The 286,061-nt window shown below is 50.3% G+C and overlaps 4 protein-coding genes across 13 annotated transcripts; 2 read left to right on the forward strand and 2 right to left on the reverse strand.

Annotated features, from left to right (window-relative positions):
• Positions 1 to 4,245: 4,245 nt before the first annotated feature.
• On the reverse strand, positions 4,246 to 205,013 carry GRK5 (G protein-coupled receptor kinase 5). Of its 3 annotated transcripts, none has more exons than XM_036264784.1 (16): positions 203,286 to 203,305; positions 111,426 to 111,521; positions 63,595 to 63,707; positions 52,059 to 52,136; positions 30,550 to 30,650; positions 28,559 to 28,651; positions 21,808 to 21,871; positions 20,838 to 20,978; positions 17,625 to 17,815; positions 15,346 to 15,383; positions 13,359 to 13,448; positions 11,715 to 11,923; positions 8,172 to 8,309; positions 6,997 to 7,134; positions 5,411 to 5,542; positions 4,246 to 4,900 (listed from the first exon to the last, which is right to left on the reverse strand). In XM_036264784.1, exons 4-16 carry the CDS (start codon positions 52,080 to 52,082, stop codon positions 4,802 to 4,804), a joined length of 1,458 nt encoding a protein of 485 aa, XP_036120677.1. In that variant the 5' UTR covers positions 52,083 to 52,136; positions 63,595 to 63,707; positions 111,426 to 111,521; positions 203,286 to 203,305; the 3' UTR covers positions 4,246 to 4,801. The 3 variants fall into 3 exon arrangements, with proteins under 3 accessions (XP_036120677.1, XP_036120676.1, XP_036120674.1); XM_036264783.1 differs by lacking the exon at positions 203,286 to 203,305 and adding an exon at positions 121,142 to 121,175; XM_036264781.1 differs by lacking the exon at positions 203,286 to 203,305 and adding an exon at positions 204,616 to 205,013 and having other exon boundaries at positions 4,458 to 4,900.
• Positions 205,014 to 218,655: 13,642 nt separating this feature from the next.
• Positions 218,656 to 229,366, forward strand: PRDX3 (peroxiredoxin 3). Of its 2 annotated transcripts, none has more exons than XM_036265001.1 (7): positions 218,656 to 218,711; positions 220,766 to 220,901; positions 223,066 to 223,207; positions 224,168 to 224,303; positions 225,552 to 225,655; positions 228,137 to 228,302; positions 228,629 to 229,366. In XM_036265001.1, the coding sequence occupies exons 1-7, from the start codon at positions 218,676 to 218,678 to the stop codon at positions 228,680 to 228,682; spliced, it is 774 nt and encodes a 257-aa protein (XP_036120894.1). In that variant the 5' UTR covers positions 218,656 to 218,675; the 3' UTR covers positions 228,683 to 229,366. The 2 variants fall into 2 exon arrangements, with proteins under 2 accessions (XP_036120894.1, XP_036120895.1); XM_036265002.1 differs by lacking the exon at positions 218,656 to 218,711 and adding an exon at positions 220,337 to 220,438.
• A 2,386-nt stretch (positions 229,367 to 231,752) lies between these two features.
• SFXN4 (sideroflexin 4) lies at positions 231,753 to 256,062 on the forward strand. Of its 4 annotated transcripts, XM_036265091.1 has the most exons (15): positions 231,765 to 231,818; positions 233,632 to 233,697; positions 236,146 to 236,220; positions 237,037 to 237,063; positions 237,150 to 237,204; positions 238,638 to 238,663; positions 239,397 to 239,450; positions 239,529 to 239,585; positions 239,712 to 239,777; positions 241,632 to 241,710; positions 242,559 to 242,674; positions 247,655 to 247,740; positions 249,321 to 249,438; positions 252,345 to 252,424; positions 255,983 to 256,062. In XM_036265091.1, exons 1-14 carry the CDS (start codon positions 231,780 to 231,782, stop codon positions 252,420 to 252,422), a joined length of 942 nt encoding a protein of 313 aa, XP_036120984.1. In that variant the 5' UTR covers positions 231,765 to 231,779; the 3' UTR covers positions 252,423 to 252,424; positions 255,983 to 256,062. The 4 variants fall into 4 exon arrangements, 3 of the variants coding, with proteins under 3 accessions (XP_036120983.1, XP_036120984.1, XP_036120985.1); XM_036265090.1 differs by lacking the exon at positions 238,638 to 238,663 and having other exon boundaries at positions 231,753 to 231,818; positions 239,529 to 239,623; XM_036265092.1 differs by lacking the exon at positions 239,529 to 239,585.
• On the reverse strand, positions 254,734 to 279,778 carry DENND10 (DENN domain containing 10). Of its 4 annotated transcripts, none has more exons than XM_036265086.1 (9): positions 279,693 to 279,753; positions 276,731 to 276,947; positions 273,844 to 273,923; positions 270,004 to 270,152; positions 268,868 to 268,979; positions 266,340 to 266,440; positions 264,779 to 264,886; positions 262,390 to 262,484; positions 254,734 to 256,235 (listed from the first exon to the last, which is right to left on the reverse strand). In XM_036265086.1, exons 4-9 carry the CDS (start codon positions 270,149 to 270,151, stop codon positions 256,059 to 256,061), a joined length of 741 nt encoding a protein of 246 aa, XP_036120979.1. In that variant the 5' UTR covers position 270,152; positions 273,844 to 273,923; positions 276,731 to 276,947; positions 279,693 to 279,753; the 3' UTR covers positions 254,734 to 256,058. The 4 variants fall into 4 exon arrangements, with proteins under 4 accessions (XP_036120979.1, XP_036120978.1, XP_036120980.1 ...); XM_036265085.1 differs by having other exon boundaries at positions 255,529 to 256,235; positions 276,731 to 276,927; positions 279,693 to 279,778; XM_036265087.1 differs by lacking the exons at positions 276,731 to 276,947; positions 279,693 to 279,753 and adding an exon at positions 272,729 to 272,912 and having other exon boundaries at positions 256,027 to 256,235.
• Between the last annotated feature and the right edge of the window lie 6,283 nt (positions 279,779 to 286,061).

Here is a 286,061-nt window from a genome sequence, read left to right on the forward strand (position 1 = left end):
GCATGGGGGTGGTCCGGGGCCCTGTCACACCGCAGGGGGGGGCCAGGGTAGGGGTGGTCCGGGCCCTGTCACACCGCAGGGGAGGGCCAGGGTATGGGGGTGGTCTGGGGCCCTGTCACACCGCAGGGGAGGGCCAGGGAATGGGGGTGGTCCGGGGCCACGCTGGAGCCTGGTGCAGACTCCCAGAGGTGCCATCTTGTTCCAAATTTGGGGTTCCACAAGACTCCCATCTCTCTTGCATGGCTGGTAGTCTCTGCGACCCTCTGCTAACCAGCCCCCTTTCTCTCTCTCCACGTCCAGAGTCTCCCGGGAAGCAGAACCCTCCTCGTCCCCCCTCTAATTAGGAAAGGGCCCGGAGCCAGGGGAGGAGATTCCTGCGATTCCTGGTGAGCCGAGCCTCAGGCCCTGTGCCAGGCGTCGGGCAGAGACAAGCCTCCGTGCTTGACCCCCGGCCCAGGGTGCCCTCACCGAGTGCCTGCGGGGGTGCCTCTGGTCTAGGGCTGGGCTGGGGGTGAGAAGTGTGGGTCTGGGACCCCCGCTCTCTCCTGAGGTCAAGGATCAAAAGGGGCCCAGAGACAACCAGCGTGACTGTCCTACAGGGACACCCTCTGTGCTGGGTGGCACACGTGTCCCCCTGAATCCACCAGCACCCTGCTGCAGGTGTTACCCCATTTTACAGACACGGAGGCTCAGAGCTAAGGGCCCACGAGGCCATAGTCAGGAAAGGGCTGTCTGAGCCCAGAGCCTTGCTCCTTCTACCAGAGCCAAGCAGGTGGAGGGGGACTGAGGGTCTCGGGTCCTAGACTGGGACTCTGGGCTTTGAGGCACCCGGGTGTCCTGACCTGCTGGTGACCCAGTTCCTGCGTGCAGCTGGCTCAGTGAAGGCTGACGGGCAGAACGGTCCTCTCCGCAGAGCCCACCCCGAGCCATGAGCTGTCACATAAAACATGCCAGGTCGGGTGCGGCCCTGATGTCGGGGTGCCAGCACTGACCCCTCACCCGGCTCTTCGTGGTGCCACGGGGCTGGAGCGTATCCGGGGCCACCTGTGTTCAGGCCACCTTTGCGTGGGGCTGGGCCGTCCACCTGCAGGAAGGGTCAGCCCAAAGGCAGGTGCTGGCCTCTTGGGGGTGACTGTCATTCGCACAAGGAACAGAACAACAGCTCAGCAGAAGGGAAAGATGCAGTTATTCTCATTAAGGAATTTATTTCTTTACGAACAGCAGCCGTGGTTCGATGTCGACACGGCGGCTCTGTGAGTATTCGGCAGAACACAGACGCAGAGCAGCAGGGCGGAGCCGTGTCCTCGGGAATGACCTCCAACATGAACTACTCATTCTCCAATGTTCGAATTTCCCTCAAAAAAACAGACACCTTTGGATACTAGGATTGTTACCTTATCACTACCAACAGCCACTAAGCTCTTCTAAACCGAGAACATTTGTTTTTGATCTATTACAAAAACGACTTATTGATGGGCTGGGAGAGACTTCTAGATTCTTCTCGGGGAAGCGTCTTTCCCTCCAAGGGAGAGTCGGGGCTTCACGTTTTAACCACTGTCTGCAGCGCGAGCCCGGAGCGTCAGACCAGATGAGATGCCCCAGCCCGAGGGTCTGCCCCCCGCGGCCGAACTCGCAAAGCTGGGCCGCTGGTTCAGAAAGTGAGCTCCCACGGGTCACGACTCGCAGCTCCGACACTTCAGAACCACCAGGATCTCTCTCTTCCTGCAGCCAAGCTGGACAGCGAGGAGATGCTGAGTCTGGGGGTGGGTATGAGAACGGGACAGTGGGAGAGGTCGCCCCAGGACAGTACAAGCGCTCACATGGATTCGAGAGCACACAGCAGCCTGAGTGGACGGCCGAAGCCACCCCGCGGGCGTTTCCTCTTCACCTCGCTGGACTGTTGTCCGCGTGGCCGTGTTCCCTCTGGCGAGGCTGCGAGGCTCCGGGCTGAGGTCTGGGCCTGCAGCCCACGTGAGAAAGTCGGTGGGAAGCAATGACAACCGGAGCCTTTTGGGACAGGACTTGTGTGGCTGCAGACAGGCACGGAGACCCCAGCTCCTTGGAGGGCAGGCCCTCAGCATCGTCAGGGCTGAGGCTCACAGGCAGGCGGCCACATCCTACTGTGCCATCAATGCCACACGTGCCCAGAACTCACCACCACGTGTCCCCGTGGGCTGCGTGTCAGGTGTGCAGAGCCAGGCCACACTGCTTTCTTCTGTGCAGCAGGGCCTCCCTTCCACCCACCTCCGAGCCTGGGTGTCCCCTTGGCCAGAGCAGTGCACTAAGGGGACAAGCAAACCTGTTCGAGACACGGCCACTTAGCCGTGGTGCAAGTGGGCGGCCCTGACGCTCCGGTTTAGGAAGGATGCTCAGGCCTCCCGCCAAGGAGAGGAGCTGATGGGGGACGTGGTGCCCTCTTCCTCGAAGGCGGGGTCAGGTGGTCACGATGCTACGGGTGATGCTAGGAGACCCCCCGGAGGGGGCTTGGCAAGCACTTGGTGATGGTGAATATGGCAGACCCCACCCCTTCCCACTGGAGGCAGCAGCTTGTCGCCTGAAAATTGGAAGCAGAGACGCTTCTGCAAGACCCTGTCTCACCTCGAAGGCACTAAGTCAGCGGACGCCGGGTGACAAGATGTCACGCTGGGAGGAAGGGCTCTTCTGAGTTCACACCCTGTAGGAAGATTTCAATCCGCTCACTGTCCCAACATTCCTCATCCTGGACAGGTGGGTGGGTGGGAAGGTGTGTTTTAAAAATTTTTATTAAAAAATACCTTTTAAAAAATGCAGCCATGGGAGACAAGCTGGAGTAGAAGCAAGGGGGTGGGCACAGGGACAGGTCCCGTGGGGAGTCGGGGATTCGGGGGAGGACACTGTCCCAAATGAAGACTCCCCTTCGCTCGTGAGGAGCAACGGGCCACATGGAGGAGGACTGGGAAGGCCCAGGCACGTGCAGGGGACAGGCGCGCGCGGAGGAGGCTGCAGCCATTTCAGCCGGGCAGACGTGCCGTCGGCAGCCGGGCTCGGGGCACAGCGCCTGGCACACCTGTGCCCTCTCCCTCGCCCCCGAGGGTTGTCCACCACACATGGACAGTGCGCGGGGCTCTGTTTTGTAAGGGTTGAGGTGCCGTGAATTAGGTAAAATAGATGAAGCTCTGGGACAGGAAGGTCGTGGCTTGGGCTGGTGACTGTCCCAGGAAGATGACTGTCCTTGTCATTGGGACGGTCAGCAAGAGCTTGGGGCGCTCACAGTACTGGCCGGAGAGTCCCCACTTCTCGGCGAGAACTGAACGTAGCTGTTTGCGTGCCCCTTGCTTTCGGCCCAGGGAGGGTCGCGGACGCAGCCTCGAGGTAAGAGCTGGTCCTGAAGACACAACACTGAGCATTGAGGATCCGAGGAAGCTCTCTGTTCTCCCTCCTATCAGTTTGGAGAATGACCTCAAAATGACCAGTCCCAAAGGTCAGGCCCCTTCCAAGCAGCAGGTGGCCGGCCGTGGGCAACGTTTCGGAAAGAGCCTGGCCACCTTCTCCCTGGGCGCGGGCCCAGCACTGCCCGGGTCACCCAGACGGTTTGCAGGTCACACCCCTGCGGTCCATCAGGACCCGGAGAGCCCGGAATCTGTTTTACAGGAGAAAACCCTGGCAGCTGCCCTGTGGCTGAGACCAGGTGTGACTGAGGCCGACTGTGTCCCCAGGGACTCAGCCAGGCAGGGGACAGGGGGTCAACTGCTCACCCTGCCCCAGAAGGTGGCGAGGGCGGTGTGCTCCCGTCACCTCCTGTGGACAGCAGGGAGGCAGCGGCTCCCTGGGACTGGGTGGCCATGCTCTAGGGGCTGGGCCTGCCTCCTGGTCTGGCAAAGCCACCAAGTCCTCCTGGGGCCACATGGGTCCGAAACTTACTCATTCAGGTGACCCACTGACCCCACCCGATGCTCCTGTGACTACTCCTTATCATCATCATGCTCCTAAAATAGAATGAAACAAAATCCCCAAACGCATGCCTCTTGAAAACACACTGGCTTTAGCAGCAGAACCTGCTTGGGAAGAAAGGCCCAGCTCGGCACACGGGCCGACTTCCGGGGACAGGAGGCCACGCCGGTGCGACAGGGAGTGGTGTCCCCCCGGCCCCCAGCACAGCACGCTCTGGCTGGGGTGAAGCCCCCGGCGTGTCTCCGAGCACTTAATTCCGATTCTTACAAGTCAGCAGACGGTTACAGAGATGGATACAACCAATCCTTTGCAGGTGAAATGTGAATCATTTTCTACATTTAATAAAAACGTTTTCTCATTTGAGGCTGTGGAAGTCTTGAGTCACATTTTTTTTTGGTAAATACCCCCGCCCCCTCTAAAATGTCCGAAAACACATGGCTTAACAGTGGCTGCACAGAAAATATACACCCTCGAAGTCCAACTTTCATTTAAATACAAATATACAAAATGTAAACTGAGACGATAGAGAAATTTACAAAACTTTTCTTTAAAAATAATAAAGACAAAATTCAGTTCTAGTTAGGACGCTATTAAAATACGTGCAAGTTGTATCCAATTGGATTTCTATTGCAATAGTCGACAGAGGCAAATCCAGTCCACCCGGCTGAGGGTCACTCCGCAGACAGACCTGAGTGGAACTCTCTCCAAGAAACCTGGAGGCTCGGCGTTGGGGGCGACGGCCTCCTTCCTCCCGGCTCCTGGGGGGCTGACCGTCGGTCCAGCCAGAGCGGAAGCTCCATGGGTCCCAAGTTCTGCTTCTGAGGTCAAGGGTCGAGGCCGGACCACTGTGGGCCTCGAGGCCAAGCTGCGATTAGCTGCTTCCAGTGCAGTTTGAACTGACATGGTTGGAATTCATGTGGTGGTTAAAACTGGTCTTGGAATTGGACGAACTCTTGGAATTGTTCTGATGCTGGGGGTGAGCAGGGAGGGGGAGAGAAAGCACGTCAGTCCTCGCAGAGGTGAGCCCTGCCCCAGGGCCTCGGAACCTGGCCACGGGCTCCTTGCGATGGGCTCCCTTTTGCTCCCTCCCTGCGGCCCAGGGCCAGACCCAGCAGTGGTTCCCACAGGGTCATCTGGCCCCCGGGGACACTGGAGACACCCTACAATGGGAGCAGGGTAGGAAGTGGGGGGTGGAGGCCCAAGAGGCTGCTAAGTGCCACCCAGAGCACAGGACAGCCCCCACGACAGAGACCCTGCTGAAGGCAAACCTGGGGCTGGCCCTGCCCCTTCCCCCTGGGGGCCCCCTCGGTCACAGGGGCTTCGCACAGGCTGCCTGTCGCCTCCAGGCTGCTGCGCCCCCCCCCCCCCCCCCGAGCCTCACGCAGGCTGTTGTTCTGGTCTCAGTGGTGTGGACGGCCCTGGGCCCCGGTCCCTGGAGCCGAGGCCAGGACAGCGGCGTGGTGGGGGTGGGGTCTCTCACCTGACGCTTGAAGATTCTTTGCAGCAGCCCTTTCTTTGGTGGTTCCGGAGGGTGACTTCTGTCCAGGTCCGGCGAGAGGGTACCGTTAGGTCCAAACACATTCAGCTCCTTAAAGCATTCCGTTTCTATCATCTGCGGAACAGAGCGCAGACACGGGTGTATGAGGGGCCGCGGCGTCGTCTGGGTGGAAAGGAGTCCCAGCGCCGGGCCTTGGGCCGCGCGTCCCTTTGCTGGGCCCTGCCAGGTGGTCCACTGCTCTCGGTCTCCCTGGGCCGGGCCTTGGGCCGCGCGTCCCTTTGCTGGGCCCTGCCAGGTGGTCCTCTGCTCTCGGTCTCCCTGGGCCGGGCCTTGGGCCGCGCGTCCCTTTGCTGGGCCCTGCCAGGTGGTCCACTGCTCTCGGTCTCCCTGGGCCGGGCCTTGGGCCGCGCGTCCCTTTGCTGGGCCCTGCCAGGTGGTCCTCTGCTCTCGGTCTCCCTGGGCCGGGCCTTGGGCCGCGCGTCCCTTTGCTGGGCCCTGCCAGGTGGTCCTCAGGTCTCGGTCTCCCTGGGCCGGGCCTTGGGCCGCGCGTCCCTTTGCTGGGCCCTGCCAGGTGGTCCTCTGCTCTCGGTCTCCCTGGGCCGGGCCTTGGGCCGCGCGTCCCTTTGCTGGGCCCTGCCAGGTGGTCCTCAGGTCTCGGTCTCCCTGGGCCGGGCCTTGGGCCGCGCGTCCCTTTGCTGGGCCCTGCCAGGTGGTCCTCTGCTCTCGGTCTCCCTGGGCCGGGCCTTGGGCCGCGCGTCCCTTTGCTGGGCCCTGCCAGGTGGTCCTCTGCTCTCGGTCTCCCTGGGCCGGGCCTTGGGCCGCGCGTCCCTTTGCTGGGCCCTGCCAGGTGGTCCACTGCTCTCGGTCTCCCTGGGCCGGGCCTTGGGCCGCGCGTCCCTTTGCTGGGCCCTGCCAGGTGGTCCTCTGCTCTCGGTCTCCCTGGGCCGGGCCTTGGGCCGCGCGTCCCTTTGCTGGGCCCTGCCAGGTGGTCCTCTGCTCTCGGTCTCCCTGGGCCGAGCCTTGGGCCGCACTGTCCCTTTGCTGGGCCTGCCAGGTGGTCCACTGCTCTCGGTCTCCCTGGGCCGAGCCTTGGGCCGCACTGTCCCTTTGCTGGGCCTGCCAGGTGGTCCACTGCTCTCGGTCTCCCTGGGCCGAGCCTTGGGCCGCACTGTCCCTTTGCTGGGCCTGCCAGGTGGTCCTCTGCTCTCGGTCTCCCTGGGCTGAGGCCCAGCCGGCGCCCACCCACCCGCCTCTCCCACGGCCTTGCTGTGCTTTGCCTGAGAAAGCGGAGGCCGTGCATCAGCAAAGCCGCAGCCATCTCCGCCTCACCCCACCCAAGCCCAGGTCACCCGCATGCTCCGGACCCTCCCCCTTTCCAGGGCTCCAGCCCCTCCCCCGCCCATTCATTGGATGCAGCTCTGACTCCTGAACCCGTGTGTGCCTCCAGCCCTGGCTCCTTTCCCTCCTTCCCAGCAACTCCAAGGAGTCACCTGGGCCGGTCTCCCCGCCCTCTCCGAGCCCACCCGCGATGCCCAGCAGACCACAGGGACCCTGGCCCCGCCGCTCACCTCGTTCTGCCACGGAATGGGCACGGAGCCGGTGGAGAACTTGGAGTAGAAATCGTCATCTGTGTGGTCCAGGTTGACGCCCTTCACGGTGGAGAACTGCTCGATGTCCAGCACGTCCTTACAGTACACGGCCCGGGGCTGGGGACAGGGCAGTGGTCACACAGAGCCCTGCCCTCGGCTCCACGGTCCCCCAGCCAGGCCTGGGGCTTCGATGGAGAAAGCAGAGGGACACCTGCCTGAGGCCCCCACCCCCGCCCCGGGAACCGGTGCTGTCCTCTCTCAGATCTGTCAACAGGACCCCAGCTGGGGTGAAATGTAAGCTCAGGGCATCCAGGGCCCCTTCTGCCATCACACATGCCACAGGTCACCCCATCTCTGAGCTCACACTCCCCGGCACCTCAGGGGATCCCGACTCCCCTGTCAGACATTCCTTGCTCCCCTAAGGCCCACAGAATTGGGATGAGGGGAACGTTCCCAAAGTCATCTCTGTTGGAACGAGGGCTGGCAGTGTGGGGCCTCTGGTCACCCCTCCAGAGAGAGGTGAATGATGGTTCCCAGGGCCAGGCTGGGGATGCCAGAGACACTGCGCCCGCAGAACACGCAGCCACAGAGGACGTCCCCGGAGGACCTCGACCCCCCTCACACTTCAGGGCTCAGCACCCAGGCTGTGCAGCCAGAGGCCTGGGCTGGGGTCCCAGCCATGCTGCTCAGGAACTTCGGGAACGTCACATATCCCCACAGGCCTGTTTCCTCCCCTGCAAAATGGGGTACAGAAGCACCTGTGCCACAGGGCTGCTGTAAGTGCTGCCATGAGCCAGGGCCATGCCATGAGCTGGCAGTAACACCCTTTTCTCTGTCGCCCACCAGACATGCACCGGGGCCGCTCTCTGCCAGGGCTCAGAGATGAACCCGGCTGGACCCTGCCCTCCAGGAGTTCGAAGTCGGTGGAGGAAGCCTCCCAGGGGCTCTGGGAGCCTTGGGTCTGAAGATGGGAACTTCATGGAAGAGACGAGCCAGGATGGGTCAGGGGACCCCCAGACCTGGTGCCATGCCTGCTACTGGAGGGTCGAGGCCGCCTCCGGCCCACGGTCTCCTCGGCTCCTGACTCCACTTGGCTACGTTAGAGGCTGGGAATCAGGGCACAGGCCCCATCCGAACAGGGGGAGGCTACTCACATCTGGAATGAAGGGAGGGTCCAACATCCCGGCTTCTAAGCGCTTGAAATTCATGTTCCTGAAGAAGGGGTGTCTCTTGACCTCTGCGGCCCCCTCCTCCTGACAGCCCAGCCTCTGCTTCGCGTCCTTGGCGAGCAGCTGTGGTAAGACAGAGCGCTGTGCGGCCACGCGTGGTGGGCCCTTCCTCCGCCAGGAGGGCAGACCTGCGGCCACCTCCCCCTCACAGGTGCGTCCCCGAGACTCCCAGATGTTCCCCTCCAGCCCTCTCCAGCCTGTGCCACCCCAGGGACCCAGCAGACACTGCCCGCGCCGGCTCAGGCCCTGTTTCAGGGCCGCCTCCCGAGCGGCGGCGAGCGTGGTCCCACATTCACAGCTGCTTAGACGCCTGGAGCCTCAGGGGAGCAAGACTCCTGTCTGTGTCTCCCCATGACCCTACGCCCAGCACCTGGTGTATACTGGGCACCACTGACGCTTGACGTCGGTGTTACCTTCTGCTACAAGTAACTTACAAAGGGTAGGACTCTCTAGGTCCCTTGTTCATTTATTCAACTCACAAGTGCATTGCACACTTCAGCCTAGGTGCAAACCAGTGGGGGTGGGAGGGTTGAGGGCGAGAGGAGGGAGAGAGGACACCCAGGGTCCAGCCTCTGCAAAATCATATTTAGAGGACCCATCACGGCAACACAGATGCAACCTGATGGGGTCGGAGGAATGCAAACTGGCTGCTAGCTTGGGGGTCAGGCAGGCTGAAGGGCCAGAGGAAGGGAGCTGGACAGGGTGGGAAGGACCAGGGCTGGGACGCAGCAGGGGCCTAGGGAAGGTGTGGGCTGAGGCTTTGGCTGGAGACTGACCCCGGGGGGAGGGCAATGAGATGCACACATTCCTGGACTCCAGGAGCGGTGGAGAAGGTCCTTGGTTGCCAAGATGGCAAGAGGGACAGAAGCGGGGGCCGGGACCAGCCTCCTTGCTGCCTGTGGAGAGGCCTTCTCAGGCAGGTGGGGCCTCCGCGGCCTCCTTACAGGCAGGCTCTACCGTGTCCTGAGCAGGTGCCCGTTGGAGAGGACAGGGCAAGCCTGGCTGCCAGACCAGACAGACTGTGGGTGAGGACACAGAAGAAGCCGAGGGTCATTTGTAAGAAGATGGAGCAAGGCCTCTGCCCATTCTTCCAGCAAAGGAAGATGAGGGGATGTGGGTTTGAAGCTTTTGCACCTACGTGCAGGTCCACCTGGATCCCAGGCTTGGCCGCCGCCTTTCTCTCAGTGGACACCAGGGGGCAGCAGAGAAACAGCAGCACCCCAGGTCCTGGTGCCCCAAAGCCAGGTGCCAGAGCAGATGACTGCGGGCAAGGAGGGGGCCCTCTGTGCCTCTCGGTCCTCTTAGCACATCTCATGTCCCTGTTGGGGTCTCTCAGGATCTGCTTCTCTGGACCCCTGGCCCTGACTGGGACGTCGGGTGGTGCTGACCTCTCTCGTGTCCCTCACCCGGTCTGGTTCCAGATACTTCGCCCTGACATGGCCGGGTTTGTTAGCACAGGCAACCCGTTGTGCAACATCCCTAGGAGCCCACAGCTCCATTTACCTGCTCGCTCCCCTGTCCCCTCACCCAACTCCATGGCCACGAGGACCAGTTTCCGTGGAGGCCCCGGGCCCGGGCAAGTGCCAGCCACAGGGGCCCGGGTGCGTGCACACGCCACCCGCCCTCAGTGTCTCTCACGTGGGAAGGACAGACGACGACCTCTCCGACTGGAAGGGGGGAAGGCAGAGCCAGCCCTAATCTCCTCCCCAGGGATCTCCCGCGTCAGACTGAGTGGAGCTGGGGGGGAAGTGGTCCGGCGTATACAGCCGGGCCGGCCGGGCCTCCTGGGGACGGGAGCTCCGCCTCGGGTTCGGAGCAGCAGAGGCCTCTGCTTTCCCTGGGCTCCGGGCCGCTCTTCCGTCCACCGCAGCCAGCGGTCCGGGCACCCGGTGGGGGAGGTCCAGCCAGGCGCCTGCTGCTCCAGGACAGCTCGCTCGGGGACAGGGAGTCTGGGCTGGCAGGTGCGCGGAGCTCGGCCCTCCTGTCCCCGCGTGGCCGGCTCAGAGGCGGCTGCCTCTGGTGTGGGTGCCAGCACGGCTGCGCGGGCACCAAGGAGGAGGGCCCCAAAGGGCTTGGGAGCTGAGAGCAGGAAGAGGAAGTGGCCATTCCCCCACACGGCCCCTGGCCGGGGGCCGGCCCCTGGGCTGAGGGGAACGGCGGCGGTCCAGGGGTGCACTCTCTCCCAACTCCACTTTCCTTCTCCTTTAAATCTTTACTGTTGAGCCCTGGCCGGTCTGGCTCAATGGTTAGAGCGTCAGCCTGTGGTCCAGAGAGACCCGGGTTCGGTTCCTGTTAAGGGTATGTACCTCGGTTGCAGTTGTCCCCCGCCCAGGTTGGGTCATGCGGGTGGCAGCCACTCAATGTGTCCCTTTCACGTCAATGTTTCTCTCTCTCCCCCTCTCTTTCCCACCCACTCTATCTGAACAAAAAATGGAAAAATGTCCTTGGTTGAGAATGAAAAAAAACCAAAAAAACAAAAAACTTTACTGTTGAAAGTATTACAGATACCCCCTTTTTTCCCCCTTGACCCCCTCCTCCCAGCTCCCACCCCCCTCCTGCTTTCCCCAAACTACGGCCCGTCCATGGGTTATGCATCTGTGCATATAAGTTCTTTGGTTTATCTCTTCCCAACCACCCCACCTCTTCCCTCTGGGGTTTATCAGTCTGTTCCCTACTTCCATATCTCTGGGTCTATTTTATTTTGTTCATATTCCATAAATAAGTGAGATCATGTGATACTCGTCTTTCTCTGACTGGCTTATTTTGCTCAGCATAATACTCTCCAGGTCCCTCCATGTTGTCTCAAAGGTTAAGAGATCTCTCTTTCTTACAGCTGCATGGCTGTTTCTTAGCGACTGTAAACAGCTCCCAGCTCCAAGTTCTATGGCTCTGTCCCTCCTTCCTCATCCTGACTTCCCAGCCCCCAGCCCGGCCCCACCCCCCAGCCTGTGTAGGCGTCATTCCCCACATGAGCCCTGCCTGGACAGGTCTAATCTCACTATCTGTGGATGCTGCCATGCAGGTGCGAGCAGCATGCCACTTAGTGGGTGGAAACTCGGCTATAAGATGTTCAAAGACTGAAACGATCACGGCCTCAAGCCAGCGTGCAGGGATGCAGGGTTGGCGGGAGCAGGAGGTCCAAGGTCAAGGTAGGGGCTTGGCCAAGTTCCCCTTGAATCTTGGGGATCAGCTGGGACTAACTTCCTTCTCCACAAAGCTAGATGTAAGGGTGTCTTATGCTGCTCCCCTCAGCCCTGTTATCATGGGGCCGCCTTGTCCCCACCCCAGGCTGACTCCTGGAGCCCTCGCCAACCCCCGTGCAGGCAGGAGCAGCGGCCCCGCTGGCTGGGGGCTTCACCGCCCGCACCCCAGTGCGCCCTGCCCCTGCCCTCCTCAGCCTGTTTGCTGTTCCCAGGAGCCACCGCTGGACGGGACCCGAGGACAGCGTCTGGTTCCCCAGGAGCTCACCATTTTGCAGATGGACTTGGCCTCCTCGGAGAACTTGTGGGAGTACACCTCCTCCGTCTCCAGGACCCGGCGGTCCACCTCCTCCCGCTTCACCTTCTCCTTGCGGCCCCGGAACGGTGACTGGCCCTCAATCATCTCGTAGATGAGGCAGCCCAGACCCCAGTAGTCGGGGCTCAGGCCGTACCTCTGGTTGTTCAGGACCTCAGGAGCTGGGGGCAGAGGAGGGGAGCGAGGAGAGGTTAGAGCCAGCTGGTGGCAGATAGAGCCCGGGCACCCGGGCCCAGGGCTGTGACCCATGCCAGCCAGGCTTCAGGCATCCTGCTACCAGGAATGATGCCGTTGCTCACAGGCCTGCAGTGTCATGGCTGCGAGAGCTTCCCTGCGGACTCCTACTCACCACCTGCTCTAAATACCACTCCTCCTGGGAGCCTGCCCTGATGTCCCCCCCGTGCTCCCGAAGGACTCTGGCTGTGGCCTCAGTAGCCTGACCACAGTGAAGAAATGGCATATCCCCTTGATGTCTCCCCCACTAGAACGCGAGCTGCCTTATTCCCTGCACGTCCTAGTAATGGGTACGCCGCCTGGCACACAGTGGGTGCTGCACACATATTCAAACCAATGACGGTATGTTCATCCAAATCGAAGATAATTTTAAATTGATCTGAAACTCAAACAGACTCTCACTATGGATTCCCTACTACTTTGATAAAATGACTTATAGATTCACCATAAAGCTCAAAAAAGATAGTTCCATGTCATCAGGTCGACCACACATACACCCACACATGTGCTGGTATGCACACAACAGAGGCTGTGCGGACAGACGCTTGCCGCAGTGCACAAGATGAGACAGACAGACAGACAGATACAGAAAGGTGTATACACAGGTGTGCAGACAGATCTATCAATCATCTGTCCGTCCATCCACCCATCTATCCATCGGCATTTGCATGGGTATATACAAAGTAAATACACACAGACACCCCCACCAAGTTCCAAATGTCATGCATTCTGAAAAGGACCCTTAAGCAGAGGACAACAGTCCTGTCACTGCTGTTGGCATGAGCCTGGCAGAGGAAACAGCATTCCCAGCGCCCCCTACTTCCTGGGGTGTGCAGGAGGAAGCCCAGGGGCCATCCCTAGTTGGAAGGGGGATTCCAGAGGTCCGGATGCAGCCCAGGTCTCTTCCCTGCAGCCCTGGGACAATGGTCTGGAGTGGCTCAGGGGAGGCAGGGCAGGGAGCCTAGGCCCTCTCTGCTTAGAGTCCTGCTTGGTGACACAGCAGGTGCTGTTCTCTCCGTTCTGAGCCCATCCTGATGGTCTCCCTTCCGTCAGGGGTCTCCCTGAACGGCTGTCCACCAGCCCACTGGACCCTTACTTCAATGGGGTCTCCCCTGAGTGAGCATCACGGTGTGGGAGCCAGGCCACCGACCCTGAGAGTGGATCGGCTTTAGATGCAGGTGGGGCTGGGGTTGGGGTGCAGAGAGCTCGGTTTAGTCAAGTCACCCTGGGACCCAAACACTCCACCCCCCCTAGGGAAGACCCTCCCCACACCTCCCAGAAACCCTACTTCTGATCAGAGCTGCACAAAGAGGCCAGGGACTCCAAGGGGATGGGCTGCAGGAGGGGCCGCACCCCACTCACCCATGTAGCCAACGGTGCCCACCCGGCCTCGGATCAGGTCTCCCTCGGGGATCTTCACGGCCAGGCCCAGGTCAGAGATCCTGATGTGGCCTGAGGGGAAGAGCAGGGTCAGCTGGTCCCCAGGGCGGTCATGTGACACTGGCCCACCCTGGGCACGGACACAGACTTGCCACGTGCCCCTGGGCAAGGCATTCGGACTCTGTGTTTTCATCTGCCCCATGAAGACGGGACCCCAATCTACCACCTCAGGGTGCCGGCAGGCCCTCGGGAGTCCAGGTGTCAGCGGAGGTGGGCAAACCCTCCCCCTTTGGGAGAAAACGTGCAGATGCAAAGGCCGCCCACATCTGGCTGGACGCTGGCCAACCTGCTCATAAAATGCTCTAATGCGCTTCTTGGAAGGCTGAGGTCACCGAGTTTAAAATGCCTGATTCTGGGATTGCTTCACGGAAAAAATGTGAGATTCTCTCGACATTTTGCAACAATCTGCTGAAGGGGAAAAATGACAAAGCAGTTTGGGAAGCAGCTTCCCATTCTGCCTAGAATCTAGAAGGTCTTCACAGGCTGTTTTCTCCCTTTGGAGAAACCAGATGGGAAGATGCCCAGGCCCTTGAGGCTGGGAGACAGACTGGAGCTCCTGGTCCCAGGCTGAACCCCAAAAGCAGAGACGACTGTGCTGAGAGGTCAGCCTCGGTGTTGTCTCACCTGGTGGCCCACGCAGGGGCAAGGGGGGTATTCACAGCCACATCTGACCCTGCAGGAAGGCCCACTGCCCCTCCCCCATCTATGGATGCCAGGGCTCCCACGCCTGGACCTCGGCAAGGCCCAGTGACAGGGACCTTGGCCAGGTAAGAGCTGTGTGGGTCCCCCGGCTCGGCGGCCCCTGACAGGCCGGAGCGGCGAAGGGAGCATGTAGATTCTAGCCATGGGGATGCAGGTCAGTGGTGGGCACGGCTCTGAGACCAGCAGGGATAGGAACTCCAGTGGGCACTGGGCTTATCCGAGGGGGACAGCAGGACCCTGGGTCCTCTGCCTGCTGTTCCACATGGCAGTGTCACCAGGTCACCAACATACTGAGGGGACCTGGTCTCTGATCTAGGCTCCCTACTGATCTTGCTGGGTGACCTTGGCAGCTTGACTTCTCTGAGCCTTAACCTTGTCATCTGTACAATGGGCACAGGGATGCCAGCCCTGCCCCCTCTGTAGTGAGGGGAAGCTCTAGTCAGATTAAAGATGTGAAAACCATTTCCCACCAGCTCGTGTGGGAGGCTGATCAGCTGTGAGGGCTCCTCCTCATCCAGGCGAGACACGGACAGTGAGCTGTGGTCGGCAGAACAATCTTCCCTCAAGCCATCTTGTCAGAACCTCACCGCCACCCTCCATCCTCTGAAGATGGCAGGGCACGGCCCATGTTTCCATTTAAAAACAGGGAAGAGCCCGGCCGGTGTGGCTCAGTGGTTGAGCATCGGTTGACCCATGCACCAGGAGGTCGCCAGTTTAATTCCCGGTCAGGGCACATGCCCAGGTTGTGGGCCCGATCCCCAGTGGGGGGCATGCAGGAGGCGGCCAATCGATGTTCTCTCATCGATATTTCTATCTCTCCCCCTCTCCCTTCCTCTCTCTCTAAAAATCAATAAAGAAAAAAAATAAAAAAATAAAAACAGGGAAGATGGGGTACAGAGATGTGAACTCAGTCGTTGCCCCACATCTCTGAAATTCTGGACTCCTTATCTCATTTCTCTCTCCTCTCTCTCTCTCTCTGCCCAGCCACATTGCTTCTTCTCCAAGTAGAAGCTCCGTCCATGCCCACTGTCTTCTCCGGGTTCCCAGGACCGAGGAGAGGGAGTGGGTCCTTCTCCCACTTGCCCACTGCCCTCCGGTGGGCCCAGGGTCGGTGCCGGAGTCTCTGAGAGGCCCTCTGTTTTGGGTTGCGATGCTCGCCTCAGCTACAGAGTAGGAAAAGGATCTTCCCAGCCACTCCCCAACTCACCGTAATCATCTAACAGGATATTTTCAGGCTTCAAATCTCTGAAAGGGAAAGATGGCAGCATGTGAGTGTGGGCCTTCTGGGCAGCACAGGAATACTGGCATCTGGGTTGACCCCCATGGGCCAACCAGGCCTGAGTGTTTCCTTTCCACCTCTTGGCTCAGACTGTCTGTTCTCTGGGTCAAGATAATCTTGGGCTAATTTCTCTCCTCCCACTGCTTGCCATAGGCATCTTCTCGACCCTGGAGAGTGACAAGGAAGCTTGGCAAAGGCTGGTCCGAGCTCCTGTCCACACACTACCAGCCCCCAGGGCTGAGAATGGGGTGGTGACAGACCCCTCCAGGGCTGGGAAGACTCTGAGGTCTCACGATTACCTGAAGGCAGAGCAGGGCCTGGGAATAAAGGAAGAAACCTTACTGAGAACAAAGCACCAGCTTTAGAATTGGACAGAGAACGGTAGGGTGGCCACTTCCTGGAGAAAGATCCCCTTGGTATGGGGCCCCCCGGAGCCTCGCACATCTCCCAACTCCAGCTGAGTACAGTCTGTAAGAAAGTACAGTCAGAAAGCACGGCTGTAGGTGTGGCCACCTCCTCCTGTCCCTGTTTGTCTTCTCTTTGATGATACAATCATGCTCTCAAGAAAGGGAACCTCTCCATTCCCAGTAGGGGAAGAGGCAGCAGAAGTGTCTGGTTTTACCAGTAAAGGTCTCCCCAAGGGTAAAGGAACAGCCAATAGGACGGTGTGTGCAACTCAGGTAAGCCATTGGGCAAACAATACATGGCATCTGGACTGAGGCCTGGTTCTCAACCAAGTGGCTTTGTTTAAACTGATGGCAGCTGTCCTCCTGGGAGGGGTCCCCGCACTCCAACCCAGTGGGCAGTCTCCCGAAGTAGTAATTGGTGTTTGTATGCAGTTATTCATTACGAAATACTTTTTTTTTTTGCTGTTATTTAATTTGCATTCTTTTGATGTATTAACAATTCCAAATAAGGGCAAGAGACATGGTTTCAATACACCAGCTGGCCAGTGGGCACAGGCTAGAACCCGAGCCCACGAGAGGCTGTGGCAAGTGGTCGGGCTTGTGCTTGGAAGGCTGCCCTTTCTTTTCATGAGAAGGGTAATCAAGTGGAGGACTCTTTTTTTCAACCCTTAGGAAAATTATTCTGACTCTCTTCTCACTTGAATGAAAACCAAACAAAAGTATAACTGGGATTTAGGGGCACGGGCATGCCATCAAGACCTCCCTTCTTGTTTCCAAAACCTTCCTGGTCTCCCAAGATCATCTCCACCGAGAGCTCCATGGGGTGTGTGTTGGGGTCTGGGGGACAGTCCAGGAGACTCCAGGTGGGAGCCGGCTCACCTGAGCGTTCTAGAACCTTAACGCCACGATGCCCTGGCTTCCTTTGGGCGCCCCACCCACCTGCCCTTTCCCAGCTGCTCTTCTCCCCACCACGGAAGAAAAGCAGGCTCTGCGCCCTCTCAAGACGAATTACTACGGCGTCCTGTCGCAGGTGTAGAAACCCAGGGTCTCCGGTAGAAGTGGGATCTACTAGTAATAATTAAGATGGCAACTAAACAGAAGACATTGTTTTAACACTTAAGAGTCTTATGATCAAAGAAAAAAATAATTTAAAATCTTATATGTATCCACATATTTCAATGAAAGATTTTTCGGCAAAACATGTATTACATCATGATAACATTTGCGAGGGAGGTGGGGAGGAGAGAATGATGGGAAATCCCTCCCTGTTAGAACTCTGTGCATATTCAGTAGACGGTGGTGGGAAACAATGTGCTATAGCGATTAGGTTCCACTGGACACTTTGAAAAATGCGAAGTCACTGTTCAAGTTCAAAATAGCAATATTAGCCACTACTTCAACAGATGAAGGGCTATTCAGACGTTTTCTTAAAATGTAGGAAGGCACAGAGGTTTTCTCTATTCTTTGCGCAGGGTGGCGAGATGACAGGAGGCCCCGGCTCACAGAATCGGGACCCGGGTCCTATCAGGTCGGGTGGCGTGGGAGGGACGGAGGCCTGCCTGTGATGGTCCAGGTCATGGCTACCAGGCTCCACTGAGCTTCCCCCAGCACTAGACTGGAGGGGACGGGGGGCCAGGATGCGTGGCAGCCCACCTCACTCTGTCAGGGTGGGAGTCTGTTCCCCTCAAGCAGGGACAAAGACCAGGCCTCGGTTCCCAGGGTGGGGATGACCTCGGATCCAGGGCAGGAATGGGTCCCCCGACTCAGATTCAGCCAGAGGAACAGGCGGAGCCCGCTCACCTGTAGACAGTGTTCTCGAGGTGCAGGTCTTCCAAGCCGCACAGGATCTCTGCTGCGTAGAACAAGGCTCGCTCCTCCTCGAAGCCAGGGTTCCCCATGTTGTAGATGTGGAACTTCAGGTCGCCCCCATTCATGATGGTCAGGACCAAGCACAGTGCGTCCTTGGTCTCGTAGGCATAGGCCAGGTTGACCTGGGAGTATAAGACAGCACCAAGGTGAGGTTCGCAACTGCCCCCCACTTCTGCCCTTCTTCCTCAGGGTCTTTGAAGCTGGGGGAAAGCTGGGCTAGGGGGTGCTGCAGCGGCTTCATGCCACCCCAAATCCAGACAGCCTCAGAGTGCCCGCCTGCAGCCTGTCCCAGCTGGTGAGGGACTCACACCTTCCAATCCAGGTAGGGAGGCGAAGGGGGAGGGGCAGGCTGCCCTTTCAGGGTCCTGCCAGGATGGTGTCCGTGTGTTTATGCCACAAAAGCAAGTGTGTGCATCAGTTAGTCACACTGTGTTCCTTGTTGGCTGGTCAAGAAAAGCAGGGCCCAGCCCAGCCGGTGTGGCCCAGTGGACTGGGTGTCAACCCGGGACAGAGAGGTCCAGGTTTGATTCCCAGTCAGAGCACATGCCTGGGTTGTGGGCTCGATCCCCAGTACGGGGTGTGCAGGGGGCAGCCAGTTGATGTTTGTCTCTCACATAGATGTTTCTCTCTCTCTCTCTCTCTCTCTCTCTCTCTCTCTCAAAAATCAATACAAACATATTTAAAAAAGACCAGCAAGGCCCAGATGCCCTTAGACCGCAGTGCAGGCACCCTGGAAGTGGGCTGGGGAGGTGGCCAGAGGGGCTTCTCACAGTAGAACACACTTGGCAAAGACCATCAGAGGGACCATCGACAGAGAGGATCTAGCTCCTTGCTGATGGAGACCAGCCACCGAGGTTCCGTGGATGAGACCATGGGTGCGGGAGAGGGGGCAGGGCTGCGTCTCGGGCAAAGAACGCTTCTCCACCGAAGGGGCTGGTCGGTGAAATCGGCTGCGATGGACCAGGCTGGGGCCAGGCTGGGGCCACGCTGGGCCATAGAACTTGGGCGCAAACATCAGGAGCAGCAGGGTTATTTCGGAGGGAAGGAGAGCCTGGTGAGAGCCCTGGGCACTGTGCTCTGGTCCTGGCCACGGCGCCCCGACCCCGCCTGCCCAGGTGACCTCGGACCCCAGGAGGCGTGCTGTGGGAACGCCCCGCCACGGCAGTCCAGGAAGGTCCGGGCCCCTGAAGATGTGACTAACCCACCATCACCGACCCCAGAAGAGCCAGAACTACCCCTGAGGGCAGCATGGAGGCGGTGACCAGGGGTCTCTACTGAAGGGCGCTGGCAGCACAGAGGAAGTCTCCGGCCTCAAAAAGGCGTATGGCCAACATGCTGGCTGGTGTTGGCCTCGGCCACTGCCTCCCACACAGCACCATCACCCTGGGTGGGGACGTGGGGCTGGCAGAGGGGACAGTCTGGCACGAGACCACGAGACCCCGAGATGCGCACTCTGTCCCTCTGAGTGTCACCTTTTTTTTTTATCCTCACCCGAGGACATTTTCCCCCCATTTTTGTTCAGATAGAGCGGGAGGGAGAGAGAGAGAAACATGGAAACGTGGGTGTAAAAGGGTCACATCGAGTGGCCGCCTCCTGCACGACCCCAACCGGGGCTGGGCACAAACTGCAGCTGAGGTACATGTCCTTAGTGGGAACCGAACCCAGGTCTCTTTGGACTGTGGGCCAACGCTCTAACCGCTGAGCCTAATGGGCCAGGGCCTGGGTGTCACCTTATAAACCACCCCCTCTGGGGAATGACGAAAGCACATGGCTGATAGCATCTCTCGCCCTCACACACAGCTGGTAGGAGTTTAATGGGGGTGACCTTCACGGAGAGCCATTTGGGAACAACTACCAAGTGGAAAATGCACACACCCTCTACACAGCAGTTCCTCCACCACGGAGTCCGGCCTCCGGCCGTCAGAGAAACACACTGGAGGGACGACCCAGACGGGGTGCGCCTCGTTCGCAGGGACTCCGACCCAGGCCGCCCTCTGCCGGGGGCACTGCCGGGGCAATGCTCCCCTCCTGTGTCAAGGGCAGGGGGCAGCTTTAGGCTTCTTAAGGGGAAGAGCCCTGGCTGGTTTGCTCAGCGGTTAGAGCGTCACCTGCGGTCTGGAGAGACCTGGGTTCGGTTCCCGCTAAGGGCACACACCTCGGTTGCAGTTTGTCCCCGGCCTTGGTTCGGTTGTGCGGGAGGCAGCCACTCAATGTGTCCCTTTCACAGCGATGTTTCTCTCTCTCTTTCTCCCTCCCACTCTACCTGAACAAAATTTCGAAAAATGTCCTCGGGTGAGGATAAAAAAATAAGAGAAGGGGAAGAAAACACCGCAGCATACATGTCTAGTAAGAGCCATCGGCTACAAGCAATGAATCCAGCGTGTTGGAAATGGGTTACTCCGAGAGGGAGGCTTCTGTTGCTATTTTGTATCATCTGTGCTGTTGGAATTTTTACCTTGTACACATCTCTTTTTTCATAGGGACACATGGCAGACATTCAGGGCTGATCATATAGCCACGTGCTCCTCCACCTCTCCCTGCAGCTGGCTTGTCCCTTGCAGTGACTAGTTCTGGCCTACAAGCTGCGGGTGTCACCACAGCCGAGCCTGTGACAGTCCCTGTGTCCACCCCTCAGCACACACAATGGGGTAGCTGTAAAGTGGAGGAGGCTGGCACGACCTGACTGGACCCTATGCGAGTGACAACAGTCTTGGCTGTCTTCAGCTACCGTGAGTCAGGGCACATTTGTCCCCGCAGCGGAGAGCAGCCTAGACTGAGAAACACAGCAGATGGGACCAAGATGCTGCCTCTCGGGCACTGACACCGAGGTGTCCTCCGAGAACCCGTCACAGGGCTCTGCGGAAACAAAGCTCCTCGGCTGGACGCAGGGGGGCTTCCTTGTCCACTGAGCAGTGTACAGGGTGGCCCTGCACAACAAAGCCTGGATCCCACACCCAGGGGAGCCAGACTAGCTCTGGTGACTGGATGAAGCCGGCACAATGGACCCAGCGGGGCCTTGGGATGGAGGTGATGCCTTTCTGCACTTCCTCTCCTGCTTCTGTTTCCCGGGGGACCACCCCCTTCCCAAGGGACAGAAGCCCTGGTCACCAGAGGGGAGCCGGTCACTAGGCCCTGGACACTCACCACAAACTGACTGTTGACCTTCTCCAGGATCTGCTTCTCGTTGAGGGCCATGGACTCGCCTTTCCTCTTCTTGATCCTCTTCTTCTCCAAGCGCTTGCAGGCGTACATTTTCCCCGTGGCTCGAACCTGGCAGGCACAGACCTGAGGGGCCGGAAGCCACGGCTGTGGGACGGGAGGCCTGCCTGGAGCCCTCCGCGCCTGGCCTTGGACCCACGGCTGCCCCGGAGCCACCTTGCCCTCCTCCTCTTCCCCTTAGATGGATCCCAGCTCTCGAAGGTGCGGAATGAGCCATTTACACCAGTGTTTAGATGACCAGCTGTGGCCTAAAGTCCCACCCCTCTCTCAGAGGCAACTTGACTTTCTGTCCTAAGCTTCCGACCAGATGCAACCATTGCTAACTGGGGACTTTCAAGTACCAGCTGCAGGTAGAAGATGCTTGTTGGGGAATCAGTGATGGGAGACCCGCCCCCGCCCCCCAACAACCCTGAGTGTATGATTCAGGGGAACGGGAAACAGAGCATTTGGGTTCTAGTCTTAGCTCTGCCCCTTACTGGTTGCACGTCCTTGGTTGGGTCACCTAACCATTCCAGACCTCAGCTTCCTCCTCTCTGAGATGAGAATCACAGGCTCAGGCCTACCTCACTCTTGGGACGATCAGACAGAGTACAACAGCACACAGACTGTCATCTGACCCCCATGTCCTCACTTCTCCCTCCAAACCACCAAGGCACTTGTTCCTCCTCTTCAGACTTGAATCCTGCCCGGGGCTGCCCCCAAGAGCACCTCTGTCCCACGCCCCAGCCACAGGGGGCGAGGGCTGCCCCGCACCCGCCTTCCCCACTTCAGATACATCTCACCCTCCTCTCAAAGGCCTCAGGGGCTCAAGACCGAGCAAACAGCAGATCCAGGAGGCACAGAAAAGATGACTAGAGTCGGGAGCTTTCAACCGAAAACGTGGATGTCCACTCACCTCCCCAAATCCCCCTTTTCCCAGTACTCGGTACTGCCTGAAAGTGTTTTTGGTTACCGGTTGCCTGGAAAAAAGCAAGAACCATGGTGTTAAGACTCAGAGCCCATAGGCAATAGACAATAGCAGCATTGAAGCAGGTGGTGCTCTGGGGACCCCCAGGAAGGATCACTGCAGAGGCCCCTCGAGGGCTCACTCTGGGGCTGAGTGTTCAAATCCCAGGCCACCTGCCCTTGGCCCCCCGCAGCCGGGAGAAAAGCAGAAGGCTTGAAATACACGAGCCAAAGCAGCTTCTTGGGACTTTCCCTGTTGCTCCCCACTTTCTCTAAATACAAATCAGGTTGCTAAACTCAGAAGGAAGCTGTGAGCCCTGTGCAGGGGGGGGGGGGGGGAGGGGCCAGGAGCCGCGGAGGGTCCTGTCCCAGGGAGGACAGGACGGAGACCCCGGCCCTGCCCAGCAGGACTGCCACACCACCAGCCTTTCCACCTCCCCGATTATGTTTCCCCCGGAGCTCCGACACTAGAAGATGCTGTCTGCCAAAAGTGGAATTTATGAATTCGTATCGCTTGGTGTCTCCCAACTCCCCATTTTAATCAGCCAAAGCGATATATCATGTCCACTCAGACAGAACCTCTGACCAAGGGCAGATGGGAGGCCTTGGAGTAAAGACACAGATGGCCTCTGGTTGCTTTGAAGAACCCATGTGCTTTTTCATTGCTGGCCTGTCTGGCTAGGAATAATCAGCTTCTTTTTGGGGGGCCCCTTTTCAGCTTTATTGAGGTATAACTGACAGTGTACAACTAGATGTTTTGATATATGTATATATTGTGAAATGATAACCACAATCAAGCTAAACGTTCTATGACCTTAGTTATCTCTTACTTCTTTCTTCCCTCCCCCTCTCTTTCTGGTGAGAACACTTAAAATCTACCCTCTTAGGAAATTTCAAGCACACAATACAGTATGTGTTAACTATGGTCACCACGCTGTACATTAGGCCCCCAGCACTTATTCGTGCTGCATACCTGAAACTTTGCATCCCCACCCCTAGCAGCCAACATTCTGCTCTCTGCTCGTATGCATCTGACTGTTCTAGATTCCACGTGTCAGTGAAGTCATGCGGTACTTGTCTTTCTGTGTCTGGTTTATTTCACTGAGCAAGTGTCATCCAAGTTCATCCATGTTGTCATAAAATGGCAGGATTTCCTTCTTTTGTAAGGCTGAGTAATATTCCACTGTGTGTGTGCGCGCGCACATCACATTTTACTCTCATGTTCATTGCAGTGTTATTCATGATAGCCACGGTATGGAAACAAACAGCTTCACAACGCTAACACCGGAACACTTTACAACGTTAACACCGGAACGCCTTACAACGCTAACACCGGAACGCTTTACAATGCTAACACCTGAACGCCTTACAATGCTAACACCGGAACACTTTACAATGCTAACACCGGAACGCCTTACAATGCTAACACCGAACGCCTTACAATGCTAACACTAGAACACTTTACAATGCTAACACCGGAACACTTTACAATGCTAACACCGGAACGCCTTACAATGCTAACACTAGAACACTTTACACTGCTAACACCGGAAAGCACCTTACAATGCTAACACCGGAACGCCTTACAACGCTAACACTGGAACGCCTTACAATGCTAACACCGGAACGCCTTACAATGCTAACACCGGAACGCCTTACAATGCTAACACCGGAACGCCTTACAATGCTAACACTAGAACACTTTACAATGCTAACACTAGAACACTTTACAATGCTAACACCGGAACGCCTTACAATGCTAACACTAGAACACTTTACACTGCTAACACCGGAAAGCACCTTACAATGCTAACACCGGAACGCCTTACAACGCTAACACTGGAACGCCTTACAATGCTAACACCGGAACGCCTTACAATGCTAACACCGGAACGCCTTACAATGCTAACACCGGAACGCCTTACAATGCTAACACTAGAACACTTTACAATGCTAACACCGGAACGCCTTACAATGCTAACACCGGAACGCCTTACACTGCTAACACCGGAACGCCTTACAATGCTAACACTAGAACACTTTACAATGCTAACACCGGAACGCCTTACAATGCTAACACCGGAACGCCTTACACTGCTAACACCGGAACGCCTTACAATGCTAACACCAGAACGCCTTACAATGCTAACACCGGAACGCCTTACAATGCTAACACTAGAACACTTTACAATGCTAACACCGGAACGCCTTACAATGCTAACACCGGAACGCCTTACACTGCTAACACCGGAACGCCTTACAATGCTAACACTAGAACACTTTACAATGCTAACACCGGAACGCCTTACAATGCTAACACCGGAACGCCTTACAATGCTAACACCGGAACGCCTTACAATGCTAACACCGGAACGCCTTACAATGCTAACACTAGAACACTTTACAATGCTAACACTAGAACACTTTACAATGCTAACACCGGAACGCCTTACAATGCTAACACTAGAACACTTTACACTGCTAACACCGGAAAGCACCTTACAATGCTAACACCGGAACGCCTTACAACGCTAACACTGGAACGCCTTACAATGCTAACACCGGAACGCCTTACAATGCTAACACCGGAACGCCTTACACTGCTAACACCGGAACGCCTTACAATGCTAACACTAGAACACTTTACAATGCTAACACCGGAACGCCTTACAATGCTAACACCGGAACGCCTTACACTGCTAACACCGGAACGCCTTACAATGCTAACACTAGAACACTTTACAATGCTAACACCGGAACGCCTTACAATGCTAACACCGGAACGCCTTACAATGCTAACACTAGAACACTTTACACTGCTAACACCGGAAAGCACCTTACAATGCTAACACCGGAACGCCTTACAATGCTAACACCGGAACGCCTTACAATGCTAACACCGGAACGCCTTACAATGCTAACACCGGAACGCCTTACAATGCTAACACCGGAACGCCTTACAATGCTAACACCAGAACACTTTACAATGCTAACACCGGAACGCCTTACAATGCTAACACTAGAACACTTTACACTGCTAACACCGGAAAGCACCTTACAATGCTAACACCGGAACGCCTTACAATGCTAACACTGGAACGCCTTACAATGCTAACACTAGAACACTTTACAATGCTAACACCGGAACGCTTTACAATGCTAACACCAGAACGCCTTACACTGCTAACACCGGAAAGCACCTTACAATGCTAACACCGGAACGCCTTACAATGCTAACACTGGAACGCCTTACAATGCTAACACCAGAACGCCTTACAATGCTAACACTAGAACACTTTACAATGCTAACACCGGAACGCTTTACAATGCTAACACCAGAACGCCTTACAATGCTAACACTGGAACGCCTTACAATGCTAACACCAGAACGCCTTACAATGCTAACACCGGAACGCCTTACAATGCTAACACTGGAACGCCTTACAATGCTAACACCGGAACGCCTTACAATGCTAACACTGGAACGCCTTACAATGCTAACACCGGAACGCCTTACAATGCTAACACCGGAACGCCTTACAATGCTAACACCAGAACGCCTTACAATGCTAACACTAGAACACTTTACAATGCTAACACCGGAACGCTTTACAATGCTAACACCAGAACGCCTTACAATGCTAACACCGGAACGCCTTACAATGCTAACACCGGAACGCTTTACAATGTTAAAACCGGAACGCCTTACAATGCTAACACCGGAACGCTTTACAATGCTAACACTTGGAACACTGGAACTATTTTTGAGCATCTCCCAATCCCACCTGAAGAGTCCTGACGAGGGTGGAGGTTGGAGCAAGACTGAATTGGGCCAAAGAAGTGGGTCCGCTCAGGAAAGACAGGGAGCCTCTGGTCACCCAGCAGCCCTTGAACACATCTTCCATGGAAACGCTTCAGGCTGCTGGGTCATGAAGAGGATTTGGTTTACCAGAAATCCCATCACTGTTGTCACAGGGTGGCCCTGAAACCCCAGGGCAGCCCCCGGCACGCTGCCTGGAATCCACGTGCTGTGACTCACTCTCTTCCCGGGTGTTTCTTTAGGGAGCGAGGCCCAGTCCCGTCGGCAGCGCCGGCTGCCCCTCTGCAGGGCTCTCCGTCGCTCTGCATCTTTCTTCTGCACACGAGCGGCCAGGGCCCTGGAGAAACCTGCCAGGCGCCTGCGTCCGCCTTCGCCCTGGGAGCGTTTCCTACAGCCGCCCTCGAAACCACATGAAGGCCCCGGGCCTGACAGTTTACGACACGTGGAGAACAAACAGTCGGTCGGCATTACCGCAGAACTCCTCTGCTGGGGGAATGGGTGTAATACAATTTCCGAGGAATTTCTTGGTTAACCTTGAAAGGGGGAAAAATCCCTTTACTATTTCAACAGTATAGCACTAAGGGCCCGTGATCTTGGTAGCGAGAGGGGAAAGCAGGGTGCTGTCAGTCATTCAGGGCGTTTCTAGGCCAGTGTCTGCCCTACTGTCTTCAGCTTAATGCGAAAGGACTTAACTTCTCAGATTTAAAAAGTTCATTTACCCTCTTCATGCCTGGATGCAGACAAGCCAAGTGAACGTCAGGGTTCTGACGTCAGCTGACTTGGAATGGGAGTGCTGGGTAGAAGGGCTTGAGCAAGGAACCTGGAGTTCAGGTTCCAGCCTTGCCGGGCTCTTGCTGTGTGACCCAGGGCCAATCCATCAACCTCTCTGGGCCTTGCAGCTTCAATAAAATGCAGATATTGAAAAGGCATTTGCATCCAAAGGCTTTCTGAAGGCTGCTGTGTGTCAGCTGTCATTATTAGAAGTCCAGAAATAAAGGACATGGCCCCCTCAGGGGGCCTCTATGGTAACAGTTTCTGCTACTCAAAGCACCTTGTACATGGACTCATGGATCCTCACACCAGCCTTGAGAGGAGAGACTATTACTGTCTCCATTCTGCAGGCGAGAACTCAGGCTGTAGAGGTAAAATACGTTGTCCAAGGTCATGGCTGGTAAGTGGTGGGGTTGGAATTGAAGTCCAGACAGGACCCCACCTTCAGCGTCCTGACCCCACACTGCAACCCCAGGGAAAGTGGGTGCAGGTCGGGGTCATGTGTTGCACAGCCCAGGGCTCCGGGGTGCAGGGTGGGGCTCGATGAATACATCCCACCCCTGCCCCATGATCATCAGAACCAGGGCTGAACCTCCACTAGGGCCGGCTGATCTTCTAATACCAGATGTACGAGGATGATGGCCACGCTGACGCTGATGATCTTGTGGTGACAACCGCCACTGTATCCAGCAGTTTATCTCCTGGGGCCAAACGGCTGACCTTTGCTGAGCACCTGCCTTGTCCCAGGCGTGTGCTGCTCATCTCTTCTCACCCTCGCCCAAGCCTACAGGCAGGTGCTATCATCATCCCCATTTAAAGATGAGGAAACCGAGGTGTGGGAGGGGAGCGACACTTCCTGAGGCCCCTCTGGGCTCCAACCCAGGCTGCGGGCTCCATGCCCTCAGCAGGACGTGCGGGCCGGCCCTTTGCTCCTCGGAATCTCCGGCAGCCATGACGTGCAGGTGCACAGTGACCAGTGGCAGTCACTGGGCTAACAGAAGGCTGTCATCCCCATGGGTCGGGGTGGAGAGAAATGCCCTCCAGTGGCTGACGGGCAGGGTGTTCTCCTCTGGGCTTCCTGAAGTGGGCAGGGAAGGGCCGTGAATGGAGCCTCTAGTGGGTTTCTGTCCTGTAGCTTCCCGAGCATCTGCAGAGCACTTGGCCAGCAGAGGTGCTGCTACGGTCAGGATCAGGATGGCCCCTCGCTCGACAACCATGGTGTGCCCAGACGGCCGCTAGGGCCAGGCCTCCGGGGCAGAGGGGACTCCGGGCCGCGGAAGGGGACACTCCCCTCATGTCCACCAGCTCAGCCCAGGACATCCTGAAACATGGTATTGGGCAGAGCACCATGCGAGGGCTCCCGGCCAGTCTCCTGGGCTGCACGGCGGGCCAGCCACGTCCCCACCAGGACCCTCCTCCCTCAGCAGTCACTCTACCTGGCCCTGGCCAAGTCACCGAGGTGCACGTGAGAGCACTTGGCAGAGAATAAGGCAGCGAAAAGAACGTGGAAACGCGCTCAGTCTCATCCATTGTTAGAGATGAGAAGATAAGCAAGAAGCAAGCTCGCGGCTCGACGGGAAAACATGAGGAGAGAGTTGATGACGCAAGCCCGGTGCAGGCAGGACGGGGAGGTGGGGGCAGCCGTGTGGGAGGGCAATTGGCAGTCCCTCAGTTTCACACGGGTGCTCTTTGACCCCGAAATCCCTCTGCTAGGAATTTCTACAGTTGTACTTGCAAAAGTACGTAAAGATACATGTACCAAGGTCTTCATTGCTTAGGGAAGGTTACCCAGCAGGATGAGATAGGGGTGGGTAAACAAGGACGGGCAGGTCATCTGAGAACACGGCAGCATTTGCTGGTGGAGGGACAATTCCCAAGGACAAAAAGAAAGAACAAGACGCCACGCTGCTGTGAGCATGTGCGCCTGAGTGAGCAGTGTGAGCACAGAGCACTTCTGGAGGGTACACAAGAACTGCACTCACAGGAGAAAGTGATTTTACCTGAACCGTCGGTCCATGAAGGGAACTGATTTTTATGTAACTTCTCAGGTGGAAACCTGTCCCTCCACCCCCAACACACACCCGGGGTGGGGAGCGCCGGGGGGGCTCACCTTTCCAACCACTTCCACTGGAGAAAGCGATCGAAATACATGCTGTCCAGATACTCGTGGAAGGGCTCTCCACGCAGGTACTCATGGACAGACCTGGCTCGGAGGGAACACAGAGAAACACTTTAGAATCCTGCCCTCGAAGCTGTACGCGTGCAGTACGTCAGCGCCTGGCCTCGTCCGTTTCCAGACTTCGGAAGCGCAAACACATGGGGCCAGAGGCCCGTCTTTCTAGAGGGTTGTTGAAGACTGCCTGGCTGATCCCGCAAACAGGTACTGAGCACCTGCCATGGGCACACTCTAGGCCTGGGAATCGCAGTGGGCATTCGGGTGGCATTGCAATTGGGTAAATAACAAACATTAAATGAATGACCCCAGGGACATGTTAGGAAGTAGAGTGAAGTGAGGTCCCTGAGGGGCCGGGAGGGGTAGAGACTCTGAGACAGTGGGTGGGGGGCCGAGTGGGGATGTGGCCCTGGAGGGCCCAGGCCCTGGATCTGGAGCAAGACCAGCAAAGCCACGGAGATTTCCATCCTGCAGCAGAATGCACTGGCCACTTGCTGGGGCCCGCCCAGGCCGGACCTGGTTCTGAAGTTGGCTGCAGGCTTCTTCCTTTGGAAAATTGGCAATGCTGCCCAGCCAGTGTGGCTCAGTGGTTGAGCGTCGACCCACGCACCAAGAGGTCGCCAGTTCGATTCCCGGGCAGGGCACAGGTTGTGGGCCAAATTCCCAGTGGGAGGCATGCAGGAGGCAACAAATGGATGTTCTTTCTCAATGATGTTTCTATTTATGTCTCCCTCTCCCTTCCTTTCTCTCTAAAATCAATCAAGGAGGGGAAAAAAAAGAAAAAGAAAAGTGGCAACGCTGATCGATCTGGCCCAGGCACTTGGGACCTGGGGAACAGAGTGGACATGCAGAGTGGGGGCATGTTGGAGGCTGTGCTCTGCCAAACCTGAAACCCAGGGCTGGCATGGGGGTTCGGGATGGCCACTCCCTCAGGGGGACAGCCCAGGGACATCACCTACTTTTAAACCTGACCCTCAGCCCGCTCCAAAAAGGCAGCAACCAGATTCATTTTTGCTTGTGGGGGTCTCTGCTCAGCACCTAACACAGGGCTGGGCCGCAAGCTGGCCCACCCTAAGTGTCCGCGCCCATCATCACGCCCCCGTGCGTGGGGGTGCTGGCGCTCTCGTCCCCCCGCCTGCCAGCAAGCTGTGGAAGCCGGGACTGGGTTTCCGCTCACCATGGTATCCCCAGCACCAAGCATGGTCCCGGCCCACAGCAGCGCCCAGGCAATGTCTGTGATACAGAGGCTGAGCAAGGACACACAAGCCCCAGACCACCCAGCTGCGTGGGGACCTGGCTCCGGATGCTTCTTGGCATGTAGGTATGTTTGTGAGCACACTTGTGTCAGCTTGTGGGGAGTGGCACGTGTGGGCACATGAACATGAGTGTGCTACGCCTTCGTGGTGTGCGTGTGTGGGGACGGGTGGGGCTTAACTGGTACACAGCTGCACCACAGCCACTGACTTGTCTCCTTTCCATTAGGGTCACTGCAGGGCCTGCAGAGGTGATGGGGTGTGGCAGAGATGGAGGCCTGCAGCCCCCTCCACAGGGCTGCAGGGTTGGTGGCAGCAGTGGGGTGGGGGGCCTTGGGAAGGATTTCCAAACCACCTAGCCTGGGTCAAACTTCTGCACATTCCTCGGTCTCAACAGCCTGGAGAACCACTGCTTTCAACACTCTTTGAAGCAGATGTTTTCTTTGGACTCAGCCCCCTGGTATCTTTTTCCCTTCTTAAGGAGTATACAAACATCTGGGTGGGTTGGCTGGGGCCCTTGGCCACTGAAGACCTGCCCCCAGACCTAGCACCCAGGTGGGAGCTGGTGGCAGCCCCGTCCCCCATCCGGGCGGCTGTGTGGCAGCCAGAGGAGCCATGCCTGCCGGCCCCGCTGGGAGGGAGGCTGCCTGCCGGCCCGGGCACCGGAGCACTCACTGTGCGCACGAAGAAAAGAGCTCTTTGCAGGGCCTGTGGAGCAGCTGCTTCTCCGTCTGGGAGATCAGGTCCTGGCCAACTTTGGCGATGAAAACTGGGGACTGGAGAAAAGAAGAGAAGAGGAAGTGGTCAGCAAAGGGGAGGCGCAGGGCGACTGGGGCCCCCCCAGGTGCTGGGCAGGGGTGTGTCTTCCCCTCCCCCCCCAACTGGCCCTGGGCTGCTGCAGTGTCCGGTGGTGCAGGGAGGCGGCTGGGCTGGAAGGTGGTAAACGAGCGTAGATTTTTGCTCTGCCACTTCCCGTTGGTTTGACCTCACGGAGGTCACATGCCTCCTTAGGGCATCACTGCCCTGTCTGCAGAACATCGGCAATGGTGCCCCGTGTCCTGGCCCGTGTCAGACTGGATGGGGTGTGAGTGCTCATGGTGTAGGGAACATGCTTGCTGACATCGCCCAGCCACTCCTCAGAGGACAGACGGGAGATGAACCCCTGCCCAGCCTCAAGGTCATGTGCAAACGTGCCTGGAAGGGGTCAAAGGGCAAGTGAACAGGACGACACAGGAGCTAGGGGAGGGGAGCTCAGCAGCTATGTGACATACAGTGCAGCTTTGGCCCTGACACACCAGTGTTCGAATCCCACCTCTGCTCCTTGTAGCCGTGGGACCCTGCCTTCCCTGCTCGGCCTTAGTTATCACGCGGTAGGAAAGAGCACAGTAAATGTCACCGCTGTCTTTCGCTCTCCTTCTCGGTCAGTTGCCTGGCTGAGCCTTCAAGCTTGAAGGACAGCTCCAAGTTTCTGTGTCCTACCCAGGAGCAGCAGCCCCTCCCCCACCCATCCCTCTGCACACCCAACACCCTCCACCAGCTGTTCACTCACCAGCAGGCCCAGGTGGGTTTCTAATAAATTACAGGAATGAGGGGGACACTTGCGAGGAGCGGCTCAGAAAGACAGGGTGGAGACGCATCTTTCCCAGCTATTGAATTCTGAAAGACTTGCTTTCTCTTCCCAGCTACTGAAATGTGGCTATGGGGCTGCTTACTCTGCTTCGCCCATTGGATGCTCTCTGTGGGGGTTGGTGCTGAGGGTGGAGGGGGAGCAGCCTGGGATGGCCCTGGAGAATGAAACCTGGGCTCCATTTCCTCTAATCCGCTGTTCCGAAGGCCCCCGTTCCCTCCTCCTTTCTTCCTCTCCCAGGCCCTGCCCTTTCTGCAGGTGCTCCCCTGTCCTGGGACTTCCCAGCCCCTGGGTAGAGGAGGCCTCGGGGTGGGGGAGCTGCTGTGATGGTAAATGCCACCCATACAAGCAGTGAGGACAAAACCGGTTACACCGCACATCTCCGAGCATCTCCTGGAGGGCTGCTGCCACCAATCCTGGGTGGTGGTGGCTGCCTCCCACCTGTCCCCGTGCTGACAAGATAATGAGGCTGCAGAAGAGCAGCTCACCAAGAGGCTGGGCCGAGCTCTGGTCCCACCTCTGCCCCTGGGCGCGTTGGGCTTCACCTCCTCCCCTGGAACACACAGGCGCCGCTCCAGGGCTGCCCTGTGGGGCCTTCGAGACTGGGAAATCGATGGCGGGGTTTTTTGTGGGGGTTTTTTGCTTCTAAACCTTGGAGAACTTTCTTGGGAATTCTGACAGCTAAGTTTATTGGGGATCAATAACTCCAGGCTACTCCAGAGCAATAGAAAATCAGAACAAACTCTGAGGCCATGGGCGAATGAATCCGTTTCAGGAAGAGATCTGAGCGGCTGGGGCAACCTTGCTTTGCAGGGCCTGAGGCTGGCCCGGAGTTTTGCTGCTGTGTGTCTGCCAATGAAAGAAGATTCAATGTATTGTGCCAGGATATGACTGGAACCTGGAGTGAGTCAGGAGAGGGCGAACAGGGATGCTGGGTGCCTTGTCACCACACTTCACCCAGGGAAGGCACACCCTCACTCACAGTAGGCACAGCCTGGCGCTGGGCCCAGTGGGTAAGGGGCCAGGAGATCGGTTCAAAGGTGAAGCAGTGTGGCTCTTGACGTCAGAGCACTTTTTCCCCAGTAAGATGTACGAGCTAAGGTAAGACACCAACAGAAAAGTCCTTCCCCTTTCCTTGGCTCCATGTGGTAATGTACAAAGTGGGTTGGTTAGAACCCCATGGCTCCAAACTCTTTTTCCTTTATTAATTTTAGAGAGAGAAAGGGAGAGGGAGAGAGAGAGAGAAACATCGACAAGAGAGAACATCGACTGGCCGCCTCCTGCACGCCCCCCACTGGGGATCTGGCCCACAACCTGGGCGTGTGCCCTGACTGGGAATCAAACGGGCGACCTCTTGGTGCCTGGGCTGACGCTCAACCACTGAGACACACCGGCTGGGCTCAAACTTTTTTTTTAACCAGTAATCTTCTTCTCGTCCAAATAAAATTTATTTAGAAACCCAATATTTAAAGCCAATAGAAATAATATGATGGATAATAATGGTTCACCTATACTGAGGCCAACCTTGGACAGGCACTGTGTGAAATGACACTGCTATGATGTTCATTTCACAGATGAGGAATCTGGGCTTCAGAAAGGTGAGGTCATTTGCCCAAGGTCACCCAGACAATAAGTGGAAGAGAGGGAATTTGAATCCACGTTGGGTGGGTCAAGGGGCCAGCTGGTTCCCCTCACCCACTCCCCACCTCCAGGAGGCCTCTGAGGTGAGGTCTCAGCCCTGGCGCTGACCAGGGCACCTGGGCCCTCTGGCAGAAGCAGGCCAGCCTGGATGGAGGTGACAGCTCCAGGCAATGAGCCACCAGGCTCCCATATGCAGACTTAATCGGGTGGGGTCCCCTGGGAAGGGCTTCAGGGAGGAAGGGGTCAGAGGCAAAGCGGAATTTAGCCTCAGATTTCCCAGCCCTCCTGGGCCCTGCCACCTGCAGGTGAGGACAGCCACCTGGGCTGCCTTCTCAGCCACACCACCCCCCTTCTTTACACTGGCAGGCAGGGGGGCTCTGGGGACACTGCCCACCAGTCAAAGCCCTGGGGAGTTAATGAGCAGGTAATAATGTGTTTAGTTTAACAACCACAGGCTTAAATTCAGTCTCTGGCTCGACATAAAGAGATTAAAGGATTCCAACCAGACCCCCTTTCAAGTGATTCCAGGGAATGACACCTTTGCCAGGAAGGAGGTAAGAAGCTGCTGGCCAGCCTCAGTTGGAAACTGACACCCAGACCGAGGGGGTGGGGTGAGAGGAGCAGCCTCTGGTGGGACAGTGGCTGTTTGCCTCTGATCAGAGGGTGCCTGGTGCTTCCCTCCAGGTGAGGCAGTAAATTTCGGAGGAAGACCATTAACAAGGCTCTCCCCGGCCCGTGCACAGTGTGGGCCACGTCACGTGGTCTCCCCGGCCCTTGGCAGTGTGTGCCACGTCACGTGCTCCCCCGACACGCCCGCAGCGTGTGCCACGTCACGTGCTCTCCCCGGCCGGCCCACAGTGTGTGCCACGTCACGTGCTCTCCTCGGCCCGCCCACAGCATGTACCACGTCACGTGCTCTCCCCGGCCGGTGCGCAGCGTGTGCCACGTCACATAAGAAAGGCTCTGGAGTCCCAGGACCACAACCTTCCCCGCGGCTCGGACAGACTTTCCCTGCAGTATCAGATCCCCTTCCAGCAGGTCAGTCCCTGCTGGTCCCAGCACCTGCGAGTTGGGCTGCGGAAGGGGGGTGCACCCTCCAGGCCCGATGGATAGCAATGTGGCTCTCAGGGCACTGAGGGCTCAGGAGTGCCCGGAGAGCTACGGGGGGCAGACTGTCCCTCCGGGATGAAGCTGAGGGTCAGGGTGGGCAGGAAGGATGGGCGCCATCCCCTCCATGTCAGACAGAAAGGGCCTCAAGGTAGTCACAGAGAGAAAGCAGCCAGAAAGTCCCTGATAAAATTCCTCCTGGGTCCTGGCACCCCCTCAGCCAGCAGTGCTTTGAAGTGACACTTATTTCTCTGGTTGCCAGGTGGTCTCCTCAAGTAGCTCCAGCCTGCGGGCCTTGACTTTAACAGGACAGTGTCAGTAGGCTCCGAGGTCCTGAGAACTGTGTGGAACTAGTCTTGGTGGCATGGCTTCTGGCTGGAGGGAGGATGGGGTCGGGGTTTCTCAGCCGGAGGCCCCACCGTGCCTGCCTCCTGGTGGTCCTGGGCAGCGGAGCTAGCCAGCTGGCCAACCTCCACGTGACCAGTCTGTCCAGCTCTGCCAGAAAGTCCACTCTGATGCCACTCGTGATGACGCCCAGCTGCCCTTAGGAGGGCTCTGTGGTCAATTCCTGGACAGCTTAAGACAGCAAGACATGCCTGGGGGACACAGCCAGGCATGTCTGTCCCCTCCCTCGGAGAAGAAAGGACTTGTCTTCCTAAGGAACTAGGCTGCAGGGACCCCTGAAATAACGCCTGGAGCAAGAGAATTGATACTTGTCACCTCTGGTACCTCTCCCTACTCCCCATTTCTTCCCCCCGAGACTGGGGGTGGAGGGGCAGAGGTAGCATCGAAGCTTGGGTGTGCTTTGTCTGCTAAGTCTTTGCTTCTGGGTAATAGCCCCCTGCACCCCTCTGCAGAATGGGAAGTTCACCTGGAACCCATCTCCTGCACCGGAGGAACTTGGGGCCACACGTGGATGAGGCCAGGCTGTCAGGGCTGCAAGCCCTCCCCGAATCCCTCAGAATATTGGCTCCTTCTCCCCTCCTCCCCTGCGGCCCAGACCCTCTGCTCTTTCCCACGCTTACGCCTCGGATTTGGGGCCCCAGGTAGCTTCTGCTTCCAGTCAACCAGAAGCACCGTTTAGGCAGCAAGAGATGGAGGCCGCCTGGGTGTTCTGGGCCCCACCGCGCACTGAGAAGAGCCCTTCGGGCCACTTTGCATGGACGTAGGGCAGCCCCTGAAGTGGATGAAGGGGACCTGGTGGGCTTTGTACCTTCACTCCCTAAGCCCCTCTCCCCCCTTTTGTCCCCACCCCGTTAAGTTCTCAGTGCCCTTCTATGCTGCCCGCACGGCCTGTGACCCTGCACCTTGGCACGTGGCCTAGGCCAGGCTGCTCTCTCCTTTGCTCCATCCAAATGGACACCTCCACAATATTCAGGCTCAGGACTGACGCCCAGTACCGAGATAATGCCCTGGGGCCTCGGGAGGCTGAGCAGGTGTGTGGTGGGGAGCAGGGTGGAAGAACAGAGGAGCCAAGGACTCGTGTTGGAGCTGCGCCCGCACAGCAGTGGACTTGGAGTGAGCATGTCGGGACTTGCAGGCTAACAGATGACCTCCAGGGAGGCCACGACCGCCAGCGCCCCTCGGTGTGTAATTCAAGGCCTCACTCCTCTCCAGTCATAACTGCAGCTTCACAGGAGCCCTCTGTGCTTAACCCAAAGCTGGACAATCGGGGGTTTCAGGGACTGAGCCTGCTGGGGGGGGGGGATGGTGGTGGGGAAGGCAGGCGCCCAGCCTGGGCATGAAGACACCCATGGGTGCTTTACTCAGCACTCAATCCAGGAAGCATGTGCTGGTCACTCACCACACCCAAGGCTCTGCCTCCCTCGGATGCTCCGAGACCCACCTTCCATGACTTCACAGAGGGAGCGACGGAAGCCCCGGGCAGGCTGAAAGCCCAAGCCTAGGGACCGGCAGGTCATGCAGCCTCCGCCTGTGCGGCAGTCAGCCCACAAGGTGGCACTGCAGAGCCCCTCGCTCCGGTGCTTCACTGCACAGACACCCACAGGCCGACCAGCCCCCAGACCTCTAAGACCAGGTGGCACATGGGAAATAATGACCTAGTGACTCATCTCAGACCTGAGGAGTGTGGCCTTTGCGACAGCAGTTGAGGGAAAGGATGAGCGGTCAGCTGGGAGGGACTGAGAGGGAAGACGAGAGCTGCACGTTGAGGGTCAGGTTGGATGTACCCGGGTGGAAGGCACTGCCCGGGCCGAGGCCTGAGGCTGGACGAGGCAGGGAGCAGCAGGCTGCCGCTCAGAGGGGGAGGACTCATCTAGACAATGAGAACTGAGCACGACCGGCTGACACATGCTGGCGTCTCCTGTGAGACTGAATCATCAGCCCCAACGGTGGCGCCGCGAGGGCCCTGCCATCGCCTGCCCCGGTGCTGGGCCCGCTCTCCCTGGGCACTGCTGTCCCCTCAACACCATGACTGGCAGGAGGACGGGACACCGTTTCCTGCATCAGTGAGAAACTCCACATGTCTCAGGACCTGGTTCCCAAAGCATCTCCTGGCTGCAAAGCCTCGTTTCAAGATGGCAGAGTGGGAATGGAATTGATTGTGTGGCTGGTGTCCTGGGAGGCACCGGGTCTGGAGGCACAACGGTGGGCTCACCAGGACCACTCCCTACTCTTCCTCAGTAGCTGTCAGTAATCCTGAAGCCAGCGCCCCCGGGAGCCTTCCAAGAACACACACCTCTATTTGCTCAGAGGCTCAGAACCCAAGGTGGAGCTGCAGGAGCAGACACAGGGCTTTCTCGGGAAGACCCCCAGGGCCCAGCAGGTTCAACCCACTCGTGGCACAGACGGGGAACTGACAGGAAAGACCAAGAAGGAGGGGACCCCTCCACGGTCACACTGCTGGCCCATAGAGGAGCCAAGATCTACGCCCAGAGGGGCTGCGTGGCAGGCCGCAGAGGGGTAGTGGTTCTGAGCTACGCAGGCTCTAACCAGCTTCCTGAGCCAGCTCTAGGGGAAGGACGTAGCTGGCCTCACTGCCCTGCCCAAACCAGCTGGTCCCCACCTCACAGACGGGGACACGCACACACAGCCACCTCGGCCCTCCTCCACCCCCGCTCCGCTGCCGGTTGTCGAGAAGTCTCCTCTCACTGGGCGTCCAGCAGGCCCCTGGAGGGTCTCTGTATCACTTGCTCTTGCAGGGGCACGATGGCCCCCAAGGGAGTTTTCGGCACCACACACCACAGACGGCCTCCACTGCCGAAGGTCCGAGTCCGCTGCCCTCTTGGGCCTGGCCCCTAACAGCCTCTCGCCCTCTGCCCTCTGCCCTCTGCGGCTCTCACGCACACGCACTGCTTCCGGACACGCTCCCGCTTCCCAGCTGGGCCTTGCTCGTCCTCTCGGAAGGAGCCCTTCCCGCCCATCACGTGCATCCGAATCCCACCCAGTCTTCTCCCACTTCCAATTCCGCCTCATCCGACATGACTCTGAGCAGGCAGGACCTTGCACCCAACCCCACCTCCCGGGGACGAGTGTCCACACCACTGCCACTTCCCGAGCACCTGCTGCACGTTCGATCCCAGGAGCTTGACATGGGTTATCCTTGGTAAACCTCCCAAGGTCGGTTATGTGATTATTATCTCCATTTGACAGATGCAGAAACAGGCTCAGAAAAGTTAAGTCGCTCAAGGTTCGCAGAGGGAAGACAGGATTCAAACCCCGGGCAATGTGGTCAGAGAGCCTTATCCCCAAACATCATCATGTGCTCCAAGGATACCAGAGTCCTTCTCAGATAGTGTGAGGAGGACGTGACTTTGGCCTCGAGGAGCAAGCCCTTCTTGGAGGTCCTTGGGGGCTGGAGAGGGAGGTTCACTGGATTCTGCCAGTCTTGGCAAATGCTATTTGTACGGTGCTGTCAACACCCCCCTGTCCCCACACTCGGGCTAATGGCCAACACATGCTTCGTTCCAATATAGGAAAACATCCCCGGAGGAGCGCGGCGCTCATTAGCCGAGGCTCCACCCGTGAACAAAAGGTCAGCCCAGGAGACTGTCCGCTCTATCTCCAGACGCAAGCACTTAGGGCTTAATGATGTGTATATTTTCATATGTGGGCAGCTGACATTCCCCATGTAAACTGTTTGCGATTTCCCAATGTGGACAGACTCGGCTTTCAGGAAGCGCCGAGAGGGCACAGGCAAGACGCTCTGGAAGAAAGAGGTTCCAGGCTCTCCCCTTCCTTCCAAACAAGGGGCTGCCTAGGAGTGTGCCCATCCTGGCCATGCCAGGGTGGAGGCAGCCGTTTCTTGGGGGAAGCACCCCCATTTCTCCTCCAGGACAGGAGCAGGGGAAGGGCGCTCCCACAGCACCCCTGCCCCCACTGACCCGCCACGAAGGGACCTGCGTCAGCGGCGGGAAGCTGCGCACGGAGCTGCCAAGGCCTGGCCGTGGGCGAGAGCAGGGGTGGGAAGCAGGCTCTGGTTGTGGCCCCTGGGACAAGGGGCCGGCCTACGGTCACTGGCCCCTCTACGTGAGTTCTCCCACACGTTCTACTTCTGTTGCCCCGCAGACCAAGGCCCTCAGGTGGGGCCTGTCCCAGGTCACAGACGTGGAGACAGCCGCAGCGAGCTCTCCGGGGCCCGAGCGCTGTTCACTCCTGTCTCATCAGTGTCTGGCAGGTGCTCCCCATACTGCCCAGACAGGACAGCCAAACCCAGGCCGCCGGCCCCCCAACCTGTGCTCTCCGCTCGCTTTGCTAAAAGGAACGGATGCTCCGGGCATACAGCAGGTGTTCAAGACGTGTGCAGAGTAAATGTGTGTGCGCACGCACACTCAGCAGGAGAGGGTGGGGGAGCAAGGGGATCTGCCCAGGAGAAGCACCTGCATAGGTCATCGGGCCTCCCCCTGCCTTCATGACAACTGGCCAATCGAGGTTCCCTGGATGTCTTAGCTACAGCTGGTCGGAGTGCCTGTCTCAGGCAGAAACCGTGGGCTGGAGGCTTGGGGGTGGCCGTCCAGGGGAGAAGCATCCTGGTGCCAGGGGTTCCTCAGCCCAGATACAGCCGTGTCTCTCCCAGTTTCATTTCATCGGGTCCCCCACCCTTCCAGTAAATTCCTCCTTTGTTTGAGCAACTGGATTAAGTATCTGCCACTTGCCACCCAGAATCCAGACTAATTCACCATCTGTAATCAGGAGCTGGGCCAGGTGAGTAGGAGGACCCTCCGAAAGCTGCCCAAGCCACCCGGGGAAGGGGGGCCTCTCCCCGCCTCGATTTCCTCTCCCCTCTCCCAAGTTGCTGGTTCTGAGTTCCTCGACCTAAACTCAGCCCAGCTCACCCGACTCCAGGTACAAGAACTGGGGGAAGAAAGCAGGGCTGGCAAGAGGGGGAAGCGGGGGACCCGTTCCAACCCTAAATCCTGGCTGGAAACGAAACCTGCTGGTACAGTCCCGACTGGAAGACAAGGGGGAGCTCGCAGCAGCAGCAGCCGGGGGCTGATGTAAGGTCTGCCCGACAGGAAGACAAAGCTCCCTTCTTCCTCCTTTTCAATCAAAACCGTCAGTGCCCCGTGGGGAAGTCGCCGCCGTGCACCGTGTCCGTCTGGGGCAGTCACTCTGTCTGTACGCGCCAGGCAGCAGGCATGAGCCCCAAACAAGAACAGGACCAAAGGGAAAGGCAGGGCTTTGTCTTCTTGGTCACTGGGGAAAGTAAATCAGCCCAATGCTCACGAGCGACGTGCCATGTGGCCCCCACCCCTCCACTCAGGGCCTGACGCCTGTACCCTGCAGCTCTGCCGAAACAGCCCCAGCTCCTCCCGAGTGACGCGTGGGCAGCCTGGGGGTGTAGACTGCACGGCCAAGCACCACGCCAAACACATCTCCATTGGGCAGGGACACACGGCTGGACGGGCAGCTGGTGGCCGGAGGTCCTTGGGGCAGAAGCCAGAAAAGTGACAAGTCTCCCCTGCAGGAACTCACTGGCCTCTTTAAGTGCTAAGGGAAGGTGATGTCCACTGCTTCCCATCGGGGTGCGTACGGTCTCCAACAGAAGCGATTTACCCCGAAGAAGAAGAAGAAGCAGAAAGCTTTCGGGCCCTTTACCTACAGCCCTGGGAGCTATAGAGTGTTCTAGGTGGGAGGAGAAGCCACATTTCACTGGGAGGTATTTCCACACAAGCACTTCTAGTACATCGAGATCTCACATGAAAAGGACCTGAATCTCCAAGGCTCCAGCCCTTTGTTGTGATTTCTTTGCCTGTTCTCAGAAATACTCACTTGAGCACCTAATATTCTGTTCTTTTCTGTAAAGAGAACACTCCACAAGTTACTTAAGCTTCAGCCCCCACAAAACCTGGATCTGCCCTTGTCTCCAACAGCACTCAGTCTCAAAGGGGCCTCTCTCCAGAGGGACACCCAAGAGACCTCTCCTGCCTGACTGCCATCGAGCCTTTAGGAAGACGACCTGCACCTGTATCTGTCTGCAACGAACAGCCAAGACCACAGTCTGACGGGCTCGCCGGGATCTCTGGGGGTTCCTGGAGGAGCAGGTGAGGGAGGCCAACCCCTGACGCCGTGTGGGGGGCAGCCCCGGGGTCTCGGTAATGCCCACAATTCCATGTCAACACAGATACACACAACCACCTGGAGAACTCCTCAACTTTCTGGGCGGTGATCTCTTGCACCAGTTTGGGGGTGACGATGACCCTGCAAGGGGTGGGAGCTGTCTGCAGGCGGAGCGAACTGCTGTGGCCAATCAGAAAGCAGGGGGCCCACTGCCTCTCCAGCTGGGGTTGAGCCGATTCAGCCCGCCAGCCACACGGTTCCCCGAGTGTCCAGTCTGTGCTCAGGCCCTGAGGTCCACTCCCAGGACCTCACAGACCAACTCACTTGGCCAGTGGCGGGAGAGCGAGGCTTTGGGACTGAGGGTGGCTGAGTGTGGTGGCCTCCAGGAGGGAGAGCCAGAGAGGCCACACTGGACACAGTTGATTCCTGGCTGAGGTGAGGTTTGACCGAGGCCCCAGCACTGATGGGGACTTGTACACTGAGGTGTGTTCTGAGCAGACTCACGGCAAAGCAACACTTCCCCGGACAGATCTGAGATGGCAGGATTTGAGATGACTCTGAGGACCCCAAACACACCGCCGGCTCACACAGGTCATAGAGTGGGGGGCCCTGGGGCCAGGAAGTGCTGAGTGAGAGGGTGCCCGCCCGTTCCCACAGAGCTCCTGCTGACTGGCACCCTCGGTCACTGGTGTCACATTTCCTGGGCCGGCAAAGTGGAGAACACAGCCCTTGAGAAATAACCACAACCCTTCAAGAAGGGAAAAAAGCCGCTTGGGGCTTAAAGGATCTTGACCACATCTCTTTCACCGTTCGAGCGCCTTCACAGAAATGAGGAGGAAGGACTTAGAGAAATCAAGGCGTGAGAGGATGTTTTCAAACACTGGCAGAACTTAGCCAGAGGCCCCGAGGGCTGGGCAACTTTAATGAGAAAGAAAGGAAAATACACAAGCAACCCTGACCCAGACCTTGACTCTTTACGTCAAAAGCAAAAAACGATAATTAACAAAATGAAATGTGCCTGGAGTGGAGAGGGGGGCCAGCCGGGCTCTGTCAATTCGATAATCCCCGGTCACGACCCGTGGGCCCAACGTGCGTGATGAGCATGACGCGCTGTTTACACAGGCGGGAGCAGCTCTCGGGCCGGAGAAGGGTTTTTCCTGGCGAGTGGCTCGCATCCAGCCAGCTCTGCCCTGGGTCAGCGCCACTACATCCAGGTAGCTCTCTAGAGCGTGGGTCCCAAGGGCTGGGGTGCAGGATGCTCACGACGGGGAGTGTCCCTCATTCCTTGTGCGTGAGAGGGAGGGTGCGGCGAGCCAACTTTCCATCTTCCAGAACACCCTCCCATTCCACGGCTTCCAAACCGGCTCCACTGTGAAACTGTGTTGGAAACATCTTGGCCTTGGAAGATTTTTCTCTGGTGAGGATTTCATTCCGTGGGCTTGGGAGTGAAGGGGGCAGGGATCTCCTAAGATCTAGGGAATTTGACTGAAGCCCCCTGATGTCATTTCTCTGCCACATGGTGGGCCAGCCCAGCACTGGCCCCGAGACCAGCGTCACTGCCCACCCGGGGCAGAGTCTGGGGGTAGGGGTGTCCTCAGGAAGCTATGGCTGATTCTGTCGCTGGCCACTCTCAGGAGGGGAACTCTGGGCAGGAAATACTATACACACATGGGAATGGGGGTCAGAGCCAGAGCTGGCTCCACCAGCATCAAAGGAACATCCAACTTTCTGACCTGGAAGGTCCCGAGAAAGGAAGAGGGACCCAGCCAGGCAGGCTCGGTCCTGCTGTGAGGAGCCCCGGCCGCATGTCAATCTCAAGAACGCCAGGAGGAGCCAGAAAAAATCAGGCTTTGGGCAAAGAGAACGTTTTCCAGGAAAGGTTGGGGGAGGAAAAAATGTATGTCTGTGTGAAGGACAATCACACAGTCACTTGGAACGCCGTGTAGGGAGATTGTGACATGAGAAAATGCTAAGGACACAGTGAAAAGTGGAAGTCGATGCCCAGGTCCAGGGCTGGACGGGGCAGGAGAGACCGGCCAGCATGACCTTCCTCAGTTCAGCCCAGCTGTCCTCTCAGAGCTACTAGTCCATGAAGCACCTGGAGGCTGATTTGGGGGGTTTTTGCCTTTGATCACCTTTGGAGAAGACCACAGAGTGTTTGCACAGAGTAAGAGCTGCTCCTGGGACTGCAGGTTTTTCCATTGTTATAGGTGGTTCGCGTGGGAGGGACCTCTCGGACAGCGTCTGGCCAACCCACCTTTCCCTCCTCCCGTGGGAAAGCGAGGCCCAGGGAAAGGAGGCATGTGGCCGGGGGGACTGGGAAGAGGACAATCCTGGGTTCACTCCGGCTCTGACCCTAGCTGGGTGTTCTGGGGCAATTAATCTCTCTAAGGCCCCATTCCCATCATTGCAGCTGGCTGTCATGAGAACCGAGCTAAACATGGAACATGCAGTTCTAGGCACAGAGTAGTTGCTCAGTAAATGCTAGCTCTCTTCTGTCCTGCCCCAGGACGGCTCGTGAGCCCAAAGGGGCTTTATTTGTTTTGATTTCCTCTGCTGCTCCCAAAAATGGAAGAGGAAGAGGACCAGCCCTCCCCTCCCCTACTGCGGCTTGAGAAAACTCCATAAGACAGTCCCTTTCTCAAGTTTTCTTTCCAATCCTCTTCTACCCTGGAGGCTCCTCGCAGTGCTGTGGCAGGAAGTGGGGAGACCAGGGTGCATGGCTGGGCTGGCCCGGTGGCCCTTCCAGTCCTTCTCAGGGGGGGCTCAAGCAGAGGGGCTCACTGACAACAGGGTGCAGAGGCTGTTCTGGCTGCTGGGAGACAGACGAGAACCAAGCCATCTTAGCAGAGCTGAAATGTGGGTCCAGTGGCTGGGAGCCCAACCCTCACAGAGGACGGGGCAGGCCCTTGGAACAGAGACATTTGCCTACACCATGCATGTTCTGTGCCCTAGGTTACCCTGGAGACCAAGGTGTGGCCAGATGGTTCGTGGGACTCCACGTCAGCTCCCCCAAGGCCATGGGCCCCAGGAAGAAAAATCGGGGGACAAGCCTGTCTCCTAGTCCAGTGCTCTTGGCTCTAGGTCACACTGTCTTCCAACAAGCCAGCATTTCTAAAGTCATCGTAGCTGGGAAGTAGATAGTTAGCCCAGCCTTTTCCAAAGATGACGAGGTGCTCTGGGAGTACAGTTAAATAATATTGAATCGCTCAGTGAAAAAGGTAGTCTCTTTTAAATTCTTCAAGCCTCCCAGCCTCAAGAAGAAAGTCTCAGTGTGGTGCCACCATCTCGCTAAGGCTCTCTGATACTCGTAACCTCCCTCCCAACAGAGAAAGGAGGCTTCAGGCTCAGCCTTAGGCGGGTAACAGAGCATCCGGCTAGAACTCAGTGTCGGTCTCTCCAGTCAGCTTCAGGTTTGACAAAGCAGTGCTGGTTTTCCAGATGTGTTCCTGATACCAAGTTTCCTCTCACACTCATTTTATTTTCAGTTAAAAGGTGGGTTGATTTAAAGAAAAATGTTGTACAAATCACTGTAAGGGTGATTATGAAATTATAGCAAAAACTACGAAGGTGCTTTGAGAATGACAGATGTCCGTGAGCCCAGGTGAACATCGCTGTTATCATCCCCGTATTCAGATGGGCAAACTGAGGTCCCAGGGATGCCCAGCAGGAGAGTGTCAGGACCGGGGTTCCGAGGACAAGGACTGAAGCTGCCGACTGCCCCTGAGGCCAGGGCACCGTCCCCCGCCGAGGAGCCGGCCAGCTCGGGCTAGCTCAGACTCCCACGCTGCTGCTGGGTGAGGAAGGGGAGTAATTATTGTTTCCTTTCATTCAATCTCTACTCTTTAAAAAGTGGATGTTTTCCGGAGAGCCAAACAAGCACTAGGAATAGATTTCTTTTGTGCAGGAACTTGGGCTGGTGGGTAGTTCCCCCCTTAACAAGAACAAACTTCCCTGCCTTACCCGATCATTGTCACAGAAACAAAGAGGCCTGTGGCCAGAGAACAATACTCTGCCAGCGGCCCTCCAGCAAGAAATGCTCACCAAGGGCTGCCTGCCGGGGCATTCCCAGCATCCCACACGGAACATGGGCTTTGTGTCAGAAGCCTGCCCCAACACACGTGTCCACCTCATTGTCAGAAGAAGCCCTCGCAGGCCCTTCGGCAGCACCCTCCGCCAGGCCTGAGCTCCCCCGGACCCCACTGGTACCACCTGCCAGGCCACAGTGATTGCAAAGGCGCAGCTCAAAGCTGGAGACCTGGCGCAGCTGCTCACGGGCCTAAGTAAACCAAACCCCAGCAGGGTATCAGCTAACATCACTGCCAAAGCAGGGTACTCAGGGGCTCCACGTAATTGCCCCCACCATTCTAAACCAGCCTCTTGCCTTCCCTGACCTCGGCTGCCTGGTCTGTGAAGTGGGTACACTAACACCCATCCTGAGGAGTTGCTGGGAAGACCCAAGAGCAGGTGTGTAGGGTGGCACTGCAGTACTGGACATTGATGGCCTAAGAATACTGTCATGTTGAGTAGGAGAGGTGCTGGAACATTCCTGAAGGAGCAGCTCTGGCCCAACTGTTTCCAACAGACAACTGGGCTATGGTTCTCCAGGGAAAGACATATTCACGGGCCTGATGTGCACTGTGGTTTGTTTACTTTGTCCCCATATACACCCTGTCCCCCCAAACCGAGGCCTTCTTATGGGGACAGGTAAGACAAAGTAAAAACAAGTCATCTAAAAGCAAATCACAAAAATTGATCTGAATTTCATAAAAATTTAAAATCTTAATGCTTCAAAGGATACCACCAAGAGAGTAAAAAGACAACCCACAGATGGAAGAAAATATTTTAAAATAATTTATCTGATAAGGAACTCATATCCAGAACATACAAAGAACTCTTAAAATTCAACATTAAAAAGATAAACAATCCGATTTATTTAAAATTTTTTTTTCTTTTATTGATTTTAGAGAGAGAGGAAGGGACAGGGAGAGAGAGAGAGAGAGAGAAACAGCGATGAGAGAGAACAATTGGCCGCCTCCTGCATGCCCCCCACTTGGGATTTGGCCCACAACCCAGGCATGTGCCCTGACCGGGAATCAAACGGGTGACCTCTTGGTGTACAGGTCGATGCTCAACCACTGAGCCACAAACAATCCAATTTAAAAATGGGCAAACGATTTCAACAGACATTTCTCCAAAGAAGATACCAAATGGCTGATAAGCACATGAAAAGGTGCTCAACATCATTGGTCATTAGGGACGTGCAAAGCAAACCCACAATGGGTTACCACTTCACACACCACCGGGATGAATAAAACAAAGAAGACAGAAAATGCCAAGTAGTGAAGAGGATGTCGAGAAATAGGACCCTTCATACACAGTTGGTGGAAGCGTCAAATGGAGCAGCCACTTTAAAAAGAGTCTAGCAGGTCCCCAAATGATTAAACATCAAGTTACCGCATGACCCTGAATTCCACTCCTAAGTATATCCCCAAAAGAAATGAAAACATATGTACATGCAAAAACCTGTACATGAATGTTCATAGCAGCATTACTCATAATAGCCAAAAAGTGGAAAGAACGCAAGCATCCGTCAGCTGATGAGAAGGTAAATAAAATGAGGTCTGTCTGTACAAGGGAATATTCCTCAGCCACATAAAGGAAGGCAGTACCGAAACAGCGACAGCATGCGCGGACCCCGAAGACACGCTAAGTGAAAGAAGTCAGTCACCAAAGCCCGCACATTGTTCGGTTCTATTTATATGAAATATCCAGAATAGGCAAATCCACAGAAACAGAAAGCAGGTTAGCGGTTGCCAGGGGCTGGGGGGAAAAGGAAGTAGAGGGTGGCTGCTCATGGGTAGAGTTTCTATTGGGGGTGAGAAAATGTCCTGGAATCAGATCATGGTGAGAGATGTACAACTCTGAGTATTTTAAAAACCACTGAACTGTACCCTTTAAAAGGGTGAATTTTGTGGTATGTGAATTATATTTCCATGAAGCTAGCATTTTAAAAAGAAAGTCTGCGGTGATGAGTGATAATACTGTTTTCAGGATCACTTATTATTTTTATCAGTGTTTCCCAGCTCAGAGCAACCCTGCCCCTGAACACCTGTCACCTGCATCACTCCTGCTTTGCAGGTACCTGGAGGGTGAGCTGTCCAGGTCTCTACAGCGCCCAGCACACGTCTGCTTCCATTAGGGGGCCACCGGGCAGCTTCTCCACGCAGACAAGCCTGAGCATCTCTATAAGACGTGCCATGCTCATAGATGTCTCGCCTGCCCACAGACACTGGCAGCTGGGGCTGGGGAGGGGAACAGAGGGAGGAAGCAATGCTCCATAATCCCTCCTGAGTCTCCCAGCCGCCATAGCCAGTGGACTGGGAGAGGACACGCCGTGTCACGCTGGGCCAAGCCTGGTGAGGCTGGTGTGCCTCCATCACCCTTCTCTTCCCCTCTGGGGAACAAGCAGCAACATCTTCGAGATGGTGGAGCCACAGAAACGGCCAGGACCCCCGGTCTTCGCCCAGGAGAGTCGAAGACACATTCAGATGGTGCATGAGAAAGAACTAGCCACTGTGTAAAGCCCCTGAGATTTGGGCTCATTTGTTGCGGCTGCTGTATTAATCACCCTGATTAAGGAATTGCCTGTTAATGAGTCCGTTCTCTCTGGCCAGCCCTCCGTAGCTGGGGGCCCTCTGGACCCCTCCTTGGCCTCACAACCCCACAGCTCGAGTTCATGTCTGAAGGATTTCCTCAGTCAACAGCCTAGTTTGAAAGCACAAAGGAGGGGAACAACAGGTGACAGGCACCACTGAGCGAGCATCTAATATGCACCAGCTCCTGGGCCCTGTTCTTGCTGGTATTTATGACCGCCACCACTGTCCTGCCCACTCCACAGGTGAGCAATCTGCGTCACCGAGAGGCTAAGTAACTTTCCCAAGGGCACACAGCTAAGGAGCCAAGTCTGGCTTCCAGCCCAGGTCTAGCTGGTGCTAAAACTCACCTTCTCCTGGCCCCCTGCCTTCGTGTTAGCTCCCCAACGGCTTTCAGCCCATCCCCAAGCCCCCCGGGCTGCGTCCCCTGACGGCCCCAGAGCAAAGCTGGCCGTGTAGGGCAACTGATGCAGGACCCGGGGCAGGCCCAAGGAGCAGACTTGGTGGGTCTGAAGAGCACCATCAAGCAGGGTGGAGCTTCAGCTCTGGGCTCAGGCTTTGACTTGGAGCAGGAACTTTCCAGCCAGACTCCCAGCAAACAAGTCAGACACTGGGGGACACAAGCTGGCCAGGTGGCAGCTCCCCCGAAAGAGACATGAGGCAAGAGAGGTGAGGGGCCCATGGGGGGCCTTCCAGGGCCCCCCAATGCCTTCATCCACCCAGCAGGGGATGAATGAGAGCACGCATCTAGCACTGCTGGGGCAGGGACACTCAGGGTGCAGATGCCATCATCTCTGCCCAAAGAGCTCAAACCCCGCCGCCTACAGCAAGGACCCTCTCCTACACCTCCGTCCTTCCTGGGCACCTGCACTCACGCAGCACTATCCCCATGGCTTGGGCCACTCCCACAGCTCCTGCCAATGGTCCCTGGGTGGTTTCCTCCCTCCAGTCTCCCCTCCCCTTTCTCCTCCGTGTGGTCAGAGGGATCCTCCTAACTGTAAATGGCTTGCAGAGCTCCAGTGGCTCCCACTGCTCCTGGGATGGTGTCAGAGTCCCCAACATGGTTTCCAGGCCCTGCTGCCCAGAGGGCCCAGTCCTTCTACCTTCCACTCCTACAACACTGACCAGCCTGCACCCTACCCACCGCTACAGCAGGGTTTCTTGGCCTCGGCACTACTGACCTTTGGAGCCAGATCATTCTCTGCTGGGGCCACCCTGGGCATGTAGGGTGTTCAGCAGCATCCCTGGCCCGCATCCATTAAATGTGAATAGCACGTCCTCCTCAGTGTGTCAGTCAAAAGTATCCCCAGACACTGCCAAACAGCAAGGGCCGGGTGGGGTGTCCTCGGGGGAGAGCTCCAACTGTCCTACGAATGGCCCTTCTCCTTTCCTTCCATTTGTACCTGGCTTCCTCCTCGTCTTAAGATTTGATCCAGCCCATCACCTCCCAGATGCCTCCCGCTCGCCCCACAGGCTGGTCTAGGGACGGCTTCTCACAAGCCCCCTCCCCACCGCCCCGTGCACAGTTCTGCTGCTGCTCCGGTCACACAGATCTGTGGGTATGCTGTCGCCCCCTCTGCAAGAAGGGCTCCTCTGAACCCCCACTAAGCATGCAAGCGCTGACCGCACGGACCTGAGGAAACACAACAGAGCATTGCTCTCAGAAGCCAGCCAGGTGGGAGCCATGGCTGCTGACCGGAGGCAGGAGGCTGTCAGCCAGAGGCGGTGGGCTGGGCAAGAGCAGAGAGATGGAATAGGGGCCACACCTGCCGGAGGAAAGGCCCCGTAGGAACAGCCTGAACAAAGGCCACAAGGTGTCGATGTCAAGATGAGACTGGGAAATGGCATGGCTGGAGCCCAGGGTGGGGCTACGGGAGAGGTCCCAGGAGAAAGGATGTTGGAGCAGAAGGTGGCGAGGTGGTGAAGATCCTTGGATTTGTTCGCAGCCAAAAGTATTCAGTAGGATGTGAAGTTTGAAGAAGAGGAAAGGTGTTATGGTCGGATAAGTTTGGGAAATACTTTGTTAGCAGTTAAACAGGTTTCTTCATTGCACGACTTCTCAGAGCCTTTAATATGCTCACATGCAGGGTGAATCTTTATAAGGGGCAGAGGTACATATGGTGTTGCCCACATGTAACTGAGCACAGAGATGTTTTTTCCTCAGAGCCTCTCAAATGACCAGTTCATGCCCTATGGTCTATGCCTGGAGCTGAGACACCTGAGCGGCATCTTGAGAGGGCCCAAGGGAAGGACAATCTGGGCTCGGGGATAATGTCTCTGGGGGCTGTCCCAAGGCCTCAGACAATGCTGGGCCTTGGTCAGGAGCTTGGCCCGCGCTCCCAGCACCTGGGGCGTCTGCAGACTGAGAAGGAAAACAGGCTCCCGAGAGCAGCCACAGGAAGGGCTGGGAAGGCAGTGCAAAATTTATTGTAGGAAAACAGTCGACCCACGGGACCACTTTGACCACCTCCCCAGGCCCCTGGGCCACAGCATACGGTGTGGTTTGAATTTAAAAACTGAGGAGCACTTAAGGAAAAATGTTGGCGGGCTCCGAGGCACTTGTAAACCTGTCTGGGCGACGGGGAAGCTGCCCCCCCCCCCCCCGGGAGACGGAGGCAGCAGAGCAGGGTCAGGAGGTCCGGCGGGCCCAGATGGGAGTCCGCGAGCAGACTGCGGACCAGGTGACGCGGGTGGAGGGCAGCGGCCCGCCGTCCTCGGGTCGGCAGAAGGAGCCGGCGAGGCCGGGAAGGACCACTCGTCTTCACCGGGATCAGGCCGGCAGGCACATGGGGCGGGCACGTGGCAGCGAGGGGCCAGGACAGGAAAGCTCCTGGGTCACCCCAACCTGGGCTCAATCCTGGCTGTGACCTGGGACAGCGACAGCCCCTCCGGAGCCTCCCTGACCCACCTGTAAGGTGGAGCCAACAGAACCACGTCACGCGGTGGCAGCAAGGACTAAGTGAGGCGGTGCCGCACACAAGGGGTCCTCGGTACAGGAGCGGGCCGCCCCGACGGCACAGCGGAGCCACTGTGCAAACTGCCTTCGCGAGGGCAGCCACAGGTGCCACTAGCTGCGCCCTGCGGTAGGTTCCTCCCTCCCAGACCGACAGCGCTGTGTCTCCCACCTCCTGCAGGCTGGGACCATCACAGGGAACATCTGGCTGCTCAGCCAGGGAGCTGTCGTTCTCCTGGCCCCTGGGGTGAAGGAGCTACTGTGGGTTGACCCCCCCGTGTCGCCTGGATGCCTTCACAAGGGGCCGCAAGCTTTCAGCAGCCCAGCTGTTGCTGGAGGAGCTGCACGTGACCTGGATGCTTCTGTCCACAGTCCCACCTGTCTCCTAGGCGCAAGTCCACCTGGGTCACTGCAGCACCCGGGTCAGTGCCTCCGCCTCAGTGCCATCGCCAGTGGACACAGGCCACAGGGGTCAGCGCCCCCAAGCGGCAGGCAGTCAGGGCCTTTTGAATCAAGCTAGGTAAGGATCAGCTGATTAATCCTCTCAGGTGGGTCAGGGGCTGCCTTTCTTCAGGGGTAAATGTCACATCCTGGGAGTCACTGTGTCTCACTGGCAACACGCATCTATCCCTGCTCAACAGCGTCTTCCACCTTCTGCTTCTCACTGTCTGGCTCTCGTCCCGTGAATCCCGTCATTCCCTCAGCGTGGGCTTGAGGGGACAGAGCCTATGACTGTCGTTTGCAGAGACCCTCTGAGAGTCTGGTCAAGCCTCACCCACTTTACAGCAAAGAACACTGAGGCCTGGGCAGAGGAAGACCAGGGTCTCACGGTAAATCAGGAGTGGGCACGTTCCCTGACCTATGTGCCTGTGTGTTGCCGCCCCTGCCACGTGTGTGGATGGACGGACAGCCAGGACCCCTTCACAAGGCTACAGTGACTAATCCGTGAGCAGCTGGGACATGAGGAGCACGCTCCCAGGGGGCTGGTGCCCACAGAGCACAGGTCCTGGGGAGGACGAAGCCACCGCTGGCCCACAGCTGTTTGCATGCAGGTATCACCCCAGGCTCTCAAGGCCTCCAAGAGGGAGGTCTGGTGGCGAGGCCACTTCTAGAAAGGGAAACCGAGGCCCAGCGAGGCAACATGACTGCGTGGGTAGAAGAGCTGGGTGGGAAAGAGGCCCCAGGCCAGGTTCTCTCACAGGGACGGAGAACACATCTACCTGTCAAGTTGGGAGTAAGAAGACACAAGTTCCAGGGAACCAGGGCTGCCAGGACCCTGGGGGATGTGGGGCGAGGGACCCTGCCTCTCTCCCGTTAGCCGCGAGGGGGCGCTCCCGTGGGGTCAGGGTGGCCCCGCACCCTCAGACTGCAGAACCTGCTTCAGAAGAGCCTGCATTCTGTTCCACGTTCAGCTGACACCGCCTCCGCCAACTCGGGTTCAGCACCCCCTTTCCCTCTCGTCACCCCCAAACGCTGCCCACCACACCAACCCCACAAGGTCCCCTGCTGGCCTGGCCTGCACCACTGTGTTGGCGCTGCCAGGTGTGGGCCCTCTTAGGGGAAGGATGAGGATTCTGGACTTCTGGACACTGCCCCCCACACGGCCTGGCCCCGACCGGGGTGCCCATATTCCCGGATTGGTCCTCCCATTCCGCCTTGTGGCGTTTGAATGGTCTCTTACCTTTGGGGTGAGGTACTTGGTCATAATTTCCTTCCCTTTTTCTCCCAGTTTTTCATCTGGAGTAACTTCATATTCTGCCTAAAACAGGAGAAAAAAAAGAACACTAAGAGATTTGCTCATGAGCTTCTATAATTACAGAACCATCGAGGCCCCTGGAGAAGACGCCCTGGAGGTCGCCTGACCAACCCGACCGGGCAGGGAGCTGAGGCCCAGAGAAGGGCGGAGACCTGACAGCCGCCAGCCTCACCGTGGCCTCGTGCTTAGGACAGCAGCATTCCTTCCGGTGCGCGCAGAACCCCTGGGAGCAGACTGGTGCTCGGGCCCCACCCCACCCCACCCAAGTCAGACCTTCTGGCGACGAGGGCTGGGCATCCAGGCAGCTGAGGTTGAGATGCCAGGAAGCTGGGGCTGAGAACCACCAACAGAGATAAATCGAAGGAAGTCACTGGAAAATAACAAGCCACCAAACTGGAAGGCCCATCCCGAGAGGCTGCCTTAGGTCACTCAGACCTTACAAGCAGTGTGACCTTAGAGAATGTCTTTGACTTCTGTAAAATGCACATGGAAAAAGCACTGGCTTTATAGGGTGATGTGCAGCTAGCACGCGATAGAGCTCTTAGCCCAGGTCTGGGCACATGATAAATACTCAATTAACAGTTGCCGTCATGATTACCATTGTTATTATTACACCTTGAGAGAGAAAATAATAATATAGATGCCTTACTTTTTGCCATTTTTCAGCTTATAAAGTGAACGCACAAGAGATTTTTCAGATGCTCTTATCTGAACCTCAAAAGGTCCCAGGTAGTGATGTGGGGGGGCAGAGGCTCCATCACACACCCTTCATTCACATGTGAGGAGCAGAGGGAGGGTGTTCAGTGGAGTTGCCCTGGGTCCTTCAGGGAAGGTGGCGGGGCTGGGACTCGGACCTTCAAGTCCAGAGCTTTCTCAAAACACCAAGGAATTTATTTAATTTAATTTATTAAAAATCCTCACCTGAGGATATTTTTTCATTTATTTTCAGACAGAGTGGGAGTGAGGGAGGAGGAGAGGGAGGGAGGGAGAGAGAGAGAGAAACATCGATGTGAGAGAGACACATTGACTGGCTGCCTCCCACAGGACCCGACCAGGGCCAGGAACTGAACCACAACCAAGGCACGGGCCCTTGACCAGAATCAAACCCAAGACTCTTTGGTCTGCAGGCCGATGCTCCAGCCGCTAGGCCAAACCGGCCAGGGCAACACCAAGAAATTTAGATCTCCAGATCACAGACCAAGCCAGTGGGTCTGGGCTCTAAAGAAGGAAGGGGGTGGGGGGGCTCTGAAAGGTGGGCCTTTTTATTTTTCTTGATCCAAGAGGGGGCTCCCTCACTGACACCTGATGCACTTGCACGTGGATAAAGGACCTGGAGTTAACGAGAAGCCTGGGTAAGCGTGCCTTTCTCATTTAGACAAGGGAACTAACTACATTGTTTATAACCATTTCAACACCTACCACTCGAGGGTTTGTCAGTCTCGGCCCAACAGTCTAGTTATTCAGAGGAGACAGAGCATGAGATCAGCTCAGGCTGACGGCCCTGTCTCCCCGGCTGTGGAGCCCTAGGCCTTCTAGCGCAGTTCAAGCCAACTTCTCAACCCCGCGTCTAGGGGCCAGTCTCTGCCCGGCCCTCCTGGAAGAGGGCAGTGCAGCTGGAACGCCCCCGGGGCAGCCGGGCACATTCCCAGCTGGTCGTGGCCGCGCCAGCGCACATCCTCCCGACCTCCCTGGGCCAGCGGCCCCTGCGCCTCTCTCCAGAGGCCGATGCCTCCTCGCCATTCGGATGAGCCTGTGGAACTGATCAGTTCTTGATGATTTGATTTGATTCATGTATCTTGAGACCATTTAGGGAGAGAAGGTAGCTCTTTCTTCTGGACTTTTCCCTGTTATTTTCTCCTTCTATGCTCCCCAACAATCCCCCCAAATTGATACATGTGAGCACACACCTCCAATATGGAGTAGGTTATAGACCCACCGAGCCAGGTGGGCATTATAGTTCCCAATTCACAGATGAAGAAACTGAGGCTCCCAGAGACCACACACAACCAGTCCGAATACGACGGAGCCAGCAAGCGACAGGGCTGGGAGCTGAGTGAGGAGCACAGCTGACCACCCCTGTCCAGAGTGAGGAGAGAAGCACCCAGTGTCCGCCGCCCTGACACCCCACCTAGTGGTCTGGCACCATGGGAACTTACCCAGACTGCTTTGCAAGGCCCAGACCACCTTTTGGGGTAACTCAATTTAATGCAGAACCCTGGGTTTGCACTGTCTCAAAATACATCTGTGAAGGCGGCTGTATTTAACCAAACGGAGGCCTACGACTCACTAATCAGCCTCAATAACCAGCTGAAAATATTATTGCTCTAGGTACTAAAACCCACGTTAAAACAAAATAACATCACTCTCAGGTCAGCTGTCTCCCAGCAGAGGCCTGGCCGGGCGGCTGGGCGCCACAGTCCCACAGGGAGGCAGCCAGGAGCACGCGGGGACAGGCTTCCCAGCCGGGGATCAAAGGGCCTTTCTGTGAGAGTCCACGTCAGGTCACCACCCCTGAACGGCATTTGTGTGGGAGGCAGCAAACCAGCAGACGGCTTCCAGCCGGGCTCTCCACGCTGATTAAGTCACCTGGAGCGGCGGGCCCTGTCTCCACAGGGACCCCCGAGAGCGGTGCACGGGGGTCATGCCCTGAGAGGCCACCTGCAGAGAGAAGGCACCATGGCAGCCCAGCTGGGTGGGCAGAGTTCAGGCAGGTCACACTGCCCGAGGCGGGGACCACCCGGAAACCCACCGCTGAGGGAACGCCTTTGCCCAGGTGGCAGCAAAGGCTGCTGGCATCGGCTCAGACCAGGAAACATAAGCGGCAAAGAAGAGGTTGAGTCACACCTAGAGTGCGACATTAGATCTGGCTGGGGGGATGGCAGCCACACAATGGCTTCAATGACAAGAGAGGTAAACCGCATACAAGGCGTGCCGTGACCCCTGCCTGTCAGAGAGCCCCCTCCTACCAGCAAGGGTGGTGGGACACGTCCCTGCCCCCACTTGGGGGACACGTGCCGTCCTCTCTGCTGGAATGCCCACTCGAAACTTTCTGCTGCCCAGAGCTCAACCCTAACAGCCAGAGTACCAAGAGCACCTAGGCCGATCCACTCGGAGGGCACTTCCCTGCCCCAGATACGTCCCAGGTGCCCACTGATGGAGGCACCATTTCATGAGCCTGAGCTCTGCACTGTGATTTATGCCAAACACAGGAATAACTTTGGGGAGAGGATGCTGCACCAGCGCAGAGAGTAAATGCCACACTGAGTTTAAGGCAAAAGGAATTATTCACGTATCTGCGGCTGCCAGAGTATGAACGCCTGCGCACCCTCGTTCACACCCCTAATGTCATCCTCGTGGCTGCTCTCATTGCACCGTCGATGCCAGAGCATGCTGGCGAACACGTCCTCTCTCAGCACACGCTTCCCACGTGATTTTTAAGAGCACGAAGCTGGCAAGCTGGTAGAAGGGGACCTGCCATGCCTTCAAAGAAACTGGTTGACAGCAGAGAGTGAGCTGAATCCCTCTCAGCCTGGCAGTAGCTTTAGCTGCCGCCTCTTTCTCCCGGGAGACCTTCCTGCCCCGACAGAGGATGAAGTCAGAGATGCTATGAGGTCTTGCCACCTCCGGCCTCTGTAATTATCAGTGTGGTCAGCTCTTCCACAGTCCTCGCAGCGGGACAAGTGACTGCCTGGCGGGCAGCTGCTCACTGTGGCCCTTTCCGGAGAAACGCCCCGCCTCCACCCACACTGGCCTTGGTGTCTTGCCTGTGCTGACCGTGTGGGCCGGGCAGGGTCTCCCTCTGCCCCTCCGGAGACATCTCCACCCTGCTGTGAGAGTGAGGGGTAATTATCAACTGGCTCATTCCCCGTGTGGGCGCCATGGGTTCCTGCACCCCCCCTTGAAGACCTAGCGCTGTCTGAGCAGACAGACTGTTCTCTGATCTCCGGCTGAGATCTGAGGGGCCCACTTGGGTCGGCCAGGAAGGGGTTCACTGGCAACAGATGGTACAGGACCAAAGAAGGACGGGAGAAAGGAGCGGACTGCTGGCCACGCTGTGGTGTAGACTGAGTGGTAGGTGGGGCCCCCAGGTGACCCCAGACCTACGGACAGGACCCTAGCCACCAGCTTTTGAGACCTGTCCTGGCTGGGGCAAAAGCTAAAAAGAGGGAGGGAGGAAAGAGGTGTGCACCTCTCTTTTGGGTGGAGGTGACGAATTCCCAGAAGCTGTCAGGGACTATGCTCTCACCCCCTGCCCCCTCGTCCTCCTGAGATCCTCAGCCTGAGCGGCCCGCCTGGCCCTCCCCCTGCCCCCTCGTCCTCCTGACAGCCTCAGCCTGAGCGGCCCTCCTGGCCCTCCCGCTGCCCAGCTGCCCGGCCCCTCCTCCAGCCCCCAGCAGCATCCTCTGACCTCCACCAAGGCTCCTGAAGCCACCACGCAGAGGTCTTGACCCTCCCTCTTACTCTTTTGGTTCTCAGAGAAAAGAATCCCACCCTAATCTGGTTCAGGCAAAACTGGAATCTCTTGGCTCCTGGAATCCAAGGATGGGCTCTACAGCCAAACTGTATGGAGAGCGGGGATGCAGCTGGGCACAGGGCACCAGGAACTAGCACGAGGGCACCTCTGGGCCCACTCTCATCCCCGCGTGTGCGCACGCGCGTGTGCGTGGGTTGGCCTCACTCCTCAGCGCGGGCTGGTTGCTCCAGTGGCAGGAAGCGTGGCGGTCAGCAGCTCCAGGGGTTTTATTTGAGGCCTTCTCTACCAGAAAAGGTTCCCCTCGTCTGTAAAACCCAGAGAAAGGTCACGGGCTCCTCCCTGCTCCAATCAACTGTGCTCGGGGGTGACATCACCAGGCACATGGCAGCTTCTAGGAGAGCCGTGCTGTTTGGAAGCATGGCTGGGGACCCAGAGAACCCATGTTATAAATGGTACTTTCCCAAGATCACCCTGCGCCCAGGGGCTGGCCTCACCGACTGTTCACAGGATCCCACGTCCGTCTCAAGGAAGCTTCCCTTCCTCCACCCTCCCTCTTTTGGGAGGTCACGGCAGTGACAGAAGACGACAAAGACTGGGTACCTGTCTCTTCTCCACAAAAGAAGCAGCAGAGTACTTGGTTCCCCAGGGGAGACCTAGCAAACCATTCTACAGCACAACCTCAGGGTGACCAGGCGTGTTCAAAGCCCAGTGAGAGCCCACTAATCTCTAGTTCTTCTCTACAGTTCTGGGCTAATGAACGGCGTGGGTGCCTGTTAGCATTTCCCACTCCGAGGTTTCACTAGCTGTGACCTCGTGTCAGCGCCAGTCTCCATTACTGAACATTCAGACTTGAGTAAGCCCTGCTCGTGCTCATCATGCTCGGGAGCAGTCCCCTTTCACACCGAGTAAGGCTGACCCGCGCAACTATCACGATGTCCGAGGCACGGCAGCATGGGACCTCTGGGACTAGGTTAGAAGGCATTGCAGCTTCGCCCGTGTTCTCGAGTCCCTCACTCTGGGGACAGCCAGCCATGGCATGAGGACACTCAGGCAGTCCCAGGGAGAGGTGCACACCAGAAACACCAAGGCCTCACCAGCCGTCGGCCACGCGCATGAGCTTGGAAACACACGAGCCTGCAGACGCCTGCAGCCCCGGCCGACAGACCTTGATATAACCCGAGAGACCCTGAGCCAGGAGCACCTCGGTAAACCATGTCCAAATCTCAGCCCACACAACTGTGACATAATAAGTGGTGTTTCAAGCTGCTAAGTTTTGAGGTAATTTCTTACACAACAAATAACAAAGACTTAACAGGCATCGGAACTCATAGCTAGTACGAGCTGATGCCTTCACTGCAAATGTTCTTTATGTATTTTTCAACCGCTCATTGACCAGAGAGCAAGCTCCAGGAGGGCAGGGACACGCTCCTGCTCGTGTGTAGCCTCCGAAAAGTATGTGCTGAGTGAGTCTGGCTGAGGATCTGCCAAACCTCCGCACCCCAAAGAGAAGAGACCCAAGTGTGGGCACAGGAGGGTTTCAAAAGAGCTGAGAGGACATCCAGTCTCCCAGAAAATATGTTAGAGAAGAAGTACATCCATTGTTATTGATTTTTAGAGAGCGGAAGGGAGAAGGAGAGAGAGACAGCAATATGAGAGGGAACATCAGTTGGCTGCCTCCTGGGTGCCCCCCACCGGGGATCAAGCCCACAACCCTGGCATATGCCCTGACCAGGAATCAAACCGGTCACCTCTCGGTGCAGGGGACAGCACCCAACCCACTGAGCCACACCAGCCAGGGCCAGTACATCCTTTTTTTTTATCCTCACCCAAGGACACTTTTGCATTTATCTTTAGACAGAGCGGGAAGGAAAGAGGGAGGAAGAGAGAGAGAGAAACATCGACGTGAGAGACACATCGAGTGGCCACCACCCACACGACCCCAACCGGGCCGGGGACAAACTGCACCCGAGGTACATGCCCTCAGCGGTAACCGAACCCGGGACTCTGGTCTGCGGGCTGATGCTCCAACCCCTGAGACAAACTGGTTAGGGCAGTACATTCATTTTTAAGAAGTCCATGGCAAGACCCCATTGGCCTGAGGGGTTGACACACTAACCTGGAACCCCTTCTGATCCCTTGACCAGCTGGGCAAATCTTCCTCTTTGCCCCCCAGAAGCCAAATCTAATCGCAGTTTTGACTTAGGTCACTGACTCCATTTCCAGGTGGGAGGGGAATGGGGGAGCCCTTCTCAGGTTCCCAGATGCCCCTCAACAAGCACGACGAAGGCTGAATTACCCTTAGTCTGAGGAGGGGTGCACAGACATTCTGCTGCACCCCAGATCACCAGGCCGTCCTAAAGCAGCCAGTCTCCGCGGGACCGAAGCTCAGACAGCAGGACTGCAGAGGAGCCTTTCCCGCAGGCTACGTCAGTGCCCGAGCGAGGGGGACGGGCTACTTTTACTAAACTCCACTTGGCAGCAATTCAGCCTGGAGGTGGGAACAGGGAGGAGGCGCTGGCTGGGCCAGGGAGCACGGGGCGGTATACGACACCCAGGACAGCGCCGACAGCGCCACCTCCTCCCTCCTCGGAGTTCCAGTCCGATGGAAGGAAAAAAACGCATTTCAGACGAGAACTGCGCCAGCCCTGGAAAACTCAATAAAGTCTTCGTGCGTAAAAGAGGTGTTTCCAAAGGCCGGTCCTTTGACGTCAAGATGGGCGATGAAAAGGCCTCGCTAGTTTCCAGAGGAGCAGACACAACGCCAGGGGAAGGGTCGGCCTCTCCTGAGTGGCAGCTTGGTTACGGAGCAATGCAGACAGCGACTGTCATGTCGACACAGGGAGCCACACTCTCAGTTCCTTTCCCCCCAAAAAACGCTCCTGGTATAGGCCCAGCGAAAGGGCACGTCTGCATGACGAGAATGAAAATGGGCATCCATTGGTTTGTTTGTTTTTTCCTCAAACTGACTACAAGGATCTAACGAGACACGTGGCCGGAAAATCCCACTGGCTGCTGGGTGCAGCCTTGCCTGCTCCGCCTCATCAACTCAGGGCAGGTCCCAGAGCTGCCGAGCCTTCATCTTTCCAAATGGGGTGCAGCCTAGCTCCAGGGCTCAGTCCTTGGGTTTTGTCTCCTCTCTATCCACTTGCATTTCCTTGGGGAGCTCATCCAACCCATGGCTCTAAATACTGGCCATATATTGATAGCTCTTCGTTTTCTATTTCCAGTCCAGACTTTTCTCGTAAAGTTCAGACTTCAACACCCTCCTCCCCTCCTCAAATATCTCCACTTGGGTGTCTGATGGCCATCTCAAGCTGAGTGCACCTCAAACAGAGCTACTGATCTCCCCTAAAACTAGCTTCCCACAGCCTCCCCGACTCTATCCTTCCAGAGGCTCTGGTCACCACTTAGAAGTCATCCACAAGTCTTCTCTCTCATCTCCTATGCATCAGAAATACGATTACTCTTGCCCTTGCTGGGTGCCGCAGTTGGTTGGAGCACCGTCCCGTACACCAAAAGGTAGAGGGTTCGATTCCCAGTCAGGGCACATATCCAGGTTGTGGGTTCAGTCCCCGATCGGAGCATGCATGGAAGGTAGCCGATGGATGTGATGGATGTTTCTCTCTCTCTCCCCACCCCTTCCTCTAGAATCAATAAAAACATATCCTTGGATGAGAATTTGAGAAAAAAAAAAAAGGGAATACTGTTAACTCTGCTTTCAGAACATGCCCTCAATCCAACCACTCTCACTAACGCCGTGTGCTGGCACCATCAGCTCTCAGCTGGACTGCAGCAGCCTTCTGTCGGGGCCCCCAGCTTCCACCCTTGCCCCTCAGTCTGTTCCCAACACAGAGTCAGAGTCCTTCAAGAACCTCAGTCGGACCATGCCACTGCTCTGCTCAGAACCCGCCAGTGGCTCCCATTTCACTCAAAGCCATTAAGGAATGGCACGGGCCTGGCATGATTGGCACCTCTCCCCGATCCCTCTGCCCTGCTCCCGCCGCTCCAGCCAGGACAGAGAGGCTTCAACCATCCTGGCAGCCAGAGCCACCACAGGCAGGGGGCAGGGCCAGAATGTAGGGCCCAAGAAAGACCCGGGGGAAGGTCGAGGAAGAAAGGGCAGGCAGGACCTGTTGCTAGAAGGTCTGGTAAGTGCATTTCAAAACTTGGACTCTGTCCTGGATGTCAATGCTTCCCAACCCTGGATACATGGTGCCGTGAGGAAATGTGAAAAATGCCAAGGTCTGCTACGAAGAACAGCCAGTCTAGTGGTGATGCGCACCCCTGGTGCCAGACTGGTCTCCAGCTGCCACTTGCCAGTAAGAGGAGCCAGGGCTCGGGAGAAATGATGAGCTCTGGGTGCAGGGCAGAGCACACCAGATGAACCTGAACTATCACACGTGCCACACAGCCAGGAGGCTGCCAGTGAGTCCTCTCAAGGGCTCAGGAGCCAAACTGAAAGGCTCCCACTGGTCAGTGACAAGACCACGGAACACCAACAACAATAAGTCTGCTGTGCATCAGAACGCACCATGTTTAAACCCACACATTCAAAACTCTACCTGGCCCTGGCTGGTTTGGCTCAGCAGTTAGAGCGTCGGCCTGAGGTCCAGAGAGACCCGGGTTCGGTTTCCGCTAAGGGCATGTACCTCGGTTGCAGTTTGTCCCCGGCCCTGGTTGGGTCGTGTGGGAGGCAGCCATTCAATGTGTCCCTTTCACGTCGATGTCTCTCTCTCTCTCTTCCTCCCACTCTATCTGAACAAAAAAAGAAAAATGTCCTTGGGTGAGAATAAAAACAAAAACAAAAACAAAAAACCCTCTAACTGGTTACTACTATTGAACCGATTGGTCCTTTGAAAACATAAATACAGGGAGGGAATCAAGCATTTCCTGTATGCAGTTTACCACTAGGTAACCAGACAGTAACCGAACGTGTTTCCTAGTTAGCAAACGGAGAAGGAATGATAGACTTAGAATGTCGCCACGTTGCAACCCCTAATCAATAAACAGATTTAGGTACTGAATACAAACGGCTGCTGCCATCTCAGAAAGAAAGACATGCAGATATTATATGTCCCCTGACAGAAGAACATGAAGCCACTTATGAAGTCAGCCCCCCCTCATCCTCAAACTGAAATGACCTACAGTTTCCGGATTAAATGATCAATTTACGAGAAATACAGAGGAACCTATTAAATGACACACGAGGACAAAAGCGCAGAACTCCGACCACGGGCCACCCTTCTGGATGAACAGGGGAGACGGCTGTAAACTGGCAGAGCACGCATTTACAAAAAGTATGAGAAAAGCTAGAAACGGAAATGCTGACTAATATTAGATGACAGGAAGGAATGAGAGTTTAGCTATGGTAATGGTATTGCGGTTATGTTTTTGTTAAAGAAACTACCGTGTGAAGATACACACGGAATGTTCGCGGATGAAGTGATACCTGCGAGGTCGGTGCAGAGGACGGGGGTGGGTGGGCGAACACAGACCGGCCTTGAGCTCATAATTGTTGGAGTGGGGTGAAGGACGCATGGGGGTTCGTTAAACTATTCTGCAGACTTTTACCTTTTATAGTTTGAAATTTTCCATAGTCAAAAGCTATGAAAATACTTAGGCCCCACCCCCAGAGGAACAAATGACTGAGTCTGGGCTTCGGTTCGAGCGCTGGTGTTATTTAAGGCTCCCAGGTGTTTCTGCTGAGCCACGGAGAATGCTGTCATCGCTCACACGAGGCACGCGGGCCTGCACCAAGACCAGGTCGGAGGTGACGGAGGGCAGGGAGCTGGTCTGGGCGAGGACGAGAAGCCGGGCAGGTGGCCCTTGTCAGGCGGGGAAGGGATTAGGAAGGAGAGGCCAAAGACAATGCAAAGAACTCAGGCTTTGGTGACTGAGGTACTGATCACTGGAACAGGAAACAGGTCAGGGCTGGAAGTTTGGGGTCTAGGGAGAGGTTCTGAGTTTGTTTAGGGCACGCTGACTTTGAGGGGCCCATGTCACTTCCAGTGGAGACAGTTAATGGAGTTTGGCTGTGGGTCTAGAGAGCCCCACTGGGACCCTGGAGAAGACACAGAAACGTAAGCCCCACGGGGCTGTCCCCTAAACCAGGACAGAGGCTGGGGTGGCTGCAGCCCGTGACGCCATGAGGACCTCTGGGCCCCTGCCCTGGGAATGGGGCTCTGGATGACCCCATTCCTTTCATGACTGGTCTCCACTCTTCACCCTGGAGAGAACCCCAGAGGGCAGTGGACTGGGCTGAGGTGCCCGCCTTCCTGAGCAGGTGCTGAGACTCTCCTGCACATTCCTGCAGCCCGGCCTCAGTGCCCACGCAGACCACTCTGCATGCTGGACAAGTGAACGGCCGGCACATCTGCAGGAAGTCCCTGTGGTGAGTCACGCCCACGTGTGCCGGCAGCTGTCAGATAGGCTTGAAACCGCCAACGCGTCCTCATTCCACAAACATGTACCCTCCACAAATGTGTGCTGAATGCCTGCATGGGCCGGGCACTGTGCTAGGCAGGGGCGAACTGGAAGCCAGGATCCTGGCTCAGGGAGCTTGCTTTCTAGTGGGCCAGTGGACAGGAAGTAAGTCCACACATGCAAGCGTTAGAATTTTAGAAAATGGAGTCCCAGCTAAGGAGGGGACCATGAATTCAAGCTCGACCTTGAGGTGTGGGGAAAACCATACAACTTCCCCATGTACAACCTTGCATAGCCCAGGCTCCCGGAATCAGAGAGCAGACAGGGCCTCACGGTAAAGCAGCAGGAACCGAGGCCCGGGGGGAGGTGGCCACCACGGCCCCTCAGCGGTGCAGATCTGGAGATAAGTCTGCATTCTCAAAGTCTGCCCCGGAAGTTTCTTGAGCAACAATTTTATTCGTTACACCCTTCTAAACCGCGTGGTCTCTCTCTTCCTTTGGACAAAAACGAGCACTGATCACAGAAGAGCAAAGACCCTCCCTCCTCCCAGGACCAGGGACTTACCACTGAGTCCAGAAACTGAATGTAACACTCCAGCCCAGGTCTCGTTTCACAGAACTGCCGGAAAAGCAGCCTCCCGATTGGCTGCTTGTCACATAAACTGCAGTAGTCTCTGTCTGGAGACAAGAAAAGAAGAATGTGGTGAGGCCCAGGGGAGAGCCAGGCAGGGCCATCCCACCAACCCACCCCTCGGTGTAATGCCCCAGAGGGATGAACAAGGTGACCGGCAAACTCTCAGGATCCCCCACTTATCTCCAGACGGGGCAAGGTCAGTGCAGAGGAAGCTGCCAGTTATGACCCAGCTCTACGCCCCAGCCCACTCCCCTCCGATGCCCTGGTTTCTATATGGAGATGCCAGCAGTTCTGCGGACTAGGACTGTCCCCTGGCTGGCAGATCAGCACGTCACATTCCCTGATTGAGGTGATTGGACAAAGGTGGCAGGCATGTGACACAAGCCAGTAAAATCATGGTGAACCATGACTCTGCCTGTCATGCTGAGGTGGCTTCTCTTCCCATGATGCGGGGTGCGCGGGGGTGAGGCCAGAGTCTGCGACAGTGTCCTTGACCCTGAGGCGGGATCTGCTGTGAGGATGAGGCTGACACACAGAGGTCAGAACTGAGGCAATTACAAGAAGGGACTTGGTGCCATGGTGATGTCATGAATCTCTGGATCAAACCATGCCTGCAGCCCAGCCATATCTGAAAAACTTATTAATGAGCTTTGCTTAGAGCAGTTTGAAAAAAAAATGCTTAACTACTTGTAATTCAAAGCATCGTAATGAAAACAATTTTTAAAATTTCATTTTTGCCCAATTAGAGTGAAGCCCAGTCTTAGGATGCTTCAAATTATAAAAACCCTGCTTTTTCCTGCTGGGGCTCTAGAGGTACAGAGACAGAAGACAACCAGCCCTCCGCCACTCAGTAGGCAAGAGAGGCCTAGCCAATGACCTGCTGTGTGACTTCAAGAAATTCACTTGCCCTTTCTGGGCCTGAGTCTTCTCTGAAAAATGAAGGCCCAGGTTGGGAGTAAGGTGGAGGCTGGAGGGGCGTCCCTTCTTCGCTCTCCCCGTGTGACTCTGCAAGAGGCTCTGGCCAGAAAGATGCTCAATGGACTGACTGACACACAGCCTTGAGCCTTCCGAGCACTGCAAACTAGCCCTTTGGCCTGCGGCTGTGCAGAACAGTCAGGGGGTTTCATGGGGAAACCAGGGAGCGGGGTGAGTCAGACCTGGGTTAGGCGAGCTACCTGGACAGAAGAAGTGACTGTCCTTGCCAAAACGCAGAGGAGGAGCCAGGACAATTGTCCCCTACAGGGCGTTTCTCTGGAGACAGGGAATACTACAGGTGCTATGAACACAGCCATCATGCCAATTCATTTCCATGCCCAAGCGCTTAGCCATGGGCAGGTGATGCTGTTACCTACAGGGAGGTTGGGGGTGAGAGCATGTGTTTTGGATCGTGGGTTACGAACTGCCTACGTTCAGATCCCAACCTCACCACTTACTGCCTGTGTGACCTGGACAATGGACTGACTGGACACTTTATCCGTTTCCTTATCTGTAAACTGGGGACAGTAACTGCACCCAGCTGCTGGGACTGCCATGAGGACTGAATAAGACAATGCACAGAAAAGACTCGGACATAGGAAAGGCTTAATAAACACCATCCGTGATCATGGATGCGGACTTTTTGTCTGTTACATCTCCCTTCTTGTAGGGAACCTTCTCTCCCTGTCTGTAAAAATCCAGCCAAAGGTTCTAAGGGAACCATCGGCTTCCAAGGCTCAGGGATGGGCATGTGACTCACTCCTAGCCAATCAGGGGCCTCTTTCCCATGGCCACAGCGATACATTCACATGACCTGAGTGGGTCCTGGAGTCCCTCCAGGGTTTTTGCTAGAATTTCCAGGAAAGACACTTGCTCCTCTCTGGGAGGACAAAGCCTTAGGACGGGTCATCCGAGAGCTGCCACAACCGCCTTTCCCACCAGGCAGCGAGAGCCCACGGAAATGAAGCCAGCACGGGGCAGAGCTGAGCGCGGACAGACACCTGGGGCCTGGAACGGCAGGAGCCCGAGCCAGCCGCCAGGTTCTTCCCCTGCAGACTTGCTTCAGCCCACTGGGTTGGTGTCCGTTGTTGTCTCTCATGACGGAAAAGCCAGGGACTAGGTCTTTCCTGGGTAAACTGCCTGAGGGCAGGGACTGTTTTTGTAGGAATTGGCCAGCTGGCTGTATTCCGTGCGTAAGAAGGCACTCCAAAACTTCTCCTTCTCACAAGTGGGGACTTTGATCAACGGGGCCCCCTCCTCAAGTGGTTTGGGGGCTGAAACTAGCCTTGAACTATCACCTTAATTCAGTCTACCTTTCTTTTTTTTTATCCTCATCCAAGGACATTTTTCTATTTTTTGTTCAGATAGAGTGAGAGGGAGGCAGGGAGGGAAGGAGGGAGAGAGGGAAAGAGGGAGAGAGAGAGAGAGAGAGAGAGAGAGAGAGAGAGAGAGAGAGAGAGAGACATTGACGCGAAAGGGACACATTGAGTGGCTGCCTCCTGCATGACCTAATCAGGGCCGGGGACAAACTGCAGCTGAGGTACGCGCCCTTAGCGGGAACCGAACCCGGGTCTCTCTGGACCGCAGGCCGACGCTCTAACCGCTGATCCGACCGGCCAGGGCTCAGTCTATCTTTCCATGCACACAGATGGTCCTCACATAGCCACCCCTACGAACATTTAAGCCACATCACGGTGAGCCAGGATCGGTGGGGGTGGGCTGTGGTCCCAGCCCTCAGGGGTCTTGGATTCTGTCGGAAAGAGAGCGTGTGTGGGGATGAGCAGACAAGATCCCAAATGACAGTAATAAAACGTCAAGTTAGATAAGTGTCACGTCAGCCAGTGGAGAGTCGGGAAGGAGGGAGCCCGGAGGGTGGCGGGTCCGTGGCCTGCGGACACAATCTGCATTCTCTCTGCCTCCCACGCAGCCCGAGGCCCACAGGTGAGGGAAGCGGACACCATCCGTTCCCAGGCAGCTGAGCTTCCCCAGCACACACTGAAGGAAGGGAAACTACTGTGTCAAATTCCAGTTTCATTCAGTCATGGAGAGAGCACCACGCTGCTTATGTGATGTAAGCAAGACCTCCCTTTTCCAAAGGCAATTATGAGATTTCATGTACTGTGTTGTGACTGCTTACGGGTTCATCTGACAGCATTTTCCCTCTCCATATGGCATTTGCTGTCAGTATGGAAACAAGGCTGTTATAAACTCACAGCATAGTAAACACCATGTGATTCCAACACAAGCTGTCAGCACCTCAGCTCCGTGCTGCTCCCAGCTATCGAGGAGCCCAGGCAAGAAGGCCACCCGCTGGACGCCCAGGAGGAAGTGACAGGGTCAGTAATCATCTATTCGGATGCTCTTCTCAGCCTTAAGCGAAGGTAAATGGGCCGATCTGAGGGAGCACCGCCAACGACGACAAAAATCGATGTGCAACTTCTGTGCTTCCCTTCGAAACGGAGAACGAAGCCACGGAAGGTGGAAGACAAATCTGGGGACTGATCACGGTGACAGGAGGAGGCGCGAATCGAAGCGCGGTCTGTTGGGGTTGAGGAGGAGCGTCCGGGACAGAGGGGCAGACGCCTTTCTGTGAATCTGTCTCTCAGGCTGGGAAGAGCCCGGATGCTGTGCACACAGACACGCACACGCTGTCCACACACACTCACTCACTCACTCACACACTCACACCCCAGCTCTTCTAGAACATGGAAATCCTGCTTTGGGCCAGGTGCCTCACTGATCCCTCCCTCTAAGTCAGAAAGAGGCTGTCGTGACGTAAGACGTGAGGGCGTTGGTCCCCTGCCGCCAAAGTATCCACCGATCATCTAATCATTCTAGCTTTAGTCTTTTAGGTCCTTCATTTATTCAACACTCTCTTCCAAAGTGTCTGATAGTAGAAGGCTCCTTCAACTTGAAGACTCTTCTTGAATTCGACACCTGGCGGCAGGGGTGGGGGTAAATGGGCGGGGAGAGACACATCTCATACACACTGGCAGGTTAATGGTCCAGTAAAGGCCTGGCGTGAACAGCTGGCGGCCAGCCGAGACCACGAATGGGGGCGGGTCTGTGATGTCCCACCTGGCCTTGGCTGCAGGCATGGGGTCTGGGGGGCATGGCCCATGTAAGCATGCCCAAAGAAGGCGGCTGAAAAGGGGGTCCCAGATACTGAGCTGTGCCCCTGATCAAGGGGCAAAGTGCCCCGGGAGGGGCTGGAGCCCACTGTGCACACAGGAGGGAGGAGGGAGACACCCTGGGAAGGCAGGCTGGGCTCAGACAGGCAAGGGCTGGATTCCAAGGCCAGGAGATAGGAAGGGACTTACTGTCCCACTGGGCATCCATTGACTTTAGAGCACAAACGATTCAGTACAGTCCACAGAAAGGCGGACAAGATGGGGTGGGGAACAGGGAGTCTGACACATTTACAGAGGAGGTGGCTGCTGTGGCCGAGCCCGCCTTGGGGCACAGAGGGCACAGTGCCTGTGGTTGGGATCCTGCTTTGGTGAAGAGCTGGACTGAAGAAAACCACATGTGTTGTTTGTTTCCTCAAGGGCTTGACACCTCTCGAGCATGCCAAGGGCTGGCCCAGGACGGACATCCCTGCCTGCAACACACAGAAGGGCAGCCATGCCCCAGACAACTGTTCTCCCTGCGCCAGGCTTTGAGCGAGTCCAAAGGCGCTGGCTGAGCCCCTCCCGGGCATGTGCTCGGGTCTGAGCAGACGAGGCACCCCGGGCCTCGTTTCTGTCCTGAGCAGTGAGCATGCCCCTGAGCGGGGGCAGGAGGAAGGCATGTTCATGGACAGGTGGGAAGAGCAAGCATGGGACAAAGCTGCAGAAAGCAGGCTGCTGGCAATGTCTGAGGAGGAGGCACACGCTGCCTTGTGACCTGGGCTGGTCTCAGGGTGGCGCCCAGGGGACAGCGCTGGAGCATAGGAACGGAGTGATGGGCCGCCGCAGGCAATGCCGCGGGAGAGGCTCAGTGCTGGGAAGGAGAGGGTCAAGGACAGAGAAATGGGGCCAGAGGTTGGGGTCAGGGGCAAGGAGAAGCCACAGCGGGGAGGGAAATCCCCAGGTGAAAGCCAGGAAGTGCGTTAGGGCAAGAATTCAAGATGAGGTCTGAGATCACTTCAGGGAACCTTCAAGAATGGCTGAAAATGTATGAAGGATCCACAAAAAATTAAAAATAAAACTACCATATAATCTAACAATCCCACTTTTGGGTATTTGCCCCAAAGAATTGAAATCAGGATCTCCAAGATCCTAAATAGGGACCAGGACCTCCACGTTCATTGTTCACAATACCGAGATGCAGGAGGTGTGAAAACAACCTCAATGGCCATCGATCAATGACTGGATTACAATGTACTATGTACACATACAGAGGAGTATTATTCAGCCTTAAAAAGGAAGGAAATCCTGCCACATTGGACAACATGAATGAGCCTAGAGGGCATTATGCCAAGTAAAAGTAATAAAAGTAAGAAGCCAGGCACAGGACTAATATTGCACCATCCCACCCATACAAGGGATCTAAAACCGTCCAACTCGCAGTAGTTGCCAGGAGCTGAGGGGAGGGGGAAACAGGGAGAGGCTGATCAATGAGTATGAAGTCTCAGTTATGCATAAGGACTAAATCCTAGAGATCTGCTCTACACTGTGAAGTTAACAGTACTGAACTGTGCACTTACAATTTTACCTCTTTTTGTTTGTGGTACATGCCCTTAGTGGGAACCGAACCCGGGACTCTCTGGTCTGCAGGCTGATGCTCAACCGCTGAGCCAAACTGGCCAGGGCATGCACTTACAATTTTATTAAGAGGGTAGATCTCATGCTAAATGCTCTGAGCGCAATAATTTTTTAAAAAGAAAATGGACAAAAACTGACAGGTTGCTTGGGGGTAGGAGATGGGCACAGAGGAACAGGAATCAGAGTGGAGTGTTAACTGAAGGGGTCAGCAAGTGCGTTTATTCGGAAATGAACGTGACTGTTTGGGAATACACGAGCAAAGATGCATGCATACAAATACACAACACAGTCAAGTCACTTCAACCTTCCTTACCCAGACCGGGCATGAACCCAAGTTGTCAACCAACAGAGGGCGCAACAAGACCAGGGGTCCATCCTCGCCATCACCTTGTGAAGTTTGGGTGCTTTGCTGAGAACCCTCCCTTGTCTCCTAGACTGTTGTCATAATAATCTACTGACAGTACCCCCACCTCAGGTCCATTGCCAAGGACACCTGCTATAGACAGAATGTTCCTGGCCCCCACCCCACTAAAATGCTCGTGTAGGAACCTAACCACCACTGTGAAGGTATCTGAAGGTGGGGCCATTGAGAGGTGACTCAGTCTTGAGGGTGGAGCCTCCGTGAATGGGATTAGTGCCCTTGAGTGGAGATGCCTGAGAACTCCCTCCTCCCCTGCCACACGAGGACGCGGGAGAAGATGGCCATTATGAAGCAGGAAGGCTTTCACCAGGCACAGCATCTGCCAGCACAGCGATCTCGGACCTCCCAGCCTCCAGAACAGTGAGGCATACATGTTTGTTGTTTATAATCCACCAGTCTGTGGTATCCTGCCACAGCAGCCCAAATGGTCTAACTTGCTGTCTAGTCTTGGGCAAGTCCCTTAATCCTGCCTCCAGTATCACACAGGCAACAGAGAGCGAGCCGTGGCCTCCGAGAATTAGCAATGCATGTGAGCGCCCGGCCGAGACTCCGCACACAGCATGTCCTACGTGAACAGCTACCCTTCGAGCAGATCCTGTCTCCTCTAGAAGACTCAAAAAATGGGGGCTTTTATGCCTCTGAAGATGCAGGGGAAAAAAGAAAAGGGGATGTAGCTTGGGAAAGGGGCTTGACTACACTAGCGCCAAAGAAGGGAAAAGCTGCTCCGTCCCAGCTGAGCCGATGGGGGCTCCGCACCCCAGCAGGGCAGGGCCAGGGCGCTGCTGGCCTTTGTCCCCTCACGGTGAGCCTCCCTCTCCAAGAGAAGCCACACGTGTCCTCACAGCACATGGCCGAGGTTAAAATCTCACAACCCACAGTCAATTCCTTCAAGACTCATAACCCCCAGTGGGGCTCAGAAACAGGAATGATATTGATAGTGAAGATAAATAAATGCTGTCACTGTTTTCATTCCTTTCGAGTGACATGAGATGGGAACATACTTTCTTAATTAGGAGCCTGTGGTATGTGGACACTTGGAGAGCAACCAGGTTTTACAAACCGAGGGCTAGAACACAGGCATGGCTCCCCTCGATGGCCAGGACCCCGAGTGGGCCAGGCGGGCCTGCCTCCCACCCCCCAGGCTTGGAGAGCTGGCCTTGATCCCGATGGCATGGGGAGGGGATGGGGAGCAAGAAGTCCTGGCTGGGGGGCGGGGGGTCGATGACGGAGACCTGCTCAGGACTGTTTTCTTTGTTGCCCCAGGCACTCCTTGAACTTGGGCCAATGAAAATGCACGTTCCATTTCAGAAGTAAGAGCAAGAAACACAGCTTCCTGAGGAAATGGAACCACTAACACCCGAGCCCTTGGAAATGAAACCACATGTTTATTGTACCTGGTGTGTGTGTGTGTGTGTGTGTGTGTGTGTGCCCACGCGCACATGCCCGCGCTCCAAAAGTGATTCCTGAAGCCACCTCTACCTACCGGGGGTTTATTTTATTTTGTTTCATTTGATTTTATTTCACATTGTTTTACCGAAATATCAGGAGTTTAATTTGGTTGGTTTTTTTGAAGGGGGGTGGTCCCTGAGAGGCCCGAAGGCACCCTAGAAAAACAGAGGCAAGGAGGAGGCTAGACACCAAGCGTGTGCTTTGCCACACTCCAGGTCTAAAACAATCGACAGAGAAGCAAAAACAGCCTTCTCGTCAAAATTCCTGCCAAAGCTGGAAAAACAACTGGGCGTTTGCCGGAGGAAAAAGCTCTCTGACGCTGGAGAGGCAGATAGCATCACAGATAATGGCAATTCCTCGCAGCCGCTTTTTGGAAGGAGCGAGAGGAAAAGGGAAACATTTGGTATTTGGTTAGCAATGGTTCAGTGGGTTCCTATGACTTCAAGAAAGATGTTTTTATGAGAACAAAAAATGTCATATGGCACATTACACAAACACACCCAAATCATGCCCGGTCTTCCCTGTGCCCTTTGTCCCCCTCATTCTGGTGTTAGCTTTACCGAATGTCTTATACTTGTCACATGTCTCTGTAGGACCACAACTATTAAGGCTGGGTCTTAACAAAATTCAGTGGCACGTGGACAAGCCACACGTAAAATCCACTCAGCTGTAGGGTGTTTGGGGCTGGGCTGCCAAGTGGGGGAAGGGATAGAAATGGGAGGAGGGAGGAAAGAGAGTCCTGTCTGTGGATTTGTGAAACAAAGAAGACAGGTTGGTTGAAGTGTCCTTCTGGGGGCCCAGGGCAGCAGCCCCGGCCAGCCTGGCCTCTGTGATGAAGGTCCAGGTCTCTGACTTGAACCCACTGGTGCAGCCAAACCCCAGAAGCTACCTGGGAGTTTGGGGAAAGGCAGGGCCTGTGCTGGATAGGACACACAGTATACACTTCACCCTGGGGCCCTCTGGGCAGTCACCAGGCTTCAGTCAGGCAGTGACCAATCCCTTATTCTCAAGGCCAAGAAAAGCAGAGAATTTAGACATTCCCTTGGAGTGAGAAAGGGACAAAGAGCTGGGTGGGTAAATGGAGGGATGGGCGGTAAGGCGGACCCAGCAGTGGCGAGGTACACACAGCGACCAAGCCGGTGGTGGCTGGATGAGCCTGGCATGTTGCAGAGGTCTAGGGACAGAGCTGGGACCCGGGTTCCAGACCTGGCTCTTTAACCTGCCATTTCTAAAGGCAGGTCCAAACCTCTGAGCTCTGGGCGGTCCCCTGGTGCCCGGCATGGTGACTGTAAGCCTTCCTTCCATGCTGCACTGAGCACGACAGCCCCGAGGCACCTGGCACGGTGGCCACAATGGCTCTTGAAAATGCCAACAAAATGGAAAACACTGACGCACGACCTGCAGTTGTTTCCTGGGAAGCAAAGGCGGCGTGACTGCCAGACAGGTCCTCCGAACTCCGTGCTCTGTCTGCCCTGCCTGGCCTTGCAGCTGAACCTGCCGCGAGCTGGGACCGGGCCTGCCGGGGCTGGCACCTGGGAACGCCTCCGTCGGTGGTGATGCTGCCCCATCCGGTGGTCTAGGCCGCTCCTCACTCTGCTCCCAGCCATCCCGGGGATGCCACCCTCTAAGAGCTACATTCTTTCTACAAGCTTTTTCCTCCTTAGAAAGACATTTCCACGTGAATACAAGCAGCTTTGGTAACTGAAATGCCCCGGCCACACCCAGCCAATTGCATCAAACCTCTGAGGGTGGGGTCAGCAATTTTTTAAGCTCCGCGGGGATTCCATCCCAACACTGCAGGGAAAGTCCAATTCAGCCTTTATCCCCAGCACCAGACGGCGCCTGGCCAGAGCAGGGGCGAAGGTGTGTATGTAAGACGACGAGTGACTGAACAAATCAGAGTCGCAGAGACCACGTGCTTCCAAATCTGGGAGTAGAAAGCTCAGGCCCGAACTTGCTCAGCACGTCCCCCCACCCCCGTGGTGAACCAGCCAGAAATGAAGGTCTCCCAGAAGCGACCCGATGACAAAGAGCTGCTCCTAGTGGGGCTCCCGTCCAAGAGAAGCAGAAGGGCTCTGGGTGCCCAGCCGAGGCAGGCTGGGACAGGCTGTGTGCCCCCTGGGAGTGGCAGCCATGGTGGGCCTGGGCTCAGCGCCCTGCCTGACTCACTGCTGCTGGGAAGTTCAGGCAGGTCCAGGGGTCTGGACTTGGCCTCCAGTTCCTTCTGACCCACCATTCTCTCTGGACCTTGGTTCCCCCTTTTGCACGGTTCCCTGAGGCACGAGGGAAGCTTACATACCCCGCCTGCAGGTGGGGAAGGAGACATCGGCGGGCACAGGCCTTCCTCCACACCAGGGTCCATCAGCCCACGCGGCTGCCTTCCTTCTGGAACCTGCACTGGCCAGAGCGCCGGCGAGTGAGCGTGAGCTTTTATAAACGGCAGGGTTTCTGGAAGGCCCAGAAGGGGCTGTTCTGGGGGACCAGGGGCCCTGGCCTTCATCAGTTTGCTCTGGGGCCCAGTTGTTACTCTTCCTCTCTATGCCTCAGTCTTGTGAGTGCTTCTCTGATTTGTTGGATGACAGTGCGTGGCCCGCCCCGTACTGCCAGCTGCCCTGACCTGCCAGGGAAGACAGAGGGAGACTAGAGGGGTTGGGGGGGCTGTGAAGTCATCCAGGGCCCCAGGGACTGACTTCACCTGGAGCTATGAGCTAATGAAGCAAAGCCACAGGGGGGCGGTGCCAGGAAGTGGCTGGGCAAGCGGAGGCCAAGGCAAATAGCAGCCTCCGTGCAGAGAGGCAGCTTGTTGCTCCCTGGGCCGTGGGCCAGGGCTTATCGAGGCCCGCAGCTGTGCTGCCGAAAGCACTGGAGAAGGGCATGCCTGGGAAGGCAGAGGCAACTGAGGGTCTCCTGCAAGTCCTGATGTCTCGGGTCCGAAGACCTCGGCCACCCCGATCCTTTCAACATGATCCCCACCAGAGGTTCAGCCAACCGTGGTCTGTGCACTTCTGGGGACAGGAAGCCCTTCACCTACAAAGTGTCCAGCTCTCTTTATCAGAACTGTGTGCAAAGTCTATTCTTAATTTGAGACCAAACTTTGTCTTTCTCTCATACCTGCCCCTTGGTCCTCATTCTTGGGGCACCGAGGACAAATGTTAGGAGGCAGTTCTTCTCTGCTCCTGGGGTTTCTCCCAGCTAAGCCTCCAGCTTTCCCGGCTGTCTCCTCACAGCTCCTGTAAGACTGGCCACACCTGACCTGGCGGTTTGGCTCAGCGGTTAGAGCGTCGGCCTGCGGTCCAGAGAGACCTGGGTTTGGTTCCCGCTAAGGGCGTGTGCCTCGCTTGCAGTTTGTCCCCAGCCCTGGTAGGGTTGTGCGGGTGGCAACCACTCGATGTGTCCCTTTCACGTCGATGTTTCTCTCTCTCTCTCTCTCTCTCCCCCTCCCACTCTATCCGAATAAAAAATGGAAAAATGTCCTCGGGGGAGGATAAAACAAACAAACAAACAAAAAAACACTGGCCAAACCTGGTCTGTTTCCTCAAGGAACAGAGCACGGGGGCTTACTGGAACCTGAATGGGGTCTTTGGTAATTAAATGTGAAACCACATCAACTCCTTCCTTCAAGCCATCTTGGCTTAGCTCAGACCCAGACCAAAGAGGGGCTAGATTTGGGAAGAGAGGGATATACTGTTAGGCACACAAGTCACCAATGCTCACATTCCAAACAAGACATGGGGGAGAGGCCTGTTGCTTCGGGAGAAACTGACAGAGAGGAAGCTGGAGTCTCAGTCCAGACTTCGCTGAGCTGGGTCATAGCTCAGGTATTGGGATTTGAGACGTGGATCTGCATAGAGTTTGGCAGAGCTAGTTTTCAGAAAGAGATGTCCTTTGGGTCAGGAGGTAACCTCCCCACTGCCACCTGATGTGTGATGACAGTGACATGAAAGCAGCTAATGGGACGCTTGCTGTCCACCAGGTGCTGCGCTGGGCACTTAGTCTTTGTTCCTCGCGATCCTCTGAGCAGCCCTACAAAATGGTGCCATTATCAGCCTATCTTTTTTTAGATGCCAAAGAATGGGGAACTGAGAAGGCATTTATTAAAACGAGGTCCCAGAGCTGGCAAGTGGCAGAGATGGGATCTAAACTCAGCTCTTCCCGACAGCAAAACAACTTTTCTACATCTTTTCACTTTTAGGGACCTGCCTCAGCAGCAGGCAAGGACCTAGGACCCCGATGGGTGGATGATATCCTGTCGACCTCGATGTCATGCCAACCTCAACATCCTGCCAACCTCCAGAGGCCCCCAGGATGGAAGGGCACCCCCGGGTAACCTGGACGGGCCATGACCTATTGGTCAGCCCATGTCCCTGGGCCCAGGCCTGCTCAGCACACTGAGTCTAGAAGCTCCGATCTCCAGAGACCAAGACCTGGGAAAGCCAGGGCGGCTCAGGGGCTGGCTGTCAGCTGGGCCAGCACAGAATTATCTGGAACACCCTCTCCTCTTCTCCTCCAGAAAGCCTGAGTATGCGGCTCCTCCCCAGCTCTGAGTGCCTTCAGCTCGGAGGCCTGCACCACACTGGCGAACAGATAGCACACATGCTCTCATTCCCTTGGCTGCTGTCCTCAGACTTAGCCTTGTCCCCGCACCTGAGCTATAAATTCTCTCCCCCCACTGCCACCCCCGTGCAGCCCTGTAGAGCCTGGGACAGTCTGAACACTTAAGAGGTCACCAAAAAATATGCCGCTGATTAAAGCAGGAGCAGCCGTGAGAAAAGTTATTCACTGGGATCCTGTTTACACTTCTTTCATCAAAACAAACCCCTTGCTGCTTGAAGGGAGAAATCTTAAAGTCCTCGGTGTCCACAAGTCAATGCTTGGCTTTAATAGGGTGTTGGAATTGCGTTTCGCAGCACATTCCTGTGCTCAGACCTACATGGAGACAAGTCTTTAAGCCAAAAGGACGGGGGTCCAAACAGGGCTGGACCCAACTTGGAGCAGGCATGGGCCAGCACCCAGCACAGGGCCTGGCGTGGGGCCGGCACACAGTAACATTTAACACGTGAATGAATAAATGGATGATCGACCCAACTCATCCATTTGATAGCCACTGGCTGTTTTCTGACACACTGGTTTCCAAATTAACCTGACTCCCAGGCTGCGTCAGGTTAATGAATGGATCTGCTGCCCTGGCCAGTTTGGCTCAGCGGTTAGAGCGTCAGCCTGCGGTCCGGAGAGACCCGGGTTCGGTTCCCGCTAAGGGCATGTACTTCGGTTGCAGTTTGTCCCCGGCCCTGGTTGGTCGTGCGGGTGGCAGCCACTTGATGTGTCCCTTCACGTCGATGTTTCTCTCTCTCTCTTCCTCTCTCTCCCTCCCACTCTATCTGTACAAAAAATGGAAAAATATCCTCGGGTGAGGATAAAAAAAAAAAATGAATGGATCTGCCACACAGGAAACGGAGCCCTTCCCAACTCCGACACCCTCCTCCGGCTGGTGCAGTGGTGTCAGAGCACAGAAGGCGTGTTGGAGGGAGCTCAGTCACAGGCCTTGCAGAAAACCCGAAGGAAAGCCAGATGGGGAAACTGAGGCCCACACAGGGGAGAGGTCTTGTCCTATCCACCACCCAGGACTTGCTTAGCAGCCTCAGCTGCTCAAAGGCCCTGCAGCAGTGTGAACAGGGAGGGGAGGTCCTTTATTACAATTCAAAGACCCTCACCCAAGGGTCCCACCCAGGTCTGGCCCAATCAAGCCTTTCAAACCGCAACCCCCCTCTCCCCCAGGGACTGACATTTTAAACACCATAAAGTGTAGCTGCTTCTGTCAGCCTGAAGGCTGTGATCAATGCCACACAGGTGTCTCAAATAAATCTTCAAGGGCCGTCTCCACACGGAGCCAAGGAGACGCTTTTAATCATCAAGAGGGGGAAACGCAAGGGCCTCATGCATTTTCATTCTTAGCGAGGTGGAAGAGAGCGGTCGATTTGTCGGCAGGCAGCGTCTTGCCAGACACCACTTATTTTAAACTGAAGCTTTCTCAGCGATACAAATACAGAACAGAAGCCTGCAGAACCCCGAACACGCTTCTCTTTCTCCCCTTGTTTCTTTTTCAAGAGTGCCGCATCTCTCACAACTGTCTAGACCTGGTAAGCTCCGTCTCCGTGGAAGCTCTGTGCCCGCCTTTTCTCCTCCCTCCCGCTGCCGGCTGGAAACAGACATTTCGACAGCTACCTAACGGATGATAACCTAACAGGTAGCCTCCTCGGTTATTAAGCACAGGACAGGTACCTGGGAAAGAGGCAAAAAGACAAGACTGAGATGATCAAAGAATACCATTGTGAAACCCCGAGTTCTAACTGGTCTAAAATGTAACCCACACGCTGTTTGTTTTAAATTATTCCTTGCCAAGAACAATGTTCAGATGATTGAAAAATTCCACACTGAAACCCCCAATGCGTACTTATTTTTCCTTCGGAGCACCTGCACAGAGAGAAGCTTTGCTCAGAAAATGGAACGGACCACAGTGTGGCGAACTTTCAGCTCAGGTTCGGTGTGCTGCCTCGGGAGGTCCCTGAAGACTTCTCAACGGGGGCCTGGGCTCTAAAAGGTCAGACTGTAACTGCGTTTTGTTCTAGATGAGTCAGGGCCAGTTCAAGTTCGCGGCTGGGAGCACAGTGGGAGGGGAGCACAGTGGGAGGGGGGCAGAGACCCTTCCTTGCAGACAGGGTCCGCATGGGGCCCAGCAGCTGACAAACAGGACCTACGCGTAGGCGACAGGAACTGGGAATGTACACAGCACAGCCGAGTGACCACCACTAGGAGAGAATCCAGTTCTTCCGGGGCGGGGGGGTGGGGGGCCTCAGAATCAAATGTCCATCCTGGAAGCGCAGCTCACAGACATTGTTCACAGTTGGGGTTAAGCTGGGGGAGCCGCAGGACACCTGAACCTCTGGCCCAGACCAAACCAACTGTGGCGCCCCACCCGAGAAGGGAATCCTGAACCCAGCTGCCTGCTGGTGGTTGGTCACTGAAGTTTCCAGCCCCCTTATATTCACATTCAGTTTGCTCAACACATTTAGCTGGGGTTGGATCTGATAGGCCAGATCCCTCTCTTCCACCACCCCCTTGAGACTGATTTACTGAGCACCTACTTGATGCCCTGCTCTGAGCTAGCCCAGGAGGTCAAGGAATCACCAGAAATACCTACCACCTCATGCACCCAAGCAGCTTATGGTCCAACTCTGGGCTTTTGTCCTTTGAGCTGACCTAGGATCCCTCTCATATAAGAGGCACTGGAGAGGTGAGGGACATGGACCACCTGGCCTCACACCCCAGTCACCCACCGTCTGTTCATCATGCGTTCTGTTGTAATAGAACTCCTTTCAGCTGGGCATATGGCCACCCAAAAGAAAGACTACATTTCCCAATCACCTTTGGGCCTAGGCGTGGCAATATGACCGAGTTTGGGCCAATGGACTATAAGCAGAAAGACTGCTTCCAAGTTTGTGTGGATTATCCCCTTAAAGGGTAAGGTCCATTCTTTCCCCATCCTCCTCCCCACAGACTAGAATGCAGACATGGTAGAATGCATTCTTAGACCACGTGGAGGAGAGCAACGGCCTCGAGGCAGAAGGGCTGGAACAGCCACACAGAACTCCACAGCAGCCCTGCCGCTTCCCACGCACTGCTCCGTGAGAGAGAAATAAGCTTCCACCTTGTTCAAACCTGTGTTCATCTGGGTCTTTGTTACTGCAGCTGAACCTATTCTCTGACTGATACTACCACCTACTAGCTGTATGATCTTTCTCTGAGAGTCACTTTCTTGGTCCTAAAATGGAGATGACAATAATATGACCTACCTCATAGGTATGATTCAGTCAAGGTGCTTAGCATAGGCCCTCAGTAGATACTATCTATCCACTCCTATTGCAAGGAGCGGCCCCACTCAATATTCTTGCCCAAATTTTCTATACTCGCCTCCTTTGACGCCCAACCAGGAAAGAGTGTGAGCACAGTGCCAATAAGGGATTAACTGGAAAGGTTGACCCACCTGAGCCTCATTGCATAAATCAGGCAGAGTTTCAGATGCTCCTTGGCCATGGAGTGGGGGGCCACGGTGCTGCTTCAAACACAATGTACCCACCCAACCTTCCTCGGGAGGATTCCCAGTGCTGTAACAAGACTCCAGTTCAAAGGGTCCCATGCCCCTCTGGGCGCCGCTGCACTTGAGCAAACAGAGGACTATTTCCCTGGTGGGATTAAGGTACCTGAGTCTCAAAAAGCATGTGTTTCCTTTGAAGATGATGACCTGAAATGCACAACACGATTTTGTCTTCCTTCCCTGAGATGCCCTGGGTAATCCATATTTAAAGAGCATTTTACTAAGAGTTATAGTTTAGATGTTGGAAAGTTCTGAAGTCAACAGAAATGTTTTTGCTGTATTTTATGTATAATAAACATTCTGGTTCCAGGAACTCAAGGCAGCACACTGGGGACCACATTTGTTTACCCAAGACGCAGAAGTTGTGCGAAACTACCCTTGTCTGGCCCACATCGAGTCACCAGACTCAAGTGCCTCTGGGGTTCCCAGAGGGCATGGGCAACAGGCACCCCTGAGCTGGCCATATGCACACCTGGGATGACACCACCTTCGCTCCCAAGGGCTCGGGAGGTGGGCGGTGTGCATGCACTCATGGGAAAGTCCCCTTCATTTAAATGGCTAAACACAAGGCTACATACAGGGCTACTAAGGGCTTCCTAAGAACTGACGGTTCTTTTTTTAAATATCGACTTCCTGCTTGCAGCATCGTGCTGTCACAGAGCACAGAGCGGGGCAGCCGCAGCTGGGGCCCTTGCTCCCTAAGGGCAAGGGCTGGCCTTTCCATCTGAACCCCCTGGAGCTTCCAGCAGTGCTGGGCACCCAGCGTGGGCCCCTGGTCTGGGCTCCTCTAACCTCTTCTCCAAGCCCCCAACACAGGCGACCTTTGAAATCTGCCTGGACGATTGCCTGACTGATTTCCCTCCCCCCTTCCTGGGTCTGTCTGATTCATGCCTGTGTTCCCCAGTGCCCAGGGCAAAGCCTGGCACCAGGCGGGTTCTCAGAACGGGAGAGCTGGTGAGGCTTGCTGAATCAGGGGATGATTTTGATCATGAGGAAGAAGGCAAAGTCTTCGTCCAGGCAGTCGGAGAGAGCAATGGCCATGTACTGATAAATGTGCGTGGGCATTTGTTCATGTTCACCCACTGGGTGCCAGGAACACTCACACCATAATGACCACACGTGTCATCAGCACCTACTAGGAAGCCACATGCTACCAGTCTCCATTCTCTCATGTAATGCCACCCTGCGGGGTGAGACACTGCCCTGACACAGGCCGCCTAAGGGCCTTGCCCAAGGTCCCACAGTGTCAATAGAGGACTTGGGGTCTGAGTCCAGGTCTTTTCAGCTCCAAAGCCCCTGTTGCTCCCAGCAAGCACTGGGGAGGCAGGAGCCCACCTGGCCAGGAGACCTTCCTGGGCAGCCTCTGCTGTCCCAGAGACCAGATCTGCCCTTGGGAATCAGAGGGAGGGAGGGCAGCAAACCCTCCTCCCAACGGAGGCAGCCACCATCCCCCTTCGGAGAAGTGGTGGGGCCACAGGCTCAGAAACACTCAGGGGCCTCCCTCGGGCCGAAGGGAGACACAGGGCCTGGGAACAGAGCAAAGGGGCCCAGGCCAGGTGCAGAGGAAGAAGATAAGGAATGGGGAAGGGGAAGGGGAAGGTGGACACTCCATCTTGTTAACCAGGGGGTTCCAGTACTTTACCATGCAGCTCCCCGAGGGGCATTCCCTCTCAGACGAGCTGTGGTGTAAGCTCTGAAAAGAACCTTCTCAACACCTTTGGAGCCCCCCAGGGGCCTGGATGTGCTAGTCGAGGAACAGACAGAAGAGAAGCCAAAGACAGGCTCTGCACCCAAAAAATGGATGGGCTCACAGGCTCTGCTTTGGGGCAGTACCTGGCCCCGTGGCCTCCATAGAGGAAATGTGAGAACCAGGAAGTTCTAACAGACGAGCAGAGTCCCTTAGCCTCCCCGGCCTTCTGCGCTGTCCCTCAGCGCTCCTTCCAACCACCTGGCCGGGTAGCTACTGCAACCCCACCTGGACCCAGTATCTGCTCTGGACCCCACAGGGCTTGGTGCATGAACCCACACCTCTGCTGGGGAACACTGCCCATTCCAGAGACACAGACACAGCAGGAGGGTACGCTCTGAACCACGCAGTGAGGATTCCCTTCACCAGCCGCAGCCAGCACATGAGTCTGAGACGGGAAGACAGACACCGGATGAGGGAGGCAAGCGTTTACAGAAGGGGCTCCCACACGCGACACTGACCTAGCCCAGTGCGTCCTTGAGGAAGGGTCACGCTCCCCGGATCCGGAGCTGGCTGCTCGGCAAACCTCTCTGCTGAAGGAGGGCTCCATGGGTCCTTGGCGCCACTCCGGACCTCCTTTGCCCATCCCTGCCCACCTGGAATTCCATTCCCTTCTGCAGTAAAGACCTGGAAATGCTACCTGATTGGCTGCGTGAAGCTGCAGCTGCCTCGTGGGCCCACACCATTGTGGCTCCTGCAGAAGAGCCACAGCTCACCTGAATCAGTGGGTGGACGACATGAAGTTGCTCTGAAATGGGCCAGAGTCCCAAATGGGCCAACGACCCTAGCCCAGCATATATATATGCACAGACATGCAGAGGCACACACACCTCTTCCAGGAAGCCCTCTCAAATTATCCCAGCCCTATCCTGGGTTCCTGCACAATCACACCTAATGACTGCCTTGATATGCAGCAATGGCCATCTCCTAGTGTGATTTGGGGGGCCAAAAACAGGAAGGGGTTCAGGATACATTACAGACTGAACTGTGCCCACCACCCCAAATGCATATGTCAAAGTCCTAAGCCTCAATGGGACTGTATTTGGAGACAGGGCCTTTAGGGAGGTAATTAAGGTTAAATGTGGTCATAAGGATGAAGTCCTAGCTCAGTAGGACTGGTGTCCTTAGAAGAGGGAGAGACACCAGACTGCGCTCGCTCGCTCTCCCTTCCCCTCTCCACAGAGGAAAGCCCACGTGAAGACACAGCAAGAAGGCAGCCGTCTCTAAGCCAGGAAGAGAGGCCTCACCAGAAAGCAGCGCTCTCAGTACTCTGGGCTGGGACTTCCAGCCTCCAGGCTGTGAGAAAATAAATGTCTGTTGTTAAGCCACTCAGCCTGTGGTCTTCTGTTGTGGCCGCCCAAGCTGATGACTACAGGGTGTGTGAAGTTTGAGGCTTGGTTCTGCCATTTACAAGCTCAGTGATCTCTGAAAACCATTTGGCCTCAGTTTCCTGGTCTGTACCTCTCTCTGCCCTGCCTGCCTCCCTGAGGCCGGTGGAGGCCCTGGAGAAGGCAGTCCGGCTGCAGGGTAGGAGGGCGTGGGCTGGGGCATGAAATGGACACAAGTTCAATCCTGGCCCACCACTCACCACCTGGGAGACCCTAGTCAAACCACATGATCAGAGCATCTACTGTAGGCAGAGCATCTGCTACGTGCCAGGCGCAACCAATCTGTTTTCTTGGATGAGCAACGGGAATAAGAACCCTGCGGCTCATGGGGGTGGCAGCCAGGTGCTAACATGGGCACATTGTTCAAGCCAGGGCCAGCCATGCCCTCGAGGCAGCCACCCAGGCATCCTGCCTCCTAGCTCTCACGACCTCTGGCCCAGGGACACTCACTGGTGCTCTGGGAACTGGGCAAGCTGGCCCTTGGATGTTTTCCCCCCACATAATGGGGAAATCAGCTGGGGTCTTGGGAAGAAGAGGCCAAGCCATTTCAGGCCATCCATGGCATTGTCCCAGGCTTGCATACTTTCCACCCTGAGGCCTCTCCCCTTGGGGTGATTGCTGCAGCCACCCCAAGAGGACTGGAATCTGCTCGGCAGATGCTGCCCAGCCCAGTTTGGAACGCTGCCTCAACACCTTGTCCAAAATCCAGTCCCCATGGGGCCAAGGTGTCTGAGTCAAGGAGCACGTCCCCACCCACCCCAAAGCCCAGCTGATGTTATAGCTACCGGCAATGAAGAAGCCCTGATACACAAAAGGGGTGCATGGGTCACCAAGTGGCCATGAGGCGGGGGGGGGCGGGGGGGAGTGCAAGGTAGGGAGGCAATGAGGCGCCCTCGCGTGCATGGAAAGAAACGCAAGCAGAGCCGTAAATGGTGTGGCCAGCAAGGGCGCCGAGTTTGAGCTGCTATTGCTATCACTGAACAAACTTCAGTCAGCAATTCCCTGGCACCTGGATGCAGGTCTTGGGAGGGCAGCCAAGCAAACAACAATTTAGACTCTAATGCTTCTCCCCCCGAGGGGCAGGAATTCAGGAGGCAGCAGGCAAGGTATGCGCCAGAACAGAACATTCCCCACCGTTCCCCGATAGTGGCTAGGACCTTTCCAAACATCTCCCAGAACCCAAGCCCAACTGGCACATTAGGATGCTCCGACAGGGTTGGCTCAGCCTCTATCTCCCAGGAGACAGATCTGCAGACAAGACAAAGGTCCCTCTTAAGACACCTCCTTATTGTGCTGAGACAGTCTCGGGCTCGAAGGAATTTGACCAGAGTAGGCAGAAGGCCACAGCCCATCCTGTCTCCCATTTGTTGCTTTATCTTTGGAACAAAAACAAGCTTCACCTGCATTTATGGTCAGATCACTATTCTTGACTCAGTCCTGCTCTGTCATTACAAAGGAAACCCCACATTTACGGATCACTTTTATCACCGCGATAGGGCGAAGCATTTGGCATCACTTCTGCTTGGGCTCCAGCTGCTTTCACACCTCACTGGTTGCTAACAATCTTTCCTCCCCTAGCCTGGCCTCACCCACATGCTGTTCTTCAGGGGGCGTGGAAGCTGCCGTCCCAGGGCTGGTCTCTGACAACGCCATAGAAGTACCACGAGATAGCCTAGCACTGGGAGGTTGCAAAAGGGAGAGCTGGCGAGTAAATTTCAGTAGCAAAGCCTTTCTCCTGTTGTCAATTTGAGAAGAGTTCCCACAATGGAAGGTAAATCCTTCGGTAGACTGTGCTGACAACTAGTGAGCAAAGGGAGCAGCGGTGGCTGGGTTGAGTCTGCGGGATGCGGAAGCATACAGAGGGTTGTGGTTCTGCTTTGTTGTTGATAGTTTTCTCTCTTCTAGGCTCTTCCCTGATGAGGTTCTTGGGTCACAAATAGAAATCAGCCTGAGGTCAAAGGAAAGAGACAGAGCTAGAAAAGCCCAAAGCCTGTTTGAAGTTGGATTTAGGCGTGTTGGGAGTAGACAGCCAGGCACAATTAAAGGACTGGTCTGACAAGGCATCAGGAAGGTAGGTCAACGGGACTCTGGCCAGCCCAACCTCAGAAATCAAGACAGCACCCTGGAAATCAAGAAGAGCCAAGCAGTGAACATGGCCTAAAGTTGGGGCTCAGAGCCCCCAAACCGAGCATTGATAGCAGTGGAAGAAATGAGGCAGAAACCAGTGGAAGAGCTGGGGGCAGGCACTGGCATAGATGAGACCCAAAGTTCAGCTGTCTGGCTCTAACAAGGGTCCCCCGGGGCACAAGCCATCCTTAGCAGAGCCATCTGGTCCGGGTATTATCAAATATGACTATGTTCCCTGCAGAACTTTTTAGAAAATATAAAATTCTGGGCCCAGACTCTAATTCTATAAAGCTTTGGAACTATTTATTTCTTAAAAGTTCCAAAGTGATGATGATTTGATCCTTTAGGCTCCCTGATGGACCACTAATTTTCCATCTAACTGAGGGAGAGGGCATATAGGCAACGATATTGCTGTTATGTCTTTTGTGAATTGCCCTCTGCACCCTGAGAATTTGTTTTGTCTGAACCTATTATAATGTCACATACTCTGCTCGACATAATTTGCTCTTTTCTAGGTCCTTTTTAGTTTGAGTATTGCATTTACTCTTGCTAGTCCTTTGTCCTATAGAGCTGGGTTGTAATACCCCAGTTGTTCAGTAGGTGTTGCTGTAATACGGAGAGAATGAGCCAGTCTTGAAATTCTTCCAGATCAACAAGCTACAAGCACCTTACTTACTAGATTCTCCAAATGTAAACATTTCTATCATGAGTTATTTTAGAATGAAGGATAACTAGCACCAATTGTTCTCAAGGCTCAGAAAATGCCATTTCATAAGGATTGTCTTCTAAGTCTCCTTGTTTCTCCTTTCTTCCACCCACCCTACTATATCGGTTCTCAAACTTTATGGACTTGGAATATCTTTGTACTTCTAAAAATGATCAAGGGCCTCAAACAGCTTTTTGTGTGTGTGTGTGTGTGGGGGGGGCTATATCTATTAATATTTTCCATATTAGAAAATAAAATTGAGAAAAATTTAAAACACAAGAATAGACAAGCACACATTCCATTAGCCATCAGAGTGATGATGTTATCACAAATCAAGCAGATTCTAGAAAACTACTATAACAGCAAAAAGAGAAAATATTATTAGGAATGATTATACATTATTATGAAAACAGTTCTGACCTCAGTGAAAGGGTCTCAGGATCCCCTAAGTGTCCTGATCTGTATTTGGAAATTGCCACTCTACTAGTTTCACAGCTACACCGTCTGTCATTAACAAATCCAAAGTCCATCAACATTGTTACCTTCCTTGGAAAGGACATCAGGAGTTTCCAATGCTTTAATTTTGATTATGCCCTCCCAGCTTACATGTTCTAGTTGTCTGGTATTTTAGTTCTGTCTTGTTTTTTACTTAATCCCTCATTTGAGACATCATTTTATACAACCAGCACTTGTTTAAATATAGCCAAAGATTTACCAAAGCTTTTGCACAACATTTCATCTTGTACCTTGACCTTCCACCTGGTATTTTCTTTTGCCTGAAGTACATCCTTTAGAACGTCCCCTTGTGAAGTCCATTTGCAGAAAACACCTGACCTTTGTTCTTCTTCCTCTACCTTCTATCTCAAATTTTGCTCTTATCCACGGAGTATAGAATTATAGGCTAATAGTTACTTTCTTGCAGCACATTGAAGGTATTTTACCACTTTTATGGCTTCCGTAATTGTTGCGAAGTCACCCACAGACTCATCGCTGTTCCCAGACAGGAAATCTTCCTCTTCTCTCTGGTTGCTTTTAAAATTATTTCTTTGTCTCAGGTGCACTGCAGGTTTATATGGATATGTCTTATTTTTATTTATCATGCTTGGGGTTCATTGAATTTTCTATCTGAGGTTTCATAACTGTCAGAGACTCTGCAAAATTCTCAGTCATTATCTCTTAAAATATCACCTGTTTCCCATTTTCTGTATTATCTTCTCCTGACAACCCAATGGGATGTGTGTTAGACCTTGCAGTATATCCTACATGTCTCTTACCCTGTCCTTTATTATTTCCATCTCTATACGGCTCTGGGGTGCATTCTAGTTCATTTATTTGAACATATCTTTCACCTAATTTTTTCATCCACTAGGTCTAATCGGTTCCTTAATGTATCCATTGATTTTTTACTTTCATTTATTAGATTTCCATTTTTAAGTTATCTTTAAAAATCTGCCTTGCCATTTTTTTATAGCTTCTTCTTCCTTGCTCACATTTCCAAGTCTCTCTTACACTTATTAGGAAACATACATACATCCCATGTGCTCTTTATACAATGTGACGGACACTTCTTCCACTGAGAGGCTGGGTCTGTTTTCCCTTCCTTTGAATTTGGATATGGGCCTGTCACTACAAGCAACAGAACATGGTGAAGGAGACGCTTTGTGACTTCAGAGGCTGGGTCACTACAAAGAAGAATGCAGCTTCTGCTTAGCTCTCCATCTCTGCGATGCTCAACCTTGGAACCAGCTGCCAAGTTGTGTGAAAACCCAGGACACATGGTGAAGCCACATGGAGAGGAACCGAGTGCCTATCAACAGCTGGCATCAACATCCAGACACGTGAGCGAAGTCTTCCAGCTCCCAGACGCCAAGTCTTGCACTGAGCCTTCTTCCAACAACGTGGAACGGAAGTAAGCCATCCCTGCTTTACCCTCTTTGAATTCCAGGCCCACAGAATCTGTGAGCGTAATAAATAGCTGTTTCATGTCACTTCATCACTCAGCCGTGGAACATTCCCCGGTGTCTCTCCAGTGCCTCATTTAGGCCTGGTGCACAGGGGGTGCTTAAATATTTGTCAGATTTATAAAACACATTAGCTAACATATTCTTCTAGAATCTACAGCCAACTCTTCAGAAAAGTCCCATTCCCTTCATCGGATATCTTGGATCCCTCACTGGAACAAAGGCTCACTCTCCAGTTTGCTAGTGAATGAAGCCCTCAAGTTCACAGAGGGCTCCTGCCCCACCCAGTTCCTCTGAAAGCTAAGGGGTGTGGTCAACTCTGCTTCCTGCCCTCCAGGATCCACCCTCAAAGCAAATAAAGCACCCATCCCTGTTTCCCAAACAAATATTTATATTGCCCTGGGTTGTGTGGCTCCCATTTTGTTTTTCACCAGGTACTTCCAGGACACAAGTGATGCGGGGAGAAAAAGACACGTTCAAACAACACCTGCAGCATCCAACCCAAAAAGGAAGCCATAGAGCTGATTTTAGGAGTGAGTGATGCCGCTGCTAAAAATACAGCTCAGATGGATAATGACATTAGCAGGTAACTGGCCTGGGACGTGGGCCCCCACACTCCGACTCTGGAGAAGCCGCCTGCTTTCCGAATGCGTCAATTCCTTCTCACCACGCCCCACCTGGCCTTTTCGAGGGGCCAGGGCGGGACCTGCTAGACCCATGGAAAGGGAGGGCTGAACTCAGGGAAGGCCGGCATTTAGAGTTTTCATTAGAAAGTAACAACGGAGACTTTCTATTTCGAGAACAGAATGTCTAATAGTGTTGCCAAGGAGAAGCGCTCCAGGACCTGCTTCAGTGGTAAATATGAACTGTTTAATTAGCATATTAATAGCAGTTTGATTTCTAATGCCCTACGAAAGCATCTCTGCAGCCTCTTCACAATTCTACCTGCTCGGAGGTAATTACAGAACAGGCTGGAGGGCCGGCTGGCTCGCCCCACTTCTGCCTCTAACCTGCTGCAGCCAAGCCTCCTACTCAGGAAACGGGACACAGGAGTCGTCCCCACCTCTTGCACCCATTTTAGCCCTAACATTCTTTCCACAGTCTGAGAAAAAAGTGAAAAATTCTCCCAAAGTGAAAAGGAAACATTTCAAACACAAAAGACATTTCAGCAGAAGGAGTTTTCGCATAAACAGTGACTGACCTTCCGAGAACAAATCCTCAGAACAGCTTAGGCAACTCAGGAGAGCATCACTGATTCTGAAGAACTCTCCAAACTTGCTGTTCCTGGCAGCTCGCAGCAGGCAGTGAAGAACTGAGAAGCCACAGAAGAAGTCTGCCCCCGGGGGTGAGGGGGAGAGGATGGCAACCCTGGCCTGAGCTGCACAGAGCACCACCCTCACCAGCGGCCCGTGGGCACCGCTCGGGGCTCCGAGTCAAGCTCAGGATTCAGTCCGCAGCTGCAGGGAAGGTGCCTCTGTGGCTCCTGGTCACTGCACTGGAAGGTGAGGTCGGAGCTGGACCGCGTGCCACTCAGGAGTGGCTGGTGTCTGTTCGGAGTGGCTGGTGTCTGTTCAGAGGGGCTGATGGGTGGCAGGCAGGGGCTGCCTGGGGCGGCCTTATTGCTGCAACTCTCCAGTCCAATTAAACACCAAATCAACGTGCTGAACAATCCCAAACAGAGCAAGCTTGCTGCGGCCACTCCAGGAGCAAGTCTCAAATCAGAGCAGGCTTTTCCCTCCCCATTCAACTGCCGTTCCCACTACAGCCTCGACCGAGGCAGCTCACTCCTGCGGAAGCACCTGGGGGATAGGACTTGGTCCTTCACTCACACACGGAGCACACAGTGGGCAGCTTCCTTACAACCAGGCTGGCCAGTGAGAGGAGGGTAAGCCGTTAGGTTCAGCTTCCAGTAAAACTCCTTAGAGGAGGTGGACTCACTGAAAGAAACACACATTTTCCCTTTTCCCATTTCCTTTTCCCCACTGCCCAGAACAAGAACGCGATGGCTGGAGCTGCAGCAGCCCTCTTGGACCATGAGATATCTGCAGCTGAGAGATAGAAGGACCCTGGGTCCCTGATGAGACAGAAAAGCCAACCCACAACCTACTTCCAAACTTCATTTATGTGAGGAAAAGATATGTTTTTCGCACCATCCAGCCAATAACCATGGGTATGTGATCCACCGGACCCTCTGCCTTACCACCCAAACTTCCTTTCCTAAATCCTATCCCTCAGTCAAGTCCACCTCCTCTAGGAAGCTTTCCTGGATTATACCCTAGGGAGAAAATAATTACTTCTTCATTTGACCAACTGCAGTACTGTATCATACGATATAGTGGTTCATGATCAGGAGTCAGGCCAGGATTCAGAGCCAAGTTCTTCTATTTACTAGTCATGTGACCTTGAGCAAATCATTTCACTTCTTTGAGCATCACTTTCATCAGCTGCCAGGTGGGATAGTAACACTACTGTCTCCAAGAGTTTCCTGAAGCTTAGGTGGTAACATAGGTAAAGCCCCTGGCATCCCATTAACCCACAATACACCTGAACTTAACTTTTCCAGACATCAGCCACTTGGAAGCTACTGTTACGGTTTTTTCACCATAACCTACCACCTGTAATATTTACCACTACTTACTTAGTTATAGTAGTTACTGCAGATGTTTCTTTAACTTGGGTTTTAACTGACTCTTTCTCTCACTGTTTTTCAACTTAGCCTTTCTAAACAGTATCACATGGGAAATTACTGCTGCAGTTATGGCTTATTTTTTAATGACATACATTAAAATAAATGCATAACCATAGTTCCTCTGTGTACCACCTAAAATTATCTCACACATGAAGAGGTGTGCCTGCTGCCCTTCCTAACGTGCTTCTGATGTGTGCAGGAATGACATGCACACGCTTCCTCTGTTTCCTAGCAACTGGTCTCTTTGAGGATGGGCCAGGTTGCATTTATCTCTGATGACTCCAGCATCTGGGCCCTCAAAGGAGCCTGTTGAACATTTGCCCAGTGAGCAGGAGAACATTCTCCCGGAGCCATATCAGAGACCTGGATGGAAAGCACAGCCAAGTTCCATTCCAGCACATTCCAAGGGCTGTCCAAATTCTGCTGCTGCGTTGGGTGCATGTTCTATCAAAAACTACACATAAGAAGTGAGCTGTCAGCAGAGGAGCCTGCAATTGTTTCCACAGACATTTCCATGAACCTTAAATGGCTTTTGCTGTCATGGGATTTGATCCATTTCATGGCGCCCTGGCAAGACCCATACTGGCCAGTGAAATGTGGCAAGGAATTCACAGAAAAGGGGTTCTTCACTGAGCCGGACAAAGAAAACCTTCTGGAGGAGTCCTGCACCACTGGGACAGCTGAAAACATTCTTGCAAAATATTTCCATCAGGGAGCAGAGTCCTTACGCAAAGCAAGAAGTTGGTAACGTTCTGAAAACACCGGATCCGAAATAAAATGTGAGCTGCAACATGGGTGCAGGAGGACAGCTTCTGTGTCAGAGACACTTTCTGGATGATGGAAATGTTTTGATGGAAAATAGTACACTTGGCCTGTTAAGAAGTAACCAAGTAAAATGACTCCTGGCATTTATAGAATGTTTTACTTGGCAACTCAGACTGGAAGGTAACTCACTTCTCCCACCACCTCACCTTCCCGTGGCCAAACGGCGTACTGAGAAAACGAGACAGGTGGAGGCGGCAGGCTGCTTGGGACCAGACAACCAGAGAGCTCCACGCAGAAGGTGCTGAGGCTGGAGGATCCCCACGAGAGGCAGGAAACTCACTCAGCAGAGCCCCCGTCCTGCCCGCACAGTGTGCTCAACCCATCCCCAGGCAGGCCATGTGATGGTGACCACCCTGAATAAGCCCTAAGAAGCAGCAGTGAGCAGTGGTGGGCCAGGCTTTGCCTGGAAATGGGTGACTTAGGCACCTTCTGGGAGCCTGGTCAGTAACGCAAGAATGAAAACACCACTTACTCACGGGACTGTTGGGGAATTACATGAACTCAGGGAGTGATGGAGAGTTTTGCAATCTGCACAGCAGCCCACAGCCTCGATGGGGAGTGAAGACAGGCACACTCAGAGCAACAGCCAACCGCATGTGGCTGAGTAACCCCATAGGCTGGAGGCGGTTTTAAGGATCACAGGATGCCGAGAAATAGGAGGTGACGGCTGCTGAATCCCTCCCAGGCCGGAGAGCTGGCTTTCGCCATGCAGGCCTAACTGGGGCAAATGTGGCTGCTGGCCAATGACCCCGAAAGGCTGTCACCAGAACTGCAAAGAGCCAGACCCAATGTCCAGTCCTGATGACCATCTCCAGCCCCAGAGAGATGATTTCCACACCTGCAGGTGTCAGCCCCGAGTACAAGGGCCCCCACGCAAGTCTTAGTTGGTGTTCGTGGAGACCCCGGCAGGTGTATGTGTTATTTGTTCACCCCATAGTACGGGTGAGGAGCTGAAAGGTAAAAGACTTGCCCAAGGTCATCCAGTGAGAACATGGAATAGAAAAGAACTGAATCCAGTCTGGCTTTAAAGATAATACTTTCCAGAACCACTGGAAACATAGCCTGCCATGGCATCACCTGACCCCGCCCCTGCCCTTAGTTATGTCCTCCCTTTCTTCGGCATCTTTGCAACATTGAAGCCCAGCGAAGATCAGGCTCAGGCCATTGCTCATCCAGCCCCATCAGCTCCCTCTTTGCCTCCTTCCTGTATAGACCATCACCGCCCGACATCCTCCTTCCTATCCTCCTAGGGCCCCTAGCCATGAGTCCTTCTCGGAACACAGCAAATGGACTATGTTTATCCTCTCTGCCTAGAGCTCATTCTCTCAAATTCTCTCTTGTGATGGCCACAGTGGGAGGAGGGAGGAGAGCAGAGGATGATGGGAGATTACTCAACTCTCATCTCTTGCAAACATCTCAAAAAACGTGTCTCCTGCTGGTGGCCAGGACCTCCGGAGCAGCCCTCCTCTCTGGCGGAAGAAGTGAGCACGCAGCCCTGTCATCTGGCCACCCTCAGCTCTCCTACTCACCTCTTAAATGAGCTCTCCTCTCTTTTGGACAACATCACCATCTTGGTTCCCTGCAGATAATCAATCATTGTATCTTTTCACCAGGGACAGAGAAGCAAAACAAAGTGACGCAACACGCGTGGTTGGTCTGCCACCGGCGCTGTGACTTGTGATGTCTAATTCTCCTCCAGGGCACTTTCTGATGGCCTGCCTAGCCAAGCTCTCAGATGTTTCTCCAAAATGGGAAGCTGGCCAGCTGTGCCCCAACGTGCCAGCTCTGGGCCCCTCCAAGCTGGCTGGTCCACGGAGGTGCTTGGCATCTTCCTGCTTGAGTAACCCATTTTCTAGAGCCCTGGGCAGGCGCTGGCCTGGCACTGCCCAGCACGCTGGCCTGTCAAAGTGGATTCTGCTCATACATTCCTCGAAGTCAGCAGGACAGGTGCTAATTTGCCCACTCTCCAGAGAGGGTGACAGATCAGACACACCTGCTTCCCAGGTGGAGCAGTCATTTCTCCTTTCCATTTCTAAGGTCTGAATTTACTTATTGCTCATTCACATTCCAAAAGGACCCGCAGCATTTTCCAATGAAAGCACATGTTCAATTGTTTGATGAAAGACAAAGAACAGGAAATAAGCAGCCAAGGAGGGGGAGGATAAAATGAGCTCCCTCCAGGACATCTAAGAGGAGAGCCATGCTTTTGGCACAAAACTGGCTGCGGGCTTCCCAGCAGTTGGAACAAAGAAGGATGCAGGTGGGTGGTTACTGGCAGAACCCACAGTAAAACCAGGCCTCAGGACTCCTCCTTAAACACACATTCACATAACCACACCTACTGTGTGCAGGGGCTGGGACACATGCTGGGGACGCAGGGAACTGAGACACAATCCTGTCCTGAGGGGAAGACACATTGGTTTGGTTGGGTGAAACCTCATTCATGGGGCACCACTCTGCCCTCCCTCATGGAGAAGGGAGACACAGGGACAGAACAGGATGAGGGACAAGAGGACAGTGCCACCTGGCACTACCTGGCCATACCCACAGGCACAGGTGAGGCTGCCTTCTCTGCCTGCCAAGCTGTCCCCATCTCCTAGGGAAGGTTCAGGACCCTAGGAAAAAGCCCTTCCCTAATTCAGAGGCTGCCACTGAGCGTGGCGGACACCAGACTTGCCCAGCTAGTGGTTACTTAGCTCTAAGGCAGGATGTGAGGAAGCCAAGAACCAAGAATGGGTCCTTTCTGCACAGGCCCAGGGCCCAGGGCCCAGGGCCCTCCCCTGCATAAGATGCCACCGCCGGGCCTTCCAGGCTCCTCAGTGAAGGCACCACAAGGCCTGGCCACTAAGCCAGAAGGCCCGGGTCCCAGCTCGTTTCTTGCTGTCTTCAGCCGCCAGCCCGCCCCATTCGTCCTCTGTGGAAGCCTCAGTTTCCCCGCCTGCAAAGTGAGGCAGTGGGATTCCCAGTACGAGGTCTTCCAGCTCTGAATGCCAGGAGGAATCTTATTAGCCAGAAAGCTGGACCAGACAGAGCTCAGATCTCCAGCTTGGGCACTGGCCCCCCGGTCAGCACTCAGACTCACTGAAGAAATAAATGGAGTCGCCAGGACGAACCTGTGAGCTTGGTGGCCACTGGGAGGGGCTGAGCTCACTCCGTGCTACAAACCAAGGTGGCGGAGATCAGAGCTGCTCCTGGGGAGACTCTCCACCCCCCTGAAAGGCCCCACAACTGAGGACCCCAGAAGGCGGCAGCTCATCCAGCCCTTGGCCGGCTCCCTGCCTCCTTGAACCCTTGGAGTCACCAGCCAGTGGCCCTGAGCGAGTCCCTTCACTCTGAGCCTCAGCGACGTCATCCATAAAGTGGGGGTGAAGGTGAGCTCCCAGCGCAGGAAGAACAAGGTGGGTGTCTGTCCTCCTTTGAGGGGAGAAAACTGAGACTGGAAGAAGGGGCTATATGGGAACTCTACTTCCTGCTCAACGCTTCACAGAAATAAAACTGCTCCGAAAGAAAGTCTATTCATGGAAAACAATAGAATAAACACTGAAGCTCAGAGAGGTGGAGTGTTTGGCTTGTTGAGGCAGAAGACCATGTGGGAGCCGCACAGAAGTGGGAACCTCCAGCCCTGGCCCAGACCACTCTCCACGACACCCTACTGCCTCCCTTTGCCGATTCTGTCTCCAGGTCAGTCACTTCCCGGACACCTGTCGAGGTGGGAGGGACACAGGACAGCCAGCAGGGGACTTAGGCTGGTGACGGGCATGCGCATGCAACCACAAGGTGGGTCATGAGTGCCAGGCCGAGGAGGACAATCTGTCTCACTGACGAGGAAACCCCTGCAGATTCCTCCGGAAAGCCCAGCAAACCCCTCAGATGGCCAGGTCCCACGGCACCTCAGTCCGCAGGGCCCAGCACTCAACCGAAATGAGACGGTTCCCAGACATGCGAACTGCCTCTGGACGCCGAGGATGCAGAATGAGTCCAACACGCCGATCAGTCCAGTCTCCGCAAGGCTGCCTTCCTTCTGTCCCGCAGAAGGACTACCCAGCGCCTCCGGGCGCAGCCCGAGGCCGCCAGCTCGGTCCCGAGGGCCCTGTGGTTGGCAGAGGATGACGAGACCAGCTCCTTCTAGTGAGCTTTCTGGTAACTTTCCCCGGTGCCTCAGCCAGGGCCTAGGGGTCAGGTGAGCAGGGAGCACCCCATCCCTGTGAGGTCCTCCCAGCAGGGCCCAGGAGCCAGCGGCGCTTTGAGGGCACTAAGGGTCAGCCAGAGGCGGTGAGCGGGCGGAGCCGCCCCACCTTGCAGCCCGCGTGCCCCGGAGACCTCAGGTCTGCCAGGAGCTGTCGGCTCCACAGACAGGCCCGAGCCTGACCGCAGCGGCCCACGAGTGGAAGCCAGCTCCAGCAGGCGTGTTCACCCTCCGTAACCCCAGCCCCGTGGGGCTTTCCTTCCTGTCCAGGAAATGATCAATCTGACCCAGAAGGTCACGGTCAGGAAATAACTGAAATAACTGCCAAACCCTGCAGACTGTGGAGGTGTGAGGATGAGGCTGCCAGGCTGGGCCGAGAGCTGCTGTGGCGGTACAGGCGCGCTCCTCGGGGCCCCTCCATGGCCCCCTCCATGGGCCCCCTCCACAGGACCCCTCCTCGGGACCCCTCCACGGGACCCCTCCTCGGGACCCCTCCACGGGACCCCTCCTCGGGCCCCCTCCACGGGACCCCTCCTCGGGCCCCCTCCACGGGACCCCTCCTTGGGCCCCCTCCTCAGGCCCCCTCCATAGGACCCCTCCACAGGACCCCTCCTCGGGCCCCCTCCACAGGCCCCCTCCACAGGCCCCCTCCTCGGGCCCCCTCCTCGGGCCCCCTCCATAGGACCCCTCCTCGGGCCCCCTCCAGGGGACGCCTCCTCGGGCCCCCTCCTCCGGCCCCCTCCACGGGACGCCTCCTCGGGCCCCCTACATCGTGCCCCCTCCATGGGCCCCCTCCTTGGGACCCCTCCACAGGCCCCTACATCGTGCCCCCTCCACGGGCCCCCACAACGTACCCTCTCCTCATTCCTCCTCCCTTCCCCCCATCGCTTATTCCCTGCTGGCTTCGCGGACACCTGACCAGCTCCCAGAGGCCCAGGCACTGGGGGAGGGGCTGGCATACAAAGGTGCAAGGACATCACACACCTCCTAGGAAAACAGTCGGACACGTGAAGCCAAGCTGTGTTTGCTGTGGGTGGGGGTGGGTAGTTTTTAGGGGTTCACTGACACTGGAGGCAGGACATGCCGGGTGGCGTGGAACAGAGGACGGCCTGAGCAAAAGCCTGGAAGCAGGAAGACAACCTGCTTCCTGAGCTGCCCTGGGGCCCAGCACCGAGCAGGGACTTCCAAACGCACCACCATGTTTAAACCCCCTTAGCAGCCCTGAAAAATACGTGGTGTGGTCCCCATATCTGTGAGCAAGGACCAGGGTCCAGACAGGCTGAGTCTGGGTCTGGCTCTGCCTCTTCGTGGTGTGTGACCTTGGGCAAAAGGCTTCACTGCCACAAACTCCAATGTCCGTATCTTCCAACGAGCCTAGGAATAGTGCCTCCTCCCATGCACGGTTACCTTACGGAGGGTGTAAGGAGGACTGCGGAGTGCTGGGCACAGTGTCTGGCACATAACAGTGTGATCAGTGACATCTATCAGTATCACTGTTGCTTTTGTTCTGTCCCTGCAGCTCAGAGAAGTTAAGCAAACTGCTCAAAGGCACACAGCTCCTAAAGAGAAGAGCAGGAGTTTGACCCTGTGACTTGAAAGGCCACGCTGTTAACCGTCACATTAGCAGAGGTTTATGCCAGGGCACGACAAGCCTGACGGCTTCCCGGGATGGGGGTGATGCTGAGAGGACCACTCTGGGTGGCTTTTTGTAGCAAGTCAGAGAGCAAGTTTAGAGGGGCGGAGGACACGCCAGGTCAGAGGCCCCGCCTCGGGGCTGTGTGGTTTGGACTTCGTCCCAAGGGCAGTGGATAGGCCTTTTATATCTGCTAGGAGCCTCAACGTGGATGTCTTCAGAAAAGTCAATAAGCTTCTGAGTGCTAAGAACAGCAAACAAGAGAGTCTGGTTGGATGGGCAGAAAGGAAGAAGAAACCATCCAGAAACGGGACCACGAAGAGGCTGTTGCACTAGTTAAGCAGGGTGACAAGTGTCGAGGCAGCGGGTGGAGAAGAGGGGGCAGGAACACCAGGTTTGTGCCAGTGAGGCTGGGAAAGCCACCGACGGAAACGGGAACCCAGGAAGTGTGCCCTGGGGGTGGGAGAGGGAACGCAACGGCAGGCAGGCCGAGAGGAGAATTAATCCTTTCATGTCAGAACCAAATGGGAACAGAGGGCGGCAAAAGCCCAAGAAAATGAGTGTCCCTCTGCACCCCACACCCACATTCTGACCCCTCGTCAGTTCCCATCTATAAAGTGACCAAGATGACCTCTCGGCTGGGCCCGGGCACAGCAAGGGCAAGGAGATGGCCAGTGTGACACTCATGCCCATCTGCTGCCTTCCAAAAGGCCCTCCGGGAGGAGGAGGGAGAGAGAAGAGACAGCAGGGGAGTGAGAAACCAACCCGAAAAAGAGGCGGGGAGAGACAGGTAGGCTGTGGGAACGGCCACAGGCTCAGAGACCTCCCAGGTAGGTGACATGAAAGGCACCCGATGACCCAGCGTCACACAGAGAAACCTGCTCCCAGCCTGACACTGTGGGTGAGACAGGCCCAGCCAGAGCTGCGTCCTGAGCCATGGGGTGTTGTCACAGGAGCGGGGGCCATTTATGGTACATTCCAAGTCCTGGGCTGGACACTTGAGAAACTGTCTCATTTCTCCCTGGCTACAGCAGGTGAAAAGTAAATATCTGGAGAATGAAGGAATCTTATATTGCCCTGGAAGCCCAGCCTAGTCTGCTCTCTGCTCTCACCCTGAGGATGGCTGCAGGGGCTATCAGAGATGAACATTCGCTGGCTCCCTACTACCTACAGGACAAGCACCTAACCTTGCAGGATGGAGGCAGGGATGGACTCTCTGACCTGACCCCACCTCTCTTAGATCTTCTCCCACCAAAGCAGTGCACACATCACCTCCCAAATGTGCCCATACTGTCCACCTCCATGGAGAAAGCATGGCCAGTATGATGAAAATCCACAGCCAGCGTGGCCTTCACGCAGGCCCAGGCCTCTGCTCCTTCCAGAGCTTTGGAACTGAGCACCTTACTCATCTCTCTGAACCTCTGCATCTTCATCCATAAAACAGGGATGGGGAAAATGCACCCGGCCCATGGGTTTGATAACGATTCACTGAATTGTCTGTAAAGCAAGTAGCCCGATGCCTGGTCACACTAAGTACCCAGGAAATGCTTGCTGTTTGTGTGATGCTGATGATGCTGAACCTGTTGACCCCCAAAGTCTCCCTCTTCTACTAGTCAACTGGAACCTTCCTGTCCCACAGAGATATCTCTGTCCCCCTTCTCTGCCCAACCGCTGGGGACTGGGGACTGAAGACAGACATTTGACAACTGCCCACTGTTACATGGCTGTTCCCCAGCATCATGTGTGTTCTTTCTGCCCTGTCTTCCCAGCAAGGGGCAGGTCTGTAAGGGATGGAGCTGGCCTCACCTCTCCCCCGGGGACCCCCGAGGCCTTGCCCAGAGTGAAAGCTGAACGATGACTCAGGATGGGATTGCAAATCACCCCATGTGTCTGAGAGGCTCCTCCGGTCTGGAGGAGGAGTGGACAGATGGATGAGATGGTCTTTAAGGAAGGGGAGGGGTGCACCATCTAGAACCTCTAAGTTGGCTAGTTAGTAAGCAGCGATTTGAGGGATGGGAGGGGGCTAAGGGAAAATGGTTACATAAAGGCAATAAATGTGGCCCAGCCCATGCTGCCAAGAGCTACTCATGAAAGCAACTCCCCACCACCTGGCAGCTCCCTGGATCCCTGGCACAGAGTGAGGGCTTAACAGATGAATGAACGAATGAATGAACAGATAAACTTAAAACCAGCAGGACCTGGCAACCACCACGGGGAGGGGAGGAGGGGAAGGGAAACCAGGAAACAAGGCTCGGAACTAAGTGGGAATGTTGATGACAGTGATGAAGATGAACAGCAGCGATGACGAAGAGGAAGATGACGGTGAAGCAGCTGCTGTCTGAGCGCACTCACTGTGCCAGGCCCTCTGCAGAGCCTTCCACGCATGCCTTCTTTTACTCCCTGCAACACGCCTGTCCCCATTTTGCAGAAAGGGAGACTGAGGATTAGAGAAGTTAGATCACTTGCCCAAAGTCATAGTCATATGGAATAGAGCCTGGCTCAAACCCAGGTCCCTCTGACACCCACGCTCATGCTCTTTACTGTCTCCACCCCAACACCACTGAGCTGGGCTAGCCCCACAGCGGTTTCGTCCCAGCTGACTCCTGAGGCGGAAGCAGTGTCTACAGCTGCTGGGCACGCCTGTGCTGATGACACCCAAGCCTGATGCTGGAGGAACCTGAAGGAAAGGCCGAGTCGGGGACAGCAGGAGAGGGTGAAGCCGGAGCAGTGAGCAAGGGTGGGTGAGGCAGGCCTGGTCAGCTTTAGTAAGACCTGTGTCTCCGTCCTGACCACAGTGGAAAGCTACTGAAGCAGGTATCGGCGTGACCCGACGGATAGTTTAGAAAGAGCCTCCTGGCTGCTGTATGGAGCTTGGTTGGAAAGGGGCAAGTCTGGAGGGAGTCGGGAGGGACACGGCAGTCCGGCACGAGAGGAAGATGGCCAAGGTGAGGGAAGCTGTGGGGAAGGGGAGTAAAGGGCTGACCCAAGATATACTATGGAGACAGACTGCCTGGGCTTGGAGAGAGACTGGCCATGTGCACTGGGCAGGGGCGGGGCGGCAGGGCAGAGGGAAAGGGAGGCTCCAGCCAGAGGGAGGTGGTGATTTTCACTAAGATGGGACACAGGGTGGCTTGAGAAAAAAGGGACACAGTTCACCAGGGAGATAGGAAAATGACTTCAGCTATTTGTCTAACCCAAGGGTCTCATGATTGCATGGAAAACGGACACAACAATTTGCAGAACATGTTGAAAGTCACTCTGCACCACTAAGGTGGGGGTTACTGGGTCCCCATTTTATTTTATTTTTTTATTTTATTTTATTTTATTTTATTTTTTATCCTCACTCGAGGACACTTTTCCACTTTTTGTTCAGGTAGAGTGGGAGGGAGAGAGAGGAACAGAGAGAGAGAGACAGAGAAACATCGACGTGAAAGGAACACATCGAGTGGCTGCCACCCGCACGACCTACCAGGGCCGGGGACAAACTGCAACCGAAGTACATGCCCTTAGCGGGAACCAAACCCGGGTCTCTCTGGACCTCAGCCGACACTTTAACCGCTGAGCCAAACCGGCCAGGGCCTGGGTCCCCATTTTAAAGATGAGCAAATTGAGGCTGAGTGTCTTTCCCAAGGACGTTGAATCAAGCAGGCTGCAGGAGAACCAGGGGCCTGTGTCTCCCAGTCCAGCGAAGATTCTCAGCCACACACCATCCATTTAAAGTGGTGTCTACTTCCGGGCAGGGAAACAGACGACAGGGGATGCGATTCCCTCTACAAGCAGAACAAACTCTGAGAGAGCCAGAAACCAAAATGTTGACCACGGTTACCTCACTGGCAAAGTTTTATTTTCCTCTCCTCCGATGATATTTTGGAAATTTCACTGATGGACATATATCATTTTGTAAAGAGAAAAAGAGCTAAAAGAATCATTTCAAAAATAATTTTTAAAGATGACGCAAGGACAGCACACGCGTGAAACCGAAACAAGCGGCATCAAGTTTCTTGATTGTGCGTTTTCCTTTCCGACTCGGGCTGGAAGGGGCCGGGCTACGAGCCCACAGGAGCTCTTGAGGGGATGCATTTTTTGTTGTTGTCCTCTGGCTGAGATGCTTTTTTTTAATTTGAAAAGTTTATATTGGCCCCAAATCTCCTTCCACCCACATTTTTTCTCCTCGCCCTCTCTTGGGTGCTAGCGCCGGGTACTCGGAACAAGCAGTGTTTAATCCGCGGCCGCCGCAGCGGCGATGCTGCCAAGGTGTTGCTGGACGGACGCGGCCCGGGCAATCAATCCCGTAAACGGTCTGGGCACAGGCCATGAGAAGTGTTGTCCCTAGCGCCTCTTATGGGGCAGGACGCTGTCGTGCTCAGCCTGCCGAGGGTCGGCTGGCCTCCTGCGCCGGTTTGAGGTCCCCGTTGCTGCATAAACCAGCTTGTTTTTCCCCTCTTTTTGCCGACAGGCCTTAAAACAGACAGAAAAGCCCTTCTCATGCCTGTGACTGCAGTGGACTGGGCTGGCAAGCAGGGCCCCGGGTGCTCGCCAAACCTGGCCGGCTCTGCCATCGGCAGCATATTTCAGGTTAATGGCGCCGGCAGAGGCAGAGCTGGAGAGGGAACATTCCAGAGGAAGCAAAGGGGGCAGAGGCCACTGCACAGGCTGCTCGGCTTCAGCGAAGTGCGAAGGGCAGTGCTGGCTTGCTCGGCCCGAGCCAGAGACGGAAACGCCGCGATGGAGCGCAAAGACGTCCATCTGCAGAGAGAGAGGGAGAACCACACCGAACAGAACAGAACAGTACGTACTCGTGATAGACATGAGGCCTGTAACAGTCAGGCTTATGCTGGCTCTTGGGCCAGGGCTTGTATTCAAGATAGCGTAAAGGAAGAATAATCCACAGAAAAGAAATGAGCCATACACGGGGGTGTGCTGGGGGCCTGACGGCTGCTGGGTGGAGGGCGACAGGCCAGCTCCCCACTGTCCAGGGGTGTAACCACTCACCAGAGAAGGCAGCCCCTGAGAAGAGGAATTTTGTGTTTTGGTCACTCATGTAGCCTCAATGCCTGACAATAAATATATCTCCAGTGGAAAAACATAAATCGCATTTATGAAGCATTTTAATGACATTGGAAAATATATTTGAAATTATATTAAGAAAAAAGTTAAGAGCCCTGGCTGGTTAGGCTCAGCGGTTAGAGCGTCGGTCCAGAGAGACCCGGGTTCAGTTCCCGCTAAGAGCATGTATCTTGGTTGCAGTTTGTCCCTGGCCCTGGTTGGGTCATGCAGGAGGCAGCCACTCGATGTGTCCCTTTCGCGTCAATGTTTCTCTCTCTCTCTCTCTCCTTCCCACTCTATCTGAACAAAAAATGGAAAAATGTCCTCGGGTGAGGATTAAAAAGAAAGAAAAGAGTAAGAAACAAACTGAAGGTATAAGCACAGGGGAAAGCTGGAAGGAACACAGGCTGTGTTAAGGGTGGCCAGAGCTGAGTGTGAAACTATGGGTGGCCTTTTCTTAAAATTTCTGTATGTGTTTTTTAGAAAAATAACTTACCATTTACTCTGACTTGAACAGTAACAACAACAATGAAATGAAGAAATGAAGAAACACCAGGCCACAAGGTGGGAAAGCTGTCGACCCTCCCGGAGCTGCTCCTGTGGCTGTGGGGAGGCGGTCAGCCCGGGCATGCAGGGGTTAATCCCAAGCCAGGCCCAGGACGGAGGAAAGAGTCTGCCCTCAGTCCTGGGGGGAATCAGGATGCCCTGGCTCCTGGAACTGAGTCTCCACAGACCATACGAGAAGGTGGATATCATGGGTTGAATTGTGTCCCCACATAAAAGGTATACTGGAGTCCTAACCCTAGTACTCTAGAATGTGACCTTATTTGGAAATAGGGTCTTTATAGAGATAATCAAGGTAAAATGAGGTCATTAGGGTAGGCTCTAACTCAAAACGACTGGCGTCCTTATAAAAGGGGGGCATTTTGGACATAGATATATACACACAGATACGCAGGGAGAACGCCATAGGAGAACAGAGGCTGAGATGTGGAGATGCTTCTAGAAGCACAGGAGGGACAAAAACTCCAGCAAGCCACCCGCAGCTGGGAGCCGGGCTGGAACAGCTTGTTCCTCCTGGTCCTCAGAAGGAATCGGCCCAGCTGACATCTGTGTCTTAGACTTCCGGCCTCCAGCGCTGTGAGATGATACATTTCTAGTATTTAAGCCCCCAGACTATGATACTTTGTAATGATGAACTGTGATAGTGGGGAAAAGCCTTCCTGGAGTCAGGTCATGGGGAGACCTTCGCAAGTCACTTGTCTCTCTGGGGCTCAGTTTACTTATCTGGAAAATGGGAGACCTGGCCTAAAGCGGTGGGTTTCAAACTTGGTTTTAATCCTGGAATAAAACCTTACACAGAGGCCCAAACATAAAAGGTAAAAAAGACAACAACCCTGATGAGGTAGAAGCTTTCTCTGGATCACACCCCATCACTACAGAGCAGCCTTTGAAAACCCCAAGTCCAGGTCATCTGGAAAATCCCTATCGGTGTGCCATTCTGAACATCTTCAAAAGCGAAACCCGTTGACTAGGGTCACTGAGCATCTCCCAGGCACTCAAACTCGTGCCAGGCACTGAGGACCCAGCCCCTTGACCTCAGGTGGCTACTGGTCTCGGTGGAGTGCTGAGACTGATGATCGGAAAACAGTGGGCAGACAAGCCAGGCTGCCCTTTCCCTCCGGAGAGCTACAGTTGCAAACAGGTCACCTGATGGTCTAAATCCACCACATCTAAATTTATCTTGCCCTCCAAGGACGAGCAGATGCTGTGCCTTATCAGGACATGGCAAGTGGCGGAGATAGACATGACGCGCCCTTATCACCCCAAGGACGAGAATGACGTCTCCCTGACGATGAAATCAAGAGCTCTCGTGCTAGCCTGGCACGGCTGAAGAGGACTGGGTCATTCAGTCCTCTGGGTGGGGCAAGACCTGTCCCAGGAGCCCAGAATCCTTTCCAGGCCCTGATGCAGGCCGGGCAACTCCAGGGGGTCAGTAGCCCTTGAGCAGCAGTGACCAGCCCCTGCAGCATTCAGTGAGGAGGAGCCACTGACGCTGTGCAGGCAGAGACCACCGTGGGCTGGATTAAGGGGCCACAGACAGCAGGATTGAGCAACCTACCAGGAGACTAGAGAGCCTGGGATGGGGCCCAGGGTCAGACTCAGCGAATCCAGACCTGAGCTGCCCTCCAAACCCTAGCAGGACATAGGTCCTGAGATCCCACCTGCTGGAGGCTATGGGGTGATTCCTGCCTGCCAGCATCCCAGAAGAAATGAGCGGGGACCCCTCAGCCATAGTCTTACAGGGTCTGCAAAGATGGTGAGATTCTGACTATCCTCTTGTAGTTCACAGACTCATCAGGGGACACAAGGTCAACAAGGAAAGAGGAAAAGGTATCACTGTCCCGACTGCCCCACTGTGGAATCAGATAGCAGATCTAGTCTTTATTCATTCAACTTTTTTTTTATCCTCACCTGAGGACATTTTTCCATTTTTTGTTCAGTTAGAGTGGGAGGGAGAAAGAGAGAGAGAAACATCGATGTGAAAGGGACACATCGAGTGGTTGTCACCCACACAACCCAGCCAGGGCAGGGGACAAACCGCAACCGAAGTATGTCCCCTTAGCGGGAACCGAACCAGGGTCTCTCTGGACCGCAGGCCGACGCTCTAACCGCTGAGGCAAACCAGCCAGGGCTCATTCAACTTTTAATTTCAGAGTAAGGCGCCAACTCATTCTCTGTTTAAAAACCACCTTGCAGATAAAACAAACCTCCACTCCTTCCCTGTTGGGGCACTGGGGTACAACCTTCCAAAACAACCATTTGTCCTTGCAAAGAAACCCACCAGGCCAGGGGCCTGGACAGTGTGAACCAGCTTCCCTGGGCATGCCGTGGGGCCACGGGGAGGAAGGAGGCTGGAGCTGCAGGAATCTATCTGAGTGGGCCTCCAGGACGAAGAGGCTGGAGGTAGGGACTTAAGAAAGGGTAGGATTAAGATGACCCCAAGGCAAGGGTTCCTGGGACGCTGGACCCGTGACGTCAGCATAGAAACGACTCCATACACCGCTTGTAGCTAATTCGGCTTCTTTGGAAACTCTAAAGCCCTCCCAAAGGGTCTTCAACCTCTGCCCTCAAGCCACTAGAATCGCAGTGATGATAATGACAACGATGGCATATTTTAGGCACTCCGCTAGCCCTCCCACCAGCTCTACCAGCTTGGTATTAGTGTCTCTATTTTACAGACAGAGAAACCGCAACCCAGAAAAATTAAACAACTTGCCCAGCGTCACTCAGCTGGGAGCAGCAGAGCCACCACCTGACCTCAGTACCGGTGACCGAGGTCCTTCCACGAGGCTGCACTGCTCTTTCGGCCAATGGGACAGCTCTTGTCCTGCAAGGACGCCGAGGCACAGCAGGGGCTTGACAAGCATCTGCAGGATGAGTTCTTGTCTGAAGAGCACGGCGTGAATTATCGAGTTCCAGGCCAGTTCAAGGCAGTTTTCACGTTATTACGGTGTTTGGGGTGTTTTTCTTTCATGCTGGGATTCTCTACTTTCTCTAGGAACCCGCCCCAGCCTCGAGCTTCTGCTCCTGAGAAGAGGTAAGGTTTTGGGAAGACGCTGTGCCACCAGGCAAATTAAATCTCCCGTCCCGTCGGGCACAGGCCACAGGGCTCCACAGCAGCTAATTTCTGTGAACGGCCTTCTCGTAAACGTCAGCCTCGCCAGGGGGTGCAGAGGGGGCCCTGATTTATTATGTAGCTTTTGGACAGTTCCTACAGAAATATTGCCAAACAGTGGAATAATCAACTCTTTCACTCAAGCCCCCGCATACTTTTTTTTTTTTTAATGAAAGAATAAAGTACGCAATGAGACTGAGCTAAATAAATAAAAACGCCACACTTTTCCCCAGCAGGACTTTCTGCGTCACTGAGAAATAGTTGCAGACCTCAACAATCTTTTATCTTCACAATGACGTTCTAGCCTTCCAAGTTTTGGACATTCTGAGAACTCCTTTGATTTTGGGCCCTCTAATTATCTTATGTGAACAATTAGCTTATTAACTAATAATGTCATCATTTGATGTTTCATCAAGCAGACGTTAAAGAAGCCCTTCCCCCACTCATGGTCCGTCTGTCCTCTGCCTGGGCTATCTGAGAGAAATTTCTGTCTGGATACTCACTGCTGTCAATCACAGTGTCTGGGCTGGGGAGGAGGGTAACACCCATCCATTCATTCCACTGCTTTCCCCATCCACTCACTGTGCCAGCAACAGAGACTCTGAGATGGACAGGATGTGGTCCATGCCCGCAGAGAGTCCACACAAAGAGATCCCTCCTCCTCCAGGGATGTTCATGTTCATGATGGGTACAAACCTTGATACCTTCTTCCCGCTCAGCAACCTGTTCCTCCATCACAGAACTTTCTCAATTTGTTATCACCACTTTATTTCTCTCTGTCTCCTGGGAGAAGCCATGAATGAGCTCCAGGGGCACATAATAATTGCTCAATAAACACTTGTTGAATAAATAAATGCACCTACACCCATATTTAGAAGATAAAATAAAAAGAGAAACACATAGAAACATCTGTCCATTTGAGTGCCTAATGAGCCTCTGCCTTAATCACTAGTGGGAGCCGATGCCCAAAATGTTTGAGTCAGTGTGGTGTTGGGGGATGCAAAGCTGTAACTCCGAACCAGGGGTCTCCTGGAGCCTCTCTGCTCAGGTCTGAAATGGGTGGCTGGGCAAGATGTTCTCTGGCTCCTTGAGTTGAGGATTCTGTGGAAACCTAACATCACCATGAGAATTAGCCCAACTGCAGCCTTCCGGGAGACTGGCCTGGACCGGAGCTCCGGTGCGTTCCCCCTTCGTGGATGGGCGACTGTGGCCCAGCCCTGTGGCTGTGCTGCTTCCTCACCTACCCAGGAAGAACTGGGGGCTGAGGAATTCAAGTAAATGCTTTCCAAGGCTCCTCCGACATCTAAACTGTTATGGCTTAAGTTTAAAGTACTGATTAAGATTAAATTTGGGTATGGCAATCATATGTCACAGTTTTTGTTAAAGAGCCCTAATTTCCAATATTTTACCTCACTGACTCCTTCATTCACCCCCCTTTTTTTCCCTCACCTGAGAATATATTTCTATTTATCTTCAGATAGAGTGGGAGGGAGAGAGAAACCTCGATGTGAGAGGGACACATTGACTGGTTACCTCCCACATGACCCCGACCAGGGCCGGGGACGAACCGCAACCGAGGTATGTGCCCTTGACCGGAATCGAACCTGCAACTCATTGGTCCGCAGGCTGATGCTCTAACCACTGAGCCAAAACAGCCAGAGCATCACTCACCCAATATTTAATGAGCTCCTGTTATGCACCAGACCCTGTTCTAGCGGTGAACCAGACAATACACCGTCTGTTGTCATGGGGCATACAGTCCAGCAGGGAAGACAAAACACACACACGGACAAAGATGACTTCAGAGGGAGCTACAGGCAGGGAACGTTAACCCACAGCACTGTGTGAAAGGCAGCACTAGAGGGAGAGGATGACTTCGTCCAGAGGCTGGCGGGGACAGCTTCTCTGTGGAGGTGACAGCTCCGCTGAGACCTACGGGCCCTGGAGAATTAGTGGGGAAGAGCATCCCAGGCGGTGGGCACAGCAGTGCAAAGGCTCCAGGCTGGAGACAAGCTGGGGTATTCGAAGGACAAAAAGGCGAGCGATGCAGCCTGTGACTGGGGAGGACGGAGTGATCCAAGACACAGGCGACGGCCAGTAGAGAAAGGGCACTGCCAAGAGGTCCATGAGCAGGACCTAGGGGGCCACGGACTTGGATGGAGAAAAAGGTCATCTTTCTTCTCACCCACCTCTCACTGAAAATGAGCACTTCCTGAGTCACAAATGCCGACCACCCACAGTGCCGTTAGCCTGCCAGGACTCGACAGAAGTCACAGATCTCTCCTATCGCCGTCGTCACAGACGCCCGGAACTGGCCCGCTCACCACCAGTGCAGAGTCATGTATCTAGGACCAGCTGCTGACCTCACCATTTAAAGTGTGAACAAAGAAGCACATATACTTCAATATCATACATTTTAGAAGTATCTAGTAACTGCATCTAATAAGCCTCTGCACTTTATTTCATACATGTAAAAGCATCATTCTGAGACGGGGTCTCTAGGCTTCACGCAATGCCCGATGCGCGTATAAGCCGCCGGGGGGGGGGGGGGTTTATCCCAGGTGGGATGGGGACCTGCTGCGGCAGGGAATTCCGTTTCATTGTCCAAAGTCACCCTGGCAGCTGGGAGGACATGGCCTGTGTCTGCACAGAGCAGTGCTGAGGGCAAGGGGGGCAGGGCTTCGTCGACCACTGTTCTGGGCAATCCAGAGGGGCAGCGTCCCTGGGTCCTCGTAGGCTCTGCCCTTCCCTCTGACCAAGAACCTTCCCACACTGTCCTCCGTGCTCGCGGGGCCCTGTCACTTTGTCCCACAGCCCGTCCCAGGACATCCTCCCAAAGAGCTTCGGAAAGTGAGTTCATGAGTCCACAAGGAAAATAGATGCGGTGTTTGCACTGTTTGGTTAGTGTCTTGGTGGAGAGAAGCAAGGAGGTTTTATTTAAGAAAGCCTTCCAGCAGGACCCCAGCAGAGGCTGGGCAAACACCCGGGCGACGGACTGTAAACAGGCGGGAAGGCCGAGCGCGGGGCCCGTGGCCACGGCGTAGCCCGGGTTTTACGGCGGCCTTCCTGTTTTCCCCGACCTCTCCTCACACCGCTCGCACACAGAGGCTTTTCAATGTCCTGCAGAACAGAATCAGGCCCACATGCCAGCGCACCGGGTCTCCCCCTCCCAGGGGAGCGGCCCTGCCAGGAGGCCCGTGTGGGCCTAGAAAGACCCATGGGGCAGCGTCCCTGGACAGAAAAAAGCTGAGGTAAATCCTATGCGCCTGGGGGTCCCCCAAAGTGGGAGTGAAGAGGGCAGGGCCAGGTCGACTGGAAGGTGAGGGGCGTTTGTGGCGCTGCCGGGGGCCTGGCCTTCGAACCTGGAAAGGCAGAGAGGGAGACCCCCACCTTGTAACAGCTCTGGAAGGGCCAGCTGGGCCACAGCTCCCGTTCAGCTCGGCGGTCCCTTTCCGGGACTCCCTCTTCTGTTGGGGGAGGGGGCCTTCTGATCTGCACCCGCTAAACCCCTGGGTCGGGAGCTTCTCCAGCACCCGGTCCCCGAGGAATACGGAAGGCAGGAAAGAAGCCCGGTGCTCAATGCCATGTCACATCCCTTGCCTCCCGAGGTCCCCAGCCAGTCGGCCTTCTTCCCTCCCCCTTTCAGAGTCTCCTTACATTTGTCCTTTACGTGATGGCCAGAGTTTGGGGCTGTCCTTAGTGGTAGGGATAAGGGACACTGTGTCTACTTCATCTTGTCTGGAAACAGAAGTCCTGTATTTCATATTTTTATGTTTTATATTTTTAAGAAATACATGAATCAAGTATAGCAAAGTATTAAGATTTCTTTAATCCAGATGGCAGACACACGAACACTCCTTATATTACTCTCGATACTCATCCATTTACTTGAAACACTGTGAGTTCACTGTTCACCTGCTCACACCTCTTCATTCATTCATCTCCTCCGCTCCTCCCTCCGACCACCATCTAGTGTGCGTCTCCTGGAAGCTGAGCCCCAGGTGCGTGATGGTGAATTTAGAAGATCCTTCCCAAAGGGCCTTTCACACCGAGGCACGAACAGACCCCAACAATAGCTGGGGAGGGGTGCTTCCACAGAAGCGGGCGGGAGGCTCTGAAAGACCCTGGCCAAGAGCTGATTAAATTCTCCAAGGAAGTGCCCTCACACCCGCTGCGCCTCACGGTGCCTTCCTGGCACCGCCACCTGTGGGCAGTTTACCCACAGGCAGAGAAGCCGATGGCTTCCCCAGAGCTGGCTTTGCCGGCAAGGCCCCTGCCAGGTGAGCCGGGTCCCCACACAGCCCCTACTTCAAGCCCTCTCCTCCAGATGAAGACCTCGGACAGACTGTGGCTCAGGCTGGGGACGGCTGGGCCCCCAGGAAAGGCACTCTGCTCGCCAGTGACCTTGCGGACCTGGGCCAGAGGACAAAGAGAGGGCTCGCTTCCCCAAGCCTCGTCTCCCTAAGCCTAAATTAGCAGGAAGAACAAAATGCCACGAGGGGTAATGGCCAGACTCCAGGGGGGCTCTCCCTAGCCTCCCCTTCTCTGAAGGCCACTCACAGTTTGTCAGTAGCAATACCCTCCCCGTCTCTCCCAGCCCCAGGACAGGGGCCACCCTTCTCTCCTGCCCGTGTGTGTCCAGCATCAAGAGCAAACATGGGCACCCAAGCCCCAACAGAGGCGTGGCCCAGCAGAGGGTGGGGGGCTGTCAAGCATCCAGGAAGAAAGCCGGGGTGCTTTTCACACGTGGTCTGGTTTGACTGCATCCATGACCACCATGTTCAGCGGAGGAAACTGAGGCTCAGCAACACTGATAGTTTGTCAGGTGACTGACAAAAGGGCTGAAGTCTGAATCCCAGTCTGTCAGGACCCAGGGCCCTGATCCCTTGGCCAAGTCCACGCTAAGCCCCGAGAATTCCACAGGGCTTCCGACCTGAGGGTTTAAGGCTGGAAGGTGGGTCTTGGGGACATTTCCCATCCTTTCGCACCCTAGCTTCACCTGCTCACATCTGCCTCCGTGGGGGAAGGTGGCTGCCTTTCATTTCATAAACACCAGTTAAGCAAGCTCCTCCTCCATGCCGGCATGTGGGACCCACAGAAGGAACAGCTGTCACCTGCTGTCACAGTACAGCCAAAGAATCTGAAAGGTGGGCCCTGGGGTCAAGACTGAGCAGGCCTGACATGCTGTGTAGGTCCCACATGGCCTGGGAAACTGCTGGAGGCCAAGCCACATCGAGACCCCACTTAGAAAAGCTAAATGGCCGCGGCCTCACATTCCATGGCAGTCACGGGGGAGTTCACCCAGAGCCTCGGGCGTAAGACCCAAGAGTGGCTGGGCCAGCAGAGTTCTAGGTAATGGGGCCGCCCCACATCCAATAAGCCTTTAGGCAGCGGAGTAGGGGGCACCCCAGGGAGGAGAGCCAGGGCCCCCACCTGTACCGAGGGGCCCCATTACACCCACCCCCTAGGAGCCCTTGCCAGTGACCCAGCCTCCTCAGCATAGCCATGTGCTGAGTGGGGCTGGGACAGACCTCACTAAATGTGCTCGGCCCCTTAGAAGACAAGTGCCCTCTGACATCCCCTGCAAGAGGAAAGGGGGCCCAGATCCTCACTTCACCATTGGCTCCCAAAGCCTGGGGCTTTTGCCAAGGGCAGGACCAGGGGCCACAGAGGAAAAGTAGAAAGCTACAAGTTGGGGCTCAGTGCTGGGCCTGGCCCGCCTCTGCCACCTTCCCACAAGCTGTGTGACTTCGAGCCAGTTACAGAACCCCTCTGCACCTCCGTTTCCCCATCCGAAGGGGGAGTAAAATAACAGTACCTGCCTCAAAGTGGAACAGAGAATTCTGCCCGGTACACACCAAATACTCAGTAAACGTTGGTTGCATCTTTATGTCAATTAGCAAAGACATCAGCCTGGAGCCCTAGCTGAAATCACGCCATTAACTGATTTGTACTGGACTCACCGTGTGGGGTTCACAGCTCCTTGCGCCCCTCCCAGCCCCTCCCCGGGCTCCCTCCAGGCAGGAGGCTCACCTATGGTCCTCCGGAGGTCTTCACACTGGCTAATGTGAGGGAACTTCAGGATTTCTTTCCACTTCTTGCTTTTCCCTTTGCGCTTTCCTCCGCCCCCTGCAGAGATGGGGGAAGAAGTCAGTTGATGTTGGTCTGGTCCAGGCTCCACAGCTCCCAATGAGCCTGTCCCCCAGCACCCCGACTGGAAGACAGCTGGGGGGGACTGGGCTCAAGGTCCAGTCAGTGACACACCCCAGCACCAGGCACAGACTCCAGCACCCACCGTCCTCAGTCCTGTGTGCTCTCCCTGAGTGCTCAGACCTGAGCTCCCCCCCAGCAACAGCAGCAGCAGGGAAGCCCCTCCAGTCACTCACACAGGCACCCCCACCAGGCACCCTGACATCTTCCTGGGCATCTCCCATGCCCCGCCGGGTACCTGGTGTCTGGCCCCAGATGGATCCACAGCATGTGTACTGTGGTCCCCTCACCACCTCTTTCTGTCCTTGTTCCCTGTGGAGAGTCATCTTCCCCAACTGGAGGCCAGATGTTGGGCACAAGAACTTCAATTTCCATTTGTCTTGGGTCCCCCACTGCTTCTCCATTCTCACACACCCCAAAGTCTCAAAGGACATTTCTCAAGGCTGGAAGGACTCCTGAAGAGCCCTATCACACCTCATGTCCTCCACAGTGTGCACATGTGATGAACATGCACACGCTAGGGGCATACACATGGCGGACATGCACACGATGAGTACACACTCCGTGAATAGGCACGTAATGAACATGCAAAGAGCACACGGAGATGAGCCCGTGATGAAAATGCACACATAATGTGAACATGCGATGACTGTGTGGAACTGAGTAAACTGCACATACGGGGGGGTGTCCCCATCACCATGCCACTCCTCATCTGGGCAACGGTGGACAGATGCCAGAGCACTCGGGTATGCAACAGCGAGGGGGCACTGGCTGGCCTGTGTCTCTGAGCTCACCAGCGTTTGGGCCTTAGACCTGGAGGCATCTCTGTGTCCTGTGGCCAGGCCCCAAGGACTGAGATGTTGTCACCTGCTCCCACCTTCAGAGTGGCCCTTAGATATCATCTGTCAGTGACTCACCAAAGATCACATAGCCCTTTAGGCCCCTCAGTGTCTCAGAATATCAAGGGCCTTTTACCCTCCTTCATGTGATCAGCACCCCAAGTGCCTATGGAATTTGGGTTAGAGAGATAATTGGATCCTTGGACAGGACCTTGGCACCCTGGGCCCACCCCTGCTCTGGGTGGGTGTATAGCCCTCCAGTCTCTAACCCTTTTAGAATGGTCTGGGCAGGACAAGGACCCCTTTCTCCAACCAGCAAACACAGGGATGCCAGTGGAGCTTGGCTTTGAGCCAACCCCCCACCCAGTGTGTATCCCAAGCCTGGCACAGAGCTGGTCTCAATGCATGGGGACTCCTAACTCATCCAAGCTGCCCTGGAAAGCTGAGGCCATGTCTCCTATCAGCAAGTGGGACCACTTCTGAGGATGGGACCAGGACCTCCATCCCTGGGGCAGGAAACAGGAGAGGGAGCTGATGGGGGAAGGACAGGACACTGGTCCCTTTCTCTGCAATCTGCTCTTCTGGTCTTCAACCTGACCAACCAGCCCCAGCTCCCTTGTCTCAAGTCTACATAGAAGGCAAAGGCCTCAGACTCCAAAAGGCAGAACAAATATATATTGGGTGTGTGCTGTGACCAGGCACATTGAACATTAGCTTGCTTCAGCCTCCTTAAAATGATTTTTTGGGAAGAAATCACTGGGCCAACATCACAGATGAAGAAACAGATGCCTGAGGTTGCATAACCCACCAGCTGATGGCCTGTCCGACGCCACACAGGCTCTCTGCTCAGCCAGGGCACACATGTGCCCATGCATACACACGCTGCAGAGCCCTCCCACCGGCCCTGCCCTGGGCCAAGCCCCTCACCTGCACACTCCTAGAATCCTCATTCTAACTCTGTGAGGCAAAACTATTCCCATTCCCATGTGGCAGATAAGGAAACAGGCACTGGGGATGGGGGTGGGGGTGGGGGTGGCACGCGAGAGTGGCCTACAGCCTCATGACTCACTAATAGCAGAGCCAAGACCCCAGCCCGAGAGGAAGCCGGACCCAGGTGCTCACCCTCACCCTCCAGACACTCCCGACTCAGGCGCCCTGAAAGCAAGGGTGATTCTCCGGGACGAACGAGAATCCTGGCGTCAGACCTCAGGAGTGACACGCACCGGTAAGAGGACCTGGAACGGGGCTCTCTATAGCTGGGCCCCGAGCCTGTGAGCATCAAGGAAAAACACCACCCCAGACCCAAGGCTGCAGACTTGTCCTGTTTGACCCACGTGTGTGTGTTTGCCTGTCCACTGAGCCAACAGTTAAGATCTAAACATTAGATTTCACATACAAGTCCATTTCGGACTTCACTCCATAGACAAGCATCGCACATGGCAAGAATCAGCTGGAGATGGGCAGCAGCTGCCCCTGTGGACAGGCCATGTGGCCTCCATGAGGAGCAGAGGTCAGGACGGCCATCCCCCAGAGAAGGCTGCAAAGCCAGTGCTGCCGTCTCAGCCACGACAGGCTGCCAGGCCTCAACGGGTCATAAGAATCATCAGTCCAGCCCTGGCCGGTCGCTCAGTGGTTAGAGCATCAGCCTGCGGTCTGGAGAGACCCGGGTTCAGTTCCTGCTAAGGGCACGTACCTCGGTTGCAGTTTGTCCCTGGCCCTGGTTGTGTCGTGTGGGTGGCAACCACTCAATGTGTCCCTTTCACGTCGATGTTTCTATTTCCCTTCCACTCTATCTAAACAAAATATCAAAAAATGTCCTCGGGTGAGGATAAAAAAAAAAAAAGAATCATCAGTCCACATCCCCTTCCACTCCCCCATTCCCAGACCTGGCTGGGATGAAGCACTCTTAGTGTACGTGGTAAAATATACACATCAAACGGATCCTCTTAACCATCTTGAGGTAAACTGAACTCTGTACCCATCAAGCAGCTCCCTGTTCCCTCCACCCCAGCCCCTGACAACCACCATTCCACCTTTTACCCCTATGAATCTGACTACTCCAAGGCCTGCATAGAAGTGCAAACATATAATATGTGTCCTTCTGTGACTGGCTTATTTCACTTAGCATAATGTCCTCAAGATTTGTCTCTGTTGTAGCCGGTGTTAGAGTTCATTCCAATTTGAAAGCTGAATAACATCTGGATGTGTGTAGAGACTGTGTTTTGCTTATCCGTTCATCTGCTGATGGACACTTGAGCTGTTTCCCCCTTTTGGCTATTGGGAATAGTGTTGCTATGGACGTAAGACCTTGCTTTCGATTCTTTTGGGCACATACCTACAAGCAAATTGCTGATGTTGGGGAGGAAGAAACTTTCTTCTACCCTTCTTTAATTCTAATAATTAAATCTATGTGAGACAGATTGACAAGAGAAAATAACCAATTTAACTAAACATGTACGTATGGGAACCGCACATACATGAGAGGCTCAGAGGCAGACAGGTAAAATGAGGTGTACACAACATTCTGACCTGACTAAGGGTGAGATAGGCATGTTGGGGTTCAGAGAAGAGGAGGAAGACCTCTGCAGGATGATAAGAAGATCAGATGTATAGCAATTAGAAGTTTGCCCTGCCTTACAGATGGGTCAGAAAAGTTAGGAAATAACATTTATTATGTGCAAAGCCCCTCATTTAAATTCTTTAAGGGAGAGGTAGCAGTTTCTTGTGAGCTTGGTCTCAATTACCTTTAGCTCAAAATAACTGCATACCACATTTTGCGGTGACTCATCCTGTTCCCCTACACTGGGTCATATGGTCATTCTATGTTTACCTTTTTGAGTAACCACGAAGTACTCTTGACAATAGACTCCCAGGCTGTACCCCAACTTTCTGTGATTGGAAACCACATGACATCTTGAAAGGCTCCCCGGTTAATTCTCAGGTAGCCAGTCTACAGACTAGGAGTATATTTTACACATACACACATGTGTGTGCACACTTTATTGTGCATGTTTGTTTTTTAATCCTCACCCAAGGATATTTTTCTATTTATCATCAGATAGAGTGGGAAGGAGGGAAAGAGAGAGAAAAAAACATTGACGTGAGAGAGACACATTGACTGGTTGCCTCCTGCACGACCTGATCAAACCACAACCAAGGTACGTGTCCTTGACTGGTCAGTGGACCAATGCTCTAACAGCTGAGCCAAATCGGCCAGGGCACACATTTTTTATGAGTGAATTTACAAATTCATCAATTCATGCAACCACTATGTGTTGAGCATCTACTAAATGCTGAGCACCATGCAGGTGCTGGGGACATGGTAATAGGCAAGACAGACGGAGTGTCACCCACTTGGAACCTCCCCCTCTTGGGGCACCCAATCTAGCAAGAAAGACATCAGAGGCCTTATTTCAGTGGTTCTCAACCACTCTCAGCAGAGTGTCCCCATAAACGGCCACAGGGTCCTGAACGGGCTCCCCACTCACACCTGTTTCCAGCGCCTCTACAAGTCCCATGCGATAACCCAGCCTCCACAGCTCGCTGGGCTGGGCAAGCTTCTGCATTTTTTCTTTTCTTTTTTTTTTATCTTCACCGGAGGACACTTTTCCATTTTAGTTCAGATAGAGGGAGAGGGAGGGAGAGGGAGGGAGGGAGGGAGAGAGAGAGAGAGACAGCGACGTGAAAGGGACCCATCAAGAGGCTGTGTCCCGCATGACCCCAACTAGGGCCAGGGACGAACTGCAACCCAGTTACGTGCCCTTGACCGAAATCGAACCTGCGACTCAGTGGTCCGCAGGAAGACGCTCTAACTGCGGAGCCAAACCGGCCAGGGCAAGTTCTGCATCTTACAACAAACAAAACCTGCCTCAAAGAGGTCACCACTTCCAGACAAATATTTGGCTCTTAAGTATGCTGCTAGGTTATTAAATCACATATTTCATGACTGAAGTGTTGATACTGTTTATTATTTCAATAGGACTTGATTGTTTCTCAGTATCCTGAGGTGGCCAGGCCCACCATGCATCTGCAGAAACTCCTTTCCCATCCTGGCCCTGTGGCCCCAGCTACCCCAGGCCCACCTCCCCACCTGGGGGGCTGTCAGGCTCCAAGGCGCTAGAGCCACAACCTCCCACCTACTCAGAGCCCAGCCAGGCCCCAGCAGCCGCCCTCACCCACAGGTCAGCCCATTCTCCTGGGCCAAGTTTGAAGCCCTTCACTGTCATCTTTTCCCAAAGCTTTACTTCCCTCCCTGCAGCTGCTCTCAGGGCCTTTGCACTTGCCGTTCCGTCTGTCAGGAAACTTGGCACTGGACCTCCCCAAGCAGGTATGTTCAGACTGCAAGCCCCTGGATGGTTCCAGGTATAACCAGAGGCAGCATGGAAACAGCCACCTCCCTTCTAAAACGTTTAGGATGCTGCTGGTTAGTTAAAGGCACAAGGACACAGGGTGGACGGTGGCACAGGCCACAGCAACACCAGGGTTCCAAGGAGGGCCGCCATCTGCTGTCATCTCACAGACTGGCCTGTGGGTCACAAGGGGCCAGGAGGCTTGGAAAGGTCAGCATTATGCTAACAAGAAGGAGCAAATTTGTTAAAAATCCGAACTATGTTGCTGGCGGGTCTTTAAAATATACACACGGGGAGGTGGGGGCCCACGGAGCCGCTCTCGGCACACTGATCAGGGTCTGGGAGGTTCTCAAGTGTCCCGGTGACCGTCCATGGGAAGGACGCTCCGTGTTCCAGCTACAAGACACCGATGACTCACCACTCAGCTGGTGAAATGGAAGGCAGTGTTACGATTCTGCCTGTGACGTCTGTGCGGCTAAAGAATCTGTTCAATTCCTTTCTGCCCAGGTGAGCTTTCAAGACTTGGTTTCCAAAGCACCGCCAGCAGGGTCGGCTTTCCAGAAAGTAACACCGTGGGAAGGCTGTGGGTGTTCTCCGAGGCTGGTTTCTCTGATGGGGGAGGGTACCCCTGCGTGGGCTGCCCCCACCCCTGCCCTCCCCGCCGCTCCGTTTCTGTTGCAGCCAGAGTGGCACCCCCGCTGAAGCTGATGAGGGAGGTCTGTAGCATCTCACTGGTTCAAAGTCTCTTTTCATTCAGCCCCAAACAAGGCAAGATCCCAATTATAGGGCCCGGTGGGGGGCTGCGCCACTGAGTGATTCAGGCCTTTTCAAAAGGGACACAATTCCAGCCAAGTGTACTTGAGGTGACCTCAGCCTGAAGGGGACTTTGTCCAACCCAGTGCACTTGGCAACCACTGTGAGAGGATGGCGGGCCACTGAGGGAGCAGGAGAAGGCACCACCCTCTGCCCTCAGTTTTCTCGTCTGGGATCCAGGTCAGGGCAACAGAACCCCTGGTCTAAAAGACTGTTCCTTGGAGATCCTGGCGGGATCTGGGAAGACAGACGATGAGAGCCGACTGGGTGCGGGGTGGGGGCACAAAGCTTCCAAACACAGGGTCAGGGGCTCGTCCTGTTTCTGTGGGAATGAGTTTCTGGAAATACCCAGCACCTGCAGGTTCTCCACCTCAGGGCACCCTGGGTGCCCCCCTGAATCAAGGTGACCCCTCCTCAATTCTCCCCCGACCCCTGCCCTCAGTTCCTTGGTTACCACACTGTCCCAAAGTGCTCAAGCGGGGGGTCAGGAGCTGGTGGCACCAGTGGAGACGCCCCCATAACTACCCAATTATTGAATGTTTAGAAGGAAACGTAACACGAGGGACCACCAGGGCACCTGCGGCCCAGATCCTGATCGGAGGGCGGCGCCATTTACACTGGGCGGCCCGAGCCCACGAGTCCTCGGGCAGGAGCATCAGGTAGCCCTGGTGTCCTACGTGTGTCCAGCACCTTCCTGGCGAGCACAGGGCCCCGGGGTGGGCAAGAGAGGGAAGAGGGGTGCAAGAGACCCTTCCTACCAGAATGTTTCCACAGCCTAACACCACCCCAACTTCACCACACGGCGGGCATGATCTTTCTTACTGCTTCAGAAACCTCGGATGGGCCCGGAATACTGGGCCGAGGCCCAGGCTCCGTCAAAAGGCTGAGGGCTGGGGCTGGCCCAGCCGGCGGGGGTGCAACCTGCCCAACCTCGGTGGAGCAAGAGGTAGAGGAGGAGGGGAGGGCCCACAGCCCTTCCAGGTCCTGTTATCCGGCCTGGGAGTGGAACTCAGCTGCTGGCCAGGGGCTTCTGTTGTTCAAGGGGACCCCATCAGGAGGGTGAGCCAAAACCACGCGGGCAGATGGAAGCAGGCATTAGCACACCCTGGGCCTTGAGGCCAGCTCCACCCTGCGGACAGGACACGGGGAGGCAAAGATATGCAGTTATCCTGACCCCAGAACATTTCATGGTGCTTTAGCTGTCGGCCTCAAGAACCTGAAACCTCTAGAATGTCCTTCAAAGGAAGTGCAGCCTTGAAGTGGTGGGAGGCGTGGGAGGTGGCACGGGGCATGTGGGGCCTGTGGCCTGTGGCAAGTACCAGCACCTCCGGCCCCACCTCACGGCCACACCGCAGTCGGGTTTCCAGAGCAGAAAAACCTCAGCCGCACCAGAAGGATCCCACACCTCAATTAGGAAAACCCAAACCAACACCAGGCCTGGTCTTTGGTCGCCATGGGGATGGGGAGACACGGCCCCTTCCCAGCATCCTGAGCCTGAGAAAAAGGAGGCCTCTGCTGCGACTAGGGGAGGGGGCAGGGAGAGGCTGGGACAGTCCCTCTCGGGAAATCCCTGCTGCCAAGGTCAGCACTGAGGTGGTGTCACCTTGACCAAAAGTTGCCACCCTGGAGTGGCAGCAGCAGTTTACCAGGGGCTCTGATGTGCACTGCCCTGAGGCCGCCTCAGCGCAATGCACGGTGCCACTGCATGTTATCTGAGCCCTACCACACACCAGCTGCGTCCCTTGCTCAGTCACACAGCGTTTTTTCTGCAAAGACACCGCTACCCAATGTGTATGGCTGTGTTAAGAATTAGAGCCAAATGTGCAAGTGCCTAGCAGAGTAGGAGGCTCAAAAAATGTAGCCGATATCATCACCACCACCATCATCACCCCCACTACCGTCATCCTTGACATCATCACCATCATCATCACTACCACCACCACCACTACCACCACCACCACTACCATCATCATTAACATCACCACCACCACCACCATCATCATCACCGTCACTATCACAATCACTACCATAATCATCATCATCATCACCATCACCATCAGCATCATCACCATCACCACCAACATCACCACTATCACTATCATCAAAATCACCATCATCACCACCCCATCACTACCACCATACCAATGGCCTCATGACTTCTGCAGATGAGAGAACTGAGGACACAGAGCTGGCAAGGGACAGACAGCAGGTCTCAAGCACAGGTCTTCTGACTCCAAGTTCAGCACTACTCCCCCAACATGCACACTGCACACATTACTCCCCCATCAGCATGACGTCAGCATCTTTCCCAGCATTTGCCAGAGGGAACCACAGGGAAGGCATGCAGGAGGCCACAAGATTTGGCCCCCATTACATCTCTGATCTCACCTGCTACCACCCCTCCTTCGCTCCTTCCACTCCAGCCGCACCCTCCTCCTGAAGCCCCCAAACACCCTAGTCCCTTCCCCCGAGGCCTCTGCTCTAGCTCAGGAGTTGGCAACTTTTTCTACAAAGGGCCAGATGAAATCTCTGGGTCACAGACAATATGTAAACAAATTAAGGTGGCTATATTCTAATAAAACTTTATTACAGCCCTGACCAGTTTGGCTCAGTAGTTAGAGCATTGGCCCGCGGACCAAAGAGTCTTGGGTTCGATTCCAGTCAAGGGCTCGCTCCTCGGTTGCAGTTCATCCCCATGTCTGGTTGGGGTTGTGCAGGAGGCAACCAATCAATGTGGCTCTATCACCTCAATGTTTCTCTCTGTCTCTCTCTCTCCCTCCCACTCTATCTGAACAAAAGATGGAAGAAGCCCTGGCCAGTTTGGCTCAGTGGTTAGAGCTTCAGCCCGTGGACCAGAGAGTCCCAGGTTCGGTTCCCACTAAGGGCATGTACCTCGGTTGCAGTTTGTCTCCGGCCCCAGTTGGGGTCGTGTGGGTGGCAGCCACTCGATGTGTCTCTCTCACTTTGATGCTTTTCTCTCTTCCTCCCTCTCTCCCTCCCGCTCTATCTGAAGATAAATGCAAAAATGTCCTCGGGTGAGGATAAAAAAAAAAGATGGAAGAATGTCCTCAGGTGAGGATAAAAATAGAAATCCTCAGATGAGGAATAAAAAAAAAACTTTATTACAACAACAGGCTGTTGGCCGCAGGGATTTTTCCGGGGGTGGGGGTGGGGTGTCACAGTTTGCCTGAAACCCTCTTCTTTCTCTTTGGGAGAGAATATCCTCACGGCTAACACCAGGTTTTTGCATAAATACTGAAGTAGTGACCCAGATCACCTTTTTTGTTTTAGCCTACTAAATAATTTATTGAAGTAGAATTCATAAAACATAAAATCAAGTATTTAAAGTGAACAAACTCGGTGGCACTTAATACATTTACAACGTGCTACCACCTCTACCTCGTTCCAAAACACTTCCTCCACAGCAAGGCTGCTGATCACCATTCTTACTGCTCCAACAGGCAGCCCCTGCCCCACCTCTCCCGACCCCTCTGCCTTTCTTGCACTTTTTACTTTACATTTCTGTTGCACTTATCACCTTGCAACATGCTCCGTGGCTATGGATGCTGTTCACTGCTCACTGCCTCTTCCTGCCCCTCCTTCCATCGGCGCAGGCTTCGAGGGCGGTGCCCTGTCTTCCTCCCTGCTGTCTCCCAAGCACTCTGAACAGTGCTCAATAAATCGCTGATAAATAGACAGATAAACAGATGGAGAGGCAGGACCAGAAGGGAAAGGTGGTTTCCAAATATGTGACTACATCACATACCGTAGTCTTTTCTGAGCCTCTGTGTTTCTTCCTGGAAATGGGAACAGAGCCACCTTCCCTGGGACGCACACGGCCTCCCCAGTGCTGCCCCTCGGGTATGTCTCCGCCCATCTCACTGTGGCACTTACCCAGACCCTGGACCCAGGGCCCCTTCTTTTAGGGCAGGGGGAAAGAGCTCTCATCAGACGGGCAGGGCTGGACGACTTTTTTTTTTTTTTCATCCTCACCCGAGGATATTTTTCCATTTTTTGTACAGATACAGTGGGAGGGAGAGAGAGGAAGGGAGAGAGAGAGAGAAACATCGATGTGAAGGGACACATCAAGTGGCTGCCACCCGCACGACCAACCAGGGCCGGGGACAAACTGCAACCAAAGTAAGTGCCCTTAGCGGGAACCGAACCCGGGTCTCTCCGGACCGCAGGCCGACGCTCTAACCGCTGAGCCAAACTGGCCAGGGCTGGGGCTGGACTTCTGATGCCTCAGTCCACGAGCTGAGTGACCACAGGCCACCGCCCCAACCTCTCTGAGCCATAATTACCTAACTGATATGATAACTAAATGCCCTCTGCAAGGGCCAGGTACAGAGTGCACTTGAATTCTGAGCATTGTGCCAGGCACTGGGCAGGAGCTAAGCGAACAGGCTTGTAAAGCCCTCCCCCTCCCCATCCCAGCTCCCCAATTCCCCCTCCCTCGGGCTCCCCTTTCCTCTGTTCCCCCGGGTCTCTTTAGGAGTTTAGAGAACATTTCCTTCGCGAGAAAGCAGACCCCAGTTCTCCTCTTACAAACACTAATGACCTTCTTAAAAATGTCCTTTCCAAAGAAAATCATTTTTCACATGTATTTTTGGGCTTATACTATGCTTTGCCCGCACCGGTTTTCACAGTTGAGAAAGTCTGGCCACAAAAATTAACTTTTCACTGCAAAAGTAATCCCCTTCTCTCAGCAAAGCCCAAACGTGGTCACTTTTGTCTCCACTATGTTTTCTCTGGGTTAATAAAGAAGAGAAGGTGGGGAAGGGTGAGGAGGAGGTGAGCCGACCCCCAGAACAGCCATGGGCGGTTGTAATTTGGCCCTGCAGCACAACTGTGACTATTTTGTTGGAGAAATAAACAGGACTATTTGCTCATGAAAAAAATGCCCCAATTTTTCATAGGATATTCATAAAAATATTTGCAGTTCCCTGTAATAATTACTTCTGCTGTCCCCAGAATTTTTGCATCACCTACTTAAAAGAAGCTGAACAGACTCTTTTGAAATACTTCCCAATCAAATCCACCCCAGCGACCTGGGATGTTCTGAGGCGACATGACTGTGCTCAGCAAACCGCGGGGGTCTGAGGTGCAGAGGTCAGGGAGAGCCAGGCCCTGGCCTGAGGCTTCAGCTCCAACATCTTTGAGTCTCACGACACAACAGCAAAGTGGATTGATTTTGCAGATGAGAAAGCAAGCCCAGAGAAGCCAAGATCCAGGCCCACAGTCACACAGCCACCAAGTGACTAAGTTGGGATTTGAACCTGAGAATACCTGGTTCTTAACTCTCAGTCTATGAACCTGACATGGAGTTGGCTCAAGGAGCAGATGACAAAGTCCCCCCAGAAGATGAAGCCATGGAAGCCCCAAACCAGCACAACACAGAGGCACCTATGGAGAGAAGAGTTCCAACACAGATATGAAGTCTCCCAAACCAGGACTGAGAGAGAGCTCCTGATTCCCACCTACCTTCGCCCAAAGCATGTTCCTCCCCTCTCGGTAAATGGCACCATCATTCACTCAGCCATGTAAGCCAAAAACCTAGGTGTCATCCTGATTCCATCCACCCCAGGGCCTCTGTGGTAAACAACCTGCAAGATGGCCCCGTGGTTCTAGCATCCTGGTAGCCACAGCTGTGTGTCCCCTCCCACACTGAACCTGTGTAACCAACGGCATGTGCAGAAATGGCGACATGGGACTCCAGGCTAGTCATGAAAGTCAGGGTGCCTCTGCCCTGCTCTCTCCGGGCTCACCGCTCTGAACAAAGCCAGCTGCCATGTTGTGAGGACCCTCACGCAGCCCCGGGGAGAGGCCCACGTGGGGAGGGGCTGAGCCCAGCTGGAAACAGCCAGCATTAAGTTGTCAGCCATGGAGGGAGCACCTTGGAGGTGAAGCCTTCAGAGGACGGCAGCTCCAGCCAACCTCTTGACAGCAACCTCATGAGAGATCCTGAGCCAGAACCAAGCCAAGCAACTCCTGAATTCCTGACCCACAAAAACCATGAGATAACAAATGCTTATTACTATTCTAAGCTGCTAAGTTTTGAGTAATTTGTTGTACAGAGGCGGCTAATTAGCACAGTCTGCCGCCTGCAACCATCCATCAGGTCCTATGGATTCTATTTCCAATTGACATTTGACTCTGCCACCTCCCTCCCCCTGCACAGCCGCTGGCCTGGTTCAGGCCACATCACATCTTACAGGATGACCACAGGCCTCCTGACTGGCCTCTCTGCCTCCCTCTGGCTCCTCTGCGGTGCACTGCCCATTGCAGCCTGCAACAGCTCCCCGTGGCCCTTGGGATAAAACCTGAACTCTTTGCTTTGACCAACGAGGAAGGCCCTGCAGGCTGCAGCCCACCTGCCTCCCTCCCCAACCTCATTGTTCTCAAATACACCCGTTCTCCTCCATTCTGAGCCTGTGGATTGGCTGCTGCTTCTGCCTGAAACACTCTTCCCATGACTCTCCCTCTGCTTCCAGCGGAGAACTCACTTCCTCAGGGAGGCCTTCCCGACTATCCTGTCTAGTGGTTACGTCACATCTTGTTTATTCCCCGTGTAAACTGTAATGACAGAAACTATTGTCTTCGTTTCTCTTTTAGCTTGTTATTATCCCGCCTCTTCCACCCCTTAGAAGGTTCCCCCTCGAAAGCTGGCACCACGACCACGCCAGCGCCGGGCACGAGGAAGGTATGCAGTAAGATGCTGTTGAATGAATGAATGAATGAATGAGTGAATGAATCCTGCCTTACTGTGACCCCAAAACAAACCCCTATCATTCCAGAGCTTGGAATTCCCACCGAGGAACCCATTCACTAAGTTCACGGGCGACTCTGGGAGTCCCTTCCCCTTTCTAGGCCTCAGTTTCCCCAGAAGAGGAGCTGGGCTGGCGAGTTCTCAGGTCCTGTGGGTCCTTGTGATGGATCCATGAGCAGTTGAGCCATATTCTGGGGAAGGTACAAGAACCCCATTGTTGGTGAATCCCTGGGTGGGGCCAGAGGGCTCACTCTGGGTTCTACAGGGCCGGCGCCTCTCCTTGGAGATCAGCTTGAATTCGCGTCTCTGTGGACAGAACTGCTTTCTTTCAGGCTGTTTCGATTCCTGACCCAGTAAAGCTACTGGCTACTTCTACCACAAGCACAGCTCTGGCCCTGAGGATGAACCAGGGCATCTGTGTTCCCTGCAAGGCCCTGGGGAGCAGCCCCCCACCTGCCACCTCAGTTCTCGGCCCTGACCACGCCTGTTCGACCCACAGAGACGTGCCGGGCACAGAGTGCAGGCCCAGGGGACCATGCGCAGGGGACCACACGGTGACTGGAGAGGTGGGGTGTCCAGATGGGGCCTTACATGACCCCCATGACCTTTTCCCTCTGTACGCCCCCTCCTAATTCCCATTACACAGCATATAAACAGGGCAAGGCAGCGGGCTCACAAACTGTTCTCCTAAAATGCCTCTCTCACTGTGAAATAGCTGCGGAGGGCTCTCTCTGGCAGGTCAGAGTCCCACTCCCAGGACTGCAGGATCAAATCTGGACACAGAAGGGAGGGCTGCAGCGGGCGGGCGAGCGGCCAGAACACAGTTGTGTTCGCTTCCTCTTGATGCTGTAACTAATTACCACACATTTAATGGCTTAAAATAACATGAATTTATTATCTGAACGGCCTGGAAGTAGGAAGTCTGGCATCAGATTCACTGGGCTCCAGTCAAGGTGTGGGCAGGGCTGGTTGCTTCTGGAGGCTCCGGGGGGGAGTCTGTTCTCTGCCTGTTCCAGCCTCCAGGGGCCGCGGCATTCCTTGGCTAGTGACTCTTTCCTTCCGTCTTCAAAGCCAGCAGTCACTGGCCGAGCTGTTCTCAAGCTGCATCACTCTGACCTCCTACTCTGTGGTCTAATCTTCCTCTGCCCTCCTCTTAGAAGGACTCTGTGGTCACAGTGGACCCAACTGGACGATCCAGGAAAACCTCCCCACCTCAAGATCTTTAACTGAACCATATCTGAAAGGTCCCTTTGCCATGTAGGTAACACATTCCCAAGTTGTAGGCGTTTGGATGTCAACATCTTGGGGTGGGGCATTATTCAGCCTATTACAGTGGTGATTAGGACCACACGATCCACGGACAGACTGCCTGGGTTCAAATCCCAGCTGTGTGACTCTGGGCAAGAGGTTGTTACTCAACCTCTCTGCGCTTCAACTGACTCCTTTGTAACCTCCTGGACTCAGAAGCCATGAGCTGATGCATGTAAAGCATTTAGCACAGTGAAGACAGCTCAATGAAGGAGAGATGTAATTATCCTCTCCTCTCCATCAGACTCAGAACTAACAGCTGTCAGAGCTGGGAGGGACCTTGCTGATCACCCACTCCTGCCCTTCACTGAACTGTGTCCTCAGCTGGGGACAGAGAGGAGAGTGAGTCACACACCATTGTCTCACGCAATAACCAGCACCCTCTAACCAGCACCAGTCACAGACCAGCCGGAAGAGGGTGCAGCAGGCCCTGCATGCTGCTCTGTATCCGGTAGATGCTGGAGGTCACTGCAGCCAGCGAGTCCCACGGAGGGGGAGGGAAGTGCTCCCGAGCACAGTGTCTGCAGGTGCAGGTGCAGGCGCTCCGGCCAGAATCTCACACCTGAGCGGCCACTCCACCCACCAGGCTCGGAGGCCAGAGTTGGACACTATGCATCATTCCTCAGGAGAGGTCAGCAGGCCTAACCTTAGTAGGGACACCAAGACCCACGTTCCGGGCCAGGAGCAAGTACTCTGGACTGCAAAGGGGAGCCAGGTCCTTCACTTCCTTCTCTCTCTGAGAGACCTCAAATCGGACACCTCCCCAATTTGGGCCTCTGTTTCTACATCAGAAGAGTGAGATCCTGACCTGACCTGTGGCCCTCGATCTACAGTCCATGTTTCCAAGGTTCAGGAGCCCCTGGTCAAGTTTCCAAGAGTCCTGAAAGAGTGCACACGGACCCAAAACTGAAACACGCCTGGCTCGCTGGTCCGGGCGTCGAAGTTCATGAGTGTGCAGCTGAGGCTGGACAGACCTGCTCAGAGGTGTCTGTGATTAACAAAATGGGGGAAACAGTGACTCACCTCACAGATGGCCTGTTCAGCAGGCAAATTCCTCCACAAAGGGGAGAGGAATCACCATGGGTCCCTGGGTCCTTGGCAGAAGCTCAACTAGGCTCTGCTGCTTCCAGCCAAAGAGACTGACTCACCCTGAAGGCTTCCCCTCCCACAGATCTGGACTAGGCAGGCACTGCCCCCAATGGCTCAATTTCCCCTACCATCACACTGTCCTCAGCTGACACCGAGGACACCTAGAAGGCCTTCCCACGACTCAGTAAAGAGCCTTTCCCATGGTCTCAGAGGCAGCCTTTCAAACAGAGAGGTGCCCAAAGCAGTGTTGCCTCCAGAGCAAAAGCCAAGCCTTCACTTACTTCCTCACTGGAAAAGTTATTTCCTGCCTCGGGGCCTTTGCACATGCCATTCCTTCTGCCAGACATACACTTCCAGCATCATTTTTGAAATAAAATATTTCAAGCTTAAAGAGAACAAAAATTTGAAAAACATATATACCTGCAGGTTTTGTGAAACTATTCATTCAACTATTTCTGTTGAGAGACGTGTTATTATTTCCAGATTTTAAAAATATGTTTTTATTGATTTTTGAGAGGAAGAAAAAGAAGCATGGATCGGCTGCCTCCTGCACAGCCTCTACTAGGAATCGAGCCCACAACCGGGGCATGTGCCCTGACTGGGAATTGAACCAGGACCTCTGACGATCAATCCACTGAACCACACTAGCCGGCTATTTCCAGATTTTTACCATCACATATAAGCTGCTCTGAGCACTCTGACACACATCGTCCCCCCACCACTTGGGCAAGTCTTCAGGTCCCAGTCTAAGCCACATCATTCCCTGGACCCCTCCTCACCAGTCCAAGACTTGTGTCTCCACGTTTCCCTCCCACTGCTCCCCACCTCTCCTTCAAAGCACAGCCTCTCCTTCAAAGCACGTTGCATAATTTGTCTTCTTTTTTTTTGTTTGTTTTAATTTTTTTAAAATTGATTTTTACGGAGAGAGAGAGCGAGAAAGAGAAACACCAATGTGACAGGGGAACATAGATCAGCTGCCTCCTGCATGTCCCCTACTGGGTCAATCCAGACGCCCATGCATGTACCCTGACCAGGAATCAAACTGGTGACCTCCTGGTGCCTGGGATGATGCTCAACCAACTGAGCCGCACCAGCCAGGGCAGATAATTTGTCTTTGTTGGGTTCCTCTCCAAGAGGTTAGGGACCATGTACCTTTTGCTTACCTGTGCCTCGTGACTAGTGCCTAGGTACTGCCTGGTACACAGTGGACCTCAGTAAGTGTCTATAAATGAATGAGCAGAGGCACCACCCCAGAAGATGCCTATCTGTGCTTTCTGCCCAGGACTCAGAATCTGGCACATTGTAGCCCTAGGAGCTGAAAGGTCAGAGGTTTGAGGCCAGGCCCTCAGTGCCAGATACAAGGTGTGGTTCAGACTTTCACCCAGTCTCCCCCAGGGCTCCTGCAGACAGACGTGCTCCACCACAGTGGGTTCAGGGAGCACACTTTCCCCCACCATGCCCAGTTGTAAGCAGCAGCTGCTCTGGGAACCGGAGACCTGGGCCAGAGGTGCACCTCATCCTTCGGCATCATGACCACACCTGCCCATGCGGTCCGGGCCAAGGAGCAGGGCTGGCAATGTGCCTTCACTTGCTATCAATCACTCAGGGTCTGTTTCCAATGCATCAGGAGAATGCACTGGATACGGAGAACTGCGGGACAGCCAAGCAAATAATGATAACATTAGCTGTGGTCACTGAGCAATGCTCCTTATAGGCCGACCTCTCAACCCTCCCTTCAACTTGACAAGGGAGGTCCTGCTCTGACAGGTGACGCCAAGGAATGGCGGGGCGTTCTTTCTTGCTTGGGGAGGTGCCAGGGCCTTAACCAAGCAGGCTTAGGGACAAGCCAGTGATGCAAACTGGAGACAGAGGGACACACATGGACAGAACATGACACAGTAAATTGAAGCCTCCAGTCCATCCCGGCCCACCCGCTGTGGAACTTCTGGGCACTGTCAGAAGTCCACCCTTCAGGCACTAAGCGTGGAACCAGGTTCAAGTCCTGGTTGTCAACCCTTTTTAGCTGTGTGACCTTTAGCTAGTTCCTTCTGTCCCCAGCCTCTGTTTTCTACTCTGTGAAATGGGCTAGTTAATGCTTGCTGGATTGGGAGGATCAACAGAGGGAATGGATGGGAAGCCATTCAGCACTGTGTGAATCCTGGTAACTTCTCAAGCTGCTAAGAGCAAAGGGGCTCCAAAGTGCCCCCCAGACCCGAACCTGCCCCGGCCCCTTCCCGGGCCAGAACACTGCACTCGAGATGGGGGTGAAAGCAGGCACCACCTTCCCCACACACCTGCCCTCTTTCCAAATACAAAGGCCGCTAAAGGGCACCCAAGCACCCGCCCCTGAACCACAGGGGTGATAGCCTGGGGGAGGGGAGCACCCCAGGGACTCAGGGTGGGGCACAGCCTCAGCCACCTCACTTGCCCAACTTCCTGTGCTCCCCACCCTGGGGCTCCTAGGGCTGAGAAGCAGCCAGCCAGCCTGCCTTCATGCACTCCATTCTTCTGACATATCTGCTTCCTCTGGGCACAGTGACTTTTTAGTTTTATTTACTCTCCTCCAACTCAAAACAGCCCATATTCTGAGTCCCAGGAACTGGGCTCAGTGGTGGCCTGGCCAAAACCCCCGAAATCAGAGCCTGCCTCTTTAAGAGACAGAGGCAGCACCCTGGGTGTGGGTGCACATGCACACATGGGACTTTCCCATTTAATTCTGACACCAGTCTATGAGGTTTGGCTCACCACGCCCATTTCACAGATGAGGAAACTGAGGCTCAGAGCCCCGCCTGTGGTGACACAGGAATGGGAAAGTCATGGTTCCAACCCAGGTCACTCAGCCTTTGGAAGACAAACACTGTGCCCATTCTGCCTGACAGAAATCTAATGCAAGCCACGGAGGCCATTTAGAGCTGGCTGGTGGCCTCATTAGAAAGATGAGAAAGAAATGTGTGAAATTAATTTTAATAACATGTTTCATTGAACTCGATATATCTAAAACATTACCACTGCAACATGTAATCAGGATAAAAAGTTATTAATGAGACATCTGACACTTTTTTCATACTAAGGCTTTGAAATCCAGTGCATATCACACATAACAGCACATCTCAGCTCAGACTGCCCCATTTCCAGGCCTCCGCGGCCAGACTGGCTTGGACGGCACCAGTCAGAGCGACAGAAAAGCACTGGAGACCAGGGGCAACCCATCCACTCACCAGTCAGTCAGTCAGTCCTTCCACCGCTCACCCTAGCAGCCACGTTCACTGTGGGTCTGCAGTGGACCAGGCCGGGGCTGGGGGAACCCAGTCGGAACGAGGCAGAAGCCATCTCTCCTTGGGGGAGGGGGTGTGGGGAGGCACGGAGAGGCAGAGTGAGGAACCACACTCCGTGTCTCTCCACCCCCCCCCCCCGCCCCAAGGAGAGATGGACAGTCAGTGTCCTGTCCCCATAGGGACACAGATGGTCACCAGTCAGGCCAGGGTAGCTGAACTGAGGTCTGGAAAATGTGGACATACACACCCTCTTCTCCTGGACATGAGAATAACAATTGTCCCCACTCTCTGAGCAAGAAAATGTGGCCCAGTCACCTCCTTACATGATTTTAATCCTCAGACCCGGAGGGAGTCCTTTGGGGATTCACCCAAAGCTGATAAAGGAGCTTCCCTCCCCCTCTCTGCCCCCCCACTCAGTGGTGGCAGATCAGGTGGAACTTGGTCAGGTGTGACCTGCAGGTGCCAGGGCATGAGGCCGCAGGGCAAGGCAGCTGTGGTGGCCACCCAAAAAGGCAGGGCTGGCAGAGCCCCTGCTGGGGCCCAAAGGTCTCCTCTCCCTGCGGCTCCCACCAGGCCTGGGCCCAGGGCAAGCCCTCTTGAAAAGGAAGGAGAGGAAGAGAGCAGGAGCGGGGTGCCTGAGGTCCCTCCGAGCAAGAGAACCAAGGTTCTTGACAGCTCTTTCTGCAAATTCCCTTCGGTCCTCCGTGTGCTCAGAGCTGCACCTTCGATGGGGGTGTCGGTGCTCAGGCCCCCGTGCCCAGACAGAGGCGGGCACAGAGCAGGCCCTCACTCGGCACATGGCTGGTGAGGGACAGCATGGCGGACCAGTGACGGTGCTGGGGCTGGTTAAGACAACACCTGGAATCAGGGGCCTTCAGTGAGCTCAGCTGCTCACTAGCTGGGCGACCTGGACCAAACCCTGAGCCTGGTCTCCACATCTACAAATGAGACTAATGTACTTTGCTACTCAGGGTTGTGAGTAACTGAGAAAACTCGGGTATAACTCTCAGCTCAGTACGGGGCGAGACCTCAATCCACAGCCACTCCGCTCCAGTGCTGCTGTTGTCCACTGAGGACCAACCACGTAGCCCGTCTTTTCCTCCTGATGTTCTTTCCCCTCTCCCCTGGCCATAGCCTGCTCCCTGGGCCCATCCGCCAGGCTGCCCACGCTGCCTCTCGGGCAAGAAACACAGTCCAGATGGATGGCCAAACCCTAAGTTTTCCACCTTCCCCCGACTCCAGGTAACATCACACTGTCCAGCCCTCTGGATCCAGAAAGGCAGCTGGAATCGGGATGGGGGAAGGGATGCTTGCAGGAGTCAGGCACCACACTGGCACTTTAGGGTGAGCGAGGACCCTGGGTCTGCCTGGGGAAAGGACACCCTGCACCAAGCAACCCTGGAAGGTGAGTGGGTTTGAACCCCAAACCCAGGAGACACTCTGAATTCTTCTCTTTCCTCCCCTGCCTTTCATTCCGCACTGGGTCCATCCCCAAGTCTGTGAACCCCAAAGCAAAACACACACCTGTCTCCGCCTTCTGTCTCCATGGCAGCCACCCTAGACGACCCCTCCTGCCACTCAACGGGACCAGCCTCCTTCGTGCTTTCCTACCTCCATTCTCACCCTGAACCATTTCCACCCAGCAGCCAGTTATCCAGACCCAGAGCAAACCATGGAACTCTCTCAGAGGCCTCCGACGACTTCCCAACAAGCTGAGGATCCTGTCCAGGGGCCCGGCACACCCAGGCCCACACTCCACTCCAGACTTACTGTCCTCCTCCCACTCCCGCTCATTCCCACCTCCAGGCCTCTGCCCAGCTGTGCCCTGGCCAGATTAATCCCATGCTGGCTCCTTTCTGACACCTCTATCTCCAGTCACGTTCCCCTCTTAAGTGGCACCGTCACCTGCAGAGTCTGCCTCATTCTGTCATCGAATCGGCTCATCTATTGCCTCCACTGTATTCATCGTGATCAGGAATTCTCACTGTTCGTGTATTTAGAGGTTGTTTATAACCTGACACGATCTTTGCTTCCTTGCTTACTACCAGCCCATCACCCCCACCTGAGGGCAGGGTCGGCATCTGCCTTGGTCACTTCTCATCCTCAGAGTCCAGACAGTTCTGCATGCACAGTCCACAAAGGCATGTGGCCATCCTCCTACTCACTGAGCAATCTGGGGGGTCACCAACCCCACGGAGCCTCGAGCTCTCCTGGGTGAAATGACACCTCCCATCACTGGTTCTGAGGGGGTATAAGAGAAGAGGGAGGGGGACCAGGGAAGGAGGAAGGGAGCAGATGCTGTCAGCATCAGAACAACCTTTGCCCCAGTGACAAACGTCTACAAGCAGTGGTGGGGCAGGTGGGGCGCTGGTCACCTTGGCAACAGGTGGTTCCTCCAGAGGCCCCTGGCAGAGGCCCCAGAAAACCCCAGACCTCTGAGTGGAAAGAGGCTGACAGGCCCTGCCCTCTCCTCTGGCTCCCTCTGCTCGAACACCTGGACAGTCCTGCTTTCTGGCCCCGAGAAGTATTTACATTTTGATTAAGTCTGGTTTTAAACCACCAGGTAGTCTGGCCCGCGGCCGATCCACCCGAGCCAGTCCAGCTGTAATAACAAAGTGCCCTGGGGGCAGGAGGCAAATGTGGGACCCAGGGAGGAATTAACCACATTTCCATTGCCCCCCAACCCCACCCTCTGCCTTAAGCCACCTGCTAAAGAAAAAGAACAACCGGCTCTTGTGAACAGAGGCGGTAAGCCTTCGGAGAGCCCGGAGTGACGTGCAGGGCCCGGAGCGCGGCACCCTGGCCACCGCCAGCTGCGAGGAGAGCTGTCCCACCCCAGTAACGGCCTCCCTCCTGCCAGGTGGTGTCTCACCCAGGAAGCAGGAAGTAGTCTTCCAAACTGGGGACTTGCAGCACGTCACAGTTTTATCCTGTTGGATGTATTCCGAGGGCTCCACTAACAACCAATGATTGTGCTACCTCAGGAGGCTGGGGTGAGCCCAGTTATTTCTTTTACTACCTTCAAGTCCCCTTGAAAGTATGATTCTGGGAGCAGCAAATGACACCCTAAAGGAAAGCGGACTCCTGAATTCAAAATACAGTAGACTCCTTGCCCTGGCCAGTTTGGCTCAGCAGTTAGAGCATCAGCCCATGGACCAAAGAGTTGCGGGTTCGATTCTGGTTTAGGGCACAGACCTCAGTTGCGGTTCAGTCCCCGGCCTTGTTTGGGGTCGTGCGGGAGGCAACCAGTTGATGTGTCTCTCTCACAGTGATGCTTCTCTCTCTCTCCCTCCCGCCCTCCTTCCCTCTGTATCTGAAGATAAATGGAAAAAGACCCTCGGGTGAGGATTTTAAAAAAGTATTTTTTTCCTTTATTGATTTTTAGAGAGAGAGGAAGGGAGAGGGAGATGGAAACATCGATGAGAGAGAACATGGACTGGCCACCTCCTGCGTGCCCCCCACTGGGGACCAGGCCCACAACGTGGGCATGTGCCCTGACCAGGAATAGAACTGGCGACCTCCTGATGCATGGGTCGACGCTCAACCACTGTGCTACATGGCCCGGGCCAGATGAGGATTTTTATTCTTTTTTTTTATCCTCACCTAAGGACATCCTTGCATTTATCTTCAGATAGAGTGGGAGGCAGAGGGGAAGGAAGATAGAGAGAAACATCAATGTGAGAGAGACACATAGAGTGACTGCCACCCACACGACCCCAACTGGGGCCGGGGACAAACTGCAACCAAGGTACATGCTCTTAGAGGGAACCGAACCCGGGACTCTCTGGTCCACGGGCCGACGCTCTAACCACTGAGCCAAACTGGCCAGGGCCGGATGAGGATTTTTTAAAAAATAAAATAAAGTTTCGGATCTTACATCAAAAACAAAAACAAAAACAATAAACTGCCTTATCTGTTGTTTCAATTACCCTTGGTCAATCATGTTTTGAAAATATTAAATGGAAAATTCCAGAAATAAACAATTCATAAGTTTTAAATCGTTCTAAATAGCATCACAAAATCTCATAACATGCGCTGACCCGCCCAGGACGTGAAGCATGCCTCTGCCGGGGATCCTCGCTAGCCTTCTAGCTGTCACATCGCCCGTCGCAGCATCACAGAGCTTGTTTGGAAGCCACCCTTATCTTACTAACAATGGCCCCAAAGTGCAACGATGGTGATTCTGGCAATTCAGATATGCCAGAGAAGCTGTCCACTTTATCATAGGTGTGTTTGTACAGGAAAAAACAGTTCAGGTGCAGCTGCAGTGGCTGAAGGATTTCGTTACGGCTGTGAGCTCCAAACAGATGGCAGTGGCTGCTGGAGCTGTGGGACCCCAGCTAGGGTTCCAGCTCAGCGGTCACGAGTGCCACAACTGATTAGCAATGTCTGCCTCTGGCACAGGCAGGGGGAATAATACTATGCATGCTACATGTTTGCTGTCCAGGGCTTAGCTAACAAAGCAAAGCCAGCAGGGGGAATTCAACAAACCCAGGATTCCATGGGTAAGGAAACATGGTCAAAGTAACTCAAAAAGAGAGCCAGGAGCCTTGGAGGACTAAAGAAAGAGCCACTGGCAATTTCAAGGGCAAAGGGACAAATCACTCCCAGAAAGATCAAGTCACTTCCTCAGCAGCTGTGAGACAGGACATGTCCCAAAGCCACCCCCATCTGGGCTGTCATTCAAACCACAGTCCACTCCCAGAGAGACACAATTCCAGGCTTCTGCAGGAGACAGGACGGTGTTTGACCTTTAGGGCCCGGAGATAAATACCCAGAGTTAGGAAAACAGTTTGCCGCTGCACTGGGGAGGTGGTGGCATGGCTGGGTCTCCCTGATGACAGAGATGTCCGTTTAAAGGCGAGGGAACAGGAGCCGCTGGGGCACAGAATGTCCCACCAGTAGGCGTCCGTCAGTCAGGGCCGTGCAGGAGGAAAGAACTGGCCTGCCTGGCAGAGCACCACGGGGACTGTTGGGGACAAAGTAGGCACCTCTGCCTCTCTGTTTCCATCCCAACACGAGGCCCAAGGAGAAGGCTCCCGGCATGACAGCCTGAGGCAGCCTTCCCAGGAAAGCCAACCCCGTGGAGGCACAGAGGTGAGCAACCCTGATAATTACAGGGTTGGAAGGAGAGTGAGTTCAAGGCATCCCTCAGCCACCAGCCAAGGGTAACTAACAGGGAATGCGAGTTATTTCCCAGAGGAGCGAAGGAGTCTCCTATTTCTACAGAACAAAAGGATATGGGGAAATTAACTTCTGTTGCCTCACAGAGGAACAACATGAGACCAGAGGGGAAAGTTCCAGAACACATCACACTAAATTGAAGGAGGAAGCTCTCACTGCAGCATCTCAGGGTGTAGGATGTGGAGTTCGGGGGAGATGTATCTGGAAGAGCCCCAACCCACCTCCTTTAAAGTGTGGGACCTGGGCTTCCTTCTCTATAAGACAGGAGGGGCAACCCCCATCCCGTGTACCTCAAGGCATTGCTGTGCACATGAAGTGTGTGTGGAAGTGGAATACTATGCAGCAGCGAACAAGCCAACTCCTGAACTCCAAACCCAGGAGTGAGTAAAAAAGCCAGATGCACTCTGGCTGGTTTGGCTCAGTGGTTTGAGCCTTGGCCTACAGACCAAAGGGTCACGGGCTCAGTTCCAGAGCAAGTACATGGGGTGTAGGTTCGATCCTCAGCCCAGTTGGGGTCGTGCAGGAAGCAACCAATCAGTATGTCTCTGTCACATTGATGTTTCTCTCTCTCTCTCTCTCTGCCCCCATCCCTCCCTCCTTTCCATTCTCTCTAAAAAATAAAAATAAAAAAAATAAAAAAATCAATGGGAACAAAAAAGCTAGATGCAAAAGAGCAAACACTGTAGGAGTCTCTCATAGCGTTCAAAACTAATCTATGGCGTCAGCCACCTCGGGGCAGACAGTGCTAGAGGGGCTCCAGGGGGTTCTGGGGTGCTGGTGTCAGGATGCATGTGCTCTGGGAAATGTACCCACAGTACGTTATGGTTTCTGTACTTTTCCACAAACACTGCACCTCAATAAAAAGCTCACCCCAAAATGATCTGGAAGTCTTTTGTAACGCTCCAGGTCAAGCTAGTAATAAAGGGAGAGTGCTCTAAACACGAGTGCCGTCTTCAAACCTCAAGCGTCGTTCTGCCTGCAAGGGAAGGCTGCCGGGGAAGGCTGCCCTGGTCCGGCCGCACCGCGCTGCTCACGCCACCGGGGCTGAGCGCCCTGGGAGCGTAAGAGCTGCTTTCGAAAGTCTGCTTTCATGGGGGACGCGGTGGCACACTGGGCAGGGCTCTGTCACTACGTCCCTGCTCTGCTCCAATCCTCACTGATAAAATGAGAGCTCACCTAGACCTGTGGTTTTCAAACTGCTTCACTAGGACCCCGCCGCGCGCCCCAGGGACCCCTCAGGAAGCAGTTCCATTCGAACAACAGGTTTTTAAGACATCTGAGCAAGTGTGGAAACCACCGAGGCAGGTGAACCCAGGCTCCTTGAAGGAGAGCAGGAGTCTGTCTGCTGCGACTGAAGGCTCATCTCAAGAACTGGCATCCGGCCGGTTAGAAACCTACTTCCCAGTCATCTGTGCACCTTGTTGGTCAATAGACACCTGTCATTCTGGGCACTGAGACGAAAAAGGAGATGAGGCCTGGTCCCGGTGCCCAGGGCCTCCCAGGGTGGTGGGAAGCAGACAGGCTGGCCTTTGAAGGTCAGACCACAGGGAGCGCAGGCAGGGTTGGAAGGCTCCCTGGCGGGAAGGACTGGAGTCTGCCAGGAGCCTGGGGTGCTGCTGGGGGGAAACGATATTCCTGGCAGTGGGAACAGCATGTGCAAAGGCACAGTGATGAGAGAGCAAGGCCAAATACTCCAAAGCTTGGAGAGGTGTGGGGCTGACCAAGGCAGGGGCGGGGGGAGAGGGCGCAGGCACGCTGCGGAAGCCTCTAACTGCTCCTGGTAGCAGGACTTGGGGACTAAGGGAGAGGGGAGTCTGCACAGACCATTTGTGCAGACGGGGTGAGAAGAAGAGGAGCACATTTGGAGAGAGCACAAACACACAACACGTTCTGCTGGAAATGCTAAGTCTGTGCTGCCTGAGACGTCCAGACAGAGGCGATGGTGTCCGGAGAGGTCTGGGCAGGAGTGGAGAGAGAGGTGGTCGGGGTGAGGCAAGGGACAGAACAGGAGGGAGCTCGGTCCTGAAGCTGGCTCCTCCACTCACCAGAACTATGACCCGCGTAAGAAACTCCAGCTCTGCTGCTTTCTGCTACCCCTGGATAACGCCCACTAGGGTGTAAGGTAGGAGTCTGTCTGCCTTATTCAGCACCTGGAATCATGCCAGGTACATGGGAGACGCTCAGTGATCTTGATGAACAAGTGAGTGAACAAACGAGCCAACAGCACTGAGCGAAGAGCTGCCCCTGAGGACAGAACAAGGTGGCTCGAGCTAAGCAGAGAACCTGCACGTAGTAAATGCTCAATACACATGGTGGGATTCAAAGGCGGTCCGTGCACTTATCTCTCACCACCTCACAGCCACTCACCCAGCTCCTGGGGCCCTTTCTCCCCCAGGAAGGTCAGGAGCAAGTACAAATGCACCTCGTCAAACCCTAAAGCGGGTCCTGCTGCCCCCGGGTCTCAGCGCTTCCCCAGCCCCGCAGCAGGGTGGGGTGAAAATACTGCTGCTCCCTTACCCCAGGGGAGCAGCAGGTGACTGCCAAGCATCGGAAGACAGAGTGCTCCTGTCACTACTGGACCATAACAAACAGATCATGCCCTCCCACCAAAGGTGTCTATTCCAGGTTTAACATAACAATTGAGCATTGTTCCCACTCCTGACCTGGATACCACCTCACAGAGAGGTTGAACCGAGGGACAGGGCAGCACCTGCACCACCAGCTCCTGGCTCTCAGCACCATCCACGCCTCCCACCCACTGCACCCCAGGGCAGTGAGGAGCTGGCACAGGTCTGTGTAGGTAGGAAGCAGGACAACAGGCACAACATCACCAGAAAGAAGCCAGTCCGCTGCCGCCTTGCGCTCGGCACCAGGCAGGTCAACATAAACAGATCTCAGGGGTCACCAGAGGCTAGCCATGGGCAGTCACTGAGCGAGAACGAGGACCTATCCACCACTGCTCCTGCACGGAGTGCAGTGATCCGGGGGAGAGCAGCACACGTCAGCGAATGCCAGGCAGCACGGCCAGAGCGGACGACACTGGATCGCGAGCCAGGAGCCGGGTTCAGGCTGCGGGCACCAATGTGTGACTCTCCCAGCCTCGACTTCCTCATCTGTTCCCTGGGAGGTAAAGATCCTTCCCCCACCTGGTTCACAAGACTGCCGTGACATTCAAAGAGGAGTGTAAGCAAGTCCCATGCCCGCTCACCTCCTGGCTGCATGATCTCAAACACGTGGTCTGTGACTTCCCTGGACCTTAGTTTCCTCATCTATAAAATGAGACCATTCTTGCCCATGTCACTGCCAGAAAGATGATATGAGATGATGTCCCGAAGCACTTAGTGCATGCCCAGAGCGGCACTAGCTCGTTGTTATCTGGGATTAAGTTATTAAAGGCACTTTGTAAACCAGAAGGTCAATAGGAATGAAGGGCCCCACCCCGTCCTGGCTGGCAAATGGCATTCTCAAATTTGGGTAAAACTCCAAATGTACTTATTCCCTGTGGGTAAGAACTAAGTTTGGGGCTTATTTATTTTTTCAGGATTCTTTGAAAGACCCTCAAAATAGCTACCCACCCAAGGCAGCAGCCCAGAAACAATGAGCGGATGAGCGGCAGGCGAAGGCTCCGCGATTGTGAGCCGAGGAGGAGGAGGTCCGAGGACGCAGTTCCTTCCTGGCTCCAGGAAGCAGCTCTGCACCCACCAGCACCCAAGGCAGCCGGGTCCCACCCTCGGCAGCCGGGTCCCACCCACTCACCCAGGCTCGACCTGGACAAATGACCCCAAAGGGAACCTGTGCCCAGACGCCTGTTTTTCCAAGGATACCAAGCTGAACCCTCAACCCAGGGACGTGGCCAAAAGGGCAGCACTGACTTCACTGAGCTTCCTGCTGAGTTGGTGGCAGGCTGGAAACTCACAGGAGCCTCCTCCGCCTCGGGTGCCAGCTCGCAGGAAGTGGAGATGAACCCACAGGAATCGTCCCGATGACTGAGACTCTTCCCAGCGGACCGCCCCAGCGCAGCCCCCTGCCACCGCCGGCTCCAGGGCCGCCTTCAGGCTGCTCCCACTGCCTACGACCCCCGCCCCAAACCCACCCACCAACCTAAGGTCTACTCACCCCTCACGGGCCCACTCAAGCCTCACCCTCCACAAACTCCTCCTGTTACTCCTGCCCCAACCCCTCTGCACGATCCTCCCCACACTTTCTGGGGTGCACTTCCTGAATACTGGGCTGAAAGCCCCTCTTTAGGGAGCCCAATCCAGAAGTCGAGACAGACAAGGACGATGATGCCCACACCCAGGGCCACAGGACCCGTGCGAACTTGCTGTGGGAGCGCAGAAGGGGAAACCAAGCCAAGGCGCTGGAAGGCTGCCCGGAGGAGGGCCAGCTCATCGGGACGTGGAGAACAGGTGGGTGTCTGCCAGACAGGGTGCAAGGACATTCCAGACAGACAGAATTCAGGGGTCAGGGTCCGTAGGGACGGCTGGATCATGGGGTACCTGGGAAGGGACGGGAGTCAATCGGACAAACTGCTGCTGGGCCTCAGGGGAGACTTGGGAACTGGGGGGGAGGGGGGGGCTTCTGGCACAAAGACAAAGACGCAGAGAAGCTGCCTTCTCCCGGCCTCTGCTCATGGCTATCTGGTGGCCAAGTCACCGACTCTCTCTGGTCTCAGATCCGACACCCACCAGACGAGAATTCAGGAGCTGCAAATGTGCTCCCCCCATCCTCGACCCCCAAGGTGGAGGGAGAGGAGAGCGGGGCGGGCGCTGCCCAGACAGCCCCGAAGCAAAGCCCTGCACACGTCCTGCCGTGGGAGGGAAACGCTGGTCCACAGCCATCCGCTGCTCCAGCCCCGGGTCTTCAGAAGGAGAGGAAAAGGGGTCACAGCAATGACCAAAACAGCTGTGGGCTCAGCTGGGAGAAGCCTCTCAGATTCCTGGAGCAGGGCCTCCCACACGTGGCCCCAGGCAGAACCAGACCCAGTAGCCCCCACAGCACCGAAAACACACATTCCTCTCCCCGGCCCCCAAAGCCTTTTATTAAATGAAAGAAAAAAAAAATCTTTAAAATGACAGTTAAGAAAGAAAATATGCTCCCTTACCATATTTTCTCATGAAGTTAAAAATATAAGTGTTGGAGGGAAAAAAAAGTTTTGTTTAAGGTCAGAGTGGAGGGGAGAGAAAGGCATGTTTTTTGAAATCTTAGAAAATAAACAGACTCAACCCTGATCCGCAGCTTTCTGGGAATGTGACCTGAGTGCCGCTGGGGGTGGGGAGCAGTTTAAAGGAAAGTTCAAGGGCAACCCGAGGCAGGGGATTAGTAGTTTGGACACTGTGTACCCCTTTCCAGATGACCTTCCTGCTGGCCCCTCGGGACTGGAGTGTCCAAGAGTTAGAAGGGTAAGGAGAACACAGAGCAGGCAGCCCAGCTGCCCTGGGAAACAACCCGAGGGGGTAGCGAGGGCGCCAGGGGTCAGGTCTGTACTAAGCAAGGCTCATTCAACCGAGCAGCGCTGTGGGGACACACTCCAGGCAGACAGGGGCAGTGACTGTGAGGGGCAGTAGAGCTGCTGTCCACTCTGGGGACAGGGTCACACTGGGGGGTTTCTCAGCCTAGCCCACCCGTCTCTCAACAGTAACTGCAGAACCCACGACAAAGCCCGTCTGGGGAAGGTCAGGAGAGCAGGTTAATACATATGGATTAAGCACTTACCATGTGCTAGACCCTGCAACAGGCCCTGCTACTACAACTAGCAAAACGGACAGGAGCCCAGCCTGCGTGGAGTTCCATCTGGGCGCTCGGAGCGCCTCCACCCTTCCCCATGCCCACCCCCAGGAGACCTCCGCCAATCCCCCTGAGCACTAATGCTGGCTGAGCTCAGTTGCAAGGGCCTGGAGTAAGCCCTGCCCCTGCCCCGCAGGGGTCATAAAATCCTGGGGAGCTTTGCAGGCAGTTGGGGTGGGGCGGGGAGAGACCCCACACCACAGTCCATAACACAGGGCGTGCTCCCATTTGACTACTGCACATTCCTGCATCCCCAGCTCTGAGCTGACCCTGGGGGCAGGGGCACAGATGTGGGCTCCATTCGTACCTCGGAGGACCACCCAGCCCACAGAGGGGGAACCAAAAGCGAAGGCTTGAGACAGGCCTGGGAGCAGGACTCCGGGCAGGGCTCTGCAATCAGATAAGGCTCAGCTTGCTTCTGAGCCCAAGCATCTACTAGCTGTGTCTACCTGAGAGACACTGAACCTCTGTGTCCCTTACAGTAATGTAGAGATGACAGTGCCAACCTCATGGGTGACGTACAGTGACCGGCTTGTCACCGGCATTTGACAAAGCAGAGCAATGACCAGCTGCCTACCTGGGCTTTGCAGAGGTGTGAACGGCAGTGTTCGAGCACAGGGGAGGGGGCCGTGGAGTTGGCCAGAGAAAGTTCAAAACATTTAAAAAGATGAAATGTCATCTGAACTAAGCCTGAGATAGGAATATAATTTTCTATAAGAAAACGCAGAGAAGGCATTCCAAGCCCAGAAGAAATGGGCATTTTTCCCCCCCTTGGGGACGTTCTAATATTTCCTTATCCTGAAAGATTTGTGATGCATTATTAATAATAGATGGATGGACGTTGCTTTGTCCTCTTCTTCAGCAACATAAATGTATTGAGCACTTACTATGTGCCAGACGCTGTTCTGGCAACAGACTAGTGGACTAAACAGACACAACCACCCAGAGTAAGTCTGGCCAACTTATCATCACCCACCCCATTTTACAGATGAGAAAATGAACCACGGGTTAAGAAGCCTTAATCAAATTCAGCGGCTTCAAGCCAGAGCCGAATGGCAACCGCAGCAGCTCTCACCCACACCTCCACCTTCCCCCCAACCCTCACACCCAGGCAGGGAAGGGGCGGCCGTCCCCCGAAGTGACCGCTTCCAGGGGTGCCCGCACGGGGGCTGAAACGAGTGGAGGCAGGCTGCTGGGGGCAGACGTCCAGCCCCCTGGTTACTCCAGCAGCCTTCCCAAGTGTTCACGTAAACAATCATTTAAACTCCGGGACAACCTTTTCCCTTCAAATTATAGCAAGTTGAGAAGCAGAATGGACAGAGGCCTCCACACCCTCGCGAGAACTGAACTTGCCCTCGTGGCTGAAGGAAGGTCGAGGGGACCACGGGGTCCTGCAGGCCCGCACTGTCCACCGCACACTCAGACGTTGCTGAAAAGCCCGCTACGGGTTGCTGCAAGCAAGTTAGTCCAAAACCTCATGTACAGAAAACATCTTTTTCCCCAGCAAGAGGGCAGAGTTTTCAGTCATTTATTTAGTCAGATTTTACTTCAAAGGACTTAAAGCATTTTGGGAACTCAATTAATGAAAGGGATTATTATTAAGTGAGCTCAAAATCACCCTGATGAAACATTAGGAATCACTGAAGTGGGCTGAAGGCACGGGGGGGGCCAGTAGTCTGTCCTCTTCATTACTAAGTACATACAATTTTTCAAAATGAAAAGTTTTTAAAACCCTGAACAAAACAACTCAGTATTATAATACTGTAGAATGAATGAAAATAAAATATCTGCACCAGGGTTCATTAAAATAACCCCTGGATTTGTGGGGTGCCTCCACATGTGCAGCATCTAATTTGAACTTTCAGGGAAAATAGGGGTTACCGGCCCCATTTTGCAGACGGGGAAGCTGAGGCTCAGGCTTGCTGAGGACTTTGCACCGGGAGCTGCCGCAGGGCTTCGCTGGGACCTTGTCCCTCCCTGGTCTGGCCCAGCCCCAGCGTGCAGCAAGCCCTGCTCCTCCGCTGTCTCGGGGGTGTGGCTGTTATCACATACCTGGGTTTCTTTAAATGCTAAACTGTTTTGCCCACCAGCACCGAGGACTGTGAGAACTGCACCACGGCCCCACGAGCCATGCTGGCCTGGCGATTCAGTCACTCCCGGGCTCCTTGGCCCAGCATCCATCTTCCTCGCTGAATCTTTCGACCAAACACTTGTTTGGCCAGTGGACGGTCCTCAGTATTAAATGTTTCCAGTGGGAAAAATCAAGTCATAACAGAACGCTTCCCCCTCCTCCGCTGCACCGTAGGAGCAGTCCAGGAAATGTCTGAAGTGACAGTCTTACCCTCTCTCATCTGAGACCCATCTGAGAAAACACTAGTTTATTCCTGCCCACCCTGCTCCGTAATTCCTGGTCTCCCCTGCTATAAGCCGCCTCCGAGCCCGAGGTGCCCTAAATGCGTCAGCCACCATTGACCCCATGATGGATGGGTCTGATGACTTCACTCCTGACACCAGTCCGGAGACGTCCTCTATTTGTATACTCAGAACCTCTGTTATGTCTGAAAACTCATAACCTTTTCCCAAGAACACATCGTACCTGTTCTGTGCTCCGGGAGTTTTGTAACAGCCTTTGGCCAAAAGCAACAAGGCTCAGAGCCAGATCCCCATGCAGACCAGTAAGGCCTCCATGCAGCTCAGGGCTGGAAGCTCAGAGTGTGTGCTCTGCAGAGCCCTGCCCAGGCGCTCCCGGAGAGGGTGGGGCGCTGGACGTGCGGGGTAGCCCCTAGTGGGACAGCCCTTTGCTGAGGAGGTGGCAGTTTTCACCCAGGGCCCGCACCTGGGGAGAGAGGCAGCGAGCCCTTTCCGGAACCCAACACACATGCTCAGGCCACTGCTCCTCTGGCTGCTACTCCCTCCCCACCCCTCCTGCTTCCCTCTGCTGCAGAGGACGAGCAGCTCCCACTCCTCACTCAGTGACAGTGCTCCAGAGCCGCACCGGCCAGCACAGGAGCCACTGGACACAGGTAGCTATTGAGCACGCGCGACGTGACGAGTCCAAACCAGGATGGGCTGGAGGTTCACGTACACAATGGATTTTGAACATTTGTCTTGAAAAAAAAAAAAGTAAAATATTGTAATAATTTTATACTGATTGCATGTTAACATTTTACTGAATTAGCCCTGGCTGGTTTGGCTCAGCAGTTAGAGCATCAGACCGTGGACAAATGAGTCACAGGTTTGATTCCAGTCAAGGACACGTACCTCGGTTCTGGTTCGTCCCCGGCCCTGCTTGGGTGTCTCTCGCACGTCAATGTATCTCTCTCCCTCTCTCTCCCTCCCCTCCCACTCTATCTGATGATAAATAGAAAAAATATCCTCAGGTGAGTATTTAAATATATAGATATATATATAGAGAGAGAATTAAATAAAATATATCATTAAAGTAACTTCGGCTGTTTTTTACTTTTTAAAATTAATGTGACTAGACACTTTGCAGTTTCATGGGAGGCTCATGTGATAGTGCCCAGCAACTCATCTGGACAGTGGCTCTCACCTACTTCCCAGGTCCGAGCCCCCGCTCCGCTGACCAGCTGTTCGACATTGGGCAGGTTTCTCTCCCTATCGGTTTTCTAGCTGCCCCAACTACACGGAAGGCTGAAGAGTCCCTGCTGCCCAGGGCGGGGGGAGGATTCAGTGCGCAGTGACCACGGTTCCTCCATAGGTGTCAGCTGTTACCACTCATTCAACAAAGAGCACTGGTCTCCCCTGGCTTGTCAGGCTCCACGCGGAGCCCTGGGAACGTGCTCCTGCGGGGGCATCCCCGGCTCAGGCCTCCAGGAGCCAGTTCTCCTCTCAGCTTCACTAACTGCACGACCGTGAGTGAGTCACGATGTGGGGGGTGGGGCTTATGGTCCCTCTGCAGAGTGAGGGGTGGGATGTCCGGCTCAGATAGACGCCTGATAACTCGGAGATCTCATGGGAGCCATCGGCACGGTCCCCAGAGGGGAGGCTTCAGAGCTCGCTCTGCCCCAAGGACAAGCCACCCTGGGTAATAGCGTCTGTGCCCCAGGCTCCATCAGCATTTGGCTAAGGAGACCAGGGATGGGGCATTCCTGAAAGCTGGCAACTCGGCGTCCCAAGGATGTGTGTGACTTGCTCCCTCCCCCAAGCCCCGTGGCTGTGTCCTCAGGTCTCTGCCTGGGTCTGGGGGTGGGGGTGGGATGCAGGGATGGGGACGGGAGGAGACGCTAGGCCTCACTTTCACAGAAGCCTCGAGGTCAAGTATTTTATATCATCTCCCAATGTGAGTGTGCTCAGAAGCGACGGGGCACTTCTGTCTCATCGCAGCTCCACTCTGCCCGGAGCACACTATGAGTCAGAATTTCTTATAAAGTGTGTCATTACCTGGTGGATATAATTGCTACGCAGCTTTTGTTTAAAAAGCACCATCTTGAGAAAAGTAAACAGTTTTAAATGCCAGAATTTTTGTAACCATCTTGTAGAATTTGAAAATTTTTTTTGTGAACTGGGAGTCTCAGAAATAAACAAAAAATTGGAAACAGGCCAGGCCTCTTGCCACCTTTGATAGGCCCCAAGAGACCCACGTTTGCAGGACCTGTTTCCAATGGGCTCCTGGGACTGTCCCTACCTAGAGAAGGGATGGGCCCAGGTCAGCAGCCAGGCTCCCCAGGTCACAGCTGCTCTCCACAGCCTCCCACTGACCTGCCTTCCTACAAGAACCTGTCTTTAAAATCAGACATGCACTCTTGTTTGCTCAAGAGAAAGTGGCTCAAATGTTTCTAGAAAGTCTCCTACAAGCCTCCAGGGCCTCCACCGACCCTGAACCCTAATGACCCCTCTGGGGCACATGCCTCCACTCCCTTAGCTCTGTGCCCGGACGCTGAATGTGAGAGCAAGAAGCTGTCACAGGTCCTCTGGGCCCGCCCTTCGCGCCTGGACCCACAAAGGGCCTCCATTCATTTGCCCATTGGTCCGCCCATCCCCACAGCACACATTTCGACAGCCCCTGCCATACCCAGCCCTGGGCTAGGATCTGGGGCACAGTGGTACTAGCCATGGCTGGTTGGCGAAGGCTGCAAAGGGAAGCGGGTGCACGCGTTGTGAGGACAGCAGACCTGGGGTCAGAGAAGTGTTCCCTGGGGAGCGGGGCCGAAGCTGAAGCCTGAACACAGTGGAAACTGGCCTGGTAAAGATTGGGAGGCTGGTCCAGGCCCAGGGAGTGGTACAAGTAAAACAAGACGGTGAGAGAGAAAGCGCAGTGCACACTATGAACTAAAGTAGTTCCGGGGCCCGGAGTCTGCAGGGGGGAGACATGTCAGTGAATCACTGCTTTGGAGGGTGTGGCTCAGGTCTGAACTCCAGAAGACTGTGCTGCATGAACAGGCAGAGTGGAGGGGGCAAACCACAAGTGGAGGCACCACGTAGGAAGCCACAGCGGTCATGTAAGCTCGAGACGAGGACAGAAATTTCAAAGGGAGAATCACCATGCAGGACAGGCTCGAGAGATGATTCCGGGTTTCTGGCTTGGGTGACAGGCCACTCCGGCTGTTTTCTGGGCAGTGAGACAAGCCCTAAGAAATAAGAGGCTTGGTACCCACCTAACCTCCCCACAAAGCTCGGTCATGGCTGCTTCCGTCTTTGTCACTAATTCACAGTAGGAGTGTACAGCCAGGCATCTCAGCCACCATAGGGATCAGATGACCTGATGGCCTGGTTCAGGGATGGCAGCGCTCGAGGGCATGCTTCCAAATGGGCAGGGGCCCAAGGGGGGAGGCAGCCACTCGCCACCCTGGGAATCTGGGGCAGCCTGCCAGCATGGAAGGCTCAGCGGCTCACGCCAGGGGCAGCCAGATCCCTCCTGCGAAGAAGAGCCACGTGGGGAGGCGGATCGCAGAGCAGCAGCTTGCAGAGGCTGGCAGTCACGTGCTGGGCACACAAGCATCGGGGCGAGCCAGGCAAGGCACCACCACAGTGGGGGGTCCGTGGTTGCCTTCCATGTGCTTGAACCCTAGCAAGAGCTGAATAACAAGAGGAGAGGAGGGGGCAGAAGAGTAATCTCAGGGCGGAGATTAGTAACCCAAGTTAGTTAGTTAGGATCATGGGTCACGGAGTCAGACCACAAGAACTGCCTTGGGAGCAACTAGGGGAGGCAATGTTTTCCAAAGAAGACAGTGAAGGCAGGATTTGCACTGGGTCCTGGAGGGCCTGAAGGGTGTCCCAGGAGAGAGAAATGGGCTAGCCCAAGCGTGGGGGCAGCCATGGTGGCAAATCAGGCTGGCTTGGGCGGATCCTTAGGCTGGGTCAGAATGAGGAAGTCCTGCATGCAGGAGGTAGGCATGGGGGCATATCCCGCAGGCAATGGGAGATCATTGCCTCCAAAGCATTCTGGGAGGGACACAGTTAAACAGCTCTTCCAAAAATTAAACATATCATCCAACAATTCCACTTCGTATATCCCAAAAAATTTTAAACAGAGACTCAAACAGATACTTGTCCGTCAATGCTCATAGCAGCACTATGCCCAGTAACCAAAGTGTGGAAACAACGCGTGTCCATCAGCGGTGAGCAGGTAAACCAGATGGGCTATATCAACACAATGGAACATTACTCAGCCATAAAAAGGAGAGAAATACTAAAAATTGTTACAACATAGATGAACCTTGGAAAAATTACACTAAGTAAAATAAGCCAGACACAAAAGGACAAATATTGTATGCTTTCATTGATACAAAGTACCTAAAATAGGTAAATTCATAGAGGCAGAAAGTACACAGAGATTACCAGGGGCTAAGGGGAGGAAGAAAGAGGGAATGGCTGTTTAATGGACACAGAGTTTCTGTTTGGGATGATGAAAAAGTTCTGGAAATGAACAATAGGGATGGTGGCACAACACTGTGAATGTAATTAATGCCACTGAGTTATCTACCTAAAAGTGGTTAAAATAGAAAATCCTATGTTACGTACATTTACCATACACACACATTAAGAAAAGACAAAAACAAACAACCAAGATCTGAGAGCACCCCACTGCCAGGCCACCATGCGAGGTGCCCTGGCCATCAGGTTACAAGGACCCCCAGCCAGCACCTGAAGAGACCTGGTGCACTTCCGGGCAAGCACAGCGGAGCTGAGCGACACATTTATTTCCAGTCCCTCCTGAGACCCCTAAATAACAGCTAAAGAATAAAACGGGCAACAACCTGCAAAAATGAAGGAACTGTGGGAGATGAATGGCAGCCGGCCACTGAGAAGCACTTTTGAATGATGGCAGAGGGCTGAACGGGCAGACGCTCACATTCCCGCAGAGAGCAAAGCCAACAAGCAAGACCCCGTTTGTGAGCCGGGGGCAACAAGTGTGCCAGCCCACAGACTTGGAGAATGAGTGTGTGTGTCACAGCACCAACTGTCATCATCACTGCCTGCTAACACTCTGACAAAGCATGCTTGGGATAATTCATCATCAAATATCATTTGTCCCACACCAATATTTGAAGTCACTTTTTACCTTGACTACAGTTGTTCTGCACAGACAGGAAAAAGCCTCTGGAGTTGAAGGTTCTAAGGCCTCCAACGCCTGGAAAGTACAAGTACATGGACTCCCCCTTCCTACAGGTAAAGCCCAACACTGCCAGCTCATGCATTCAGGGCTTTTCCCTTTCTGGCCCCAGTATAACACCCAGACACCAGATGTGTGGGGTTCAGGACAGCAGGAACCCAAGAGAATAGGGAGGCCAGGCCATAGGATTAACAGCCAGCGTGGGCAGGTCGTGGGATGCGTGGCCCCTCTACCACCACCAGCGTGTGCTGTGTGCAAACCAGCCAACATCTCCAGCAACAGAACAGAACCTTCACACTTGCCCGAAGCTGCTCTATTTTTCACATGCGTCCCTTTCACTTCATTGCCTGCCAGAAAATGGTGTGAGTTTCTCCAGGGAGAGCACTTGCTGAAACACCACGGGCAATTGACGTGTGTGTAAGCACTGGCACGGGGCCCGGAACAAAATCCTTATCCCGCTGGGCTCAAGCTGGCCTGAGCCACAGAATGCCAGGGGCCGCGGGCCACTGCCTCTTCCTCCTCAGGAAGCAGGACGTGCAGTGCAGGATGGACGTGCTCAGGGAAGAGAAGCTTCTGCTGTGGTCACCAGAGTCCAGTCTGGCTTACTCAGACTCCCTCCATCTCCCCACCCCCAGCAGCCTGCCCCGGCAAAGCCTCCTTCTATCAGAAAATCTGTCCTTCCTGCCCTTTTCCCCAGGATGCTGAGCTCCACCAGGGACAGAACTACCAGATTCCTTGCCCAGTGGTATAATGACTTTAGAAAACAGTTTGTCAGTTTCCAAAAGAAAAGTTAAACCTATACCTATCATATGAACCAGCCATGCCATCCTAAGTATTTACCAAGAGAACGGAAGTATATATCCATAGAAGAACTTAAAAGATGTTCCTGGCAGCTTTATTTGTTACAGCAAAAAAACTGGAAACAACCTAAAATGTCCAAACAGGTGAGTGAATAAGCCAGCTATGGTATATACACTTAGTAGACTACTACTCAGCAGCGAAAAGGAATAACCTATTGATACACACAGCAACATGAATGAGTTTCAAAATGCTTATGCTAAGTGAAAGAAGCCAGACAAAAAAAGAGTACTCACTATATGATTCCAACTATAGAAAATTCTAGAAAATGTCAACTCATCCATAGTGACAAAAGCAGGATGAGCGGCTGCTTGGGGCTGGAGGTATGGCAGGAAGGGATGAGGGGCGACTATAAAGGAGCATCTGGAAACTGTTATGGGTGACGACATGTCCACTAACTTGTTTGTGGTGGTTTCACAGGTGTAAGCACACTGTATGTCCCAAACTTCCCAAAGCGTATCTTATACATGTGTATAGTTTATTGTCATTTACAACTCAGTAAAGCAGTTTTTAAAGAATACAGATTCCTGAGTGCCAGGCTAGAGAGAGGCCAGTCATGATGGGGACGCTGCAGAGGAGAGGAAAGGGGGAGGGGCGCAGGCCTTCCCCAAAACCCTGGAGCAGAGTGATGAGGGCCAGCCACGGGACTCCAGGCTGCTGCCTGCCACTTGCCACTGCTGTTTACTTACAGGACATACACAGTGATCCTGTCTCCACAAGGTCAATTATCCCTCCTGGAGAGTGTGTGGATGTCGTCGGCCAGTTGATGGGTCTCTACACCACAGCATGGTGGTCTGTGAGCAATCTCATGGGCTGGCCGAACTGATCCAAGTATCAGTAACCCACGGGCAAGAGGATTCCAGCCAAGCCTTCTGGACCCATCACCACCTAGTTCTTCACTTGAGGACACTTAGGTTAAAACTGTGTTCACTAGATGAGGCTAAAAACCTGGTCACGCGATCCAGAGGTCTGGCCAAAAAAGCATGAATTTTCCCAGGTCACAAGGACAAGGGATGGAAATATGGCCATCAGGGGACTCCAACTCAATTTCTAATAAACTTCAAGGTCAAGCTAAGTGACAGATCTGACATTATTACAGTTGTATCTGCTTGTGTATTTACTTTGTGGGTCTTTATTTTTCTTTCTCTTCCACTCATGTGCTCAGGCACAAAGACTGGAGAGACATATGCTTAAATGCTAACGGCTAGTGAACTTCACTCCTTGGAGGAAAATGTTCTACAATATGATTATGTCCCTTAAAAAATCGTATGGTACAAACTTCTTTTGCAAATATAAATTGGTACCAAAGTGTTGAATAGCATAATAATAATCTGTCACTGATGAATCTTATGAATTACAATCCATAGGCCTTTTGTGGAAGGGCCACGGAGTAGAGGTTAAGACTTAGGGGTAGGTCTCAGCTTGGCCCTAACTGGCTGTGTGGTATTCTAGACCTCCCACTCAGCCTCTCTGGGCCTTGGTTTTCTCATATGTAAGAGGAGGACTCCATCCTCCCAAAGTCCCTCCTCACTTTGACTTTGACAGTCCAGGACTCGTTTCGCCTCCTGCTGGAGCGGTCTACCCTCTCTGCCAGCAGTGTTGCTAAAATGTCACAGGCAACTCCAAGGAAACCAAAAACCACCTCTAATGTCACTTTAAAATCTCATCGTTTACAACAGGATCTGAGCTACACTCCTTTCCAGTGAAGGCCCAGCGTACCCCAGCACTCGGGCTAAACGTGTGTGCGGAGGAGGAGACGCCAGACTTCGGGACCCCTGCGTCTTGAGCACCACCCAGCACGGCGGCCCCCAGTCCTGCAGGCCTTCTCTTCCTGTCTGACGCCGACGTTAAGTGCATGACACCCGTTTTTACATGTGCTCAGCCCTCTCCCCCAACAAACGTGGCATTTTTACTCCAGTGAGTAATTTCTGAATGCCTTCCAAAGGCACCCATCTCACTTCTTGGCATGTCATTAGGATCGTCATCCAGACAGAGCAGTGGCCAAAAAAGCACAGCGTGTCGTGACTTTAAAACCATGGCAGCAAAAACATAAATTCTGAAAAATTCAGACTTGACCCCAGCTCCAAAGGTCATCGTTTATCACAGGAAATAAAGGGTTCGCCGTATGTTTTTCTTCCTCTATATCAAGTCTCCTTCACAGGAAAGTTTAAATAAATGAAACACAGAACTGCAAGGACTCGCTGTCTCCAGGAAGTGGTAACATGGGCAGTGGTCAGAGCCGCCCCGCCCAGGATAAAGGAACCTCTCCCCAGTCGCCCTGATGCATTCCTGACAGGTCAGGTGCAGGTCACATCCACACAACGTCCAGGTCACTGCTAGGAGAAGAGAAATCAAAGATGATGATCAACAGTGTGCCCTGTCACTTAGCTCTGGGTGCTTATCTGGGCTGTAACCTCAGTGACAGAAAGCTCACCCACCCACCGTGGGTGGAGGTCGCACAGTGATAACGGTAATCTGGAGAGATACCACCTAAGTCTTACCAATGTGCCACGAACTGTGCTTTGGTGCCCATGTGGTTTCACCTTCCCCAAATCCAGCAGTAGGGACCATCATTAACCCATTTTACAGGCCAGGAAACAGCCTGAGAAAGCTACCACATGGCAGACTCATAATTCAAACCCCAGGCTCTTAACTACTTTGCAATACTGCTCTTCCCCCCAAAAATGTACATTAAAAGGGTCTTTGCATTTCTACAGCAACTCCTTTATAACAATAGGGACCTCAGCCCACAGAAGCAGGAGCTGGAATCAAGGGGAACCCTTCATGCTGACACCCCGTCAGTGCTCTGGGGGCTGCAGCCTGACCTTGGCCCACCCAGAGGGCACCAGCCGTGCTAAAGGAGGCCCTTCCGCCAAGGGGACAGAAAAACCCAAATCTGCAAATTCTTTCAACAGGCAAAAGCACACCCCTTGTCTCCAGCTACAGGCAACAGTCTGGACAGAAAGATAACTTGGCTGTGCTTCAGGCAGCATGACAGAGTCAGCGAAGAAAACCACCACCAGGAACAGTCATGTGAAGAAACCTGTCCTGGGTCTCACAGGTTTCTGACAACCCAGACACCCCTCTATAATGCCAGGATGACACGCAGCATCAGCGGGTGATCGGTCACCTTGGAACGACACCCAGAGGGCAAGTGCCTAATGAAGCCATGAACCCGACAGTACCCTTGGAACCCCGCCGCACGACTCGAGCTCCTGTGCTTTCCTCCCGACACGGACGTGTGGAGCGCCCCTTGCTGGCTCACGTTCCCCAGCCTCGGCAGGATCAGACATCTCTCAAAGATCAATGTGCTTTGTGTGCCCGGGGAAACCACTGGCTCTCGAGTGGCCGGTGTTGCAATCCATGCGTCAGCCAGTGCCGGGGTCCCACTCCTCAGGGGCACGGCTGGGTTGGAACTAGCTCCGATCAGATACCAATGGCTTAACCAAGCTCCACTTCAACTCAGGCTCCTCCGTGCTCTCTCACTAAGGACAGACACCCGGCTCTAACAAGCTGAAGAAACAGAGAACACACATAATCATGGGAAGGCTAGCCAACGATCTCAACAAAAGATTATGGTGACACCCTTGGAAAACCCTAGGTATTAGGAGCTAACATAGGAGAACATCTAGATGTTTGGCAATGACAATTCAGATACAACACCAAAGACATGATCCCTGAGAGAAATACTTGCCAAGCTGGACTTGATATAAATGAAAAACTGCTCTGCAAAAGACAATGTCAAGAGGCCGAGAAGACAACCCATAGTCTGGGAGAAAATATCTGCAAATGACGGATCTAATAGAGAACTATTATTCTAAATATACAAAGAACTCTAAAACTTAATAAGAAAAACAATTTGATTAGAAAATGGGCCAAGAACCTTAGCAGATACCTCATAAAAGAAGATATACAGATGGTAAATAAACATATGAAAAGATGCTCCACATCATAAATCATCAGGGAAATGCAATTTAAAGCAATGAGAGACCACTACACAACTATTAGAATGGCCACAATCCAAAACACTGACACCACCGAATGCTGGCAAGGATGTGGAGCAACACGAATTCACTGCTGGTGGGAATGCAAAACGGTATGAGCTTGGCTGGTGTGGCTCAGTTGGTTGAGGGTCATCCCATGCACCAAGAGGTCGCCAGTTTGATTCCAGGTCAGGGCACATGCCCGGGTTGCAGGCTCGAACTCAGCAGGGGGTGTGCAGGAGACAGCTGATCGATGTTCTCTCTCATCAATGTTTCTCTCTCACTCCTTTCCTCTCACTCGGGCATGAGCTCTGACCCGGAATCGAACTGGTGACCTCTTGGTGCATGGGATGACCCTCAACCAACTGAGCCACACTGGCTGGGCAAAACTTTTTTTTTAATGGTATGAACCCTTTGCAAGACAGTTTAGTGATTTCTTACAAAACTAAACATACTCTTAACCATACAATCCAGCAATTGCACTATCTGGTATTTAATCAAAGAAGTTACAATCTTATATCTATACAAAAACCTGCACATCGATGTTTATAGCATCATTATTCATAATTGCCAAAACTCTGAAGCAACCAAGATGTCCTTCAGTGACAAATGGATACGCTGTGGTACATCCAGACAACAAAATATTACCGCTAAAACGAAATGACCTATTGAGTCATGAAAAGACATGGAGGAATCTTAATTGCCTATTACTAAATGACAGAAGCCAGTCTAAAAGGGCTGCACACTATACGATTCCAACTACATGACATTCTGGAAAAGGCAAAACGATGGGAACAGTAAAAAGATCAGTGGTCACCATGAGCGAAGGGAGAGGAAAGGGTAAATAGACAGAACACAAGGATTTTCAGGGCAGTAAAACTGCTCCATGATGATGCTATATGATGAGATGTGATACTATAATGATGGATACATGTCATTCATTATACAAGTGTTCAAACCAATAGAATTTACAACATCGAGAGAGAACCCGACAGTAAACTGTGGACTCTGGATGATGTGTTTTTGTGGGCTCATCAGTGAAAGAAGTGTACCACTCTGGTGGGGGGTGCTGATAACAGGGGAGTCTGTGCATGTTTGGGGAAAGGGGGGATATGGAAACTCTCTGTAGCTCCTTCTCAATTTGCTGTGAACCTAAAACTGCTCTGTAAAGTCTTAAAAAACAAAACAAAAACTAATATATGGCTCAGCCACTTTCCCACCATCAAACAAACCTGTTTTAAAACCAGAGTCAAAAAAGTAGGTGACCAATGGGGACAAAGTCTGGGGAGATAAGAGCAGAGGACCACTTTTACCTGTGGTCTGAAGTGCCCATGCCTCGGGCACCCTGGGCGGGCCTGAGAATGCCGGGGGCCGGAGCCCTGAGTCTGGTACCCTGCCCCCAACGTCCACTAATGCCCACCATGGATTGTTCATGGATGAATTCACTTAAGACCTTTTGTAAATGATCGTGGGGAGTTGCACGCTCTGGAGGGCACCCACTCCTGATATTTACATCCTGCTGTACCAAGGCAGGCAGCAGAATACCATGATGGAGCTCATTTGGAAGGGACCACGTCAAAGTCCCCTTCATGCCAACGGTGTCCCCCATGGCGACTGACACTACCAGCCTCAGAACAGGTGTCAGTAATGCATGTCCAACCACCTCATTGGAGCTTAGGTAGAGCTGCCAAGGCCCCTTTTCAGAAATCCACATTCAGACTACCCAGGACCCCACGTACCCTTCTCTCCAACTGGGCCTTTAAGACTAGTTAAAGTGACCCCCCCCGTTTCACTGTGCTCTTATTCCGGGGTGCAGGGATTGGTGAGTGCATCTCTGGGTCTCCACAAGAATCCTAGCATGTCCAGACTGGAAAGGATACTGGAGGCTATCAAGATGGATTGCCCCGCCTCTCCCGAGGGGCCACCAGCTTCTGCTTAAAGTCCTCTGGGAACAGGAAAGCACTCTTTCCAGGGCAGCTCAGGCCCCTCCAGAATGGAAGGGACCATGTCAAAGTTCCCTTCATGCCAACGGTGTCCCCCCTGGCGACGGACACTACCACTCCTGTCACTCCAGTTCCATGAGCTGGATCACAAATGACATGGACAACCCTGAACATCTGATAGGGTCAGGCCTTGAGAATTTGAAAAACTGTGACCATCTTCTCTGCTCCCCACCCCCTTTTCAGGTGCAGCTTATCAGTCAGGGCCGTTTCCCCCCACCCCCCACCCTCGTGGGCTGACTCTGTGCCAGGCCCACCTAGCAGGTTATAAACACAGGCACAGTTAATGCTCATGTTCCCCCCTTCCCCATGAATCAGGGAGGAGAAATGCTCGGAGAAGGTAAGTAGTATGTCCAAGTTCACATAGCTGGAAAGAACAGGAGCCAGGATGAAAGCACAGGTATGTCCCTTTCAGTATCCGAGTTCTTAGCTGCATCCCATACAGGCAGAAGTCCAGAACATTCTGAACCGTTTCTGATGAACAGACCACATCTAGGGGGATCACATCAGCATACAGGAATGAACCTCCTCAATTCCACTTCTAGGTCAAGTGGGTCTGTAGGAAATTCTTTCCCAGTAGGATCTCGAGGCGAGCCTACAAAACAGAGCCCCCACAGACAAATAACAAAAGCAGCTAGTAAGTATTAGCACCAGGCGCGGTACCCAATGATTTCCAAACATTAATTCCTTTAAGGCCCCCAACAGCCCTATGACATAGACACTGTGTTTACCAATGAGAAAACACACTCCTGTCAGGTAAGTAGCTTCCCCAACGTCACACAGCCAGGAAAAGATTTGGAACAGGGATTCAATCTAGACTAACCTGGTTCTCAAACATGAGTCTCCCTTGACTAGTAGGCGGCCCAATATCCCCTCCAGCAAATAAACCTCTGCACACATGGGCAGCACGGATGGTGAGTCATTTACAAGTTCTTGACCATCCAAGGGCTGCAGGCTCAAGGAGCTGGTGACTCAGTGCAGCCGCCAGGTCCAGGCCTCCAGATTTCTCTTTGTCAAGTGCATAGATCTGTATATGCTAACTGTCTGTTTACTAGAGCAAAACAAAGAAGTCCATGCAGGCAAACAAAATCTGTAGGAAACACATTGTTTCAGCAAGTCACTGGGGCAGGAACAATAGAAGGGAAAGGCCACGCAGAGATCTCTGTGAAGACAGACTGCCCCGCGGGTCCCAACCAGCAGGCCGCTGCTCGTGCAGGCAGCGTCCGAGAGGTCTCCGTGGTGCCTCTCTGGATGACCAGTGCCCCAAAGGGCGTGGAGGATGTGACTGAACACGTGTGACCAGGGTGGAGCTTCCGGCCAACCCTCTGGTCCCTCAGTGGTGTTAACGGAGTCAGTGGGCACCTCCCCAGGGTCCCCAGTCTTATCTGACAAGAACTCGGAAAGCCCTGTCTGCTATTCAGCAACTTCTGGGCGAGTCCTGTTATCATTATTAACAAAGATAAGGTTACAACTAACAGTGACACTCATAACACTGAAAAGCATTTTGTCCTATTGGTGCAGCCTTGCTCTCTCGGGTAGCGTAGAGTCCAAATCCCACATCCGTGCTGCTCCAGAGGCCTACCATGCCAGTTAGCCTGAATGCTGATACCGTCTCCAGAGCCTTCTTAGGAATTAGTGATTTATTTCCCAGCCAGTGTGGCTCAGTGGACTGAGCATCATCCCATGGACTGAGAGGCCTCGGTTTGATTCCTGGTCAGGGCACATGCCCAGGTTGCAGGTTGCGGGCTCAATCCCCAGTGGGGGGTGTGCAGAAGGCAGGTAATCAATGTATCGCCCAATGTTTCTATCTCTCTCTAAAAAAAATCAATAAAAACATATTTTAAAAAAAGAACTAAGTGATTTGTTGTATTTGAACTGCGTGCCAGCCCTGGCCGGTTTGGCTCAGCGGTTAGAGCGTCCGCCTGCGGTCCGGAGAGGCCCGGGTTCGGTTCCCGCTAAGGGCATGTACCTCGGTTGCAGTTTGTCCCCGGCCCTGGTTGGTCGTGCGGGTGGCAGCCACTCGATGTGTCCCTTTCACATCGATGTTTCCCTCTCTCTCTCTTCCTCTCTCTCCCTCCCACTCTCTCTGCACAAAAAATGGAAAAATGTCCTCGGATGAGGATTAAAAAAAATAATAAATTAAAAAAAAAAAAAAAAATGAACTGCGTGCCAGGCACACTGCAGTTTTGAGCTGCTGGAAGGAAAATACCTGTTGTTTGACTTACAAAAACCATACTTAGCCCTGGCCGGTTTGGTTCAGCAGTTAGAGCGTCAACCTGCGGTCCCAAGAGACCCGGGTTCGGTTCCCGCTAAGGGCATGTACCTTGGTTGCAGTTTGTCCCTGGCCCTGGTTGGGTCGTGCGGGTGGCAGCCACTCGATGTGTCCCTTTCATGTCAATGTTTCTCTCTCTCTCTCTTCCTCTTTCTCCCTTCCACTCTATCTGAACAAAAAACAAAACAAAACCATACTTAACTCAACATCACACTTCAAAAGAAACCTCTGAAAATCTAGAGACCCCCACATCCCTAAACTAACTCACGCATTCACCCAGCGTGTGAAGGTCTGCGAGCCAGGCCAGCGCTGTGGAGTCGGCAGTGGGCAGAGTGGACTGGGCCCCCCAAGCAGTTGGGGAGGTGAACACGTCAGTAGACCAACAAATGTACAATTACAGAGTCTGGTGAGGACTGGAAAGAAATGAACAGGGGCTGTGACTAGGAATAAAGGGGCGGCAGTGGCCGGCAAAGGAGCCCAGCTACTCAGGACAGCAAATGAAGGTCCCTGAGAAGGTGAGGTTTATGCCAAAGCCTGGAGGTCAACAAGGAATGGAACGGGGAGAGGCAGAGGACGCCAGCGGTGGGAACAGTGTGCGGGAAGGCACATTCAAGGACCTACACGGAGGCCAGATGGCAGCAGCAGCCAAGGCAAGGAAGTCGGCATGAGGTGTAGCTGGCTGGGCGGGCAGGGGCAGCAAAGCACAACCCAGCTCCCACAGGTCAACATCTGACTCTGCCCTTCGGTGGTCTTGGCCTGTCCCTGCATCTTTCAGGGCCTCAGTTTCCCAAATGTACAGTGCTCCAGGCCTGGGACTGATGAACCTCTTCTGAGCAGGTTCTAAGGACGAGGCCTGGAGAGCAGAAGGAAGGGACTCCGTCAGTCCTAACACCTCGTCAGCACTGCTGAATGAACGTGTGTACGGTCTCAGAAGAGGGTCTGCCCCCAGGGCCCTCAATAATGTGACCCTTACCGTGCACATCACAGGACCAAATACAGGTGTCGTGTCCCTGAGGAATCCCTTAGCACTCGGTAAGGGACTTTGGGACACTCTCAGGAAATCCCTTGGGGTCTGGGCCCTCGGGACACCCACCTGTGCCCATTCTTCCTTCTCACAGGAAGCGGGCCATGACCATTGTCCATTGTTCCCAAGCCAGTCACACCAACTGTCAGAGAACAAGCCACATGCCATAGCAAGCAAGGAGAAGGTGTCAGGTCTACAAACTTCCTGTGAAAAGCCCCTCTTTGTTTAGAAAAGATGCCGGCTCGTTTCTATGTTTCTGTTAGAGAACAAAACAGACATTTGTCCTGGAAGAGTGTAGAATGATCGGCCTGTGACCAAGGCCCCACTTCCTACCCTTAGAAGGAGCTACAATACCCTTCACCTCTGGAGGGTGGCCTCCTGGGCCCACAGGGACTGGGCTGTCTAATCACCCCAGGAGTGAGGCTAGCTGGAGACCAGGCCTCTACAGACTACTGATGAACCCCACCTTTGGGTCCAGCCCTGGAGACAGATAGGACCAGGGCAGATTCTATTATGATTAAAGACACAGGACAACCCATCCATTCCTCCATGTCCTGAGATGATGACAGTGGGGACAACAACTACTACCACAGGACTCCTATGACAAAGGCACACACTTAGCACCTATCATGTGCCACGTGGTAATGTTTAAATCTCAGCTCTATTATTATCCCACTTTACAAATGAAAACACAGAGGCTCAAAGAAGTGAAATTAATTGCCAGAGGTCACATTCTACTTGGTAGAAGAGTCAGGAGTCAAGCCCTGGCTGCCCGGCCTTCCAACCACAAAGTCAAGCCCCGTCTTGTGCAGAAAGCAGCCATGGGCCAGGCTCATGACAAGGCTGTACTAACTGAGGCGGGTCCTCAGACATCAGGACCATATGCTGACACCCACAAAGGGGGTCTGCCCAGAGGCGGAGGGGAGCCAAGGTGGGACTCCCCCCCGTAGTGAATTCATTTATTTGCACAGAAAACTACTGAACTGGATTTTGTTTTTAAATAATCTAAGTATATCTATCTACCTAATTAACAGAAAGCGTGGTTGACAGTTGACTTTGCTAATTCTATTTTCCCATCTGCTGCTTCAGAAGTAGGTGAGGCTAAATAACAATGACAGAGAATTTCTCCATCTCCAGCACACACGTGGTGTGGGTGAGGCCAGCACACAGAACGGGGCAGAGACAGGAACAGCTGTCTCTACCACGTCCTTTGCCACCTGGTAACAATCTACATACCCTGCAGGTCCCAACCCAGGCAGCTTCAGAGAGGACACTCATTTGGGGATCAGCACAAACGAGGGTACCCTGTCCTCTTCCTATGTCTGCAGAAATTCAGTCAGCCTCTATTCATATCATACCCTCAGGGGACACCATTTCCTGTGAGGCAACATCTAGGGTTTTGGACCTAGCTGAGCAGAGGGGGTGGGGAGAACCCATTTACCAATACCCAAGCAGCCTCCCTGGTCCCATGTCACCGTTCGTGTAGCTGTGCCAAGGCAAAGCTCCCAGTAAAAAGCATGGGTTTGAAAACATTCCCAGCAGTGTTCTAATCTGACCTTTTCACTTCATGGAGGACAAAACTCAGGCCCCCACAAGTAGATACTGGACCTACTTGCCAGAATCCAGAATCCAGTCAAGTGCTTTTTCCCCATAACAGAATGGCACCTCCCAGGAGCAGCAGGATGAAGTGAGTTGGTTCTTCCAAACAGCTGAAAGCCCACAAGCAGCCTCTCCCAGGCAGGACAGGGCCTGAGCCGCCCCTCACCCTCACCTCCACTCCTGACCATCTTGATCTGTCAGTTACAAGGGCCAATCATGTGCCTGCTTGGACAGGGATGGACATTTGACCCAAGAGACTCCCATCTCTTGACTGGCTGGTTCCTGTAGCCTAGAGAGGACAGATGAGCTCTTTGTCCGGGGGACCCTGAGAGCTTAGGACACTCAGCCGTGGGGACATGATAGTCACAGGGTCACACAGCCTGGGGGACAAGACTGCCTTGTTGGGTCAGGTGCTGTCAGCAAGCAGCCCCTGAACTATGCAAAAAGCCCTGACCTTTGTTCCATAATTTCCAGTCTACTTTGCATTCTCATGGGACCTGTCTTGAGATGCTTGTTCTATCTGTGCAATAAACCCCCCTTTACTTAGTTGACTCTTATGGGGTTTCCCTTCTTGAGACCAAACCAGCCTAAATGGAACTCACTCATTCCATACTGGTGCATAAAACCAGGGCTGAGTTCCACGTGGTGAGCAGAGAGGCAAGTTGAAAAGAGCACATGTGATCCCTATAGGTGAGACTCACATCCAAGTACAGCCCCACTGGAGAAGCACCAACAAGAGGGGCTGGAGCGCTTACGCTGACCTAGACCTGGACCACAGAGGCATGAAAATGGAGAAATGATAAAATCGGAGCAGTGTGCCACAAAAAGGATAAGACTATCTCATGGTTTGCAGGGTGTGGGTCCAACTTCTTGCAATCCATGACATTACAGCCACAGGGTTAGCTTTCTAAACTGCTAGTTGCTCCTGCAATAAAACCTTCGATGGCTCCCTAGTGCTAAAGCCCCACCTCTTGAGGGAGGTGCCCTGGCTTCAATCCCCAGCCTTCTCTCCTCCTCCTTTCCCACAGGCACACCCCTCCTCACCACCCTTCACCACTCCCTGCAGTCTGAAGTTCCCTGGCCAGCCTTGCTCTTCTATATCACAACTACAAAGACAGGAACAAAGGCCACATTTAGGTGACCTGGTCTAAGACTTTGCCTCTCAACTTACCACCATCTTCAATTCCTAAATTAGGGCACAGTCAGTTCTGCCTCCTGGCGGGGGAGGGTTGTCCAGCCCCACGTGGGTATCCCTTGCCTGGCCAAGGTGAGAACGGCTATGTGCAACCCAGTGTCAGCTGACCCAGCAATTACGAATCCAGCCCCCAGCAAGCACGCTGGCAGGAGGGGCCATTTATACCAGGGCCAGATATAAAACCATAATCCAACCCCAACCTTCCCCCGAAACTGGCCCAATCCAGACCTTATGGGAAAGAGCAGAGAAGGCTCTCTGGTCTCTCAACCAGCTGCCCGGTAAGAAGGAGCAGCTAAGCCTCCAGGTAGCGGCCTTCCCTGCTTCCTGTCCCAGCTGCAAGGATTGCGTGTCCCCTTGGCCCACGCTATGGCTTTACGATTTAAACTTCCTTACCTTTAAAAACACACAAGCTATGAAAGGGAAGGAAAAGCTCGTTGGATGGTGGCTGAGCATTTGGGAAGGGTTCTCCTTGGTAAACAATCAGCATTGTTTCTAAAAGTAGGTTAAGAACGCAGACTGCTCCGGCCCACAGCAGGCTCAGATAAACTTCCCTGAGACAATGGGCACAACTGCTTCACCCCACGACATCCTTCCAGCAGGAGCCAGGGATGCCCGTCTCCAGGTGGCCCCGGGCTCAGCTGGGGGTGGGGTCCTCAGAGAACTTCTCCCTTTATGGGCCCTAGAGAGGGAGCCAAGGTGGCTGAGCCCATGGGGCCAGGGCTGCTTAGAGTAGACCCCAGGCCCAGACCTCCTTCCTAGGCAGGGGCCTGGCCCGAGCAACCTCGGAGGCCTCCTCGCACTGACCGCAGCTCAGAGGGCGCAGCCAATGGGTCTAAGCTAGGCCTGCACAGCCCAGGTGTTCTTGGCAGATCCAGAATGCCTGGAACTATGTGCATACCCTTCTGGAGGGGGGCTCCTTGCTGCTGTCACAGTGGGGCCCAGGCACTGAGAACCCCAACTGTCTTAGTCAGCTCAGGCTGCCATAAAAAGTTCCAGACTCGGGGCTTAAACAACAGACATTTATTTCTCACAGTTCTGGAGGCTGGGAAGCCCAAGATCAAGGTGCTAGAATTAGTTTCCCTGGGGAGGGTTCTCTTCCTGGCTTATAAACAGCAGCCTTCTCGCTGTGTCCTTACATGGCAAGAAAAAAAGGAAGTTCTGGTCTTTCTTCCTCTTCTTATAAGAACACTAATTTCATCATGGGGCCACACCCTCATGGCCTCATTTAATTCTAATCACCTCCCAAAGGTTCAACTCCAAATACCACCCCACTGAAGGTCAGGGCTTCAACATATGGGCTCTGGAGGACACAAGAATTCAGTCCATAGCACCAACTCTGGATCAAATTCCTTGCGCAGCCACTCCTGAGCAAAGGCTTGCCCGGCCCTGAGCCTCGGTTTCCTCACCCGTAAAACAAGGCTAGTGATGCTTAGCTCACAGAGGAGTTAACAAGATTTTTAAAAACCTAAGGAACAGAAAGCAAGGAGGGCAGAGCCTGGCACAAGAGCGGGCCCCCAAAATTGTGGGCTGGAGGGGAACACTTTGAGACCAGACACAAGGGTTTGATTCCCAGGCGGGGAGGCTCCTGGGAGAGTAAGATGAGTCAAGGCTGCGGCTCGCCCGAAGAGGCCTCTGCAAGCCCCCACTAGCCCCACATGGAGCAGCAAAGAAGGATGGAAGGCCTCTCAGAGTCTGCCTTCCTAACTAGACATGAGCTCCCTAGAGAAGGGGTGTGCCTTCTTCCTCTCTGGAACCTAGGGCCCTGTACAAATTATTGTTTGTGGTCAGTAATTATGCAACAATTAATATTTAAGTGCCTGGGAGGGGCTAGGCCCTGTGTCAAACGTCATCTCATGCATCATCTCAATGGGGCCTCAACATTCTCCCCATTTTGCAGATGAGCAAACTGAGCACAGAGTAGTACAGGAATTACTCAAAGTCAGACTGCTATGAAGTGGTGGGTAGAAATTCACACCGAGGCCGTCTGAATCAAAAGAGGACCCCAGCTTCCACTCGACCACTTGCAGAATGTGCCCGGTTTTTCTGTCTGAATCTCTGTGGCCCTGCTCTACCTTTTCCCGGAGTGGCTCCGGCTATGAACCTGATAACCTCTCCCGGTCTCCTGACCATCTTCCAGCTGGATCCACACACTGCGTTGTGCTGGACTGGATGACACCGGCATGTGCCGATGGAGAACTCTCTTCCCATCTCCCTGTTGAGGGATGTCAGGTCAGTAGCTTGAAACAGGCTACAGAGGAAACAGTTACACCATGAAATTGGAAAATGCTACCAATCGGACCATTTTTCTTTCCAGAGAGCTTGCTGTTCCGTGTTTAGCAACACACCAGTCACCTCCCAGCTATACAGGTGGCTGAGCTCTGGCCTCTCACTTAGGCCCCTGTTGAGTTACAGACTCAGACCTAAAGTCACACTTTCTGTCTGATCAGGTTTTGAATTCCAAAGCCCACCTGTGAAAACTGAAGATCAAAGAAGTGCTTCACGCCCTGGCTGCTACAGGTGGCCCTGGCCACGAGGGGAAGGCAGTAGGCCCTGTAAGTCCACCTGGGGCCCTCTCTGCTGGAGGGTCGTCCTGCCCACTCTTACCAAGCCCTGCTGCCAATCAGTGCCCTGCCTCCTGGACACGACTTGGAGAGCCCAACCCATTCACAGGGATCAGTTCCAGGTGTGAACACAAACTCCGAGCAAGGTTGATCAGCGTGTTTTGTGTTTTTCCTGTTTTTTTGTTTTCTTTTAAATATCATTAATTTATTTATTTTTGTTACAGATGTTTCTCCTTTTTCCCCACAGACACCTTCCTTCCTCCCTATCCCGCGCCCCACCCCAAGCATTGATGTTTATGTCCACTGGTTACACATACATGCATATAAGTTCTTTGGTTTATCTCATCCCTCCCCCCACTCCCCTCCTCTGACGTTTGTCCCTCTGAACCATACCCAAGGATACTTTTTTTCCACTTATCTTCAGATAGAGTGGGGAAGAGAGAGAGAGACATCGACGTGAGAGAAACACAAGTGGTTGCCTCCCGCACAACCCCGCCAGGACCAGGGAAAGAACCGCAACCGAGACATGTGCCCTTGAGCAGAATCGAACCCTCGACTCTTTGGTCCAAGGGCTGACACTAACCGCAGAGCCTAACCAGCCAGGGCTGATTAGCATGCTTTAATGACGTCTGCTACACGGCACTAAGACAGGGGTTCTTTCTTTGGGGACGATGGCAAACCTTAAAGACGTGCAGCAGCTGCCATCTTTCCCATGATGGGGAGGAGCCGTGGCCGGAAAGAAAGGGCCAACACTCTGAGACACAGAGACAAGAGCTTTGGAAGAGGGGAGACAGGATACAGAAAGGGACAACCACATGACATAACTCGAGCCCCATCCAGGATTAAACTTCCCAGACGTGCATGCCAAGAAATTTCCTAAAGGTGGTTTTCTTGTGGCTTATTTTGCGTAAGCTAGTTGGAGTTGACCTTCTGTCACTTGTAATGGAAAGAGAGGTACCTAATCCCAGGCGTCTTGCTGAGATTCAGAAGAACCATGCTGCACAAGGACACAGAAACAAGTTAAAAATGCCAACAGGGAGCATTCTAGATAGCATGCAAGCAGTTCAATTTGATAACAAATGTAGAGCCTCTCAGGACACGTGGCACTTGAGAAAAGCAACCCTGTGAATCTCTCCACCTTGCTTCCTCCTGTCTCCCTCAGAATGTGTGTTATAGAAAAAGAAAAGACCTATAATTAGTAATAAACTGGGTTTTAATATTTGGGGGAGGGAGAGGAAGAGAAAAGGAAAAGAACAGAGAAGAGGAAAAGCTAAGAGCATAATGGAAAAAGAGATTTAACTTCTTCCTTTGCCAAGAACTCAGACTTGTAAGCTACAAAAATGTGAGAATCACCTATTCCTGCTTCCCAACCTGACAGGTCTATAGAACAGTATTCTTGGAGATGCCATAGATGGTACACACACAAAAGTGGGATTCCATGTTAAATAATTTTGGGAAACCTGATTTATATAGTAAAAGATATATTTTATTCTTCTGCAGGACTACTCAGAACCTTTGATATAAGAATGTGCATTTGCCCTGGCCGGTTTTGCTCAGTGATTAGTGTCGGCCCGTGGACCAAAGAGTCGCAGATTCAATTCCCAGTCAAAGGCACGTACCTCGGTTGTGGGTTCGATTCCCAGCCCCAGTCAGGGTTGTGTTGGAGGCAATCAGTCAATGTGTCTCTTTCACATGGATGTTTCTCTCCCTCCCTCCTCCTCACTCTTTCTAAAAAGTAAATAAAATAAAAAGAATGTGTATTAGAATATTCGAAAAAGAAACACAGTAAGCAACATTTCCCATAGAGTTCTTTTTCTCAGATATACCTATTAACATTTCCTGCAATGATATTCCGCAAAACATTTGTAAAATGCAGATGTAATCAAAACTCCATACTTAACAGATAAAGAAAGTAATGCTCAGAAAAGTGCAGTTACTTGCTGAAGGTCACACAGCAAGCCAATCAGGGCACAGCTTGAGCAAGAACCCTGGTTCCTTGACTCCCTGTCCAACGTCCCTTGAGGCTCCACCTCATTAGCATGACTGCAAAAGAATTTTAATTAGGTGTCTCTTGGTCAATTCCTTAAGCCAAGGCAAAGTAATGTGAAAACAAAAGTTTAAAACATCCATATGTAATCTGCAGGCGGGACAGAACCTGACTTGTCTGACTTCAGAAATGCACACTTGAGCTGCTGTGAGGAACACCATGTGCTTCGAACTCAAGAGGCACCTCCGGTCCCCTTCCCGCTGGGCCGTCAGCGGCCGAGGGATCCATGTGCGAGGGGAAATCAGTTATTCACGCACAGACGTTTGGAAACACAAAACAGGGATAGAACAAATGTCCAAGTGAATTACAGAATTAAAGTGAGCTTCTGAGAATAAACTGTTAATATGTCCAAGGTAGCTTCATAACAGAATCATACCAACAGATCACTGGGTCACTGCCTAAAATGGAAGAGTTTAAAAGATTCAGAATCACAAAGATTCTCTATCAGGTATTAACTGGCTTTTAAAAAACGCATCCTCAAGAGCATGTTGTATCACATTGTGTACTAGAGAGAAGAAGCCAAGGGCCCTTCTAGACCCATGTTCTAGAATTGCAATGTCTAGTACAGTAGTTACTAGCCACTATATAAGTGTAAATCTTAATTGATTAAAATTAAACTAAATTAAAAATTCATTTCCTCAGTAGCATTAGCCACACTTCAAGTGCTCAAGAGCCACATGTGGCTAGTGGCTACCATATTGGACACAACGAATATTGAACATGTCCATCATCGCAGAAGGTTCTACAGTACAGTGCTGCTCTAAACTCTGACTCGTCTTCCTAGTCACAGCTGAATGGCCCAGGCCAAGTCACCTGACAGAAGGGCAGCCAATGGATGGCCAGTACGTCTATAGGGGCTTTGCCCAATAGAAAAGCAGTGACTCACTCACTGATCGATTTCTCTCTTTGGGGAGTCTAAACTCAATAGTTGGTTGGTAGTGGGAAATAAGAAGAGACACACTGGCAGAAATTATGAATCAGAGGAAGCCACAAGTAGACAAAGCCATGTTGCAAAAGGAAGCATGGAGAGCAGCCGGAAGGAATCATCTATCACCTGAGGAGCATATACCTTTACTGTCACAGATCAGCCTGACTTTCCAAATGCCCTTCACCTGTGACTCTGTCTGCCAAAGCCAGGTCTCCTTGCACAGAGAGCAGTGGATGAACCAGGAAGTGAACGAGACCCAGGCAGTGGTCCTCAGCCAATGACTGATAGGAGATGGTTTACAGAACCCAGCCTCTGGGCCCTTGTGTGGGAATGGACTCAGGCAAATGCTCTGTCAATGACTGATGGGAGATGGTTTATAGAACCCAGCCTCTGGGCCCTTGTGTGGGAAGGGACTCAGGCAAATGCTCTGTACGATTTCTCAGAGTTCCCAGTGGGACAGAGGGTGAGTTGCCCCAAATGGTAACTTGCTTGACAGCATGTCTTTTATTGGCTTCCTTTCGTTCCCTCTCTCTTCTCCACTACCTTGCTGGTGTTACCCAGGACTATCTCCCTAATAAACCACTTACACTCAAATTACTGCCTCAGAGTCTACTTCTGGGGAACCCAAACTAGAATGAGTCTTTGTTCCTTGCAACTAAAAAAAGTCCAGCAGGTTCTGGTCAATTTTGGGGGCTAGAACATAATAAAAGATAAACAATGCTTGTCCATCACCGGTGGGAATGCAGAATCCTCCAGCTCTTTGGGAACAGCATGGAAGTTTCTTATAAAGTTAAACATAAACTTAGCGTATGACCCAGAGATCCCACTCCTGGATATTTACCCAAGGGAAAAGAAAACTTATGTTCACACAAAAAGCTGCTCATGAATGTTTATAGTGGCTTTATTCATAATCACCAAAAGTTGGAAACAACCCAAATGTTCTTTAACTGGGGAATAGATAAACAATGGAATGCTACTCAGAAATAAAATGGAACTGATGCACATATTAACACGATTAATCAAAATGCATTATGCTGCCCTGGCCGGTTCGGCTCAGTGGTTAGAGCGTCGGCCCGCGGACCAGAGAGTCCCAGGTTCGGTTCCCGCTGAGGGCACGTACCTCGGTTTCAGTTTGTCCCCGGCCCCGGTTGGGGTCGTGTGGGTGGCAACCACTCGATGTGTCTCTCTCGCATCGATGTTTCTCTCTCTCTTCCTTCCTCTCTCCCTCCCATCCTATCTGAAGATAAATGCAAAAATGTCCTCAGGTGAGGATAAAAAAAAAAAAAATGCATTATGCTAAGTGAAGGGAGAGTCAAAAGGCTACATTCTGTGTGATTCCATTTATATGACATTCTTGTAAAGACAAGACATAGGGACAGAAACAAATCAGTGGTTGCCAGAGGCTGGGGTGGAGGGAGAAAGGGACTCCAAAGGAGTCTGGGGGAATTTTTCGGGGGGTGATGATAATGTTCTTGATGGTGGTAGTAGTTACCTGACTACATATTTGTTAAAATGCGCAGAACTGTGCATTCTACGAAGGTGGAGTTTACTGTATATCAATTACATCTTAATGAAATAAATAGGGAAAATGAAAGACAGTGAAGGCGATACTCTAAGCCAGGACCTCGAGCATGCTCTTGGACTAGTTGTGCCGCAGCCCAACTTCATCGTGGCCCAGGCGCAGCTGCAAATAAAGACTTGCACCCAAGCCGGTCAGGCAGCGCACCCCATCCACAGCATCCTTTCTTCAATGGGCTCAGCCACTTTGTCCCAACACTTTTGAGATAAGACCTACTCTCACCTCTAACAGTGCCACCCTCACCGGGGCGTGTCCTCAGGGCAGGTATACCTGACTTGGGGAGCTGGGAGAGGGGACAGTCTCCTTCCCATTTCAGAACCACTGCTTGACCTTATCCTAAGGCCAGCTGGAAATTATGCTTCATGTAGCCAGCCTACCAGGGGGACAATGCCGAACAAAGTTTCCACTCGAGAAATTAGAAACAACTTCCAAACACTTCCTGGAGTACTCAAGGAGACCCTGGGGGGCTGTGACTGGAGTTAAAAAAGGGGGGAGGGGGGGCAACATCAGCTAAAAGGACAAAGAAGAAGTGGTACAACCACACAACGGAATCTTATTTGGCCACAGAAAAGGAATGCAGTACTGACTGACACGGCTACAACACGGATGAACCTCGAAAATGGCATGCTAAGCGCAAGAAGCCAGATACAAAAGGCCACATGCTGTTTGATCCATTCGTGTGAAATGTCCCGCACAGCAGATCCACAGAGAGAGGGTCCCAGGCACCGCAGCAGGGACAAATGGGGACTGACTGCTCACAGGTACAGGGTTTCTTTTGGGGTGAGGAAAGTGTTTTGGAATTAGATAGTGTGATGTTGGCACAATATTATGAATGTACTAAAAAAAATATCACTGAAATGTAAACTGTAAAATTTTATGGTATGTAAATTATAGCTCAATTTTTTAAAAAAGCAAAACACTCATTACCAGAAGCACAGCCGCTACCTGAGGGCTGAAGGAAAGCAGCTTGGAGGTGAAGGAAGGGGTGCGGCTTGGCCAGGCCAACCTCAAGCAAGTTTCCTCAATTCTCCGGACCCCAAGGAGGTTTGTCACAAAGAGGAGAAAGGGCCTGGGGCATTGAGGATAAGGGGGAAGGGGGTGACTGGTGACTTCTAAAGCCAGGAGTCAACTGCTGCTCACACCCCCCACAGAGCTTCTTGCTCACAGCTGTTTTCCCCATTAGACTGTAAGCCACCTGAGCACAAGGACCAGGTCTGCCTTGTTCACCACTGTATTCCCAGCGCCGGGGACAGGTGTGACGGTCAGAGGTGTTGAATGAATAAGATCAGGGTGGGGGAAAAAATACTAAAACTTGTCACAATATACTGTCTGAAAATCAAAGTCGGACAGAATAGACAAAACCCTTTTCTGGGCATCAAGAGATAAAATTCAGGTTCTAACTGTGCAACCCTGGGCAGGTCATGGGTCTTCTCTGGCCTTCAGTTTCCTCTTCCTTTACAATCGGCCAGCCGTTTGACCAAGATGATCTGTCAGGCCTTGAGTTGGAGGAACTCAAACACTGTATGATTCTGAAAGCATTTTTCAAAGGCATTTAGAATTACGACAGTGCCATTTCAAGGGGGGTGATCACCAACCCAGCAATCCCCCATGTGTGTGGCTCATCCTCTCCAGTTGGGATTTGGTTTGGTCTAAAGGCAAGAGTCAGAGGAGACACATCAGCCTCGTTGACTAAGGCATAATATTTTCCATCAGGTGTCACAGCCTCTGTACTTTCTCCTTTTCCCCAGAGGCCTCCCAAAAAATGGTCCACATGAGCATCTGAAAATAAGTAAGCCCCATGAAAAAGCACGTAGCACACACATAGAAACATACATGCATACCCCTGGGGCAAAGAATCACCAAGAGCCCAAAAGCTAAACACCCTCCAGGCCCCCCTCCTTGGGGCAAAGTTCCAGAAGCTATATCCGGGAGATGCTGCATTTTTCCAGAATTGTGTCATTATTCACAAAGAAGTTCACTCTCAGGCCTCGCATCCCCCCGAGAGCTGGGTTGGGCTGCCCAGAACCACAGTGAAGAAAGAGCTGGCCACTCACATCACTTTTATGGTGAGCTATGACCTCCAACGAGCTGGGTGTGTGCAGGGGGTGGAGGCCGGGCTGCTGGTCCAGCCTTGGAGAGGCTGCCGGGCTCAGCAGGGGTTGGAATCAGTCAAATGGGCATGTCAAATAGAGCAGCTACATTGAGGGGTTCTACTTCTGGTTAAAAGGGGTTATGTACAAAGCTTGTCCCTCGTCTCCACAGGCCTCCCCACAGGCAGGTGCAGGGGGCTGTGAAGTCCACTGAGCCAGGAGAAATGAACATCAGCAACCTGATGTGACTTCTTTTCTGATGTAATTCAGAGCCTGAGATAGTTCATGGCGGCTCCAATCCCTCATGCTTTCCCTTGGAATCTGGGGACTCCATCAAAAGCCACTGTACTCTCAATAGCCTCTAGACCTGAGCACAGAGGGGCCTGGGTGGGGTGGACACATCTCTGTGTCACCCCTGGGCTGTCATTGCTAGCCGTCTCTAGGCTCAGAAGGACACGGCAGCCACACTCTCTCACCAGCAGGTTAGGACAGCCAGAGTCTGAAACCAGCCTGAAGCAATAAGGAAGAACGTCAAGGAAAGCCAGGCCAACTTCCCCTACCCAGTGTGGGACAGAGCCTTGGCAGTCCACACTGACTGTGACCCTTGCCCTCCAGTGTCTGTCACTTTCCCTAAGAACTTCTTTTGGATACTGATTTACTGTCCCCAGGGAAGGAGGATGTCTTATTTGATAAATTAATCTGGACAAGTTCCCAAATTCAAACCTTCAACTATGGCCTTATCTCTCAATTTGCTCAGGGAAGAGGAATGTTCTTTACTGGGAACTCCTTTTAAGACCCCACAAGCATAAGGCAAAAACCACTGAATGACACCAAGCCCATTACTAACACCCCCCAACCCCAATCAGAAAAGCACAACTAAAAGCAAATTCCTAAAGGCCACAGTTCCAATACTAGCAATACCAGCTTTGCCTGTAAGTCAGGAAAAAACAGAAACGTAGAATGTTCTAGTTGGAAGGTGGCTTTATGGGAAACAAAAGGACAAGAAGAAAAATATTTATCCAAGGTCACACTGCTATCTGGGGTAGACCTGAAACCACACTGGGGACTTAAGATTCTAGTACCAACACCCTTCCCCCACTTCCCAAGTGTAGCCCATTGTTGGGTCTCCATGCTCTGGGGGCTGGTGGAGACGCATCCCAGAGAGAGATACTCCTAAAGCCTCCCACTCCCTGGCCCTGAAAAAGGGCTGCACTCCTGGCTCAGTGTGACCCCACTCACTGTGATCAGCTGACTGGGACCCAGCTCACTGGGATCCGCTCGCTGGGATCCACTCAATGGGATCCCGCTAACTGGGATCTGCTTATATCAGTTATCTGAGCTCAGGATAAACCTGACACACTTGTCCAGATGTAGCAATATATTAAGCCAATGAGGGTGGGGTGAAAAATAAAACAAAGTTCCCATGCATGGAAGAGCTGTGGGTGGGAGATGCAGAGGACAAAGGAGTAGGTTGCAAGTTCAAGACCACCAAGATCTAGGGCAGTGGTCCTCAACCAGGGTGATGCTGCCTTCAGGAAACATCTAGCAATGTCTGTAGGTATTTCTGGTTGTCATAACTACGGAGGAGTTGGTGGCATCCAGAGGTTAAAGGCTAGGGATGCTGCGAAATCTCCTTCAATTCACAGGACAGTCCCCACAACAAAGGATGACCCAGCCTGAAATGTCAACGGTGTCATGGCTGCAAACCCTGCTTTAGGTACATACCCCTTCTGAAGGAAGGTTTTTTCCTGTACTTACTTTCCCCCAGATCACTCTATAAAATAGCAAGAAAAGTCCTGGCCCGTTTGGCTCAGCAGTTAGAGTGTCGGCCCGCGAACTGAAGGGTCTCAGGTTCAATACTGGTCAACATCAGGTTAGATCCTCGGTCAGGGTCATGTGGGAGCCAACCAATAGGGGTGTGTGTGTGTGTGTGTGTGTGTGTGTGTCTCCCCCCCCCCCCTTCTAGAAATCAATGGAAAAATATTCTCAGGTGAGGATAAAGAAAAGATAGCAAGAAAATAAGATGGGACAATGACAATTACAACCTCAAATAAATGTTCACAGCCTATAAGAATGGAAGCTTTGGTTTTTAATTTGCAGGCTGCAGAAAGGAAGGCCAACCTCTGGGAGAATAACTCATAGTAAAGACTTAAGATGTTCTGAGCATCACAGAAAGTCCATGGTGATCCAACTTGAGCTGCCTTTTTTATATGATTGAATAAGAAGCACTCTTATAGGTTCTTTCGGAGATAGCCTACATTTGTTTTAACGTGGTTTTTTTTTTTTAAATCCTCACCTGAGGACATTTTTCCATTTTTTGTTCAGATGGAGTGGGAGGGAGAGAGAGGAAGAGAGAGAGAGAAACATCGATGTGAAAGGGACACATCGAGTGGCTGCCACCCGCACAACCCAACCAGGGCTGGGAACAAACTACAACCGAGGTAACGTGCCCTTAGCGGGAACCAAACCCGGGCCTCTCTGAACTGCAGGCTGACGCTCTAACCACTGAGCCAAACTGGCCAGGGTTTTAACGTGGTTTTAATCAGAGGATCACGGCTCTTGGTTCGCGCAGAAAATTCTGTCGAATGTTTCACATTCTTCCTAGAGAACTACTGTCTATACAAGATCTCAATTGTTAAATTTTGGGGCAAGCAGCGTTTTGTTGTTGTTTCTTAATGTGAGAAAAAAAAGTGAGGGGAGGAAGGAATTTAAATGTTCGTCATTGAAACCACACCAAATCAGAAACATTTTCCCCTCGTGCATGAGCTCAAGAATATCTGGGTAAATGTGCTTCATGTTTTGCATATGCACTAATGGAACATGAGAAATACTATTGCCAAGGCCCTGGACAGGCACCAAGGGAGGTGCCTAAAAATAGACATTTCACCCAAAGGAGGGTTATCTGTTGGAACTGCACCATTCTCAGCATGACTGAGCAGCACAGACTATGACATAAGAGCACGAAAAATAGAGTAACATACCCTATTACAAATTCTCTTCACTTAGAATAAGAAGAGATAACGTCAGCTGTGACTGAGCCCTTCCAAGTTCACTTCAAATTTCTCATGGAGTTCCTACCCCGTGATCAAGGTGCTGATTTGAAAAGCGAAGATGGAAGACCTGGTGTGTCTGACATCTCCTTACCCCTTCCTGGAGGGAAAGTTGAGCAGAAGGTTTTGTGGAGTTCCCATAACTGGATTCAAACCCCACTTCTGCATTATTAGTTTTGGAACCTTGAGAAAGTTATTTAACTTCTCCGAGCTCCTTGGTTTCTTCATCTGTAAAAGGAGGTGGTTGTGAAAACTAAAAATGTACACATCAAGGGCTCAACACAGAAGAGGCCCTCACTCAACCAAGGGTGAGCATGTGCTGACCTGAGGAGACAGCTTTCCAGGGGCGTCAGCCCCGGGGCCTGGGCACAACGTTCTGAGGGGCAATTCTGCCACCGGGGAGCCTGGATGGAGCTCTCTGGGACCCGGCTCTTCTCAGACTCGGTTTTCTCACCTACTCCACGAGTCCCTGTCCAGTGTTGTCAAGACGCAGGAAAGCAGACGCCGCTGCTGGGAGCGAAGCTTGGCGAAGCTGTTCTGGAAGGCAGTTTGCTAGGACTTATCAAGACACCTTCGCCCTTCAGCCCACTTCTGGTGTCTGTGCTGTCCTCACACATGTGCACAGTTAGGATAACACTAATAAGGATGTAATAATAGCAGCTAAGTTTAACGAGCATTTTTAAAGTTCTAAGTGTTTTATATGTAACTTGTACATGTACACTTGCTACATGGTACATCTGGTGTATTCTCCATGGGATATTTATTTCATATACGTATCAAGTAACTTAACCCTAGAAGGTAGATATTATTATCTCCAGTTTACAGAAAAGGAAGCTGAGACATGGAGGGATTAATAACCTGCCCCAGGCCAGGGGTCAACAAATGTTTTCTATAAAAGGCCAGATGGTAAATATTTTAGGTGGGCCAGATGGTCCCTGTCACAGCTACTCCACTCTGCTGTGGCGGCATGAAAACAGCCCCAGACAATAGGTAAACAAATGTGCGCGGCTGTGCTCCAACAAACTTTATTTATAGACATAGAGTTTTCAATTCCATATAACTTTGATTTATCAGGAAATATTTGATTTTTTTTTAACCATTTAAAAATAAGAAAATTATTCTTGCCTCACAGGCCATACAAAACCCCGAGGAGGATGCATCTGGGCCGAGGGCTGTGGTGTGCAACCCCCTACCCTAAGTCGGTCCCCGGTCAGTGAAGTCCCTTTTCTTTTTTTTTTTTTTATCCTCACCTGAGGACATTTTTGCATTTATCTTTAGAAGGGGGTGGGAGGGAGAGAAACATCAATATGAGAGAGACACACTGAGTGGTTGCCACCCACATGACCCCAACCAGGGCCAGGGACAAACTGCAACCAAGGTACATGCCCTTAGCGGGAACCGAACCCGGGACTCTCAGGTCCACAGGCCAATGCTCTAACCGCTGAGCCAAACTGGCCAGGGCAGTGAAGTCCCTTTTTAAAGCCAGGCAGTCTAGCCCCAGAAGGCACATTTGTAATCTCAGCTATCATCATTTTGTTTAAAAGCAATGAATAGGGAAATGGCTCAATAGATTTTGCATTTGTATTATGAAATGCTCTGCAGCATTAAAAATTCATACACACATGTCCCTGGCCAGTTCGGCTTAGCGGTTAGAGCATCGGCTCGTGGACCAGAGAGACCTGGGTTCAGTTCCCACTAAGGGCACGTACCTTGGTTGCAGTTTGTCCCTGGCCCTGGTTGGGGTCATGTGGGTGGCAACCAGTTGATGTGTCTCTCTCACATCGATGCTTCTCTCTCTCTTTCTCCCTCTCTCCCTCCCGCTCTGTCTGAAGATAAATGCAAAAATGTCCTCGGATGAGGATAAAAAAAATTTTTTTTTAAATTCATACACACATGTACCGACTAGAAGCAACTCGGGACATGTTAAGTGAAAAACGCAAGTTGTGCCCTGAGCAGTGGTTAGAGCATTGGCCCATGGACCAAAGGGTCTCAGGTTTAATTTCCGGTCAAGGGCACACACCTGGGTTGCAGGTTCAATCCCCTGCCCTGGTCAGGTTGTGTGGGAGGCACCCAATCAATGTGTCTCTCTCACACTGATGTTTCTTTCTCCCCCTCCCTCCCTCCCCACCCCCCTCTTACACTCTATCTAAAATTCAATTAAAAATCCTCAGGTGCTGATTAACGACAACAACAAAGCAAGTTGTGCATCAATACATACCCCATAACTATATATGTATTAAAAATGAAACGAATTATATAGATGTGACACACACTTCCATGGTCACATAGAACAGTCGGACATAAGAAAAAGATCTAGAAAAAAGCACAGGAAGAGCAGCAGTCAGGGAGGGCAGAGGGTGGTGGCCATAAGGGAGAATTTCAAGCTTTCCAGGGTCTGTATGTTGCTCTATAATTTGAACCATTTACATCCCAAATGTATCCTTCTATTACTTGTGTAATAAAAGAGAATTTTTTTTGAGGTCCTGGTTACAAGGCACCGCTTGCCAACATGCTTTGAGCTCTGAGCAGTTTCCATGTACCCTGATCTTACACAAAAGCTGGTTACAATTAATTACGGCAGGACAAAGACATTTCTTCCCAGAGGGAAAAACAAACAAGCAAACAAAGGTGGCAGAAACTACAGTAAGTAAGTACAGCTAGTCTGGCTTGGACTAGCAACAGTGCTTCTTAAAATTCCATGTGTGCATAGCCTAACCTTCTCCAGACACCATCCACCTTCAAACCAAGGGTGGCAGCCATCTATACAGCCTTCAAGGTTTTCGTCTGGTGGGTGATATTCCCGGCGTAGCTTTGCCTGCACAAACTTTAACTTATGAAGTTATTTTGGTTTGCTCTCCTGGCATGAGCACAGCAGACGGGGGAGTCATTGACTGGGGACATGAGATTTCCCTCAGAGCCAATGTTTAAATCCAGCCTCCAGGTCATCTCATTTTTTTTGGATGCTTCCCACAGTCACATTTTTTGTTTGTTTGTTTTACATGAAAGAGCACATTCCCTTTCCCCAAGCCAGGTTTACCATTTTCCATTGCTCTTATTAAACGCATCTTATTCAAATGGAATGTTCTCAGAGTTTCCGCCTTCACTGGCCTGGCTGCCTCCGTGCACTGTGTAATCACATCTGCAGAAAACACAAGGTTCCAAAGTCCTATCTCTGACCCCAGGACCCTGGACGCGTTCTCAGATCTGGAGCAGACCCTAACTGGGGCCCTCAGCCAATTCCTCTGTGCCCCTTAAACCAGCTGGCTGAAGCAGAATCTGAAGGGTTCAAATGCAAATCTGTGAGGCGATGGTCCTTTTCAGGTGACATTCCCATCCAAGCTGTGAGGGCCTTCCGTTGACCAAACAATGAACGTTTTCAATCCCAAGCAGCCCCTGGTCTGGAGGGTATAGACGGGAGCTTTAAACCTCAACTAGGCATGTCAAGCTACTCCCCATTCATGACATAAGTGTATGCGTTGCCCCAACTGGTGAGACAAAGCCACCCTCGCCAGTGTTTGAATCCAGACATCTTGTGGTGGCCTCCCAATGTCATCTCTTCCACGTGCCATGACTGATGTCCTCAGTGAATTAATTTGTGTTGAAACATTACTCACCCCTTTGGACAGGTCAATTCTAATTCTTTGCTTTTGTGAAGGGATCAATTTTATGTTTTCTAAATGCTCCCATTATATGAAGAACAGAAAATAAAGTGTTATGCAATTTGGTTGATTGATTAGCAGATGATTAGCTAGCTAGATAGATAGACAGATACAGTGTGTGAGGTTAACAATGTAACATGAGATTTACCCTCTTAACAAACCTTTAATTATACAATGCAGGGGCCACAGGGCCATCCCCTCACGTTGTCATGGACCATCCCGCTCACTGATGCCCTTTGCCCTCTGTTTGGTTCTCACCAGAAGCCCTGGAGATAGGTGATGGTTCTATCCCCATTTTATGGATGGGGAAATCAAGGCCACAAGAGAACTATTTGCTATAGGTCACTCCTACTAGAAAATGTTAAATTAATTAAACAATCTGGCCACTAGACCCAGATGGCTCTAATGCCCTGGCAGCCAACATAAGCAAACCAAAATCTAAGTCTGTAAATGTCTCAAGAAAACAAAACCCTGAGGATGACCAATCACAAACAGCCAACCAGGCTTTAAGCTACAGCCAATCAAATAATGTCCTTTCTTTGCTTCCACACTTGCTCTATGTAAGTCTTTCCCCTGGCTCCTTTCAAAGGAGTGCTCTTAACCACTTCTGGTTTGGCAATGCCTGATTTAAATGGATTTCTGCTCAAATAAACCTTTATAATTTTTAATATGCCTGTTCATCTTTTAACAGAAACAACTGGAACCTAGATTTTTGTTTTCAGTTCCACTCTTGCACTCAACCATGGTCAAGGATGGACCAAGTGGCCCAGCGAAGGACAGAGAGCCCTGGAAGGATCCTGCGCCTCTGACCCCGAGGCCTTTGGCCTGGGCATCTGCATTCTTCCATGTTCCAGCTGCGCAGCATCGATTCAGGGGCCTCTCTGCATCCTCTTTCCTTTCAAAACCATGCTTGTTTGGGGCCTGCTCCATGCTGAAAGAGGCCGCTCCAAGCCCCACTGCAGCTCCCTTGGTCCTCAGCAGGGTTCGAGCCCCTGAATGGGAAGCTCCCCGGTTCATTCAGTCATTTAGATTACAAAGAAAAGAAGAATATATATATATATATTTTTTTTTTTTTAATGGAAAATCACATTTTTCAAATGCCTTGGTTTTAACACTCCCTCCCAAAACAAAGTTTTCTACTGAGCTTTTTCTGGTCTTTCATGGTAGAGTGACTATAATTTATTGTCCAAACAGGGACCCTTTTAAGAATGAAAGGGGACACTATTAACCCTGACACCAGCCATATAATCACCCTTCTTTGGGGGGAGGTAGGGGTCAGAAGCCCAGAAGAATGTGGCGAACCACCTCCAGACAGCAAACTGAATGAGGGCATGTTAATGTCGGGCCTTGAAAGAGTCAGCAGACGTGTGGTCCACTTCACACAGGGGAAGAGTCTCTGTGCTCCACTCTCTGACGCAGCAGCTCAAGTCACTGCAGCAACTCCATGTGTCCCACAGGAGGTGGGCATTTTCCTCCTTGCTGCCCAAAAAGCCAAAGGACCCAGCTTTAAGGATCTCCATTTTCTAGCTGCAATTCTAATGTGCTGAGACTGAACCTTTCTAGATCCAGAAGTTTCTCAGGGGGGTGAAGGGTGGGGTGTCTAGTCTCAGAACAAAGAAGGCTGGGGAGATCACTGGGTCCATCCCAGCCGCCAGGCGGCGAGGGCCACACCCATCGCTCCAGATGGAATCAGATCTCTGCGCTTTCTTTTAAAGCTCCAGAGGAAGTCGTGCCACCTCCCTGGGTGAGCCGGTCCAAAGTTTAATTGAAATCTTCAGGGCCAGGCACCGCTCCTTCCAGGCAACCCTCCACCCAGGAAACCAGTAATGCCTGACTCTCCTGCCTGTCATCCCGTCGGCCCCCATCTATCTTCTCTCTGTAGACCAGAAAACCCACTCTGGGCCCAGAAAATACTCAGAACATGACACACACACGCACGTATGTACGCACGCATACACACTCACGGAGATCTCCTTCCTCCCTAGCTCATCACCCTCCCCACAAATTTTTAATCCCCAGGCAGATTGTAATTGGAAAAGCATAAAATGCAAAAAGCAAAGTTTACAGCCATTTCCACGTCAACTCGAGCCCCTCCCCATCCCAGCCTCTCCCCTTGACAGTCAGACAACCCATTAAGAGCTCGCCCATAATAGTCTTTCCTGTAAGAACATGTAAACAGCATCATTCAAGCTTAAACTTAGGTGTTTCCCACTCGCTTGCTTCCATGTCCTTTATTGTGGAATGTTCACTTGGGGAGTTGTTCACCCTCCACTCCAACCCCTCTCCACACCTCCCTCCCTCCTTCAGTCTCCCTGAAGTTCAAGGGTCTCCCCCTTGAATACTGCCGCTACCACATAGCTTTATGTGAAATTTTTCATTTCTTTAAAGGTAGCCCTTCCATTCAGTGTGCTGGACACCCCAGTTAATGCCTGCTGTCTCCTGGGTTTCAACATATTCCTACTGCTAAGTATTCATACAGGGTTCTTGCCAGTTCTCGGTATTATAAGCAAAAGCGGTGCCTGCTGAAATTACATTTTAAGGCTTAAAATTTAAGCAAACTCTCTGCCTGCAAAACTGTTTTCTTTTGTTTTATAAATCCTCATCCAAGGATATTTTTCCATTTATCTTCAGGTAGAGTGGGAGGGGAGGGAGGGGGAGAGAGGAAGGGAGAGAGAGAGAAACATTGATGTGAGAGGGACACATCCACAGGCTGCCTCCCACACAACCCCGACAAGGGCCAGGGATGAACCGCAACCAAGGTACGTGCCCTTAACTGGAATCAAACCCATGACTCATTGGTCCGCGGGCCGACGCTCTAACCACTGAGCCAAACTGGCCAAGGCAAAACAGTTTTTTTTTTTAAGGAGAATTTGTTTAATTATATAACTTAAAGTTTGTAAGGCAAATACACTATGGAAATAGCCAGAGGCCCCAAACCCAGGGATCAGTCAGGTGATACAATTCAGTAAAGGGGATTTGGTCTGCGGTGTGAGAATAGTGTGGTCTGTGGTGACATGTACAGTCTAGCACCTTGCCCGACAATATTCAATTATAGACAAATGTTGTCATCAGAAAATTCTTACCTAATGTTGCCAGAACTTCCAATTTTCTAAGAAAAGTCTTAAATTAGATATGTTATGTGACATTTTCTGATTTCTAAAATAGCATGTGGGCCAAACAGTTTGCAACCCCTGGACTAGATGATAAACGGCCTCTGGTGCATCCAGCGCCCCAGTGTCACTGGGCACAGAAGAAACCAGTCCCAGGAGCAGCACCATTACCCCGGGGCAGGGCAGAGCCAGGCCTGGGTGTGGGCACTGGCCAAAGGCAGCTAGCAAACCCGCCCTCAAGGCCCAGCTCCTCTGCAGGCTGCAGCCTCTGGGACACTTTCTGGGAATGAGCTTATTGTTTAGGAAGGAAACAGCAGGAAATAGGATTCACTTCACTGTAATCCACTTTACTCGAGTTCATGTTACAGAAATTCACAGCCAGGTTTGCTGAAGCAGATCTATGAAAGTATGATGGACGGCGGCCTTCTCTCAATAAAAGTATACAAGATAACTGAGTATAAAGCCCTTACCTAGCTCACAGGTCCCTGTGATGGAGCAAAAACCAGCAACTCAAATAAATAATCCTACATAACAAAGGTCTGGACCTTGTTCCCCAGAGCAGGGGAGTGGGCCCAGCAGAGAAGAAAGTGAGTTTAAGAGGCATAGTCCCTTGCTGGGTTTGAACGACTGAGAGGAGAGATGATGCTGGGCAAGGAACCCATCCTCTTTAAGCCCCAGTTTCCTCACATGCAAGATGGGGATCGTGGTAACACATTCCTAGTAGGACTCCTGTAAGGACTAAGAGATAATCCATTCTAAACCGTAGCATGGGATTAGAGATATTAACACTTTTTTTGGTAACAGAATGGGAAACAGTAAAATTGAAGTCCTAAAGGAAAAAAACAGTGAGAATATATTTAGTATTTAGTACAGCACATCTTAATTAACCCATAAAAAGTTAGCTCTTAATTAAGACAGCTCCCCAGGGTTGAGGCCAGAGGTGACCTAGAGGTCCCAGAGGGTGGACGCAAGGTCTCCCCAGGCTGGTCACCACAGTGCCCAACTCCACACCCTTTGGGAGCAGCCAGGCCCAGAGCCACAATTGGCCAAGGCTTACGCCAACTCCAAGCCAGGCCCTGAGGTTTCCTGAATTTTCTGCCTGTGTTTTTCCAGCTCCACCTTCCTCTGTCCTGGTGGAGAGGGACTTTCAGCCTTTCTTGTAGGATAGTGGGCAGCTCTTGGGCTTCCAGACTGGGCCACCTGCTCTAGCAGTCCAGAGCTGCACTTTGGGCCTCCAAATGGGCTAGAACTTTGCTTCCATTGGCCTTTGGTCATCAGCCAGCCTGAAGGAACCTCCTGGAGAGGACTGGGCCTGGCATGAGCCAGAATCTGGATACTGGATTCATCCTTCATTCAAAAAGTATTTATTGAGTACCTAATGTATACAGTCACATGACACACAGAGCAACAGACATATGTCCTGTCCTCTTGAACCTTCTAGCCTACCAGTCCCCAGACACACTTTTTTCCTAACAATAAATCCAAGGTATAACACATTTTCAAAAAGAAAAAAAAAGTTAGAAATTACTCAAGTAGATGTCCCTACACCTTCACATTAAAATGATTCACACTTTTTGTTATTGAACCAATTCATGAACTTGGGGGAGTGTAAGTAGCCCGAATGTGTCTTCTAATGGGCAGTCAATGAAAATAAAACCGTCACACACTCCCACCCCACAGCAGCTGGACCGTCCAGCCAGCCCACAAGCAGTAGTGTACCGGGGTTTCTTCTTCACCAAGGAGCTAATTTACATCAACCTAATGGTGTGATTTTGTTTTCAAGCATAACTCTCTTGCTTTAACATTTTCCAATTACTTACATGTTAGTGAAACCCAGGATATGGTTGTCCAACAATAATAGACACATCAAGTTGCTATTACACTCTGTCCACACTGTTCACTCTCCTGACTTGTTTCTTGAATATAAATCTACACATGAAGAACACCATAACTGACAAAAACCAGATTTAGAAATTAGTCATCATCCATCCTGGGCTCCCAAATTAAATTTAAGGCACCTTAGCTTTTCAAATCCATCTGAAAAAATAACCTCAAAATAAATTTCTGCCACCTACTGACTGTAGGACTTGGGTAGAATCCTCTGTGCCTCGGTTTCCTCATTTATAAAATGGAATTATCAGTGGGGAAAAAAGGAGAAACATCTGTAACAAAAATGAATTAATAAAAAATAAATAAATTTTTAAAAAATGGAATTAACCAGTTATACTGCTTCAGTGGTTTGTGGCAGGGACTCAATGAAATAATACATGTAAAGTAAGTATCAGCTACTGTTACATTTTTTTTAACACTAGTGTGAGGCAGTGACACACGGTGGTTAAAAGGGCACCAAGGCTGGGGCCTGGGTCCAAATCCTCACTTTTCCATTAATAACTGTGACCTTGGGCAAGTTAAGGAATCTCTCTGAACCCCCAATTTCTCATCTGTGGAACTGGGATAAAAATATCCCAGTATCTACCTCAAAGGCACTTATAAAGAATGCCCTATGATGCATAAGCACTGTATTAAGTTTATAGCTATTTTAATGATGATGAAACCAAGGCTTATCAGAGGTGTTACCCTTTCCCGGAGGAGCTGGCTATAAATGAATTTATAGACATGTCCAAGCTCCCACAAGGAAACAGATTTGGGATATAACTAAGGTCTGTGTAGACAGTCTCCACTTCCGGACTCACACACAGCTATTGTTCCTAACACCTTGGGTTCATATATCCATGGTGACCAGCATGTTTGTTTACTTGCTTCCTGACTTTTTTTTTTTTTTTTGGCTATAACTGGAGTCCTACAAGGACAGCCAGGTTGGGGATTGTACTGTTTGTGGTAAACATCAAAAGCACCTACCTCTATGTTCAGGCAAAGTTTGGAATAAATGCTCAATTGGCCTTCCGTAACTCAGGGCACCTTCTCTGCATCCATGACCCACCCCTCCAGGCCTGCCTTCTTGGACCCTTTAAGGCAGGTATCCCCTAAAGACATGGCTTCCAACCCTAAGTGAGTCAGCATCCTGACTGTAAATGTGAAGTCTTTGCTTTGCCCAAACAGGAAGGGATGGGGATGTAATCTGGCTTCCAGCATGGCTGGAGGCCACAACCAATGTGATGAGGACTCTCTTCCCGATTTGCCTTTATTCTTAGGCAGATTGTGGCAACAGCCACTGACACTTCCAGGAGTCCCTTCCACCAGCGTGGCAACCCCAGCAGTGGATCGGCAGTCCTTTCTGGACCATGAATCACATCCTTGTCCTTGACCAAGGTCCCTGAGGTCAGAGAGAGAAGTAGTGCTCTGATTGGCCAGGGGGGTCCCGTGCTGACCAATAGAGCTACCCAGAAGTCATCCCCACCAATCTCATGGACTGAATAGGGTAAGGAGTGGTCTTTCGTGGAAAATGGAGGTGCTGTTGCCAGAGTAAGAAGGGGTGGGTGCCTGGCAGGGAAAAACAACAAAGGCATCTGCTCCCACGTTCTTCAAACTGCTTCTGTGCGACACCTCCGGAAGCCTCACCTCTGACTGGGCGCCCTCCACAGTGCCCCCCATTCCTCCACCAAGGGGGGCTCAAACCACACCTACATCTTTACTCGGAGCCAGCAGCACCTCCCAGCTGCCCTGCAGTGTCGCCTGGGTTCACACTACTTTTGCCCCACACACCTGCATGTCCCATCAGGTCCAGTACTATAGATTCAGCCTCCCCAGCGCTGCTCCCACCCAGCCCACACCCTTTTTGGGCAGGATCCTGCCCCTCCCCACACTCCTCACACCACCGCTCATTTAGCCTCGTGCCTCGAATGCCAGACCCAGCGTCTTCTAACTCAGCCAGCAGCAGCCTCATCTGCTCAAAAATGCTCAGTGGCCCCATTTCGCCTAAAAATTTAACTCCTGACTTCTTAGCCCAGCATTCAGAGACCTTCCCAAGCACAGCCTCCTTGTCTGGCCTTCCTGCTCCGTTTCTCCACAACCACCTCACGCTCCAGGCAAACACCACCTTGCACTCCATCACCCCCAGTCACCCCGTCTGGCTCTGCCCTCCCCGCTGCTAGGGACCCGTCCCCACAGCACTCTACCCAGGAGCCTGATGAGGTGGAATTCTGCCCACAACACTGGCTTTATCCAAGCTCCAACACTTCCCTGCTGCACAACCTTGGACAGTACATTAGCCTCTGTCGGATCGGTCCTGTGCAAAGCTCCCTTCAGAGCCTGGAGCCCAGTCAGGGCTCTGTTAATAGTGGCTGCACACTATCAGTCACCAGCTTCACGGCCCAGTGCACGTGACACTTCTCTATGAAGCCTTTACTGACACCCCCCCCCCCAATCTAGACTGCTTTTGTATTTATATTCTACAGTATAATGTAGTTGGTCATGTACCTGTCCTTCCCCCAACTAGATGGGAACCTCTGGAAAGGGAGGAGCAGTCTCTTTGGTCTTTACATTCCTGAAACACCTCTGCTAGCATTCTACACGCGGAATCACACCAGTGAAACCCACCCCAAGTCTGTGCACCCCCAAGTACTCCCGCCGCTCATGAGTTGGTCATTAGTTCACCAGGCAGAGCTGACAGGAATCCAGTCCCCACTGGGCACATCCCTGGTTCCAGGATTCCAGTCACAGTATCTCTCTCCCTTGACTCCCCAGCCTGTCAAACAAGAATCAAAGTGCTCACCTCCCACCAACTGTCACATGAAAATAAAGATTAAACAAACGAATGGTGGTTACTATTAAAGTAAACACACAGCCCTGGCAGGTTTATCTCAGTGGTTAGAACGTTGGCTCACAGACAGACCAAAGGGTTACAGGATCGATTCCCAGTCAAGGGCATGTACCTGGGTTGCAGGTTCGATCCCCGGCCTTGGTCAGGGTCGTGTGGCAGGCAATTGATGTGTCTCTCTCACCTGGATGTTTCTCTCTCTCTCTCCCTCCCTCCCTCCCTTCCATTCTATCTAAAACTCAATGTAAAAATATCGAGGATTAACAACAAAAACAAAGATTTGCATTTAAAACATAAATAAATAAACACACAGCGCTTGCACACCCAGGTCACTGGGAATGGTCTCATTCTCCGTTCTTGTCCCCCACCTTCCACCTTCCAAATTGCCACCCAGAGGGGTTGGCTGCTTTATGCACCAAACATAACGATAAAAGAATGCAGGCTTTTCCCAAAAATCAATTTCCTATTTAAAAGACAAAGGTGTGTCGCCATCTAGTAGTACAAAAAGTGTGCAAGACACACTAAAGCAGTTATTACACAGGTTTGATCAAGCTAGTTGGTCAACAAATGGGTTCAAGGAGAAGTTTCCAGAATCATTTAGGCAATCTTACAAGTTCCCATGGTGAAATGCTAAGAAGGACAACCCTTGGATCCAGAGGGCTTGGCATGGTTATTCTTTTTAAAGGATTTTATTTCTTTATGGTCCCACCAAGTGACCGTATAATACATGGCACAGATTGTCATCTGCACACACCCCCAAATAAAAATATCTTTGTTTCATTCATTCTAAGTGTCATGTATGCTTGCTGTACAAAATCCATGTTTCCTAAGCTCTGTTTACTACATGATGATCGTCTCTGTGTCAGTAAGAACAGATCACCGTAATTCCTAATGGCTAGATATGAGTCCATTATTTGAATGTGCCAAAATTCATCTTATTAATCCTCTACTTAGGGTCACTGAAATTCTTTCCAACTTCTCTCTATTATAAACATGCTCTAAACAACCTCCTGCAAACCATTAGTACATTGATTTTTTCCTTCAAGTAAAATCTTAGAAACTCTCTTTCTAAAGCCAAGGGTTACACAATTTTAAGCCTTTTAATGCATCTGTCCTTGAGAAAGATTTATCAATTTACACTCCTATCAGCAGTGTGAGTATGTTTTGTTGTTTTAATCCTCACCCAAGAATATGTTTTTAAAAGTGATTTTTTTTAGAGAGAGAGGGAGGGTTGGAGAGAGGGAAGGGGACGAGAGACAGGGAAAGAGAGAAACATGGATAGGTTGCCTCCTGTATGCACCCAGACCGGGGTTAGGACCTACAACCTAGCAACGTAGGTATGTGCCCTGACCGGGAATCAAATCTGCAAACTTCTGATGTAAGGGACAATGCTCCAACCAACTGACCATCTGGCCAGGGCATGAGTATAATATTTGAAAGAACTAACTCACCTACACTGCCTTAACTAGGCATTATGTCCATGTTTAATTTTTTGCCAATCTAAGATTTTGCATATATAAGATTCTGCTTACTAATAAGCTCGAGCATCTTTTCACGACCAGTGATCCCTATTTACTGCCTGTTAGACCACTATCCCATTTTCCCCCTAGAAACTCCCTCCCAACTCAATACCCCCAGCCTCTCAGGCTGTAACCGGAGCCACCATGTTCTTGTTACTTCACCCCTCTGACCTGCAATCTGAGAATCTAAGAGTTGATGCCTGCAATCTACAGTAATTGTTCCAGAACGATCCACTGACACAAGACAGGCCAAGGGGGACACTGCCTAGGATTTTCCAAATCAGCATCGGGGAGGGAAATACCAGTCTTCTCTCCACTGGTGGAAGCTGTAAGCTGTTAAACAATGAACATTCCCCCATCCCACAGAGAAAAGTAGTGAGAAAATGTGAAGTTGGCAGATCGAGAGAAGCAGGTGAGGGCAATGAAGAGTGCTGGTAGGTTCAAGTTCTGGGTCACAGGGGTTCCAAGGCCGTCCCAGCCCCTGCACGTCTTTCCCTCCCTTTGACATGCAAGGTGCCCGTCTCCTCCCAGATGAATTCTCGTATGTCTATACTAGTCCAGATTGAATTTCTGTCATTTGCAACCAAGACTCCTGCCTAATTAATATATCCTCTTTACCAGTTCTTCTTCTCTTGTGAATTACTTCTTCGCACTCTTTGGAAACGTCTCTACTGGGTGTTTCCTCTTTCTGATTGATTTTCATGATAGTTATCTTATATATTGAAGCTATCTTCCAAGCTTATCACTGACTTTTTAAACTTTTGTTATGATCTCTTTTGTCGGAGAAATTTTTTTTTTTATTTTGCACGGTCAAATACGTCAATCTTTTTTCTTTTTGTTTTTAAATGTTTTTTTATTGATTTTTTTCTTTTCTTTTTTTTTTTTTTTAGAGAATGGAGGAAGGGACAGAGAAATAGAAACATCGATGTGAGAAAGAGACATCAGGATCAAATCAAACCCTCGACCCTTCAGTCCAAGGGCCAGTGTTCTAACCACGGAGCACCCCGGCCAGGGCTATAGTTTCATTATTTTTCAATATAATTTTTCTTTATTGATTTTAGAGAGAGAGGAAGGGAGAGGGAGAGAGACAGAGACATCAACTGGCTGCCTCCTGCATGCACCCCGCCCCCCGCACTGGGCCCACAACCTGGGCATATGCCCTGACCAGGAATCAAACCAGTGACCTCCTATAGTTTAATTTTTAAAACTCTAAATTTTCAATGATTCCATAATTGTGTTTAGTTAGTATAATAAATCTAACACTATAACTTTCCCAAGGATTAGCCCATTATCTCCACACCATTTCCTAGGTAAGTCATTCTTTTCCCATTGATTTGAAATGCTTCCTCTACTCCATACTAATTTTTTACATACACTTGGGTATCTTTATCTAGACTTTCTATCTCATTCATATTCTTTTTTTTTTTTTATCCTCACCCGAGGATATTTTTCCATTTTTTGTTCAGATAGAGTAGGAGGGAGAGAGAGGAAGAGAGATAGAAACACTGATGTGAAAGGGACACATTGAGTGGCTGCCACCCGCATGACCAACCAGGGCCAGGGACAAACTGCAACCGTGGTACATGCCCTTAGTGGGAACCGAACCCAGGTCTCTCCGGACCGCAGGCCACGCTCTAACCGCTGAGCCAAACTGGCCAGGGCTCATTCATATTCTTTACTTGGTTTCTATAACCATTAGGGTATTGTCCCTATGTGATGACACAGATAAAGAGAGACTAAGTCACTGGCCTTGGGACATCAGACAAATGAGAAGCAAAGGAAAGACAACCCACATCGCCAGTCCCCACCTTTCACCATTTCCAGCTGCAGAAAACTTAGGCAAAAGAGAATCACCCATCCTCTTAGCATCATCCTCGACTGTGAAATCGGTGTCACGAGTCAAGGTAAGGTGCACACCTAGACCAAATAATGAAGCTGCAGGCGAATGAAAAAATGAGTCAGGATTTGCCAGGATCTTTAAGAATGCTGGCAGTGCCCATCCCATCTCTAACCTCTTTCCCTGTGGGTGACAACTGTCTCCAGCCACAAGCCTTGAAAAGTAGGGAATGCTTATCGATCTCTAACTCCTTGTGGAAGCCTTCAGGTCCACTTGACAACGTTTCCCTCACTCGTGTCTAGATGGAAAATTCTTACATTTTCTCAACAATATTGATATTGTTTTCTTTGGCCAGATAGAGTACTGTGTATTTTAAAACTTTCCAGGAAGGCTGTTTATTAAGATAATACAGTGCAGAACAATCAAACTGCTTATTTTTGACTTTTGATTTAATTTTCCTTTCTATAATCCACTAAAGAAAACACTAGAATCATGAATTTGCCTTTCTTAGATTGCAGGCATTGGTTAAATTAGCAGTGGCGAGGTTCTTTCCTGTTTGTTTCTATTACACACGTAACCCCTTCCAGCTCTAATTCTTTCCTTGGGGTAATTTTCATTTTAATGTGTAATGTCTGCTCTTCAAATTAACATCAAATCATATTATGAAGTACCCACAGTTGAATTACTATATCAGTGGAAAATGCACCAGCATATTCTCCAGATCTGAAGGGTAAAAAGAGCTCCAGAAATCACGTCGGCCAAGGTACACATTTATACAGCTGAGAAAAGTTTGGCCCAGAGAGGTCAAGCAGTGTGCCTAAGCTCACACAGCATGTAGGTGGCACATTCTCCATTCCCCTTCAACATTCCCACTAGAGGCATTAATAGAGCTTTCAATGGGAATTGAAACATCTTGGCTTGGTGCATTTAACAGCAAGATAAGGTATCATATTACCTTGAAAAGAAAAAAAGTGGGTGTCTTGACCTCACCTCTGGGAAGTCATTAACCTGCTATGTCCTTGAGCTTTGCCAGATGTTAGCAGACCACGTTTTCATCCGCTAACAGATTCTAGCCCTGGGTTGAACGTGTCTGTCACTCGAATGCAATGTGCAAGAAAGCACTGACCTCACCTGAGAATCTAGAGGCCAGGCTTCTGGTTTCGGCTCTTCAGTGGGTATCACAGTTGCCTTCTAATAGTAGAAGGACCCCTCAGCAAAGGGGGGCACATCTTTTCTGGATGCCTCCAAAGAGCAGAGCCAGCACCAGGCGTACCTGGGCTTGACCTGCAGACCTGGGTTCAACATTAGCATTTGGTAGGCGCAGGGAGATATACGGAAAGAAAAAATCCTCGTCCCAGCCCTTGGGGAGTCTGCAATTAAGTAGGTGAAACAAGAAGCCTAATAATTCCTTTTTTTTCTTTTTTAATTCAGCAGTTCAAGGGCTGGGCAGCTTGAGAGGGTGTGAGCTCCCAGCACTAGAAATATTTGAGCAGAGAGTAGAAACCAAGCACCAGGGAAACTGCAGAGGGTCCTACTAAGGGAGCCAGGTAGGAGTAGAGTCTCCAAGATCCTCTCAAAAGAGTGTCAGAAAATCTTTAGAGCAGTGGTCCCCATACCTGGCTGATCCTGGGGCATTTTTAACATACAGATTCCCAGGTGCTACCCATGAGTTTCTGATCGAGAACATCATGGTCAGGTCTTTGTGTTATGAGTTGAATTGTGACCTCCAAATATGATTATGTTGAAGCCCTAACCCCCAGAACCTCAGAATGGAACATTATTTGGAAACAGGTCTTCACAGAAGTGATTAAGTTAAAATGAGGTCATGAGAGTGGGCCCCAATCCAATATGACTATGTCCCAAAAGGGGGAAATGTGGACACAGAGACAGACATGCAGAGAGGGAAGACTCTGTGAAGAGGCAAAGTGAGAAGACAGCCATCTGTGAGCTGAGGGACACCAAGGCCACCAGAAGCCAGGAGAGGGCCTAAGACAGACACCTTTCAGCACCTTCAGAGGGAGGTGCCCACAGTCATGTGCCCACACTTGACTTTGGACTTCTGGCCTCCAGAACTGTGAGACGATACATTTCTGTGGCTCTAAGCTGCCCACTGTGTGGCCCTCTGCAGCCCTAGCACACAACTGCAGCCTGTCAATCAGTACCAGGGCTGCTGAACTGCTCGCAGGCGAATCCAGGCCCAAACGGGTCCTGCTTTAAAGACTGCTTCTGCTCCAGCCCTGCACTCTGGTCCTCAGACACTTTGTCTGGAGAAGAAAGGAGCTGGCTTCGGGGCGGCGGGGCTTCTTCCCGCTGAGATGACAGCGAGCCCACAGCCATGTTCAGACTAATCATCCAGTTAATGCTGCCTCCAGGCAGCTGTGAGCCACGGAGTGCGAGCCAGCGCAGCTCCCAATGCTTCCAGGAAGAAAATGCCATTCCCTCCGCCGACACTTACCAAATTATTAAAGACCCCAGGCCCTGCACTGGGCCCTCATGGCCAGCTTCTGTCAGAGGCACACGGAGGGGAGGCAGGGCCAGTGGCCGTTTTCACTTGAGCTGTTGATTTTCAAGGGGACTCACAGAACACTCACAGATGTAGGTAAATCACATGCAAACCTGCAGTCAAAGCAGTTACGGGCGGAAGAACCCACAGAATTCCACGGAGGAGAATGCTGGGCCCGATAAAAGACTAGAGCGGAATCCACTGTGAAACCAGCAGCAGCGCCTCTGCGAGAATCAGGACGGGGTACCCTTTCCCCAAGAGACATTTACAGTCTGCCACCTCCATGAGGTGGCCGGTGCCTCCCTACAGTCGTGCAATGCACAACCAAACGTGAAAGTTAGATGGGGAAAGGTGCCGGGGTCAGCACGAGAGTAGGAGCGGGGAGCAGGGGGTCCTTGCTGTGTGACCTTGGAGAATCAGTTCACCTCTCTGAGCTTGCTTTCTTTCTTTCTGAAGCTGAAAGAATAATAAACAGAGCTGCCAAGTCTGGGTTGAGGAGATGATCAAAGGAGAGAAATATGGGACCACCTTTACAAAGCTGTAGGGCTTATCTGAGCCTGTATTCCCGGCCAATTTACACATTCAAAACCCAGGGGCAATTACAATGTCAACAGCAAGTAAAGTCCTTGACTGAACTTGATTTCCCTAATCCAAGCTTTGAATAACCATAGAAAAGATGACTGAACCTTGGGGTGGGGTGGGGGGATCCCAAAGGTTTCAAAAATGTCACATGTCCTCATGTGTATCATGTGCCTTTCTCATAAGAAAATGTACTTTATACATCTCTAGGGTCACAGCTCCATTTCAGAAATTATCACTAATCTTCCCAAAGGGAGGTGGGGGGGAGGAAGGGGAGAAGGCTATTAAACAGATACCACCATCGGAAAAAAACAAACAAAATAAAGTCTTTAAATAAATGTATAAAGATGTTATACAACGGGAAGGATGTTCCTACACTGTTTACAATACACTTAAAAATTGGAAAACCTAAGTGGCTCACTATGTAGGGGTTTGGTTAAGTATATTATTAAACTAGTGGAAGACAATCAAGGACACAGACCCCTTCAGAACAAGCCCTCGGGGTCTGCTAGCAAACACCCAACATTCCATTGAAAAGACGCGCCGTTTCCAAAGTCTTTCACAATTTTTCCTGACACCCATCCATTTCGTGGGAAACTATAAACACAGATCCAGGGAGGCTCTACAACATATTGCTGACTGCAAACAGCCGCAGGGCAGCGTAAATACTAGATCCCATGTGTGTAAAATGCCTCTGTACATCCACACACGCATACGCACAGAGATCTGGGCACATGCCCACCTGAGTGCTGGCAGCAACTAACCCTCAGGGCTGAAATGGTAGCAGGGCACGTGGGAGGATTTTGATTTTCTTCTTGGCGTTTTGCATTGTTATTTGAATTTTCTCTAGCAAGTATTGTCCGTGCAGATTTTTTTAAATCTTACAAATTAAAATGACTCCTATTTCATTGTGAGTCACAGCTGCAGGCTTCATTCTTTTCCAAATGTCTCATATACGTTAGTATGGAGGTTCCTGTCGCTGGTAAGATTACTGAGGGAAGGGGCTGTGACAGCAGACAAGAGGCAGATGCAGAGCTGGGCCCTGGGTCCAGGCTCTGGAATTAGCAGGGCGCTTTAGGGTAAGTCTGAACCCCCTCCGCCTGTCCGATTCTTCATCTCCGAGAACAGGGGAATCAAACATACCTCACAGGAGGGTAAGGATCAAATAAAACAATGGACACGAAGGACTTTATACTTTTTAAATTACTCTTTTAGAAAGAAAATGGGAGACTCTATTGCTCAAGCAATCCTCCCTTCAGAGCCTAGCATGGAGCCAAGTACACAGCAGGTACGAACTAAATGCTGGATTTAGGACACTAGGAAAGATGCAAAGCCAGCGCTGGGTTAGTCTCAGCAGAATTTCGCTTCCATGAAACCCCAAGTTCTCCCACTCAAGGCAGGTATTTAGAGCACAAAGGCCCACCCTGGGTGAATGAAATTATACGCAGACACAGGTTCACGTCTAGCGCTTACCCAGGAAGAACTTGACCCTGAACAGGCCTCTCAAATCCTCACCCCTCAGTCATTCCTGAAATGTTTGTAAGCTGCCAAAGAGACTAATTGATATAAAACAATTAGTCACCCAATAGTACCAAAATGCAAACTGAGAAGCTTACTGTAAGTGTACCCAAAAACTACCCCTCACGTTGGTAACCCATGAACCATCAAGGAAATCAGGTTTGTCCTTCTTTAATTGATATTCTGCTATATGTTATAGAGAATTAAGCTTTAATTTTTAAAATCCATCTAATTGGATACTACTGATGGGAAGACATCTGGGGCAAACATCTAGGCCCAGTGCATTCCATCCCAAGCAATGGTTAGTGGTTTGGAAAATGAGTGTGCGGCAGAATAACCAGTGGTTACTAATTATTATATATCACAGGGTTTGGCAGCATCCATAAAGCCCAGTCATGTTGGCCTCTTCCTCTTCAGAGAGGATTACAGAATTGACTGTTTAGAAATTTCTTCTCCGAGTTAACATACGTTTTCTTTGTCTTAATTGGATCCAGCCTCTTTGCCCATGAGCAGAAAGGCAATTTTTCTATAACGATTACATCCTTCAAATGCCAGGTCATCAGCCATTCCTAGGTCTGGAAGGATCATTGGTTTGGCTTCCTATTTTCTTTCCATTTTCTCAGCCTTGTCCTAGTAGTGATGTGAAAAGCATGTGAAGATCGTGTCCTGAGCTACCTTCAATTTAGCCAAAAAAGGTATGAGTGTTACGGCATGAAATATCTCCTGCAACCCACTCAGAGCCTCAGAATTGGGGAGAACTGTTTGCCCTAAATGTTTGGTTTAATGCAAATATTTACTTCTTCCAAAACAAGTCAAACAAACCACTTCCAAATTGGGGATGGGGGTGGGAGAGGCTGCCAGACATTTTTCACAGTTAAGATAAACATTTGGAAAACATTTTCCAATTTGCCCTATGCCCTTAGTTAATCTTTCTTAACCATGTTGAATCATTTCCTAATTTACCATCTACTGTGACATCAAGACCATTTCTTGAGGATCTTACTTTCTCTGCCCCCATGTAACTTAGATGTAGCATCAGTGAACTGTTTCTGGAAACATTTGTTGAACACCTACTATGTTCCATTCATCTGATAGACACCCTTCCTCCTCTGTGACTGCAGACTTAGTGGCATCAACCCACAATGGCACTTGAGAAAAGTTAAACGGCAAAGGTCTTGAGACACCCTTTGCCATTCAAGTCAGCAGCCTAATTCTTTGTCCCCACCCCACATCCTATTTTTCCTAGAGCTTGAGCTCCTTCTGGTGGGACGTCATCAGAGCATCCCAACGAGGGGTCTGCATGGCCCATCGAGGGCTGTTTTTCCGAGGCCATTTGCTGACCCACTCCAGCTTGTTTCCATTTCCCAAGTGCTGAGACCCGAGCCAAGATGGAGTTGCATTTTCAAATGAGGTTTCACAAGACCTTTTATCAGATATGCAGACCAATTACATTGGCTGGCTCCTCTCTGGCCTGTGGTCGGTAATTCCATCCTTCACCCCTCTTCCTCCAGAGTGATTGAGTTCAGGGCTTCACCTTCTCTGCAGGGGCAGATCAAAGGCTTGACTTCCTGTCCCCTCATTACCAGGAAGTGACAGCATGCTGCCTCCTCTCCAGCCCCTCAAGTTTGACAGCAAACCCCAAGGAAGTCCATGGTTCTTAAGACTCTCTTGCCTCATCACACACACACACACACACACACACACACTCTGATATAGTTTCTAGATGCAAACCTCTATAAGGTTTACCAGTGAAAAAAGAAAAGGGTTAAACCTGAGAGCACTTTTCTGGAGAAAAAGGCTGCTTCACAACATTCTCTTTAGGAGAGACGGGGGGATACCTGCAATCTGGCAGAGGAATGACTCTGGTGGGTTTCTCCTCACCTCTCCCACCCCAGCCCCCCACATTTTTAGGCAAAGAAAGCTGCAGAGACGTCGTGAGCATAGTGCAGCTCAGTCGCCACCATCAGACAGAGGTGCTTGAGAGCAAGGATCTCCCGTGGGGTGACAAGCCCCCAAGGAAGGAGGCCTTGGAGCAGATGGGACTCGCACCTGGTAAGCCAGTGCCAGCAGGAACTGGCCTGCCCAGTGCACATGTCTTGGCTCTGATAAGGAAAGGAGGTAAGGCCACAGCCAATGAATGACATGTCCCCACCACCACCCATCTAGTTTGACACCTGTCCCTCAGGGGCAATTCTTTGGCTACTCAAGATTCTCTTCAAGCCCTGCTAAGAAGGATGCCAGGAGGCTGACCTTGCTCTTTGATATGGTGGGGGGTGGGCAGTGGAGGGGAAATGTGGGTAGAAAGAAAATACAGGTAAATGGGGCTCCAGAAAGGATCACAGCCCTGTCTGTGTGCACACACATGTGCAGGCATGCATGTATAGTATACATATATACCTTCCTCTCCTAAACCACAGATTTGTTTCAGTTGATAAACAGTTCCACTTAAAAACATTTTTTTCTTTATTGGTTTTTAGAGAGGAAGGGAGAGGGAGAGAGAGATAGAAACATCAATGAGAGAGAACATGGACTGGCCGCCTCCTGCATGCCCACCCACTTCCCGGGTATCGGGCCCACAACCTGGGCATGTGCCTTGACCAGGAACCAAACCGTCAGCCTCCTGGTGCATGGGTCAAGGCTCAACCACTGAGCCACAATGACCAGGCAACAGTTCCACAGTTAAGTGGAAACACCTCCTGTGAGGATTCATCTATCAGTCACTCACAACCTAGTAGGAATACTTTATCCAACTGCTCTTAAACTGGCCTTAGCTGAGAGCATGGTCTGGAAGGAAAATTATGCTCCTGCTTTGTCCCTTGCTCCAGGAACTCTGACAGACCCTCTTCCTCTTCCACAGTTGCAACCTCGAGAGGATTTACATTTAGAAACCAAACCACACTGAGAAATGGGTTTGGTTTTTGGCTTACAATATTACAGGGAAGAAGAAAAACTTATTTTTGAACATTTAAAGGACTTTGGAGGGTTCTCCACAATTCAAGTGATTTGGACAAATGACTCTCTTTTTGTCTCAGTTTCTCCATCTGTGAAACCAGGGAAAACTGTTTTTGGAAAAGTGGAGGGCAGAAGGGTAGACCGACTGAGAAGGCTGGGGGCATCAAGGCCGACTGTCCTGTGGGTTCGGCCACTTCATGACACAGGGATGTTCCTGTCTATCTCAGGGTCTTCTGCTTTCTGCACAGGCGCCCAAAGTTGCCCTTTGATGTTCACTTAATCATTGCCTTTAAGAAAAAAATTTGATACTTCACAGATTACAAATTCCTAGAGACAAGGCAGGCCTTTGGAAATTAGCCTAATTTATGACTGACTTCTGTCAGAAAAATGTTACCAGTTGATTCTTTGGCACAATTTCAAATAGACTTCCCTGCTTTAGACACCAAAGAATAGCAACTAGTTGTTTTATTGTTTCAAATGTTAATGTTGCTTTTTAAATGCGCTCTAACTGGGGTATCCTTAAAATGTTTCAAATCTCACAGGAAACAGTTTTTAAAGAGAAACCATTTTAAAGTGGGTACAAAAACAGTGTTTTTGACATCTTTCTTTGTGATGTTATTTCAGCCTCTCCTGTTCAAAAGAAATTGAGCCTGGCTGGTGTGGCTCAGTGGACTGAGCCTTGTCCTATGGACTGAGAGGTCCCAGTTCGATTCCAGGTCAGGGCACATGCCCAGATAGGTTGCTGGCTTGGTCCCCAGCAGGGGGTGTGCAGGAGGCAGCCAATCAATATTTCTCTCACCTGGATGTTTCTACCTCTCTCCCTTTCTCTCTCCCTCTCTCTAAATTTCAATCAAAAACATATTCAAAAGAAATGGAAACCCCTATCATTGTTTTACATATTTTCACCCTCATTTTGGAGCACCTTTTTGAAGTCCATGCAAAAAGTTGGTGTGTGTGTGTGTGTGTGTGTGTGTGTGTGTCTAGTTCCTTCTGTAGATCTCCTACACACAATTTAATTTTTTCTTAATGAAATGACTGGTTCAAAATAGCTTCAGGAGTTTCGAGAAGGAACACGGGGCTCTGTATGTATCTATAAATATGCACCTAATTTGAATCAGGAAAGTCAGTTGCTCAATCTAGGCAAATTTCCCAACAAAATATGAAAAAAAATAATAAAATAACATTTTTATTTATTTAAAAAAAATTTTTTTCTTTATTGATTTTAGAGAGAGAAGAAGGGAGAGGGAGAGAGAGATAGATATATCAATGAGAGAGAATATCGATTGGCCACCTCCTGCATGCCCCCCACCAGGGATTGGGCCCACAACCTGGGCATGTGCCCTGACTGGGAATCAAACCAGTGACCTCCTGGTGCATGGGTCAACGACGCTCAACCACTGAGCAACACCAGCTGGGCAATAAAACAACATTTTTAAAAAGCCCTGACTGGCTAGGTAGTTCAGTTGGTTAGAGCATCATCCTGATACACCAAGGTTGAGGATTTGATCCTGAGTCAGAAAACATACAAGAATCAACCAATGACTCCATAAATAGGTGAGACAGTAAACTGATCTTTCTCTCTCTCTTTCTCTCTCCCCCCTTCTTCTCTCTCTAAAATTGATAAATTAGCATTTTTTTAAAATTTAAATAAAAGGAAATATGGGTGGCTCCCCACCACCACCATTACCTAAGATTATCTCTGAACTGAATTTTCCTCTGGAGTCAGTCCTAATTCCCAACCTTCCAGATTCAGCCCACACCCTTCCTGTCTCTGTCTCCTCCCACCCCCCTCATTTACTTCTCACCTCCTCCTTCCCCTTCCCCCAATTATCATAGCAGAAGGTACAGGGTTATCACACTCTTATTTAATTCGGTGTAGAACTCCAGAGTAGCTCTGTCCAAATGAACTTTCTGCAGTGCTGAGAAGGTTCTGTGTCTGGACAGTCCAACATGGTAGCCACTAGCCACATGGGACTACTGAGCCCTTGAAATGTGGTTTAAATGCTTAATGAACTGAATTTGTAATCCTAATTAACTCAAATGTAAATAGTCACATGCAGCTATAAGCTATCATGTTGGATACCACACCTTTACAGGACTAGATGTCTTTAACCCTTTCGGGTCATTGCCAGTGACAGGCTACATCAGACCACATGCCCAAAACAATCCCAACAAAAAGCCAGAAAGGAAGGAGGCCTCCAGCATCTTTACTCCAGAACTTTGACCCACCAACCCCACCCAGGATGCTACCCCAGAAAAACCACCAAAGCTCTGCCTAGAAGGCACCACTGCACACCAGTTTCCTCTTGGATCTTGTCATTCCAACCAATGGGTCTTCTTGCCATTGTTTTTCATGGTTTCCATAGGTAAGAAATGACCTTCACCCTGGCTGGTGGGGCTCACTGGTTGAGCATCGACCCATGCACCAAGAGGTCGCCCAGTTCGATTCTTGGTCAGGGCACATGCCCAGGTTGTGGGCCCGATCCCCAGTGAGGGGCATGCAGGAGGCGGCCAATCGATGTTCGTTCTCACCTACATTTCTCTCGTTCTCTCTCCTCTCCTCTCTCTAAAATCATAAAGAAAAAATATTTTAAAAAATAGTTTAGTCTAAGAAATGACCTTCATAAAAACACAATGTCTTGGAAAATTATCAGTTGTCTTCCAGCTTCTGGCCTATCCCTCAAGTATGACCTTTGAATTATCTTTAAAGGCTATTGTCCAAGTTCTAGGCATAGTGGAGTCACTACAGTGTACCCAGCTGAGCAGGTCAAACCAGTCAGCTTCATCGCTTTGGGGGGAAAAAATCTGGTTCTGCTCATATTGAATTTACCAATTTAAAAGCCTAAGATGCCCAATTCCATCCCTTCACCCACCTCTAACTGCACCTTCCAAGGCTGACATCCAAAATGTCATGTCCCACAGGGTCCTTCAACAATCAATGCTGAATGAATGAATGAATGATTTTTCGCTTCCGAGAATCTCAGAAGACAATTTAAAAACTGTATTCTCAAAATGAGAAATTGGCAGGCAGGGGTCTAATCAGCAAGTAGCTGCTTTCTCTTTAAAAGGCAGCATGATTTAACAAAATGGAGTGCTCCCTCCAGTGTTTAGATGGCACTAAAAGAAATAATATTGTTTTCACCCCAAAAGCATAAAATTTTAAGAAGTTTGATTTATTGATTAAAATCTTTTCAATAAGCCCTGGTCGGTTTGGCTCAGCGGTTAAAGTGTCAGCCCGTGGACCAGAGAGCCCCAGGTTTGGTTCCCACAAAGGCACATACCTGGGTTGCAGTTTGTCCCTGGCCCGGTTGGGGTCAGGTAGGTGGTAACCAGTCAATGTGTCTCTCTCACATCAATGTTTCTCTCTCTCTCTCTCTCTCTGAAGATAAATGCAAAAATGTGCTCAGGTAAGGATAAAAAAAAAATCTTTTCAATATATTTATGATGTTCTTAAATAAAACATTTCACTGAAATAAAACAGGATGTGTCTTAAAGTAGAAATTACCCCTATTATTTAAGCCCACATAATCCATTTTCATCATTTAAAATTACATCTTCAAACCCTTGTCTTCACTATTCTACTTTTATGTGAGGTGTGGTGCTAGGGGCAGTAAAACTAAGGAAATCCCTAATTTCCTTTTCTCGGTGTCACCTGTTTGTAGTCACCTTCTCCTGTTCCTTGAGTTTCACCTCCAAGTTGCAAAAAGATTTTCAACTTGATACCTTTTTGTAATCACGAGACTTTTTGTCTCAACAATATCTAGATATTATAATTCTTTACCTTGAGCCACAAATATTTTGGCAATAAATATTAACTTTATTTTTTTAAAGATTTTTGTTTATTAGTGTTTAGAGAGAGGAGAGGGAGAGAGAGAGAGAAACATCTCTGTGAGAGTGAAACATCAATCGGTTATCTCCTCTGACCGGGAATCGAACCAGCAACCCTTTGATGCACGTGACAACACCCAACCAACTGAGCCACACCAGCCAGGGCACAAATATTAACTTTAAATGTTGCCTGCATTCCTGGATGGTTTCCTAAGAACACTGGAAGTTCCCAGGTATAGGTTGAATAGCCCTTGGTAAAGGTGAGTTTGGTTGTATGTTGAGCTCTTTTCCTGAAATTCACTAGGACCTTATGTAAGTCTACAGCCCAGATCCAAAAGGTATCATTTAGCAAGCCACTACAAGAGTGACAGCTTCTGAAGATATAATTTAACCAAGGATTAGTTTGGGCACTGCAAGAATCAAGCTTTTTGGAGTTTAGAATCTGACAAGAAGCAGCTAAGCTCTTGAAAGACGAGAGTCTTGTGGGCATTTATCTGATTATTTTAAACACAGGCCGCTGGATTAATTAAAATCATCACTTGAAATCTTTCTGTAAGAGAGCAAGGCCTTCTGAAAACATTGCTTTTGATTTCTCTACCCCCAACTTGTCAGCACTGAAAAAAAAACTTAGAACAAAATAAAAGGCAGTTTCATTGAATGGCGTTGCCCTTCACAGACCAGGCAGCCTTCACACACAGCTGCCTGCACCAGGATGAAAGCTATTGCTATTCTGTGTTCGTCTTCATGAACCTGGGGTGTGAGGGAAGGGGGAAGAGGGGCCGGGGCTTTCAGCCCTGCTGGGGAATACTGAGTCTGTCCGAGAAGAGCCTGCCCCTCCCCTGCTGCATGCAGGTTCCTTCTCTCCTCCTGCCCTCCCTAGCCTCTGCTACCCCCAACTCCATTAGTGCCCAGGTCCCCAATCTTGATCATCAGGAAGAGACAAGCTAGCAAGTCACCGAGTTATCAGAGGAAATGGTTCTGTCATATTCTGGTTTTCAGCAATTGTGAAAAGTCAATGGCAAAGTCATTACATTTCTGACGTTTCAGTTCCTGTGCTTGGTGTCTGCTATAATCATGCTCAGGAAATTGTATCAATACTTCCTGTCATCTTTATTGATCAGATATGACTACTGCTGGCCTGTGGAGAAAGAAGAGGTGGGCCCCTGCAAAATGTCTTTTTACCACTGTTCACTTAAGAGGCAACAGACTTAGAATATGAGAAAAACACAAACACCTTTACTGCAATAACAAACAAACAAAAAAGGCACTCCTCACTCTCTCACTGCTATTATTTCAACACTAGCTTGCCTGCCCATTTTCTGAGGTTCTGAGATGTAAATAAATAGGTAGATAGAGTTAGTCTGAGCTTAATCACTTAGCTCATCTCCATAAACGAATTATTTCAGTCTCAACTTCTTTCTTTTTTCCCCCTTAATCACTTTTTAGGAGAGTGATCTAAAGTTCCGAAGAATGACCAAGTTGATGTTTTCTCATGAGACCAAAATAAATAAACAGCCCACAAAATATATTTGGGTGGTTTAAAATTTTGAACCCAGATCTCGATCTCTTCTCATTTCAAAACAACTGTCCCAAAGGTGTCGTTTGCTTGCTATGTTTCCTAATTACTAAAATGAATCATTTTCATTCTAATATGCTTATAGATTTTCTACTTTATTGTTATATTCATGTTTTCCACTTTATATATGTTTTACTATGGTAAGAATCTAAACTTACAATGAATTTAGAAGTCATCTGCCTTTCAGAATGCACAATAACAGAAGATAAGCCCCCAAATTACCCACCAACATGAACAACTACAAATTCCTTTATAGCAATTTGCAAAGTGTGTCTGTCTTTCTTCAAGGCCTGTTTCTCTATTGTTTGGGACAAATGTGACTTTTACTTGAAAGCCACATTTCAGATTGTTTACAGTATATTTTGTTAAGTGAACTGAATTAAATTTCACATTCACCAATTACATTTCTCATCTGTGACCATTCACAAGAATATTCAAGTAAGAAGTGTTTGTAAACATTCCAAACAACTCAGATTTTTAAAGATACTATACATTTTAGGTCAGCTATTTCTAACTGATTAGAACTTTCATTTCTGAATATTTGTAATATAATTATTTGCACAATTACTTAATTTAAAAGAATGACTTCAAATATATGAGAACAGAGAAAAGAAAAATAAATTGCTTTTATTTCTATAAGCTTCCACACTGATTAGAATACATGTGCTTAAATTTTTCATAAAGACCCAACAAGAAGAGCACTTAAAATTGTGGGTTTTGTTTAGACAAAAGAAAGAAGTGGAGAAACGAAAATCTAAAAATGAGGTTTCCATGTAAGTGATTAATTTTTCTCATTCATATGTCAGTCTCTCCATTTCCTTCCAAGCAAGACCCTTTCCATTTCAAAGGCATCATCAAGAGCTATTTTCTCACCAGGAGATGCCTACCAAACTCTCAAAAATCAATCTAAAAGACTCTAAAAGGACAAGGAAGTGTAAGGCATTTTTTTTTTTTTTTTTTTTTTTTTAGCATTTTTAATCATGGTAATTCGGTTATTCCATATAAACCCCCTGCAGCGCTCTTCCCTAAAGGTTCTGGAAAAACAATTTGTTAACCTGACAAACCAAAATATCAGGAGGTGAATTCATTTCGGTGGGGGAAAAAACTGGGGAGATCAATTTGGGGGAGAAAACTGATAACACTTTGCTCACTCGAAGCAAAACATTTTATAAGCAACTTAATTCAAAGGAAAGGAAAAGGCATACCCTAGGCAAAGAACGTGTGAAACAGCAAGTCTCGGGAGCAGAATTCCCGGACAACAGGAGAAACCAGTGAAACTTGCAAAGTCTCCGGCACCATCCTATCCAGTGATTTCCCAAGAAATAATTTCAGAATGGAGGGAGAGAGAAAAACGTTCCCAGCCCCCAGCCCTGATGTACAACCAAATCCCACCACTAGGTGGCGGCTGTAGGGGCTGAGAGCGGGTGAGGGTGGGGGCCGTTTTCTCTGCTTTTTCCCCTCCAGGACACACTGCCCTCTCCAGGGGAGAGCCCATCAGCCCCTACCCTGATCCAGCTCGCGAAAATTTCTGATTAGGCAAAAAGAAAAAACTCAGGCCTTAGAATCTGAAGTCGCCCAGTAGCAGCCTTTCCAACAACTTTTGTTTTTACACCAAAGCTGGGCAATTGGGCGCGGGGGTGGGGGGTTGAAGGGGAGGGTAAAAGACCTGCATATTTTAAACTCAGCTGGGGTTTTCAAAGCAAACCTACCAGGCGGCTGCTTTAGGGCGACAAGTGACGACGAAATTACGACGTGAATGCTGGGTTGAATTGCTGGGCTGCAAGGTGATGGAACCGGCTGGATAAACACAAATCGTTTTATTGCTAGCCAAAAATTCTTCCTTCATTCATCAAAGTGGGTGAATGAAAATATTAAGAAGTAGGTATGGCATTTTCGTAGGCTGCTCCCGAGTATCCTTCTGAAGTCAAGTCCTTACTTAGGCTGCCTTCTACCTTGGGTGTCAAATAAAGCCTCCTCCCATGAAAGGGAAAAAACACTTCCCCGTTTTATAAAAAGGCTGCACGCCAGAGCTCAAATCTTGGCATAAGAGATGTTACATAAATCCCAGGTGTTCCTAAATATGTATGTTTATAGGCACACAATCATTTGAGGAACCATCTAAGTTTCTGGGCCACTTTTTTTTTTTTTTTTTTTTTTCATCTCAAGGAAGAGTCAAAACGTGTGTTTATAGTTTTGACTTTTGGATCTTACCCACTCCATTTAGACATTTCCTGCCAGCCAAATACAGGAAATGTAATGATTTGCATTCGAAACGCATTTAAGCACCAGCACACTTACCTTTCTTTTCTTAACTGAGCCAAAATCAAATAATTCACTTACCATCCCACCCCCAATCCCTACTCCCCCCACCCCCAAAACACCTCTGAAATCCTGAATTATTTTCTAGGTGATTTGTACAACCATCCTCTCGTTATTCTAGGAACAGGCTAATTCCTCAACATCTTACTTTGCCTTTAAAAGGCTTCCTTACACACGACGGGATTTCCCTAAGAAACATTCCCAGCGGATGGTTTCCAGCAATAGCCTGTATCAACTCAGCCTGCGCAAGCAAAGACTTGGCTTCTGCTAATTCCAGCGCCCCCCTCCCGCCCCTACACACACACACACACACACACACACACACACACACCGATTCACACTCACAGAACCATCCCGGGTCGACTCGAAAAGCTATTTTATTTGCATGTTTGCCCATCTCTTCCTGAATGAATGCTTTTCCAACTGACCTTTTCAACAGCTGCCGAGATGTTCTGTAAGGTTAGAGCAGGAAACTCGGGGATATTTTAGCATCCCAACCCCTGCAACCTCGATGTTTCTCCTTGTCTACCCAAGTCCAGATCCTCTGAGACCCAGGGCAGGCAACATGAAGCGTTTGCAGAGCTGGTCTCCGAGGTGTCCTGCTCGCGACCAACTCACTGCGGGCATCCTGCACACACACGCCCCAGCCCACACGCCGCCCGACACCCGCACCCTGGCCCGTGGCGAACGAGCCGGGCGCGCAGCAGCCCTGCCTCTTACCTTCCCTGGCTTTCAACAAGACCGTGTTGGCCACGATGTTTTCCAGCTCCATTGACAGTCGGCGGTCAGCGAGGGAGCCGGCCGGCGGGGCTGTCAGCGCCTGGGGGTGCTGCCGCTGCTGCTGCCGCTGCTCGGGCTGCCGTCGCTGCTGCCGGAGCCGGAGCCGGAGCCGGGAGCCGGGAGCCCGCCTTTCCTACCGCATTATTCTTGCTCTTATCCTTCAGAGTTTTCCCCCTCTGCAAAGAGGAGCCGCCGCCGCCGCTTCTTCCTCCCTCGGTGTCCCCCCTCCCCCCCTCCCTCAACAGTCTCCCCCCCACCCCCCACCCTCCGTGTTTCTCTGTCACTCCATTCTCCTCCCCTCCGGCTCCCTCGGATGCTTTAATGCCTCGGATGCTTCTGCCTCCCCTCCGTCCCTCCCGGGGGTGTGGTACTAGCAGGCTCGGGCGGCCGCACTGCGCAAACTCCAGGCCGGGCCGCGCCTACCGCCTCGGCGCTCGCGGCGCGGGGCCTGCTGGGACTTGGAGTCTTCCCGGCGCGCCGCGCTGTGGCCAGGGTGGCACGCGGCTGCGGGAACCCGAGACCCGCCCCGGGACCCGCACCCGGTGTGAAGGCGGCGTGCGGCTGCGAGGGGCGGCGGGGCAGTCAAAGACGGCCGGGCTGAGCCGGCGCCCTCAGTCCTGGGGCCCCGACTTGCACGCCCACGTCCCGGACTCCGGCTCGCCCGCTTCCCTCCCGGCCGAGAGCCCGGAAAGCGAAGTCCACAGGCCACGGTGGTGGCCAGCGAAGGGCCGCGGCCGGGCAAGAGCCGGTGCAGGTCCGGCCGACCCTCCAGACGAACTCGATCTGAGGAAGGTCTGCCCGGCCCGGCAGTGCGCCGCACCCCCTTCCCCCGGCCACCCCTGGCCCACGCGGGGGCTGCAGCCCAGCGACAGCGAGGCGCGCCCGAGGGCCCCGCACCCGGTGGCCAGAAGCTGGGCGCCGTCGCACACGCACACGCGCCGGGTCGCTGACAAAGGTGTACTTTGTTTCCTCCAAGGGCTCGAAGGGGTCTGCGACTCGGCGGCGACCCGACACTGGCAGCCGTGTCGGTGACCATGCAGCCCGAGCGCCCCCCGGCGGACGCGGGGTGGGGGCGCGGCGGCGGCTCCTCTTTGCGTGCGAAGCGGCCGGTTCGGCTAATAAACTGCCTTCTAGCACGCGGGGTCTGCAAATCAACGAGCCCTCATTTACAACAAAACTCATTCAGGTTCAGAAAAACGCAGAGGGAATGGCCTGAGTCGGCGTTGGGGCGTTAACGAGAAAGCACCAAGCTGGTGTTGGAAATGCGTTTTCAAATTCCGGGCTTATTTATATTGGGGCTCTTAGCGCCTTTCTACTGTATGCTCAGAACATCAGACTAAACATTCCCCTCACTTCCTCAGAAGGCCCCACTCCTGGGAAATGGGCGCTCGGTCACCCCAGGGGTCTTCGACGAGTGTCCTCTGGGCTGGGGGAGGGGCGGGCTGGCCCCAAGAACAATGAGGCCTTTGCCTCCTCTGCATCCTGCGGGCCGGATATCCGTTCAGAAGCTGGCTATGGGCCTTCTCTGTGCAAAAGGAGGAAACCTGCTGTCCCCAGGGCTGCCAGGAAGTGGCAGGGAGGTGCCGGGAGAAACTGAGAACAATTATTAGGCATTGGAGAATATAAAGAAATTAATAGACTTTCCAGGCCTTGGAAACCAGAATGGTTGCTGATTCCAACAACACAAGACTGTTTGTTTCCTAATGGGGTAAATTCACCACCACCACCACCACTTCGTAGTGTTTGGATTTGGGTCATTGGGTCTCTCTGAGCCTTTCTTATCTTGTCTGCAAAGTAGGGGCAGTAACAGTTTACTTGTTAGAAGGCAGGGAGCTGAGCAGTGACTTCTTAGGTATCTTCCACTCCAGGAATTACTGTCCTAAGTGAGCCACCCAGGCTTGGTTTTGGCTATATATCCACATGCCTAGAGCTCTTAACTTATAATGGAAAGGTCTCAGAGAGAGAGAGAGAGCTGGCAGCTTCTCTGAGCTACCAGCTACAATGATCACTTGCTGGCAGCCTAAGGTCTGCTGCAGCCCTAAGTTTGTTATTTTGGCTGACATTAAAAAAACTAAATGTGAATGCCTTTAGATGGCTTGTGCTCCATAGCAGCCTTCTCAAACTTGTATGTGCATACAAGATCATGTAAGGATCTTTTTAAAGTGTAGATTCTGTTTCACCAGGTCTGTGATGGGTCCTGAGATTCTGCTGTTTATAACAAACTCCAAGATCTGTACTCCTGATCAGTGCACCACACTTTGAGTAGCAAAGCTCTACAGTTAACCATAATCCCCACCACCCTCTAATGCCTAATACCCAGCCCAAGTCAAGAGTGATTTTACCTATCTCGCCTCTGTAGGCATTTGAGTTTGTAACGCTGGAAAATCCCTGCCTGTGCCCCTTCCTTTTACAGATGTGAAACAGCCCAGATAGAATAAATGGGTTCTGCATGGTCATTCAGCAAGCAAAAGCTTATTTCTCTTTCTCTGCCACATTGTAATACATACTGCCTACAAAATAAATGGCTATACTTCAAGTATCTGTGCCTCTCTGAAGAAATGAGGACATTCCAATGCAAGAATAGAATGATAGGGGACAGGGCGAGGAGGGGAAATCAGTGGGGGGAAAAGGGGAAAAGGAGAAACATCTGTAACAAAAATAAATTAATTAAATATATATTTTTTTTAAAAAAGAATAGCATGATAATGGCTAGATTTACTGGATACCAACTGTAGTCTAGGTCCTTTTTTCTTTTTGTCCTCACCCGAGGACATTTTTCTATTTTTTTTATTCGGATAGAGTGGGAGGAAGGGAGATAGAGAAACATTGACATGAAAGGGACACATCGAGTGGTTGCCACCCGCACGACCCAACCAGGGCCAGGGACAAACTGCAACTGAGGTACATGCCCTTAGCGGGAACCGAAACCAGGTCTCTCTGGACCGCAGGCCGACACTCTAACTGCTGAGCCAACCTGGCCAGGGCTAGTCCAGGTCCGGTACTAAGCACTTTACATGGATTATTTTATTGATAACAATATCTGGATGAGGTAGAAAGACAGCCCCATTTAATAGATTAAGTCATCAGTTTAGAAGAGGTTTTATAACTTGCTTAAGGTCACACAACTAATAATAAGTAGACAACCTGGGATTTGAACCTAGCAGTCTGACTCAGAGTCTATGCACTTAATTACTGGCTAGCTCAGGCTGGCAGGCAGAACTTGGTTGCAATTGTTCTGTTTGTTTGCCAGAGTGAACTTAAATTGTAAGAAGGCAAAGCAAGCAGTTGGCTAAATGATTGACTTAAGAGGGTTTTCCATTCCCGTCCATAATTCCACCATTATAGCTTCATTCCTTTCAATTAACTGCATTAACTATTACAGTCCTCTTGAAAAATGGGTTTGATTCAAGGAAGAGTAGCCCATTAGATATCAATAGGTAAGAAGGGAATGGTGCTGACTGACAGCAGTAATGGAAATCCACATGCAGGACTGGGTGAGTTTGAGACGGATGGGAATATGCCAATGGCAAATACTGACTTCCAATCCACTCAGGATCAGCTACACTAGAAACACAAAAAAACGGAGGGAATCTACTCATTCTGTCAGCACCTGCTCATTCTGTCGGCTACAGCTGCTCGGTCAGAGTTCTTATAAATAGAAATTGACTATTCTGGAAAGTCACAAGCCTATCTTCGTCCTAAAATATGGATTACTTTGGCCTGAATAATCAAACTGGCTTTTTGAACAGTGCCAGAGCTGGAGTTCTCATTTCTTTCCTTGCCTCACAGCTTTCTAATCATCTGGAAACAGTTGGAGATAGTGCTTTCATTCTCCCATTTATTCTCTTATTCAAGTTTACCTTGATGCGTCAAGCGCTATGGGGAATACAAAGGTGATTTCCCAGAAAAGCTTGGCACTAGGAAGGAAGGCAAACTGGGAGGCAACTGCCGGGATGGAATAAGGTCTATTGTGGACAAATATACAAAGGACTTGGAAATAGAGAGAAAGAAGTGATTTCAGGCACCTGGGAAGATTCTGAGAAGGAGAAATGAGAGCTGAAAGTGCAGTTGGAGTCCTGAGGTTTCCATTTGCATTCCCTCCCCTCTGAGAAATCCCTTCATCGATGGCCCCCAGTAGTTACCAAATGTAACATTAAAATTTTTGTTATGCTGCCCTGGCCAGTTTGGCTCAGCGGTTAGAGCGTCAGCCTGTGGTCCGGAGAGACCCAGGTTCGGTTCCCGCTAAGGGCACATACCTGGGTTGCAGTTTGTCCCCGGCTCTGGTTGGGGTCTGGTTGGGGTCGTGTGGGAGGTAGCCACTCGATGTGTCCCTTTCGCATCGATGTTTTTCTCTCTCTCCCCTTCCCACTCTGTCTAAACAAAAAATGGAAAAATGTCCCCCAGGGAGGATAAAAAAATAAGTAAATAAAATAAGATTTTTGCTATGCTGTAGACCACCTATAATTTTTCTATTAATATTTTTCTTTAAAGTCAATTTGCTTTTAAAACTATTTATTCATCCTAAATACCACACTTTGGGGGAAAAACTGACCTCCAAGCGACACACTTTGGAAAAATCACCTCTAAGCAATGGGGCCTGAGCAGCCTTTAGTTCAAGATGAACCAGCTGATCCTAACAAATCTGTTGGGAAGGCTTCACTCTGGTGTTGCTGGATGAGTATGACCTATGGATATCTAAACACCCAGCCGGGAAACAAGCCTTTCCAGAGTCATCTGCTAGGTTCTTTTCTTTTTTTTTTTTTTTAACTTTCCTTTCCTTTATTATTATTATTTTTTTTAGAGAGAGAGGAAGGGAGAGGGAGAGAAAGATAGAAACATCGATGAGAGAGAACACTGATTGGCCGCCTCCTGCATGTCCCCCACTGGGGACCGGGCCCACAATCTCGGCATGTGTCCTGACCAGGAATTGAACTGGTGACCTCTTGGGTCAACACTCAACCACTAAGCCACATTGGCTGGACATCTGCTGGGTTCTTAAACTGCAGATTCAGGAAAGAGATTCCTGGAGAAACACACATCTGCTGATGGTCTCAACCACATGTGATCTCTGTGCTCCTGGTGACACAGGGCTTTGGTGAGAACACAAGGCCTCCTTCCCTGGTGCCATGTTCAGTTAGGAGCGTCTCCAAAGTAGACTTATTTGGGCACTGAATTGCTAAAATGTTGTTGCTTTCAGCCCTGGCCGGTTTGGCTCAGCGGTTGGAGCATCCGCCTGCGGTCTGGAGAGACCCGGGTTCGGTTCCTGCTAAGGGCATGTACCTCGGTTGCAGTTTGTCCCCGGCCCTGGTTGGTCGTGCGGGTGGCAGCCACTCGATGTGTCCCTTTCACGTCGATGTTTCTCTCTCTCTCTCTTCCTCTCTCTCCCTCCCACTCTATCTGTACAAAAAATGGAAAAATGTCCTCGGGTGAGGATAAAAAAATAAATAAAATGTTGTTGCTTTCACTGTATTTAGAGGAGGTCTGTTGCCCAGGGTCAACTGCTAAGTGGGTGGTGAGGATACTTATTTAGGTAAGTGTATGCCTTCCCTACTCAAAGGCCTGCACATTGTAAAGTACCTACATACAGTGAGCATTTGGCCATATTTGCTGACTTGGAGCAAATATGGTATCACTCAACCCCACCTATGCCTCTGGGATGCTGGTTATTTCATATTAGTTAACTATCAAAATGCCTACATCCCTGCCAGATCAGAAACAACCTGGTGTCAGAGGTCAACATTACAGAAAACCACGGGCAATCTCTCGGTGCTGTCTGACTGTACCTCCATCCTCAAATGGGGCTGTCTCCTGTGATCAGCCCAGTAGTTAAACTGATCATACAATTTTAAAGGAAAGTAAGCAGACCAATTTCAATTCACTTTTCAGAGCTAATGAAACACAAAATATTTACCCCAAAAATGGTGCAGTGCTGAGCAATCAGATAGATTTAGACGAAGGAGAAAAGTTCAAATTGGTAAGGAAATCACACAGCAAAAGTATAAAAATTAATAGAGTGGGAAAAGGAAAAACAGGCTCTTCTCACATAATCTACGGAAAAGCCAATGATTTTCTGCTAATATGGATAAGCAAAGATTCCAAACCATCACTTATGGTCTTTTTTATTATTACTGATTGATTTTGGAGAGAGAAAGAGAGAGGAAGAACAACATTGATTTGTTGTTCTACTTATTTATGCATTCATTGGTTGTTTCTTATATGTACCCTGACTAGGGATTGAACCCACAACCTTGGTGTATCAGGACAATGCTCTAACCAACTGAGATACCCAGTCAGGGCCACTTAATAGCCTTTTTATGACCAGCATCTATTAGGTGATAACCTGACCAAAGCCAGTTTCACTTTTTGACCATGGTAACCTGAAATAGAAATGTGGATACAGTCTTGACAACAAAGATAGAATTGGGTTTTTTTTGTTTGTTTGCTTTTTTGTTAATCCTCACCTGAGGATATTTCTCCATTAATTTTTTTAGAGAGAGTTGAAGCAAGGGAGGGAGAGAGAGAGAGAGAGAGAGAGAGAAACATCGATTGGCCACCTCCTGCATGCCCCTCACTGGGGATCCGGCCCACAACCTGGACATGTGCCCTGGCCAGGAATCGAACCGGCAACCTCTTGGTGCATGGGTCGATGCTCAACCACTGAGCCACACCTGCTGGGCTGACTCCAGCAATTTTGATCTTAATGCTGCAATAACAAACTTCCTTGTTCCAGAGACTTTGGGCCTAATTATCTGAGACCTGGGTACAAAGCGTTTGCTGTCCTACAATAAGCCATTGCAGGTACATGAACATTTAATTGACCCAATAAAAGGAGGGCATACTTGCTCCCTTCTTGAAGTCTCAGCTAGCTAGCCAGTTATATGCTAAATAGAATCTAACCAATACTCAAAGTTTTAAAAAATATATAATATTTTGCACAGATTGTCCTTTGACAATTACATAAAATAGAATACAGTATCTAACTTTCCCAACTGATTTGGAGCATCTTAATTTCCTCCTGTGGAAGCAATGGCATGGGTTACTGTGCTATAGAAATAAGCTTTGTGTAAGAACCCACAGGTTAGAACACTAATTCCACATAGCTGTCAAAAGCCTCCTCCATAGAGTGAGGATGCCATCTAGCATGGACTCTAGAGATCTGCAGCCAGCCCCCAGATGACAAAAGTAAACCTCAGGCTCCACATTCTGTGGTCTGAAATGAGTCCTTGAGTGTGCTAGGCCACTTCATTTACAATACAAACAGTTCCCACATGCTACAAAGGCAATTCTGCTTATGAAGTGGTTACTGGGCCATAGAACATTTCCATTACTTATATCTCAAGCTCCACAAGCCCCTTTGTGCTCCAAGACCAAATGGGATTCCAATGAATTTCCTTCTCCCCAGGCTGAATTTGGCCTCTCTGTGTTTTAGGAAAGGTGGAGGGAAGGTTAGCATGTTCTTATTAGGACACAGGATATTCATTCCATTGAATAGCTGGACCATAACTCATTTAACTAGTCATCCACGGATGAACATTTTTATTATTACCAATCTTTTTTTAATATTTTCTCTTTATTGATTTTAGAGAGAGAGGAAGAGAGATGGAGAGAGAGATAGAAACACCCACAAGAGAGAACATCGATTGGCTGCCTCCTGCATGCCCCACACTGGGGATTGGGCCCACAACGTGGGCATGTGCCCTGACCTGGAATCAAACCGCGACCTCTTGGTACATGGGTCAACACTCAACAAGTGAGCCACACCAGCTGGGCTATTATTACCAACCTTTTGTCATAACAATAAGACAATGATTTTTTAAAGAGTTAATGAGTATTTTTTTTGTCACCTACCTTTTAAATTTACATACAGTACAATAAAATTCACTCTTTTCGGTGTTTAGTTGTATGAATTTTGACAAATGAAAATACCATCAACACAAAAAAATATATAGAATATTTTCATCAACTGGATTTTTTTCATTCTATTTTTCCTTTCCTAAAAAAACAAAAAAATGAGTTCCTGAAAAAGTTAAACAGAACTGACATACAACTCAGCAATTCCAATCCTAGGTATATACCCAAAAGAATTAAAAACAGCCCGGCCGGTGTGACTCAGTGGTTGAGTGTCGACCCATGCACCAAGAGGTCACCTGTTCAATTCCTGGTCAGGGCACATTCCCAGGTTGTGGGTCTGATCCCCAGTGGGGGCATGCAGGAGGCAGCCAATTGATATTCTCATGGATGTTTCTATCTTCCTCTCTTTTCCTCTCTCTCTCAAATCAATAACAAAAAAAATTTTTTTTAATAAAATGGTTAATTTTATGTTATGTGAATTTTACCTCAATAAAAATTAAAATTTTAATCCAAGTAGTAGTTGAAAAATATTTCAATTAGACCAAGTGATGAATAATTATTAATGTACTAACAATTTGAAGTTTACAAAGTGCCTTCACCTACCTGATCAGTAGGTAGGTATCACTATTCCAGTTTTATAGATAAGGAAATTACAGGCCAGAGAAACAAGAGACACATGACCAGAAAGCTGCAGAATGGGAACTCCAAGATGAGTCCCTGATTCCACCCTACTACATGGTCTTCCAGCCTGATAGAAACGTTGTAGCCCTTTTACTAAGTGGCACTGATCTTGCAGAAGGAGAGAATATTAACAGGAGGCCAATAATAATAGGGGAACAGATGAATGGACGGGGGGAAAAGCAGAGGAGAAGAGGAAGAAGAAATAAACAAATAGAGGACCCCAGCATTAGGGTGCTAAATGAAATCACGGCCGTGGGGAACAGCAGGCAAATAGGCATGGGGATGGAGTGGGACCCCTCAGAAGGAAAGAGGCTTTGAGCCATGATAAGCACTTCCATTAGGAAATTCCCAGTTAGGAGCTTTGTGACCCCACTGACCTGAGGGACTGTTCCATGCTCCCTTCCCACAGCCCTCTCATCCTCCCTCCTCTCTGATGTCATTTTCCTCATTTGGAAGGAACCAATGACAAAACAAAAACTGTCCAGTGTCTTTATTTTCAGCACAACCTCTCACCCCACCTCTACTCAACCTCACCCTCTGGCCCCCAGCATTCAACTTGGGAGACCACCATATGGAGCACCCTTGATCTCGCCTTTCTTCTCCATCCCAGCCCTCCTCCTCCACCCCACCTCCATCCCTGGCTTTTTCCAGAAAGAGATTAATCCCCAGCAATCAGCTTTCACTGCTGAAGACACCCCTTTCAAGTACTATGCAGTACAGTGTAACTCCTCTTTATTCCCAACTTCTCCATTCCAGAGTAGGAATTTGGCTTGATTTCAAGGAACTATAAGCCTCTCAAAGCATTTTCCCAAAATAAAAGAGCCTTCTTCTCCCTTCAGATGAATTTTTCCTCTACCCTACCACAAGAGTAACAACAAAAATACTGCTTGCCTCCTTTGTGACTCCTTTTTATTTCAGAAATATTGGTGCCAGGTCAAAGCCTATAACATATACACTAAACCTTACCGTTTGCAAAGCATTTTTATGGGCTCCATCTCCCTGCTCTGTTAAGGCTAGCTCGGTGAGGGGCCCCAAGTCACGGGCAAGGAGAAGCTGCTCTTCGTGTCCCCGTGTCCCCAGGCTTTTTGCCCTGGAAAGAGGAAGAACTCAGCAAAACACAGAGTGATGTTTGCCATCTCTAATTGTAGCCCCAGCTACCAGAATCTTAACTTGTGGTTCCAGGGAGGTATTTTCCTAATCATCATAAAAGTAGCATATATCTTTTCATCTGCCTTTCCCTCAGGGAGGCCCAGAAATTCTTCTCCCGAACTCAAAAGGGAGAATTCAGTTATTTTTTACTCTTTTGGTAATGAGGACAAGGTCAGTTTGTCTTTTTCCTTTAGGGGAACAATTTGTGTCCTTGTTGTGACAGCTAGAGAAAGCTGAACAGAAAGATGTTTTTTTCCAGAACGAGTGTGGAAAGAACATTCTGGCTACCATGTCAGCCACTGTTGGTTCGTTCATTTGACAAACTGTTTCTGAGCAGTTGATATGAGCTAGGCACTAGCCTAGCCACTGGGGCCACAGAGATGAGTAACACATGAACTCTACCCTCAAGAAGTTTACCGTATGGTTAAGACCCAGACAAGGTAAAAAAAATTCCAACGTGATATGACAAGAGCAATGAGAATGGGAAAGACATGTATATGATGCTTTCTAGGCACCTAGAGGGGTTCTCTAACCTGGACAGATGGAGGAAGGGGTCAGGTATGGCTTGGCAGAACAGAACTGATATTGGTGATAAAATACCAGTCACAATGCCCTGGCCAGTTTGGCTCAGTAGTTAGAGCGTCGGCCTGCGGACTGAAGGGTCTCTAGTTCGATTTCTGGTCCAGAGCACATACCTGTGTTGCAGGTTTGATCCCCGACCTGGTTGGGGTCACATGGGAGGCAACCAATGGATCTCTCTCTCTCCATTCTTCCCTCCCTCCCTCCCTCCCTCCCTCCCATGTCCATCTCTCTCTCTCTCTCCCTCCCTTCCACTCTATCTAAAAATCATTGGAAAAATATCTTTGGGTGAGGATTAACAACAAAATACCAGTCAGGGTTATCTTTCTTGGAATGCAAAATGGAGGACTTTGCCTGTCCTTCTAGAAGTTTGGGCTGTAGTCCGAGATTAGCTAAAGGCCACTCATTTTGCAATTCTGAACAGGTCACAGGAAGGCTCATGTATGAAATTCCTACTGGGTCTCTTGGCCTTAGATTCTAGGGTATTTCAATCCCCTTAAAGCAAGGGAGATCAACCTTTAGACAGAGATCAGCAGACCAGAAGACAAACATGTCCAGAAGATCAACCTTTAGACAGAGATCAGCAGACCAGGAGACCAACATGTCCACTGGAGAGTCCTTGGTTCTCATGTCCCTGAGCCAGTGAATCCCTGTGCGCCTTGAAGCTCTTTAATCACAGGTAACTGCCTCAGCATCCTGTTTGGAAAAGAAGCCATAGCAGTGAGACTTCCTCTCCAGTGGCCAAAAGACTTGGGAACTGGGCTGCTGTGTTGGGCCCCTGGATGGTGTGAGGGAAGGACTAATGATTTGTAGAGCATGCCTAAAATGCCCATGTGAAGAATGACTGTGGAATGATTGAGATTTATGGAGATAAAAATGTCCTAGCATGATTTACATTGAGGGAAAAGGCAAAATGATACCTATATGACAGTACATTCCTTTTTTTTTTTAAATCCTCACCTGAGGATACTTTTTTTCCATTTATCTTCAGATGGAGTGGGAGGGAGAGAGAGAAATATTGATGTGAAAGAGACACATCGACTGGCTGCCTCCCGCATGACCCCAACCAGGGCCGGAACGAAACACAACTGAGGTATATGCCCTTGACCAGAATCAAACTCATGACTCTTTGGTCCATGGGCCAACACTCTAACCACTAAGCCAAACCGGCCAGGGCCATTCTTTTTTTTTCCTTATCCTCACCTGAGGACATTTTTCCACTTTTTGTTCATATAGAGTGGGAGGGAGGGAATGGAAGAGAGAAAGAGAGAGAAACATCAATGTGAAAGGGACACATCAAGTGGCTGCCTGCAACCAAGGTACGCGCCCTTAGTGGGAACCAAACCCGGGTCTCTCTGGACCGCAGGCCGGCGCTCTAACTGCTGAGCCATACTGGCCCATTCTTCTTTTTTAAAAATATTTTTCTTTATTGATTTTAGAGAGAGAGGAAGGGAGAGGGAGAGAGAGATAGAAATATCAATGAGAGAGAACATCGATCAGCTGCCTTCTGCATGCCCTCACTGGGGATCAGCCCATGACCTGGGCATGTGCCTTGACTGGGAATCGAACTGGACACCTCTTGGTGCATGGGTCGACGCTCATCCACTGAGCTACACCAGCGGGGCAAGACAGTACATTCTTTTTTTTTATCCTCACCCGAGGACATTTTTCCATTTTTTGTTCAGATAGAGTGGGAGGGAGAGAAACATTGACGTGAAAGGGACACATTGAGTGGTTGCCACCCGCACGACCCCAACCAGGGCCGGGGACAAACTGCAACCGAGGTACATGCCCTTAGCAGTAACCGAACCAGGGTCTCTCTGGACTGCAGGTCGATGCTCTAACCACTGAGCAAAACCGGACAGGGCAAAACAGTACATTCTTATGATGAAAATTAACGATGCATTAAAACATTAAAAATATAGACACAAGTTAACACCATAGAAGAGAACTTTGTTTCAAAATTGTACCAAGCTAATGGACACCTAATAATAAAAAATTGAAATTTTTGTTAGTCTTAGATTTTGTTAGTCAAGATTTCTTTCTAATCATTGCTAAAACTCATTTAGGTAGATGGGGATCTGACAAGTGCCTTACCATTGTGGTCACCCTTATTACTTCCAGTTAGCTTCAAAGAAAAAGAAAATTAAGTTTTCCTGAGTAAGAGCCTAGCAGGAGCTTAAAGGTGGAGAAGATTTAGCTGCAGAGGGCCGGTAGGCAGGTACCTGGCATCTTCCCTTTCCTTGACTTCATATCCCTCTAGCTTCCAGAAGAGCGTACATTTAGCCTTTTTGGAGATCAGTGCTTGTGCAAAAGCCTCATCCTTCACTCCTGAATGTAAGGAGGAAAAAGAACTTTATCACTTGGAGAAAACAAAATGTATTCAAAGTCTTTGCCAGTTGTTTGAAAATGTAGCATGTCTGCCCGTGGGCATAATTATAACTTATCTATTTAATCCTACTGTGGGCCAAGTACCCACCTACGTCTTTTTGCACTGCATTGTCTCCCTTCTCACAGCTAATGCTTTGAGGTAGATGCTATAATTATTCTCATTTTACTGACAGATATGAAAACTGAAGTATGGAAAAGTTAAACAACTGGTCTAGCCATACAGGATTCATGATGCCCCAAAACTGTAAGTGACAGAACAGGAATTTGATTCCATGTCCTGGTGGCTCCAGAGCCATTAATTATTAGAGCAGTTTCTTTCAACCAGGGGTGATTTTGTCCCCTAGGGGCCATTTGGCACTGTCTGGAGACATTTCTGGTTGCCACATCTAAGTGGGTGACTTCTTACCACAAGATCGGCAGGAAGACAGGAGCAGACAGAACCTAAGGGAAAAAAGAGAAAGAGAGAGAATATAGTAGGAAACACCAAGCAAGTCCCCAAGGTGGTGAACCTCAACTGCAGGGGCAGATAGAGGCAGTAGATAATATGCAGGTGATGTGCAGACTCAACCAACTAAGTTGGTAATGTAGTGACTGGCATTTGGAAAATACCTATGTAGAGTCTGCAATTTGTCACATTTACCGCAAGGCCACTGTGAGATTTTTATCTGTTTAATGAGCTTGCTCCGAGTACAGTGCTCACCACTGAGGACTTAATTTTACTAAAAAACAGAAAGCAAATTTTAAATTTGTCCCAATTCTCCCAATTTTGAGAAGAGAGGCCAAAATGGAAGCCCATACACCATCCCAAAGGTTTTCAGGACACCGAAACGACGCGTCTGACCCACGTAGCTTATTAACAGACTACAATGGCATGGCAATTAATTCCATATCAAGCCAAAACAGCACAGAGATCCTTCTAAAGAACAGGCATAAACACTAATCCACACAGGTTAACAAAAAAATCAGTAACAAATGTAGAAATAAATATCTAGCTCCCCACCCGAATTAATAGTCTTTTTTAGGGTGGGGCGACAATTAGAGACAAAGTGTTGCTTTCCCAAGTATTCAGCTACGGAGAAGCCATAATATCAATTTTCCCCGTACTGTAGGGGCTGAGGAACCCAACAGAGAACTGTAAACGCAGAGAATCCCCAAAAGATGGCAAAGCCGCTGCACTTGCCCGCCCCGGCTCCAGCTCAGGCTCCGCCCCGTATCCAGCTCAGGCTCCGCCCCGGCTCCAGCTCAGGCCCCGCCCCGGCACGGGGTGACCCCGCCCTTTCCGGCCCGCCCCCTAAGGCCCCGCCTCATTTGCTTCTGGGTCCTCCCTGCCGTTCCCGCGTGCACTGAAGATGGCGGCCGCGGTGGGAAGGTTGCTCCGGGCTACGGTGAGTGGCTGCCAGCTGGGAACTAGTGCGGAGACACTGGTGGCTCCGAGAACGTGCATCCCAGACAAAAATCCCACTCCTTTGCCGTCTGGGGGCTTTCGCTCTTCTCGAAGGATGTCAGCTGGTAACGGACCCAGGGGCCTCCTCTAGGAAAGGCTCCATGCGCCTGCGTAGAACCCCCCTCGCCCCGTGGTCCTTTCCCCTAATCCCTGCTCGCTCGGAGTCCCTTGTCCCCATTCTTCGCTCCACCTGAGGACAAGGTCCCGGACCTGGAGGCGGATGACTTGCTCCAGGTCCCAGTTCTGTAACAGATTCTGTGACCTTGGAAAGTGACTTCGCTTTTCCGAATGTCAGTTCACTTTTTTTTTTTTTATCCTCACCTAGGACATTTTTTCAGTTTTTGTTCCGATAGAGTGGGAGGGAGGGAGTGAGAGAGAGAGAGAGAAACATCAATGTGAAAGGGGCACATCGAATGGCTGCCTCCTGCACAACCCAACCAGGGATGGAGCCAAACTGCCACCGAGGTACGTGCCCTTAGCGGGAACGTACCCAGGTCTCTCTGGACTGCAGGCCAACGCTCTGACTGCTGAGCCAAACCGGCCAGGGCTCAGTTCACTTTCCTTAAGATAGAAAGAATGATGCCTATCTCAAGGCGTGGCAGTGAGCATCCATCCACTGCTGAATGGAAACCAAGGAGCTAAAATTCAAAAGAGATCTTTCTCCTCTCACCCCCATGCCTGCCCCTATGCTTTTCTCCTGGCAACGCCTACTATTCTCTTGCTACCCACCCTCCCCTTTCTCATGGCGGGGTTCAACGCAGGCTCTTCTTCCTGAGTCATGCTGAGCATTCAAATTGAGCAAACATTTCCCTTGAGCTCTGTCCAAACTCTCCTGGAGGCTGAACTTGGTTTGTTTGTGGGCTGGAAGGGCCTTGTCTTTTCTAAGGGAAACCTTGACATGGTAGACTGTCTCAGCATATCATTCTGGCAGAAAGGCTAAGTACATGGGGCCTTGCCAAGTCCCCTTGGTTTTTGAAAACTCTGTTGCTTTTAAGAGCACTGCTTCTTTATGGACTTATAATTCCCCTGCCCCTTGCCGTCTTTTTTTGTTTAATTTATATATTTAAGTAAAAATTACATATGTTTAAGATGTACAACATGATTATTTGATATACGTATACTTAAATGATCGCTACAGTCAAACTAATTAACATCTCCCTTCACGTAGTAATGTTTTTGTGTAGTAATAAGTGCACCCGAAATCTGCTCTGCTGGCATATTCCCAGTGTTCAGTACAATATATATATTTTTATCCTTACCCGAGGACATTTTTGCATTTATATTCAGATAGAGAAGGAGGGAGAGTGGGAGGAAGAGAGAGACACACTGAATGATTGCCACCCACATGACCCCAACCAGGGCCAGGGACAAACTGCAACCAAGGTACATGTCCTTAGCGGGAACCGAACCCGGGCCTCTCTGGTCAGCGGGCCGACACTCTAACTGCTGAGCCAAACCGGCCAGGGCGGTACAATATTATTCAGTATAGCCATCATACTATATATTCTCTAGACTTCTTCATCCTACATAACTGCAACTTTGTACCCTTTGACCAACATCTCTTGCAGTTTTCAAGGAGAAGGAAGCAGGAGGGAATGTTAAGAACGTGGAGACCCAGCCCTGGATGGTGTGGCTCAGTTGGTTGAGCGTCCTCCCATGTACCAAAAGGTCACTGGTTCCATTCCCTGGGGAGCACATGCCAGGGGTTTCAGGCTCAATCCCCAGTAGGGGAGTGTGCAGGAGGCAGCTGATCAGTGTTTCTCACATCTATGTTTCTCTCCCTCTCCTTTCTTCTCTCTTTAAAATCAATAAAAACATTTACTTTTTAAAAAAGAACATGGAGACCCAATCCATGCTCTTAGAGTGTTGGGTTTGGTAATTGGTTCATAGGAATAAGACAACTGAGGCCACCATTGGCTTATGCCCTTTTGGCAGGGCCAGCCTTTAGCCACCATTCCAGGACTACTTTCTAATATAAAGTGTTTCTCTTACCAGGTTGCCCGACATGTGAGCACCGTTTCTTGGGGCAGCTCCGCCTCTGCAGCCCTTAGGCCTGCTGCTTCTCGAAGAACATGCTTGACAAATGTATTGTGGTCTGCTGCCAATCAAGCAAAATGTGCCTTTAGCACTAGTAAGTGTTATGCCTGGTTTTGACCCAGGTAATGGAAACATGAGTCATCATCTCTGGGCAGGGCCTCTGAACCTGGCTATACATTAGATTCACCTGGGGAGCTTTTATTTATTTATTTATTTATCCTCACCCAAGGACATTTTTGCATTCATCTTTAGACAGAGCGGAAGGGAGAGAGGGAGGAAGAGAGAGAGAAACATTGATGTGAAAGAGACACATCGAGTGGTTGCCACCCACATGACCCCAACCGGGGCCAGGGCCAAACTGCAACCGAGGCACATGCCTTCAGCGGGAACCAACCCGGGACTCTGGTCCGTGGGCCGACGCTCCAACCACTGAGCGAGACCGTCCAAGGTATCACCTGGAGAGCTTTTAAAAACACCCCTGACCCAGTCCTACCCAAGACAAATTAAGTCAACCTCTGGATTGAGACCAGGACATCGGTATTTTTTTCACATCTCACCAAGTGATTCTAATGTGCACCAGAGTTGAAAGTTATAGGCAAACTGCCCTTGTGTCCTATTTCTTCATTGGTTACAAGAGGTTCTCATCCTCTGTTGAGGAACATTGGGGAGGGGTGGGGAAGAAATGACTCAGATGCCTTTGGTGGCCTGAAGGGGTGTAAGGTAAGTGGGCAAGGCAGGCAGCCTGTTGGGAAGTGAGGCTTTTCAATGCAAACCTATGTGCTGGCTCCATCTGGCCCTTTAGACCACTGACGCCATGATCTGAGTGAAGCATGGCTATTTCTTGAGAGTTATACTCCACTTTGTAGAATATGGGCTTTGCTGAGATTAGCCTCAGATAATGAGTGGTATTTGAAAATGCCTCCTTTAAATTTGGCTCACCTTTTAAAAAGCTTATAATGGTTTGGGGGATATACTTTAGCAAAGCCTTTGTATACAGGTGAAATGTTCTAAAAAGTTTTACAATTGTACCACCCTGGAGCATTAAACATTTTCTAGTGGTGATGTGATGCCACAGATTTAAAACTGTCTTTGTTACCTGTCCCAAACTCCCACTCCCAACAGTTCCTCTTGTCTCTGAGGGCCAGACACGTGACACGTGATCTCCTTTGTCTCCTGATCTCCTTTGTTCCTTCCCAGATAGAATAGAAGCAAGTCCTCTTGAGTTCTGACACATCTCTTGAATTCTTTCCTTTCTTCCTGGTCTTTCTGCCACACCCTTCCCCTCCATGCTTCTCACTCAGATAACTGAAATCTCCTCCTAACATCAGTCTCCCCTCCTAGTGTTCCCCTTACCTTCCCCTGACAGACTAATCTTCCTAAGAACAGCCTGCTCATCTTTCGACTCCAACTTGAAAACCTCCAGTGACTTTTTTTTTTTTTGGTATGTGCCCCTAGCAGGAACCGAACTCAGGACTCTGATCCGCAGGCCGATGCTCCAACCACTGAGCCAAACCAGCCAGGGCTCCAGTGACTTCTTTTTTTTTTTTTTTTTTTTTTTGTTCAGGTAGAGTGGGAGGGAGAGAGAGGAACAGAGAGAGAGAGAGAGAAACATCGATGTGAAGGGACACATCGAGTGGCTGCCACCCGCACGACCAACCAGGGCCGGGGACAAACTGCAACCGAGGTACGCGCCCTTAGCGGGAACCGAACCCGGGTCTCTCAGGACCGCAGGCCGACGCTCTAACCGCTGAGCCAAACCGGCCAGGGCTCCAATGACTTCTTTATCTCTTCTTTTAAACACACACTTATCACCCTGATATTTAAGGGCCCTCACAGCATGGCCTACAGCCATTCTTTATCCACCACCCTTCTTCCTTCCACACACACCTACCTTCTCTGTCCTGATCACACTGTGTGATGGGCTATTCTCCATACCCGCCCTCTTCCTCTTTCCAGGTCATTTGCCTTGTCTGGACTTGGCAAAATCTGAACCATATTTAGGATCCGTATCCAGTCTTCTCTGTCTTCCTGAATTCCATCCCTACTGTCTTCAGCCATCTTTTTACTTCCCATACCACTTTCTGTTGAATTTGTGCACAATCTAGCACTGTGGGAGAGAAGAATATTTTACCTAAGATGTACAATTGAACTGAATCTTTTAGTTAATTTATATTACTAGTTGTTGTGTGAGGTTTAAATACGATCAAATAGGCACTTGTTTTAGCAAATGACCAGCTCTCTCTGCCTGTGGTTTCCAGGTTCCTCGTATCATGCTCCTGCCGTCACCCAACACGCACCCTATTTTAAGGGTACAGCCGTTGTCGGTGGAGAGTTCAAAGAACTGAGCCTTGATGACTTCAAGGGGAAATACTTGGTGCTCTTCTTCTATCCTTTGGATTTGTAAGTGTTATTCCTGTGATGCTTTAATGTCATTCTGAGGGCAAGCAAAGATCCCTGCTTGCACGCTGGCGTTGCCTGTCTCTAGTTAAGCTTCTTGTCCAGGGAAGGGTGCTTTCTGAGCCTTTATCACTGATGGCCTTGTCGATACAGCTTACAGCTGTAGCTAATTTAGAAGTGACAAGTTGAGAGGATGGAGTGGCATTATTTTTAAAATAGTAGGATTTTAGTAAGGCTGTTTTATGTACTCTAGAATGGTGGTTCCTGCAAGCCAGTCTATGAGGAAGTTTTTACTGGTCTAGAAGAAAATGAGAAAAGTAAAGATAATAAATTAGTTTTCTTATTTTTTCTATTGATTTGAGAGAGAGAGGAAGGGAGAGGGAGAGAGAGATAGAAACATCAGTGAGAGAGAACATTGATTGGCTGCCTCCCCTGTTCCCCCCACCGGGGATCCAGCCCACAGTCTGGGCACTTGCCCTGACTGGGAATTGAACCAGAGACCTCCTGGTGCGTGGGTTGATGCTCAACTACTGAGCAACACCGGCCAGGCAAAATGAGTTTTCTTATAAAGCTACTTTGTTGATTGACTGATTTGAGAGAGAGAAAAACATTGATTTGTTGTTCCACTTATTTATGAATTCATTGGTTGATTTTTGTATGTGCCCTGACTGGGGATTGAACCTGCAACCTTGATGTATCAGGATGATGCTTCTAACCAACTGAGCTACCCAGCCAGGGTAAAGCTACTTTATTTAAATAAAATTGTTCTTTATTCTTAGACTACCTCCCACCCCACCCCATTTTTAGATATGGTTCTTAACTAGAAAGGTTAGTCCAGTCAGGATGGTTAGCCATTTTGCCTTTTTCACTGTTAAGCAAATTAGTTTTTAGATTGTCTGTTGTTCAGATTTTAAATCCTTTTTTAAAAATTCTCTAATGAGAATTCCTGCCCTTTTTCTCTAGCACCTTTGTGTGTCCTACAGAAATTGTTGCTTTTAGTGACAAAGCCAATGAGTTTCATGATGTGAACTGTGAAGTTGTTGCAGTGTCTGTGGATTCCCACTTCAGCCATCTTGCCTGGATCAACACACCGAGGAAGGTACAGACTTCATTCTCCCTGCCTTTGCTCTCCTGGCTTTAAAAGATCCTATCAGCTCTGGCCAGTTTGGCTCAGCGGTTGGAGCTTTGGCCCGCGGACCAGTGAGTCTTGGGTTCAATTCCGGTCAAGTGCACGTACCTTGGTTACAGTTTGTTCCCGGCTTGGGTTGAGGTCTTGCGGGAGGCTGCCAGTCGATGTGTATCTTTCACATTGATGTTTCTCTCTTCCTCTCTTCCTCCCTCCTTCCTACTGTATCTGAAAATAAGTGGAAAAATATCCTCGGGCGAGGATTTTTTAAAAAAGATCTTGTCAAAGACTAACCTGGAAGTTGTTCAGGCATGACTAGTCTGAGATGGGCTATTTGTAGGTGTTCACCTACTGGCAAATTTTGTTAAGTTGTGTCTGTATCTTCCTTGACATTGCATTGCATGCATATCTACTTCCCCTACACTTGTACTTTCCAAGGTCCAAACAGTAAGGGAGAGCAGACTGGGTGGGGAGGTGCAGCTGGATCTGTTGCCCCCACTCTCGCCAGTACCTTGTAGATCCCATGTGCCCTGCATGGCTTGTGGGATGGTAATTAGTGCTCTGATTTCAGTGTTCTGCATAATCAGCATTTTTGCCTAAAAACTTGTACAGGAGAATCAAAATGTCTAAGCTGCTGGACTATCGATATCAAATTATTCAGTTTTTCTGATACTCTTCCATTTCTATGCTTCAGAAATTAATCTTCAACTAAATAGTTTAAGAATTATAAAAAGAGCCCTGGGTGGGTATCTCAGTTGTGAGAGTATCGTCCCGATATGCCAAAGTTGTAGGTTTGATCCCCGGTCAGGACACATACAAGAAGCAACCAAAGAGTGCATAGATAAGTGTAGCAACAAACGATGTTTCTCTCTCTCTCTCTTTCTCAAATCAATATAAAAGAAAGGATTAGGGAAAAAAAGGTCTATAGTATTAGTTGGGGTTTATATCCTGCCTCTGTCCCTTTCTAGCTGTGGCCTGGAACAAGTACTTAAACTGTGTGCCTCGGTTTCCTCATTTATAAAAACATGGTGATAATAGTATCTACTCCAGGGTAGTTGAGAAGAGGGAGTGAGTTCATGGAGCTGAGAGCAGTGCTTAGCCCATTGTTGGTGCTCAGTTACTGCTACCTAGTGCTGGTATTGTTGGTCTCAGACCTCGTGTTACCTGGCCCAGAATGTTGTGAAGCACACAGATAACCGGTCATATTTCCATTTTTATTAGAATGGCGGTTTGGGCCACATGAACATCACACTGTTGTCAGATTTGACTAAACAGATTTCCCGAGACTACGGCGTGCTGTTAGAAGGTGCTGGTATTGCACTAAGGTAAGATCCTGTTCCTTATGAACTTAAAATTGTTTTTATGTTTAGCATCATCCCACTTCTTAAGGAATTTATAGAGACATTTGTAGAGACCTTGGTAAAGCATTTTGAAAACCAAAAATCCTTGATTTTAGCTTTTAATAAGTGCTGATGAATGCCTCCTTCAAGGGTTGGCAGTCTTTCAGAAACGGCCTGGACGTATTTGCGCCCTGCACCACCCTGTGTCTCTTTCTGAAGAAGGACATCGTGTCTTGATGGTCACACTGCTCCGCTCTTCCTGTCTGGGGGCCATTTTCATGGGGGGCACATTCCTGGCATCTTTGGAGAAGGGGGACTAGCAGGGTAGGGGTCAGCATCCTGGAACAGGTAAGATTTCATAAAGCCCTGGAATCGAAAATAGAGTATTTTTGTGTGTATATTTTTGTTTTTAGCTCCAGCTCCTAAATAACTGTATGACTTTGGGCAAGTTATTTAACCTTTTTGAGTCCCAGTTTTTTTATAACTAAAATGACAGTGTACCTCCCAGGTTAGTTGTGAAGACTAAGAAAGGGGAGGCAGCTCACATTTTTAGCATAGGTCCTCGTAGATGTTATGACTGGTCTCAGAATGTCATTTCTCTCCTCTTTCATTCTGTGGTTAGACCTTTATTTCTTTGAGTATTTAAGCTTTCTTTCTGTCCATAATAGTCCCGCATTCAAACACAACCTTTCTGGGAGGGATGAGAACTTACCTTAGAATTGACATCTTTTTTTTTTTTAATATGTTTCTATTGATTTTTCTAGAGAGTGAGGAAGGGAGAGAGAGATAGAAACATTGATGAGAGAGAGAAACGTCAACCAGCTGCCTCCTGCACAACCCCACCAGGGATGAAGCCTACAACTCTGGCATTTGCCCTGACTGGGAATTGAACTGGGACCTCTCAGTTCATGGGACGATGCTCAGTCCACTGAGCCACATTGGCTGGGCAAAACTGGCATCTTTCATGGCTGCTTAGTGAAGGAGGGGTTGGGTAGAAATTGACCTCCAGGAAGGAAGTGAGGACCCCACTTCGATGAGGCTCATAGTTTTGCTGGGGGCCAGCTTGAACCCACTCACCCGCCCTGTCTGGTAGCTGACCTCTGGCCTGCTTTCTCCTTGTGTTACACCTGGAATTTTAGCTCTGGGAGCCACCTTGGAGCTTGGGCCTTTTTTACTCCAAGGAAATTATTGTCTTCCTTTAGTAAACAAAAGCCTAGCTTTGACAGAGTTGGCAAGGGGAGAAGAAAGAGAATGCTGGCTTTTCCTCCCAGGATCCTTCCCTGTTAGGTCTTGCTAATTTTGCAGTTACCTCCCTACTGATGTCACTGTCAGGATTGACATGGGATAGGAGCCAAGTCTGGCTTGTACGATGGGGCTTTCTTTCTGGAGTCCGTGGGCCCTGCTCCATCTCAGCTCTGTGTCTGCACCTACCCTGTGGACTCCAGGGTGGCTCACCTCTCCAGGAGCATGCAGCAGGAGCTGCTGAGCCTCAGCCTAGACCGCCAAGGGCCAGGCCCAGGGAGGGAGAAGCACCTCTCTACCTTGTGAGTTTTCTCTAACTTAGCTTTCCCACAATGATTGACACTTGGAATGCCACACCCTTTTAAGATAGACTTAAAACCTGTGCCTTAAACATACCTGCATGTGTCATAGTGACACCAACACAAGAGGAGCACAGACCACAGGGCAGGTCATTTCATTACATAGCTGCCAAATGATAAAGAGTGCTGGGCGTGGGTTTGTCCTTTGTTTGTTTTTAAATTTTTATTGAATTTATTGGGTGACATTGGTAAATAAAGTTATATAGGTTTTAAAAGGGGGATAAATGGTGATCAAAAGAGACTTGACTTGGGATGGTGAACACACAATACAATTTACAGATGATGTATTATAGAATTGTACACCTGAAACCTATCTAATTTTGTTAACCAATGTTACATTAATAAATTCAGTAAAGAAAAGACTATTCTAAAAATTTTTAAAAATATTATATAGGTTTCAGGTGCGTTCTTCCTTTAGATTTCTGCTCTGCATAGACTTAATTCTTTCTGCAAAGGTTTTCCTGTGGGATTTCTCCCTCTTTACCCAAGAATTTACTCATTTCGTAAGTATTTACTGAGTATAGATAAAGTACATCTCTGTCCCTTCCCATTTGCTTATGGTTTCTTGCCAAGAGTTGACACAGAAGCCCAAAGAATACTTGCTAAATCACTAATAAGTCTCTGCTCTCTGTAACTTTTAGATAATGTGTAACATTCAGGTCACATTTGTAAATGTGACCATATTGCCTGTTTTCCATGGTGGCCTGGTCCAGTCCTGCCTAACCATGAAAACTTCATTTTTAAGCATATGATAGCCCTTAATAAATGCTTTATTAAGGAGAATTAAAGACAGAATAGGGTAGAAGTTAGATTCTTTCTAGGTCTGGTGCTGTTTAGATACTAATGAGGACAAATTCTGATGCAGAGGTCTCTTCATAATTGACCCCAATGGAGTCATCAAGCATTTGAGTGTCAATGATCTCCCAGTGGGCCGAAGCGTGGAAGAGACCCTCCGCCTGGTGAAGGCATTCCAGTTTGTGGAAGCCCATGGAGAAGTCTGCCCAGCAAACTGGACCCCGGATTCTCCTACAGTAGGTTTCTTTTCCAAAAGCTCTGGGACCCCAACAGAGGATCTCTCAGGTCCTCACTGCCTCAGGGGCTGCTAGCCTGGAATATCCACAACAGGAGCCCACCCTTAGAGCAAGGCTGCAGATGATGTGCGAATGAGTGAAGCTGCTGGGATGTGGGACCAGGGCTTGGGCAGGCTCTTAATGTAACTTTCATCCATGTATTTTAAAGGAAACAGGCCAGCCTTGAAAAAGTTAAAGAACTTTAGGGTAAAAATTGAGAACTTTCAACTTACTTTTGAAACTGCTGTCTTAAAATCAGTTCCCTAATTAAATGTTTGTGTTTTCAGATCAAGCCACATCCTACTGCTTCCAAAGAATACTTTGAGAAGGTAAATCAGTAGATCATCCCATGTGCACCTGTAGCTTCTCAGAAGAACCACAGTTGGAGCTCACTTGTAGCATTTCAAAGATGATTATATATAGTAGGCAAAAAATCAATTATGCTTGCATTCATAAATATTACTCTAAATGTTTTGTTTTTGTAACATTGGGCTAAGGCTTTTTAAACATAATTAGTTACTAACATGAGTTCTTTATTGGTAACTTCTTGATGACTAGTTTATGGACTGCCTAGTTCACCTGTGTCTTTGATCATGTCTTCAATGGGAAACACTCTTCTTAGCCTTACCTGAACCTGTGTGTACATCAGTGTCGTACAAGTAGCAAAAGCCTCTGATCAAGGATCCTGAAATGTTCATGAATTTCTTTGTATTAATCTGATTTTTCTTTAGTTTTACATTTTTAGCATCAGCATTCTAACTCTAGGAGTAGAGATATATTTGAAACAATGTGAATCATGTTTTTTAAAAGAACACAGTGGCAAAGTGACTTAACTGATCATGCATGTTCCTCATCCCTGAGATTTGTAGTTTCTGTAGTTATTTTACTTATTTTATTTGTTAGCTGACTTAGTGTCAGCATACATTTAGCATACATTTCTAAATATTGATTAAAGGTAATTATAGAGGATATTTATTGAATCCAGGGATTGCATTTTGACATCATTGTAATTATATTTTCTGAAATGCTCAATGTAAAGTATATAATTAAAAAAATAAACATATTTTAAAATATTTGCATTTTTAATACCAATTAATTGTTGGCTCAGCTTATGTTGTGGGGCTCCCGTTCTCCTTCTAACTATATCAACAAACATTATTGAATGTTTAACTCAGGGCCCAAAAAGATAGTTGGCTGCACACCCAAGGGACTCAGTTTAGAGGGCAAGAGAGAAGGGAACGCATTTACTCATTATTTCAGTGAACCCGTGAGTGCCTTCCATGTACCAGGTGCTGTTTTGGAGGCACAAGAGTAAACCAAAAAAGACAAACCTATTCCTTCATGCATTTTATTCTGGAGGGGGAAACACAAAAACAATAAAAATACAGACTGTTTGGAAGGAAAGTAAAGTGGAGCAAGGAGCTGGAGCAGAGAATCACAGGTGTTCTGGATAGGGTTGTCGGGGAGAAACAGTCTCTCCGGGTCTGTTTTCTCATCTGTAAAAAGAGCAATAATTGTACCTATCCTAGGGTTTTGATGAGGATCCAATGAAATAAGGTATAAAGTGAGGGAGTTAGGGGGACAATAAAGTTCTAGGCAGAGGCCCTGAGGTAAGAGCGTTTTTGTGGAGATGAAGACTTGAAGAATGGTAATGAGACCAGAGTGCCTTAGGGGCACACTAAAGACTGGGTTCTATACTATCAGGAAGGTTTTGAGAAGAGTTACATCAGCTTGTTCTGAGTTACATCAGCTTGTTCTTAACTACTTTGTTAAGACTAAATCAGAAGGGTCCAAAGAGGGGAGCAGAGAGGTCAGATGGGCTGGATTGGTGAAATTTGAGGGTAGAACCAACAGGATAACAGGTGTGTTAAATACTGTGGTACAGTAAATGTATTTCCGGGACATAAGGGGAACACTAAGGTGAGGAGGGGCACTTTACCCAGCTATAGGCATCAGGAAAGGCTTCCTGGAAGAGGAGATGAACTTTTGAAGGTTACTGAAACCAGCCAGGTCAGCTGAGCAAAATGAGCTGTAAAGTCACATGGGCGGAAGAAAGCCATGATCTGGTTACATGGTCCTGGAGGGGAAGGCAACAGAGGAAATAGGCTGGCTGGGTGTTAATGGCCCAAACTGAGCACTTCAATGGACCTACCTGCACTGTTTTAAAGCTTTTACATCTTTTCTGTTACTGATCCTCAACCAAACCCTGAGGATAATAGGTACAATTATTGCCCTTGTTTTACAGTTGAGTAAATAGGCTGGGAGAGACTGACTTGACTAAGGTCACACAACTAAGTAACGGGTGGTGCTAGATCCCCAGCCCAGGACTCCTGAGAATCCCCTGAACACCCTCAACATCTCCACTGTTTTCCAGCAACACACACAACCCCTACCCATCCCAAAGAGGGTGTGGGGGCGGGGTGCCACAGGAAGAAGGAAGGTGCATTTTTTTCTCTACCAGTTGCCCCTAGTTGATCTGGTTTTGCCCCAGAGCTGGAGAAAAAACTTGCACTGTGCCCAGGGCCAGCTTCATTGCCCCAACTAGGTTCTTCAATGTCCACGTTTCTCAATCTTTTTTATTTTTTTTATCCTCACCCGAGGACACTGTATTTTTTTTATCCTCAACAGAGGACATTTTTGCATTTATCTTCAGATAGAGCAGGAGGGAGAGAGGGGGGAAGAGAGAGAGAGAAGCATTGATGTGAGAGAGACACATCAAGTGGTTGCCACCCACAGGACTCCAACCGGCTGGGGGACAAGCTGCAACTGAGGCACGTGCCCTTAGCAGGAACCGAACCCGGGACTCTCCGGCCCACGGGCGATGCTCTAACCGCTGAGCCAAATAGGGGAGGGCTCAATCTTTTTTAAATGAGCACCACGTTTTTAATTTGACGGCCACCCAAATTATGTAGCCAGTTTTGATTCTCCCCAATATCTGTCCACTGGACTTTAAGGGGCAACAGAAGGGATTTTCTAAGGTAACGTCCAAAAGCTTAGGTGGGTGCTGTGCTATGGGGGTTCTGGTAGGTGACCCCTCCTGCCCTGGAAGTGGCCTGTCTACCCCAAGCGATGGAGCAGGGTGGAGATGACTGTGGGAGAGGGGCTCATAGGAACAGTGGGTGCGTGGGAACTGGGAGGTAGAGATGTGGGGGCCTGGGGGCGCTAGAAGGCGGTGACCCGAGCAGCAGGCCCGGGGAGTTCGCAGATCGTGACCCTGAGCAGTGGGTCGCTGGCGTGCTGCGGCCCAGGGCACCCGGCGCGGGGCCGGGCACGGACACAGGCGGCGCGCGCACGCCCGGGGCGGGGCACGGCACCCGGCCCCTCCTCCCGCCTGCCCGGCGGCCCGGCCCCCCCGCCGTCACGTAGGTCCCGGGAAGACGGCGGGAGCAGGAGGACGCGCAGGGTGGGCACCTCCCGGCGTGCAGCGCGCGGCCGCCCATGGAGCCCAACGTGCACTTCTGGATCACCCAACGCCAAGTACGGCCCGGGGCCCGCGCGGCTGGGGCGGGCGGGCGCGGGGCGCGACGCGTGCAGTTGCCGCGGCCCAGGTGACCTTGGGCAGGCCACGTGGTCGCACCACCCGCCGCGCACCTCACACCCCCTAAGGGGTCTTAGGGGAAACCCTCCGCTGTCGGAAGCCGACGGCCACGTTACTCGTGTCACCTCTGCCCCAGGCCTGGCTACCGAGGGTGGCCACAGAGTCACCCTGCAGATCGCCCGAAATGAGCCCGTCTCCCCTCGCAGGTGTCTGCTCACTGCAGCCTGAGCTGTCGGGTTGCCTGAGGTGGGAGAGGAACAGCTCCTCCCAGGAGCCCCCAGCCTTCAGGGCCGTTGCTGGGGGGCAGGTAACAGGCCCCGCCTCCGGTAGCTAGGGCGGCGCTCTCCAATAGCAATGTGATGGGAGCTGACTCCTATAGATAATTTAGGTTTCTAGTAGCCAGACTACAAAAGGCTTAAAGAAACATCTGAAGTGAATTTTAATAATATATTGTATTTATCCCAGTAGATACAAAATATTAACATTTCAATATGTAATCTATATGAATTTTTTTTTTATCCTTACTCGAGGACATTTTTTTGCATTTATCTTCAGATAGAGCAGGAGGGAGAGAGAAACTTCCATGTGAAAGAGACACATTGAGTGCTGCCACCCACACAACCCCAACCAGGCGCACCTGCCCCTAGTGGGAACTGAACTTGGGTCTTTCTGGTGTGCAGGCCCATGCTCCAACCGCTGAGCCAAACCGGCCAGGGCTATATGAAAATTATTAGTGAGATATTTTACTTTTTTTTTATATATTTTACTTTTTAAAAAAAAATTCTCACTGGAGGATGTGTTTTATTGATTTTTAGAGAGAGAGAGAAACATCAATGTGAGAAAGAAACATCCATCGGTTGCCTTCTGCATTTGCCCCAACTGGGGATGGAACCCACAACCTAGTTATAGGCCCTAACTGGGAATCAAACACACAACCTTTTGGTGTAAAGGACAACGCTCCAACCAACTGAACCACCTGGCCAGGGCTATATCCTTTTTCGGTATTAAGTCTTGGAATTCTGGTGTATATTTTACACACAAAATACATCTTGAAATCAAGGGCTCCATAACCACATGTAGCTAATTGGGCAGCACAATTCTAGGATGTTCTCTTCCAGCACTTACCTAAAGTAGGGCCCAGCCCAGGTTTGTTTTTTTGTTTTTTGTTTCTTTAATTTAAAAAAAAAAAAAAAAACCCACCACCATCTACTTAGTAGCAGCTCGGTATTTTTTTCAGGAGGGGAAGTAGAGAGGGGACAGGGAGCACAAGTTGTACCAGCAGAGTCAGGACTCAGCTGAACCCTTGTGAAGTCTGAGGGCTTTTTGGAGCAAACCATGCTTCCTTTCTCCACATGTCAGCCATTTAATTCCTCAAGAGCAATTTGATATTGGAGTGGTTCAGAGCACAGGCCCTGAATCTTCTCCTGGGATGGGTTCCCTTGAGTACACTAAGCCCTTCTAAACCTCAGTGTTCTCACCTGTGGGATGGGGATTCTAGGAGATGCAGTAGGCAGACAGCCCCATTAGTTTCTCAAAAATAATGTTAACCGTTATTATTACCATATATATTTTTATTATTAATATATTTTTGTTAAAGATGTTGCTCCTTTTCCCCCCCTAGACACCTTCCTCCCGATCCTGCTCCCACTCCCAAGATTGTTGTCTGTGTCTATTGGTTATGCATATATGTATTACCATATATTTTTGTTGTTCTGAGGCTGTTAACTTCTCAGGTGTTTTCCCTCTCTTAAGTCTTTTATTCAGAGATTTCTTCAGTGGACAGAATTATTGGATCCTACAAATTTGGTCATTTCAATTGTAAGTATTTTTCTTGTTTTCAGAGATAATGAATTTCACATTTTATTCTGAAGCGGGAAGACTGTGTGTCCCTTTTGAAAGCAGGTGAAATAACAGAATCCACATATGTTATCATGCTTTTATTCCTTCAAATGAGCTTGTTAGATTGGAAGGGGATACACAAAAGTGGACATCCAATTAACAGATAATACCAAGCCCTGGCCAGGTGCTGGAGGTTCAGAGGGGATCAAACAAACCTTGCTGGGAATGGAGGACAGACTGACAACCTAGTTACAGACTTTGTCCTAGAGATCTAAGGGCAGGTGTCTCAGGAAACTGGGGGAGGGTGTTGAAGGAATGCTGAGAGGGAGGGGGGACAGTAGGAAGAGCCCAGGGGAGGAGAGCAGGTTACCCAGTCACTAGGACTTTTTATGCAGGGGAATGAGGCAGTTCTTTTTTTTTTTTTTCCTTTATTTTAGGAAGAGAGAGATAGAAACATTGATGAGAGAGAGCATCAACTGGCCGCCTCCTGCCTGCCCCCCACTGGATATTTGGCCCACACCCTGGGCATGTGCCCTGACCAGGAATCAAACCAGTGACCTCTTGGTGCCTGGGTCATCGCTCAACCACTGAGCCACACCAATGTGGCCGAGGCAGTTCTTGAAGGACCTTGTGTGTCATTCAGATGAGAGGAGTTTGCACTTAGCCTACAGGGCAGGGCTTGTGTTTCAGAGGGTTTCTTTGGTCACCATGTGGTGAGAAGGCAGAGGGGACCAGACTGTCGGCAAGGCGATCAGTTCATGGGATGGCTCAGCTTCCAGGTGAAAGATGAAGGTTTGAACCAGGTGTGGCTGAGGGATGTAGAGATCCTATCACCAGCAATGGCCCCTTAGGGCCACACCCAAAGGGAAACCCCCAGCCTGTGCTCAGGATGTTCCATTCAGCCTTGTTTATAATAGAGAAAAACAGGAAACAACCTGAATGCTTATTGATAGAGAAATATGTGGTACATTCATACAGTGGAATTTTTTTTTTTATCCTCACCCAAGGACATTTTTGCCTTTATCTTCAGATAGAGTGGGAGGGAGAGAGGGAGGAAGAGAGAAAGAGAAATATCAACGTGAAAGAGACACATCAACTGGTTGCCACCTGCACAACTCCAACTAGGGCCAGGGACGAACTGCAACCCAAGTACGTGCCCTTAGCAGGAACCAAACCCGGGTATCTCTGGTCCGTGGGTCGACTCTCTAACTGCTGAGCCAACCGGCCAGGGCTCATACGGAATTTTGATTAGCTGATAAAAGTGATCTTGTGCCCAGCCAGTGTGGCTCAGTGGATTGAGTGTCGTTGAGGGACTGAGAGGTCCTGGTTCGATTCCCGGTCAGGGCACATGCCCAGGTTGCGGGCCTGATCCCCAGTGGGGGGCGTGCAGGAGTCAGCCAGTTGATGTTTCTCTCTCACATCAGTGTTTCTCTCTCTCTCCCTTCCTCTCTCTCTAAACTATCAATAAAAATAAAAGAAGTGATCTAGTTATCAACATATATTAAGTATAAACATACAATATATGAGGTTAAATGGGAAAACGTGGTATCTGTGGTGTTTACTGGAAAAGCAAGATGCATAAATACAGTATTTATGCAAATTACAACAAAAACCACCAATACTATGTATATGTTTATGGATATATGTATTCATGTGTGTATAAGTATAAAAAAGGAGACCGGAACTCATAACAGTGGTTACTTCTGATAGAATGGGGAGGAAAATGATACTAGGGCGATGGCTCTTTTGGAAAAAAAAAAAAGAGAGAGAAGCCAATATGACTGTTTACAGTTGTCAGTTCTGGGTGAGGGGATTATAAGTATATAATCATCCTTTTTTATTTTCTGTATTTAATTTTTTCCCTCAAATTAAGTAAAAAAAGAGAGGAAATAAGGCTGAACGGATTAGATGTGGGGGCAAGCGAGAGAGAAGGGCCTTCTAGGTCTCTGCCTGGCACACAGGCAGACGGTGGTCTCGTTCACGGAGGAAGCTGCCATCAGGAGACGGGGAATGGCAGCCCCAGTGGGTCAGCTGCTGGCTGGGAGGTCTGAGTCGGAATGACACAGGGAACTATCCTAATGGGAACTCTCTCATCAGGCGGAGAGCCTTGGCTACATGTCGCATTGAAATCAGGTGTGACAAGCATATGATTTTTTAAAAAATAATTTTTTCTTTATTGATTTTTGGAGAGAGAGGAAGGGAGAGAGAGAGAAACATCAATGAGAGAGAACATCTATTGGCCACTTCCTACATGCCCCCCACTGGGGATCGGGCCCTGACTTGGAATTGAACCGGCGACCTCTTGGTGCATGGGTGGATGCTCAACCACTGAACCACACCAGCTGGGCAAGCATGTGATTTTTAAATCTGTGGATACACCTGAGCAATGTTGAGCTCATGGCTTGATTTCTTTATATTTGATTTTAGGAAAAAATAGAGAAATCGAGGCAGTTATTGTTAACAAATGAAGATGGGTCTATTCATGACTTGGAGGACCATCGGGTATGTATCATGTGCTTGGGTATGCCTGGTTCAGGACTGGGTGTGGTGCCTTTAGGTGATTCTTCCCTCAGATGCTCTGAAATCTGGAACTTTGTCATTGAAAGCAGGAATCTGCTTTTTAAAGTCGGGTTAGTTTTTTCATTGTAGTTAGAATTCTTTCTCATAAACCAGATTAGTATTAAGTACCAATAGTAGAAATTAATAATAAGGAGAAAAACCAGGGTTTTTCCTATGCAATGGATATCAGTGGGGATTCTTTATGCCCTGTGGCAAATTCCAGAATTCAGGCAGGCCTCCGAAATCTGAATCTATTTTCTGTTAGAGGCAGTGGTCCGAGGCGGGGTTCCATTCCTGCCCAAGGACTCAAACCCAGTATTTGTTACCTACCTTGCAGTGAATGTGGGGGGCTTTCCAGACCCAACAGACAACAGTCTCGTGAGGCAGCCTATGGAAAGCTCACAGATTTAACTTGTTTTTCTGGGCTCATAGGCTGGTTCTGTTGCAAGGGAGCTGGCTAATGGTGTGCTGTGTCGTCTGCACACAGATGCCGAGGGATGGGTTGAGTGTTGGCTTTGAGTTCTCTCCAAGGTCAGAGGCTTAGGGCTTTTAAATGTTTTGGTTGTTTTCTTTACGTGGATCATCTCTTTGGTTGTTGTTAGCTCATTTGTTCGTTTGATTAGTTTATTTTGATTTGTTCTGTCCACGTAGTATTGCTCTCTGAAAGGTGGAGCAAAGGCAGCATCAGAAATGAGACTGGAGACATGTGTTTGCCGCCAGGCCACCTTTAAAAGCTATTGCTTGTTTTTCCCTATTTAGATTCGAGAAGCTTGGAAGAGAAGTCTCGTAAGTTTCAGCCCCTTCCTAATTTTTAGCTTCCTAACAGAACAAAACCAAACATCAAACTAACATGTGTGCTTACCTTCTTGAAGTCAACAGTGCACCCTGACAACAGCAAACTGATCCCCGTTCCTTTTCGACCTGCAGGTGAGCTGACCCTAATTTTCAGAAGTAGGAAGGTGTGACCTCCAAGAGTTATAAAACTCAGCCTGCCTTATTTTAATTGTTTTTTTCTGGAAGGATTGCTGACAGTGAGTCTGGAAACCACAGCGTAAAAAGAACGCTTGAAGGGTGTGGGGAGAGCAGATTTGGGGCCCAGACCAGTGCCGTGGAAAGATCTGGGCTTCGGGAATGGGGATAGGCCTGGTGCAATAAGCTTCCATACCTTCTCCAGGCCCCACCCTACTGGCACCTCCATGTGTTCACCAACCCGAAAGCTCTCCAGGCCACCTCTGTTAGTCTCTTTGTAATGTGTTTTTATTGATTTTGTTGGAGAGAGAGGAAGGGAGAAAGAGATAGAAACATCTGCCCTGGCCGGTTTGGCTCAGCGGTTAGAGCGTCGGCCTGCGGTCCAGAGAGACCCGGGTTCGGTTCCCGCTAAGGGCACGTACCTCGGTTGCAGTTTGTCCCCTGCCCTGGTTGGTTGTGTGGGTGGCAGCCACTCGATGTGTCCCTTTCATGTCGATGTTTCTCTCTTTCTCTCTCTTTCTCTCTCCCTCCCACTCTACCTGAACAAAAAATGGAAAAAATGTCCTCGGGTGAGGATTAAAAAAAAAAAAAGAGAGAGATAGAAACATCTACCTGAGAGAAACCTCGATCGGCTGCCTCCTACATGCCCCCCACTGGGAATTGAGCCCACAACCTGGGCACGTGCTCTGACTGGGAATCAAACCGAGACCTCTCAGTCCATGGGATGAAGCTCAATCCACTGAGCCACATGGGCTCAGCCTGTTAAATGGAGGCTCTGTTAGTTGTCCTGGCTGGTGGAATCACTGGCCATTGGTGATTAGCTCAACCTCTAGCTCCTCTCTCCTTCCTGGAGAAGGAGGTTAGGGGAGTGGGGCTGAAAGGTCCAACTCTCTCATCACCTGCTTGGTTCTCTGGCAACCAGCCTCCAACCTTAGGCGCCTCCAAAAGTCACCTCATTTACCGTAAGCTCAGGCGTGGTTGCCAGGAGTGTGTTACAAGTAACCAAAGACGTCCTTTCACCTTTATCGCGTTCCTCTCGCTTGGGAAATTCTAAGGACTTTAGGATCTTTGTGCTAGAAACAGGGAAGGAGAGCAAATTCACATGTTGTGTTTTTAAGCAGGGTCCGAGATGTATTACATTCACGTGGCAGGGTGAACACGGTCCTTCAGTGAGAAGGCTAGTGGGTGGGAGCCTCATCAGGTCGGTCTGTACTCTGCTGATTTAAATGTTTGCCATGTGCATATCGTTATTTTTATTAGGAAAGTAAAAAGAATGAGCAAAAAATATCCTTTGATGTCCGTGCCTTCTGGGGGACTGGAAAAGAGGTTTGGGAGGGATGCCCCCTTCTGGCCTCTCTGCAGCCACTGACCGACCCCGTTCTCTTTGCCAGCTCTCCTGCCTTTCACAGCACCCATGGTGAGTAAGCTGCTCCTCGCTGTTGTGTCAGTGGGGGTGCAAGCTGGGGTTAGGAAGACATCCAGCCATCTCCTAGGTTCCGGCTCCCAGCCCCTGGCCCCTGACTGCCTGGCAGATGGTAATGGATCCCCTCCCTCGGACCCTTGTCTGCCTTTCATACATTCCCACCCCACTTACCCAGTCTAGCATCCAGGCCTCTCAAAGGTCCACAGTGTCACAGGGTGACCCTTTCTTTGACTGCCTATTGCGCACAAAGCACTCTGGGTTAAGATGTGCTTCCTGCCACAAGCCCACAGAATGGTCCTTCACCTTCTTTCCCCAGGCCCTTGCCTGGACACAGGCCCTCACCTGGGACCTGGAATTGCCCCCACGGGCCAGCCCACCTTGGCTCTCACAGGGTGATCTCACAAAGTGACAGTTTTTCCACCTCTTTTCCGCCACTTTTTCCACACGTCATCTGTGCCCCCTTGAAGTTCACCTTTCTCAGCGGGCTTCTCAGTTGCCAGTCTCAGAGATGGGGACAACCATGACACCCCAGGTGTCCTCAGTGCCCAGGTGGTGCCCATTCCATATCACTTGTCCACTGACCGGTCGCCCCTACCTCACACCTTCCTCTCCTTGTCCCAGCTCCTGGGAGGCTCAGTTCTGCATCTCCCCTGGGAAGCTCTTTGCTCTTACAAACTCTCAATCCCCCAAAACACTGTAACTCTGCTTTTTTTTTTTTTCTTTAAAGGTATTTTTGTCGCTGGTGTCAGTGAAAAACCTAAAGTCCATGATTTTACCTCAGGTAGCAATTATTTCAATTTTGTGAAAACTGAATTCTGTTCTTGAAACCACAATGTGACCTATTTGCCTCTTTCTGCAGCTGTCTTTCTACACCTACAGCACTGCGTTCAACGTCATCAATGGGAACGCAAGTCAGGCGAGTCTCAGGAGGCCCAGAGGGCTGCGACTTTCATTGTATCTTTCAGAATTATTCTTTGTTTTAATTATCTTTTCTAGGTAAAACTGTGCTATTGGCTAAATGTATACTGTTGTTTTTCCCCAGAATCGTCACCCATATGAGAGTATATTACTTGGAGCAGGAGTTATTGCTTCTACAACCTTTTTTGGAGTAGGTATTTTAAAATTCTGTCAAATCATTTTGTTCCTCAGAATTTCAAAACACAACTTTAGGCCCTGGCTGTTTGGCTCAGGGGTTAGAGCATCGGCCCTGGAACCCAAGGGTCTCAGGTTCAATCCCCAGCACCTGCGGGAGGTAATCAATCGATATGCCTCTTTCACATCAATGTTTTTTCTCTCTCTCTCTCTACCTCCCTCCCTCCTTTCCACTCTATCTAAAAATCAATGGAAAAATGAGCATTAACTGTAACAAAAAGAACTTTATTCTGATTATAAATCTATATTCTATTTTTTTTCCTCATGCTAGGATATTTTTCCATTTATCTTCAAGCAGAGTGGAAAGGAGGGGAAGAGAGAGAGAAAAACATCGATGTGCGAGAGCCACTTCAACTGGCTGCCTCCTGCACAACCCCAACCAGGGCCAGGGACGGACCACAATCAAGATACGTGCCCTTGATCAGAACTGAACCCGCGACTCATTAGTCCGCGGGCCAGTGCTCTAACCACTGAGAAACCCAGCCAGGGCTGTATTCTATTTTTAAATTTTTTTTCTTCATTGATCCTAGAGAGAGAGGAAGGGAGAGGGAGGGACAGAGAGAACGTTGACTGGCTGCCTCCCGCACACCTTCCACCAGGGACCACAACCCGGGCTTGTGCCTCAACCGGGAATCTAACCGGTGACCTCGTAGTGCATGGGTTGATGCTCAACTACCGAGCCACACAGGCCAGGCTATATTCTATTTTAAATAATTCAGGCACATGCCCAGGTTGTGGGCCTGATCCCTGGTGGGAGGCATGCAGGAGGCAGCCAGTCAATGTTCTCTTTCATCAATGATTTTATCTCTCCCTCTCCCTTCCTCTTTCTCTAAAAATCAATAAAGAAAAAAAAATTAAAAAAGAAAAAGGACTTTGAGATGTCATTTTTCCCTGGCCGATTTGGCTCATCAGTTAGAGTGGCAGCCCACGGACCAAAGAGTCACAGGTTGGATTCCAGCCAAGGGCACGTACCTTGGTTGTGGTTCGTCCCGGCCTCAGTTGGGGTCATACGGGAGGCAACAAGTGGATGTGTCTCTCTCACATCGATCTTTCTCTCCCACCCCCCCTTCCACTCTGTCTAGAGGTAAATGGAAAAAATATCCTTGGGTAAGGATTAAAAAACAAATAAATAAATAAATAATTCATAAAGTATGACTAAGACATAAGGAAGAGCCCGGCTCTTGTGGCTCCGTGGTTGAGCGTCGACCCATGCACCAGGAGGTCGCCGGTTTGATTCCCAGTCAGGGCACATGCCCAGGTTGTGAGCCCAATCCCCAGTGGGGGGCGTACAAGAGGCGGCCAGTCGATGTTCTTTCTCATTGATGTTTCTATCTCTCTGTCCTCCCTTCTAAGCCTGGGTTTATACCGAACAGCTCAGTGACTGGACAAATTAATGTTACTTCTTGAAAACTCCACTTATTTCTCTGATGATCAGGAAAACAGCTCAGTGCTGCACGGAGAGCCCTGGCCAGTGTGGCTCAGCTCATTGGGCGTTGTCCAGTGCACCAAAAGATGGATGGTTAATTCCTGGTCAGGGCATATGCCTAGGTTGCAGGCTTGATCCTGGTAGGGGGCACGAAGGCAGCCGATCAATGTTTCGCCTTCACATTGATGTTTCTCTCTCTCCCTCTCCCTTCCTCTCTCTCTAAAAATCAATAATAAATCATAAAATATATCCATATACACAGAGTGCATTGGCTGTGGTCTGACCTGTAATAGGAGCGAGGTTAATGCTAGTTCTCTGCTGTTGAGTATGTTCAGCTGATATTTTGTTCCCATGCAGTAATGATTTTTCTCTCTTATTTTCTAGTTATTCTCTCGTTTAATCCTAATGAAGTATCCACTGAAAAACATTTTGCTAAGAGAAACCTTGCCTGTCATCATTCTCGGTAAGCAGGAGGCATGCAGCCCTTGTGGTCTTTGAGCCTTTCTCCCATCTTCCGGGACACCCAGGTCCTTTGGCCACACTGTGGCTGATGACAGCCCCCATTTGCAGCTGGCAGGTGCCCCCAGGCCCAAATGAAGCCTTTGATTTCAGAGGTGACACTTTCTCTGTAGATACTCCTTTAGTTGTGCAAGGATGAACACAAACCCGGAAACACGAATTATATTTTAAAGACTATCGGCACAAGCCTTCTGCATGTATCATTTCACTTAATCCTGACAATAGTTTATGGGTGGGCAATATTATTCCCATTTGCAGATGAGGAGACTGAGGCAGGGGAGGTCAAGTACCTTTCCTAGGGACGTAAGGAAGGGCAGTGATCTGACTCCAGGGGAGTGGCAGAGATATTAGCCAACTATTTTAGGTTTCCAGCTTGCAAGTTCACTGGTTTACGTTCCAAATTTGGGTTAGGGAATCAGCACTTTGAAGAGTTGGCAGAATATCAGTGGTAAAATTTGGGAAATTGTTGCAGAAACCTGGTCAAACCAGCTTAAGCAAAGAAGGGGTCATATTTCCAGGACCGCGGGTTTCTCCTGGAATCCTGTCGTGGAGCCAGCTGGACTTTCTGGGGTGCTGGAGCCTGATGCTGGGTTGTAGTCAGGATCCAAGGCTGCTGGACCAGCAGCCCTGACCTGCCCCACAGCCCAGGAGAGAGCCTGGTTGGCCCAGCACAAGTCAGGTGACCCTAGGGTGAGGGAAGCACAGCCATAGAGAAAGAGGCTTGACACCAGAAAAGATGTTCTGTCACTGGACTGAAACTCATCCTTCTGTTGTGTTCTCTTCAACCCACAGCCAACATCAGTGCAGTGAATGTTGTCGCATCCCGAAGTTTTGAGCCCATGCGAGGGGTTGAGGTCATGGACAAGCATGGCAATGTCATAGGCTATTCTAGAAGAGCTGGGACAAAGGTAGGAGGACATGATGGCGCTGTAGCTGCTTGCCTTTGGGGCAAGGAATTGAATTTTATATTTGAGAACTGGTAACAAATTCATGTTTTCCTTCAGACTTTCTTATCCTGTCTTCCCTCGTGCTGAGAGAAAGTTTACGTTTTGCACTCTGATGTTTAAAAGATCACGCATTAAACCCAGGCCGGTGTGGCCCAGTGGGTTGAGCATCTTCCCATACACCAAAAGGTCACTGGTTTTGATTCCCGATCAGGGCACATATCCAGGTTGTGGGTTTGATCCCCGGTTGGGGTGTTTGTGGGAGGCAACTAATCAATGTTTCTCTCTCCTCTCCCTTCCTCTCTAAAAACAATAAAAACATTAAAAAAAAAAAAAAAAGATTGTGCTTTAGTAGGTTTTACAGAGAAACAGAACAAATAGGATATCTGTCTATGAAGAGATTTATTTTATTTTTTTTATTGATTTTTAGAGAGAGAAAAACATCGATTTGTTATTCTACTTACTTATGCATTCATTGGTTGTTTCTTGTATGTGCTCTGGCCAGGGATTGAACTTGCAACCTTGGCGTATCGGGACTGCACTCTAACCAGCTGAGCTACCCATCCAGGGCTGGAGAAATTTATTTTAAATAATTGGCTCATGCAGTTTGTACCACTGGGAATGTGTAGGGTAGGCCTGCAGGCTGGAAACTCAGAAGCTGCTGCTACAGTCTTGAAGCAGAATCTCTTTGGGAAGCCTCAGATTTTGCTCTTAAATTCTTCAGCTGATTGGGTGAGGTCCAAACACACCATAGGGGGTGAGCTCCTTTACTTAAAGTCAACTTAAAGATCTTAATCACATCTACAAAACACCTCCACAGCAACACCTCAAATCCTGTTTCATTAAAGGCTTGGGAACTATGGCCTAGCCAACTTGACCCATAAGAATGACCGTTACACATGGGCGTCTGCCAAATGCTAGGCTTTTCTGAGTGGGACATCTTGTTCTTCAAGCTCAGTATCCACCCTCCCAGCCTGTTCTGTACTCGTGGAAGTCAGTGGACACCCTCTCTGCATTTAAGAGAACCTCTCTCTCCATCTCACAGCAGATGTTCTTCATATGTAGGGCCCAATTTTTCATTCAAGGGTGGCCTAAGAAAATCCAATGCTCTGACCCAAAACTCTTCTAAAAGGCCTCAATTTTTATGTATTTTATTTTTTAGAGAGGGGGGGAAGGGAGAGGAGAGAGATAGAAACATCAATGTGAGAGAGAAACATCAATCGGCTGCCTCCTGCACGCCCCCTACTGGGGATTGAGCCGAAACCTAGGCATGTGCCCTGACTTGGAATCAAACCTGGACCTCTCAGTCCATAAGACAATGCTCAATCCACTGAGCCACATTGGCCGGGCTTTATTTTCATTTTAATCTCCAAGGATATGTTTTTATCGATTTTAGAGAGGAAGGGGGAGAGAGGGAGGGAGAGAGAGAAAAAGAAACATCAATCAGCCACTTTCCCGTATGTGCCCCGACCAAGGTTCAAACCTGTAACCTAGGTAGGTACCCTGACTGGGATTCGAACCTGTTCCCTTTTGGTGTGTGGGACAACACTCCTATCAACTGACGCTCCACCCAGCCAGGGCAAAAAGGCCTCAGTTTTTAATTATTTTTATTATTAAATAGTTTATCCTTTTGCTCAATTCAACACAGTGACTGTTGAATGCATTCAACTTTAAGAACTTGCAATAGCCTATGGTAATTTTATTCTGGGTATGGATAAAAAACATTTTTTTTTAACTTATTTTTTTTCTTTATTGATTTTAGATGGAGGAAGGGAGAGGGAGAGAGAGATAGAAACATCGATGAGAGAGAACATCGATTGGCCGCCTCCTGCATGCCCCCTACTGGGGATTTGGCCCACAACCTGGGCGTGTTCCCTGACTTGGAATCAAACTGGCAACCTCTTGGTGCAGGGGTCGACGCTCAATCCCTGAGCCACACCAGCCGGGCTAGCTTTTTTAAAAAATATTTTTTTAACAAATGAGATCTTTTGGGGATTTCTGTCAAGTGACTTTAGCTGAAGAGTTGTAACGTGGGGCAGTTGTTTGCAAATGGCAAGAAGAGCAGCATGAAACGGCCCCTGATACGAAGCGAGAGAATGGCCAGCTGGACAGCCTTCTGCCCAGCGTGTCGGTGGAAGAGGAGCTCAGGAAAAGTCTGCTCAACCTGGCCAGTGGGGCTCAGTGGTTGAGCATTGACCCAGACACCAAGAGGTCACCGGTTCAATTCCTGGTCAGGGCACATGCCCAGGTTGTGGGCCAAATCCCCAGTGAGGGGCATGCAGGAGGCGGCCAGTCGATGTTCTTGCTTATCAGTGTTTCTATCTTTCTCTCTCTCCCTTCCTCTCTCTCTCAATAAAGAAAAAAGGAATTTTTTAAAAAGAGTGCTCATTCAGTTGGGAAATGCATCATTATTCAGCTCATGAAATGTGTTACTCTGAATCCTAGCAATGATTCACGAAGCTGAATTATGAACCATCAGATATGTCTCAAAATAATGGCATGTTTCTGAATGAATCACAGCAGAGATGTGATAATTGCCAGTATCAAAGAGGAATGTTGCTTCTAGAAATCAAATACCTCGTTTTTAAAATGAAGGTTCTGTGCCTAGGAAACCACCCTAAAGAGACTTTTTTTTTAAATCCTACCCGAGAATATTTTTTCCACTGATTTTCAGAAAGTATGGAAGGGAGAGAGAGATTGAGAAACATCAGTGCAAGAGAGACACATCAATTGGTTGCCTCCTGCACGCACCCTGACCTGGAAAGGGGATCAAACATGCAACCCAGGTATGTGCCCTTGACCGATAATCAAACCTGGAACCCTTTGGTCCACAGGCCGATGTTCTAACCACTGAGCCACTTCGGACAGGGTCTAAAGAGCCATTTTGAACAGCTTTATTGAGGTGTAATTTACATACTTTAAGATTCATTGTAAGAGTGTATCATTTGATGAATTTTAGCAAATTTAAGCAGTTATGCAGCCATCACCATAGTCCGATTTTATTTATTTATTTATTTTTATCCTCACCTGAGGACATTTTTTGATATTTTGTTCAGATAGAGTAGGAGAGAATGGGACAGAGAGAGAGAGAAACATCGGTGTGAAAGGGACACATCGAGTGGCTGCCACCACACTACCCAACCAGGACAGGGGACAAATCGCAACCGAGGTACGTGCCCTTAGCGGGAACCGAACCCGGGTCTCTCCAGACCGCAGGCCGATGCTCTAACCGCTGAGCCAAACCGGCCAGGGCAAGAGCAAATGTTTAATCCACAAGTTGTTCCTCAGCACCTCCTGCCTGCCGGGCACCATGCTAGGCTCTGGGCACCAAACCCTCACCAGTCTGAATCCCTTCTCTCCAGGAGCCAGGAGCGCTTGGCCTCCCAGCGGGGAGGCAGCCTCAGGCCCTGCTAGCTCTCTAGGTATCTAGTCCATCTTGCTGGGAGGAACTAATTTTTTGCATGAATGCCAACTTAAGGTAAAACAAAGGTTTGATGGTCTGCTTTTTTTAAAAAGTTTATCTTTTTCTTAAGAATTAAGTGTCTGCAACTGTGCGTAAGCATAAGCATTCTTTTATCATGTTCCTGTCACCAAAAGGTTTATTTTCTTTGGCTAAAATTTCAGAAACTGCGTAACCAGCAATATCTGATTGTAATAGGGCACCTTTGATCAGATTTCAGGAGCCTAGTCCATGTTGTTTTCCCTTGCCTGGCCTTGTGAGCCACGCAGTTGCAAACAGTAACTGGTGTCCCAGTGCCTCCTAATGACGACTGTCTTGTTTGGGGTGTCTTCCCCTTGCATAGGTGACACATGGAGACAGGCAGCCTCGCCCCACTGATGGTGAAACACACCATGCTCATAGCCACTTGTCTCTTCCTGAAGTGGAGCAATTTGATTTTATTTAATGTTCCTGAACGTTTAAGAACCAGCCCCTTGGTTCTCTCTGTCATCGTGGGGGAAGGGCATTCCCTGCAGAGGGATCGGATGAGCCAAGCATTCGGGTAATAAGCAGAGAGCAGGTGCGGGTAAGGGAGAGGAGCCCGGAGGCAGGCTGCAGCCACGTCCTGGAAGTGGGAGGAAGGGAGATGGGGGAAGGGAAGGGTATGGGGGCCCATGTGCATATTTATTTTGCACAGAGTAGTGCTGTGTGTGGAGTTGTGTTCTGTGTGTGGAGTTACTTGGGGGTTGGGTTCTGAAGTTAATATAGTTATCTATAGTCATAGTTTCCATTGAAAGTCTTTTACATTGTCCTTGAATGCGCATGGTTTTGTGTATATAACCCATACAGTAAATTATATACTTAAATGTTCAGTGCATAGAGCAATGTACATAATAGAAAAGATGACAGAATGTTATAAACTCTATATACATGTTTGTGCAAAATAAGGTTTTATAGCACACTTTTAATTACACGAGCAGCAGACTGGTGCACGCGGGTGGACTTGTGTGTGTTCTGTGTGGGTGTGATCCCCTGCTGGTGTACTGTGAACTAGGCTTTTGGAGCACTCCTACACCGGCAGGGGTGGGAATCACTGGGGCGCTGTCCAGAATAGGGGGGCCATGGCAGAGTCCTGGATTGAAAGGAAAACATGGATTGGTCCTCAGTGGCCAAACCAGCATTTCTACCAAGGGGATTCCCATTTGGTTCTAAGCGAGGATTTGTCTATAAGCTGCCTTTGCTTATAGTTAGTATTTTATTTGGCATGGTCAGCGGACTGTGGAGTTGGGGTGGGAGGTAAGTCCTGCCTTCAGTTACTCCTGGCTCCCACCCCAGCCGTCCTACCTGCAGGTGCACGTCGGGCGCCGCCTCCACCTCTCTCCATGGGCATTGTTTTTTAAGTGAGAAAGGAGAGTTGCTGTTTGCTAGTCTCTGTCCTGAATTCCAGGATCCCTGGAAATCATGTCACTCCATGTCCTCAACTGGTTTCTTTCGCTTTCCACTAGGCCGTTAAAGAGACAGCAACATCCAGAGTCGTGCTGTTTGGGACCTCAGCTTTGATTCCTGAAGTCTTCTCACACTTTTTTAAAAAGTAAGATGCATGCTCATCTCTCCAGGGAGGAGTGAATATTTTGACAGTTAGAATCCTTATAAAACTTGTCAAATCTGAACCTGGTGGGAAGGATGGGAAGAGCTCGCTTCCGTGGTCTTCCTCCTAAGCACTGTTTGTCATAGTTAAGACTGGAGGGTTGATTTGGAATCCGGATGTGCACTTGCCAGCAACCTGCGTCGGCCAGGCCCCCAGTTAGCTCTGTGTTCTTGGCCACGACCCGGCACCTGCTGAGGCGTTTCCTCACTTCCAGACGATGGGTTCGGATGATCTGCACATTTTCCCAGCTCTGACCGCCTCCCCCTTCATTCCAGATGTGTATTAAACGAGCTTAAATGGCCCCAGATGTAGTAGACTGTCATCCCATTTGAGAAGCAAGAAATGGCCTGTTGGGAGGGGGGCCTGGCGATCAGCTGGTCTGAGAAGCCCAGCTTGCAGTCGCTCAGGCCAGATACTGGGTACGGGCAGGGAGTGGAGCCTGCGGCGGCTGAACAGAAGTTCCAGAGTGGAGACAGCCCTCTCCTCTCCTGCCACACGTTGGCTTCTCGTGTTGATGAGGGATGTAATTGCCCACACCTCCTAGCTGTATCCTCACAGTGTCCTGATGAGAGATAAAAATACAGCAAACCCCAGCGTGGCAGGGAATGTCTTCCGCTCAGTTCACAAACTCCCCGGGAAGGATTCTATTGGCTCACGTGGGGTCAATTGCCGCCTGTTGCCGAACCAGTCCACTCTGTCCGGCATGGTGAGCTAGGAAGACCCTGCTAGTACCGTGTAAGGAATGTTTTGTCAGGAAGTAGCAGCATCCGGACAGTGTGAACTGTTACTCCCACGATAGTCAGCTGGATGGATATGGAGACTTATGCTCGGTCAGGATCTCCCTGGACTGCTCTGGCCGGTCCCAGAGCTGGGCTCCTGGGAAAGCTGGGACGGGGTCGGTCCCTGGATGCCTGTGTTACAGCACTGGCTGCCTTGTGGGGAGAGATGGTCCTCGTTTACCAGTGGGCCTTGGGGTGCCCAGGACCACATGTCATCCCACAACCATGATAACATCCAAGCTAGAGTGACCTCCATGGCTGACTCAGCCCTTTCATTTTGCATCTGAAGAAACCCCAAGCTCAGAAGGGGAAAGCGACTTGTCTGAAAGCACCAGTCTGTCTGTAGCAGAGCCCCAGTGGGACCCCAGGACCCCAGCTCTAAGTTCCAGGCTGGGGTTCTTTGCGTCTTCCCACACTGTCTCTCACACTCTCAAAGGTCACAGTCAGAATGTCACATCCGTGTCAGCATAGCCCCAGGTGAGCGCATGGGCTCTAGGATCTGTTTCACTTTTGAGCTGTGGGATTTTGTTTGGACGAGTGACTTAACTGGACAGTGGCTACATTCTCTTGTTTATGTGAAGATGACAACACAAACCTCATAGGGTGTGGAGTGATCAAAGGAGTCCATGCACATGACGTACTTAATCCCTGGCCTGACACTAGTGAGCAAGACAGTCGGCCACCCGTAGAGCAGAGGGCCGGCCTCTAATCTAAAGAACAGCCCTGTGACCTTGTCTCTTACAGGACCAAGTTTTTCATGCGATACCCACAGTCCTTGTGGACCTTAAAGCTGTCTTGTACTTTCTTGGCAATGGGACTGATGGCACCAGTGTCTTTTAGTATGTTCCCGCAAATTGAACGGGTAAGTGCCCCCCTTGGACTGCCTCTCAAACAAATAACTCTGTCTTCCCCTCATTAGAAGAGTAAAGTAAATTACTCTCCTTCTAGAAAAGTTAATAAAAGTATAAAAGAAAATAGCATTATTTACACATAAACTCACCCTTCAGATCCCTTGTGCAGTTTTAGAGTCTATTTTTCTTAAACGTATATCAGAAGCATTTTTGTGGGATGATTAAAAAAAATCATGGAGCTATTTTTTAAAAGTTCCCATGGAACTTTCTGCAGTGATACAGATGTCCTGTTTCTGTGGTGTCCGGTATGGTGGCCACTAGCCACGTGTGGCTGTCGGCACTTGAAATATGGCGAGTGTGACTGAGGAGCCGCACTGTAAATTTAATGTGATTTTAACTTGACTACTCACATGCGGCCAGCGGCTACTGGGTTGGACTGCACCGTTCTGCGGACTAGGATATATTACAGCTTAAGAGAGTCAGCCGGCCTGGGCTCAGAGCCCTAGATGCTCCATGACCTTGGTCAGTTTGTTTAACCTTTTTGAGACTCAGTCTCTGTATCTGTTGAAGAGAGATCACTACAATAATGTTTCTGTTGCTGGTACCAGGGTCATTATTGATGCTAGTAGATATTAGCGATTTCTGGCATTTTTGGCTGAACATTTCAAATGCTTGTTTCTGTCACTGAAGTTAAAAATCAGCCCTGGCCGGTTTGGCTCAGCAGTTACAGCATCAGCCCGCAGACTGGAGAGTCCTGGGTTCAGTTCCCACTAAGGGCATGTACCTCGGTTGCAGTTTGTCCCCGGCGGGGTCGTGTGGGTGGCAACCAGTCATTGTGTCTCTCTCACATTGATGTTTCTCTCTCTCTCTTCCTCCCTTTCTCCGTCTCGCTCTATTTGAAGATAAATGCAAAAATGTCCTCTGGTGAGGATAAAAAATAAATAAATAAATAAAAATCAGTCATGTCTTTAAAGCATTTTCAGGGTAGGACAGAAGTAGGTTTACAGTTGTGAGTACACAAAACAGTTAATTATTGTATTATTTATTAATTATTTTATTTCCATATGAACAACTATAAACATACTTTTGCCCCACCCTGTATATTTATGGAATGTTTTTTGTTCAAAACCCAAATTCTCTAAGTTTAGGTTTATAGACTTGTTTATTCCAGCAGCTTTGCCTGTACATAACATAGAAGTTTTTTTTAAATCCTCACCCAAGAATATTTTTTCATTTATCTTCAGATGGAGTTGGGGAGGAGAGAGGGAGGGGGGAAGGAGAGTGAGAGAGAGAGAAACATTGATGTGAGAGAGACAAATCAACAGGTTGCCTCCCAAACAACCCTTACCAAGGCCAGGGACTGAACCGCAACCCAGGTACGTGCCCTTGACCGGAATCAAACCTGAGACTCTTTGGTCCTTGGGCCGATGCTCTAACCACTGAGCAAACCAGCCAGTGCATAACATAGAAGTTTTCAGTTTAAGATAGTTGCTGTACTCACTATGAGGGTGGCAAGGGACTAGAGGTAGAGGAGAGTAGCTTCTCATTAAAATAGAAGAAAAAATTTCATGGCCCCCCTTTAAAAGTTTTTTTTCTTTATTGATTTTAAAGAGAGAGGAAGGGAGAGAGCGATAGAAACATCGATGAGAGAGAACCTTGATCACCACCTCCTGCATATCCCCCACTCGGGATTTGACCCACAACCTGATAGCCCCCCTTTTAGGACACAGTTTGTTACAATAAAATTGCAAGTCCGGCCAGTGTGGCTCATTGGTTGAGCATCAACCCATTCATCAAGAGGTTACCGGTTAGCCCTGGCTGATTTGGCTCAGCAGTTGGAGCATTGGCCTGCAGACCAGTGTCCCGGGTTTGGTTCCTGCTAGGGGCACGTACCAAAAAAAAAAAGAGGTTGCTGGTTTGACTCCCTGTCAGGGTACATGCCCAGGTTGTGGGCCCGATCCCCACTCGGGGGCATGCAGGTGGCGGCCAATCGATGTTCTCTCTCATCGATGTTTCTATCTCTCTCTTCCTTCCTCTCTCTCTAAAATCAATAAAGGGGAAAAAATATTTTTAAAAAAGATTGCAATAGCCCTGACCGGTTTGGCTCAGAAGTTAGAGCCTTTGCCTGAAAACAGAAGGGTTGTAGGTTTGATCCCCTGTCCTGGTTGGAGTCACGTGGGAGGCGGCCAATCAATGTCTCTCTCTCACATTGATGTTTCTCCCCCTCCCTCCCACTCTATCTAAAAATCAATGGAAATATATCCTCAGGTGAGGATTTTTTTTTTTATCCTCACCTGAGGACATTTTTCCATTTTTTGTTCAGATAGAGTGGGAGGAAGAGAGAGAGAGAAACATCGACGTGAAAGGGACACATCGAGTGGCTGCCACCCGCACGACCAACCAGGGCTGGGGACAAACTGCAACCAAGGTACGCACCCTTGGTGGGAACTGAACCCGGGTCTCTCCGGACCACAGGCTGATGCTCTAATCGCTGAGCCAAATCGGCCAGGTCTCAGGTGAGGATTTTTTTAAAAAGATTGCAATCAAAGTGAACCCTTTGCAAATCATTACTTCTTATTGCATTGGTATTCAGAGCACAGAGTGCATGGCTTATCAGCAGGTTACATCATTTACAGAATTTTTAAACCTCATGAGATTGCAGATTAATAGTTAAAACTGAGTGATGAGGACATGAGGGCCCATTATATTCTTTCTGCATTTGCTTGTATTTGAAATCTTCCAGAAGAATGTTTTTAAGATGTTATGTTTTTTTTTGCTCTAAATTAGGCATCACTGAAAAAAAGTTGGACGGTGAAATAAATAATTTCTGGAAATATTATTTTTTAATAAAAAGCTTGGCTTCTAAGGCAAGAAAAGTTCTTCATCTAAGTATTAAGAATTTAACTTTGTTTTTCAGATACAGTGCAGTAAACTTGAACAGGAAATTCAGTCTGCAACAGAAGAAACAGAACTCTTCTATAACAGAGGGGTGTAGGGGTGAGTTTTAGGTGCATCTGTGTGGTTCCTGCTTGAAAACCTCCCTCTTGAGGTTCTAGTTTGGGAACTGTGCCAGAGGTCTCCTGGGAGCCCCGGAGGTGTCTGCTCAGGCGGGAGGGCTCACAGCCACACATGCCAGGACCTTGTCAAGGTCGGCTGTGCCTGGGCCCTTTAAGCCTGGATGGAAGGAGAGTTTCCAGATGTCCTGTCTGACTTGCCCCCACGGGACTGCTGAGGGGATGGGCGATGTAAGATTCAGTTTTCTATTTGTCAGCCTGTGACACTGTGAAATTACTAATAAACTAGTCTAAAGTTGAGTATTTGAAAACATAAAGAAGGGTTAATGAAGCCATTAAATTGATGGCTCATCTCTGGGTAAACACGAACCTCTGGTGAGCCATTGAAGGCCTCCAACCCCCAGAGCAGTCCTGTTTCCCTAGTCAACTGACTCATTTTGGACAACTACTTCGGTCTTTGTTGTCCGCCACCCAGCTCCTTCCTCTTCCTCACTGGCAAGTGACCTGCCTCTCCTGCTTCACTGTCCAAACCGAGGCCCTTGGCCGCCACGGAAGCTCTGGTGCCTAACCTGCAGAACCCCTTCACCCACGCCCAACCTTCCCTCTGTACAAGGCCAGCGGGGCCCTGGGTTCTGGGCTTGTCCCTTGTTTCCTCAGGGCCCCTCCGCCTCCAGCCTCTGTCTGCTTCTTCCCAGTGATGTTTAAGCTGCTTGAGTGACATGCCTCGTTAAAAAAGCAAAACCCTCTCCCTGGCCAGGTGGCTCAGTTGGTTGGGGCATCATCCCGTACACGAAAAGGTTGTGGGTTGGATTCCCGGTTAGGACGTGTGTTGGAGGCAGCTGATCAGTTTCTCTCTCACATTGATGTTTCTCTCTCTTCCTTTCTAAAATTAAGACATATCCTTGGGTGAGGATTTTTGAAAAACATGCAAAACCCCCATTTGTAGCCATACCTTTTCAAATATTGTCTGTCCTCAGTTTATACCCCACCTTCAACTGCTGAGACTGCTTCAGCCACGCCCCACCTGAACTGGCTGCTCCTCCCGTCTTGGGGCTTGCCGTCCCCTGGCGACAGGCTCACAGCCAGCTGCCCCCTGCACTTGGCCGTTTGTATGCCCACCTCAGACCTCCCAATGTCAGGGAATGGCACCACCACAGTTGCATCAGATAGGATCACCTGTGTCACCCTGACTCCACCTCCTCCCCACTCCCATTCAATAGACTGAGCCAAGTCATCTCAAGAGCTGGCTTCATGACCGCTGCTACTGCCCAGCTCAGTCCAACAGCATCCCCTGCTGGTAATACGCATCTTATTTCTGCCTGGCTCCCTCCAATCCATGCTCCTGCTGGCTGTTCTAAACCACACCTGCTTAAAAGCCTTCAATAGCTTCTCAGCGCTTCAGGATCAAGTTCAAATTCCTTACCATGCGGGCAAAAGTCTTTGCCTTAACTCATCTCTCGCCGCTCCATCCAGCTCCTCAAAGGGACTGTGTTCTCTCTGCTCTGGGCCTTCACACCTGCTTTCCTCTGGACTAACTCCTGCTTATGCTTCAGGTCTGACTTGGACTTCAGTCACTCCCTCCAGGAAGCCTTCCATGATTCACAGTGCTGAATCAGGTGCCCCTCCTGTTCTCCCATAGCACTTGTGTCTAACACTTGCCACACTACAGCACAGTGACCTGTTTGCAGACTCTGTGCCCCTATAGACTGTCCCTTGAGAGCAGGAACTGTCTTGAGTATCAAGGAAGCCCCAGGTAGGTACCCAAACGTTTGCATCCTGGAGGAATGTTTCCAGCACACCCTGCCCCAAATCATCAAAGAATGTATCTGGCTTTGTTTCCCTTGGACCAGAATGATGGTTATCTCCAAATTTGATAAAAAGGGGTTTCACAACAGCCTAAAAGGACAAAATTAGTAAAATAAATCTACCAAGTGGCTCAGTGTAGCCCCAGGCTTACAGTAAACGAACAAAATGTGCAAAGGCTCCAGGTGAAGGCTTACCCACTAACAGAGGGGAGTGGAAGCCCAAGGGCATCTTTTCCAAGGAGACTCTGGAGTTACAGGCGCTCAGAGCGGGTGATGGAGCACGAGGGCAGGGACCTAAGCGGCTGACCGTGTGGAGGAAAGGAGCCTGGACCCCTCACTTCCATGCAGGTCTTTTACTAATTCCCCAGCACATACGCAGCCGACAAAAAGGTTTGTTTGTTTGGGAGTGGGAAGAATTAGAAAGGGCACACATTTTCATCTACCTAAAACTTTGTTGAGTATCAAAATATTTCCAGTTTATTTCTGCATCATACATTTGTCATTTTAAGAAATTTGATCACAAGCTAATACAGCAATACAAAAATGAGAGAAAAAAATGTTAGTATTCATTTTCATAAAGTGCAGATTTAGTTTTAAATTGTTTGCCTTAGTAAACAAAATCTCATTTCAGTTCCACCCTTACCCAAGGAGGAAGAGAAAGGGCTATTTTAAATTTGTTACTTAACAAATATCTAACCAAGAATAAATGAAAGATCCAACAAAGACAAGATTTTTTTCACAAATTTTTTTCTGGGTGAGATTTCTAAGGACAACAGTACTGAGTGTAAAATAACCTTTCAGAGTCAATACGAATACATATAATGAAACAAGTACATAACTTAGACCTCCATGTTGTTTTGCAGCTTTTAGGTTTCCAATTATGAGAAAGTACACAACTGACCAGGAACAGTTACTTTCGTATGTGGCTGAGTTACTTCGTACTGGAGTTCTTTGAAGACATTCTCTGGTTTTGGCCCTTGCAAGCAGTTAATTCTCACACTCCCTTAACCAACAATGTCAAGTTGCTAATTCAGTTATACAGACATTTATAGTCAAAATTGCTGCTTGTTTGACTCTGCCATGTAAGGACTGGCATCTTTTTCAAAATAATATTGCTAGCAGTAAGGTTAATTGAAGAGCACTGATGGCTTAAGTCTGCCAAATGCTTACCTCTGAGACAGTATAAATATGGATTAATAAAGTTGTCTACTCAAGTATAAAATCTATGCAAAACCCTCATAAGATAGGCAAAATGTTCAAAGGCCAAGAAAAAAATTTTTTTCTTCTACAAGAAAGTGCAATTGCAGGGTCTTTTGAATGCTCTTCTAGACAGTTCTGCAGAAAACTTAGTTTGGCTCAGAAAGTAGAGTTCCTCATGAGGAATTAAAATTCTTCCTAGAAGAATACAAAGCAAAATTTCAGGCAGCTTTCTGAAAATAAACCATTAGTTTGTGGCTACACAATGAGACAAGCTGGAACTTATAATAACAAAGGCTTTCGGATCTGCTGTGATTTACATGAGAACTTAGAGCTTTTTTCTTAGTCCAGGACTTCAGGCCGTTTTATAACTTATTTGTGGTAGTTAGAGCACTTGTCCAGCATTGATAGTAGGCATGAAACTAATCAGGTAAGAGAAAATCAGAAGTGTTTTTATATGTGTTTCAGTGCTTTTCAGGTCAAATCTCAATACTTTCAAATAAATCATTAAAATATAACATTTTCTTTGTTATTTTCAGTATTTTACATAGTTAATGGATAATCATGGACAGAGAGCTGTGTATCAGTCCTCAGCGATAGCACTCTAATACGCGGTCAGATTGTCAGCATCTGCTCGGCTGCTGCTAGATGGTACAGAAAGTTTTCTGTTGCTGGTGGAAATCGTCTTTGCCTTAGTGCCTCAAAATTGAGAACAAGCTTTTCTCCATCACCCGAAACTTCTGAAAATGGTGCCAAGTTGGTGAAGATTTCTTTTGTTTTGAGGGAAATATCCTTTAATAAAAACAAGAAAACATGCAATATGTTAGCAATGAAATATTTAAGTAGTTGTTGTATTTTAATAGAAATCTTCCTGCTATTTTAAAAAGTTTATCAGACTAACTTTATAAATTAGAAAAAATGAAATAAACTTAAATAACAGAAAAATCAATATCATGAATAATTTATTTCTTTTTGCCATTTTTAAGCATGCAATTCAGTGGCATTAAGAACATTCATGGTGTTGTGTGATTATCACTACTGTCTATTTCCAGACCTTTTTCATCATCCCAAACTGAAATTCTGTTCCCATTTAACACAAACTCCCCATCTCCCCTCCCCCAGCCACTGGTAACCACCATTCTACTTTCTGCCTCTATGATTCTGCTTTCTAGGTACCTCATATAACTGGAATCATACACTATTTATCCTTTTGTCACTGGTTTATTTCACTTAGCATAATGTTTCCAAGGTTAATCCATGTTGTAGTACATGTTAGAACTTCATTCCTTTTTTAAGCTGAATAATATTCCCCTGTATATATATGTGGGGGTGGGGGGTTGGGAGATCGATGATTTGTAACCTTGTGATACGCATTTTTGCAACCTGGCCAGCCTAGGATCAAAGTGTATGTGTGGACAGACAGGTCTGACTGATAAGCAGGAAGATCACCTTGCTTGCATTGAATGCTTTTGCATGTGAATAAGGCTTGCAAAACGCCATCTCAAGGAAATAATTGACATAAATCCACTTGTAACCTGGGGGAACCAATTGGCAAATGGGACTGTGTCCAAAGATTTGGAGCATTTGCTCTCTTGCAAAGCTCCTTCTCACTCCAAGTAGTTAATTGCGATGCACCGATCCCAGCAGGCAGAGAGATGGCAAGTGGTGACCCCAATGTGACTCGAGAACTCAATGGCATGATTAGACGTGACCAGCAATGTTAATGGTTAAAGGGAATTAGCGATCTGAATCAAAAGTAAACTACGCTTGAGTTCTCTCCAGTCAGTGAGACCCGGCTTGGGACAGCTGTCCGCGTATCTAGCGTCGTGAAGGGTTTCCAGTAAGGTAGCATGGGGTCAGGATTTCCTAAAGATCAGTGACTTTATGTGTGAATTTTACAACAGCTGCTTGAAAGGGTTAATAATGTTTTAACAAAATTAAGCTCTATTCTGACCAGTTATTCCTGCACGTAAACACCCGAGCAGTTTTCTAAAAAACCTGGGACTGACACCCAGAGGAACCATAAAGATAAGGGGTTAATGGTGGCCTTGGGAAACTTGAAGGGACCATAAAAAAGGAGGAGATTAATGATGGCCCAGACTCTGCTGGAGCAGACTTCTTACCTCTGAGACACCTTGTATCAGCCCTGACACCAATTACACGGTGCCAAAAAATGTGGGTGTTTTTTTTTTTAATGTAGTTTTTTTTAAGTTTCTGTAGTTTTGGGTCTATAAAAACCAGAGAACGAAGAGATTTCGATGCTGGGCTCTTTTTTAAGGAGTCAGCCCGCCTGCACCCAGGTGTATGCAATAAAGCCATTGGCTCTACACTGGCCTGGAGCTGTGGATGTGATCCCCCCCCCAGACCTTTTACTGCTGAAAGCGGCTCAGTGCTCCGGATCTCAGTGCTCCGCACGGAGCAGAAGGCCTTGCAGCTTCTGAGGGACGTACAGGAGTTCTGCCCGTGGTTCCCTATGGAGGGCACATTGGATTCTGACGTGGTTCAAAGTAGGAGAAACTTTTAGGGTGTGCAAAGATTTAGGGTGTAAAATTTCCACCTCGACCCTTCTTTTATGGCGACTGGTATTTACAGCATTGCAGCAGCTGACTCAGGAGATCAGTCCCAGCAGCGCAGCAGCTCCAACCTCCACTTTGGAGGAAACTCCAGAGCAACTGTCGGTCGACAAAGGAGGAAATCCCCCCCCTCCACCTTTTGTGGAGGATTCCTCAGCCTCACCACACCCAGCAATGGAGGGCTGTATTAAGAGGCCAGGAAAGCGGGCAACTTTGGGGATTTCCCAGCTGTAACACGGACAGGTCAATAACCTGTGCACGACTGTTTGCCCTATCAGGTTTTTAAAGAACTCAGGCAAAACATAAAGGAGAATGGTTTGCAAATTTCCTTTACTATAGGAGTGTTGGAGGGAATAGCTGGTACTGTAGTTATCTGATAACTCCCTGGGGTTGGGCAGCGCTAGTAAAAACGGCCCAGTTCGCAGTGTGGAAGTTCAAAAGGAGGGTGGAGACCTCCGAGCCTCCCAGGAAGTGCCGGCCTGGATCTTATCACCGCCAGAGAATTAAAACTAAGGAGCCTGATAATATTTGTTTAGTTCCTACAGGAGTGTATGGCCTCTTGCCAGAGGGGAAAGTAGGTTTAGTGACTGGGTGGTCTAATTTAACAATGAACGGATTACAAGTGATGCCAGGGGTAATTGACTCCGATTTTGAAGGAGAAATTAAAGTAATGCTTAAGGCTGTGGGCTTTCATGTATTAACACCGGGAACACGAATAGCTTAACTCCTTCTGTTACCCTATTGGGATGCTGGAGCCAACTCCACAGTAAGAGGGAATGCAGGGTTTGGGAGCACTAGTCAGTGTGTTTTCGGATTAAAACCAGAAAGCCCTTGCTCTCCACTAATATACAAGGGCAGCTATTTTCAGGATTAGTGGATACAGGGGCAGACACTTCTATTATAGCAATGGCCTAAAGCCTCCCGGTACCCCTACTAGTAACAGGAGTGGGAGGAACTCAAGCTCCTCAACAAAGTGCTCGCTCCCTTTCCTGTACAGGTCCAGATGGACAAAAAGGATGGATTCAACCTTATGTCATGGATTCTCCCCTAAATTTGTAGGGAAGGGCTCTCCTCTCTCAATGGAGAATGGTTATTCAAACCCAGCCTTTTGGCTAGGGGTCACTCACTGGTAAAATTCCCCTCCTTTCATTGGCCTGGAAAACAACAGAGCCAGTATGGGTTAACCAGTGGCCCTTAAAAGGGGGAAAAATTGTTACATGCAAACAGATTAGTGAAAGAGCAATTAGAAGTAGGTCATATAGAACCTTCAGTCCGTCCCTGGAACACTCCCATTTTTGTAATTCCTAAAAAAGGTGGTAAATGGAGATGACTACATGATTTGAGGGCAATCAATGCTATTATAAATCTAACAACCAAAGGTAGAAAAAAGAACACAAAAACTGACAGGGTATGACCCTCAGATTCTACATTTGCCTCTTACTCGGGAACAATTTACCACTTTGATTTCCCAGGCAACAGACTTTCAAATAGCTCTAGCAGATTTCACTGGAGAAATTAATTACTTTCTTCCAGCAAATAAATTCATGCAAAATATTCCTCAGTTAAACCTTAACTTGGTGCAAAAAATCAGTAATGCCCCATTACCTGGGGCCAGAACTGTATTCATTGATGGATCAGGTAAATCTCACAAAGCAAGAGTGGCCTGGAAAGAAAATGAGGAATGGAAAAACAGCAGCAGCCTTGAGCCTGGGTCAAACTCTGTGTGCTGAATTACGGGCTGCAATATCAGCTCTTCAACAATTTACAGAAGAGCCCTTAAATACAGTTAGTGATTCACAGTATGTACTTAAAGTGTTACAAAGACTAGAACAAGCCTTTATTAAGCCTTTAACTGATCGACATCTATTAACCTTATTTTCGTCTCTCCAAGCTTTAATAGACCAACAGAATCATCCTATTTTTATAACCCATATTCGCTCTCATTCCATGCTCCTCGGACCTTTAACACAAGGAAATCAACAGGCAGATGCCATCGTAGCAACAACTCTTGCATTTCAGTGAGCACAGTGCTCATAGGCCTTTTTCACCAGAATGCTTGAGCACTCATGAAACCTTGCATTTGACCCTCTAGCAAGCTCGATATTATTAAGGCTTGCCCAGATTGCCAACTTTCCGGAGGGACTCCAACGTCAGCAGGAGTCAATCCTCAGGGTTTATCCCCAAATGCCTTATGCACCCCCACTGGGGATCAGGCCCACACCCTAGGCATGTGCCCTGACCGGGAATTGAACCGGCAACCTCTTGGTGCATGGGTTGACGCTCAACCACTGAGTCACATGGCCAGACAAGGTGGATATATGGTAATTTTATGGTTAACTTTTTGAGAAACACTGCTATTGTTTCTAGAACAGATCTCTTCTGCCTAGGATAGGAAACCCAGCACCTGCCACATGGGCTTTATTCCTCTTCACCGACTGACATTCCTGTGGAGGGCTGAGCTCGCCTGAAGTCATTCGTATCTTTTTCTTCGTTTGTTGACATCATTAACACATTCAAATATTTCTGTACCCCTTCAACATGCCGGGCACATTCATCATACATTATACTGAGTCATCTTGTATCACTTTTAGTCCATGAAAAACACTGTAATTCAGAATTCAAATTTACATATTTCACCAACATTGTAAAGAGTCAGTGTTTTTACTATAATGTAGATGGAGGGATGGATGGGGAACAATGATCCACATGGTAAGAAAGGAGAGTCTCAATGTTCAGGTCCTCAGGACAAGACCCACCCACTCATCCTGGCCACAGTTGGACAGGCCACCGCAGTGAACAGAAAGAACAGTGCTGCCGGTGATTCCCTGTCAAACTGGGCCCAGTCACCCTTCAGCACCCTCTTGCTCACATGTCACTTTCTCAGCTGTCTGATCCCTTGTCTAATATTTTCTGCCTCAACCCCTTGTTTCTGTCATAGCATTCATGTATCTGGCTCACCATGATTTTGTCACACATTATTTTCTATTCACCTACTCCACTAAAATACAGGCCACAGGGGCAGGGACTTGGCTCACCACTGTAACCACACTGTCCTGTGCAGGCCTGATATATAGTCAGTGCTCAACAAATACTGATTAAGTAAACAAAGGGATTAATGAAGAGCTAGATGTAACCAGATGAGTAGGACCTTCACATTACAGGTGTCCCCCAGATAGCACAGGTGTAGACAGGGGTAGACAATCCTTTTAGGCCCCTGTCCCCCAGTGTATGAGACGGGTCTAGACGAGGCAGGGCCTAGGAGAGGCGAAGCAGGAAGTGTATCCCTGCAGGAGAGGAGCATGTTGCTAGAAACAGATATAAGGCAAACTGGCAGCAGAGAGAAGGCGGAGGCTGGGCAAGCTGTAGTACAGAGGAAGGGCTTCATCACCTCCCGGAGGAGCGTAAATGAACCCACTTGACCCTGGCCGAGTAGCTCAGTTGGTTAGAGAGTCATCTTGATATGCTAAGGTTGTAGGTTTGATTCCCTGGTCAGGGAACATACAAGCATCAACCAATGAATGCACAACAAATCGATCCTATCCTCTTCTTTTCCCTCTCTAAAATCAATAAAAATTTAAAAAACAAAGCAAGTAAAAAAACCCACACACATTTGTCATCCCAATCTGACAAGGGGAGAGGAGAGGGTCCACATGGGCACTGTCATCAGCTGACAGGCAGACCAGAGGAGCTGGTCCTGCAGGATGTGACACCAGAGTCTGCTGAGTTTGGCAGAGGTCTGCATTATCAGTGTCCTGGAGATGACACATCAGACCTAGATTAAGAAGTTCTATCTAGCTGCCCAGCCAGTGTGGCTCAGTGGCTGAGCATCAACCCATGTACCAAGAAGTCGCTGGTTTGATTCCCAACCAGGGCACATGCCCAGGTTGTGGGCCTGATCTCCAGTGGGGGGATGCAGGAGGCAGCCAATTGATGTTCTCTCTCATCGATGTTTCTCTCTCTCTCTCCCAAAAAATCAATGAAGAAAAGAAATTTTAAAAAGATACTCTAGCTTCCCATGCTCAGTAGCAACCTCTGCTTAGTTTGTTTCTCCATGAAAATTCTACTAGGAAGAGAGAATGCATATGCCAGTCCAGCACAGCATTCTAGACCACTCAGAAGTTACATTTCTCACCACAAACACCTGGCTTTCAGGCACCAGCCACCCCAAAAGTATCTTGTCCTCAGAGTCTAATAACTGACTGGCCCTGGCAGTCCCCGCAGGTTCATCTACAGACCCTCATAAGCACCTGCCCACTGGCCTCGCCTAGTCTCTTCCCTCTGTCATGTGCACAGCAGGTAAGGAGCAGCTCTGTGCACATGGCCCAGTAACGCTGGTTCAGGACTCTGAGTAAGTTGGCAGGTTAAGAAGTTACCTGTATAACTTGGCCATCAGATTTCTCTGGATCTTCTGCAGACTGAACAATTAGCTGACCAATTTCTTTGTGCAGTTTGCCCATTGTCATGGCCTCTGGTGAGATAAAGAATATGTTGTGTGAATATTTAGAAATTTAAATAATAAAAAATAATCATGCCATTTATCTGCAAACCTGAAAGATCATACAAGGGAATTTTCAAAAAGCAACTGACAACCCCCATTTCCATCTTATTGCTAAACACAAATATAATGACATGCTGAGAGGTAAGGAAGGCATAATCATGATTTACATACTTCATGTCCAAAATAAAAACACCAAACCAAATTTCTCCTTCTACCTGCTAAGGATCTTTATTTTTTTCTAGACTATACCTAATGAAAGCTCTGACTACAAATAAGTTGTGAGTTTAAGCCCAGAGTCTGCCTTTCCTGTCCAGGTCTTTACAGTTAAGAATTCATTTATCTTTCTGGCAGAAATACTGTGAAAGAAGCACTTCCTGTCAGTTCTGCGGAAGCCACCGGACATTTAGTGTGGACAGGCCCTTAGAAACCAGCAAAGGAGCCTGGCCGGTGTGGCTCAGTAGTTGAGCGTCGACCCATGCACCAAGGGGTCGCCAGTTCAATTCCCGGTCAGGGCACATGCCCAGGTTGTGGGCCCGATCCCCAGTGGGGGGCATGCAGGAGGCGGCCAATTGATGTTCTCTCTCATTGATGTTTCTATCTCTCTCTCCCTCTCCCTTCCTCTCTCTCTCTAAAAATTAATAAAGAAAAAAAAAAACAGCAAAGGAGACCACCTCAGCTGCATTGATTATATACACTGCTACTTTCTGCAGCAAGAAGGTTAAGAGAAATTTCTGTTTGTCATTCCAAGGGGCAAATGCGAATGGTGCTGACTGGGATGAGCCCACTGTACAGACTCAACACAATATGGCAGCGAGGAGATGGCCACTGATTCAGCAATTTAAGTGGCCCAGCCACAGTGAGTTTTCTATCACTTCTGCTTTACAAAAGGCAGTATTCTCCTAAGATGACTTTGTATTTTAAAATTTTCACCATGAACATGCATCATGTTTGTAATTTTAAAACAAATAAAAGTTGTTTTGGTTCTATTAATTTAGAGTTACTAGATAAAATCTCGCCTAATGAGAATCTATCTAACAAAGGTCCCCTCATTAACCAGCATTCAGCTGTTCCCACTTTCAGGAGAAAGATAGATAAATGACAGTAGAAAAGCCTTTCCCGGGAATTCCCATCTATAACGACTACCTCAGAAGTACCCTGGACACACACATAGTTAACACAATCTTTACTATTTTATATAGCTGTAATTTAGGACAATTTAAAGTCTCCAGAGATGACACTAGAACACCCTTTCCTGATCGTTAGCCCCAGGAATACTTTCATTTCCTTGGGCTTACTGAGATATCTTTCAAAGAGATTTTCCACACAGGAGTCAGTCAACCCTTGTGTAGTGACAAATGTCTACACCTTCTTTAATACTGCTTTCTTCAGGAGGTGGAGTCTAACTCCGCTCCCAGAAGTGGGACTTGCTTGGGACAAACAGAATATGGAGGAAGTGATGTGTATGACTTGTGAGACTAGGTCATAAAGGCACTGTGGTCTCTTTTCTGCCTCTTGGATCACTCACTCTTGGGGAAACCAGCTATTAGGTCATGAAAACGCTCAAGCTGCCCTATGGAGAGGCCCATGTGGCAAGGGTTCCTGCCAACAAGCCATATGAGTTAGCTGGGAAGTGGAGCCTCTAGCCCCAGCTGAGCCTTCAGATAACTGCAGCCCTAGCACTATGTTGATGGAAATCTCATAACAGGTCTTGAGCCAAAACCTCCCAGCTAAGTCAGTCCCGAATTCCTGATCCACCAAAACTGTGAGTTAATAAACGTGTTGTTTTGAGTCACTAAGTTCAGAAGTGATTTGTTATGCAGCAATAGATAACTAACACATCTTATTTACATATTTTTTTATCTTTTTTGTTGAAAGTATCACAGATGTACCCTTTTCCCCCACTGACCCGCTCCTCCCCAGTCCCACTCCCCTCCTGCTTCCCACACTATTGTCTGTGTCTACTGGTTACGCATATTTGCATATAAGTTCTTTGAGCACACTGTGTTCAAACAGAAAGTGGACAAACAGATGAACAGACTATCTTATGAACATATACTGTGTAGCATAAGCATCCAGGATGTATTACTCACATGGCTAGGCCTATAAGAATAAATGCCGTGTTCTAGACACAAAACCCTCCAGCTTCAGCACAGCAGGTGAAGCAGGCCCTCAAATACTGGTTTTAGAGAATCAGTCTAAAAATATACAAGTACTTGGCTTACATCTTGTATCAGCAATGGAAGAGAACAGAATAGAGAACTAACCTTTTGCAAGCGGAGCAATGGTAATCTCACTGTCTGCCAGATTCACAAACACGTCATAGAGGTCTGATCTATTGCTCACCTCTGAGTCTACAAATCCGGCGATGTAACCTGCATTACAGAGATGACCAACGTTATTGAGTACAAAGAAATCATACTGTGAACACATCAAAAGAGAATTGAGTCTACAAGCTCACGAGCTGCTTTTTCCCTCTACTTTACTTATTCAGGGTACATTAGCTGTGCCCTGTGGCATTTATTAAGACTACATTATTGTCAACTGCCTGAAGAAACTCACACAACTCAAAATATTCCAAAGCCAGACTTCAGTGTCAAGGAAGGAGGCTGAAGGAAAGCACTTACTTTTCAATCATTGCTTCTGAGGGCAAAAATGACAGACGAGGCAGAAGGTAGCAAGGATGCTCTTGATCAGTGTTCCTAGGACCTCTAGCTCCTTGTGTCCAAGAAATCATAGCCAAACACCCATCATGAGTCCATATACATATAAAGTTAGTTTAGTAAAACTAAACAGTATGTTGTTTGGAGAGATGTGTTTTGTGTATGTGGCCAGGCCAGAGGAACAGAGTTGAGAAAAAATGATGGAATGAGATGGGAAGGTACACTGGGTGCTTCAAAATATTGACATTATTCTACTTTTTCACCTTTGGCGAGTCTTTTTTATATGTAATAAATATTTCATAATTTAAAAAACCAACAGCAAAAGCACTTAATATCATCCTTTTATGAAATGGTCTTTTAAGACTATAAAAATATAGAGGGCATTTTAACCTTAAATATAAAAAAACTACAACAAAAAACTATGGCACTACAAAGTTAGGATACTGTAGATATAGGTAATACTGTATTATTAAATTATTCCCATAATCTTATTAAAATTTACTATACAAGTATAACATCATTAAAAAACAATTTTATTTTTTTCTCTGAGAAAAAATATGACAAGGCTCAAATTATATTCTAAATCAAATCTGATAAAGAAACTTTTAAGATGAGAACTTGACAAGTTAAAAATAAGTTGTATCTTGGTGATGTCTGCATAACTATGTGAATGTATTTAATGCCACTGAACTACACACTTAAAAATGATGAGCCCTGGCCAGTGTAGCTCAGTGTTGGAGCCTCATCCCAAAAGGCTGTGGGATCAATCCCCAGCCAGGGCACATACCTGGGTTGTAGGATCAATCCCCATTCAGCAGTGTATGGAAGACAGTCAATAGATGTTCTCTCTCACATCAATGTTTCTCTCTCTCTTTTCCCCTTTCCCTCTCTCTGGAATCAAGAAGAATATCCTCAGGTGAGGATTTAAAGAAAGTTAAAAAAAAAAAAAATGATTAAGATGACAAATTTTGTCACATATGTTTTACCCAACTTTTTTCTAAATTATAGGGGAAAAAATTGATTCCATTTACCAAAGAAATAATAACTGATCGGTACTCTCCTTAGAAATGCACACACATACACAAACCAAAAATACCCCAAAAAGACAAAGAACCAAACAGTCTTAGTTAAAGTCAAACCCCTGCCCTGGGGTCCTGGGGTCTACCTGTGCACAGCTGCAGGGCTTCCAGCTCATCGGCCTCCAGGTGCACGTACGAGTGAAGTATGGTCCAATCCTGTCGATGCCACACCAGGGCAGGCAGGGTCCTGGGGAATCAAAGTGAGAAATCAAGTGGCTGCTGGCCTGTACCTGAGAGACTCAGCCTTCCCTCTTCCCTCTCCCTCCAGGCGGAGGAGACTGGCTATCAGAGGCAGCGGGGAGAACCAGCTTTAAATGGGCCAATACCTCCAGGCTTCAAACAAAAGTATGGCAATGTTGTAAACTTTGTTTTTGGTGTCAGATTAGCTACAAAAAAGCCCAAGGGAAAGTTTCAAAAGATTTCCACGGTGGCAAAGAAATGCTTCTAAGGATTTCCTCCAAACACCCTACTCTGCAGACTGCAAGAGAGAGAGTCTGAGGGTACAATCCAAAGAGGGCCCCGTAAGCCAAACATTTTTTGAAGTCTCTCATTTCATACTTAATCCCAGTCAAACTTGCAAACCACTTTGTGCTTGATTTGTACAATATAGGTTTCCTTAAAAGTAAAAAAAGCCCTGGCCAGCTTGGCACAGCGGTTAGAGCGTTGGCTTGCGGTCCGCAGAGACCTGGGTTCGGTTCCCGCTAAGGGCACGTACTTCGGTTGCAGTTTGTCCCCGGCCCTGGTTGGTCGTGTGGGTGGCAGCCACTCGATGTGTCCCTTCACATCGATGTTTCTCTCTCTCTCTCCCTTCCTCTCTCACCCTCCCACTCTATCTGTACAAAAAATGGAAAAATATCCTCAGGTGAGGATTAAAAAAAAAAAAAAAAAAGTAAAAAAAAAACAAAACTTTCAGTAAAACGGCTACTGCAAGAAGATGTGCTGAATTTATCTGTGGTTCTGTGAACCCCCTGGTGCCTTGTTACAGATCTCAGAAGCTGTGGACACCCCAGTTTCAGCAGTATAAATGTAGAAGAAAAAGGTAATGGAGCAGAAAAATACAGAGTTTTGGAGTCAGAGCGAGGAGGGTAAAAATTCTGGCCCTTTTACCTAAGCTCTGAGGCAATCACGATCATAACAACAATTATTTCTAAAGTGAACACTATGGGCAAGGTACCTACTAAGAACTTTACACAAATTACTTTCAGTCCTAAAAATAAGCTTCTGAGGTGGGTATTATCTTCATTTTACAGATAAAGAGACTGCACCTCAGAAACATTAGTATTCTCTATGTGGTCACAGAGCAAATAAATTGCCTTCCCAGGATTTTAACCCAGATCTTTCTGACTACCAAGCCTTTCTTCTTTCCATTATCTGACCAATTTAACCTCTCTGGAGCCTCCATTTTCTCATCAATAATACAGGGTAATAAAACTTGCGAGGTTCTCGCCATGAGTAAATTTAATAATTTGAGGTACCTTATACAATGCCTGCCATACAGTAAGCACAGCATAAATGCCAGTCCTCCCTGATTTTAAATAAGAATCTAAGAACAAGTTAGACTAGGCCAAGAGAAATACTAAGGAAAACTACCACCCAAACCATAAAAATGAGAGAAGAGAAGGCGGTGGAGCAGCCTCCCCAGGAGTAGAGAAGCAGATCTTCGTGAAGACCTTGACTGGCAAGACCATCACCCTTGAGGCTGAACCCAGTGACATCACTGATAATGTCAAAGCTAAAATCCATGACAGGGAAGGCACCCCGAGTGACCAGCAGCATCTGATATTTTCAGGCAAACAGCTGGAGGATGGCCGTGCTGTGACTATAGCATTCAGGAACAGTCACTATAGCATTCAGGAAGAGTCCACCTGCACGTGACACCTCATCTGAGTGGTGCCTCCTTCTGCCAGCTTGCCTAGCAGTACAACTGCGGCAAAATGATCTGCTGCAAGTGCGAGGCCCCCCTGCCCCCCTATGCTGTCAACCCCTGCAAGAACTACAGCCACACCAATAGCCTGTGCCCTGGGAAGAAAGTTAAATAAGACCTCTCCAACACCTCCTCCACCAGGATGGCCTTCTGCCTGAACCCTGTACCCCCTGGGCCTCAATAAAATTTCCTTTTTTTGACTGGAGCAGTGTGTGTGGGGTGGGGGAGCAGTGTGTGTGTGTGTGTGTGTAAAATTGAATAAAAGAAACAACTTGCCTAAACAGAGGTCAGGAAACTATGACCCACAAGTGTCTGCCTGTCTTTACACAAAGTTTTACTGGAACACAGTCATGCTCATTCACTTACACTACGGCTGCTTTATATTACCCATGGCAGTTGAGTGGGTGGGCCAGAGACCAGAGTCCACAAGCCTAAAATATTTTTTCTTACAAAGAAAAGTTTGCAAACTCACTGCTTTAAAATATTCATATTTATAAATTAGAAGAAGAATCTGTCTAAATTCAGTGACCTTAAATTGCTAAATCTAAACTGGACCAAAATGGTTCTTCACTCCCAGCCCAATACATTCTATTTTTACCAAATGTGCAAGAAAACAGAGCATAAAATAACACCAAGTGCCCCAAAATACTGCCAACAAAGTTCACACTTTTTAATGATTAGAGAGGATACCTGGTAAACGCCTGGACAGCTTCTATTTTGGGGTGATAGACGACAATTCTTTTCTTTAGCATCAGTGCTGTGTGTAAGATAACAGTTTCCATTCCAAACTGAGATACAATGTCTTAAGACAAAAGAAATTATATTACTACATTAATTGATAAGAAAAGTTTTCATTAGAAATAACTCTTGTCATATGAATACAAAATTATAAATTTTGGTAAATGCTGTAAGCACAGAAGCATCTTATCTGGAAAATGGCTATATCTATCCATACATCTACTCCATAGGATGGGTGTCGTAGCTGTCTACATCTGCCCCGCAAGGGACTCTATGCTGGATGTATACATAAAGCCAGACTCATAAGAAAGTGGAGGAATGATATAAGGGAACAAGCAACTGTGTCATAAAAACTCCTAAAGTTTTATTTTATTTATTTATTTATTTTTTGGTATGTGCCCCTAGCGGGAACCAAACCCAGGACTCTCTGGTCCACAGGCCGACGCTCCAACCAATGAGCCAAACCAGCCAGGGCAAAACTCCTAAAGTTTTAAAAATGATCACCCGCCCACATCATTAGTGAAGTCCTTTTGAGGTAGCTGGACAATACCTGACACCTCCACAGGGATGCTTAGAAATCATGTAGAACAGTAGGCTCAACGGTGAAGACAGACAGCATTATACTTGAGTTCCCCTCTCCTCTCTTTCTTAAGGACTCCAAAGTCCGTGGCTTAGCCCTGGGCTGTCTCTGCTATTTTTGATTTTCCAGGTAGGAGAAAAAGGTGGGGTGCTGAACTAGAAGCCTGGGTTAGGGGCTTGAGCTCTCCAGATGGAAGAGGTAACTGCTATGATCTGGGCAAGAAAACTATGGAAGTCAGTGGAACCCTGGAGCCCTGAAATGCAGCTTACTGGTAAAAGAACATTTCTATATTAATAATCAGAATCAAGTCTGCTTTCCTATGACAGAATTCTAATCAAATAAGGAAATGGAGAAGTTGAAGTGATCTCTTGGAGAGGAAATAAATATTATGTACAGGATGTATGTGGAAAGATGGAAAAACAGAGTCTACTGAGGCTGTCCTTGGCTTGCAGATTTTGGTGTTGGGATGAAATCATCTGGGATGTTTTGTTTCTCCTTTTTTTTTTACCTTTGATGGAGCCTGCAAGGTATGCCTTTCGGGCATCAAAGTCCTTGGTAAGAAAAGAGCCATTTTCTTCACTCTGGCATATCCCCTTTGTGAGAACTGCAATATAACTTTCCATCATTTTAACTGGGCTCCCATGTTTCAGGTACATTCTGTAAGAAAGGACAAAAAGCAATCGTGCTTTTATTTCGCACGAACCACATGGAGAAACACACCAAGACTAGGCGTGGGTACTTTCTAAAGAATCGAAGCCAACCTGCTTATACACTTCTGAATCTTTTCATGATGTGATAATCCTAAAATTTAACTTGAAAATGTATTTATAAAAAAAGAAACACTTGAGAGACCTTCGACAATTCTTTGAAGTTGGCTCTTTCTTTATATCTGGGAAAGCCTGCTATAGTCTGCTCAGGCAGGAGAACGAACTATGGGCTCTCTGAGGCCCCATTATTCTTAAGAACATTGTATACTTTTCTCTTTTTATGTCTTACATTCACAGCAGGTATCCTTAGTCATAACAACCCTGTTTTATGGCTGGGATTTCATCTGACAAGAAAGATTTATGCATTGTTCACAGAGAAAGCAGTAATTAGTTGTAGAACCTGTATTTGTTATCAGAGTTCCCAGAGACAACTAAATTTAGATCATTAAGACATCAAACTCCTTTAAGCTTCTGCTGATACATGCACACTATATACATTCAAGTTAAAACTTCCAGAAAATGATGACAGGAAGCTGGCTCCATTTATAGCTTGCACGTGAAATTAATCCCTCCCCAGGAAAGCTCTGGCTATGAGTAACTACATCTAAATTTTGCTTGGAAAGCAGGACTGGGTCTGCTTGGGCCTTTCAGCAGCTAAAGGGATAGAAAATTGGGAAGAAAATAAAATCAATGTTTAAGATAGATCACTTGAAAATGATACTTATTGTAGTTCAAGTTTCATTAGACAATGAAAAAAAGTGTTTTTACTGCTTACCAAATGTTGTCAATTATCAGTGCTTTACAATTTTTTTCAATGCACAAATTGGAAAAAAAGATAGAAAACCATGACTATGGTAAACTATTCTATATATAAAACACAGTCAAGCCCATGAACTTGTACACATGTTTATATACGGAGGAACTATCTGTAGTTGGCTATAAAAAAACAGTTCCAGGAGCTGCCTTGGGGTCGGGGGTCGGGAAATAGAATTGGAGGCTGGGAATAGAAGAAGAAAGGGACTTAGTTTTCACTGTACCCTTCTGTATTTTTTTAACTATGTGCTTTACATTACCACCACAAAAAATATACAAAAACAAAAACCATCATTACAATCATCAAATATAAACAATATACAGTAAGAAGAGAAACATAAGAAAGATAGTAGGACGGCTTCCCACATGACAACCCTGGGCCATGAGACTGAACAGAGGGAGGAATCCCCGAAAACCACAAAGTGCAGCTCAGGGGACCATGTTCAGATGGACACCCACACTGTCACACCTGGCCTGGACAACTGACTCCAAGTGTGCCTGGTTCTCTACCAGGGCCACTAACTGGAGGGACCAGAATATGGCAGGTGACCTGGACCATAGAGGGAATGAGCCCCCGCCACGTGGGCCTCCACTGCCACTTTAGCAGCATGCTGGGGAAGGAAGGCCTCCCTGCTTCTCTCACCAGAAATGGCAAGGAGCATGTCCATGGCAACACCACCAGTATCAAAAATGTCTAATCACTATGGTGTACACCTGAAACTAATATAATATTATATATCAATTGTGATTGATAAAAATTATTTTAAGTGTTTGTCTATGTGCAAGTGCACAGACATGTGTTCACAGGGAGACAGTGTGTGTGTGTGTACACGTGCACGCACGGGCAGGCACCCCCGACTGCATTGGTATGTACACATGGAAGGGCAAGCATGACAGTTCACTAAGGGGCAGGAGGCTGAGGAGGTGGCTGGCAACAGCTGAGTCCTCATCTCCCTTGCACTGTGGCAGAAGAGAATCCAGAATGCGACAAAGCCATGGCACCCGAGAAACCCTCTGGGCTTCCTCCAGGGCAAGAAGTGGGGTCTAAACCAACTTTGTCTTCTGGGCCCCAGAACATTTCCCAGTGAATTCAGTTAAGTAACCCAACCCTGACTCAATCAAATGAAATGGGAGTCCAATGTTTGTTCAAAAACACCTTTGCAATGTTTTTATTTTTATTTTTTCCTTTGAAATGATTTTAGTTAACAGCTTCCAGACAGTATCTCTTCTAGCCATAGTAAGCTCTCTGTGTCGGTACCATATTAGAAGACAACTGTTTATATTCCACAGTGAGCCATCTGCCTAGAATTTATCTCAAGACAGCAAGAAGTCTTTCTCATCATAGCTGGCTACAAAAACAGTAAAACTTCATTTTGTCAAAACACAACCTAACTGAAACCCTTAGATAACGAGAAGGTATTCTTATGCTATGTTGTATGTGTGTGCACATAAAAATGGCAAAAAGGTAACCATTTATCAGGCTTATAGTGGGAAAAACAAAACTCCCCTCATTCGAACCAACCCCAAACTACTCATTGGGTGTGAGCCCGAGGGCTGACTAATACATAACACCTCGACTTTTAAGTCTATCTAGTGACAACAATATTTTTTTTACAAACTAAACTAAAACCCTGCAAAAGTCTTCATCATAGAAAAAAGCCAATATTCCTAACACAGAAGAAAGATTTCATGAAGTCCACTAGATATACTTACCAAGGCAAGAAAGTAGACTGGTGTATTTTAGATACATTTTTTCAACAGTTAGGATGAAATTAAAGGAGTCTACTTGAATCACGAAGAACCAATTAATCAGTTTTTCAGCTCCTCAGCATTCCAGCTAAGAAATATTTTCCTGCCCTGGCTGGTTGGCTCAGCGGTTAGAGTGTCAATCTGTGGACTGAAGGATCTCGGGTTCAATTCCCAGCCAACGGCACATACCTGGGTTGCAGGTTTGATCCCCAGCCCCAGTCTGGGTTGTATGGTAGGCAACCTATTGATGTGTCTCTCTCACATTGATGTTTCTCTCTCTCCTTTCCTCCCTCCCTTCCACTCTGCCTAAAAAAGCAATGGAAAAATACCTTTGGGGGAGAACTAACAAAAAAAGGAAAAAAAGAAATGTTTTCCTGTGCTTTAGCATAATTCAAAATGCTCACTAACTTTCTCCAAAATGACTCCTACACACAGACCTTGACACATATGAAGCAGCTTACCACTTCATAAAGCACTTTACTTATCCTTATCTGTCCTGTTTAGGAAAAGTTCTAGATTGAAAATAAGTAGAAGTAACAGACCAAAAATGCCAAGTGACTCAAAACACTCAGGAACTATATTAGTTGTACAAACTGCCTTTTCTCCTCCCCTCTACCATTTTCCCAAATAAGAGGAGCAGAATCACTGAAGCGGAAGAGAAAGTTCCTCTTTTTTTTTTTAATCTTCACTCGAGGACATTTTCTCATTTTTTGTTCAGGTAGAGTGGGAGAGAGAGGAAGAGAGAGAGAGAGATAGAAACATCAACGTGAAAGGGACACATCGAACGGCTGCCACCCGCATGACCAACCAGGGCCGGGGACAAACTGCAACCAAGGTACGCGCCCTTAGCGGGAACCGAACCCGGGTCTTTCTGGACCGCAGGCCGATGCTCTAACCGCCGAGGCAAACTGGCCAGGGCAAGAGAAAGTTCCTCTTTATCAAACAGTCTCTGAAGGGCCAGGAAAAATTCAGTTGGGAAGACAAAGGGGAAATCTGCTTCCTCGGTGTAGAAATCTGCTCTGCGACTACTAAGATCTTCATTTTTGTATATTAGCATTTAATACAGTTTTCATACAGACCTACACAATATCCTAGTGAAGGCGGCATATTTCTCTGGGTTAAAATCTTTGGCGGTCAGAACAATAGAAAAATGAGTCACCTGTCCAAAAGAAACAAAAAAAGCACACTTTTTAAAGACACTTTAATAGAATTAATTTTTATTACTATATTTTAACAAACCTCCTATATAAGACATACCAACATTAAAAGGAAAAGACCAAAATATGACAAAGTCCTCACTTGCTTCTTTATACTCTTATATGTATGTATAAAAGAGTTATATATACATATATATTGCATTTCCTACATAAGAATGTAATACTTTGTTAGTGTTTTTTTCAAAGACAAAAATATTTCAAATATCAAAAATGTGGATTTTTATTTTAAATCCCTTAAACTCATCCAAGTAGAACTAGGAATGTTATATCAAACCCTCCAATTTAGCAACTGTTTTTCATTAATGAAATAGAAGGATGGAAAACAAAAATATATCTCAGTAAAAGTGATACAGTTCCTGAAACAGTCCATTCTCTGTAGGTTATATAATCTAAAGGGCACTGTTATAATAAGTTTCATTTATTTATATGCCTCTATTCCTAAAAAAATAAATTTCTGATAATCATATACCCACTATTCCCATTAATGAGACAAAATTTAAAACTTTATAAAAGCAAAGCATTTAAGAAATACATTTTTAGCCCTGGCCAGTTTGGCTCAGCAGTAGAGTATCAGACTGCAGACCAATGATTCGCAGGTTCAACTCTGGTCAAGAGCATGTACCTCGTTCGGTTGCAGTTTGTCCCTGGCCTTGGTTGGGTCATGCAGGTGGCAGCCACTCGATGTGTTCCTTTCACATCAAAGTTTCTTTCTCTCTCTCTTCCTCTCTCTCCCTCCTGCTCTATCTGAATAAAAAATGGAAAAATGTCCTTGGGTGAGGATAAAAAAAAAAGAGCATGTACCTTGGTTGCGGTTTGTCCCTGGTCTTGGTCCTGGTCGGGGTTGTGCGGGAGGCAACCAATTGATGTGTCTCTCTCACATTGATGTTTCTCTCTGTCTCTCTCTCCCTGCCCACTCTATCTGAGGATAAACAGAAGAATATCCTCAGGTGAGGATTAAAAAAAAGAAAGAAATACATTTTTAGTCCCTGGCCAGGTGGCTCAGTTGGTTGGCACATCGTCCCATGCACTAAAAGGTTGCATACCTAGGTCCCATGCACTAAAAGGTTGCATACCTAGGTCAGGGTGCATACCTAGGTTGTGGGTTTGATCCCCTATTATGTTGCGTGTGGGAGGCAACTGATCAATGTTTCTGATCAATGTTTCTTTCTCTCTCTCTTAAAAACAACAGCAGCAGCCCGGCTGGTGTGGCTCAGTGATTGAGTGTCAACCCATGCACCAAGAGGTCACCAGTTCGATTCTCGGTCAGGGCACATGCTCAGGTTGTGGGCCAGATCTCCTGTGGGGGGCATGCAGGAGGCGGCCAATCAATGTGCTCTTTCATCAATGTTTCTACCTCTCTCTCTTTCTCCCTTCCTCTCTAAAGTCAATAGAGAAAAAAAATTAAAAACTACGATGACAAAAATCATATCCTCAGTTGAGGGTAAAAATAAGATACATTTTTTGCCCTGGCTGGTTTGGCTCAGTGGTTAGAGTGATGGCCCGCAGACCAGAGAGGCCCAGGTTCAGTTCCTGCTAAGGGCACATACCTTGGTTGCAGTTTGTCCCCAGCCCCAGTTGGGGCCCTGTGGATGGCGATCAGTCAATGTGTCTCTCTCACATTGATGTCTCTCTCTCTCTCTTTCTCTCTCTTCCTCCCTCTTTCCCTCCCACTATATCTAAAGATAAATGCAAAAAAAAAAAAAAGATACATTTAAAATTTTTTTTTATCCTCAGAAAAATGAACATCTTTTCATTTTTTGTTCAGATAGAGTAAGAGGATACATCAAGATTTTTCAGTAAGAACTTAATGAAACAAACTGGGGACAGGGCAGGGAGGGAGGGGGAGGGGGAATCAGTGGGGGGAAAAGGAGAAACATCTGTAACAAAAATTAATTAATAAAAATAAATAAATAAATTTTAAAAAAATAACTTAATGAACATAAACCAAAGATTTTATAATATGTGGCAAACTATCTCTTTGCAAATTTATACTTTCTAATTATAAATTTGTTTTGTATTAAACCTCTAACAGTTTCTAAATTGTTGTCTTCCTATTATTTTAAATGTAATTCCTTAAATTTAAACTGATATCCTAAACATGCTTCATACAGTCTGCTTTTTGACTATAAAATTATCCCTGAAAATGGAAAAGTCCCCACCCAGGAACATGCCAGGAGCTCAGCCACTTCTCCACAATATTATTTTCTTGGAAAAAATCTGCTGGTTGTTTGGGACTGGGAAGCTCACAAGGACCATATAGTGATTTTCAACATGTCACATTGACCCTGTCCATATTAAATGACACAACAAAAAACCTACTGAGTCCATGAGTTTCCTTAATTCTCCTTTCTATTCTTAACATAGCCTTACCATCCAGCCACAAATATAAATAAAAGTTTTCTTAACTATGCCAAGGATAATTATATTCTCTAAAATAGTTTTTGATGGAAAAAATAGTTCTTCACACTTCTAATCAGAGGCATTACTTTGAAACTACTACGTTTCTACTCCATCAGAGTATAACCTGAACAAGGCTTCACTATACCAACCACAGGGTCAGTCATATACACACCAACCAACATTTATAGGATGAATGAGAGTGAAGCATGAAAGAGAAAATTCCCAACGAAAACTGTATTTAATGTTTTGCAAAAGTATACTATGAATGATAAAATCTAAAGCTAAGGGTTACTGAAATAATCTTACATCACTAAATATTTTTGGTTTTTTGACCTTTGTGCAGTCATACCTTTTTTAAAACTGAAGAATCTGGAACTTCAACTGTTGTGATATAAAACCAAGTTCTTCTGTACTGACCAAAGACGAAGGGATGGAGGAGTTTGTTTTCATCTGTAAGGCAGCATTTCCTCAGCAGCAGATTCCTTAGAGTAGCTGTCGTGGAAGGATAACACCATACCCACAGAACTTCTCCATTTGTGTCCTTTTCTACGGTGGAAAGATGGTCACTGTGAGAATGTCAAACAGCAGCAAGGAAGTGAATTGATTGGTTACTCAGAAGCACTTAGTGGAATCACTTAACATCCCATTTTACAAAGCAACCCAGAGCACATAAAACCCTAATTCTCACCTACCTCTATTGCTCAAATTACCTAGCTCTCCTAACCTTGAATTTTAGGCTACCTGAGTAAATCATGTTACGTACTGATTGTGCAAATTCTATATTTAAAATTTTAATAATAGCACTGGCCAGTGTGGCTCAAAGGTTAGAGTGTTGGCTCTCGCACCAAAGGGTGGAAGGTTCAATCCCCAGCCCCAGTTGGGGCATGTGCGGGAGGCAACCAATCGATGTGTCTCTCTCACAGTGATGTTTCTCTCTACTCTCTCTCTTTCCCCTACTCCCTCCCACTCTCTCTAAAAATCTGTGGAAAATATATCTTCGGGTGAGAATTAACAACAACAAAATTAAATAATAATAATAAAGGTTATCCAATCACATCAAAGTAAACACCTCAATAACAAAAGGAGCAATCTACTACTAATAAAAACTCTAAGCAAAAATGGCCTAAATTTTACAGAAAGTTACTGCACAGACAGAAGAATCTAGATTTTAATCTATAGACTTAAAAAAAAAAACTTATAGAAAATATCAAGTATATAAAAAAGCAGAGAGAATAATAAAATTCCCCCATCTCCATCACTCATCACTCAGCTTCAGCAATTATCAACATCTGGCCCACCTTGTTTCATTAAAGGGGAGGGTGGTTCCTCTCCAATTATTTTGAAGCAAATCCCTTTATTTTTCAAGTCCATGTGAAAAATAAAAAACCTGCTGAACTGAAAATTACCAAATTAAGTCAGAGTTTAACTCAGCCTTAATTCAGAAGTACTTCAGGCAGGACTAAGATGCTTGAGCTACTTAGGTATTGCTTTGAAGCAGGGTTTTTGTTTGTTTGTTTGTTTGTTTGTTTTTTGAGGGCAACAAGCATTCATTTCAGATAAAAAAGAATCACTATTTGGGAAGCACTGATTCAGGGAAAACCCCAATAGTACTCAGATTTAGGAGACCAAGGCCAGGGGTAGTTAGGAGAAAGGGAAGGGGAACAATTACATCCATAGAAGGAAGGCATTTCTGTGGGTTCAGATAATGAAGCAGTTTTAAGATCATACTAAGAAATGTTCAGCCCTGGCCAGTTTGGCTCAGTGGTTAGAGAGTTGACTCTTGGACTGAAGGAAGGGTCTTGGTTTCAATTCCCTGGTCAAGGGCGTGTACCTGGGTTGCAGGTTCTATCTCCTGCCCCAGTAGGGGCCCTGCTCCAGGCAACCTCTCAATGTGTCACTTCTTTCTCTCTTTTTTCCCTCTCCCCTCTCCCTCTCCCCTCTCCTTCCCCCCTCCCCCCCCCCTTCCCACTCTATCTAAAACTCAATGGAAAAATATCTGCGGGTGAGGATTAACAACAACAACAAAATTTTTCAGATGGGTACGAGATTTATCAGATGATCACTTAATAAATTATATAATGTCTGATCACTGGGGTGTACACTTAAAACTAATATAATAGTGTATGTCAACTGTAATTGAAAAGTATAAAAATAATATAAATAGAAAGAAAGAAATGAATACAGGAAGCCATTTCCAGATAAATGTACTTCTTTGAGGCACTAAAAAGTAATCAACACATTTCACCAGTTTTTCTCAACCCAAGCAATGTTCTTGTATACACTAGGGAAACAGAGTATTTAGAAGTTTGCAAAAATCTCAATTGAATACCTTTTCAAAGGACAACGGCAGGCAGCGAACCGACAGACGTTCACTCAAGAACCCCGTGCTCGAGGACGCCTATCAAATGAATGGTTCCTTGAAACACCCAACCCAGAAACACTGCACATATTCTGGGCTGCTCAACGATCTCAACATACTTCCTCATCCATTAATTCCTCAAAACCAACGGGATCCCACCCAGTGTGATTAAGCAGACACCCGTGCTACGTGCACAAGCTCTATCGTACGATGCAGGAGTCCTCCACTGGCTGAATTCGGGGCTCTCCGGCTGGACTGTGTCGGCTCCAGTCCTGACTCCGCCACTTTCTGGCGTGCACTGGTACACAAACGACAGCCTGGGCCTCCAGCTATCCCTCTGCAAAGTGTGCATCAAACGTTACCCACAGCCCCCTGGCGCCGAGGTGAGCGTCCGACCGAGGTGATCCAAGCATAATGCGGCACTCGGGGCTGGTACCGTTGGCCACCAGGTCTCGAACCGCGCGATCACGTGATCCAGGCCACCCGGGCGCCAGACGACAAGTCAAGCCTGGCTCCCCACTCTCCGAGGGACCCCAGCCCTGCCGCCTCCCCGCCGTGCCGCCCGAGAGCGGCTCTCGGCCCAGCCGGGGTCCCTCCCGCGCAGCGGCCCGCTCGCAGCGAGGGAGCTCGGCCACCTTCCACGTCCGGGCTCGTCTGCGGCCCGGGGCGTCCAGGAGGAGCTCCCGTCCCCGGACCTAGGTGGCCCGAGAGGTCCCTCCGCCCCACCGCCCGACCCCAGCGGGCGCCCCGCGAGGCTGCGGGCCGAAGGGCCCAGGGCCGCTGGTTGAACCCCCGCGCTGAGGAGGCCGGGCCGCGCAGCTCCCCACCCAGGCCCAACGTGGAAGGGTTCGCGCCTTCCCCATCGCGGGCGGCGGGGACAGGGGCCGCCCCGGGCCCAGGCAGAGGCGGAACTGGGGTGCGGGCCTGCGGGACAGGGCGCCTGTGTCCTCACCGATCAGCCCGACTCCCAGCATCAGCTGAGTGTCGGTCGCCTCAGCCGCAGCCATCTTCCGCCGCCGCCGCCGCCGCCGCAGCGCGCTGCTCCCAGCTCCCAGCTCCCCGCTCGCAGGCTCCGCCCCCTCTTCCAGGTCCCGCCCACCCATTGGTCCCACCCACAGTCAGGCCCCGCCCCTGACCTGGAGGCCGCGCCCCCGCCACGCTCCCATGGCCTTCCTCCCAGTCCTCCATTTACCTAGTGCCCTTGGCCCTTCTCCCTCAGCAATCTCCCTCAGGCTCCGCAGCTGCCCAGTTTCTCTAACCCAGATTTTCATCCGCCTTTTCTTCAACCCACTCTAATCTCCACTCAGGCTTTCCTCATTCTACCTCTGCGAAAAAGAGGCGTCCTGAGGATGGACGAAGGGTCTTCATGCATGCATGCATTTATTCGTCTATCTATTCCCAAAACAAAAGAATAATTGAGAACTGAAAATGGCTTTGGAAATATGGTGTTGACAAGACACAGCATCCCAGTGGTGAGAGACGCGCAATTACCTAGTAAAATGCTACTAAAACAGCCCAGAGTCATAAATCCATTGCAATAAAATAATACATAGTTCAATGTGTTAGAGTGGGTACAGGAGTGCTGCTTTAAAAGGGGCGTCAAGGCCCGGCCGGTGTGGCTCAGGGGTTTAGCGTGGACCCATGCACCAAGAGGTCACCGGTTCGATTCCTGGTCAGGGCACATGCCCAGGTTGTGGGCCTGATCCCTAGTGGGGGCATGCAGGAGGCAGCCAGTCGATGTTTCTCTCTCTCTCATCTATGTTTCTCTCTCTCTCCCCCTCTGCCTTTCATTCTCTCTAAAATCAATAAAGAAAAATAATAAAAAATAAAATGGGCGTCAAGGAAGGCTTCTCTGAAGAAGGGTATTTGAACCGAGCTCTGAATGATGGAAAGGAGCCAGTTTGGGTGGCTCAAATCCTTCTGGATCCTCTGTACCTCCATGCCCAAATCACACAAAACTAATTAGGGAGGGTCCTTGCTGTCTACAGGAATACAATCTCACTCTCATGTCGTTTAATATTTTCGAAAGTGTTTAAAATATTTCATACATTCATACCAATCTAAGCATGTGGTTGTGGCTCAACTTCATAGTTATTATATGTTGTTTCTTTTCATATATATATATATATATATATATATATATTTTTTTTTATCCTCACCCAAGGACATTTTTCCATTTTTTGTTCAGGTAGAGTGGGAGAGAGAGAGAGGAACAGAGAGAGAGAGAAACATCGATGTGAAGGGACACATCGAGTGGCTGCCACCCGCACAACCAACCAGGGCCGGGGACAAGCTGCAACCGAGGCACGCGCCCCTAGCAGGAACCGAACCCGGGTCTCTCAGGACCGCAGGCCGACGCTCTAACCGCTGAACCAAACCGGCCAGGGCTCATTTATATTTGAGAGAGAGAGGACGGGAGAGAGAAATAGAAACATCAGTGAGAGAGAGAAACATCAATCGGCGGCCTCCCCCTACTGAGGATTGAGCCCGAAACTGCATGTGCCCTGACCTGGAATTGAGCCGGGACCTCTCAGTCCATGGGACTGACACGCACACCACTGAACCACACCAGCCAAGCCCATAGTTGTTATAAATGTAGCTGAAGCACTTCCCTTTTCTTCCCTAATCTCCTTCCCCTTTCTACTACACAGAGGGAACCACTATTCCAAATTTGGTAGTGGTCATTTTACTAAATGTTTTTAACCTTTGGTATATGTGTATGTTTCACTCAACAAAATACTGTACTCCTTTTAAAATTTTACACAATGCAACAATAGCTAACATTTACTGAATGGCAGGCACTGTTCTACGTGTTTTACTTGTATTACTTCCTTAAGTCTTCACTATACCTTTGTATATAAATCCTATTATGACCCCCGGTTTACAGGTGAGAAAGTGGAAAGGTAGCACAGTTGACTCAGAATCACACGACTTGCAAGTGGCAGTGACAGGATGTGGACCCAAACAGTGGGACTCCAGCCATGTACCAGATCACTGTGCTACCCAGCCTCCTGTTCTGTAGCATACTGTTTGTAATAGTTTGTACAATGCTTTTCCCACCTCAAATTTATGTTTTTACAGACTTATCAAAGTTAATCAAGTTCTGGTTCAATAATTTTAACTGTTGAGTATGAATATATGTATGATTCGTTTTATTGTCTGTTAATGGACATTAATTTGTTTCCTGTTTTTCACTTTATCATCAGTGATGCTATATTTTGAACAAGTCTTCTTGTTCTACCTGCTCTCTACCTTGGGAAATTCTGTATCATGAAGGCTCAAATGCCGTTTTTTTCCCTAAACACAGGCAAAACTAATTTCTCCCTCTTCCAGAGTCTTATAGCATTTGGCCATAGAGCTAGAAATGGAGTATATTTAAGTGTGTATATGGTTCTTCTGTTTCTCCCTTTGGACTAAACTCCTGGAGGGAAGCATCCTGAGCTATGCACCTTTGGTTTCTCTGTACTTACTATTATAGTAAATAATTGTTAATATTTCTAATTCTTACAGAAAATTAGGGGCTGAGGAGTGGGACACAGATTCAGAATCAGTTTGGAAGCCAAAAAACATTTGCACTCATGTTTCATTGGCCTTTGTAATTTCCAGCAAGGTTTTACAGATAATTAGATCCTCTCATGGATTTACTTTAACAACCTCAACAATACATCAGCCTGCATCAGTCTGTACATCAAATACCTACTTTGGTGAAACACTTACACTTGCACACAAATACTCATGTGCCAGGGATAGCGACAGTGAAAATCACTTTACTATCTATTAATAAACTGAAAAAATGATGGTATATTCCATATTATAGAATGCTATGAAGTCATTGAGAGAGGCAGACATATTTGTACTCACTCACTACAATCCTTTATGTGTGTAAAACTCCAAGCTTATATGTATTTTATATCTATGAATGGAGACATGCACACCCAACTGCTGACAATGGTTAACTCAGAGGAAGGGTGTAGAGGAACAGTGTGAAGGAAGGTTTGGGACTGTGCACTGGTGTGAAGGTGGAGTAGAGGTATAGTGACCACCGCATTGTAAAGGTGTCTTAAGACCAAAAAATGAAGCATGCAAATTCATTGACTACAACAGAATTTATTGTAAGGTAATTTACTTACAAGGAAGATTGGGTTGAACTGGAAAAGATGACCCAACAGTCTGCACAGATTATTATCCACCACTACAGTTGTTAAGTAAATGTTTTATAGTATAGCTGAACTACTAATGATTCACAAGGCAAAGGGACAAAGAATGTAGCTTGAGCCAGGAACCATACCTCCTGATGGTCTTATGATGGATAACTGCTTATAATTGATGCCAGTGCCTAGTTTGATATTTATTTCAGTTGCTATGCCATTCTGGCCATTTAATGACAGGTATCATGGTTACGGGACACAGCTAATTGTTGACTATGAGGCTTTGGTGCTGGCTGAGACTAGTTAGAGTCCTCAGCATGAAAACCAGGAAGAAATTGGGGGGGCACACAATGATGGGGTCAGCTTTATTTACATTGACATATTTACAGTACCTCAAACACTGTGAATTACATAATAAAAATGCCAATATATTTAGAAATGTATTATATAAATGTCTATATTTACAAATACTTATATATGTATATATTTAATACATAATGCCTATTAAATTTACTATATATAAGGTCCATAACTATAAAAAATGTCATTGAGCTGGCTGGTGTGGCTCAGTGGTTGAGCGTCGACCCATGCACCAAGAGGTCACCAGTTTGATTCCCAGTCAGGGACCATGACAAGGTTATGAGCCCAGTCCCTGGTGGGGGGCATGCAAGAGGCGGTCAATTGATGTTCTCTCTCATCGATGTTTCTCTCTCTCTCTCCCTCTCCCTTCCTCTCTCTAAAATAAGAAAAAAAAATTTTTAATGTCCTTGAAGATATTAAAATTCTAATTACAGATGCTAAGGCCAGTGTTTTATTCTTTGACACTGTGATGTTACAGAGAAATTATTCTTGTGCTCCTGTTCAGCTCAATCATTCATTCTTTTTTTTTTTCTTTACTGATTTTAGAGAGAGGAAGGGAGAGGGAGAAAGAGATAGAAACATCGATGAGAGAGAACATCAATTGGCTGCCTTCTGCATGCCCCCCCCCCAGGGATTAGGCCCAAAACCTGGGCACGTGCCCTGACCAGGGATCAAACTGGTAACCTCTTGGTGCATGGGTCGACGCCCAACCAGTGAGCCACACTGGTCAGGCAATCATGTATTCTTAATCTTTAGTCATCATTTATATTATTTCATTTTCTTTTTTCCAGTTCCCTTGAATTATAGTGCCTCTGTTACTGGTTTCTAAGAACATGTTTAGGACTAAAGATGTTAACTATTTCTCATGTTTTTTGTTATTATTTTACTGTGATGTTTTATTTTTTGGTTGTACCAAAGTTGTGTATTAAATATAATCATGTTCTGTGTTTGAAAAATGGTTTTCTCTAGGTAGGTAAGGCTAGCAATTCTTTTCTTCCCCCTTTTACTTTTATTTCACAATTTTTTTTTTATCCTCACTTGAGGACACTTTTTTTCTTTTTTTGCATTTATCTTCCTATAGAGTGAGAGGGAGAGAGGGAGGAGGAGAGAGAAAGAAACATGGAAGTGAAAGAGACACATCGAGTGGTTGCCACCCACATGACCCCAACCGGGGGCCGGGGACAAAGTACAACCAAGGTACGTGCCCTTAGTAGGAACTGAACCCAGGACTCTCTGGTTCACCGGCCGACACTCTAACCGCTGAGCCAAACCGGCAGGGCTTATTTTACAATTAAAAAAAAAAAAAAAAAAAAATTGTATTCATTGCTTCCAATAGCTCAAATTTTAAAATCTCTGAAACTGAGGTAAGTCCTACAATTATAATTGGGAGTGTTTTTTTTCTTCTTAATGGTACACAAAATGATGTGTTCACTCATTGATGGCATTTCTAGATTTGATAAAACATGGTTAAAAAAAAAAAAAAAAAGAGAGAGAGGGAGAAAATATGTTAAATCTATGGACCCCAGATCTCTGGTCATTTCCGTTTCACCAAGGTCATTTCCTAAATCTTACAGAGAGACATTTATAACCCAAAATATGTAGTATAATTTTCGGTGGTATTTTGGCTAGAAGAGTCCTTTCCCATTGAGTTAGCAAGACTGTAGAATCAGTAGAACTCGATTTCCCTTGCTACATCTGCAAACATTTGCACAAAAGGCTGTGACATGGGCTCAAGGGTGGGGAGATGGATACAGATACAACCATAGCAGAACTCTCACCTGTGACCTCCTTGCAATCAGGTGGGAAAACAGAAAGAGGGAGGGAAGGCATAATCAGACCTATTGCTCCTGGGATTTCAGACCTAGAGATCCAAATCTGAGGAAAGAGAAAAACGTGACCAGTCTCAGAGGTGGAGCAGGATGAATATGTGTTAGGTGAATTGTCTCTCCTTGTTCCTGGTGGAGTTGTTCACGTTGTGTCTCCTGCAGTCCCTGACCCTAAGTATTTCTTCAGTGAATGTGTTAGGGAGCAGTCCCATGTGGCCAAGGCCTGTAGATGCCACCTTTGTCTTTGGCACATAGGAGATGCTCAGAAAATAAATGAGGATAAGGATGATGATCAATAGATTCTAAAACAAAGGAGTTAAGGGAGATGGTGCTGGATGCTGGGAGGAAAGGCTAACTAATAAAGGCTGTGGCCAAGCTAGGATGGAGTGCGATACAGGGCCAGGGGTGGAGAGGTTATCTATGGGTAGGAGGCCGGATGACTGAAATGCCACCTCCCTCCCATTTCATCACTTGGTGCTGTCAGACCTGCCAGACAGGTTCACCAGAGTTAAGGGGAAAGAAATAAAGGGTAGAGAGAAGGAAGGGAGGTATCCCCAACCTTTAGCAATAATACTGTTACACTCTCACCAATGGAAGGAAATGGGGTGTGGAAACAGACAAACCCAAGGTCTAGTCCCAGCTTTGCCATCTTAGCTGCCAAACCTCACTGTGTTGGCTATCTTCTCTGCGCTTGTTTCCTCAGTGATCAAATGGAACTATTCCTCCTGTCCTCTGTGCCTCTCCCAGTGAAGATCTGAATCAAGAAAAACCTTTATGCTATTTTTATAGATAAGGATAGCCTTATGTAGGAGGTTCTCAAGACTACCCCCATATTTGATGATTTGTTGGGGTACTCACACAATTCAGCATATAGCTGTCCTCATGACTATGATTTATTACTGCCAGAGGATACAAAGTGAACTCAGCAAAGGGAAAAGGCTCATGGGATGGTGTGCAGAGGAAAGCAGGCCCACGCTTCCAGGAGCA

The sequence above is a fragment of the Molossus molossus genome, unplaced genomic scaffold, assembly GCF_014108415.1.
Source record: "Molossus molossus isolate mMolMol1 unplaced genomic scaffold, mMolMol1.p scaffold_m16_p_17, whole genome shotgun sequence".
In the NCBI taxonomy this organism is placed as follows: domain Eukaryota; kingdom Metazoa; phylum Chordata; class Mammalia; order Chiroptera; family Molossidae; genus Molossus; species Molossus molossus.

Excerpts from the sequence above, each read along its gene's own strand:
- DENND10 (XM_036265085.1), bottom strand. The coding sequence starts at position 279,747 with ATGGCTGCGGCTGAGGCGACCGACACTCAGCTGATGCTGGGAGTCGGG. Across the intron at positions 273,924-276,730 it reads ATTCTTCAGTTTTAAAAAAG|GTGACTCATTTTTCTATTGT; the intron begins GTATGACTGCAC and ends TCTTTTGGACAG. Across the intron at positions 262,485-264,778 it reads CATTGCTCCGCTTGCAAAAG|AGGCCATGACAATGGGCAAA; the intron begins GTTAGTTCTCTA and ends TTATCTCACCAG.
- SFXN4 (XM_036265090.1), top strand. The coding sequence starts at position 231,780 with ATGGAGCCCAACGTGCACTTCTGGATCACCCAACGCCAA. Across the intron at positions 239,778-241,631 it reads CTTCTACAACCTTTTTTGGA|TTATTCTCTCGTTTAATCCT; the intron begins GTAGGTATTTTA and ends CTTATTTTCTAG. Across the intron at positions 247,741-249,320 it reads TTCTCACACTTTTTTAAAAA|GACCAAGTTTTTCATGCGAT; the intron begins GTAAGATGCATG and ends TGTCTCTTACAG.
- PRDX3 (XM_036265001.1), top strand. The coding sequence starts at position 218,676 with ATGGCGGCCGCGGTGGGAAGGTTGCTCCGGGCTACG. Across the intron at positions 225,656-228,136 it reads GGTGCTGGTATTGCACTAAG|AGGTCTCTTCATAATTGACC; the intron begins GTAAGATCCTGT and ends ATTCTGATGCAG. Across the intron at positions 228,303-228,628 it reads GGACCCCGGATTCTCCTACA|ATCAAGCCACATCCTACTGC; the intron begins GTAGGTTTCTTT and ends TTGTGTTTTCAG.
- GRK5 (XM_036264781.1), bottom strand. The coding sequence starts at position 204,667 with ATGGAGCTGGAAAACATCGTGGCCAACACGGTCTTGTTGAAAGCCAGG. Across the intron at positions 63,708-111,425 it reads AGACCTCCGGAGGACCATAG|ACAGAGACTACTGCAGTTTA; the intron begins GTGAGCCTCCTG and ends TCTTGTCTCCAG. Across the intron at positions 52,137-63,594 it reads TTCAGTTTCTGGACTCAGTG|GCAGAATATGAAGTTACTCC; the intron begins GTAAGTCCCTGG and ends CTCCTGTTTTAG.